A 284,924-nucleotide genomic window follows, 5' to 3' on the forward strand; every position below is an offset into this window, starting at 1 on the left:
TTCCATGGCAGCGGGAAATGGCTTCAGCACTGAACTTGTCTTTGGCTGTGGAGTTTTGAGCGCCTTGAGTGAGAAGCTCCATGTTAGTTTTGTGTGGGTGCTCAAGCTGCTTGATTCCATCCCACTGGGCTCAATGGGCATGGGACCGGAAGTGACCCAACAGTGTTTAATAGAGAGCTGACAGGACAGCTGATGGTATGTGAAGTTCATGAGGCAGGTGGAGTTGTTTTGGCAGTGGAAGAGCTGTGCTGCTGCTTCGGGCAGTTGCCATTCACCAGCACACTCCCTTCCCTAGGTGTCATATCCACTTTCAGAGATATGTGCTGCCATAGCACTTGGTTTCCATGGCAGCGGGAAATGGCTTCGGCACTGAACTTGTCTTTCGCCATGTAGTTTTGAGCGCCTTGAGTGAGGAGTTCCATGTTAGATCTGTGTGGGTGCTGAAGCTGCTTGATTCCATCCCACTGGGCTCAATGTGCGTGGGACTAGAAGTGACCCAACAGGGTTTCCTAGATAAGTGCCAGGACAGCTGATGGTATGTGAAGTTCATGAGGCAGGTGGAGTTGTTTTGGCAGTGGAAGAGCTGTGCTGCTGCTTCGGGCAGTTGCCATTCACCAGCACACTCCCTTCCATGGCTGTCATATCCACTTTCAGAAATATGTGCTGCCAGAGCACTTGGTTTCCATGTCAGGGAGAAATGGCTTGGGCACTGAACTTGTCTTTGGCTGTGGAGTTTTGAGCGCCTTGAGTGAGGAGCTCCATGTTCGTTTTGTGTGGGTGCTGAAGCTGCTTGATTCCATCCCACTGGGCTCAATGGGCATGGGACCGGAAGTGACCCAACAGGGTTTCCTAGAGAGGTACCAGGACAGCTGATGGTATGTGAAGTTCATGAGGCAGGTGGAGTTGTTTTGGCACTGGAAGAGCTGTGCTGCTGCTTCGGGCAGTTGCCATTCACCAGCACACTCACTTCCCTAGGTGTCATATCCACTTTCAGACATATGTGCTGCCAGAGCACTTGGTTTCCATGGCAGCGGGAAATGGCTTGGGCACTGAACTTGTTTTTGGCCGTGATGTTTTGAGCGCCTTGAGTGAGGAGTTCCATGTTAGATCTGTGTGGGTGCTCAAGCTGCTTGATTCCATCCCACTGGGCTCAATGGGCAAGGGACCGGAAGTGACCCAACAGAGTTTCCTAGATAGCTGCCAGGACAGCTGATGGTATGTGAAGTGCATGAGGCAGGTGGAGTTGTTTTGGCACTGGGAGAGCTGTGCTGCTGAATCGGGCAGTTGCCATTCACCAGCACACTCCCTTCCATAGCTGTCATATCCACTTTCAGACATATGTGCTGCCAGAGCACTTGGTTTCCATGGCAGCGGGAAATGGCTTGGGCACTGAACTTGTCTTTGGCTGTGGAGTTTTGAGCGCCTTGAATGAGGAGCTCCATGTTCGTTTTGTGTGGGTGCTGAAGCTGCTTGATTCCATCCCACTGGGCTCAATGGGCATGGGACCGGAAGTGACCCAACAGGGTTTCCTAGATAGCTGCCAGGACAGCTGATGGTATGTGAAGTGCCTGAGGCAGGTGGAGTTGTTTTGGCACTGGAAGAGCTGTGCTGCTGCTTCGGGCAGTTGCCATTCACCAGCACACTCCCTTCCCTAGGTGTCATATCCACTTTCAGACCTATGTGCTGCCAGAGCACTTGGTTTCCATGGCAGCGGGAAATGGCTTGGGCACTGAACTTGTCTTTGGCTGTGGAGTTTTGAGCGCCTTGAGTGAGGAGTTCCATGTTAGATCTGTGTGGGTGCTCAAGCTGTTTGATTCCATCCCACTGGGCTCAATGGGCATGGGACCAGAAGTGACCCAACAGGGTTTCCTAGATAGCTGCCAGGACAGCTGATGGTATTTGAAGTTCATGAGGCAGGTGGAGTTGTTTTGGCAGTGGAAGAGCTGTGCTGCTGCTTCAGGCAGTTGCCATTCACCAGCACACTCCCTTCCCTAGGTGTCATATCCACTTTCAGACATATGTGCTGCCAGAGCACTTGGTTTCCATGTCAGCGGAAAATGGCTTGGGCACTGAACTTGTCTTTGGCTGTGGAGTTTTTATCGCCTTGAGTGAGGAGCTCCATGTTCGTTTTGTGTGGGTGCTGAAGCTGCTTGATTCCATCCCACTGGGCTCAATGGGCATGGGACCGGAAGTGACCCAACAGGGTTTCCTAGATAGGTGCCAGGACAGCTGATGGTATGTGAAGTTCATGAGGCAGGTGGAGTTGTTTTGGCACTGGAAGAGCTGTGCTGCAGCTTCGGGCAGTTGCCATTCACCAGCACACTCCCTTCTCTAGGTGTCATATCCACTTTCAGACATATGTGCTGCCAGAGCACTTGGTTTCCATGGCAGAGGGAAATGGCTTGGGCACTGAACTTGTCTTTGGCTGTGGAGTTTTGAGCGCCTTGAGTGAGGAGCTCCATGTTCGTTTTCTGTGGGTGCTCAAGCTGCTTGATTCCATCCCACTGGGCTCAATGGGCATGGGACCGGAAGTGACCCAACAGGGTTCCTAGATAGGTGCCAGGACAGCTGATGGTATGTGAAGTTCATGAGGCAGGTGGAGTTGTTTTGGCAGTGGAAGAGCTGTGCTGCTGCTTCAGGCAGTTGCCATTCACCAACACACTCCCTTCCCTAGGTGTCATATCCACTTTCAGAGATATGTGCTGCCAGAGCACTTGGGTTTCCATGGCAGCGGGAAATGGCTTGGGCACTGAACTTGTCTTTGGCTGTGGAGTTTTGAGCGCCTTGAGTGAGGAGCTCCATGTTCGTTTTGTGTGGGTGCTCAAGCTGCTTGATTCCATCCCACTGGGCTCAATGGGCATGGGACCGGAAGTGACCCAACAGGGTTTCCTAGATAGCTGCCAGGACAGCTGATGGTATGTGAAGTGCATGAGGCAGGTGGAGTAGTTTTGGCAGTGGAAGAGCTGTGCTGCTGCTTCGGGCAGTTGCCATTCACCAACACACTCCCTTCCCTAGGTGTCATATCCACTTTCAGACATATGTGCTGCCAGAGCACTTGGTTTCCATGGCAGCGGGAAATGGCTTGGGCACTGAACTTGTCTTTGGCTGTGGAGTTTTGAGCGCCTTGAGTGAGGAGCTCCATGTTAGTTTTGTGAGGGTTCTGAAGCTGCTTGATTCCATCCCACTGGGCTCAATGGGCATGGGACCGGAAGTGACCCAACAGGGTTTCCTAGATACCTGCCAGGACAGCTGATGGTATGTGAAGTTCATGAGGCAGGTGGAGTTGTTTTGGCAGTGGAAGAGCTGTGCTGCTGCTTCGGGCAGTTGCCATTCACCAGCACACTCCCTTCCCTAGGTGTCATATCCACTTTCAGGCATATTTGCTGCCAGAGCACTTGGTTTCCATGGCAGCGGGAAATAGCTTGGGCACTGAACTTGTCTTTGGCTGTGGAGTTTTGAGCGCCTTGAGTGAGGAGTTCCATGTTAGATCTGTGTGGGTGCTCAAGCTGCTTGATTCCATCCCGCTGGGCTCAATGGGCGTGGGACCAGAAGTGACCCAACAGGGTTTCCTAGATAGCTGCCAGGACAGCTGATGGTATGTGAAGTTCATGAGGCAGGTGGAGTTGTTTTGGCAGTGGAAGAGCTGTGCTGCTGCTTCAGGCAGTTGCCATTCACCAGCACACTCCCTTGCCTAGGTGTCATATCCACTTTCAGACATATGTGCTGCCAGAGCACTTGGTTTCCATGGCAGCGGGAAATGGCTTGGGCACTGAACTTGTCTTTGGCTGTGGAGTTTTGAGCGCCTTGAGTGAGGAGCTCCATGTTAGTTTTGTGAGGGTTCTGAAGCTGCTTGATTCCATCCCACTGGGCTCAATGGGCATGGGACCGGAAGTGACCCAACAGGGTTTCCTAGATACCTGCCAGGACAGCTGATGGTATGTGAAGTTCATGAGGCAGGTGGAGTTGTTTTGGCACTGGAAGAGCTGTGCTGCTGCTTCGGGCAGTTGCCATTCACCAGCACACTCCCTTCCCTAGGTGTCATATCCACTTTCAGGCATATGTGCTGCCAGAGCACTTGGTTTCCATGGCAGCGGGAAATAGCTTGAGCACTGAACTTGTCTTTGGCTGTGGAGTTTTGAGCGCCTTGAGTGAGGAGTTCCATGTTAGATCTGTGTGGGTGCTCAAGCTGCTTGATTCCATCCCGCTGGGCTCAATGGGCGTGGGACCAGAAGTGACCCAACAGGGTTTCCTAGATAGCTGCCAGGACAGCTGATGGTATGTGAAGTTCATGAGGCAGGTGGAGTTGTTTTGGCAGTGGAAGAGCTGTGCTGCTGCTTCAGGCAGTTGCCATTCACCAGCACACTCCCTTGCCTAGGTGTCATATCCACTTTCAGACATATGTGCTGCCAGAGCACTTGGTTTCCATGGCAGCGGGAAATGGCTTGGGCACTGAACTTGTCTTTGGCCGTGGAGATTTGAGCGCCTTGAATGAGGAGCTCCATGTTCGTTTTGTGTGGGTGCTGAAGCTGCTTGATTCCATCCCCCTGGGCTCAATGGGCATGGGACCGGAAGTGACCCAACAGGGTTTCCTAGATAGCTGCCAGGACAGCTGATGGTATGTGAAGTTCATGAGGCAGGTGGAGTTGTTTTGGCAGTTTAAGAGTTGTGCTGCTGCTTCGGGCAGTTGCCATTCACCAGCACACTCCCTTCCCTAGGTGTCATATCCACTTTCAGACATATGTGCTGCCAGAGCACTTGGTTTCCATGGCAGCGGGAAATGGCTTGGGCACTGAACTTGTCTTTGGCCGTGGAGTTTTGAGCGCCTTGAGTGAGGAGCTCCATGTTCGTTTTGTGTGGGTGCTCAAGCTGCTTAATTCCATCCCACTGGGCTCAATGGGCATGGGACCGGAAGTGAGCCAACAGGGTTTCCTAGATAGCTGCCAGGACAGCTGATGGTATGTGAAGTTCATGAGGCAGGTGGAGTTGTTTTGGCAGTGGAAGAGCTGTGCTGCTGCTTCGGGCAGTTGCCATTCACCAGCACACTCCCTTCCCTAGGTGTCATATCCACTTACAAACATATGTGCTGCCAGAGCACTTGGTTTCCATGGCAGCGGGAAATATCTTCAGCACTGAACTTGTCTTTGGCTGTGGAGTTTTGAGCGCCTTGAGTGAGGAGCTCCATGTTCGTTTTGTGTGGGTGCTGAAGCTGCTTGATTCCATCCCACTGGGCTCAATGGGCATGGGACCGGAAGTGACCCAACAGGGTTTCCTAGAGAGGTACCAGGACAGCTGATGGTATGTGAAGTTCATGAGGCAGGTGGAGTTGTTTTGGCAGTGGAAGAGCTGTGCTGCTGCTTCGGGCAGTTGCCATTCACCAGCACACTCACTTCCCTAGGTGTCATATCCACTTTCAGACATATGTGCTGCCAGAGCACTCGGTTTCCATGGCAGCGGGAAATGGCTTGGGCACTGAACTGCTCTTTGGCCGTGGAGTTTTGAGCGCCTTGAGTGAGGAGCTCCATGTTCGTTTTGTGTGGGTGCTGAAGCTGCTTGATTCCATCCCACTGGGCTCAATGGGCATGGGACCAGAAGTGACCCAACAGGGTTTCCTAGATAGCTGCCAGGACAGCTGATGGTATGTGAAGTTCATGAGGCAGGTGGAGTTGTTTTGGCAGTGGAAGAGCTGTGCTGCTGCTTCGGGCAGTTGCCATTCACCAACACGCTCCCCTCCCTAGGTGTCATATCCACTTTCAGACATATGTGCTGCCAGAGCACTTGGTTTCCATGGCAGCGGGAAATGGCTTCGGCACTGAACTTGTCTTTGGCCGTGACGTTTTGAGCGCCTTGAGTGAGGAGCTCCATGTTAGTTTTGTGTGGGTGCTGAAGCTGCTTGATTCCATCCCACTGGGCTCAATGGGCATGGGACCGGAAGTGACCCAACAGGGTTTCCTAGATAGCTGCCCGGACAGCTGATGGTATGTGAAGTTCATGAGGCAGGTGGAGTTGTTTTGGCACTGGAAGAGCTGTGCTGCTGCTTCAGGCAGTTGCCATTCACCAGCACACTCCCTTCCCTAGGTGTCATATCCACTTTCAGACATATGTGCTTCCAGAGCACTTGGTTTCCATGGCAGCGGGAAATGGCTTCGGCACTGAACTTGTCTTTGGCTGTAGAGATTTGAGCGCCTTGAGTGAGGAGCTCCATGTTAGATTTGTGTGGGTGCTGAAGCTGCTTGATTCCATCCCATTGGGCTCAATGGGCATGGGACCGGAAGTGAGCCAACAGGGTTTCCTAGATAGCTGCCAGGACAGCTGATGGTATGTGAAGTTCATGAGGCAGGTGGAGTTGTTTTGGCAGTGGAAGAGCTGTGCTGCTGCTTCGGGCAGTTGCCATTCACCAGCACACTCCCTTCCCTAGGTGTCATATCCACTTTCAAACATATGTGCTGCCAGAGCACTTGGTTTCCATGGCAGCGGGAAATGGCTTGGGCACTGAACTTTCTTTGGCTGTGGAGTTTTGAGCGCCTTGAGTGAGAACCTCCATGTTAGATCTGTGTGGGTGCTCAAGCTGCTTGATTCCATCCCACTGGGCTCAATGGGCATGGGACAGGAAGTGACCCAACAGGGTTTCCTAGATACCGGCCAAGGACAGCTGATGGTATGTGAAGTTCATGAGGCAGGTGGAGTTGTTTTGGCACTGGAAGAGCTGTGCTGCTGCTTCAGGCAGTTGCCATTCACCAGCACACTCCCTTCCCTAGGTGTCATATCCACTTTCAGACATATGTGCTGCCAGAGCACTTGGTTTCCATGGCAGCGGGAAATGGCTTGGGCACTGAACTTGTCTTTGGCTGTGGAGTTTTGAGCGCCTTGAGTGAGGAGTTCCATGTTAGATCTGTGTGGGTGCTGAAGCTGCTTGATTCCATCCCACTGGGCTCAGTGGGCGTGGGACCAGAAGTGACCCAACAGGGTTTCCTAGATAAGTGCCAGGACAGCTGATGGTATGTGAAGTTCATGAGGCAGGTGGAGTTGTTTTGGCAGTGGAAGAGCTGTGCTGCTGCTTCGGGCAGTTGCCATTCACCAGCACACTCCCTTCCATGGTTGTCATATCCACTTTCAGACATATGTGCTGCCAGAGCACTTGGTTTCCATGGCAGCGGGAAATGGCTTGGGCACTGAACTTGTCTTTGGCTGTGGAGTTTTGAGCGCCTTGAGTGAGGAGCTCCATGTTCGTTTTGTGTGGGTGCTCAAGCTGCTTGATTCCATCCCACTGGGCTCAATGGGCATGGGACCGGAAGTGACCCAACAGGGTTTCCTAGATAGCTGCCAGGACAGCTGATGGTATGTGAAGTGCATGAGGCAGGTGGAGTTGTTTTGGCACTGGAAGAGCTGTGCTGCTGCTTCGGGCAGTTGCCATTCACCAGCACACTCCCTTCCCTAGGTGTCATATCCACTTTCAGACATATGTGCTGCCAGAGCACTTGGTTTCCATGGCAGCGGGAAATGGCTTGAGCACTGAATTTGTCTTTGACTGTGGAGTTTTGAGCGCCTTGAGTGAGAAGCTCCATGTTAGTTTTGTGTGGGTGCTGAAGCTGCTTGATTCCATCCCACTGGGCTCAATGGGCATGGGACCGGAAGTGACCCAACAGGGTTTAATAGAGAGCTGCCAGGACAGCTGATGGTATGTGAAGTTCATGAGGCAGGTGGAGTTGTTTTGGCAGTGGAAGAGCTGTGCTGCTGCTTCGGGCAGTTGCCATTCACCACCACACTCCCTTCCCTAGGTGTCATATCCACTTTCAGACATATGTGCTGCCAGAGCACTTGGTTTCCATGGCAGCGGGAAATGTTTTCGGCACTGAACTTGTCTTTGACCGTGGAGTTTTGAGCGCCTTGAGTGAGGAGCTCCATGTTCGTTTTGTGTGGGTGCTCAAGCTGCTTAATTCCATCCCACTGGGCTCAATGGGCATGGGACCGGAAGTGAGCCAACAGGGTTTCCTAGATAGCTGCCAGGACAGCTGATGGTATGTGAAGTTCATGAGGCAGGTGGAGTTGTTTTGGCAGTGGAAGAGCTGTGCTGCTGCTTCGGGCAGTTGCCATTCACCAGCACACTCCCTTCCCTAGGTGTCATATCCACTTACAAACATATGTGCTGCCAGAGCACTTGGTTTCCATGGCAGCGGGAAATGGCTTGGGCACTGAACTTGTCTTTGGCTGTGGAGTTTTGAGCGCCTTGAGTGAGGAGCTCCATGTTCGTTTTGTGTGGGTGCTGAAGCTGCTTGATTCCATCCCACTGGGCTCAATGGGCATGGGACCGGAAGTGACCCAACAGAGTTTCCTAGATAGCTGCCAGGACAGCTGATGGTATGTGAAGTTCATGAGGCAGGTGGAGTTGTTTTGGCACTGGGAGAGCTGTGCTGCTGCTTCGGGCAGTTGCCATTCACCAGCACACTCCCTTCCCTAGGTGTCATATCCACTTTCAGACATATGTGCTGCCAGAGCACTCGGTTTCCATGGCAGCGGGAAATGTCTTCGGCACTGAACTGCTCTTTGGCCGTGACGTTTTGAGCGCCTTGAGTGAGGAGCTCCATGTTCGTTTTGTGTGGGTGCTGAAACTGCTTGATTCCATCCCACTGGGCTCAATGGGCATGGGACCAGAAGTGACCCAACAGGGTTTCCTAGATAGGTGCCAGGACAGCTGATGGTATGTGAAGTTCATGAGGCAGGTGGAGTTGTTTTGGCAGTGGAAGAGCTGTGCTGCTGCTTCGGGCAGTTGCCATTCACCAACACACTACCCTCCCTAGGTGTCATATCCACTTTCAGACATATGTGCTGCCAGAGCACTTGGTTTCCATGGCAGCGGGAAATGGCTTCGGCACTGAACTTGTCTTTGGCCGTGACGTTTTGAGCGCCTTGAGTGAGGAGCTCCATGTTAGTTTTGTGTGGGTGCTGAAGCTGCTTGATTCCATCCCACTGGGCTCAATGGGCATGGGACCGGAAGTGACCCAACAGGGTTTCCTAGATAGCTGCCCGGACAGCTGATGGTATGTGAAGTTAATGAAGCAGGTGGAGTTGTTTTGGCACTGGAAGAGCTGTGCTGCTGCTTCAGGCAGTTGCCATTCACCAGCACACTCCCTTCCCTAGGTGTCATATCCACTTTCAGACATATGTTCTGCCAGAGCACTTGGTTTCCATGGCAGCGGGAAATGTCTTCGGCACTGAACTTGTCTTTGGCTGTAGAGATTTGAGCGCCTTGAGTGAGGAGCTCCATGTTAGATTTGTGTGGGTGCTGAAGCTGCTTGATTCCATCCCATTGGGCTCAATGGGCATGGGACCGGAAGTGAGCCAACAGGGTTTCCTAGATAGCTGCCAGGACAGCTGATGGTATGTGAAGTTCATGAGGCAGGTGGAGTTGTTTTGGCACTGGAAGAGCTGTGCTGCTGCTTCGGGCAGTTGCCATTCACCAGCACACTCCCTTCCTTAGGTGTCATATCCACTTTCAAACATATGTGCTGCCAGAGCACTTGGTTTCCATGGCAGCGGGAAATGGCTTGGGCACTGAACTTTCTTTGGCTGTGGAGTTTTGAGCGCCTTGAGTGAGAACCTCCATGTTAGATCTGTGTGGGTGCTCAAGCTGCTTGATTCCATCCCACTGTGCTCAATGGGCATGGGACAGGAAGTGACCCAACAGTGTTTCCTAGATACCGGCCAAGGACAGCTGATGGTATGTGAAGTTCATGAGGCAGGTGGAGTTGTTTTGGCAGTGGAAAAGCTGTGCTGCTGCTTCAGGCAGTTGCCATTCACCAGCACACTCCCTTCCCTAGGTGTCATATCCACTTTCAGACATATGTGCTGCCAGAGCACTTGGTTTCCATGGCAGCGGGAAATGGCTTGGGCACTGAACTGCTCTTTGGCTGTGGAGTTTTGAGCGCCTTGAGTGAGGAGTTCCATGTTAGATCTGTGTGGGTGCTGAAGCTGCTTGATTCCATCCCACTGGGCTCAATGGGCGTGGGACCAGAAGTGACCCAACAGGGTTTCCTAGATAAGTGCCAGGACAGCTGATGGTATGTGAAGTTCATGAGGCAGGTGGAGTTGTTTTGGCAGTGGAAGAGCTGTGCTGCTGCTTCGGGCAGTTGCCATTCACCAGCACACTCCCTTCCATGGTTGTCATATCCACTTTCAGACATATGTGCTGCCAGAGCACTTGGTTTCCATGGCAGCGGGAAATGGCTTGGGCACTGAACTTGTCTTTGGCTGTGGAGTTTTGAGCGCCTTGAGTGAGGAGCTCCATGTTCGTTTTGTGTGGGTGCTCAAGCTGCTTGATTCCATCCCACTGGGCTCAATGGGCATGGGACCGGAAGTGACCCAACAGGGTTTCCTAGATAGCTGCCAGGACAGCTGATGGTATGTGAAGTGCATGAGGCAGGTGGAGTTGTTTTGGCACTGGAAGAGCTGTGCTGCTGCTTCGGGCAGTTGCCATTCACCAGCACACTCCCTTCCCTAGGTGTCATATCCACTTTCAGACATATGTGCTGCCAGAGCACTTGGTTTCCATGGCAGCGGGAAATGGCTTGAGCACTGAATTTGTCTTTGGCTGTGGAGTTTTGAGCGCCTTGAGTGAGAAGCTCCATGTTAGTTTTGTGTGGGTGCTGAAGCTGCTTGATTCCATCCCACTGGGCTCAATGGGCATGGGACCGGAAGTGACCCAACAGGGTTTAATAGAGAGCTGCCAGGACAGCTGATGGTATGTGAAGTTCATGAGGCAGGTGGAGTTGTTTTGGCAGTGGAAGAGCTGTGCTGCTGCTTCGGGCAGTTGCCATTCACCAGCACACTCCCTTCCCTAGGTGTCATATCCACTTTCAGAGATATGTGCTGCCAGAGCACTTGGTTTCCATGGCAGCGGGAAATGGCTTGGGCACTGAACTTGTCTTTGGCTGTGGAGTTTTGAGCGCCTTGAGTGAGGAGCTCCATGTTCGTTTTGTGTGGGTGCTGAAGCTGCTTGATTCCATCCCACTGGGCTCAATGGGCATGGGACCGGAAGTGACCCAACAGGGTTTCCTAGATAGCTGCCAGGACAGCTGATGGTATGTGAAGTTCATGAGGCAGGTGGAGTTGTTTTGGCACTGGGAGAGCTGTGCTGCTCCTTCGGGCAGTTGCCATTCACCAGCACACTCCCTTCCCTAGGTGTCATATCCACTTTCAGACATATGTGCTGCCAGAGCACTTGGTTTCCATGGCAGCGGGAAATGGCTTGGGCACTGAACTTGACTTTGGCCGTGACGTTTGGAGCGCCTTGAGTGAGGAGCTCCATGTTCGTTTTGTGTGGGTGCTGAAGCTGCTTGATTCCATCCCACTGGGCTCAATGGGCATGGGACCAGAAGTGACCCAACAGGGTTTCCTAGATAGTTGCCAGGACAGCTGTTGGTATGTGAAGTTCATGAGGCAGGTGGAGTTGTTTTGGCACTGGAAGAGCTGTGCTGTTGCTTCGGGCAGTTGCCATTCACCAGCACACTCCCTTCCCTAGGTGTCATATCCACTTTCAGACATATGTGCTGCCAGAGCACTTGGTTTCCATGGCAGCGGGAAATGGCTTGGGCACTGAACTTGTCTTTGGCTGTGGAGGTTTGAGCGCCTTGAGTGAGGAGCTCCATGTTAGATCTGTGTGGGTGCTGAAGCTGCTTGATTCCATCCCACTGGGCTCAATGGGCATGGGACCGGAAGTGAGCCAACAGGGTTTCCTAGATAGCTGCCAGGACAGCTGATGGTATGTGAAGTTCATGAGGCAGGTGGAGTTGTTTTGGCAGTGGAAGAGCTGTGCTGCTGCTTCGGGCAGTTGCCATTCACCAGCACACTCCCTTCCCTAGGTGTCATATCCACTTTCAGACATATGTGCTGCCAGAGCACTCGGTTTCCATGGCAGCGGGAAATGGCTTCTGCACTGAACTTGTCTTTGGCCGTGGAGTTTTGAGCGCCTTGAGTGAGGAGCTCCATGTTCGTTTTGTGTGGGTGCTGAAGCTGCTTGATTCCATCCCACTGGGCTCAATGGGCATGGGACCGGAAGTGACCAAACAGGGTTTCCTAGATAGCTGCCAGGACAGCTGATGGTATGTGAAGTTCATGAGGCAGGTGGAGCTGTTTTGGCACTGGGAGAGCTGTGCTGCTGCTTCGGGCTGTTGCCATTCACCAGCACACTCCCTTCCCTAGGTGTCATATCCACTTTCAGACATATGTGCTGCCAGAGCACTTGGTTTCCATGGCAGCGGGAATTGGCTTGGGCACTGAACTTGTCTTTGGCCGTGGAGTTTTGAGCGCCTTGAGTGAGGAGCTCCATGTTCGTTTTGTGTGGGGCTGAAGCTGCTTGATTCCATCCCACTGGGCTCAATGGGCATGGGACCGGAAGTGAGCCAACAGGGGTTCCTAGATAGCTGCCAGGACAGCTGATGGTATGTGAAGGTGGAGTTGTTTTGGCACTGGAAGAGCTGTGCTGCTGCTTCGGGCAGTTGCCATTCACCAACACACTCCCTTCCCTAGGTGTCATATCCACTTCCAGACATATGTGCTGCCAGAGCACTTGGTTTCCATGGCAGCGGGAAATGGCTTGGGCACTGAACTTGTCTTTGGCTGTGGAAATTTTAGCGCCTTGAGTGAGGAGCTCCATGTTCGTTTTGTGTGGGTGCTGAAGCTGCTTGATTCCATCCCACTGGGCTCAATGGGCATGGGACCAGAAGTGACCCAACAGGGTTTCCTAGATAGGTGCCAGGACAGCTGATGGTATGTGAAGTTCATGAGGCAGGTGGAGTTGTTTTGGCAGTGGAAGAGCTGTGCTGCTGCTTCGGGCAGTTGCCATTCACCAGCACACTCCCTACCCTAGGTGTCATATCCACTTTCAGACATATGTGCTGCCAGAGCACTTGGTTTCCATGGCAGCGGGAAATGGCTTCGGCACTGAACTTGTCTTTGGCCGTGGAGTTTTGAGCGCCTTGAGTGAGGAGCTCCATGTTCGTTTTGTGTGGGTGCTGAAGCTGCTTGATTCCATCCCACTGGGCTCAATGGGCATGGGACCGGAAGTGACCCAACAGGGTTTCCTAGATAGCTGCCAGGACAGCTGATGGTATGTGAAGTGCATGAGGCAGGTGGAGTTGTTTTGGCAGTGGAAGAGCTGTGCTGCTGCTTCGGGCAGTTGCCATTCACCAACACACTCCCTTCCCTAGGTGTCATATCCACTTTCAGACATATGTGCTGCCAGAGCACTTTGTTTCCATGGCAGCGGGAAATGGCTTGGGCACTGAACTTGTCTTTGGCTGTGGAGTTTTGAGCGCCTTGAGTGAGGAGCTCCATGTTAGATCTGTGTGGGTGCTGAAGCTGCTTGATTCCATCCCACTGGGCTCAATGGGCATGGGACCGGAAGTGACCCAACAGGGTTTCCTAGATAGCTGCCAGGACAGCTGATGGTATGTGAAGTTCATGAGGCAGGTGGAGTTGTTTTGGCACTGGGAGAGCTGTGCTGCTCCTTCGGGCAGTTGCCATTCACCAGCACACTCCCTTCCCTAGGTGTCATATCCACTTTCAGACATATGTGCGGCCAGAGCACTTGGTTTCCATGGCAGCGGGAAATGGCTTGGGCACTGAACTTCTCTTTGGCTGTGGAATTTTGAGCGCCTTGAGTGAGGAGCTCCATGTTCGTTTTGTGTGGGTGCTGAAGCTGCTTGATTCCATCCCACTGGGCTCAATGGGCATGGGACCGGAAGTGACCCAACAGGGTTTCCTAGATAGCTGCCAGGACAGCTGATGGTATGTGAAGTTCATGAGGCAGGTGGAGTTGTTTTGGCACTGGGAGAGCTGTGCTGCTGCTTCAGGCAGTTGCCATTCAGCAGCACACTCCCTTCCCTAGGTGTCATATCCACTTTCAGACATATGTGCTGCCAGAGCACTTGGTTTCCATGGCATCGGGAAATGGCTTCGGCACTGAACTTGTCTTTGGCTGTGGAGTTTTGAGCGCCTTGAGTGAGGAGCTCCATGTTCGTTTTGTGTGGGTGCTGAAGCTGCTTGATTCCATCCCACTGGGGTCAATGGGCATGGGACCGGAAGTGACCCAACAGGGTTTCCTAGATAGCTGCCAGGACAGCTGATGGTATGTGAAGTTCATGAGGCAGGTGGAGTTGTTTTGGCAGTGGAAGAGCTGTGCTGCTGCTTCAGGCAGTTGCCATTCACCACCACACTCCCTTCCCTAGGTGTCATATCCACTTTCAGACATATGTGCTGCCAGAGCACTTGGTTTCCATGGCAGCGGGAAATGGCTTGGGCACTGAACTTGTCTTTGGCTGTGGAGTTTTGAGCGCCTTGAGTGAGGAGCTCCATGTTCGTTTTGTGTGGGTGCTCAAGCTGCTTGATTCCATCCCACTGGGCTCAATGGGCATGGGACCGGAAGTGACCCAACAGGGTTTCCTAGATAGCTGCCAGGACAGCTGATGGTATGTGAAGTTCATGAGGCAGGTGGAGTTGTTTTGGCACTGGAAGAGCTGTGCTGCTGCTTCGGTCAGTTGCCATTCACCAGCACACTCCCTACCCTAGGTGTCATATCCACTTTCAGACATATGTGCTGCCAGAGCACTTGGTTTCCATGGCAGAGGGAAATGGCTTGGGCACTGAACTTGTCTTTGGCTGTGGAGTTTTGAGCGCCTTGAGTGAGGAGCTCCATGTTAGATCTGTGTGGGTGCTGAAGCTGCTTGATTCCATCCCACTGGGCTCAATGGGCATGGGACCGGAAGTGACCCAACAGGGTTTCCTAGATAGCTGCCAGGACAGCTGATGGTATGTGAAGTTCATGAGGCAGGTGGAGTTGTTTTGGCACTGGGAGAGCTGTGCTGCTCCTTCGGGCAGTTGCCATTCACCAGCACACTCCCTTCCCTAGGTGTCATATCCACTTTCAGACATATGTGCGGCCAGAGCACTTGGTTTCCATGGCAGCGGGAAATGGCTTGGGCACTGAACTTCTCTTTGGCTGTGGAATTTTGAGCGCCTTGAGTGAGGAGCTCCATGTTCGTTTTGTGTGGGTGCTGAAGCTGCTTGATTCCATCCCACTGGGCTCAATGGGCATGGGACCGGAAGTGACCCAACAGGGTTTCCTAGATAGCTGCCAGGACAGCTGATGGTATGTGAAGTTCATGAGGCAGGTGGAGTTGTTTTGGCACTGGAAGAGCTGTGCTGCTGCTTCAGGCAGTTGCCATTCAGCAGCACACTCCCTTCCCTAGGTGTCATATCCACTTTCAGACATATGTGCTGCCAGAGCACTTGGTTTCCATGGCAGCGGGAAATGGCTTGGGCACTGAACTTGTCTTTGGCCGTGGAGTTTTGAGCGCCTTGAGTGAGGAGCTCCATGTTCGTTTTGTGTGGGTGCTGAAGCTGCTTGATTCCATCCCACTGGGCTCAATGGGTATGGGACCAGAAGTGACCCAACAGGGTTTCCTAGATAGGTGCCAGGACAGCTGATGGTATGTGAAGTTCATGAGGCAGGTGGAGTTGTTTTGGCAGTGGAAGAGCTGTGCTGCTGCTTCGGGCAGTTGCCATTCACCAGCACACTCCCTTCCCTAGGTGTCATATCCACTTTCAGACATATGTGCTGCCAGAGCTCTTGGTTTCCATGGCAGCGGGAAATGGCTTGGGCACTGAACTTGTCTTTGGCTGTGGAGTTTTGAGCCCCTTGAGTGAGGAGCTCCATGTTCGTTTTGTGTGGGTGCTGAAGCTGCTTGATTCCATCCCACTGGGGTCAATGGGCATGGGACCGGAAGTGACCCAACAGGGTTTCCTAGATAGCTGCCAGGACAGCTGATGGTATGTGAAGTTCATGAGGCAGGTGGAGTTGTTTTGGCACTGGAAGAGCTGTGCTGCTGCTTCGGGCAGTTGCCATTCACCACCACACTCCCCTCCCTAGGTGTCATATCCACTTTCAGACATATGTGCTGCCAGAGCACTTGGTTTCCATGCAACAGGAAATGGCTTGGGCACTGAACTTGTCTTTGGCTGTGGAGATTTTAGCGCCTTGAGTGTGGAGCTCCATGTTCGTTTTGTGTGGGTGCTGAAGCTGCTTGATTCCATCCCACTGGGCTCAATGGGCATGGGACCGGAAGTGACCCAAGAGGTTTCCTAGATAGCTGCCAGGACAGCTGATGGTATGTGAAGTTCATGAGGCAGGTGGAGCTGTTTTGGCACTGGAAGAGCTGTGCTGCTGCTTCGGGCAGTTGCCATTCACCAGCACACTCCCTTCCCTAGGTGTCATATCCACTTTCAGACATATGTGCTGCCAGAGCACTTGGTTTCCATGGCAGCGGGAAATGGCTTCGGCACTGAACTTGTCTTTGGCTGTGAAGTTTTTAGCGCCTTGAGTGAGGGGCTCCATGTTCGTTCTGTATGGGTGTTGAAGCTGCTTGATTCCATCCCACTGGGCTCAATGGGCATGGGACAGGAAGTGACCCAACAGGGTTTCCTAGATAGCTGCCAGGACAGCTGATGGTATGTGAAGTGCATGAGGCAGGTGGAGTTGTTTTGGCAGTGGAAGAGCTGTGCTGCTGCTTCGGGCAGTTGCCATTCACCAGCACACTCCCTTCCCTAGGTGTCATATCCACTTTCAGACATATGTGCTGCCAGAGTACATGAGTTCCATGGCAGCGGGAAAAGTCTTGGGCACTGAACTTTTCTTTCGCCATGTACATTTGAGCGCCTTGAGTGAGGAGCTCCATGTTAGATTTCTGTGGGTGCTGAAGGTGCTTGACTCCATCCCACTGGGCTCAATGGGCATGGGACCGGAAGTGAGCAACAGGGTTTCCTAGATAGCTGCCAGGACAGCTGATGGTATGTGAAGTTTATGAAGCAGGTGGAGTTGTTTTTGCAGTGGAAGAGCTGTGCTGCTGCTTCGGGCAGTTGCCATTCACCAGCACACTCCGTTCCCTAGGTGTCATATCCACTTTCAGACATATGTGCTGCCAGAGCAATTGGTTTCCATGGCAGCGGGAAATGGCTTGGGCACTGAACTTGTCTTTGGCTGTTGAATTTTGAGCGCCTTGAGTGAGAAGCTCCATGTTCGTTTTGTGTGGGTGCTGAAGCTGCTTGATTCCATCCCACTGGGCTCAATAGGCATGAGACAGGAAGTGACCCAACAGGGTTTTCTAGATAGCTGCCAGGACTGCTGATGGTATGTGAAGTTCATGAGGCAGGTGGAGTTGTTTTGGCAGTGGAAGAGCTGTGCTGCTGCTTCGGGCAGTTGCCATTCACCAGCACACTCCCTTCCCTAGGTGTCAATCCACTTTCAGACATATGTGCTGCCAGAGCTCTTCGTTTCCATGGCAGCGGGAAATGGCTTCGGCACTGAACTTGTCTTTGGATGTGGAGTTTTGAGCGCCTTGAGTGAGGAGCTCCATGTTAGTTTTGCGTGGGTGCTCAAGCTGCTTGATTCCATCCCAGTCTGTTCAATGGGCATTGGACCAGAAGTGACCCAACAGGGTTTCCTAGATAGCTGCCAGGACAGCTGATGGTATGTGAAGTTCATGAGGCAGGTGGAGTTGTTTTGGCACTGGAAGAGCTGTGCTGCTGCTTCGGGCTGTTGCCATTCACCAGCACACTCCCTTCCCTAGGTGTCATATCCACTTTCAGACATATGGGCTGCCAGAGCACTTGGTTTCCATGGCAGCGGGAAATGGCTTGGGCACTGAACTTGTCTTTGGCTGTGGAGTTTTGAGCACCTTGAGTGAGGAGCTCCATGTTAGATTTGTGTGGGTACTGAAGCTGCTTGATTCCATCCCACTGGGCTCAATGGGCATGGGACCGGAAGTGAGCCAACAGGGTTTCCTAGATAGCTGCCAGGACAGCTGATGGTATGTGAAGTTCATGAGGCAGGTGGAGTTGTTTTGGCAGTGCTGCTGCTTCGGGCAATTGCCATTCACCACCACATTCCCCTCCCTAGGTGTCATATCCACTTTCAGACATATGTGCTGCCAGAGCACTTGGTTTCCATGGCAGCGGGAAATGGCTTGGGCACTGAACTTGTCTTTGGCCGTGGAGTTTTGAGCGCCTTGAGTGAGGAGCTCCATGTTCGTTTTGTGTGTGTGCTGAAGCTACTTGATTCCATCCCACTGGGCTCAATGGGCATGGGACCGGAAGTGACCCAACAGGGTTTCCTAGATAGCTGCCAAGACAGCTGATGGTATGTGAAGTTCATGAGGCAGGTGGAGTTGTTTTGGCAGTGGAAGAGCTGTGCTGCTGCTTCGGGCAATTGCCATTCACCAGCACACTCCCTTCCCTAGGTGTCATATCCACTTTCAGACATATGTGCTGGCAGAGCACTTGGTTTCCATGGCAGCGGGAAATGGCTTGGGCATTGAACTTGTCTTTGGCTGTGGAGATTTTAGCGCCTTGAGTGAGGAGCTCCATGTTCGTTTTGTTTGGGTGCTGAAGCTGCTTGATTCCATCCCACTGGGCTCAATGGGCATGGGACCGGAAGTGACCCAACAGGGTTTCCTAGATAGCTGCCAGGACAGCTGATAGTATGTGAAGTTCATGAGGCAGGTGGAGTGGTTTTGGTACTGGAAGAGCTGTGCTGCTGCTTCGGGCAGTTGCCATTCACCACCACACTCCCTTCCCTAGGTGTCATATCCACTTTCAGACATATGTGCTGCCAGAGCATTTGGTTTCCATGGCAGCGGGAAATGGCTTGGGCACTGAACTTGTCTTTGGCTGTATAGTTTTGAGCGCCTTGAGTGAGGAGCTCCATGTTAGTTTTGTGTGGGTGCTGAAGCTGCTTGATTCCATCCCACTGGGCTCAATGGGCTTGGGACTGGAAGTGACCCAACAGGGTTTCCTAGATAGCTGCCAGGACAGCTCATGGTATGTGAAGTTCATGAGGCAGGTGGAGTTGTTTTGGCAGTGGAAGAGCTGTGCTGCTGCTTCGGGCAGTTGCCATTCACCAGCACACTCCCTTCCCTAGGTGTCATATCCACTTTCAGACATATGTGCTGCCAGAGCACTTGGTTTCCATGGCAGCGGGAAATGGCTTGGGCACTGAACTTGTCTTTGGCTGTGTAGTTTTGAGCGCCTTGAGTGAGGAGCTCCATGTTCGTTTTGTGTGGGTGCTGAAGCTGCTTGATTCCATCCCACTGGGCTCATTGGGCATGGGACCGGAAGTGACCCAACAGGGTTTTATAGATAGCTGCCAGGACAGCTGATGGTATGTGAAGTTTATGAGGCAGGTGGGGTTGTTTTGGCAGTGGAAGAGCTGTGCTGCTGCTTCGGGCAGTTGCCATTCACCAAAAAACTCCCTTCCCTAGGTGTCATATCCACTTTCAGACATATGTGCTGCCAGAGCACTTGGTTTCCATGGCAGCGGGAAATGGCTTGGGCACTGAACTTGTCTTTGCCCATGGTGTTTTAAAGCCTTGAGTGAGGAGCTCCATGTTCGTTTTGTGTGGGTGCTCAAGCTGCTTGATTCCATCCCACTGTGCTCAGTGGGCATGGGACCGGAAGTGACCCAACAGGGTTTCCTAGATAGCTGCCAGGAGAGCTGATGGTATGTGAAGTTCATGAGGCAGGTGGAGTTGTTTTGGCAGTGAAAGAGCTGTGCTGCTGCTTGGGGCAGTTGCCATTCACCAGCACACTCCCTTCCCTAGGTGTCATATCCACTTTCACACATATGTGCTGCCAGAGCACTTGGTTTCCATGGCAGCGGGAAATCGCTCTGGCACTGAACTTGTCTTTGGCCGTGGAGTTTTGAGCACCTTGATTGAGGAGCTCCATGTTCGTTCTGTGTGGGTGCTGAAGCTGCTTGATTCCATCCCACTGGGCTCAATGGGCATGGGACCCGAAGTGACCCAACAGGGTTTCCTAGATAGCTGCCAGGACAGCTGATGGTATGTGAAGTTCATGAGGCAGGTGGAGTTGTTTTGGCACTGGAACAGCTGTGCTGCTGCTTCGGACAGTTGCGACTCACCAACACACTCCCTTCCCTAGGTGTCATATCCACTTTCAGACATATGTGCTGCCAGAGCACTTGATTTCCATGGCAGCAGGAAATGGCTTGGGCACTGAACTTGTCTTTGGCTGAGGAGATTTTAGCGCCTTGAGTGAGGAGCTCCATGTTCGTTTTGTGTGTGTGCCCAAGCTGCTTGATTCCATCCCACTGGGCTCATTGTGCATGGGACTGGAAGTGACCCAACAGGGTTTCCTAGAAGCTGCCAGGACAGCTGATGGTATGTGAAGTTCATGAGGCAGGTGGAGCTGTTTTGGCAGTGGAAGAGCTGTGCTGCTGCTTCGGGCAGTTGCCATTCACCAGCACACTCCCTTCCCTAGGTGTCATATCCACTTTCAGACATATGTGCTGCCAGAGCACTTGGTTTCCATGGCAGCTGGAAATGGCTTCGGCACTGAACTTGTCTTTGGCTGTGAAGTTTTGAGCGCCTTGAGTGAGGAGCTCCATGTTCGTTCTGTATGGGTGTTGAAGCTGCTTGATTCCATCCCACTGGGCTCAATGGGCATGGGACAGGAAGTGACCCAACAGGGTTTCCTAGATAGCTGCCAGGACAGCTGATGGTATGTGAAGTTCATGAGGCAGGTGGAGTTGTTTTGGCAGTGGAAGAGCTGTGCTGCTGCTTCGGGCAGTTGCCATTCACCAGCACACTCCCTTCCCTAGGTGTCATATCCACTTTCAGACATATGTGCTGCCAGAGTACATAAGTTCCATGCCAGCGGGAAAAGTCTTGGGCACTGAACTTGTCTTTGGCCGTGACGTTTTGAGCGCCTTGAGTGAGGAGCTCCATGTTAGATTTCTGTGGGTGCTGAAGCTGCTTGACTCCATCCCACTGGGCTCAATGGGCATGGGACAGGAAGTGACCCAACAGGGTTTCCTAGATAGCTGCCAGGACAGCTAATGGTATGTGAAGTTTATGAAGCAGGTGGAGTTGTTTTGGCAGTGGAAGAGGTGTGCTGCTGCTTCGGGCAGTTGCCATTCACCAGCACACTCCCTTCCCTAGGTGTCATATCCACTTTCAGACATATGTGCTGCCAGAGCTCTTCGTTTCCATGGCAGCGGGAAATGGCTTCGGCACTGAACTTGTCTTTGACTGTGGAGTTTTGAGCGCCTTGAGTGAGGAGCTCCATGTTAGTTTTGCGTGGGTGCTCAAGCTGCTTGATTCCATCCCACTGGGCTCAATGGGCATGGGACCAGAAGTGACCCAACAGGGTTTCCTGGATAGCTGCCAGGACAGCTGATGGTATGTGAAGTTCATGAGGCAGGTGGAGTTGTTTTGGCACTGGAAGAGCTGTGCTGCTGCTTCGGGCAGTTGCCAATCACCACCACCCTGCCTTCCCTAGGTGTCATATCCACTTTCAGACATATGTGCTGCCAGAGCACTTGGTTTCCATGGCAGCAGGAAATGGCTTGGGCAATGAACTTGTCTTTGGCTGTGAAGTTTTGAGCGCCTTGAGTGAGGAGCTCCATGTTCGTTTTGTGTGGGTGCTGAAGCTGCTTGATTCCATCCCACTGGGCTCAATGGGCATGGAAACAGAAGTGACCCAACAGGGTTTTCTAGATAGCTGCCAGGACAGCTGATGGTATGTGAAGTTCATGAGGCAGGTGGAGTTGTTTTGGCACTGGAAGAGCTGTGCTGCTGCTTCGGGCAGTTGCCATTCACCAGCACACTCCCTTCCCTAGGTGTCATATCCACTTTCAGACATATGTGCTGCCAGAGCACTTGGTTTCCATGGCAGCGGGAAATGGCTTGGGCACTGAACTTGTCTTTGGCTGTGGAGTTTTGAGCGCCTTGAGTGAGGAGCTCCATGTTCGTTTTGTGTGGGTGCTCAAGCTGCTTGATTCCATCCCACTGGGCTCAATGGGCATGGGACCGGAAGTGACCCAACAGGGTTTTCTAGATAGCTGCCAGGACAGCTGATGGTATGTGAAGTGCATGAGACAGGTGGAGTTGTTTTGGCACTGGAAGAGCTGTGCTGCTGCTTCGGGCAGTTGCCATTCACCAGCACACTCCCTTCCCTAGGTGTCATATCCACTTTCAGACATATGTGCTGCCAGAGCACTTGGTTTCCATGGCAGCGGGAAATGGCTTGGGCACTGAACTTGTCTTTGGCCGTGGAGTTTTGAGCACCTTGAGTGAGGAGCTCCATGTTCGTTTTGTGTGGGTGCTGAAGCTGCTTGATTCCATCCCAGTCTGTTCAATGGGCATTGGACCAGAAGTGACCCAACAGGGTTTCCTAGATAGCTGCCAGGACAGCTCATGGTATGTGAAGTTCATGAGGCAGGTGGAGTTGTTTTGGCACTGGAAGAGCTGTGCTGTTGCTTCGGGCTGTTGCCATTCACCAGCACACTCCCTTCCCTAGGTGTCATATCCACTTTCAGACATATGTGCTGCCAGAGCACTTGGTTTCCATGCCAGCGGAAAATGGCTTGGGCACTGAACATGTCTTTGGCTGTGAAGTTTTGAGCACCTTGAGTGTGGAGCTCCATGTTAGATTTGTGTGGGTACTGAAGCTGCTTGATTCCATCCCACTGGGCTCAATGGGCATGGGACCGGAAGTGACCCAACAGGGTTTCCTAGATAGCTGCCAGGACAGCTGATGGTATGTGAAGTTCATGAGGCAGGTGGAGTTGTTTTGGCAGTGCTGCTGCTTCGGGCAGTTGCCATTCACCAGCACACCCCCTTCCCTAGGTGTCATATCCACTTTCAGACATATGTGCTGCCAGAGCACTTTGTTTCCATGGCAGCGGGAAATGGCTTGGGCACTGAACTTGTCTTTGGCCCTGGAGTTTTGAGCGCCTTGAGTGAGGAGCTCCATGTTAGTTTTGTGTGGGTGCTGAAGCTGCTTGATTCCATCCCACTGGGCTCAATGGGCATGGGACCGGAAGTGACCCAACAGGGTTTTTTAGATAGCTGCCAGGACAGCTGATGGTATGTGAAGTTCATGAGGCAGGTGGAGTTGTTTTGGCAGTGGAAGAGCTGTGCTGCTGCTTCAGGCAGTTGCCATTCACCACCACACTCCCTTCCCTAGGTGTCATATCCACTTTCAGACATATGTGCTGCCAGAGCACTTGGTTTCCATGGCAGCGGGAAATGGCTTGGGCACTGAACTTGTCTTTGGCTGTGGAGTTTTGAGCACCTTCAGTGAGGAGCTCCATGTTATTTTTCTGTGGGTGCTGAAGCTGCTTGATTCCATCCCACTGGGCTCAATGGGCATGGGACCGGAAGTGACCCAACAGGGTTTCCTAGATAGCTGCCAAGACAGCTGATGGTATGTGAAGTTCATGAGGCAGGTGGAGTTGTTTTGGCAGTGGAAGACCTGTGCTGCTGCTTCGGGCAGTTGCCATTCACCAGCACACTCCCTTCCCTAGGTGTCATATCCACTTTCAGACATATGTGCTGCCAGAGCTCTTGGTTTCCATGGCATCGGGAAATGGCTTCGGCACTGAACTTGTCTTTGGCCGTGGAGTTTTGAGCGCCTTGAGTGAGGAGCTCCATGTTCGTTTTGTGTGGGTGCTGAAGCTGCTTGATTCCATCCCACTGGGCTCAATGGGCATGGGACAGGAAGTGACCCAACAGGGTTTCCTAGATAGCTGCCAGGACAGCTGATGGTATGTGAAGTTCATGAGGCAGGTGGAGTTGTTTTCGCAGTGCTGCTGCTTCGGGCAGTTGCCATTTACCACCACACTCCCCTCCCTAGGTGTCATATCCACTTTCAGACATATGTGCTGCCAGAGCTCTTGGTTTCCATGGCAGCGGGAAATGGCTTGGGCACTGAACTTGTATTTGGCCGTGGAGTTTTGAGCGCCTTGAGTGAGGAGCTCCATGTTCGTTTTGTGTGGGTGCTCAAGCTACTTGATTCCATCCCACTGGGCTCAATGGGCATGGGACCAGAAATGACCCAACAGGGTTTCCTAGATAGCTGCCAAGACAGCTGATGGTATGTGAAGTTCATGAGGCAGGTGGAGTTGTTTTGGCAGTGGAAGAGCTGTGCTGCTGCTTCGGGCAGTTGCCATTCACCAGCACACTCCCTTCCCTAGGTGTCATATCCACTTTCAGACATATGTGCTGCCAGAGCACTTGGTTTCCATGGCAGAGGGAAATGGCTTGGGCACTGAACTTGTCTTTCGCCATGGAGTTTTTAGTGCCTTGAGTGAGGAGCTCCATGTTCGTTTTGTGTGGGTGCTGAAGCTGCTTGATTCCATCCCACTGGGCTCAATGGGCATGGGACCGGAAGTGACCCAACAGGGTTTCCTAGATAGCTGCCAGGACAGCTGATGGTATGTGAAGTTCATGAGGCAGGTGGAGTTGTTTTGGCAGTAGAAGAGCTGTGCTGCTGCTTCGGGCAGTTGCCATTCACCAGCACACTCCCTTCCCTAGGTGTCATATCCACTTTCAGATATATGTGCTGCCAGAGCACTTGGTTTCCATGCCAGCGGAAAATGGTTCGGGCACTGAACTTGTCTTTTGCCGTGTAGTTTTGTGCGCCTTGAGTGAGGAGCTCCATGTTCGTTTTGTGTGGGTGCTGAAGCTGCTTGATTCCATCCCACTGGGCTCATTGGGCATGGGACCGGAAGTGACCCAACAGGGTTTCCTAGATAGCTGCCAGGACAGCTGATTGTATGTGAAGTTTATGAGGCAGGTGGAGTTGTTTTGGCACTGGAAGAGCTGTGCTAATGCTTCGGGCAGTTGCCATTCACCAGCACACTCCCTTCCCTAGGTGTCATATCCACTTTCAGACATATGTGCTGCCAGAGCACTTGGTTTCCATGGCAGAGGGAAATGGCTTGGGCACTGAACTTGTCTTTGCCCATGGTGTTTTAAAGCCTTGAGTGAGGAGCTCCATGTTCGTTTTGTGTGGGTGCTGAAGCTGCTTGATTCCATCCCGCTAGGCTCAATGCGCATGGGACCGGAAGTGACCCAACAGGGTTTCCTAGATAGCTGCCAGCACGGCTGATGGTATGTGAAGTTCATGAGGCAGGTGGAGTTGTTTTGGCACTGGAAGAGCTGTGCTAATGCTTCGGGCAGTTGCCATTCACCAGCACACTCCCTTCCCTAGGTGTCATATCCACTTTCAGACATATGTGCTGCCAGAGCACTTGGTTTCCATGGCAGCGGGAAATGGCTTGGGCACTGAACTTGTCTTTGGCTGTGGAGTTTTGAGCGCCTTGAGTGAGGAGCTCCATGTTCGTTTTGTGTGGGTGCTGAAGCTGCTTGATTCCATCCCACTGGGCTCAATGGGCATGGGACCGGAAGTGACCCAAGAGGTTTTCTAGATAGCTGCCAGGACAGCTGATGGTATGTGAAGTTCATGAGGCAGGTGGAGTTGTTTTGGCAGTGGAAGAGCTGTGCTGCTGCTTCGGGCAGTTGCCATTCACCACCACACTCCCTTCCCTAGGTGTCATATCCACTTTCAGACATATGTGCTGCCAGAGCACTTGGTTTCCATGGCAGCGGGAAATGGCTTGGGCACTGAACTTGTCTTTGGCCGTGGAGTTTTGAGCGCCTTGAGTGAGGAGCCTCATGTTTGTTTTGTTTGTGTTCTGAAGCTGCTTGATTCCATCCCACTGGGCTCAAAGGGCATGGGACCGGAAGTGACCCAACAGGGTTTCCTAGATAGCTGCCAGGACAGCTGATGGTATGTGAAGTTCATGAGGCAGGTGGAGTTGTTTTGGCAGTGGAAGAGCTGTGCTGCTGCTTCGGGCACTTGCCATTCACCAGCACACTCCCTTCCCTAGGTGTCATATCCACTTTCAGACATATGTGCTGCCAGAGCACTTGGTTTCCATGGCAGCGGGAAATGGCTTGGGCACTGAACTTGTCTTTGGCCGTGGAGTTTTGAGCGCCTTGAGTGAGGAGCTCCATGTTCGTTTTGTGTGGGTGCTGAAGCTGCTTGATTCCATCCCACTGGGCTCAATGGGCATGGGACCGGAAGTGACCCAACAGGGTTTCCTAGATAGCTGCCAGGACAGCTGATGGTATGTGAAGTTCATGAGGCAGGTGGAGTTGTTTTGGCAGTGGAAGAGCTGTGCTGCTGCTTCGGGCAGTTGCCATTCACCAGCACACTCCCTTCCCTAGGTGTCATATCCACTTTCAGACATTTGTACTGCCAGAGCACTTGGTTTCCATGGCAGAGGGAAATGGCTTGGGCACTGAACTTGTCTTTGGCCCTGGAGTTTTGAGCACCTTGAGTGAGGAGCTCCATGTTCGTTTTGTGTGGGTGCTGAAGCTGCTTGATTCCATCCCACTGGGCTCAATGGGCGTGGGACCAGAAGTGACCCAACAGGGTTTCCTAGATAAGTGCCAGGACAGCTCATGGTATGTGAAGTTCATGAGGCAGGTGGAGTTGTTTTGGCACTGGAAGAGCTGTGCTGTTGCTTCGGGCTGTTGCCATTCACCAGCACACTCCCTTCCCTAGGTGTCATATCCACTTTCAGACATATGTGCTGCCAGAGCACTTGGTTTCCATGCCAGCGGAAAATGGCTTGGGCACTGAACATGTCTTTGGCTGTGAAGTTTTGAGCACCTTGAGTGTGGAGCTCCATGTTAGATTTGTGTGGGTACTGAAGCTGCTTGATTCCATCCCACTGGGCTCAATGGGCATGGGACCGGAAGTGACCCAACAGGGTTTCCTAGATAGCTGCCAGGACAGCTGATGGTATGTGAAGTTCATGAGGCAGGTGGAGTTGTTTTGGCAGTGCTGCTGCTTCGGGCAGTTGCCATTCACCAGCACACCCCCTTCCCTAGGTGTCATATCCACTTTCAGACATATGTGCTGCCAGAGCACTTTGTTTCCATGGCAGCGGGAAATGGCTTGGGCACTGAACTTGTCTTTGGCCCTGGAGTTTTGAGCGCCTTGAGTGAGGAGCTCCATGTTCGTTTTGTGTGGGTGCTGAAGCTGCTTGATTCCATCCCACTGGGCTCAATGGGCATGGGACCGGAAGTGACCCAACAGGGTTTTCTAGATAGCTGCCAGGACAGCTGATGGTATGTGAAGTTCATGAGGCAGGTGGAGTTGTTTTGGCAGTGGAAGAGCTGTGCTGCTGCTTCAGGCAGTTGCCATTCACCACCACACTCCCTTCCCTAGGTGTCATATCCACTTTCAGACATATGTGCTGCCAGAGCACTTGGTTTCCATGGCAGCGGGAAATGGCTTGGGCACTGAACTTGTCTTTGGCTGTGGAGTTTTGAGCACCTTCAGTGAGGAGCTCCATGTTATTTTTCTGTGGGTGCTGAAGCTGCTTGATTCCATCCCACTGGGCTCAATGGGCATGGGACCGGAAGTGACCCAACAGGGTTTCCTAGATAGCTGCCAGGACAGCTGATGGTATGTGAAGTTCATGAGGCAGGTGGAGTTGTTTTGGCAGTGGAAGACCTGTGCTGCTGCTTCGGGCAGTTGCCATTCACCACCACACTCCCTTCCCTAGGTGTCATATCCACTTTCAGACATATGTGCTGCCAGATCTCTTGGTTTCCATGGCATCGGGAAATGGCTTCGGCACTGAACTTGTCTTTGGCCGTGGAGTTTTGAGCGCCTTGAGTGAGGAGCTCCATGTTCGTTTTGTGTGGGTGCTGAAGCTGCTTGATTCCATCCCACTGGGCTCAATGGGCATGGGACAGGAAGTGACCCAACAGGGTTTCCTAGATAGCTGCCAGGACAGCTGATGGTATGTGAAGTTCATGACGCAGGTGGAGTTGTTTTGGCAGTGCTGCTGCTTCGGGCAGTTGCCATTTACCACCACACTCCCCTCCCTAGGTGTCATATCCACTTTCAGACATATGTGCTGCCAGAGCTCTTGGTTTCCATGGCAGCGGGAAATGGCTTGGGCACTGAACTTGTATTTGGCCGTGGAGTTTTGAGCGCCTTGAGAGAGGAGCTCCATGTTCGTTTTGTGTGGGTGCTCAAGCTACTTGATTCCATCCCACTGGGCTCAATGGGCATGGGACCAGAAATGACCCAACAGGGTTTCCTAGATAGCTGCCAAGACAGCTGATGGTATGTGAAGTTCATGAGGCAGGTGGAGTTGTTTTGGCAGTGGAAGAGCTGTGCTGCTGCTTCGGGCAGTTGCCATTCACCAGCACACTCCCTTCCCTAGGTGTCATATCCACTTTCAGACATATGTGCTGCCAGAGCACTTGGTTTCCATGGCAGAGGGAAATGGCTTGGGCACTGAACTTGTCTTTCGCCATGGAGTTTTTAGTGCCTTGAGTGAGGAGCTCCATGTTCGTTTTGTGTGGGTGCTGAAGCTGCTTGATTCCATCCCACTGGGCTCAATGGGCATGGGACCGGAAGTGAGCCAACAGGGTTTTCTAGATAGCTGCCAGGACAGCTGATGGTATGTGAAGTTCATGAGGCAGGTGGAGTTGTTTTGGCAGTAGAAGAGCTGTGCTGCTGCTTCGGGCACTTGCCATTCACCACCACACTCCCTTCCCTAGGTGTCATATCCACTTTCAGATATATGTGCTGCCAGAGCACTTGGTTTCCATGCCAGCGGAAAATGGTTCGGGCACTGAACTTGTCTTTTGCCGTGTAGTTTTGTGCGCCTTGAGTGAGGAGCTCCATGTTCGTTTTGTGTGGGTGCTGAAGCTGCTTGATTCCATCCCACTGGGCTCATTGGGCATGGGACCGGAAGTGACCCAACAGGGTTTCCTAGATAGCTGCCAGGACAGCTGATTGTATGTGAAGTTTATGAGGCAGGTGGAGTTGTTTTGGCACTGGAAGAGCTGTGCTGCTGCTTCGGGCAGTTGCCATTCACCAGCACACTCCCTTCCCTAGGTGTCATATCCACTTTCAGACATATGTGCTGCCAGAGCACTTGGTTTCCATGGCAGAGGGAAATGGCTTGGGCACTGAACTTGTCTTTGCCCATGGTGTTTTAAAGCCTTGAGTGAGGAGCTCCATGTTCGTTTTGTGTGGGTGCTGAAGCTGCTTGATTCCATCCCGCTAGGCTCAATGCGCTTGGGACCGGAAGTGACCCAACAGGGTTTCCTAGATAGCTGCCAGCACGGCTGATGGTATGTGAAGTTCATGAGGCAGGTGGAGTTGTTTTGGCACTGGAAGAGCTGTGCTAATGCTTCGGGCAGTTGCCATTCATCAGCACACTCCCTTCCCTAGGTGTCATATCCACTTTCAGACATATGTGCTGCCAGAGCACTTGGTTTCCATGGCAGCAGGAAATGGCTTGGGCACTGAACTTGTCTTTGGCTGTGGAGTTTTGAGCGCCTTGAGTGAGGAGCTCCATGTTCGTTTTGTGTGGGTGCTGAAGCTGCTTGATTCCATCCCAGTGGGCTCAATGGGCATGGGACCGGAAGTGACCCAAGAGGTTTTCTAGATAGCTGCCAGGACAGCTGATGGTATGTGAAGTTCATGAGGCAGGTGGAGTTGTTTTGGCAGTGGAAGAGCTGTGCTGCTGCTTCAGGCAGTTGCCATTCACCACCACACTCCCTTCCCTAGGTGTCATATCCACTTTCAGACATATGTGCTGCCAGAGCACTTGGTTTCCATGGCAGCGGGAAATGGCTTGGGCACTGAACTTGTCTTTGGCCGTGGAGTTTTGAGCGCCTTGAGTGAGGAGCCTCATGTTTGTTTTGTGTGTGTTCTGAAGCTGCTTGATTCCATCCCACTGGGCTCAAAGGGCATTGGACCGGAAGTGACCCAACAGGGTTTCCTAGATAGCTGCCAGGACAGCTGATGGTATGTGAAGTTCATGAGGCAGGTGGAGTTGTTTTGGCAGTGGAAGAGCTGTGCTGCTGCTTCGGGCACTTGCCATTCACCAGCACACTCCCTTCCCTAGGTGTCATATCCACTTTCAGACATATGTGCTGCCAGAGCACTTGGTTTCCATGGCAGCGGGAAATGGCTTGGGCACTGAACTTGTCTTTGGCCGTGGAGTTTTGAGCGCCTTGAGTGAGGAGCTCCATGTTCGTTTTGTGTGGGTGCTGAAGCTGCTTGATTCCATCCCACTGGGCTCAATGGGCATGGGACCGGAAGTGACCCAACAGGGTTTCCTAGATAGCTGCCAGGACAGCTGATGGTATGTGAAGTTCATGAGGCAGGTGGAGTTGTTTTGGCAGTGGAAGAGCTGTGCTGCTGCTTCGGGCAGTTGCCATTCACCACCACACTCCCTTCCCTAGGTGTCATATCCACTTTCAGACATTTGTGCTGCCAGAGCACTTGGTTTCCATGGCAGAGGGAAATGGCTTGGGAACTGAACATGTCATGGCCGTGGAATTTTTAGCCCCTTGAGTGAGGAGCTCCATGTTCGTTTTGTGTGGGTGCTGAAGCTGCTTGATTCTATCCCACTGGGCTCAATAGGCATGGGACCCGAAGGGACCCAACAGGGTTTCCTAGATAGCTGCCAGGACAGCTGATGGTATGTGAAGTTCATGAGGCAGGTGGAGTTGTTTTGGCACTGGAAGAGCTGTGCTGCTGCTTCGGGCAGTTGCCATTCACCAGCACACTCCCTTCCCTAGGTGTCATATCCACTTTCAGACATATGTGCTGCCAGAGCACTTGGTTTCCATGGCAGCGGGAAATGGCTTGGGCACTGAACTTGTCTTTCGCCATGTAGTTTTGAGCGCCTTGAGTGAGGAGCTCCATGTTCGTTTTGTGTGGGTGCTGAAGCTGCTTGATTCCACCCCACTGGGCTCAATGGGCATGGGACCGGAAGTGACCCAACAGGGTTTCCTAGATAGCTGCCAGGACAGCTGATGGTATGTGAAGTTCATGAGGCAGGTGGATTTGTTTTGGCAGTGGAAGAGCTGTGCTGCTGCTTCGGGCAGTTGCCATTCACCAGCACACTCCCTTCCCTAGGTGTCATATCCACTTTCAGACATATGTGCTGCCAGAGCACTTGGTTTCCATGGCAGCGGGAAATGGCTTAGGCATTGAAATTGTCTTTGGCTGTGCAGTTTCTAGTGCCTTGAGTGAGGAGCTCCATGTTAGTTTTGTGTGGGTGCTGAAGCTGCTTGATTCCATCCCACTGGGCTCAATGGGCATGGCACCGGAAGTCACCCAACAGGGTTTCCTAGATAGCTGCCAGGACAGCTGATGGTATGTGAAGTTCATGAGGCAGGTGGAGTTGTTTTGGCAGTGGAAGAGCTGTGCTGCTGCTTCGGGCAGTTGCCATTCACCACCACACTCCCTTCCCTAGGTGTCATATCCACTTTCAGACATATGTGCTGCCAGAGCACTTGGTTTCCATGGCAGCGGGAAATGGCTTGGGCACTGAACTTGTCTTTCGCGATGTAATTTTGAGCGCCTTGAATGAGGAGCTCCATGTTCGTTTTGTGTGGGTGCTGAAGCTGCTTGATTCCATCCCACTGGGCTCAATGGGCATGGGACCGGAAGTGACACAACAGGATTTCCTAGATATCTGCCAGGACAGCTGATGGTATGTGAAGTTCATGAGGCAGGTGGAGTTGTTTTGGCAGTGGAAGAGCTGTGCTGCTGCTTCGGGCAGTTGCCATTCACCACCACACTCCCTTCCCTAGGTGTCATATCCACTTTCACACATATGTGCTGCCAGAGCACTTGGTTTCCATGGCAGCGGGAAATGGCTTCGGCACTGAACTTGTCTTTGGCTGTGAAGTTTTGAGCGCCTTGAGTGAGGAGCTCCATGTTAGATTTGTGTGGGTGCTGAAGCTGCTTGATTCCATCCCACTGGGCTCAATGGGCATGGGACCGGAAGTGACCCAACAGGGTTTCCTAGATAGCTGCCAGGACAGCTGATGGTATGTGACGTTCATGAGGCAGATGGAATTGTTTTGGCACTGGAAGAGCTGTGCTGCTGCTTTGGGCAGTTGCCATTCATCACCACACTCCCTTCCCTAGGTGTCATATCCACTTTCACACATTTGTGCTGCCAGAGCACTTGGTTTCCATGGCAGAGGGAAATGGCTTGGGCATTGAACTTGTCTTTGGCCGTGGAATTTTGAGCGTCTTGAGTGAGGAGCTCCATGTTCGTTTTGTGTGGGTGCTGAAGCTGCTTGATTCCATCCCACTGGGCTCAATGGGCATGGGACCGGAAGTGACCCAACAGGGTTTCCTAGATAGCTGCCAGGACAGCTGATGGTATGTGAAGTTCATGAGGCAGGTGGAATTGTTTGGCAGTGGAAGAGCTGTGCTGCTGCTTCGGGCAGTTGCCATTCACCACCACACTCCCTTCCCTAGGTGTCATATCCACTTTCAGACATATGTGCTGCCAGAGCACTTGGTTTCCATGGCAGCGGGAAATGGCTTGGGCACTGAAATTGTCTTTGACCGTGTAGCTTTGAGCGCCTTGAGTGAGCAGCTCCATGTTCGTTTTGTGTGGGTGCTGAAGCTGCTTGATTCCATCCCACTGGGCTCAATGGGTATGGGACCGGAAATGACCCAACAGGGTTTCCTAGATAGCTGCCAGGACAGCTGATGGTATGTGAAGTTCATGAGGTAGGTGGAGTTTGTTTGGCAGTGGAAGAGCTGTGCTGCTGCTTCGGGCAGTTGCCATTCACCAGCACACTCCCTTCCCTAGGTGTCATATCCACTTTCACACATATGTGCTGCCAGAGCACTTGGTTTCCATGGCAGTGGGAAATGGCTTGGGCACTGAACTTGTCTTTGACCGTGGAGTTTTGAGCGCCTTGAATGAGGAGCTCCATGTTCGTTTTGTGTGGGTGCTGAAGCTGCTTGATTCCATCCCACTGGGCTTAATGGGCATGGGACCGGAAGTGACCCAACAGGGTTTCCTTGTTAGCTGCCAGGACAGCTGATGGTATGTGAAGTTCATGAGGCAGGTGGAGTTGTTTTGGCAGTGGAAGAGCTGTGCTGCTGCTTCGGGCAGTTGCCATTCACCAGCACACTCCCTTCCCTAGGTGTCATATCCACTTTCAGACATATGTGCTGCCAGAGCACTTGGTTTCCATGGCAGCGGGAAATGGCTTGGGCACTGAACTTGTCTTTGGCCGTGTAGCTTTGAGCGCCTTGAGTGAGGAGCTCCATGTTCGTTTTGTGTGGGTGCTGAAGCTGCTTGATTCCATCCCACTGGGCTCAATGGGCATGGGACCGGAAGTGAGCCAACAGGGTTTCCTAGATAGCTGCCAGGACAGCTGATGGTATGTGAAGTTCATGAGGCAGGTGGAGTTGTTTTGGCAGTGGAAAAGCTGTGCTGCTGCTTCGGGCAGTTGCCATTCACCAGCACACTCCCTTCCCTAGGTGTAATATCCACTTTCAGACATATGTGCTGCCAGAGCACTTGGTTTCCATGGCAGCGGGAAATGGCTCTGGCACTGAACTCGTCTTTGGCTGTGGAGTTTTGAGCGCCTTGAGTGAGGAGCTCCATGTTAGTTTTGTGTGGGTGCTGAAGCTGCTTGATTCCATCCCACTGGGCTCAATGGGCATGGGACCGGAAGTGACCCAACAGGGTTTCCTAGATAGCTGCCAGGACAGCTGATGGTATGTGAAGTTCATGAGGCAGGTGGAGTTGTTCTGGCAGTGGAAGAGCTGTGCTGCTGCTTCGGGCAGTTGCCATTCACCAGCACACTCCCTTCCCTAGGTGTCATATCCACTTTCAGACCTATGTGCTGCCAGAGCACTTGGTTTCCATGGCAGCGGGAAATGGCTTGGGCACTGAACTCGTCTTTGGCTGTGGAGTTTTGAGCGCCTTGAGTGAGGAGCTCCATGTTAGTTTTGTGTGGGTGCTGAAGCTGCTTGATTCCATCCCACTGGGCTCAATGGGCATGGGACCGGAAGTGACCCAACAGGGTTTCCTAGATAGCTGCCAGGACAGCTGATGGTATGTGAAGTTCATGAGGCAGGTGGAGTTGTTTTGGCACTGGAAGAGCTGTGCTGCTGCTTCGGGCAGTTGCCATTCACCAGCACAATCCCTTCCCTAGGTGTCATATCAACTTTTAGACATATGTGCTGCCAGAGCACTTGGTTTCCATGGCAGCGGGAAATGGCTTGTGTACTGAACTTGTCTTTCGCCATGTAATTTTGAGCACCTTGAGTGAGGAGCTCCATGTTCGTTTTGTGTGGGTGCTGAAGCTGCTTGATTCCACCCCACTGGGCTCAATGGGCATGGGACCGGAAGTGACCCAACAGGGTTTCCTAGATAGCTGCCAGGACAGCTGATGGTATGTGAAGTTCATGAGGCAGGTGGAGTTGTTTTGGCAGTGGAAGAGCTGTGCTGCTGCTTCGGGCAGTTGCCATTCACCACCACACTCCCTTCCCTAGGTGTCATATCCACTTTCACACATATGTGCTGCCAGAGCACTTGGTTTCCATGGCAGCGGGAAATGGCTTGGGCACTGAACTTGTCTTTGGCCGTGGAGTTTTGAGCGCCTTGAGTGAGGAGCTCCATGTTAGTTTTGTGTGGGTGCTGAAGCTGCTTGATTCCATCCCACTGGGCTCAATGGGCATGGGACCGGAAGTGACCCAACAGGGTTTCCTAGATAGCTGCCAGGACAGCTGATGGTATGTGAAATTCATGAGGCAGGTGGAGTTGTTTTGGCAGTGGAAGAGCTGTGCTGCTGCTTCGGGCAGTTGCCATTCACCACCACACTCCCTTCCCTAGGTGTCATATCCACTTTCAGACCTATGTGCTGCCAGAGCACTTGGTTTCCATGGCAGCGGGAAATGGCTTGGGCACTGAACTTGTCTTTGGCCGTGGAATTTTTAGCGTCTTGAGTGAGGAGCTCCATGTTATTTTTCTGTGGGTGCTGAAGCTGCTTGATTCCATCCCACTGGGCTCAATGGGCATGGGACCGGAAGTGAGCCAACAGGGTTTCCTAGATAGCTGCCAGGACAGATGATGGTATGTGAAGTTCATGAGGCAGGTGGAGTTGTTTTGGCACTGGAAGAGCTGTGCTGCTGCTTCGGGCAGTTGCCATTCACCAGCACACTCCCTTCCCTAGGTGTCATATCCACTTTCAGACACATATGTGCTGCCAGAGCACTTGGTTTCCATGGCAGCGGGAAATGGCTTGGGCACTGAACTTGTCTTTGGCCGTGGAGTTTTGAGCGCCTTGAGTGAGGAGCTCCATGTTAGTTTTGTGTGGGTGCTGAAGCTGCTTGATTCCATCCCACTGGGCTCAAAGGGCATGGGACCGGAAGTGACCCAACAGGGTTTCCTAGATATCTGCCAGGACAGCTGATGGTATGTGAAGTTCATGAGGCAGGTGGAGTTGTTTTGGCAGTGGAAGAGCTGTGCTGCTGCTTCGGGCAGTTGCCATTCACCACCACACTCCCTTCCCTAGGTGTCATATCCACTTTCAGACATATGTGCTGCCAGAGCACTTGGTTTCCATGGCAGTGGGAAATGGCTTGGGCACTGAACTTGTCTTTGGCCGTGGAATTTTTAGCGTCTTGAGTGAGAAGCTCCATGTTATTTTTCTGTGGGTGCTGAAGCTGCTTGATTCCATCCCACTGGGCTCAATGGGCATGGGACCGGAAGTGACCCAACAGGGTTTCCTAGATAGCTGCCAGGACAGATGATGGTATGTGAAGTTCATGAGGCAGGTGGAGTTGTTTTGGCACTGGAAGAGCTGTGCTGCTGCTTCGAGCAGTTGCCATTCACCAGCACACTCCCTTCCCTAGGTGTCATATCCACTTTCACACATATGTGCTGCCACAGCACTTGGTTTCCATGGCAGCGGGAAATGGCTTGGGCACTGAACTTGTCTTTGACTGCGGAGTTTGAGCGCCTTGAGTGAGGAGCTCCATGTTCATTTTGTGTGGGTGCTGAAGCTGCTTGATTCCATCCCCCTGGGCTCAAAGGGCATGGGACCGGAAGTGACCCAACAGGGTTTCCCAGATAGCTGCCAGGACAGCTGATGGTATGTGAAGTTCATGAGGCAGGTGGAGTTGTTTTGACAGTGGAAGAGCTGGGCTGCTGCTTCGGGCAGTTGCCATTCACCAGCACACTCCCTTCCCTAGGTGTCATATCCACTTTCAGACATATGTGCTGCCAGAGCACTTGGTTTCCATGGCAGCAGGAAATGGCTTGGGCACTGAACTTGTCTTTGGCTGTGGAGTTTTGAGCGTCTTGAGTGAGGAGCTCCATGTTCGTTTTGTATGGGTGCTGAAGCTGCTTGATTCCATCCCACTGGGCTCAATGGGCATGGGACCGGAAGTGACCCAACAGTGTTTCCTAGATAGCTGCCAGGACAGCAGATGGTATGTGAAATTCATGAGGCAGGTGGAGTTGTTTTGGCAGTGGAAGAGCTGTGCTGCTGCTTCGGGCAGTTGCCATTCACCACCACACTCCCTTCCCTAGGTGTCATATCCACTTTCAGACCTATGTGCTGCCAGAGCACTTGGTTTCCATGGCAGCGGGAAATGGCTTGGGCACTGAACTTGTCTTTGGCCGTGGAATTTTTAGCGTCTTGAGTGAGGAGCTCCATGTTATTTTTCTGTGGGTGCTGAAGCTGCTTGATTCCATCCCACTGGGCTCAATGGGCATGGCACCGGATGTGACTCAACAGGGTTTCCTAGATAGCTGCCAGGACAGATGATGGTATGTGAAGTTCATGAGGCAGGTGGAGTTGTTTTGGCACTGGAAGAGCTGTGCTGCTGCTTCGGGCAGTTGCCATTCACCAGCACACTCCCTTCCCTAGGTGTCATATCCACTTTCAGACATATGTGCTGCCAGAGCACTTGGTTTCCATGGCAGCAGGAAATGGCTTGGGCACTGAACTTGTCTTTGGCTGTGGAGTTTTGAGCGTCTTGAGTGAGGAGCTCCATGTTCGTTTTGTATGGGTGCTGAAGCTGCTTGATTCCATCCCACTGGGCTCAATGGGCATGGGACCGGAAGTGACCCAACAGGGTTTCCTAGATAGCTGCCAGGACAGATGATGGTATGTGAAGTTCATGAGGCAGGTGGAGTTGTTTTGGCACTGGAAGAGCTGTGCTGCTGCTTCGGGCAGTTGCCATTCACCAGCACACTCCCTTCCCTAGGTGTCATATCCACTTTCACACATATGTGCTGCCAGAGCACTTGGTTTCCATGGCAGCGGGAAATGGCTTGGGCACTGAACTTGTCTTTGGCTGTGGAGGTTTCAGCGCCTTGAGTGAGGAGCTCCATGTTCGTTTTGTGTGGGTGCTGAAGCTGCTTGATTCCATCCCACTGGGCTCAATGGGCATGGGACCGGAAGTTAGCCAACAGGGTTTCCTAGATAGCTGCCAGGACAGCTGATGGTATGTGAAGTTCATGAGGCAGGTGGAGTTGTTTTGGCAGTGGAAAAGCTGTGCTGCTGCTTCGAGCAGTTGCCATTCACCAGCACACTCCCTTCCCTAGGTGTCATATCCACTTTCACACATATGTGCTGCCAGAGCACTTGGTTTCCATGGCAGAGGGAAATGGCTTCGGCACTGAACTTGTCTTTGGCCGTGGAATTTATGCGTCTTGAGTGAGGAGCTCCATGTTCGTTTTGTGTGGGTGCTGAAGCTGCTTGATTCCATCCCGCTGGGCTCAATGGGCATGGGACCGGAAGTGACCCCACATGGTTTCCTAAATAGCTGCCAGGACAGCTGATGGTATGTGAAGTTCATGAGGCAGGTGGAGTTGTTTTGGCAGTGGAAGAGCTGTGCTGCTGCTCCGAGCAGTTGCCATTCACCAGCACACTCCCTTCCCTAGGTGTCATATCCACTTTCACACATATGTGCTGCCACAGCACTTGGTTTCCATGGCTGCGGGAAATGGCTTGGGCACTGAACTTGTCTTTGACTGCGGAGTTTGAGCGCCTTGAGTGAGGAGCTCCATGTTCATTTTGTGTGGGTACTGAAGCTGCTTGATTCCATCCCACTGGGCTCAATGCGCATGGGACCGGAAGTGACCCAACAGGGTTTCCTAGATAGCTGCCAGGACAGCTGATGGTATGTGAAGTTCATGAGGCAGGTGGAGTTGTTTTGGCAGTGGAAGAGCTGTGCTGCTGCTTCGGGCAGTTGCCATTCACCAGCACACTCCCTTGCCTAGGTGTCATATCCACTTTCAGACCTATGTGCTGCCAGAGCACTTGGATTCCATGGCAGCAGGAAATGGCTTAGGCACTGAACTTGTCTTTCGCTGTGGAACTTTGAGCGCCTTGAGTGAGGAGCTCCATGTTAGTTTTGTGTGGGTGCTGAAGCTGCTTGATTCCATCCCCCTGGGCTCAAAGGGCATGGGACCGGAAGTGACCCAACAGGGTTTCCCAGATAGCTGCCAGGACAGCTGATGGTATGTGAAGTTCATGAGGCAGGTGGAGTTGTTTTGACAGTGGAAGAGCTGGGCTGCTGCTTCGGGCAGTTGCCATTCACCAGCACACTCCCTTCCCTAGGTGTCATATCCACTTTCAGACATATGTGCTGCCAGAGCACTTGGTTTCCATGGCAGCAGGAAATGGCTTGGGCACTGAACTTGTCTTTGGCTGTGGAGTTTTGAGCGTCTTGAGTGAGGAGCTCCATGTTCGTTTTGTATGGGTGCTGAAGCTGCTTGATTCCATCCCACTGGGCTCAATGGGCATGGGACCGGAAGTGACCCAACAGTGTTTCCTAGATAGCTGCCAGGACAGCAGATGGTATGTGAAGTTCATGAGGCAGGTGGAGTTGTTTTGGCAGTGGAAGAGCTGTGCTGCTGCTTCGGGCAGTTGCCATTCACCAGCACACTCCATTCCCTAGGTGTCATATCCACTTTCACACCTATGTGCTGCCAGAGCACTTGGTTTCCATGGCAGCAGGAAATGGCTTGGGAACTGAACTTGTCTTTGGCCGTGGAGTTTTCAGCGCCTTGAGTGAGGAGCTCCATGTTCGTTTTGTGTGGGTGCTCAAGCTGCTTGATTCCATCCCACTGGGCTCAATGGGCATGGGACCGGAAGTGACCCCACATGGTTTCCTAGATAGCTGCCAGGACAGCTGATGGTATGTGAAGTTCATGAGGCAGGTGGAGTTGTTTTGGCACTGGAAGAGCTGTGCTGCTGCTTCGGGCAGTTGCCATTGATCACCACACTCCCTTCCCTAGGTGTCATATCCACTTTCAGACCTATGTGCTGCCAGAGCACTTGGTTTCCATGGCTGCGGGAAATGGCTTGGGCACTGAACTTGTCTTTCGCCATGTAGTTTTGAGCGCCTTGAGTGAGGAGCTCCATGTTCGTTTTGTGTGGGTACTCAAGCTGCTTGATTCCATCCCACTGGGCTCAATGGGCATGGGACCGGAAGTGACCCAACAGGGTTTCCTAGATAGCTGCCAGGAGAGCTTACGGTATGTGAAGTTCATGAGGCAGGTGGAGTTGTTTTGGCAGTGGAAGAGCTGTGCTGCTGCTTTGGGCAGTTGCCTTTCATCACCACACTCCCTTCCCTAGGTGTCATATCCACTTTCAGACATATGTGCTGCCAGAGCACTTGGTTTCCATGGCAGCGGGAAATGGCTTGGGCACTGAACTTGTCTTTGACTGCGGAGTTTGAGCGCCTTGAGTGAGGAGCTCCATGTTCATTTTGTGTGTGTGCTGAAGCGGCTTGATTCCATCCCACTGGGCTCAATGCGCATGGGACCGGAAGTGACCCAACAGGGTTTCCTAGATAGCTGCCAGGACAGCTGATGGTATGTGAAGTTCATGAGGCAGGTGGAGTTGTTTTGGCAGTGGACGAGCTGTGCTGCTGCTTCAGGCAGTTGCCATTCACCACCACACTCCCTTCCCTAGGTGTCATATCCACTTTCAGACATATGTGCTGCCAGAGCACTTGATTTCCATGGCAGCGGGAAATGGCTTGGTCACTGAACTTGTCTTTGGGTGTGGAGTTTTGAGCGCCTTGAGTGAGAAGCTCCATGTACGTTTTGTGTGGGTGCTGAAGCTGCTTGATTCCATCCCACTGGACTCAATGGGCATGGGACCGTTAGTGACCCAACAGGGTTTCCTAGATAGCTGCCAGGACAGCTGATGGTATGTGAAGTTCATGAGGCAGGTGGAGTTGTTTTGGCAGTGGAAGAGCTGTGCTGCTGCTTCGGGCAGTTGCCATTCACCAGCACACTCCCTTCCCTAGGTGTCATATCCACTTTCAGACATATGTGCTGCCAGAGCACTTGGTTTCCATGGCAGCAGGAAATGGCTTGGGCACTGAACTTGTCTTTGGCTGTGGAGTTTTGAGCGTCTTGAGTGAGGAGCTCCATGTTTGTTTTGTGTGGGTGCTCAAGCTGCTTGATTCCATCCCACTGGGCTCAATGGGCATGGGACCGGAAGTGACCCAACAGTGTTTCCTAGATAGCTGCCAGGACAGCAGATGGTATGTGAAGTTCATGAGGCAGGTGGAGTTGTTTTGGCACTGGAAGAGCTGTGCTGCTGCTTCGGGCAGTTGCCATTCACCACCACACTCCCTTCCCTAGGTGTCATATCCACTTTAACACAAATGTGCTGCCAGAGCACTTGGTTTCCATGGCAGCAGGAAATGGCTTGGGCACTGAACTTGTCTTTGTCCGTGGAGTTTTGAGCGCCTTGAGTGAGGAGCTCCATGTTCGTTTTGTGTGGGTGCTGAAGCTGCTTGATTCCATCCCACTGGGCTCAATGGGCGTGGGACCGGAAGTGACCCAACAGGGTTTCCTAGATAGCTGCCAGGACAGATGATGGTATGTGAAGTTCATGAGGAAGATGGAGTTGTTTTGGAAGTGGAAGAGCTGTGCTGCTGCTTCGGGCAGTTGCCATTCACCAGCACACTCCCTTCCCTAGGCGTCATATCCACTTTCAGACATATGTGCTGCCAGAGCACTTGGTTTCCATGGCAGCGGGAAATGGCTTGGGAACTGAACTTGTCTTTTGCCATGTAGCTTTGAGCGCCTTGAGTGAGGAGCTCCATGTTTGTTTTGTGTGAGTGCTGAAGCTGCTTGATTCCATCCCACTGGGCTCAATGGGCATGGGACCGGAAGTGACCCAACAGGGTTTCCTAGATAGCTGCCAGGACAGCTGATGGTATGTGAAGTTCATGAGGCAGGTGGAGTTGTTTTGGCAGTGGAAGAGCTGTGCTGCTGCTTCGGGCAGTTGCCATTCACCAGCACACTCCCTTCCCTAGGTGTCATATCCACTTTCAGACATATGTGCTGCCAGAGCACTTGGTTTCCATGGCAGCGGGAAATAGCTTGGGCACTGAACTTGTCTTTCGCCATGTAGTTTTGAGCACCTTGAGTGAGGAGCTCCATGTTCGTTTTGTGTGGGTGCTCAAGCTGCTTGATTCCATCCCACTGGGCTCAAGGCCATGGGACCGGAAGTGACCCAACAGGGTTTCCTAGATAGCTGCCAGGACAGCTGATGGTATGTGAAGTTCATGAGGCAGGTGGAGTTGTTTTGGCAGTGGAAGAGCTGTGCTGCTGCTTCGGGCAGTTGCCATTCACCAGCACACTCCCTTCCCTAGGTGTCATATCCACTTTCAGACATATGTGCTGCCAGAGCACTTGGTTTCCATGGCAGCAGGAAATGGCTTGGGCACTGAACTTGTCTTTGGCCTTGGATTTTTGAGTGCCTTGAGTGAGGAGCTCCATGTTCGTTTTGTGTGGGTGCTGAAGCTGCTTGATTCCATCCCACTGGGCTCAATGGGCATGGGAACGGATGTGACCCAACAGGGTTTCCTAGATAGCTGCCAGGACAGCTGATGGTATGTGAAGTTCATGAGGCAGGTGGAGTTGTTTTGGCAGTGGAAGAGCAGTGCTGCTGCTTCGGGCAGTTGCCATTCACCAGCACACTCCCTTCCCTAGGTGTCATATCCACTTTCAGACATATGTGCTGCCAGAGCACTTGGTTTCCATGGCAGCAGGAAATGGCTTGGGCACTGAACTTGTCTTTGGCTGTGGAGTTTTGAGCGCCTTGAGTGAGGAGCTCCATGTTCATTTTGTGTGGGTGCTGAAGCTGCTTGATTCCATCCCACTGGGCTCAATGGGCATGGGACCGGAAGTGACCCAACAGGGTTTCCCAGATAGCTGCCAGGACAGCTGATGGTTTGTGAAGTTCATGAGGCAGATGGAGTTGTTTTGGCAGTGGAAGAGCTGTGCTGCTGCTTCGGGCAGTTGCCATTCACCACCACACTCCCTTCCCTAGGTGTCATATCCACTTTCAGACATATGTGCTGCCACAGCAGTTGGTTTCCATTGCAGAGGGAAATGGTTTGGGCACTGAACTTGTCTTTCGCCATGTAGTTTTGAGCGCCTTGAGTGAGGAGCTCCATGTTCGTTTTGTGTGGGTGCTGAAGCTGCTTGATTCCATCCCACTGATCTCAATGGGCATGGGACCCGAAGTGACCCGACAGGGTTTCCTAGATAGCTGCCAGGACAGCTGATGGTATGTGAAGTTCATGATTCAGGTGGAGTTGTTTTGGCAGTGGAAGAGCTGTGCTGCTGCTTCGGGCAGTTGCCATTCACCACCACACTCCCTTCCCTAGGTGTCATGTCCACTTTCAGACATATGTGCTGCCAGAGCACTTGGTTTCCATGGCAGCGGGAAATGGCTTGGGCACTGAACTTGTCTTTGGCTGCGGAGTTTTGAGCGCCTTGAGTGAGGAGCTCCATGTTCGTTTTGTGTGGGTGCTGAAGCTGCTTGATTCCATCCCACTGGGCTCAATGGGCATGGGACCGGAAGTGACCCAACAGGGTTTCCTAGATAGCTGCCAGGACAGCTGATGGTATGTGAAGTTCATGAGGCAGGTGGAGTTGTTTTGGCAGTGGAAGAGCTGTGCTGCTGCTTCGGGCAGTTGCCATTCACCACCAGACTCCGTTCCCTAGGTGTCATATCCACTTTCAGACATATGTGCTGCCAGAGCACTTGGTTTCCATGGCAGCGGGAAATGGCTTGGACACTGAACTTGTCTTTCGCCATGTAGTTTTGAGCGCCTTGAGTGAGGAGCTCCATGTTCGTTTTGTGTGGGTGCTGAAGCTGCTTGATTCCATCCCACTGGTTTCAATGGGCATGGGACCGGAAGTGACCCAACAGGGTTTCCTAGATAGCTGCCAGGACAGCTGATGGTATGTGAAGTTCATGAGGTAGGTGGAGTTGTTTTGGCAGTGGAAGAGCTGTGCTGCTGCTTCGGGCAGTTGCCATTCACCAGCACACTCCCTTCCCTAGGTGTCATATCCACTTTCAGACATATGTGCTGCCAGAGCACTTGGTTTCCATGGCAGCGGGAAATGGCTTGGGCACTGAACTTGTCTTTGGCTGTGGAGTTTTGAGCGCCTTGAGTGAGGAGCTCCATGTTCGTTTTGTTTGGGTGCTGAAGTTGCTTGATTCCATCCCACTGGGCTCAATGGGCATGGGACCGGAAGTGACTCAACAGGGTTTCCTAGATAGCTGCCAGGACAGCTGATGGTATGTGAAGTTCATGAGGCAGGTGAAGTAGTTTTGGCACTGGAAGAGCTGTGCTGCTGTTTCGGGCAGTTGCCATTCACCAACACACCCCCTTCCCTAGGTGTCATATCCACTTTCAGACATATGTGCTGCCAGAGCACTTGGTTTCCATGGCAGCGGGAAATGGCTTGGGCACTGAACTTGTCTTTTGCCATGTAGCTTTGAGCGCCTTGAGTGAGGAGCTCCATGTTCGTTTTGTTTGGGTGCTGAAGCTGCTTGATTCCATCCCACTGGGCTCAATGGGCATGGGACCCGAAGTGAGCCAACAAGTGTTTCCTAGATAGCTGCCACGACAGCTGATGGTATGTGAAGTTCATGAGGTAGGTGGAGTTGTTTTGGCACTGGAAGAGCTGTGCTACTGCTTCGGGCAGTTGCCATTCACCAGCACACTCCCTTGCCTAGGTGTCATATCCATTTTCAGACATATGTGCTGCCAGAGCACTTGGTTTCCATGGCAGCGGGAAATGGCTTGGGCACTGAACTTGTCTTTGGCTGCGGAGTTTTGAGCGCCTTGAGTGAGGAGCTCCATGTTCGTTTTGTGTGGGTACTCAAGCTGCTTGATTCCATCCCACTGGGCTCAATGGGCATGGGACCGGAAGTGACCCAACAGGGTTTCCCAGATAGCTGCCAGGACAGCTGATGGTATGTGAAGTTCATGAGGCAGGTGGAGTTGTTTTGGCACTGGGAGAGCTGTGCTGCTGCTTCGGGCAGTTGCCATTCACCACCACACTCCCTTCCCTAGGTGTCATATCCACTTTCAGACATATGTGCTGCCAGAGCACTTGGTTTCCATGGCAGCGGGAAATGGCTTGGGCACTGAACTTGTCTTTGGCCGTGGAGTTTTGAGCGCCTTGAGTGAGGAGCTCCATGTTCGTTTTGTGTGGGTGCTGAAGCTGCTTGATTCCATCCCACTGGGCTCAATGGGCATGGGACCGGAAGTGACCCAACAGGGTTTCCTAGATAGCTGCCAGGACAGCTGATGGTATGTGAAGTTCATGAGGCAGTGGGAATTGTTTTGGCAGTGGAAGAGCTGTGCTGCTGCTTCGGGCAGTTGCCATTCACCAGCACACTCCCTTGCCTAGGTGTCATATCCACTTTCAGACATATGTGCTGCCAGAGCACTTGGTTTCCATGGCAGAGGGAAATGGCTTGGGCACTGAACTTGTCTTTGGCTGTGGAGGTTTCAGCGCCTTGAGTGAGGAGCTCCATGTTCGTTTTGTGTGGGTGCTGAAGCTGCTTGATTCCATCCCACTGGGCTCAATGGGCATGGGACGGGAATTGACCCAACAGGGTTTCCTAGATAGCTGCCAGGACAGCTGATGGTATGTGAAGTTCATGAGGCAGGTGGAGTTGTTTTGGCACTGGAAAGCTGTGCTGTTGCTTCAGGCAGTTGCCATTCACCAGCACACTCCCTTCCCTAGGTGTCATATCCACTTTCAGACATATGTGCTGCCAGAGCACTTGGTTTCCATGGCAGCAGGAAATGGCTTGGGCACTGAACTTGTCTTTTGCCATGTAGCTTTGAGCACCTTGAGTGAGGAGCTCCATGTTCGTTTTGTGTGGGTGCTGAAGCTGCTTGATTCCATCCCACTGGGCTCAATGGGCATGGGACCCGAAGTGAGCCAACAAGTGTTTCCTAGATAGCTGCCAGGACAGCTGATGGTATGTGAAGTTCATGAGGTAGGTGGAGTTGTTTTGGCACTGGAAGAGCTGTGCTGCTTCGGGCAGTTGCCATTCACCAGCACACTCCCTTCCCTAGGTGTCATATCCACTTTCACACATATGTGCTGCCAGAGCACTTGGTTTCCATGGCAGCGGGAAATGGCTTGGGCACTGAACTTGTCTTTGGCTGCGGAGTTTTGAGCGCCTTGAGTGAGGAGCTCCATGTTCGTTTTGTGTGGGTGCTGAAGCTGCTTGATTCCATCCCACTGGGCTCAATGGGCATGGGACCGGAAGTGAGCCAACAGGGTTTCCCAGATAGCTGCCAGGACAGCTGATGGTATGTGAAGTTCATGAGGCAGGTGGAGTTGTTTTGGCAGTGGAAGAGCTGTGCTGCTGCTTCGGGCAGTTGCCATTCACCAGCACACTCCCTTCCCTAGGTGTCATATCCACTTTCAGACATATGTGCTGCCAGAGCACTTGGTTTCCATGGCAGCGGGAAATGGCTTGTGCACTGAACTTGTCTTTGGCTGTGGAGTTTTGAGCACCTTGAGAGAGGAGCTCCATGTTCGTTTTGTTTGGGTGCTGAAGTTGCTTGATTCCATCCCACTGGGCTCAATGGGCATGGGACCGGAAGTGACCCAACAGGGTTTCCTAGATAGCTGCCAGGACAGCTGATGGTATGTGAAGTTCATGAGGCAGGTGGAGTTGTTTTGGCACTGGAAGAGCTGTGCTGCTGCTTCGGGCAGTTACCATTCACCACAACCACACCCCCTTGCCTAGGTGTCATATCCACTTTCAGACATATGTGCTGCCAGAGCACTTGGTTTCCATGGCAGCGGGAAATGGCTTGGGCACTGAACTTGTCTTTGGCCGTGGAGTTTTCAGCGCCTTGAGTGAGGAGCTCCATGTTCGTTTTGTGTGGGTGCTGAAGCTGCTTGATTCCATCCCACTGGGCTCAATGGGCATGGGACGGGAATTGACCCAACAGGGTTTCCTAGATAGCTGCCAGGACAGCTGATGGTATGTGAAGTTCATGAGGCAGGTGGAGTTGTTTTGGCACTGGAAGAGCTGTGCTGCTGTTTCGGGCAGTTGCCATTCACCAACACACCCCCTTCCCTAGGTGTCATATCCACTTTCAGACATATGTGCTGCCAGAGCACTTGGTTTCCATGGCAGCGGGAAATGGCTTGGGCACTGAACTTGTCTTTTGCCATGTAGCTTTGAGCGCCTTGAGTGAGGAGCTCCATGTTCGTTTTGTTTGGGTGCTGAAGCTGCTTGATTCCATCCCACTGGGCTCAATGGGCATGGGACCCGAAGTGAGCCAACAAGTGTTTCCTAGATAGCTGCCACGACAGCTGATGGTATGTGAAGTTCATGAGGTAGGTGGAGTTGTTTTGGCACTGGAAGAGCTGTGCTACTGCTTCGGGCAGTTGCCATTCACCAGCACACTCCCTTGCCTAGGTGTCATATCCATTTTCAGACATATGTGCTGCCAGAGCACTTGGTTTCCATGGCAGCGGGAAATGGCTTGGGCACTGAACTTGTCTTTGGCTGCGGAGTTTTGAGCGCCTTGAGTGAGGAGCTCCATGTTCGTTTTGTGTGGGTACTCAAGCTGCTTGATTCCATCCCACTGGGCTCAATGGGCATGGGACCGGAAGTGACCCAACAGGGTTTCCCAGATAGCTGCCAGGACAGCTGATGGTATGTGAAGTTCATGAGGCAGGTGGAGTTGTTTTGGCACTGGGAGAGCTGTGCTGCTGCTTCGGGCAGTTGCCATTCACCACCACACTCCCTTCCCTAGGTGTCATATCCACTTTCAGACATATGTGCTGCCAGAGCACTTGGTTTCCATGGCAGCGGGAAATGGCTTGGGCACTGAACTTGTCTTTGGCCGTGGAGTTTTGAGCGCCTTGAGTGAGGAGCTCCATGTTCGTTTTGTGTGGGTGCTGAAGCTGCTTGATTCCATCCCACTGGGCTCAATGGGCATGGGACCGGAAGTGACCCAACAGGGTTTCCTAGATAGCTGCCAGGACAGCTGATGGTATGTGAAGTTCATGAGGCAGTGGGAATTGTTTTGGCAGTGGAAGAGCTGTGCTGCTGCTTCGGGCAGTTGCCATTCACCAGCACACTCCCTTGCCTAGGTGTCATATCCACTTTCAGACATATGTGCTGCCAGAGCACTTGGTTTCCATGGCAGAGGGAAATGGCTTGGACACTGAACTTGTCTTTCGCCATGTAGTTTTGAGCGCCTTGAGTGAGGAGATCCATGTTCGTTTTGTGTGGGTGCTGAAGCTGCTTGATTCCATCCCACTGGGCTCAATGGGCATGGGACGGGAATTGACCCAACAGGGTTTCCTAGATAGCTGCCAGGACAGCTGATGGTATGTGAAGTTCATGAGGCAGGTGGAGTTGTTTTGGCACTGGAAAGCTGTGCTGTTGCTTCAGGCAGTTGCCATTCACCAGCACACTCCCTTCCCTAGGTGTCATATCCACTTTCAGACATATGTGCTGCCAGAGCACTTGGTTTCCATGGCAGCAGGAAATGGCTTGGGCACTGAACTTGTCTTTTGCCATGTAGCTTTGAGCACCTTGAGTGAGGAGCTCCATGTTCGTTTTGTGTGGGTGCTGAAGCTGCTTGATTCCATCCCACTGGGCTCAATGGGCATGGGACCCGAAGTGAGCCAACAAGTGTTTCCTAGATAGCTGCCAGGACAGCTGATGGTATGTGAAGTTCATGAGGTAGGTGGAGTTGTTTTGGCACTGGAAGAGCTGTGCTGCTTCGGGCAGTTGCCATTCACCAGCACACTCCCTTCCCTAGGTGTCATATCCACTTTCACACATATGTGCTGCCAGAGCACTTGGTTTCCATGGCAGCGGGAAATGGCTTGGGCACTGAACTTGTCTTTGGCTGCGGAGTTTTGAGCGCCTTGAGTGAGGAGCTCCATGTTCGTTTTGTGTGGGTGCTGAAGCTGCTTGATTCCATCCCACTGGGCTCAATGGGCATGGGACCGGAAGTGAGCCAACAGGGTTTCCCAGATAGCTGCCAGGACAGCTGATGGTATGTGAAGTTCATGAGGCAGGTGGAGTTGTTTTGGCAGTGGAAGAGCTGTGCTGCTGCTTCGGGCAGTTGCCATTCACCAGCACACTCCCTTCCCTAGGTGTCATATCCACTTTCAGACATATGTGCTGCCAGAGCACTTGGTTTCCATGGCAGCGGGAAATGGCTTGTGCACTGAACTTGTCTTTGGCTGTGGAGTTTTGAGCACCTTGAGAGAGGAGCTCCATGTTCGTTTTGTTTGGGTGCTGAAGTTGCTTGATTCCATCCCACTGGGCTCAATGGGCATGGGACCGGAAGTGACCCAACAGGGTTTCCTAGATAGCTGCCAGGACAGCTGATGGTATGTGAAGTTCATGAGGCAGGTGGAGTTGTTTTGGCACTGGAAGAGCTGTGCTGCTGCTTCGGGCAGTTACCATTCACCACAACCACACCCCCTTGCCTAGGTGTCATATCCACTTTCAGACATATGTGCTGCCAGAGCACTTGGTTTCCATGGCAGCGGGAAATGGCTTGGGCACTGAACTTGTCTTTGGCCGTGGAGTTTTCAGCGCCTTGAGTGAGGAGCTCCATGTTCGTTTTGTGTGGGTGCTGAAGCTGCTTGATTCCATCCCACTGGGCTCAATGGGCATGGGACGGGAATTGACCCAACAGGGTTTCCTAGATAGCTGCCAGGACAGCTGATGGTATGTGAAGTTCATGAGGCAGGTGGAGTTGTTTTGGCACTGGAAAGCTGTGCTGTTGCTTCAGGCAGTTGCCATTCACCAGCACACTCCCTTCCCTAGGTGTCATATCCACTTTCAGACATATGTGCTGCCAGAGCACTTGGTTTCCATGGCAGCGGGAAATGGCTTGGGCACTGAACTTGTCTTTGGATGCGGTGTTTTGAGAACCTTGAGTGAGGAGCTCCATGTTAGATTTGTGTGGGTGCTCAAGCCGCTTGATTCCATCCCACTGGGCTCAATGGGCATGGGACCCGAAGTGAGCCAACAAGTGTTTCCTAGATAGCTGCCAGGACAGCTGATGGTATGTGAAGTTCATTAGGTAGGTGAAGTTGTTTTGGCAGTGGAAGAGCTGTGCTGCTGCTTCGGGCAGTTGCCATTCACCAGCACACTCCCTTGCCTAGGTGTCATATCCACTTTCAGACATATGTGCTGCCAGAGCACTTGGTTTCCATGGCAGCGGGAAATGGCTTGGGCACTGAACTTGTCTTTGGCTGCAGAGTTTTGCGCGCCTTGAGTGAGGAGCCCCATGTTCGTTTTGTGTGGGTGCTGAAGCTGCTTGATTCCATCCCACTGGGCTCAATGGGCATGGGACCGGAAGTGACCCAACAGGGTTTCCTAGATAGCTGCCAGGACAGCTGATGGTATGTGACGTTCATGAGGCAGGTGGAGTTGTTTTGGCAGTGGAAGAGCTGTGCTGCTGTTTCGGGCAGTTGCCATTCACCAGCACACTCCCTTCCCTAGGTGTCATATCCACTTTCAGACATATGTGCTGCCAGAGCACTTGGTTTCCATGGCAGCGGGAAATGGCTTGGGCACTGAACTTGTCTTTGGTCGTGGAGTTTTGAGCGCCTTGAGTGAGGAGCTCCATGTTAGATTTGTGTGGGTGCTGAAGCTGCTTGATTCCATCCCACTGGGCTCAAAGGGCATGGGACCCGAAGTGAGCCAACAAGTGTTTCCTAGATAGCTGCCAGGACAGCTGATGGTATGTGAAGTTCATGAGGCAGGTGGAGTTGTTTTGGCACTGGAAGAGCTGTGCTGCTGCTTCGGGCAGTTGCCATTCACCAGCACACTCCCTTCCCTAGGTGTCATATCCACTTTCAGACATATGTGCTGCCAGAGCACTTGGCTTCCATTGCAGAGGGAAATGGCTTGGGCACTGAACTTGTCTTGGGCCGTGGAGTTTTGAGCGCCTTGAGTGAGGAGCTCCATGTTCGTTTTGTGTGGGTGCTGAAGCTGCTTGATTCCATCCCACTGGGCTCAATGGGCATGGGACCGGAAGTGACCCAACAGGGTTTCCTAGATAGCTGCCAGGACAGCTGATGGTATGTGAAGTTCATGAGGCAGGTGGAGTTGTTTTGGCACTGGAAGAGCTGTGCTGCTGCTTCAGGCAGTTGCCATTCACCAGCACACTCCCTTCCCTAGGTGTCATATCCACTTTCAGACATATGTGCTGCCAGAGCACTTGGTTTCCATGGCAGCGGCAATGGCTTCGGCACTGAACTTGTCTTTCGACATGTAATTTTGCGCGCCTTGAGTGAGGAGCTCCATGTTCATTTTGTGTGGGTTCCGAAGCTGCTTGATTCCATCCCACTGGGCTCAATGGGCATGGGACCGGAAGTGACCCAACAGGGTTTCCTAGAGAGCTGCCAGGACAGCTGATGGTATGTGAAGTTCATGAGGCAGGTGGAGTTGTTTTGGCAGTGGAAGAGCTGTGCTGCTGCTTTTTGCATTTGCCATTCACCAGCACACTCCCTTCCCTAGGTGTCATATCCACTTTCAGACATATGTGCTGCCAGAGCACTTGGTTTCCATGGCAGCAGGAAATGGCTTGGGCACTGAACTTGTCTTTGTCCGTGGAGTTTTCAGCGCCTTGAGTGAGGAGCTCCATGTTCGTTTTGTGTGGGTGCTCAAGCTGCTTGATTCCATCCCACTGGGCTCAATGGGCATGGGACCGGAAGTGAGCCAACAGGGTTTCCCAGATAGCTGCCAGGACAGCTGATGGTATGTGAAGTTCATGAGGCAGGTGGAGTTGTTTTGGCAGTGGAAGAGCTGTGCTGCTGCTTCGGGCAGTTGCCATTCACCAGCACACTCCCTTCCCTAGGTGTCATATCCACTTTCAGACATATGTGCTGCCAGAGCACTTGGTTTCCATGGCAGTGGGAAATGGCTTGTGCACTGAACTTGTCTTTGGCTGTGGAGTTTTGAGCACCTTGAGAGAGGAGCTCCATGTTCGTTTTGTTTGGGTGCTGAAGTTGCTTGATTCCATCACACTGGGCTCAATGGGCATGGGACCGGAAGTGACCCAACAGGGTTTCCTAGATAGCTGCCAGGACAGCTGATGGTATGTGAAGTTCATGAGGCAGGTGGAGTTGTTTTGGCACTGGAAGAGCTGTGCTGCTGCTTCGGGCAGTTACCATTCACCACAACCACACCCCCTTCCCTAGGTGTCATATCCACTTTCAGACATATGTGCTGCCAGAGCACTTGGTTTCCATGGCAGCGGGAAATGGCTTGGGCACTGAACTTGTCTTTGGCCGTGGAGTTTTCAGCGCCTTGAGTGAGGAGCTCCATGTTCGTTTTGTGTGGGTGCTGAAGCTGCTTGATTCCATCCCACTGGGCTCAATGGGCATGGGACGGGAATTGACCCAACAGGGTTTCCTAGATAGCTGCCAGGACAGCTGATGGTATGTGAAGTTCATGAGGCAGGTGGAGTTGTTTTGGCACTGGAAAGCTGTGCTGTTGCTTCAGGCAGTTGCCATTCACCAGCACACTCCCTTCCCTAGGTGTCATATCCACTTTCAGACATATGTGCTGCCAGAGCACTTGGTTTCCATGGCAGCGGGAAATGGCTTGGGCACTGAACTTGTCTTTGGATGCGGTGTTTTGAGAACCTTGAGTGAGGAGCTCCATGTTAGATTTGTGTGGGTGCTCAAGCCGCTTGATTCCATCCCACTGGGCTCAATGGGCATGGGACCCGAAGTGAGCCAACAAGTGTTTCCTAGATAGCTGCCAGGACAGCTGATGGTATGTGAAGTTCATTAGGTAGGTGAAGTTGTTTTGGCAGTGGAAGAGCTGTGCTGCTGCTTCGGGCAGTTGCCATTCACCAGCACACTCCCTTGCCTAGGTGTCATATCCACTTTCAGACATATGTGCTGCCAGAGCACTTGGTTTCCATGGCAGCGGGAAATGGCTTGGGCACTGAACTTGTCTTTGGCTGCAGAGTTTTGCGCGCCTTGAGTGAGGAGCCCCATGTTCGTTTTGTGTGGGTGCTCAAGCTGCTTGATTCCATCCCACTGGGCTCAATGGGCATGGGACCGGAAGTGACCCAACAGGGTTTCCTAGATAGCTGCCAGGACAGCTGATGGTATGTGACGTTCATGAGGCAGGTGGAGTTGTTTTGGCAGTGGAAGAGCTGTGCTGCTGTTTCGGGCAGTTGCCATTCACCAGCACACTCCCTTCCCTAGGTGTCATATCCACTTTCAGACATATGTGCTGCCAGAGCACTTGGTTTCCATGGCAGCGGGAAATGGCTTCGGCACTGAACTTGTCTTTGGCCGTGGAGTTTTGAGCGCCTTGAGTGAGGAGCTCCATGTTAGATTTGTGTGGGTGCTGAAGCTGCTTGATTCCATCCCACTGGGCTCAAAGGGCATGGGACCCGAAGTGAGCCAACAAGTGTTTCCTAGAGAGCTGCCAGGACAGCTGATGGTATGTGAAGTTCATGAGGCAGGTGAAGTTGTTTTGGCACTGGAAGAGCTGTGCTGCTGCTTCGGGCAGTTGCCATTCACCAGCACACTCCCTTCCCTAGGTGTCATATCCACTTTCAGACATATGTGCTGCCAGAGCACTTGGTTTCCATGGCAGTGGGAAATGGCTTGGGCACTGAACATGTCTTTGGCTGCGGAGTTTTGAGCGGCTTGAGTGAGGAGCTCCATGTTCGTTTTGTGTGGGTGCTGAAGCTGCTTGATTCCATCCCACTGGGCTCAATGGGCATGGGACCGGAAGTGACCCAACAGGGTTTCCTTGATAGCTGCCAGGACAGCTGATGGTATGTGAAGTTCATGAGGCAGATGGAGTTGTTTTGGCAGTGGAAGAGCTGTGCTGCTGCTTCGGGCAGTTGCCATTCACCAGCACACTCCCTTCCCTAGGTGTCATATCCACTTTCAGACATATGTGCTGCCAGAGCACTTGCCTTCCATTGCAGAGGGAAATGGCTTGGGCACTGAACTTGTCTTGGGCCGTGGAGTTTTGAGCGCCTTTAGTGAGGAGCTCCATGTTCGTTTTGTGTGGGTGCTGAAGCTGCTTGATTCCATCCCACTGGGCTCAATGGGCATGGGACCGGAAGTGACCCAACAGGGTTTCCTAGATAGCTGCCAGGACAGCTGATGGTATGTGAAGTTCATGAGGCAGGTGGAGTTGTTTTGGCACTGGAAGAGCTGTGCTGCTGCTTCAGGCAGTTGCCATTCACCAGCACACTCCCTTCCCTAGGTGTCATATCCACTTTCAGACATATGTGCTGCCAGAGCACTTGGTTTCCATGGCAGCGGCAATGGCTTCGGCACTGAACTTGTCTTTCGACATGTAATTTTGCGCGCCTTGAGTGAGGAGCTCCATGTTCATTTTGTGTGGGTTCCGAAGCTGCTTGATTCCATCCCACTGGGCTCAATGGGCATGGGACCGGAAGTGACCCAACAGGGTTTCCTAGAGAGCTGCCAGGACAGCTGATGGTATGTGAAGTTCATGAGGCAGGTGGAGTTGTTTTGGCAGTGGAAGAGCTGTGCTGCTGCTTCGGGCAGTTGCCATTCACCAGCACACTCCCTTCCCTAGGTGTCATATCCACTTTCAGACATATGTGCTGCCAGAGCACTTGGTTTCCATGGCAGCAGGAAATGGCTTGGGCACTGAACTTGTCTTTGGCCGTGGAGTTTTCAGCGCCTTGAGTGAGGAGCTCCATGTTCGTTTTGTGTGGGTGCTCAAGCTGCTTGATTCCATCCCACTGGGCTCAATGGGCATGGGACCGGAAGTGACCCAACAGGGTTTCCTAGATAGCTGCCAGGACAGATGATGGTATGTGAAGTTCATGAGGAAGATGGAGTTGTTTTGGCAGTGGAAGAGCTGTGCTGCTGCTTCGGGCAGTTGCCATTCACCAGCACACTCCCTTCCCTAGGTGTCATATCCACTTTCAGACATATGTGCTGCCAGAGCACTTGGTTTCCATGGCAGCGAGAAATGGCTTGGGCACTGAACTTGTCTTTGGCCATGTAGCTTTGAGCGCCTTGAGAGAGGAGCTCCATGTTTGTTTTGTGTGGGTGCTGAAGCTGCTTGATTCCATCCCACTGGGCTCAATGGGCATGGGACCGGAAGTGACCCAACAGGGTTTCCTAGATAGATGCCAAGACAGCGGATGGTATGTGAAGTTCATGAGGCAGGTGGAGTTGTTTTGGCAGTGGAAGAGCTGTGCTGCTGCTTCGGGCAGTTGCCATTCACCAGCACACTCCCTTCCCTAGGTGTCATATCCACTTTCAGACATATGTGCTGCCAGAGCACTTGGTTTCCATGGCAGCGGGAAATGGCTTGGGCACTGAACTTGTCTTTGGCCGTGGATTTTTGAGTGCCTTGAGTGAGGAGCTCCATGTTCGTTTTGTGTGGGTGCTCAAGCTGCTTGATTCCATCCCACTGGGCTCAATGGGCATGGGACCCGAAGTGACCCAACAGGGTTTCCTAGATAGCTGCCAGGACAGCTGATGGTATGTGAAGTTCATGAGGCAGGTGGTGTTGTTTTGGCACTGGAAGAGCTGTGCTGCTGCTTCGGGCAGTTGCGATTCACCAGCACACTCCCTTCCCTAGGTGTCATATCCACTTTCAGACATATGTGCTGCCAGAGCACTTGGTTTCCATACAGCAGGAAATGGCTTGGGCACTGAACTTGTCTTTGGCCGTGGAGTTTTCAGCGCCTTGAGTGAGGAGCTCCATGTTCGTTTTGTGTGGGTGCTCAAGCTGCTTGATTCCATCCCACTGGGCTCAATGGGCATGGGACCGGAAGTGACCCAACAGGGTTTCCTAGATAGCTGCCAGGACAGATGATGGTATGTGAAGTTCATGAGGAAGATGGAGTTGTTTTGGCAGTGGAAGAGCTGTGCTGCTGCTTCGGGCAGTTGCGATTCACCAGCACACTCCCTTCCCTAGGCGTCATATCCACTTTCAGACATATGTGCTGCCAGAGCACTTGGTTTCCATGGCAGCGGGAAATGGCTTGGGAACTGAACTTGTCTTTTGCCATGTAGCTTTGAGCGCCTTGAGTGAGGAGCTCCATGTTTGTTTTGTGTGAGTGCTGAAGCTGCTTGATTCCATCCCACTGGGCTCAATGGGCATGGGACCGGAAGTGACCCAACAGGGTTTCCTAGATAGCTGCCAGGACAGCTGATGGTATGTGAAGTTCATGAGGCAGGTGGAGTTGTTTTGGCAGTGGAAGAGCTGTGCTGCTGCTTCGGGCAGTTGCCATTCACCAGCACACTCCCTTCCCTAGGTGTCATATCCACTTTCAGACATATGTGCTGCCAGAGCACTTGGTTTCCATGGCAGCGGGAAATGGCTTGGGCACTGAACTTGACTTTCGCCATGTAGTTTTGAGCGCCTTGAGTGAGGAGCTCCATGTTCGTTTTGTGTGGGTGCTGAAGCTGCTTGATTCCATCCCACTGATCTCAATGGGCATGGGACCCGAAGTGACCCGACAGGGTTTCCTAGATAGCTGCCAGGACAGCTGATGGTATGTGACGTTCATGAGGCAGGTGGAGTTGTTTTGGCAGTGGAAGAGCTATGCTGCTGCTTCGTGCAGTTGCCATTCACCAGCACACTCCCTTCCCTAGGTGTTATGTCCACTTTCAGACATATGTGCTGCCAGAGCACTTGGTTTCCATGGCAGCGGGAAATGGCTTGGGCACTGAACTTGTCTTTGGCTGCGGAGTTTTGAGCGGCTTGAGTGAGGAGCTCCATGTTCGTTTTGTGTGGGTGCTGAAGCTGCTTGATTCCATCCCACTGGGCTCAATGGGCATGGGACCGGAAGTGACCCAACAGGGTTTCCTAGATAGCTGCCAGGACAGCTGATGGTATGTGAAGTTCATGAGGCAGTGGGAGTTGTTTTGGCAGTGGAAGAGCTGTGCTGCTGCTTCGGGCAGTTGCCATTCACCAGCACACTCCCTTCCCTAGGTGTCATATCCACTTTCAGACATATGTGCTGCCAGAGCACTTGGCTTCCATTGCAGAGGGAAATGGCTTGGGCACTGAACTTGTCTTGGGCCGTGGAGTTTTGAGCGCCTTTAGTGAGGAGCTCCATGTTCGTTTTGTGTGGGTGCTGAAGCTGCTTGATTCCATCCCACTGGGCTCAATGGGCATGGGACCGGAAGTGACCCAACAGGGTTTCCTAGATAGCTGCCAGGACAGCTGATGGTATGTGAAGTTCATGAGGCAGGTGGAGTTGTTTTGGCACTGGAAGAGCTGTGCTGCTGCTTCAGACAGTTGCCATTCACCAGCACACTCCCTTCCCTAGGTGTCATATCCACTTTCAGACATATGTGCTGCCAGAGCACTTGGTTTCCATGGCAGCGGCAATGGCTTCGGCACTGAACTTGTCTTTCGACATGTAATTTTGCGCGCCTTGAGTGAGGAGCTCCATGTTCATTTTGTGTGGGTTCCGAAGCTGCTTGATTCCATCCCACTGGGCTCAATGGGCATGGGACCGGAAGTGACCCAACAGGGTTTCCTAGAGAGCTGCCAGAACAGCTGATGGTATGTGAAGTTCATGAGGCAGGTGGAGTTGTTTTGGCAGTGGAAGAGCTGTGCTGCTGCTTTTTGCATTTGCCATTCACCAGCACACTCCCTTCCCTAGGTGTCATATCCACTTTCAGACATATGTGCTGCCAGAGCACTTGGTTTCCATGGCAGCAGGAAATGGCTTGGGCACAGAACTTGTCTTTGGCCGTGGAGTTTTCAGCGCCTTGAGTGAGGAGCTCCATGTTCGTTTTGTGTGGGTGCTCAAGCTGCTTGATTCCATCCCACTGGGCTCAATGGGCATGGGACCGGAAGTGACCCAACAGGGTTTCCTAGATAGCTGCCAGGACAGATGATGGTATGTGAAGTTCATGAGGAAGATGGAGTTGTTTTGGCAGTGGAAGAGCTGTGCTGCTGCTTCGGGCAGTTGCCATTCACCAGCACACTCCCTTCCCTAGGTGTCATATCCACTTTCAGACATATGTGCTGCCAGAGCACTTGGTTTCCATGGCAGCGAGAAATGGCTTGGGCACTGAACTTGTCTTTGGCCATGTAGCTTTGAGCGCCTTGAGTGAGGAGCTCCATGTTTGTTTTGTGTGGGTGCTGAAGCTGCTTGATTCCATCCCACTGGGCTCAATGGGCATGGGACCGGAAGTGACCCAACAGGGTTTCCTAGATAGATGCCAAGACAGCGGATGGTATGTGAAGTTCATGAGGCAGGTGGAGTTGTTTTGGCACTGGAAGAGCTGTGCTGCTGCTTCGGGCAGTTGCCATTCACCAGCACACTCCCTTCCCTAGGTGTCATATCCACTTTCAGACATATGTGCTGCCAGAGCACTTGGTTTCCATGGCAGCGGGAAATGGCTTGGGCACTGAACTTGTCTTTGGCCGTGGATTTTTGAGTGCCTTGAGTGAGGAGCTCCATGTTCGTTTTGTGTGGGTGCTCAAGCTGCTTGATTCCATCCCACTGGGCTCAATGGGCATGGGACCCGAAGTGACCCAACAGGGTTTCCTAGATAGCTGCCAGGACAGCTGATGGTATGTGAAGTTCATGAGGCAGGTGGTGTTGTTTTGGCACTGGAAGAGCTGTGCTGCTGCTTCGGGCAGTTGCCATTCACCACCACACTCCCTTCCCTAGGTGTCATATCCACTTTCACACATATGTGCTGCCAGAGCACTTGGTTTCATGGCAGCGGGAAATGGCTTGGGCACTGAACTTGTCTTTGGCTGCGGAGTTTTCCGCGCCTTGAGTGAGGAGCTCCATGTTCGTTTTGTGTGGGTGCTGAAGCTGCTTGATTCCATCCCACTGGGCTCAATGGGCATGGGACCGGAAGTGACCCAACAGGGTTTCCTAGATAGCTGCCAGGACAGATGATGGTATGTGAAGTTCATGAGGAAGATGGAGTTGTTTTGGCAGTGGAAGAGCTGTGCTGCTGCTTCGGGCAGTTGCGATTCACCAGCACACTCCCTTCCCTAGGCGTCATATCCACTTTCAGACATATGTGCTGCCAGAGCACTTGGTTTCCATGGCAGCGGGAAATGGCTTGGGCACTGAACTTGTCTTTTGCCATTTAGCTTTGAGCGCCTTGAGTGAGGAGCTCCATGTTTGTTTTGTGTGAGTGCTGAAGCTGCTTGATTCCATCCCACTGGGCTCAATGGGCATGGGACCTGAAGTTAGCCAACAGGGTTTCCTAGATAGCTGCCAGGACAGCTGATGGTATGTGAAGTTCATGAGGCAGGTGGAGTTGTTTTGGCAGTGGAAGAGCTGTGCTGCTGCTTCGGGCAGTTGCCATTCACCAGCACACTCCCTTCCCTAGGTGTCATATCCACTTTCAGACATATGTGCTGCCAGAGCACTTGGTTTCCATGGCAGCGGGAAATGGCTTGGGCACTGAACTTGACTTTCGCCATGTAGTTTTGAGCGCCTTGAGTGAGGAGCTCCATGTTAGTTTTGTGTGGGTGCTGAAGCTGCTTGATTCCATCCCACTGATTTCAATGGGCATGGGACCCGAAGTGACCCGACAGGGTTTCCTAGATAGCTGCCAGGACAGCTGATGGTATGTGACGTTCATGAGGCAGGTGGAGTTGTTTTGGCAGTGGAAGAGCTATGCTGCTGCTTCGTGCAGTTGCCATTCACCAGCACACTCCCTTCCCTAGGTGTTATGTCCACTTTCAGACATATGTGCTGCCAGAGCACTTGGTTTCCATGGCAGCGGGAAATGGCTTGGGCACTGAACTTGTCTTTGGCTGCGGAGTTTTCAGCGCCTTGAGTGAGGAGCTCCATGTTCGTTTTGTGTGGGTGCTGAAGCTGCTTGATTCCATCCCACTGGGCTCAATGGGCATGGGACCGGAAGTGACCCAACAGGGTTTCCTAGATAGCTGCCAGGACAGCTGATGGTATGTGAAGTTCATGAGGCAGGTGGAGTTGTTTTGGCAGTGGAAGAGCTGTGCTGCTGCTTCGGGCAGTTGCCATTCACCACCACACTCCCTTCCCTAGGTGTCATATCCACTTTCAGACATATGTGCTGCCAGAGCACTTGGTTTCCATGGCAGCGGGAAATGGCTTGGACACTGAACTTGTCTTTCGCCATGTAGTTTTGAGCGCCTTGAGTGAGGAGATCCATGTTCGTTTTGTGTGGGTGCTGAAGCTGCTTGATTGCATCCCACTGGGCTCAATGGGCATGGGACCGGAAGTGACCCAACAGGGTTTCCTAGATAGCTGCCAGGACAGCTGATGGTATGTGAAGTTCATGAGGCAGGTGGAGTTGTTTTGGCAGTGGAAGAGCTGTGCTGCTGCTTCGGGCAGTTGCCATTCACCAGCACACTCCCTTCCCTAGGTGTCATTTCCACTTTCAGACATATGTGCTGCCAGAGCACTTGGTTTCCATGGCAGCGTGAAATGGCTTGGGCACTGAACTTGTCTTTGGCTGTGGAGTTTTGAGCGCCTTGAGTGAGGAGCTCCATGTTCGTTTTGTTTGGGTGCTGAAGTTGCTTGATTCCATCCCACTGGGCTCAATGGGCATGGGACCGGAAGTGACCCAACAGGGTTTCCTAGATAGCTGCCAGGACAGATGATGGTATGTGAAGTTCATGAGGCAGGTGGAGTAGTTTTGGCACTGGAAGAGCTGTGCTGCTGCTTCGGGCAGTTGCCATTCACCAACACACCCCCTTCCCTAGGTGTCATATCCACTTTCAGACATATGTGCTGCCAGAGCACTTGGTTTCCATGGCAGCGGGAAATGGCTTGGGCACTGAACTTGTCTTTGGCCGTGGAGTTTTGAGCGCCTTGAGTGAGGAGCTCCATGTTCGTTTTGTGTGGGTGCTGAAGCTGCTTGATTCCATCCCACTGGGCTCAATGGGCATGGGACCGAAGTGACCCAACAGGGTTTCCTAGATAGCTGCCAGGACAGCTGATGGTATGTGAAGTTCATGAGGCAGTGGGAGTTGTTTTGGCAGTGGAAGAGCTGTGCTGCTGCTTCGGGCAGTTGCCATTCACCAGCACACTCCCTTGCCTAGGTGTCATATCCACTTTCAGACATATGTGCTGCCAGAGCACTTGGTTTCCATGGCAGAGGGAAATGGCTTGGACACTGAACTTGTCTTTCGCCATGTAGTTTTGAGCGCCTTGAGTGAGGAGATCCATGTTCGTTTTGTGTGGGTGCTGAAGCTGCTTGATTCCATCCCACTGGGCTCAATGGGCATGGGACCGGAAGTGACCCAACAGGGTTTCCTAGATAGCTGCCAGGACAGCTGATGGTATGTGAAGTTCATGAGGCAGGTGGAGTTGTTTTGGCAGTGGAAGAGCTGTGCTGCTGCTTCGGGCAGTTGCCATTCACCAGCACACTCCCTTCCCTAGGTGTCATATCCACTTTCAGACATATGTGCTGCCAGAGCACTTGGTTTCCATGGCAGCGGGAAATGGCTTGTGCACTGAACTTGTCTTTGGCTGTGGAGTTTTGAGCGCCTTGAGAGAGGAGCTCCATGTTCGTTTTGTTTCGGTGCTGAAGTTGCTTGATTCCATCCCACTGGGCTCAATGGGCATGGGACCGGAAGTGACCCAACAGGGTTTCCTAGATAGCTGCCAGGACAGCTGATGGTATGTGAAGTTCATGAGGCAGGTGGAGTAGTTTTGGCAGTGGAAGAGCTGTGCTGCTGCTTCGGGCAGTTACCATTCACCACAACCACACCCCCTTCCATAGGTGTCATATCCACTTTCAGACATATGTGCTGCCAGAGCACTTGATTTCCATGGCAGCGGGAAATGGCTTCGGCACTGAACTTGTCTTTGGCTGCGGAGTTTTCAGCGCCTTGAGTGAGGAGCTCCATGTTCGTTTTGTGTGGGTGCTGAAGCTGCTTGATTCCATCCCACTGGGCTCAATGGGCATGGGACGGGAATTGACCCAACAGGGTTTCCTAGATAGCTGCCAGGACAGCTGATGGTATGTGAAGTTCATGAGGCAGGTGGAGTTGTTTTGGCACTGGAAAGCTGTGCTGTTGCTTCAGGTAGTTGCCATTCACCAGCACACTCCCTTCCCTAGGTGTCATATCCACTTTCAGACATATGTGCTGCCAGAGCACTTGGTTTCCATGGCAGCGGGAAATGGCTTGGGCACTGAACTTGTCTTTTGCCATGTAGCTTTGAGCGCCTTGAGTGAGGAGCTCCATGTTCGTTTTGTGTGGGTGCTGAAGCTGCTTGATTCCATCCCACTGGGCTCAATGGGCATGGGACCCGAAGTGAGCCAACAAGTGTTTCCTAGATAGCTGCCAGGACAGCTGATGGTATGTGAAGTTCATGAGGTAGGTGGAGTTGTTTGGGCACTGGAAGAGCTGTGCTGCTGCTTCGGGCAGTTGCCATTCACCAGCACACTCCCTTCCCTAGGTGTCATATCCACTTTCAGACATATGTGCTGCCAGAGCACTTGGTTTCCATGGCAGCGGGAAATGGCTTGGGCACTGAACTTGTCTTTGGCTGTGGAGTTTTGAGCGCCTTGAGTGAGGAGCTCCATGTTCGTTTTGTGTGGGTGCTGAAGCTGCTTGATTCCATCCCACTGGGCTCAATGGGCATGGGACCGGAAGTGAGCCAACAGGGTTTCCCAGATAGCTGCCAGGACAGCTGATGGTATGTGAAGTTCATGAGGCAGGTGGAGTTGTTTTTGCACTGGAAGAGCTGTGCTGCTGCTTCGGGCAGTTGCCATTCACCAGCACACTCCCTTCCCTAGGTGTCATATCCACTTTCAGACATATGTGCTGCCAGAGCACTTGGTTTCCATGGCAGAGGGAAATGGCTTGGACACTGAACTTGTCTTTCGCCATATCGTTTTGAGCGCCTTGAGTGAGGAGCTCCATGTTCGTTTTGTGTGGGTGCTGAAGCTGCTTGATTCCATCCCACTGGGCTCAATGGGCATGGGACCGGAAGTGACCCAACAGGGTTTCCTAGATAGCTGCCAGGACAGCTGATGGTATGTGAAGTTCATGAGGCAGGTGGAATTGTTTTGGCACTGGAAGAGCTGTGCTGCTGCTTCGGGCAGTTACCATTCACCACAACCACACCCCCTTCCCTAGGTGTCATATCCACTTTCAGACATATGTGCTGCCAGAGCACTTGGTTTCCATGGCAGCGGGAAATGGCTTCGGCACTGAACTTGTCTTTGGCTGCGGAGTTTTCAGCGCCTTGAGTGAGGAGCTCCATGTTCGTTTTGTGTGGGTGCTGAAGCTGCTTGATTCCATCCCACTGGGCTCAATGGGCATGGGACGGGAATTGACCCAACAGGGTTTCCTAGATAGCTGCCAGGACAGCTGATGGTATGTGAAGTTCATGAGGCAGGTGGAGTTGTTTTGGCAGTGGAAGAGCTGTGCTGCTGCTTCGGGCAGTTGCCATTCACCAGCACACTCCCTTCCCTAGGTGTCATATCCACTTTCAGACATATGTGCTGCCAGAGCACTTGGTTTCCATGGCAGCGGGAAATGGCTTGGGCACTGAACTTGTCTTTGGATGCGGTGTTTTGAGAACCTTGAGTGAGGAGCTCCATGTTAGATTTTTGTGGGTGCTCAAGCCGCTTGATTCCATCCCACTGGGCTCAATGGGCATGGGACCCGAAGTGAGCCAACAAGTGTTTCCTAGATAGCTGCCAGGACAGCTGATGGTATGTGAAGTTCATGAGGTAGGTGGAGTTGTTTTGGCAGTGGAAGAGCTGTGCTGCTGCTTCGGGCAGTTGCCATTCACCAGCACACTCCCTTCCCTAGGTGTCATATCCACTTTCAGACATATGTGCTGCCAGAGCACTTGGTTTCCATGGCAGCGGGAAATGGCTTGGGCACTGAACTTGTCTTTGGCTGCGGAGTTTTCAGCGCCTTGAGTGAGGAGCTCCATGTTCGTTTTGTGTGGGTGCTGAAGCTGCTTGATTCCATCCCACTGGGCTCAATGGGCATGGGACGGGAATTGACCCAACAGGGTTTCCTAGATAGCTGCCAGGACAGCTGATGGTATGTGAAGTTCATGAGGCAGGTGGACTTGTTTTGGCACTGGAAAGCTGTGCTGTTGCTTCAGGCAGTTGCCATTCACCAGCACACTCCCTTCCCTAGGTGTCATATCCACTTTCAGACATATGTGCTGCCAGAGCACTTGGTTTCCATGGCAGCGGGAAATGGCTTGGGCACTGAACTTGTCTTTTGCCATGTAGCTTTGAGCGCCTTGAGTGAGGAGCTCCATGTTCGTTTTGTGTGGGTGCTGAAGCTGCTTGATTCCATCCCACTGGGCTCAATGGGCATGGGACCCGAAGTGAGCCAACAAGTGTTTCCTAGATAGCTGCCAGGACAGCTGATGGTATGTGAAGTTCATGAGGTAGGTGGAGTTGTTTGGGCACTGGAAGAGCTGTGCTGCTGCTTCGGGCAGTTGCCATTCACCAGCACACTCCCTTCCCTAGGTGTCATATCCACTTTCAGACATATGTGCTGCCAGAGCACTTGGTTTCCATGGCAGCGGGAAATGGCTTGGGCACTGAACTTGTCTTTGGCTGTGGAGTTTTGAGCGCCTTGAGTGAGGAGCTCCATGTTCGTTTTGTGTGGGTGCTGAAGCTGCTTGATTCCATCCCACTGGGCTCAATGGGCATGGGACCGGAAGTGAGCCAACAGGGTTTCCCAGATAGCTGCCAGGACAGCTGATGGTATGTGAAGTTCATGAGGCAGGTGGAGTTGTTTTGGCAGTGGAAGAGCTGTGCTGCTGCTTCGTGCAGTTGCCATTCACCAGCACACTCCCTTCCCTAGGTGTCATATCCACTTTCAGACATATGTGATGCCAGAGCACTTGGTTTCCATGGCAGCGGGAAATGGCTTGGGCACTGAACTTGTCTTTGGCCGTGGAGTTTTGAGCGCCTTGAGTGAGGAGCTCCATGTTCGTTTTGTGTGGGTGCTGAAGCTGCTTGATTCCATCCCACTGGGCTCAATGGGCATGGGACCGGAAGTGACCCAACAGGGTTTCCTAGATAGCTGCCAGGACAGCTGATGGTATGTGAAGTTCATGAGGCAGTGGGAGTTGTTTTGGCAGTGGAAGAGCTGTGCTGCTGCTTCGGGCAGTTGCCATTCACCAGCACACTCCCTTCCCTAGGTGTCATATCCACTTTCAGACATATGTGCTGCCAGAGCACTTGGTTTCCATGGCAGAGGGAAATGGCTTGGACACTGAACTTGTCTTTAGCTGCGGAGTTTTGAGCGCCTTGAGTGAGGAGATCCATGTTCGTTTTGTGTGGGTGCTGAAGCTGCTTGATTCCATCCCACTGGGCTCAATGGGCATGGGACCGGAAGTGACCCAACAGGGTTTCCTAGATAGCTGCCAGGACAGCTGATGGTATGTGAAGTTCATGAGGCAGGTGGAATTGTTTTGGCACTGGAAGAGCTGTGCTGCTGCTTCGGGCAGTTACCATTCACCACAACCACACCCCCTTCCCTAGGTGTCATATCCACTTTCAGACATATGTGCTGCCAGAGCACTTGGTTTCCATGGCAGCGGGAAATGGCTTGGGCACTGAACTTGTCTTTGGCTGCGGAGTTTTCAGCGCCTTGAGTGAGGAGCTCCATGTTCGTTTTGTGTGGGTGCTGAAGCTGCTTGATTCCATCCCACTGGGCTCAATGGGCATGGGACGGGAATTGACCCAACAGGGTTTCCTAGATAGCTGCCACGACAGCTGATGGTATGTGAAGTTCATGAGGCAGGTGGAGTTGTTTTGGCACTGGAAAGCTGTGCTGTTGCTTCAGGCAGTTGCCATTCACCAGCACACTCCCTTCCCTAGGTGTCATATCCACTTTCAGACATATGTGCTGCCAGAGCACTTGGTTTCCATGGCAGCGGGAAATGGCTTGGGCACTGAACTGGTATTTGGATGCGGTGTTTTGAGAACCTTGAGTGAGGAGCTCCATGTTAGATTTTTGTGGGTGCTGAAGCCGCTTGATTCCATCCCACTGGGCTCAATGGGCATGGGACCCGAAGTGAGCCAACAAGTGTTTCCTAGAGAGCTGCCAGGACAGCTGATGGTATGTGAAGTTCATGAGGTAGGTGGAGTTGTTTTGGCAGTGGAAGAGCTGTGCTGCTGCTTCGGGCAGTTGCCATTCACCAGCACACTCCCTTCCCTAGGTGTCATATCCACTTTCAGACATATGTGCTGCCAGAGCACTTGGTTTCCATGGCAGCGGGAAATGGCTTGGGCACTGAACTTGTCTTTGGCTGCGGAGTTTTGCGCGCCTTGAGTGAGGAGCTCCATGTTCGTTTTGTGTGGGTGCTGAAGCTGCTTGATTCCATCCCACTGGGCTCAATGGGCATGGGACCCGAAGTGAGCCAAGAGGGTTTCCTAGATAGCTGCCAGGACAGCTGATGGTATGTGAAGTTCATGAGACAGGTGGAGTTGTTTTGGCACTGGAAGAGCTGTGCTGCTGCTTCGGGCAGTTGCCATTCACCAGCACACTCCCTTGCCTAGGTGTCATATCCACTTTCAGACATATGTGCTGCCAGAGCACTTGGTTTCATGGCAGCGGGAAATGGCTTGGGCACTGAACTTGTCTTGGGTCGTCGAGTTTTGAGTGCCTTGAGTGAGGAGCTCCATGTTCGTTTTGTGTGGGTTCTGAAGCTGCTTGATTCCATCCCAATGGGCTCAAAGGGCATGGGACCGGACGTGACCCAACAGGGTATCCTAGATAGCTGCCAGGACAGCTGATGGTATGTGAAGTTCATGAGGCAGATGGAGTTGTTTTGGCACTGGAAGAGCTGTGCTGCTGCTTCGGGCAGTTGCCATTCACCAGCACACTCCCTTCCCTAGGTGTCATATCCACTTTCAGACATATGTGCTGCCAGAGCACTTGGTTTCCATGGCAGCGGGAAATGGCTTGGGCACTGAACTTGTCTTTGGCTGTGGAGTTTTGAGCGCCTTGGGTGAGGAGCTCCATGTTCGTTTTGTGTGGGTGCTGAAGCTGCTTGATTCCATCCCACTGGGCTCAAAGGGCATGGGACCCGAAGTGACCCAACAGGGTTTCCTAGATAGCTGCCAGGACAGCTGATGGTATGTGAAGTTCATGAGGCAGGTGGAGTTGTTTTGGCAGTGGAAGAGCTGTGCTGCTGCTTCGGGCAGTTGCCATTCACCAGCACACTCCCTTCCCTAGGTGTCATATCCACTTTCAGACATATGTGCTGCCAGGGCACTTGGTTTCCATGGCGGCGGGAAATGGCTTGGGCACTGAACTTGTCTTTCGCATGCAATTTTGGGCGCCTTGAGTGAGGAGCTCCATGTTCGTTTTGTGTGGGTGCTGAAGCTGCTTGATTCCATCCCACTGGGCTCAATGGGCATGGGACCGGAAGTGACCCAACAGGGTTTCCTAGATAGCTGCCAGGACAGCTGATGGTATGTGAAGTTCATGAGGCAGGTGGAGTTGTTTTGGCAGTGGAAAAGCTGTGCTGCTGCTTCGGGCAGTTGCCATTCATCACCACACTCCCTTCCCTAGGTGTCATATCCACTTTCAGACATATGTGTTGCCAGAGCACTTGGTTTCCATGGCAGCGGGAAATGGCTTGGGCACTAAACTTGAGTTTGGCCGTGGAGTTTTGAGCGCCTTGAGTGAGGAGCCCCATGTTCGTTTTGTGTGGGTGCTGAAGCTGCTTGATTCCATCCCACTGGGCTCAAAGGGCATGGGACCCGAAGTGAGCCAACAAGTGTTTCCTAGATAGCTGCCAGGACAGCTGATGGTATGTGAAGTTCATGAGGCAGGTGGAGTTGTTTTGGCAGTGGAAGAGCTGTGCTGCTGCTTCGGGCAGTTGCCATTCACCAGCACACTCCCTTCCCTAGGTGTCATATCCACTTTCAGACATATGTGCTGCCAGAGCACTTGGTTTCAATGGCAGCGGGAAATGGCTTGGGCACTGAACTTGTCTTTCGACATGTAATTTTGCGCGCCTTGAGTGAGGAGCTCCATGTTCATTTTGTGTGGGTTCTGAAGCTGCTTGATTCCATCCCACTGGGCTCAATGGGCATGGGACCGGAAGTGAGCCAACAGGGTTTCCTAGATAGCTGCCAGGACAGCTGATGGTATGTGAAGTTCATGAGGCAGGTGGAGTTGTTTTGGCAGTGGAAGAGCTGTGCTGCTGCTTTTTGCATTTGCCATTCACCAGCACACTCCCTTCCCCAGGTGTCATATCCACTTTCAGACATATGTGCTGCCAGGGCACTTGGTTTCCATGGCGGCGGGAAATGGCTTGGGCACTGAACTTGTCTTTCGCATGCAATTTTGGGCGCCTTGAGTGAGGAGCTCCATGTTCGTTTTGTGTGGGTGCTGAAGCTGCTTGATTCCATCCCACTGGGCTCAATGGGCATGGGACCGGAAGTGACCCAACAGGGTTTCCTAGATAGCTGCCAGGACAGCTGATGGTATGTGAAGTTCATGAGGCAGGTGGAGTTGTTTTGGCAGTGGAAAAGCTGTGCTGCTGCTTCGGGCAGTTGCCATTCATCACCACACACCCTTTCCTAGGTGTCATATCCACTTTCAGACATATGTGTTGCCAGAGTACTTGCTTTCCATGGCAGCGGGAAATGGCTTGGGCACTAAACTTGAGTTTGGCCGTGGAGTTTTGAGCGCCTTGAGTGAGGAGCCCCATGTTCGTTTTGTGTGGGTGCTGAAGCTGCTTGATTCCATCCCACTGGGCTCAAAGGGCATGGGACCCGAAGTGAGCCAACAAGTGTTTCCTAGGTAGCTGCCAGGACAGCTGATGGTATGTGAAGTTCATGAGGCAGGTGGAGTTGTTTTGGCAGTGGAAGAGCTGTGCTGCTGCTTCGGGCAGTTGCCATTCACCACCACACTCCCTTCCCTAGGTGTCATATCCACTTTCAGACATATGTGCTGCCAGAGCACTTGGTTTCCATGGCGGCGGGAAATGGCTTGGGCACTGAACTTGTCTTTAGCTGCGGAGTTTTGAGCGCCTTGAGTGAGGAGCTCCATGTTCGTTTTGTGTGGGTGCTCAAGCTGCTTGATTCCATCCCACTGGGCTCAATGGGCATGGGACCGGAAGTGACCCAACAGGGTTTCCTAGATAGCTGCCAGGACAGCTAATGGTATGTGAAGTTCATGAGGCAGGTGGAGTTGTTTTGGCGGTGGAAGAGCTGTGCTGCTGCTTCGGGCAGTTTCCATTCACCAGCACACTCCCTTCCCTAGGTGTCATATCCACTTTCAGACATATGTGCTGCCAGAGCACTTGGTTACCATGGCAGCGGGAAATGGCTTGGGCACTGAACTTGTCTTTCGCCATGTAATTTTGGGCGCCTTGAGTGAGGAGCTCCATGTTCATTTTGTGTGGGTTCTGAAGCTGCTTGATTCCATCCCACTGGGCTCAATGGGCATGGGACCGGAAGTGACCCAACAGGGTTTCCTAGGTAGCTGCCAGGACAGCTGATGGTATGTGACGTTCATGAGGCAGGTGGAGTTGTTTTGGCAGTGGAAGAGCTGTGCTGCTGCTTCGGGCAGTTGCCATTCACCAGCACACTCCCTTCCCTAGGTGTCATATCCACTTTCAGACATATGTGCTGCTAGGGCACTTGGTTTCCATGGCAGCGGGAAATGGCTTGGGCACTGAACTTGTCTTTGGCCGTGGAGTTTTGAGCGCCTTGAGTGAGGAGCTCCATGTTCGTTTTGTGTGGGTGCTGAAGCTGCTTGATTCCATCCCACTGGGCTCAAAGGGCATGGGACCGGAAGTGACCCAACAGGGTTTCCTAGATAGCTGCCAGGACAGCTGATGGTATGTGAAGTTCATGAGGCAGGTGGAGTTGTTTTGGCAGTGGAAGAGCTGTGCTGCTGCTTCGGGCAGTTGCCATTCACCAGCACACTCCCTTCCCTAGGTGTCATATCCACTTTCAGACATATGTGCTGCCAGAGCACTTGGCTTCCATGGCAGAGGGAAATGGCTTGGGCACTGAACTTGTCTTTGGCCGTGGAGTTTTGAGCGCCTTGAGTGAGGAGCTCCATGTTCGTTTTGTGTGGGTGCTGAAGCTGCTTGATTCCATCCCACTGGGCTCAATGGGCATGGGACCGGAAGTGACCCAAAGGGTTTCCTAGAGGGCTGCCAGGACAGCGGATGGTATGTGAAGTTAATGAGGCAGGTGGAGTTGTTTTGGCACTGGAAGAGCTGTGCTGCTGCTTCAGGCAGTTGCCATTCACCAGCACACTCTCTTCCCTAGGTGTCATATCCACTTTCAGACATATGTGCTGCCAGAGCACTTGGTTTCCATGGCAGCGGGAAATGGCTTGGGCACTGAACTTGTCTTTCGACATGTAATTTTGCGCGCCTTGAGTGAGGAGCTCCATGTTCATTTTGTGTGGGTTCTGAAGCTGCTTGATTCCATCCCACTGGGCTCAATGGGCATGGGACCGGAAGTGACCCAACAGGGTTTCCTAGAGAGCTGCCAGGACAGCTGATGGTATGTGAAGTTCATGAGGCAGGTGGAGTTGTTTTGGCAGTGGAAGAGCTGTGCTGCTGCTTTTTGCATTTGCCATTCACCAGCACACTCCCTTCCCCAGGTGTCATATCCACTTTCAGACATATGTGCTGCCAGGGCACTTGGTTTCCATGGCGGCGGGAAATGGCTTGGGCACTGAACTTGTCTTTCGCATGCAATTTTGGGCGCCTTGAGTGAGGAGCTCCATGTTCGTTTTGTGTGGGTGCTGAAGCTGCTTGATTCCATCCCACTGGGCTCAATGGGCATGGGACCGGAAGTGACCCAACAGGGTTTCCTAGATAGCTGCCAGGACAGCTGATGGTATGTGAAGTTCATGAGGCAGGTGGAGTTGTTTTGGCAGTGGAAAGGCTGTGCTGCTGCTTCGGGCAGTTGCCATTCATCACCACACTCCCTTTCCTAGGTGTCATATCCACTTTCAGACATATGTGGTGCCAGAGCACTTGGTTTCCATGGCAGCGGGAAATGGCTTGGGCACTAAACTTGAGTTTGGCCGTGGAGTTTTGAGCGCCTTGAGTGAGGAGCCCCATGTTCGTTTTGTGTGGGTGCTGAAGCTGCTTGATTCCATCCCACTGGGCTCAAAGGGCATGGGACCCGAAGTGAGCCAACAAGTGTTTCCTAGATAGCTGCCAGGACAGCTGATGGTATGTGAAGTTCATGAGGCAGGTGGAGTTGTTTTGGCAGTGGAAGAGCTGTGCTGCTGCTTCGGGCAGTTGCCATTCACCACCACACTCCCTTCCCTAGGTGTCATATCCACTTTCAGACATATGTGCTGCCAGAGCACTTGGTTTCCATGGCAGCGGGAAATGGCTTGGGCACTGAACTTGTCTTTGGCTGCGGAGTTTTGAGCGCCTTGAGTGAGGAGCTCCATGTTCGTTTTGTGTGGGTGCTCAAGCTGCTTGATTCCATCCCACTGGGCTCAATGGGCATGGGACCGGAAGTGACCCAACAGGGTTTCCTAGATAGCTGCCAGGACAGCTGATGGCATGTGAAGTTCATGAGGCAGGTGGAGTTGTTTTGGCACTGGAAGAGCTGTGCTGCTGCTTCGGGCAGTTTCCATTCACCAGCACACTCCCTTCCCTAGGTGTCATATCCACTTTCAGACATATGTGCTGCCAGAGCACTTGGTTACCATGGCAGCGGGAAATGGCTTGGGCACTGAACTTGTCTTTCCCCATGTAATTTTGGGCGCCTTGAGTGAGGAGCTCCATGTTCATTTTGTGTGGGTTCTGAAGCTGCTTGATTCCATCCCACTGGGCTCAATGGGCATGGGACCGGAAGTGACCCAACAGGGTTTCCTAGGTAGCTGCCAGGACAGCTGATGGTATGTGACGTTCATGAGGCAGGTGGAGTTTTTTTGGCAGTGGAAGAGCTGTGCTGCTGCTTCGTGCAGTTGCCATTCACCAGCACACTCCCTTCCCTAGGTGTCATATCCACTTTCAGACATATGTGCTGCCAGAGCACTTGGTTTCCATGGCAGCGGGAAATGGCTTGGGCACTGAACTTGTCTTTGGCCCTGGAGTTTTGAGCGACTTGAGTGAGGAGCTCCATGTTCGTTTTGTGTGGGTGCTGAAGCTGCTTGATTCCATCCCACTGGGCTCAAAGGGCATGGGACCGGAAGTGACCCAACAGGGTTTCCTAGATAGCTGCCAGGACAGCTGATGGTATGTGAAGTTCATGAGGCAGGTGGAGTTGTTTTGGCAGTGGAAGAGCTGGGCTGCTGCTTCGGGCAGTTGCCATTCACCAGCACACTCCCTTCCCTAGGTGTCATATCCACTTTCAGACATATGTGCTGCCAGAGCACTTGGCTTCCATGGCAGAGGGAAATGGCTTGGGCACTGAACTTGTCTTTCGACATGTAATTTTGCGCGCCTTGAGTGAGGAGCTCCATGTTCATTTTGTGTGGGTGCTGAAGCTGCTTGATTCCATCCCACTGGGCTCAATGTGCATGGGACCGGAAGTGACCCAACAGGGTTTCCTAGAGAGCTGCCAGGACAGCTGATGGTATGTGAAGTTCATGAGGCAGGTGGAGTTGTTTTGGCAGTGGAAGAGCTGTGCTGCTGCTTTTTGCATTTGCCATTCACCAGCACACTCCCTTCCCTAGGTGTCATATCCACTTTCAGACATATGTGCTGCCAGAGCACTTGGTTTTCATGGCAGCAGGAAATGGCTTGGGCACTGAACTTGTCTTGGGTCGTGGAGTTTTCACCGCCTTGAGTGAGGAGCTCCATGTTCGTTTTGTGTGGGTGCTGAAGCTGCTTGATTCCATCCCACTGGGCTCAATGGGCATGGGACCGGAAGTGACCCAACAGGGCTTCCTAGATAGCTGCCAGGACAGCTGATGGTATGTGAAGTTCATGAGGCAGGTGGAGTTGTTTTGGCAGTGGAAGAGCTGTGCTGCTGCTTCGGGCAGTTGCCATTCACCAGCACACTCCCTTCCCTAGGTGTCATATCCTCTTTCAGACATATGTGCTGCCAGAGCACTTGGTTTCCATGGCAGCGGGAAATGGCTTGGGCACTGAACTTGTCTTTGGCCGTGGAGGTTTGAGCGCCTTGAGTGAGGAGCTCCATGTTCGTTTTGTGTGGGTGCTGAAGCTGCTTGATTGCATCCCACTGGGCTCAATTGGCATGGGACCCGAAGTGACCCAACAGGGTTTCCTAGATAGCTGCCAGGACAGCTGATGGTATGTGAAGTTCATGAGGCAGATGGAGTTGTTTTGGCAGTGGAAGAGCTGTGCTGCTGCTTCGGGCAGTTGCCATTCACCAGCACACTCCCTTCCCTAGGTGTCATATCCACTTTCAGACATATGTGCTGCCAGAGCACTTGGTTTCCATGGCAGCGGGAAATGGCTTGGGCACTGAACTTGTCTTTGGCTGTGGAGTTTTGAGCGCCTTGAGTGAGGAGCTCCATGTTCGTTTTATGTGGGTGCTGAAGCTGCTTGATTCCATCCCACTGGGCTCAATGGGCATGGGACCGGAAGTGACCCAGCAGGGTTTCCTAGATAGCTGCCAGGACAGCTGATGGTATGTGAAGTTCATGAGGCAGGTGGAGTTGTTTTGGCAGTGGAAGAGCTGTGCTGCTGCTTCGGGCAGTTGCCATTCACCACCACACTCCCTTCCCTAGGTGTCATATCCACTTTCAGACATATGTGCTGCCAGAGCACTTGGTTTCCATGGCAGCGGGAAATGGCTTGGGCAATGAACTTGTCTTTGGCTGTGGACTTTTTAGCGCCTTGAGTGAGGAGCTCCATGTTAGTTTTGTGTGGGTGCTGAAGCTGCTTGATTCCATCCCACTGGGCTCAATGGGCATGGGACCGGAAGTGACCCAACAGGGTTTCCTACATAGCTGCCAGGAGAGCTGATGGTATGTGAAGTTCATGAGGCAGGTGGAGTTGTTTTGGCAGTGGAAGAGCTGTGCTGCTGCTTCGGGCAGTTGCCATTCACCAGCACACTCCCTTCCCTAGGTGTCATATCCACTTTCAGACATATGTGCTGCCAGAGCACTTGGTTTCCATGGCAGCGGGAAATGGCTTGGGCACTGAACTTGTCTTTGGCTGTGGAGTTTTGAGCACCTTTAGTGAGGAACTCCATGTTCGTTTTGTGTGGGTGCTGAAGCTGCTTGATTCCATCCCACTGGGCTCAATGGGCATGGGACCGGAAGTGACCCAACAGGGCTTCCTAGATAGCTGCCAGGACAGCTGATGGTATGTGAAGTTCATGAGGCAGGTGGAGTTGTTTTGGCAGTGGAAGAGCTGTGCTGCTGCTTCGGGCAGTTGCCATTCACCAGCACACTCCCTTCCCTAGGTGTCATATCCACTTTCAGACATATGTGCTGCCAGAGCACTTGGTTTCCATGGCAGCGGGAAATGGCTTGGGCACTGAACTTGTCTTTGGCCGTGGAGGTTTGAGCGCCTTGAGTGAGGAGCTCCATGTTCGTTTTGTGTGGGTGCTGAAGCTGCTTGATTGCATCCCACTGGGCTCAATTGGCATGGGACCCGAAGTGACCCAACAGGGTTTCCTAGATAGCTGCCAGGACAGCTGATGGTATGTGAAGTTCATGAGGCAGATGGAGTTGTTTTGGCAGTGGAAGAGCTGTGCTGCTGCTTTTTGCAGTTGCCATTCACCAGCACACTCCCTTCCCTAGGTGTCATATCCACTTTCAGACATATGTGCTGCCAGAGCACTTGGTTTCCATGGCAGCGGGAAATGGCTTTGGCACTGAACTTGTCTTTGGCTGTGGAGTTTTGAGCGCCTTGACTGAGGAGCTCCATGTTCGTTTTATGTGGGTGCTGAAGCTGCTTGATTCCATCCCACTGGGCTCAATGGGCATGGGACCGGAAGTGACCCAGCAGGGTTTCCTAGATAGCTGCCAGGACAGCTGATGGTATGTGAAGTTCATGAGGCAGGTGGAGTTGTTTTGGCAGTGGAAGAGCTGTGCTGCTGCTTCGGGCAGTTGCCATTCACCAGCACACTCCCTTCCCTAGGTGTCATATCCACTTTCAGACATATGTGCTGCCAGAGCACTTGGTTTCCATGGCAGCGGGAAATGGCTTGGGCAATGAACTTGTCTTTGGCTGTGGACTTTTTAGCGCCTTGAGTGAGGAGCTCCATGTTCGTTTTGTGTGGGTGCTGAAGCTGCTTGATTCCATCCCACTGGGCTCAATGGGCATGGGATCGGAAGTGACCCAACAGGGTTTCCTACATAGCTGCCAGGACAGCTGATGGTATGTGAAGTTCATGAGGCAGGTGGAGTTGTTTTGGCACTGGAAGAGCTGTGCTGCTGCTTCGGGCAGTTGCCATTCACCAGCACACTCCCTTCCCTAGGTGTCATATCCACTTTCAGACATATGTGCTGCCAGAGCACTTGGTTTCCATGGCAGCGGGAAATGGCTTGGGCACTGAACTTGTCTTTGGCTGTGGAGTTTTGAGCACCTTGAGTGAGGAACTCCATGTTCGTTTTGTGTGGGTGCTGAAGCTGCTTGATTCCATCCCACTGGGCTCAATGGGCATGGGACCGGAAGTGACCCAACAGGGTTTCCTAGATAGCTGCCAGGACAGCTGATGGTATGTGAAGTTCATGAGGCAGGTGGAGTTGTTTTGGCACTGGAAGAGCTGTGCTGCTGCTTCGGGCAGTTGCCATTCACCACCACACTCCCTTCCCTAGGTGTCATATCCACTTTCAGACATATGTGCTGCCAGAGCACTTGGTTTCCATGGCAGCGGGAAATGGCTTGGGCACTGAACTTGTCTTTGGCCGTGAAAGTGGAGCGCCTTGAGTGAGGAGCTCCATGTTAGTTTTGTGTGGGTGCTGAAGCTGCTTGATTCCATCCCACTGGGCTCAATGGGCATGGGACCGAAAGTGACCCAGCAGGGTTTCCTAGATAGCTGCCAGGACAGCTGATGGTATGTGAAGTTCATGAGGCAGATGGAGTTATTTTGGCAGTGGAAGAGCTGTGCTGTTGCTTCGGGCAGTTGCCATTCACCAGCACACTCCCTTCCCTAGGTGTCATATCCACTTTCACACATATGTGCTGCCAGAGCACTTGGCTGCCATGGCAGAGGGAAATGGCTTGGGCACTGAACTTGTCTTTAGCTGCGGAGTTTTTAGCGCCTTGAGTGAGGAGCTCCATGTTCGTTTTGTGTGGGTGCTCAAGCTGCTTGAATCTATCCCACTGGGGTCAATAGGCATGGGACCGGAAGTGACCCAACAGGGTTTCCTAGATAGCTGCCAGGACAGCTGATGGTATGTGAAGTTCATGAGGCAGACGGAGTTGTTTTGGCACTGGAAGAGCTGTGCTGCTGCTTCGGGCAGTTGCCATTCACCAGCACACTCCCTTCCCTAGGTGTCATATCCACTTTCAGACATATGTGCTGCCAGAGCACTTGGTTTCCATGGCAGCGGGAAAAGGCTTGGGCACTGAACTTGTCTTTGGCTGTGGAGTTTTGAGCGCCTTGAGTGAGGAGCTCCATGTTAGATTTGTGTGGGTGCTGAAGCTGCTTGATTCCATCCCACTGGGCTCAATGGGCATGGGACCGGAAGTGACCCAACAGGGTTTCCTAGATAGCTGTAAGGACAGCTGATGGTATGTGAAGTTCATGAGGCAGGTGGAGTTGTTTTGGCACTGGAAGAGCTGTGCTGCTGCTTCGGGCAGTTGCCATTCACCACCACACTCCCTTCCCTAGGTGTCATATCCACTTTCAGACATATGTGCTGCCAGAGCACTTGGTTTCCATGGCAGCGGGAAATGGCTTGGGCAATGAACTTGTCTTTGGCTGTGGAGTTTTTAGCGCCTTGAGTGAGGAGCTCCATGTTCGTTTTGTGTGGGTGCTGAAGCTGCTTGATTCCATCCCACTGGGCTCAATGGGCATGGGACCGGAAGTGACCCAACAGGGTTTCCTAGATAGCTGTCAGGACAGCTGATGGTATGTGAAGTTCATGAGGCAGACGGAGTTGTTTTGGCACGGGAAGAGCTGTGCTGCTTCTTCGGGCAGTTGCCATTCACCAGCACACTCCCTTCCCTAGGTGTCATATCCACTTTCAGACATATGTGCTGCCAGAGCACTTGGTTTCCATGGCAGCGGGAAATGGCTTGGGCACTGAACTTGTCTTTGGCTGTGGAGTTTTGAGCACCTTGAGTGAGGAACTCCATGTTAGTTTTGTGTGGGTGCTGAAGCTGCTTGATTCCGTCCCACTGGGCTCAATGGGCATGGGACCGGAAGTGACCCAACAGGGTTTCCTAGATAGCTGCCAGGAGAGCTGACGGTATGTGAAGTTCACGAGGCAGGTGGAGTTGTTTTGGCACTGGAAGAGCTGTGCTGCTGCTTCGGGCAGTTGCCATTCACCAGCACACTCCCTTCCCTAGGTGTCATATCCACTTTCACACATATGTGCTGCCAGAGCACTTGGTTTCCATGGCAGCGGGAAATGGCTTTGGCACTGAACTTGTCTTTGGCCATGGAGTTTTTAGCGCCTTGAGTGAGGAGCTCCATGTTCGTTTTGTGTGGGTGCTGAAGCTGCTTGATTCCATCCCACTGGGCTCAAAGGACATGGGACCGAAAGTGACCCAGCAGGGTTTCCTAGATAGCTGCCAGGACAGCTGATGGTATGTGAAGTTCATGAGGCAGATGGAGTTATTTTCGCAGTGGAAGAGCTCTGCTGTTGCTTCGGGCAGTTGCCATTCACCAGCACACTCCCTTCCCTAGGTGTCATATCCACTTTCACACATATGTGCTGCCAGAGCACTTGGCTGCCATGGCAGAGGGAAATGGCTTGGGCACTGAACTTGTCTTTAGCTGCGGAGTTTTTAGCGCCTTGAGTGAGGAGCTCCATGTTCGTTTTGTGTGGGTGCTCAAGCTGGTTGAATCCATCCCACTGGGGTCAATAGGCATGGGACCGGAAGTGACCCAACAGGGTTTCCTAGATAGCTGCCAGGACAGCTGATGGTATGTGAAGTTCATGAGGCAGACGGAGTTGTTTTGGCAGTGGAAGAGCTGTGCTGCTGCTTCGGGCAGTTGCCATTCACCAGCACACTCCCTTCCCTAGGTGTCATATCCACTTTCAGACATATGTGCTGCCAGAGCACTTGGTTTCCATGGCAGCGAAAAATGGATTGGGCACTGAACTTGTCTTTGGCATGTAGTATTGAGCGCCTTGAGTGAGGAGCTCCATGTTAGATTTGTGTGGGTGCTGAAGCTGCTTGTTTCCATCCCACTGGGCTCAATGGGCATGGGACCGGAAGTGACCCAACAGGGTTTCCTAGATAGCTGCCAAGACAACTGATGGTATGTGAAGTTTATGAGGCAGGTGGAGTTGTTTTGGCACTGGAAGAGCTGTGCTGCTGCTTCGGGCAGTTGCCATTCACCAGCACACTCCCTTCCCTAGGTGTCATATCCACTTTCAGACATATGTGCTGCCAGAGCACTTGGTTTCCATGGCAGCGGGGAATGGCTTGGGCACTGAACTTGTCTTTGGCCGTTGAGGTTTGAGCGCCTTGAGTGAGGAGCTCCATGTTCGTTTTGTGTGGGTGCTGAAGCTGCTTGATTCCATCCCACTGGGCTCAATGGGCATGGGACCGAAAGTGACCCAACAGGGTTTCCTAGATAGCTGCCAGGACAGCTGATGGTATGTGAAGTTCATGAGGCAGACGGAGTTGTTTTGGCAGTGGAAGAGCTGTGCTGCTGCTTCGGGCAGTTGCCATTCACCACCACACTCCCTTCCCTAGGTGTCATATCCACTTTCAGACCTATGTGCTGCCAGAGCACTTGGTTTCCATGGCAGCAGGAACGGCTTGGGCACTGAACTTGTCTTTGGCCATGGAGTTTTGAGCGCCTTCAGTGAGGAGCTCCATGTTCGTATTGTGTGGGTGCTGAAGCTGCTTGATTCCATCCCACTGGGCTCAATGGGCATGGGACCGGAAGTGACCCAACAGGGTTTCCTAGATAGCTGCCAGGACAGCTGATGGTATGTGAAGTTCATGAGGCAGTGGGAGTTGTTTTGGCAGTGGAAGAGCTGTGCTGCTGCTTCGGGCAGTTGCCATTCACCAGCACACTCCCTTCCCTAGGTGTCATATCCACTTTCAGACATATGTGCTGCCAGAGCACTTGGTTTCCATGGCAGCGGGAAATGGCTTGGGCACTGAACTTGTCTTTCGCCATGTAGTTTTGAGCGCCTTGAGTAAGGAGCTCCATGTTCGTTTTGTGTGGGTGCTGAAGCTGCTTGATTCCATCCCACTGGGCTCAATGGGCATGGGACCGGAAGTGACTCAACAGGGTTTCCTAGATAGCTGCCAGGACAGCTGATGGTATGTGAAGTTCATGAGGCAGGTGGAGTTGTTTTTGCACTGGAAGAGCTGTGCTGCTGCTTCGGGCAGTTGCCATTCACCAGCACACTCCCTTCCCTAGGTGTCATATCCACTTTCAGACATATGTGCTGCCAGAGCACTTGGTTTCAATGGCAGCGGGAAATGGCTTGGGCACTGAACTTGTCTTGGGTCGTAGAGGTTTGAGCGCCTTGAGTGAGGAGCTGCATGTTAGTTTTGTGTGGGTGCTGAAGCTGCTTGATTCCATCCCACTGGGCTCAATGGGCATGGGACCGGAAGTGAGCCAACAGGGTTTCCTAGATAGCTGTCAGGACAGCTGATGGTATGTGAAGTTCATGAGGCAGGTGGAGTTGTTTTGGCACTGGAAGAGCTGTGCTGCTGCTTCGGGCAGTTGCCATTCACCAGCACACTCCCTTCACTACGTGTCATATCCACTTTCAGACATATGTGCTGCCAGAGCACTTGGTTTCCATGGCAGCGGGAAATGGCTTGGGCACTGAATTTGTCTTGGGTCGTAGAGGTTTGAGCGGCTTGAGTGAGGAGCTGCATGTTAGTTTTGTGTGGGTGCTGAAGCTGCTTGATTCCATCCCACTGGGCTCAATGGGCATGGGACCGGAAGTGACCGAACAGGGTTTCCTAGATAGCTGCCAGGACAGCTGATGGTATGTGAAGTTCATGAGGCAGGTGGAGTTGTTTTGGCAGTGGAAGAGCTGTGCTGCTCCTTCGGGCATTTGCCATTCACCAGCACACTCCCTTCCCTAGGTGTCATATCCACTTTCAGACATATGTGCTGCCAGAGCACTTGGTTTCCATGGCAGCGGGAAATGGTTTGGGCACTGAACTTGTCTTTGGCCGTAAAGTTTTGAGCGCCTTGAGTGAGAAGCTCCATTTTAGTTTTGTGTGGGTGCTGAAGCTGCTTGATTCCATCCCACTGGGCTCAATGGGCATGGGACCGGAAGTGACCCAACAAGGGTGTCCAACATACCTGCCAGGACAGCTGATGGCATGTGAAGTTCATGAGGCAGGTAGAGTTGTTTTGGCAGTGGAAGAGCTGTGCTGCTGCTTCGGGCAGTTGCCATTCAGCAGCACACTCCCTTCCCTATGTGTCATATCCACTTTCAGACATATGTGCTGCCAGAGCACTTGGTTTCCATGGCAGCGGGAAATGGCTTGGGCACTGAACTTGTCTTTGGCCGTGAAATTTGGAGCGCCTTGAGTGAGGAGCTCCATGTTCCTTTTGTGTGGGTGCTCAAGCTGCTTGATTCCATCCCACTGGGCTCAATGGGCATGGGACCGGAAGTGACCCAACAAGCTATCCAACATACCTGCAAGGACAGCTGATGGTATGTGAAGTTCATGAGGCAGGTGGGGTTGTTTTGGCAGTGGAAGTGCTGTGCTGCTGGTTCGGGCAGTTGCCATTCACCACCACACTCCCTTCCCTAGGTTTCATATCCAATTTCAGACATATGTGCTGCAAAAGAACTTGGTCCATGGCAGCGGGAAATGGTATAGGCACTGAACTTGTCTTTGGCTGTGGGCTTTTAGGCGCCTTGATGAGGAGCTCCATGTTAGTTTTGTGTGGGTGCTGAAGCTGCTTGATTCCATCCCACTGGGCTCAATGGGCATGGGACCGGAAGTGACCCAACAGGGTTTCTTAGATAGTTGCCAGGACAGCTGATGGTATGTGAAGCTCATGAGGCAGGTGGAGTTGTTTTGGCAGTGGAAGAGCTGTGCTGCTGCTTAGGGCAGTTGCCATTCACCAGCACACTCCCTTCCCTAGGTGTCATATCCACTTTCAGACATATGTGCTGCCAGAGCACTTGGTTTCCATGGCAGCGGGAAATGGTTTGGGCACTGAACTTGTCTTTGGCCGTGAAGTTTTGAGTGAATGGAGTGAGGAGCTCCATGTTCGTTTTGTGTGGGTGCCCAAGCTGCTTGATTCCATCCCACTGGGCTCAATGGGCATGGGACCGGAAGTGACCCAACAGGGTTTCCTAGATAGCTGCCAGGACAGCTGATGGTATGTGAAGTTCATGAGGCAGGTGGAGTTGTTTTGGCAGTGGAAGAGCTATGCTGCTGCTTCGGGCAGTTGCCATTCACCAGCACACTCCCTTCACTACGTGTCATATCCACTTTCAGACATATGTGCTGCCAGAGCACTTGGTTTCCATGGCAGCGGGAAATGATTTGGGCACTGAAATTGTCTTTGGCGTGAAGGTTTGAGCGCCTTGAGTGAGGAGCTCCATGTTCGTTTTGTGTGGGTGCTGAAGCTGCTTGATTCCATCCCACTGGGCTCAATGGGCATGGGACTGGAAGTGACCCGACAGGGTGTCCAACATACCTGCCAGGACAGCTGATGGTATGTGAAGTTCATGAGGCAGGTGGAGTTGTTTTGGCAGTGGAAGAGCTATGCTGCTGCTTCGTGCAGTTGCCATTCACCACCATACTCCCTTCCCTAGGTGTCATATCCACTTTCAGACATATGTGCTGCCAGAGCACTTGGTTTCCATGGCAGCGGGAAATGGCTTGGGCACTGAACTTGTCTTTGACAATGGAGTTTTGAGCGTCTTCAGTGAGGAGCTCCATGTTAGATTTGTGTGGGTGCTGAAGCTGCTTGATTCCATCCCACTGGGCTCAATGCGCATGGGACCGAAAGTGACCCAACAGGGTTTCCTAGATAGCTGCCAGGACAGCTGATGGTATGTGAAGTTCATGAGGCAGGTGGAGTTGTTTTAGCAGTGGAAGAGCTGTGCTGCTGCTTCGGGCGGTTGCTATTCACCAGCACACTCCCTTCCCTCTGTGTCATATCCACTTTCAGACATATGTGCTGCCAGAGCACTTGGTTTCCATGGCAGCGGGAAATGGTTTGGGCACTGAACTTGTCTTTGGCCGTGAAGTTTTGAGCGCCTGGAGTGAGGAGCTCCATGTTAGTTTTGTGTGGGTGCTGAAGCTGCTTGATTCCATCCCACTGGGCTCAATGGGCATGGGACTGGAAGTGAGCCAACAGGGTGTCCAACATACCTGCCAGGACAGCTGATGGTATGTGAAGTTCATGAGGCAGGTGGAGTTATTTTGGCAGTGGAAGAGCTATGCTGCTGCTTCGTGCAGTTGCCATTCACCAGCACACTCCCTTCCCTAGGTGTCATATCCACTTTCAGACATATGTGCTGCCAGAGCACTTGGTTTCCATGGCAGCGGGAAATGGCTTGGGAACTGAACTTGTCTTTGGCCGTGAAGTTTTGAGTGCCTGGAGTGAGGAGCTCCATGTTAGTTTTGTGTGAATGCTGAAGCTGCTTGATTCCATCCCACTGGGCTCAATGGGCATGGGACCGGAAGTGACCCGACAAATTTTTTAACATACCTGCCAGGACAGCTGATGGTATGTGAAGTTCATGAGGCAGGTGGAGTTGTTTTGGCACTGCAAGAGCTGTGCTGCTGCTTCGGGCAGTTGCCATTCACCACCACACTCCCTTCCCTAGGTGTCATATCCACTTTCAGACATATGTGCTGCCAGAGCACTTGGTTTCCATGGCAGCGGGAAATGGCTTGGACACTGAACTTGTCTTGGGTCGTAGAGGTTTGAGCGGCTTGAGTGAGGAGCTCCATGTTAGTTTTGTGTGGGTGCTGAAGCTGCTTGATTCCATCCCACTGGGCTCAATGGGCATGGGACCGGAAGTGACGCAACCAGCTATCCAACATACCTGCCAGGACAGCTGATGGTATGTGAAGTTCATGAGGCAGGTGGGGTTGTTTTGGCTGTGGAAGTGCTGTGCTGCTGGTTCGGGCAATTGCCATTCACCACCACACTCCCTTCCCTAGGTGTCATATCCAATTTCAGACATATGTGCTGCAAAAGAACTTGGTTTCCATGGCAGAGGGAAATGGTATAGGCACTGAACTTGTCTTTGGCTGTGGGCTTTTAGGCTCCTTGATGAGGAGCTCCATGTTAGTTTTGTGTGGGTGCTCAAGGTGCTTGATTCCATCCCACTTGGCTCAATGGGCATGGAACCGGAAGTAACCCAACAGGGTTTCCTAGATAGTTGCCAGGACAGCTGATGGTATGTGAAGTTCATGAGGCAGGTGGAGTTGTTTTGGCAGTGGAAGAGCTGTGCTGCTGCTTCGGGCAGTTGCCATTCACCAGCACACTCCCTTCCCTAGGTGTCATATCCACTTTCAGACATATGTGCTGCCAGAGCACTTGGTTTCCATAGCAGCGGGAAATGGTTTGGGCACTGAACTTGTCTTTGGCCGTGATGTTTTGAGTGCCTGGAGTGAGGAGCTCCATGTTCGTTTTGTGTGGGTGCCCAAGCTGCTTGATTCCATCCCACTGGGCTCAATGGGCATGGGACCGGAAGTGACACAACAGGGTTTCCTAGATAGCTGCCAGGACAGCTGATGGTATGTGAAGTTCATGAGGCAGGTGGAGTTGTTTTGGCAGTGGAAGAGCTGTGCTGCTGCTTCGGGCAGTTGCCATTCACCAGCACACTCCCTTCCCTAGGTGTCATATCCACTTTCAGACATATGTGCTGCCAGAGCACTTGGTTTCCATGGCAGCGGGAAATGGTTTGGGCAATGAACTTGTCTTTGGCCGTGAAGTTTTGAGCGCCTAGAGTGAGGAGCTCCATGTTAGTTTTGTGTGGGTGCTGAAGCTGCTTGATTCCATCCCACTGGGCTCAATGGGCATGGGACTGGAAGTGACACAACAGGTTGTCCAACATACCTGCCAGGACAGCTGATGGTATGTGAAGTTCATGAGGCAGGTGGAATTATTTTGGCACTGGAAGAGCTATGCTGCTGCTTCGTGCATTTGCCATTCACCAGCACACTCCCTTCCCTAGGTGTCATATCCACTTTCAGACATATGTGCTGCCAGAGCACTTGGTTTCCATGGCAGCGGGAAATGGCTTGGGCACTGAACTTGTCTTTGGCTGTGGAGGTTTGAGCGCCTTCAGTGAGGAGCTCCATGTTCGTTTTGTGTGGGTGCTGAAGCTGCTTGATTCCATCCCACTGGGCTCAATGGGCATGGGACCGGAAGTGACCCAACAGGGTGTCCAACTTACCTGCCAGGACAGCTGATGGTATGTGAAGTTTATGAGGCAGGTGGAGTTGTTTTGGCACTGGAAGCGCTGTGCTGCTGCTTCGGGCAGTTGCCATTCACCAGCACACTCCCTTCCCTCTGTGTCATATCCACTTTCAGACATATGTGCTGCCAGAGCACTTGGTTTCCATGGCAGCGGGAAATGGCTTGGGCACTGAACTTTGGCCGTGGAGTATTGAGCGCCTTGAGTGAGGAGCTCCATGTTCGTATTGTGTGGGTGCTGAAGCTGCTTGTTTCCATCCCACTGGGCTCAATGGGCATGGGACCGGAAGTGACCCAACAGGTTTTCCTAGATAGCTGTCAGGACAGCTGATGGTATGTGAAGTTCATGAGGCAGTTGGAGTTGTTTTGGCAGTGGAAGAGCTGTGCTGCTGCTTCGGGCAGTTGCCATTCACCAGCACACTCCCTTCCCTAGGTGTCATATCCACTTTCAGACATATGTGCTGCCAGAGCACTTGGTTTCCATGGCAGCGGGAAATGGCTTGGGCACTGAACTTGTCTTTGGCCGTGAAGTTTTGAGCGCCTGGAGTGAGGAGCTCCATGTTAGTTTTGTGTGGGTGCTGAAGCTGCTTGATTCCATCCCACTGGGCTCAATGGGCATGGGACTGGAAGTGAGCCAACAGGGTGTCCAACATACATGCCAGGAGAGCTGATGGTATGTGAAGTTCATGAGGCAGGTGGAGTTGTTTTGGCACTGGAAGAGCTGTGCTGCTGCCTCGGGCAGTTGCCATTCACCAGCACACTCCCTTCCCTAGGTGTCATATCCACTTTCAGACATATGTGCTGCCAGAGCACTTGGTTTCCATGGCAGCGGGAAATGGCTTGGGCACTGAACTTGTCCTTGGCTGTGGGCTTTTCAGCGACAGGAGTGAGGTGCTCCATGTTAGATTTGTGTGGGTGCTGAAGCTGCTTGATTCCATCCCACTGGGCTCAATGGGCATGGGACCGGAAGTGACCCAACAAAGTGTCCAACATAACTGCCAGGAGAGCTGATGGTATGTGAAGTTCATGAGGCAGGTGGAGTTGTTTTGGCACTGGAAGAGCTGTGCTGCTGCTTCAGGCAGTTGCCATTCACCACCACACTCCCTTCCCTAGGTGTCATATCCACTTTCAGACATATGTGCTGCCAGAGCACTTGGTTTCCATGGCAGCGGGAAATGGCTGGGGCACTAAACTTGTCTTTGGCTGTGGGCTTTTGAGCGCCTTGAGAGAGGAGCTCCATGTTCGTTTTGTGTGGGTGCTCAAGCTGGTTGATTCCATCCCACTGGGCTCAATCGGCATGGGACCGGAAGTGACCCAACAAACTATCCAACATACCTGCAAGGACAGCTGATGGTATGTGAAGTTCATGAGGCAGGTGGGTTTGTTTTGGCAGTGGAAGTGCTGTGCTGCTGGTTCGGGCAGTTGCCATTCACCAGCACACTCCCTTCCCTAGGTGTCATATCCAATTTCAGACATATGTGCTGCAAAAGAACTTGGTTTCCATGGCAGAGGGAAATTGTATAGGCACTGAACTTGTCTTTGGCTGTGGGCTTTTAGGCTCCTTGATGAGGAGCTCCATGTTAGTTTTGTGTGGGTGCTGAAGCTGCTTGATTCCATCCCACTGGGCTCAATGGGCATGGGACCGGAAGTGACCCAACAGGGTTTCCTAGATAGTTGCCAGGAGAGCTGATGGTATGTGAAGTTCATGAGGCAGGTGGAGTTGTTTTGGCACTGGAAGAGCTATGCTGCTGCTTCGGGCAGTTGCCATTCACCAGCACACTCCCTTCCCTAGGTGTCATATCCTCTTTCAGACATATGTGCTGCCAGAGCACTTGGTTTCCATGGCAGCGGGAAATGGTTTGGGCACTGAACTTGTCTTTGGCCGTGATGTTTTGAGTGCCTGGAGTGAGGAGCTCCATGTTCGTTTTGTGTGGGTGCTGAAGCTGCTTGATTCCATCCCCCTGGGCTCAATGGGCATGGGATCGGAAGTGAAACAACAGGGTTTCCTAGATAGCTGCCAGGACAGCTGATGGTATGTGAAGTTCATGAGGCAGGTGGAGTTATTTTGGCACTGGAAGAGCTATGCTGCTGCTTCGTGCAGTTGCCATTCTCCAGCACACTCCCTTCCCTAGGTGTCATATCCACTTTCAGACATATGTGCTGCCAGAGCACTTGGTTTCCATGGCAGCGGGAAATGGCTTGGGAACTGAACTTGTCTTTGGCCGTGAAGTTTTCAGGGCCTTGAGTGAGGAGCTCCATGTTCGTTTTGTGTGAATGCTGAAGCTGCTTGATTCCATCCCACTGGGCTCAATGGGCATGGGACCGGAAGTGACCCAACAAATTGTTTAACATACCTGCCAGGACAGCTGATGGTATGTGAAGTTCATGAGGCAGGTGGAGTTGTTTTGGCAGTGGAAGAGCTGTGCTGCTGCTTCGGGCATTTGCCATTCACCAGCACACTCCCTTCCCTAGGTGTCATATCCACTTTCAGACATATGTGCTGCCAGAGCACTTGGTTTCCATGGCAGCGGGAAATGGCATGGGCACTGAACTTTGGCCGTGGAGTATTGAGCGCCTTGAGTGAGGAGCTCCATGTTCGTATTGTGTGGGTGCTGAAGCTGCTTGTTTCCATCCCACTGGGTTCAATGGGCATGGGACCGGATGTGACCCAACAGGGTTTCCTAGATAGCTGTCAGGACAGCTGATGGTATGTGAAGTTCATGAGGCAGGTGGAGTTGTTTTGGCAGTGGAAGAGCTGTGCTGCTGCTTGGGGCAGTTGCGATTCACCAGCACACTCCCTTCCCTAGGTGTCATATCCACTTTCAGACATATGTGCTGCCAGAGCACTTGGTTTCCATGGCAGCGGGAAATGGCTTGGGCACTGAACTTGTTTGGCTGTGGAGTTTTGAGTGTCTTGAGTGAGGAGCTCCATGTTAGTTTTGTGTGGTTGCTCAAGCTGCTTGATTCTATCCTAATGAGCTCAATGGGCATGGGACCGGAAGTGACCCAACAGGGTTTCCTAGATAGCTGTCAGGACAGCTGATGGTATGTGAAGTTCATGAGGCAGGTGGAGTTGTTTTGGCAGTGGAAGAGCTGTGCTGCTGCTTCGGGCAGTTGCCATTCACCAGCACACTCCCTTCCCTAGGTGTCATATCCACTTTCAGACATATGTGCTGCCAGAGCACTTGGTTTCCATGGCAGCGGGAAATGGCTTGGGCACTGAACTTTGGCCGTAGATTATTGAGCGCCTTGAGTGAGGAGCTCCATGTTCGTTTTGTGTGGGTGCTCAAGCTGCTTGATTCCATCCCACTGGGCTCAATGGGCATGGGACCGGAAGTGACCCAACAGGGTTTCCTAGATAGCTGCCAGGACAGCTGATGGTATGTGAAGTTCATGATGCAGGTGGAGTTGTTTTGCCAGTGGAAGAGCTGTGCTGCTGCTTCGGGCAGTTGCCATTCACCAGCACACTCCCTTCCCTAGGTGTCATATCCACTTTCAGACATATGTGCTGCCAGAGCACTTGGTTTCCATGGCAGCGGGAAATGGCTTGGGAACTGAACTTGTCTTTGGCCGTGAAGTTTTCAGCGCCTGGAGTGAGGAGCTCCATGTTAGTTTTGTGTGGGTGCTGAAGCTGCTTGATTCCATCCCACTGGGCTCAATGGGCATGGGACCGGAAGTGACCCAACAGGGTTTCCTAGATAGCTGCCAGGACAGCTGATGGTATGTGAAGTTCATGAGGCAGGTGGAGTTGTTTTGGCAGTGGAAGAGCTGTGCTGCTGCTTCGGGCAGTTGCCATTCACCAGCACACTCCCTTCCCTAGGTGTCATATCCACTTTCAGACATATGTGCTGCCAGAGCACTTGGTTTCCATGGCAGCGAGAAATGGCTTGGGCACCTAACTTGTCTTTGGCCATGAAGTTTTGAGTGCCTGGAGTGAGGAGCTGTGTGTTCATTTTGTGTTGGTGCTGAAGCTGCTTGATTCCATCACACTGGGCTCAATGGGCATGGGACCGGAAGTGACACAACAGGGTTTCCTAGATAGGTGCCAGGACAGCTGATGGTATGTGAAGTTCATGAGGCAGGTGGAGTTGTTTTGGCAGTGGAAGAGTTGTGCTGCTGCTTCGGGCAGTTGCCATTCACCACCACACTCCCTTCCCTAGGTGTCATATCCACTTTCAGACATATGTGCTGCCAGAGCACTTGGTTTCCATGGCAGCGGGAAATGGCTTGGGCAATGAACTTGTCTTTGGCTGTGGGCTTTTGAGCGCCTTCAGTGAGGAGCTCCATTTAGTTTTGTGTGGGTGCTGAAGCTGCTTGATTTCATCCCACTGGGCTCAATGGGCATGGGAATGAAAATGACCCAACAGGGTTTTCTAGATAGCTGCCAGGACAGCTGATGGTATGTGAATTTCATGAGGCAGGTGGAGTTGTTTTGGCACTGGAAGAGCTGTGCTGCTGCTTCGGGCAGTTGCCATTCACAAACACACTCCCTTCCCTAGGTGTCATATCCACTTTCAGACATATGTGCTGCCAGAGCACTTGGTTTCCATGGCAGCGGGAAATGGCTTGGGCACTGAACTTGTCTTTGGCTGTGGACTTTTCAGCGACAGGAGTGAGGAGCTCCATGTTAGATTTGTGTGGGTGCTGAAGCTGCTTGATTCCATCCCACTGGGCTCAATGGGCATGGGACCGGAAGTGACCCAACAAAGTGTCCAACATACCTGCCAGGACAGCTGATGGTATGTGAAGTTCATGAGGCAGGTGGAGTTGTTTTGGCACTGGAAGAGCTGTGCTGCTGCTTCAGGCAGTTGCCATTCACCACCACACTCCCTTCCCTAGGTGTCATATCCACTTTCAGACATATGTGCTGCCAGAGCACTTGGTTTCCATGGCAGCGGGAAATGGCTGGGGCACTAAACTTTGGCCGTGGAGTATTGAGCGCATTGAGTGAGGAGCTCCATGTTCGTTTTGTGTGGGTGCTCAAACTGCTTGATTCCATCACACTGGGCTCAATGGGCATGGGACCGGAAGTGACCCAACAGGGTTTCCTAGATAGCTGCCAGGACAGCTAATGGTATGTGAAGTTCATGAGGCAGGTGGAGTTGTTTTGGCAGTGGAAGAGCTGTGCTGCTGCTTCGGGCATTTGCCATTCACCAGCACACTTCCTTCCCTAGGTGTCATATCCACTTTCAGACATATGTGCTGCCAGAGCACTTGGTTTCCATGGCAGCGGGAAATGGCATGGGCACTGAACTTTGGCCGTGGAGTATTGAGCGCCTTGAGTGAGGAGCTCCATGTTCGTATTGTGTGGGTGCTGAAGCTGCTTGTTTCCATCCCACTGGGTTTAATGGGCATGGGACCGGATGTGACCCAACAGGTTTTCCTAGATAGCTGTCAGTACAGCTGATGGTATGTGAAGTTCATGAGGCAGGTGGAGTTGTTTTGGCAGTGGAAGAGCTGTGCTGCTGCTTCGGGCAGTTGCCATTCACCAGCACACTCCCTTCCCTAGGTGTCATATCCACTTTCAGACATATGTGCTGCCAGAGCACTTGGTTTCCATGGCAGCGGGAAATGGTTTGGGCACTGAACTTGTCCTTGGCCGTGAAGTTTTGAGTGAATGGAGTGAGGAGCTCCATGTTCGTTTTGTGTGGGTGCCCAAGCTGCTTGATTCCATCCCACTGGGCTCAATGGGCATGGGACCGGAAGTGACCCAACAGGTTTTCCTAGATAGCTGCCAGGACAGCTGATGGTATGTGAAGTTCATGAGGCAGGTGGAGTTGTTTTGGCACTGGAAGAGCTATGCTGCTGCCTCGGGCAGTTGCCATTCACCAGCACACTCCCTTCACTAGGTGTCATATCCACTTTCAGACATATGTGCTGCCAGAGCACTTGGTTTCCATGGCAGCGGGAAATGGCTTGGGCACTGAACTTGTTTGGCTGTGGAGTTTTGAGTGCCTTGAGTGAGGAGCTCCATGTTAGTTTTGTGTGGTTGCTCAAGCTGCTTGATTCTATCCTAATGAGCTCAATGGGCATGGGACCGGAAGTGACCCAACAGGGTTTCCTAGATAGCTGTCAGGACAGCTGATGGTATGTGAAGTTCATGAGGCAGGTGGAGTTGTTTTGGCAGTGGAAGAGCTGTGCTGCTGCTTCGGGCAGTTGCCATTCACCAGCACACTCCCTTCCCTAGGTGTCATATCCACTTTCAGACATATGTGCTGCCAGAGCACTTGGTTTCCATGGCAGCGGGAAATGGCTTGGGCACTGAACTTTGGCCGTAGATTATTGAGCGCCTTGAGTGAGGAGCTCCATGTTCGTTTTGTGTGGGTGCTCAAGCTGCTTGATTCCATCCCACTGGGCTCAATGGGCATGGGACCGGAAGTGACCCAACAGGGTTTCCTAGATAGCTGCCAGGACAGCTGATGGTATGTGAAGTTCATGATGCAGGTGGAGTTGTTTTGGCAGTGGAAGAGCTGTGCTGCTGCTTCGGGCAGTTGCCATTCACCAGCACACTCCCTTCCCTAGGTGTCATATCCACTTTCAGACATATGTGCTGCCAGAGCACTTGGTTTCCATGGCAGCGGGAAATGGCTTGGGAACTGAACTTGTCTTTGGCCGTGAAGTTTTGAGCGCCTGGAGTGAGGAGCTCCATGTTAGTTTTGTGTGGGTGCTGAAGCTGCTTGATTCCATCCCACTGGGCTCAATGGGCATGTAACCGAAAGTGACCCAACAGGGTGTCCAACATACATGCCAGGAGAGCTGATGGTATGTGAAGTTCATGAGGCAGGTGGAGTTGTTTTGGCAGTGGAAGAGCTGTGCTGCTGCTTCGGGCAGTTGCCATTCACCAGCACACTCCCTTCCCTAGGTGTCATATCCACTTTCAGACATATGTGCTGCCAGAGCACTTGGTTTCCATGGCAGCGAGAAATGGCTTGGGCACCTAACTTGTCTTTGGCCATGAAGTTTTGAGTGCCTGGAGTGAGGAGCTGTGTGTTCATTTTGTGTTGGTGCTGAAGCTGCTTGATTCCATCCCACTGGGCTCAATGGGCATGGGACCGGAAGTGACACAACAGGGTTTCCTAGATAGGTGCCAGGACAGCTGATGGTATGTGAAGTTCATGAGGCAGGTGGAGTTGTTTTGGCAGTGGAAGAGTTGTGCTGCTGCTTCGGGCAGTTGCCATTCACCACCACACTCCCTTCCCTAGGTGTCATATCCACTTTCAGACATATGTGCTGCCAGAGCACTTGGTTTCCATGGCAGCGGGAAATGGCTTGGGCACTGAACTTGTCTTTGGCTGTGGGCTTTTGAGCGCCTTCAGTGAGGAGCTCCATTTAGTTTTGTGTGGGTGCTGAAGCTGCTTGATTTCATCCCACTGGGCTCAATGGGCATGGGAATGAAAATGACCCAACAGGGTTTTCTAGATAGCTGCCAGGACAGCTGATGGTATGTGAATTTCATGAGGCAGGTGGAGTTGTTTTGGCACTGGAAGAGCTGTGCTGCTGCTTCGTGCAGTTGCCATTCACAAACACACTCCCTTCCCTAGGTGTCATATCCACTTTCAGACATATGTGCTGCCAGAGCACTTGGTTTCCATGGCAGCGGGAAATGGCTTGGGCACTGAACTTGTCTTTGGCTGTGGACTTTTCAGCGACAGGAGTGAGGAGCTCCATGTTAGATTTGTGTGGGTGCTGAAGCTGCTTGATTCCATCCCACTGGGCTCAATGGGCATGGGACCGGAAGTGACCCAACAAAGTGTCCAACATACCTGCCAGGACAGCTGATGGTATGTGAAGTTCATGAGGCAGGTGGAGTTGTTTTGGCACTGGAAGAGCTGTGCTGCTGCTTCAGGCAGTTGCCATTCACCACCACACTCCCTTCCCTAGGTGTCATATCCACTTTCAGACATATGTGCTGCCAGAGCACTTGGTTTCCATGGCAGCGGGAAATGGCTGGGGCACTAAACTTTGGCCGTGGAGTATTGAGCGCCTTGAGTGAGGAGCTCCATGTTCGTTTTGTGTGGGTGCTCAAACTGCTTGATTCCATCACACTGGGCTCAATGGGCATGGGACCGGAAGTGACCCAACAGGGTTTCCTAGATAGCTGCCAGGACAGCTAATGGTATGTGAAGTTCATGAGGCAGGTGGAGTTGTTTTGGCACTGGAAGAGCTGTGCTGCTGCTTCGGGCATTTGCCATTCACCAGCACACTTCCTTCCCTAGGTGTCATATCCACTTTCAGACATATGTGCTGCCAGAGCACTTGGTTTCCATGGCAGCGGGAAATGGCATGGGCACTGAACTTTGGCCGTGGAGTATTGAGCGCCTTGAGTGAGGAGCTCCATGTTAGTTTTGTGTGGGTGCTGAAGCTGCTTGATTCCATCCCCCTGGGCTCAATGGGCATGGGACTGGAAGTGACCCGACAGGGTGTCCAACATACCTGCCAGGACAGCTGATGGTATGTGAAGTTCATGAGGCAGGTGGAGTTGTTTTGGCAGTGGAAGAGCTATGCTGCTGCTTCGTGCAGTTGCCATTCACCACCAGACTCCCTTCCCTAGGTGTCATATCCACTTTCAGACATATGTGCTGCCAGAGCACTTGGTTTCCATGGCAGCGGGAAATGGCTTGGGCACTGAACTTGTCTTTGGCCGTGAAATTTGGAGTGCCTTGAGTGACGAGCTCCATGTTCCTTTTGTGTGGGTGCTCAAGCTGCTTGATTCCATCCCACTGGGCTCAATGGGCATGGGACCGGAAGTGACCCAACAGGGAGTCCAACTTACCTGCCAGGACAGCTGATGGTATGTGAAGTTCATGAGGCAGGTGGAGTTGTTTTGGCACTGGAAGAGCTGTGCTGCTGCTTCGGGCAGTTGCCATTCACCACCACACTCCCTTCCCTAGGTGTCATATCCACTTTCAGACATATGTGCTGCCAGAGCACTTGGTTTCCATGGCAGCGGGAAATGGCTTGGGCACTGAACTTGTCTTTGGCTGTGGAGTTTGGAGCGCCTTGAGTGAGGAGCTCCATGTTCGTTTTGTGTGGGTGCTGAAGCTGCTTGATTCCATCCCACTGGGCTCAATGGGCATGGGACCAGAAGTGACCCAACAGGGTTTCCTAGATAGATGCCAGGACAGCTGATGGTATGTGAAGTTCATGAGGCAGGTGGAGTTGTTTTGGCAGTGGAAGAGCTGTGCTGCTGCTTCGGGCAGTTGCCATTCACCAGCACAGTCGCTCCCCTAGGTGTCATATCCACTTTCAGACATATGTGCTGACAGAGCACTTGGTTTCCATGGCAGCGGGAAATGGCTTGGGCACTGAACTTGTCTTTGACAATGGAGTTTTCAGCGTCTTCAGTGAGGAGCTCCATGTTAGATTTGTGTGGGTGCTGAAGCTGCTTGATTCCATCCCACTGGGCTCAATGGGCATGGGACCGAAAGTGACCCAACAGGGTTTCCTAGATAGCTGCCAGGACAGCTGATGGTATGTGAAGTTCATGAGGCAGGTGGAGTTGTTTTGGCCCTGGAAGAGCTGTGCTGCTGCTTCGGGCGGTTGCTATTCACCAGCACACTCCCTTCCCTAGGTGTCATATCCACTTTCAGACATATGTGCTGCCAGAGCACTTGGTTTCCATGGCAGCGGGAAATGGCTTGGGAACTGAACTTGTCTTTGGCCGTGAAGTTTTCAGGGCCTTGAGTGAGGAGCTCCATGTTAGTTTTGTGTGAATGCTGAAGCTGCTTGATTCTATCCCACTGGGCTCAATGGGCATGGGACCGGAAGTGACCCAACAAATTGTTTAACATACCTGCCAGGACAGCTGATGGTATGTGAAGTTCATGAGGCAGTGGGAGTTGTTTTGGCAGTGGAAGAGCTGTGCTGCTGCTTCGGGCAGTTGCCATTCACCAGCACACTCCCTTCCCTAGGTGTCATATCCACTTTCAGACATATGTGCTGCCAGAGCACTTGGTTTCCATGGCAGCGGGAAATGGCATGGGCACTGAACTTTGGCCGTGGAGTATTGAGTGCCTTGAGTGAGGAGCTCCATGTTCGTATTGTGTGGGTGCTGAAGCTGCTTGTTTCCATCCCACTGGGTTTAATGGGCATGGGACCGGAAGTGACCCAACAGGTTTTCCTAGATAGCTGTCAGGAGAGCTGATGGTATGTGAAGTTCATGAGGCAGGTGGAGTTGTTTTGGCAGTGGAAGAGCTGTGCTGCTGCTTCGGGCAGTTGCCATTCACCAGCACACTCCCTTCCCTAGGTGTCATATCCACTTTCAGACATATGTGCTGCCAGAGCACTTGGTTTCCATGGCAGCGGGAAATGGCTTGGGCACTGAACTTGTTTGGCTGTGGAGTTTTGAGTGCCTTGAGTGAGGAGCTCCATGTTAGTTTTGTGTGGTTGCTCAAGCTGCTTGATTCTATCCTAATGGGCTCAATGGGCATGGGACCGAAAGTGACCCAACAGGTTTTCCTAGATAGCTGCCAGGACAGCTGATGGTATGTGAAGTTCATGAGGCAGGTGGAGTTGTTTTGGCAGTGGAAGAGCTGTGCTGCTGCCTCGGGCAGTTGCCATTCACCAGCACAGTCGCTTCCCTAGGTGTCATATCCACTTTCAGACATATGTGCTGACAGAGCACTTGGTTTCCATGGCAGCGGGAAATGGCTTGGGCACTGAACTTGTCTTTGGCTGTGGGCTTTTCAGCGACAGGAGTGAGGTGCTCCATGTTAGATTTGTGTGGGTGCTGAAGCTGCTTGATTCCATCCCACTGGGCTCAATGCGCATGGGACCGGAAGTGACCCAACAGGGTTTCCTAGATAGCTGCCAGGACAGCTGACGGTATGTGAAGTTCATGAGGCATGTGGAGTTATTTTGGCAGTGTAAGAGCTGTGCTGCTGCTTCGGGCAGTTGCCATTCACCACCATACTCCCTTCCCTAGGTGTCATATCCACTTTCAGACATATGTGCTGCCAGAGCACTTGGTTTCCATGGCAGAGGGAAATGGCTTGGGCACTAAACTTGTCTTTGGCTGTGGGCTTTTGAGCGCCTTGAGTGAGGAGCTCCATGTTAGTTTTGTGTGGGTGCTCAAGCTGCTTGATTCCATCCCACTGGGCTCAATGGGCATGGGACCGGAAGTGACCCAGCAGGGTTTCCTAGATAGCTGCCAGGAAAGCTGATGGTATGTGAAGTTCATGAGGCAGGTGGAGTTGTTTTGGCAGTGGAAGAGCTGTGCTGTTGCTTCTGGCAGATGCCATTCACCAGCACACTCCCTTCCCTAGGTGTCATATCCACTTTCAGACATATGTGCTGCCAGAGCACTTGGTTTCCACGGCAGCGGGAAATGGCTTGGGCACTAAACTTGCCTTTGGCTGTGGGCTTTAGAGCGCCTTGAGTGAGGAGCTCCATGTTCGTTTTGTGTGAGTGCTCAAACTGCTTGATTCCATCCCCCTGGGCTCAATGGGCATGGGACTGGAAGTGAACCAAAAGGTGTCCAACATACCTGCCATGACAGCTGATGGTATGTGAAGTTCATGAGGCAGTTGGAGTTGTTTTGGCAGTGGAAGAGCTGTGCTGCTGCTTCGGGCATTTGCCATTCACCACCACACTCCCTTCCCTAAGTCTCATATCCACTTTCAGACATATGTGCTGCCAGAACACTTGGTTTCCATGGCAGCGGGAAATGGTTTGGGCACTGAACTTGTCTTTGGTCGTGAGGTTTTTAGCGCCTTGTGTGAGTAGCTCCATGTGTGTTTTGTGTGGGTGCTGAAGCTGCTTGATTCCATCCCACTGGGCTCAATGGGCATGGGACCGGAAGTGACACAACAGGGTTTCCTAGATAGCTGCCAAGACAGCTGATGGTATGTGAAGTTCATGAGGCAGGTGGAGTTGTTTTGGCAGTGGAAGAGCTGTGCTGCTGCTTCGGGCAGTTGCCATTCACCAGCACACTCCCTTCCCTAGGTGTCATATCCACTTTCAGACATATGTGCTGCCAGAGCACTTGGTTTCCATGGCAGCGGGAAATGGCTTGGGCACTGAACTTGTCTTTGGCTGTGGGATTTAGAGCGCCTTGAGTGAGGAGCTTCATGTTCGTTTTGTGTGGGTGCTGAAGCTGCTTGATTCCATCCCTCTGGGCTCAATCTGCATGGGACTGGAAGGGACCCAACAGGGTTTCCTAGATAGCTGCCAGGACAGCTGATGGTATGTGAAGTTCATGAGGCAGGTGGAGTTGTTTTGGCCCTGGAAGAGCTGTGCTGCTGCTTCGAGCAGTTGCCATTCACCAGCACACTCCCATACCTAAGTGTCATATCCACTTTCAGACCTATGTGCTGCCAGAGCACTTGGTTTCCATGGCAGCGGGAAATGGTTTGGGCACTGAACTTGTCTTTGGCCATGAAGTTTTGAGTGCCTTGAGTGAGGAGCTCCATGTTCATTTTGTGTGGGTGCTCAAACTGCTTGATTCCATCCCACTGGGCTCAATGGGCATGGGACCGGAAGTGACCCAACAGGTTTTCCTAGATAGCTGCCAGGAGAGCTGATGGTATGTGAAATGCATGAGGCAGGTGGAGTTGTTTTGGCACTGGGAGAGTTGTGCTGCTGCTTCGGGCAATTGCCATTCACCACCACACTCCCTTCCCTAGGTGTCATATCCACTTTCAGACATATGTGCTGCCAGAGCACTTGGTTTCCATGGCAGCGGGAAATGGCTTGGGTACTGAACTTGTCTTTGGCTGTGGGCTTTTGAGCGCCTTGAGAGAGGAGCTCCATGTTAGTTTTGTGTGGGTGCTGAAGCTGCTTGATTCCATCCCACTGGGCTCAATGGGCATGGGACCGGAAGTGACCCAACAAAGTGTCCAACATACCTGCCAGGACAGCTGATGGTATGTGAAGTTCATGAGGCAGGTGGAGTTGTTTTGGCAGTGGAAGAGCTGTGCTGCTGCTTCGGGCAGTTGCCATTCACCACCACACTCACTTCCCTAAGTCTCATATCCACTTTCAGACATATGTGCTGCCAGAGCATTTGGTTTCCATGGCAGCGGGAAATGGCTGGGGCACTAAACTTGTCTTTGGCTGTGGGCTTTTGAGCGCCTTGAGAGAGGAGCTCCATGTTCGTTTTGTGTGGGTGCTCAAACTGCTTGATTCCATCCCCCTGGGCTCAATGGGCATGGGACCGGAAGTGACCCAACAGGGTTTCCTAGATAGCTGCCAGGACAGCTGATGGTATGTGAAGTTCATGAGGTAGGTGGAGTTGTTTTGGCACTGGAAGAGCTGTGCTGCTGCTTCGGGCAGTTGCCATTCTCCAGCACACTCCCTTCCCTAGGTGTCATATCCACTTTCACACATATGTGCTGCCAGAGCACTTGGTTTCCATTTCAGCGGGAAATGGCTTCGGCACTGAACTTGTCGTTGGCTGTGGAGTTTTGAGCGCCTTGAGTGAGGAGCTTCATGTTCGTTTTGTGTGGGTGCTGAGGCTGCTTGATTCCATCTCCCTGGGCTCAATGGGCATGGGACCGGAAGTGACCCAACAGGGTTTCCTAGATAGCTGCCAGGACAGCTGATGGTATGTGAAGTTCATGAGGCAGGTGGAGTTGTTTTGGCAGTGGAAGAGCTGTGCTGCTGCTTCAGGCAGTTGCAATTCACCACCACACTCCCTTCCCTAGGTGTTATATCCACTTTCAGACATATGTGCTGCCAGAGCACTTGGTTTCCATGGCATTGGGAAATGGTATAGGCACTGAACTTGTCTTTCACTGTGGTCTTTTGAGCGCCTTGAGAGAGGAGCTCCATGTTAGTTTTGTGTGGTTGCTCAAGCTGCTTGATTCTATCCTAATGGGCTCAATGGGCATGGGACCGAAAGTGACCCAACAGGGTTTCCTAGATAGCTGCCAGGACAGCTGATGGTATGTGAAGTTCATGAGGCAGGTGGAGTTGTTTTGGCAGTGGAAGAGCTGTGCTGCTGCCTCGGGCAGTTGCCATTCACCAGCACAGTCGCTCCCCTAGGTGTCATATCCACTTTCAGACATATGTGCTGACAGAGCACTTGGTTTCCATGGCAGCGGGAAATGGCTTGGGCACTGAACTTGTCTTTGGCTGTGGGCTTTTGAGCCCCTTCAGTGAGGAGCTCCATGTTAGTTTTGTGTGGGTGCTGAAGCTGCTTGATTTCATCCCACTGGGCTCAATGGGCATGGTAATGAAAATGACCCAACAGGGTTTTCTAGATAGCTGCCAGGACAGCTGATGGTATGTGAATTTCATGAGGCAGGTGGAGTTGTTTTGGCAGTGGAAGAGCTGTGATGCTGCTTCGGGCAGTTGCCATTCACCAACACACTCCCTTCCCTAGGTGTCATATCCACTTTCAGACATATGTGCTGCCAGAGCACTTGGTTTCCATGGCAGCGGGAAATGGCTTGGGCACTGAACTTGTCTTTGGCTGTGGGCTTTTCAGCGACAGGAGTGAGGTGCTCCATGTTAGATTTGTGTGGGTGCTGAAGCTGCTTGATTCCATCCCACTGGGCTCAATGCGCATGGGACCGGAAGTGACCCAACAGGGTTTCCTAGATAGCTGCCAGGACAGCTGACGGTATGTGAAGTTCATGAGGCATGTGGAGTTATTTTGGCAGTGTAAGAGCTGTGCTGCTGCTTCGGGCAGTTGCCATTCACCACCATACTCCCTTCCCTAGGTGTCATATCCACTTTCAGACATATGTGCTGCCAGAGCACTTGGTTTCCATGGCAGAGGGAAATGGCTTGGGCACTAAACTTGTCTTTGGCTGTGGGCTTTTGAGCGCCTGGAGTGAGGAGCTCCATGTTAGTTTTGTGTGGGTGCTCAAGCTGCTTGATTCCATCCCACTGGGCTCAATGGGCATGGGACCGGAAGTGACCCAGCAGGGTTTCCTAGATAGCTGCCAGGAAAGCTGATGGTATGTGAAGTTCATGAGGCAGGTGGAGTTGTTTTGGCAGTGGAAGAGCTGTGCTGTTGCTTCTGGCAGATGCCATTCACCAGCACACTCCCTTCCCTAGGTGTCATATCCACTTTCAGACATATGTGCTGCCAGAGCACTTGGTTTCCACGGCAGCGGGAAATGGCTTGGGCACTAAACTTGCCTTTGGCTGTGGGCTTTAGAGCGCCTTGAGTGAGGAGCTCCATGTTCGTTTTGTGTGAGTGCTCAAACTGCTTGATTCCATCCCCCTGGGCTCAATGGGCATGGGACTGGAAGTGAACCAAAAGGTGTCCAACATACCTGCCATGACAGCTGATGGTATGTGAAGTTCATGAGGCAGTTGGAGTTGTTTTGGCAGTGGAAGAGCTGTGCTGCTGCTTCGGGCATTTGCCATTCACCACCACACTCCCTTCCCTAAGTCTCATATCCACTTTCAGACATATGTGCTGCCAGAACACTTGGTTTCCATGGCAGCGGGAAATGGTTTGGGCACTGAACTTGTCTTTGGTCGTGAGGTTTTTAGCGCCTTGTGTGAGTAGCTCCATGTGTGTTTTGTGTGGGTGCTGAAGCTGCTTGATTCCATCCCACTGGGCTCAATGGGCATGGGACCGGAAGTGACACAACAGGGTTTCCTAGATAGCTGCCAAGACAGCTGATGGTATGTGAAGTTCATGAGGCAGGTGGAGTTGTTTTGGCAGTGGAAGAGCTGTGCTGCTGCTTCGGGCAGTTGCCATTCACCAGCACACTCCCTTCCCTAGGTGTCATATCCACTTTCAGACATATGTGCTGCCAGAGCACTTGGTTTCCATGGCAGCGGGAAATGGCTTGGGCACTGAACTTGTCTTTGGCTGTGGGATTTAGAGCGCCTTGAGTGAGGAGCTTCATGTTCGTTTTGTGTGGGTGCTGAAGCTGCTTGATTCCATCCCTCTGGGCTCAATCTGCATGGGACTGGAAGGGACCCAACAGGGTTTCCTAGATAGCTGCCAGGACAGCTGATGGTATGTGAAGTTCATGAGGCAGGTGGAGTTGTTTTGGCCCTGGAAGAGCTGTGCTGCTGCTTCGAGCAGTTGCCATTCACCAGCACACTCCCATACCTAAGTGTCATATCCACTTTCAGACCTATGTGCTGCCAGAGCACTTGGTTTCCATGGCAGCGGGAAATGGTTTGGGCACTGAACTTGTCTTTGGCCATGAAGTTTTGAGTGCCTTGAGTGAGGAGCTCCATGTTCATTTTGTGTGGGTGCTCAAGCTGCTTGATTCCATCCCACTGGGCTCAATGGGCATGGGACCGGAAGTGACCCAACAGGTTTTCCTAGATAGCTGCCAGGAGAGCTGATGGTATGTGAAATGCATGAGGCAGGTGGAGTTGTTTTGGCACTGGGAGAGTTGTGCTGCTGCTTCGGGCAATTGCCATTCACCACCACACTCCCTTCCCTAGGTGTCATATCCACTTTCAGACATATGTGCTGCCAGAGCACTTGGTTTCCATGGCAGCGGGAAATGGCTTGGGTACTGAACTTGTCTTTGGCTGTGGGCTTTTGAGCGCCTTGAGAGAGGAGCTCCATGTTAGTTTTGTGTGGGTGCTGAAGCTGCTTGATTCCATCCCACTGGGCTCAATGGGCATGGGACCGGAAGTGACCCAACAAAGTGTCCAACATACCTTCCAGGACAGCTGATGGTATGTGAAGTTCATGAGGCAGGTGGAGTTGTTTTGGCAGTGGAAGAGCTGTGCTGCTGCTTCGGGCAGTTGCCATTCACCACCACACTCACTTCCCTAAGTCTCATATCCACTTTCAGACATATGTGCTGCCAGAGCATTTGGTTTCCATGGCAGCGGGAAATGGCTGGGGCACTAAACTTGTCTTTGGCTGTGGGCTTTTGAGCGCCTTGAGAGAGGAGCTCCATGTTCGTTTTGTGTGGGTGCTCAAACTGCTTGATTCCATCCCCCTGGGCTCAATGGGCATGGGACCGGAAGTGACCCAACAGGGTTTCCTAGATAGCTGCCAGGACAGCTGATGGTATGTGAAGTTCATGAGGTAGGTGGAGTTGTTTTGGCACTGGAAGAGCTGTGCTGCTGCTTCGGGCAGTTGCCATTCTCCAGCACACTCCCTTCCCTAGGTGTCATATCCACTTTCACACATATGTGCTGCCAGAGCACTTGGTTTCCATTTCAGCGGGAAATGGCTTCGGCACTGAACTTGTCGTTGGCTGTGGAGTTTTGAGCGCCTTGAGTGAGGAGCTTCATGTTCGTTTTGTGTGGGTGCTGAGGCTGCTTGATTCCATCTCCCTGGGCTCAATGGGCATGGGACCGGAAGTGACCCAACAGGGTTTCCTAGATAGCTGCCAGGACAGCTGATGGTATGTGAAGTTCATGAGGCAGGTGGAGTTGTTTTGGCAGTGGAAGAGCTGTGCTGCTGCTTCAGGCAGTTGCAATTCACCACCACACTCCCTTCCCTAGGTGTTATATCCACTTTCAGACATATGTGCTGCCAGAGCACTTGGTTTCCATGACATTGGGAAATGGTATAGGCACTGAACTTGTCTTTCACTGTGGTCTTTTGAGCGCCTTGAGAGAGGAGCTCCATGTTCGTTTTGTGTGGGTGCTGAAGCTGCTTGATTCCATCCCACTGGGCTCAATGGGCATGGGACCGGAAGTGACCCAACAGGGTTTCCTAGATAGCTGCCAAGACAGCTGATGGTATGTGAAGTTAATGAGGCAGGTGGAGTTGTTTTGGCAGTGGAAGAGCTGTGCTGCTGCTTCGGGCAGTTGCCATTCACCACCACACTCCCTTCCCTAGGTGTCATATCCACTTTCAGACATATGTGCTGCCAGAGCACTTGGTTTCCATGGCAGCGGGAAATGGCTTGGGCACTGAACTTGTCTTTGGCTGTGGGATTTAGAGCGCCTTGAGTGAGGAGCTTCATGTTCGTTTTGTGTGGGTGCTGAAGCTGCTTGATTCCATCCCACTGGGCTCAATGGGCATGGGACTGGAAGGGACCCAACAGGGTTTCCTAGATAGCTGCCAGGACAGCTGATGGTATGTGAAGTTCATGAGGCAGGTGGAGTTGTTTTGGCCCTGGAAGAGCTGTGCTGCTGCTTCGAGCAGTTGCCATTCACCAGCACACTCCCTTCCCTAAGTGTCATATCCACTTTCAGACCTATGTGCTGCCAGAGCACTTGGTTTCCATGGCAGCGGGAAATGGTTTGGGCACTGAACTTGTCTTTGGCCATGAAGTTTTGAGTGCCTTGAGAGAGGAGCTCCATGTTCATTTTGTGTGGGTGCTCAAGCTGCTTGATTCCATCCCACTGGGTTCAATGGGCATGGGACCGGAAGTGACCCAACAGGGTTTCCTAGATAGCTGCCAGGACAGCTGATGGTATGTGAAGTTCATGAGGCAGGTGGAGTTGTTTTGGCAGTGGAAGAGCTGTGCTGCTGCTTCGGGCAGTTGCCATTCACCAGCACACTCCCTTCCCTAGGTGTCATATCCACTTTCAGACATATGTGCTGCCAGAGCACTTGGTTTCCATGGCAGCGGGAAATGGCTTGGGAACTGAACTTGTCTTTGGCCGTGAAGTTTTGAGCGCCTGGAGTGAGGAGCTCCATGTTAGTTTTGTGTGGGTGCTGAAGCTGCTTGATTCCATCCCACTGGGCTCAATGGGCATGTAACCGAAAGTGACCCAACAGGGTGTCCAACATGCATGCCAGGAGAGCTGATGGTATGTGAAGTTCATGAGGCAGGTGGAGTTGTTTTGGCACTGGAAGAGCTGTGCTGCTGCCTCGGGCAGTTGCCATTCACCAGCACACTCCCTTCCCTAGGTGTCATATCCACTTTCAGACATATGTGCTGCCAGAGCACTTGGTTTCCATGGCAGCGGGAAATGGCTTGGGCACTGAACTTGTCTTTGGCCATGAAGTTTTGAGTGCCTGGAGTGAGGAGCTCTGTGTTCATTTTGTGTTGGTGCTGAAGCTGCTTGATTCCATCCCACTGGGCTCAATGGGCATGGGACCGGAAGTGACCCAACAGGGTTTCCTAGATAGCTGCCAGGACAGCTGATGGTATGTGAAGTTCATGAGGCAGGTGGAGTTGTTTTGGCAGTGTAAGAGTTGTGCTGCTGCTTCAGGCAGTTGCCATTCACCACCACACTCCCTTCCCTAGGTGTCATATCCACTTTCAGACATATGTGCTGCCAGAGCACTTGGTTTCCATGGCAGCGGGAAATGGCTTGGGCACTGAACTTGTCTTTGGCTGTGGGCTTTTGAGCGCCTTCAGTGAGGAGCTCCATGTTAGTTTTGTGTGGGTGCTGAAGCTGCTTGATTTCATCCCACTGGGCTCAATGGGCATGGGAATGAAAATGACCCAACAGGGTTTTCTAGATAGCTGCCAGGACAGCTGATGGTATGTGAAGTTCATGAGGCAGGTGGAGTTGTTTTGGCACTGGAAGAGCTGTGCTGCTGCTTCGGGCAGTTGCCATTCACCAACACACTCCCTTCCCTAGGTGTCATATCCACTTTCAGACATATGTGCTGCCAGAGCACTTGGTTTCCATGGCAGCGGGAAATGGCTTGGGCACTGAACTTCTCTTTGGCTGTGGACTTTTCAGCGACAGGAGTGAGGTGCTCCTTGTTAGATTTGTGTGGGTGCTGAAGCTGCTTGATTCCATCCCACTGGGCTCAATGGGCATGGGACCGGAAGTGACCCAACAAAGTGTCCAACATACCTGCCAGGACAGCTGATGGTATGTGAAGTTCATGAGGCAGGTGGAGTTGTTTTGGCACTGGAAGAGCTGTGCTGCTGCTTCAGGCAGTTGCCATTCACCACCACACTCCCTTCCCTAGGTGTCATATCCACTTTCAGACATATGTGCTGCCAGAGCACTTGGTTTCCATGGCAGCGGGAAATGGCTTGGGCACTAAACTTGTCTTTGGCTGTGGGCTTTTGAGCGCCTTGAGAGAGGAGCTCCATGTTAGTTTTGTGTGGGTGCTCAAACTGCTTGATTCCATCCCACTGGGCTCAATGGGCATGGGACCGGAAGTGACCCAACAGGGTTTCCTAGATAGCTGCCAGGACAGCTGATGGTATGTGAAGTTCATGAGGCAGGTGGAGTTGTTTTGGCAGTGGAAGAGCTGTGCTGCTGCTTCGGGCAGTTGCCTTTTCACCAGCACAGTCCCTTCCCTAGGTGTCATATCCACTTTCAGACATATGTGCTGCCAGAGCACTTGGTTTCCATGGCAGCGGGAAATGGCTTGGGCACTGAACTTGTCTTTGGCCCTGAGGTTTTTAGCGCCTTGTGTGAGTAGCTCCATGTTAGTTTTGTGTGGGTGCTGAAGCTGCTTGATTCCATCCCACTGGGCTCAATGGGCATGGGACTGGAAGTGACCCAACAGGGTGTCCAACATACCTGCCATGACAGCTGATGGTATGTGAAGCTCATGAGGCAGGTGGAGTTGTTTTTGCACTGGAAGAGCTGTGCTGCTGCTTCAGGCAGTTGCCTTTTCACCAGCACAGTCCCTTCCCTAGGTGTCATATCCACTTTCAGACATATGTGCTGCCAGAGCACTTGGTTTCCATGGCAGCGGGAAATGGTTTGGGCACTGAACTTGTCTTTGGCCATGAAGTTTTGAGTGCCTGGAGTGAGGAGCTCTGTGTTCATTTTGTGTTGGTGCTGAAGCTGCTTGATTCCATCCCACTGGGCTCAATGGGCATGGGACCGGAAGTGACCCAACAGGGTTTCCTAGATAGCTGCCAGGACAGCTGATGGTATGTGAAGTTCATGAGGCAGGTGGAGTTGTTTTGGCAGTGGAAGAGCTGTGCTGCTACTTCGGGCAGTTGCCATTCACCACCACACTCCCTTCCCTAGGTGTCATATCCACTTTCAGACATATGTGCTGCCAGAGCACTTGGTTTCCATGGCAGCGGGAAATGGCTTGGGCACTGAACTTGTCTTTGGCTGTGGGCTTTTGAGCCCCTTCAGTGAGGAGCTCCATGTTAGTTTTGTGTGGGTGCTCAAGCTGCTTGATTTCATCCCACTGGGCTCAAAGGGCATGGGAATGAAAATGACCCAACAGGGTTTTCTAGATAGCTGCCAGGACAGCTGATGGTATGTGAATTTCATGAGGCAGGTGGAGTTGTTTTGGCAGTGGAAGAGCTGTGCTGCTGCTTCGGGCAGTTGCCATTCACAAACACACTCCCTTCCCTAGGTGTCATATCCACTTTCAGACATATGTGCTGCCAGAGCACTTGGTTTCCATGGCAGCGGGAAATGGCTTGGGCACTGAACTAGTCTTTGGCTGTGGGCTTTTCAGCCCCTTCAGTGAGGTGCTCCATGTTAGATTTGTGTGGGTGCTGAAGCTGCTTGATTCCATCCCACTGGGCTCAATGGGCATGGGACCGGAAGTGACCCAACAGGGTTTCCTAGATAGCTGCCAGGACAGCTGATGGTATGTGAAGTTCATGAGGCAGGTGGAGTTATTTTGGCAGTGTAAGAGCTGTGCTGCTCCTTCGGGCAGTTGCCATTCACCACCATACTCCCTTCCCTAGGTGTCATATCCACTTTCAGACATATGTGCTGCCAGAGCACTTGGTTTCCATGGCAGCGGGAAATGGCTTGGGCACTAAACTTGTCTTTGGCTGTGGGCTTTTGAGCGCCTGGAGTGAGGAGCTCCATGTTAGTTTTGTGTGGGTGCTCAAGCTGCTTGATTCCATCCCACTGGGCTCAATGGGCATGGGACCGGAAGTGACCCAGCAGGGTTTCCTAGATAGCTGCCAGGAAAGCTGATGGTATGTGAAGTTCATGAGGCAGGTGGAGTTGTTTTGGCAGTGGAAGAGCTGTGCTGTTGCTTCGGGCAGTTGCCATTCACCAGCACACTCCCTTCCCTAGGTGTCATATCCACTTTCAGACATATGTGCTGCCAGAGCACTTGGTTTCCATGGCAGCGGGAAATGGCTTGGGCACTAAACTTGCCTTTGGCTGTGGGCTTTAGAGCGCCTTGAGTGAGGAGCTCCATGTTCGTTTTGTGTGGGTGCTCAAACTGCTTGATTCCATCCCCCTGGGCTCAATGGGCATGGGACCGGAAGTGACCCAGCAGGGTTTCCTAGATAGCTGCCAGGAAAGCTGATGGTATGTGAAGTTCATGAGGCAGGTGGAGTTGTTTTGGCAGTGGAAGAGCTGTGCTGTTGCTTCGGGCAGTTGCCATTCACCAGCACACTCCCTTCCCTAGGTGTCATATCCACTTTCAGACATATGTGCTGCCAGAGCACTTGGTTTCCATGGCAGCGGGAAATGGCTTGGGCACTAAACTTGCCTTTGGCTGTGGGCTTTAGAGCGCCTTGAGTGAGGAGCTCCATGTTCGTTTTGTGTGGGTGCTCAAACTGCTTGATTCCATCCCCCTGGGCTCAATGGGCATGGGACTGGAAGTGACCCAAAAGGTGTCCAACATACCTGCCATGACAGCTGATGGTATGTGAAGTTCATGAGGCAGTTGGAGTTGTTTTGGCAGTGGAAGAGCTGTGCTGCTGCTTCGGGCATTTGCCATTCACCACCACACTCCCTTCCCTAAGTCTCATATACACTTTCGGACATATGTGCTGCCAGAACACTTGGTTTCCATGGCAGCGGGAAATGGTTTGGGCACTGAACTTGTCTTTGGTCATGAGGTTTTTAGCGCCTTGTGTGAGTAGCTCCATGTGTGTTTTGTGTGGGTGCTGAAGCTGCTTGATTCCATCCCACTGGGCTCAATGGGCATGGGACCGGAAGTGACCCAACAGGGTTTCCTAGATAGCTGCCAGGACAGCTGATGGTATGTGAAGTTCATGAGGCAGGTGGAGTTGTTTTGGCAGTGGAAGAGCTGTGCTGCTGCTTCGGGCAGTTGCCATTCACCACCACACTCCCTTCCCTAGGTGTCATATCCACTTTCAGACATATGTGCTGCCAGAGCACTTGGTTTCCATGGCAGCGGGAAATGGCTTGGGCACTTAACTTGTCTTTGGCTGTGGGATTTAGAGCGCCTTGAGTGAGGAGCTTCATGTTCGTTTTGTGTGGGTGCTGAAGCTGCTTGATTCCATCCCTCTGGGCTCAATCTGCATGGGACTGGAAGGGACCCAACAGGGTTTCCTAGATAGCTGCCAGGACAGCTGATGGTATGTGAAGTTCATGAGGCAGGTGGAGTTGTTTTGGCCCTGGAAGAGCTGTGCTGCTGCTTCGAGCAGTTGCCATTCACCAGCACACTCCCATACCTAAGTGTCATATCCACTTTCAGACCTATGTGCTGCCAGAGCACTTGGTTTCCATGGCAGCGGGAAATGGTTTGGGCACTGAACTTGTCTTAGGCTGCGGAGTTTTCAGCGCCTTGAGTGAGGAGCTCCATGTTCATTTTGTGTGGGTGCTCAAGCTGCTTGATTCCATCCCACTGGGGTCAATGGGCATGGGACCGGAAGTGACCCAACAGGTTTTCCTAGATAGCTGCCAGGAGAGCTGATGGTATGTGAAATGCATGAGGCAGGTGGAGTTGTTTTGGCACTGGGAGAGTTGTGCTGCTGCTTCGGGCAATTGCCATTCACCACCACACTCCCTTCCCTAGGTGTCATATCCACTTTCACACATATGTGCTGCCAGAGCACTTGGTTTCCATGGCAGCGGAAAATGGCTTGGGTACTGACCTTGTCTTTGGCTGTGGGCTTTTGAGCGCCTTGAGAGAGGAGCTCCATGTTAGTTTTGTGTGGGTGCTGAAGCTGCTTGATTCCATCCCACTGGGCTCAATGGGCATGGGACCGGAAGTGACCAAACAAAGTGTCCAACATACCTGCCAGGACAGCTGATGGTATGTGAAGTTCATGAGGAAGGTGGAGTTGTTTTGGCAGTGGAAGAGCTGTGCTGCTGCTTCGGGCAGTTACCATTCACCACCACACTCACTTCCCTAAGTCTCATATCCACTTTCAGACATATGTGCTGCCAGAGCATTTGGTTTCCATGGCAGCAGGAAATGGCTTGGGCACTAAACTTGTCTTTTGCTGTGGGCTTTTGAGCGCCTTGAGAGAGGAGCTCCATGTTCGTTTTGTGTGGGTGCTCAAACTGCTTGATTCCATCCCCCTGGGCTCAATGGGCATGGGACCGGAAGTGACCCAACAGGGTTTCCTAGATAGCTGCCAGGACAGCTGATGGTATGTGAAGTTCATGAGGTAGGTGGAGTTGTTTTGGCAGTGGAAGAGCTGTGCTGCTGCTTCGGGCAGTTGCCATTCTCCAGCACACTCCCTTCCCTAGGTGTCATATCCACTTTCACACATATGTGCTGCCAGAGCACTTGGTTTCCATGGCAGCGGGAAATGGCTTCGGCACTGAACTTGTCGTTGGCTGTGGATTTTGAGCGCCTTGAGTGAGGAGCTTCATGTTCGTTTTGTGTGGGTGCTGAGGCTGCTTGATTCCATCTCCCTGGGCTCAATGGGCATGGGACCGGAAGTGACCCAACAGGGTTTCCTAGATAGCTGCCAGGACAGCTGATGGTATGTGAAGTTCATGAGGCAGGTGGAGTTGTTTTTGCAGTGGAAGAGCTGTGCTGCTGCTTCAGGCAGTTGCAATTCACCACCACACTCCCTTCCCTAGGTGTTATATCCACTTTCAGACATATGTGCTGCCAGAGCACTTGGTTTCCATGGCAGTGGGAAATGGTATAGGCACTGAACTTGTCTTTCACTGTGGTCTTTTGAGCGCCTTGAGAGAGGAGCTCCATGTTCGTTTTGTGTGGGTGCTGAAGCTGCTTGATTCCATCTCCCTGGGCTCAATGGGCATGGGACCGGAAGTGACCCAACAGGATTTCCTAGATAGCTGCCAAGACAGCTGATGGTATGTGAAGTTCATGAGGCAGGTGGAGTTGTTTTGGCAGTGGAAGAGCTGTGCTGCTGCTTCGGGCAGTTGCCATTCACCACCACACTCCCTTCCCTAGGTGTCATATCCACTTTCAGACATATGTGCTGCCAGAGCACTTGGTTTCCATGGCAGCGGGAAATGGCTTGGGCACTGAACTTGTCTTTGGCTGTGGGATTTAGAGCGCCTTGAGTGAGGAGCTCCATGTTCGTTTTGTGTGGGTGCTGAAGCTGCTTGATTCCATCCCATTGGGCTCAATGGGCATGGGACTGGAAGGGACCCAACAGGGTTTCCCAGATAGCTGCCAGGACAGCTGATGGTATGTGAAGTTCATGAGGCAGGTGGAGTTGTTTTGGCCCTGGAAGAGCTGTGCTGCTGCTTCGAGCAGTTGCCATTCACCAGCACACTCCCTTCCCTAAGTGTCATATCCACTTTCAGACCTATGTGCTGCCAGAGCACTTGAGTTTCCATGGCAGCGGGAAATGGTTTGGGCACTGAACTTGTCTTTGGCCATGAAGTTTTGAGTGCCTTGAATGAGGAGCTCCATGTTCATTTTGTGTGGGTGCTCAAGCTGCTTGATTCCATCCCACTGGGTTCAATGGGCATGGGACCGGAAGTGACCCAACAGGGTTTCCTAGATAGCTGCCAGGACAGCTGATGGTATGTGAAGTTCATGAGGCAGGTGGAGTTGTTTTGGCACTGGGAGAGTTGTGCTGCTGCTTCGGGCAATTGCCATTCACCACCACACTCCCTTCCCTAGGTGTCATATCCACTTTCAGACATATGTGCTGCCAGAGCACTTGGTTTCCATGGCAGCGGGAAATGGCTTGGGCACTAAACTTGTCTTTGGCTGTGGGCTTTTGAGCGCCTGGAGTGAGGAGCTCCATGTTAGTTTTGTGTGGGTGCTCAAGCTGCTTGATTCCATCCCACTGGGCTCAATGGGCATGGGACCGGAAGTGACCCAGCAGGGTTTCCTAGATAGCTGCCAGGACAGCTGATGGTATGTGAAGTTCATGAGGCAGGTGGAGTTGTTTTTGCAGTGGAAGAGCTGTGCTGCTGCTTCAGGCAGTTGCAATTCACCACCACACTCCCTTCCCTAGGTGTTATATCCACTTTCAGACATATGTGCTGCCAGAGCACTTGGTTTCCATGGCAGCGGGAAATGGCTTGGGCACTAAACTTGCCTTTGGCTGTGGGCTTTAGAGCGCCTTGAGTGAGGAGCTCCATGTTCGTTTTGTGTGGGTGCTCAAACTGCTTGATTCCATCCCCCTGGGCTCAATGGGCATGGGACTGGAAGTGACCCAAAAGGTGTCCAACATACCTGCCATGACAGCTGATGGTATGTGAAGCTCATGAGGCAGGTGGAGTTGTTTTTGCACTGGAAGAGCTGTGCTGCTGCTTCAGGCAGTTGCCTTTTCACCAGCACAGTCCCTTCCCTAGGTGTCATATCCACTTTCAGACATATGTGCTGCCAGAGCACTTGGTTTCCATGGCAGCGGGAAATGGTTTGGGCACTGAACTTGTCTTTGGCCATGAAGTTTTGAGTGCCTGGAGTGAGGAGCTCTGTGTTCATTTTGTGTTGGTGCTGAAGCTGCTTGATTCCATCCCACTGGGCTCAATGGGCATGGGACCGGAAGTGACCCAACAGGGTTTCCTAGATAGCTGCCAGGACAGCTGATGGTATGTGAAGTTCATGAGGCAGGTGGAGTTGTTTTGGCAGTGGAAGAGCTGTGCTGCTACTTCGGGCAGTTGCCATTCACCACCACACTCCCTTCCCTAGGTGTCATATCCACTTTCAGACATATGTGCTGCCAGAGCACTTGGTTTCCATGGCAGCGGGAAATGGCTTGGGCACTGAACTTGTCTTTGGCTGTGGGCTTTTGAGCCCCTTCAGTGAGGAGCTCCATGTTAGTTTTGTGTGGGTGCTCAAGCTGCTTGATTTCATCCCACTGGGCTCAAAGGGCATGGGAATGAAAATGACCCAACAGGGTTTTCTAGATAGCTGCCAGGACAGCTGATGGTATGTGAATTTCATGAGGCAGGTGGAGTTGTTTTGGCAGTGGAAGAGCTGTGCTGCTGCTTCGGGCAGTTGCCATTCACAAACACACTCCCTTCCCTAGGTGTCATATCCACTTTCAGACATATGTGCTGCCAGAGCACTTGGTTTCCATGGCAGCGGGAAATGGCTTGGGCACTGAACTAGTCTTTGGCTGTGGGCTTTTCAGCCCCTTCAGTGAGGTGCTCCATGTTAGATTTGTGTGGGTGCTGAAGCTGCTTGATTCCATCCCCCTGGGCTCAATGGGCATGGGACCGGAAGTGACCCAACAGGGTTTCCTAGATAGCTGCCAGGACAGCTGATGGTATGTGAAGTTCATGAGGCAGGTGGAGTTATTTTGGCAGTGTAAGAGCTGTGCTGCTCCTTCGGGCAGTTGCCATTCACCACCATACTCCCTTCCCTAGGTGTCATATCCACTTTCAGACATATGTGCTGCCAGAGCACTTGGTTTCCATGGCAGCGGGAAATGGCTTGGGCACTAAACTTGTCTTTGGCTGTGGGCTTTTGATCGCCTGGAGTGAGGAGCTCCATGTTAGTTTTGTGTGGGTGCTCAAGCTGCTTGATTCCATCCCACTGGGCTCAATGGGCATGGGACCGGAAGTGACCCAGCAGGGTTTCCTAGATAGCTGCCAGGAAAGCTGATGGTATGTGAAGTTCATGAGGCAGGTGGAGTTGTTTTGGCAGTGGAAGAGCTGTGCTGTTGCTTCGGGCAGTTGCCATTCACCAGCACACTCCCTTCCCTAGGTGTCATATCCACTTTCAGACATATGTGCTGCCAGAGCACTTGGTTTCCATGGCAGCGGGAAATGGCTTGGGCACTAAACTTGCCTTTGGCTGTGGGCTTTAGAGCGCCTTGAGTGAGGAGCTCCATGTTCGTTTTGTGTGGGTGCTCAAACTGCTTGATTCCATCCCCCTGGGCTCAATGGGCATGGGACCGGAAGTGACCCAGCAGGGTTTCCTAGATAGCTGCCAGGAAAGCTGATGGTATGTGAAGTTCATGAGGCAGGTGGAGTTGTTTTGGCAGTGGAAGAGCTGTGCTGTTGCTTCGGGCAGTTGCCATTCACCAGCACACTCCCTTCCCTAGGTGTCATATCCACTTTCAGACATATGTGCTGCCAGAGCACTTGGTTTCCATGGCAGCGGGAAATGGCTTGGGCACTAAACTTGCCTTTGGCTGTGGGCTTTAGAGCGCCTTGAGTGAGGAGCTCCATGTTCGTTTTGTGTGGGTGCTCAAACTGCTTGATTCCATCCCCCTGGGCTCAATGGGCATGGGACTGGAAGTGACCCAAAAGGTGTCCAACATACCTGCCATGACAGCTGATGGTATGTGAAGTTCATGAGGCAGTTGGAGTTGTTTTGGCAGTGGAAGAGCTGTGCTGCTGCTTCGGGCATTTGCCATTCACCACCACACTCCCTTCCCTAAGTCTCATATACACTTTCGGACATATGTGCTGCCAGAACACTTGGTTTCCATGGCAGCGGGAAATGGTTTGGGCACTGAACTTGTCTTTGGTCATGAGGTTTTTAGCGCCTTGTGTGAGTAGCTCCATGTGTGTTTTGTGTGGGTGCTGAAGCTGCTTGATTCCATCCCACTGGGCTCAATGGGCATGGGACCGGAAGTGACCCAACAGGGTTTCCTAGATAGCTGCCAGGACAGCTGATGGTATGTGAAGTTCATGAGGCAGGTGGAGTTGTTTTGGCAGTGGAAGAGCTGTGCTGCTGCTTCGGGCAGTTGCCATTCACCACCACACTCCCTTCCCTAGGTGTCATATCCACTTTCAGACATATGTGCTGCCAGAGCACTTGGTTTCCATGGCAGCGGGAAATGGCTTGGGCACTTAACTTGTCTTTGGCTGTGGGATTTAGAGCGCCTTGAGTGAGGAGCTTCATGTTCGTTTTGTGTGGGTGCTGAAGCTGCTTGATTCCATCCCTCTGGGCTCAATCTGCATGGGACTGGAAGGGACCCAACAGGGTTTCCTAGATAGCTGCCATGACAGCTGATGGTATGTGAAGTTCATGAGGCAGGTGGAGTTGTTTTGGCCCTGGAAGAGCTGTGCTGCTGCTTCGAGCAGTTGCCATTCACCAGCACACTCCCATACCTAAGTGTCATATCCACTTTCAGACCTATGTGCTGCCAGAGCACTTGGTTTCCATGGCAGCGGGAAATGGTTTGGGCACTGAACTTGTCTTTGGCTGCGGAGTTTTCAGCGCCTTGAGTGAGGAGCTCCATGTTCATTTTGTGTGGGTGCTCAAGCTGCTTGATTCCATCCCACTGGGGTCAATGGGCATGGGACCGGAAGTGACCCAACAGGTTTTCCTAGATAGCTGCCAGGAGAGCTGATGGTATGTGAAATGCATGAGGCAGGTGGAGTTGTTTTGGCACTGGGAGAGTTGTGCTGCTGCTTCGGGCAATTGCCATTCACCACCACACTCCCTTCCCTAGGTGTCATATCCACTTTCACACATATGTGCTGCCAGAGCACTTGGTTTCCATGGCAGCGGAAAATGGCTTGGGTACTGACCTTGTCTTTGGCTGTGGGCTTTTGAGCGCCTTGAGAGAGGAGCTCCATGTTAGTTTTGTGTGGGTGCTGAAGCTGCTTGATTCCATCCCACTGGGCTCAATGGGCATGGGACCGGAAGTGACCAAACAAAGTGTCCAACATACCTGCCAGGACAGCTGATGGTATGTGAAGTTCATGAGGAAGGTGGAGTTGTTTTGGCAGTGGAAGAGCTGTGCTGCTGCTTCGGGCAGTTACCATTCACCACCACACTCACTTCCCTAAGTCTCATATCCACTTTCAGACATATGTGCTGCCAGAGCATTTGGTTTCCATGGCAGCAGGAAATGGCTTGGGCACTAAACTTGTCTTTTGCTGTGGGCTTTTGAGCGCCTTGAGAGAGGAGCTCCATGTTCGTTTTGTGTGGGTGCTCAAACTGCTTGATTCCATCCCCCTGGGCTCAATGGGCATGGGACCGGAAGTGACCCAACAGGGTTTCCTAGATAGCTGCCAGGACAGCTGATGGTATGTGAAGTTCATGAGGTAGGTGGAGTTGTTTTGGCAGTGGAAGAGCTGTGCTGCTGCTTCGGGCAGTTGCCATTCTCCAGCACACTCCCTTCCCTAGGTGTCATATCCACTTTCACACATATGTGCTGCCAGAGCACTTGGTTTCCATGGCAGCGGGAAATGGCTTCGGCACTGAACTTGTCGTTGGCTGTGGATTTTGAGCGCCTTGAGTGAGGAGCTTCATGTTCGTTTTGTGTGGGTGCTGAGGCTGCTTGATTCCATCTCCCTGGGCTCAATGGGCATGGGACCGGAAGTGACCCAACAGGGTTTCCTAGATAGCTGCCAGGACAGCTGATGGTATGTGAAGTTCATGAGGCAGGTGGAGTTGTTTTTGCAGTGGAAGAGCTGTGCTGCTGCTTCAGGCAGTTGCAATTCACCACCACACTCCCTTCCCTAGGTGTTATATCCACTTTCAGACATATGTGCTGCCAGAGCACTTGGTTTCCATGGCAGTGGGAAATGGTATAGGCACTGAACTTGTCTTTCACTGTGGTCTTTTGAGCGCCTTGAGAGAGGAGCTCCATGTTCGTTTTGTGTGGGTGCTGAAGCTGCTTGATTCCATCTCCCTGGGCTCAATGGGCATGGGACCGGAAGTGACCCAACAGGATTTCCTAGATAGCTGCCAAGACAGCTGATGGTATGTGAAGTTCATGAGGCAGGTGGAGTTGTTTTGGCACTGGAAGAGCTGTGCTGCTGCTTCGGGCAGTTGCCATTCACCAGCACACTCCCTTCCCTAGGTGTCATATCCACTTTCAGACATATGTGCTGCCAGAGCACTTGGTTTCCATGGCAGCGGGAAATGGCTTGGGCACTGAACTTGTCTTTGGCTGTGGGATTTAGAGCGCCTTGAGTGAGGAGCTTCATGTTCGTTTTGTGTGGGTGCTGAAGCTGCTTGATTCCATCCCATTGGGCTCAATGGGCATGGGACTGGAAGGGACCCAACAGGGTTTCCCAGATAGCTGCCAGGACAGCTGATGGTATGTGAAGTTCATGAGGCAGGTGGAGTTGTTTTGGCCCTGGAAGAGCTGTGCTGCTGCTTCGAGCAGTTGCCATTCACCAGCACACTCCCTTCCCTAAGTGTCATATCCACTTTCAGACCTATGTGCTGCCAGAGCACTTGAGTTTCCATGGCAGCGGGAAATGGTTTGGGCACTGAACTTGTCTTTGGCCATGAAGTTTTGAGTGCCTTGAATGAGGAGCTCCATGTTCATTTTGTGTGGGTGCTCAAGCTGCTTGATTCCATCCCACTGGGTTCAATGGGCATGGGACCGGAAGTGACCCAACAGGGTTTCCTAGATAGCTGCCAGGACAGCTGATGGTATGTGAAGTTCATGAGGCAGGTGGAGTTGTTTTGGCACTGGGAGAGTTGTGCTGCTGCTTCGGGCAATTGCCATTCACCACCACACTCCCTTCCCTAGGTGTCATATCCACTTTCAGACATATGTGCTGCCAGAGCACTTGGTTTCCATGGCAGCGGGAAATGGCTTGGGCACTAAACTTGTCTTTGGCTGTGGGCTTTTGAGCGCCTGGAGTGAGGAGCTCCATGTTAGTTTTGTGTGGGTGCTCAAGCTGCTTGATTCCATCCCACTGGGCTCAATGGGCATGGGACCGGAAGTGACCCAGCAGGGTTTCCTAGATAGCTGCCAGGACAGCTGATGGTATGTGAAGTTCATGAGGCAGGTGGAGTTGTTTTTGCAGTGGAAGAGCTGTGCTGCTGCTTCAGGCAGTTGCAATTCACCACCACACTCCCTTCCCTAGGTGTTATATCCACTTTCAGACATATGTGCTGCCAGAGCACTTGGTTTCCATGGCAGCGGGAAATGGCTTGGGCACTAAACTTGCCTTTGGCTGTGGGCTTTAGAGCGCCTTGAGTGAGGAGCTCCATGTTCGTTTTGTGTGGGTGCTCAAACTGCTTGATTCCATCCCCCTGGGCTCAATGGGCATGGGACTGGAAGTGACCCAAAAGGTGTCCAACATACCTGCCATGACAGCTGATGGTATGTGAAGTTCATGAGGCAGTTGGAGTTGTTTTGGCAGTGGAAGAGCTGTGCTGCTGCTTCGGGCATTTGCCATTCACCACCACACTCCCTTCCCTAAGTCTCATATACACTTTCGGACATATGTGCTGCCAGAACACTTGGTTTCCATGGCAGCGGGAAATGGTTTGGGCACTGAACTTGTCTTTGGTCGTGAGGTTTTTAGCGCCTTGTGTGAGTAGCTCCATGTTCTTTTTTTGTGGGTGCTGAAGCTGCTTGATTCCATCCCTCTGGGCTCAATCTGCTTGGGACTGGAAGGGACCCAACAGGGTTTCCTAGATAGCTGCCAGGACAGCTGATGGTATGTGAAGTTCATGAGGCAGGTGGAGTTGTTTTGGCCCTGGAAGAGCTGTGCTGCTGCTTCGAGCAGTTGCCATTCACCAGCACACTCCCATACCTAAGTGTCATATCCACTTTCAGACCTATGTGCTGCCAGAGCACTTGGTTTCCATGGCAGCGAAAAATGGATTGGGCACTGAACTTGTCTTTGGCCATGAAGTTTTGAGCGCCTTGAGTGAGGAGCTCCATGTTCATTTTGTGTGGGTGCTCAAGCTGCTTGATTCCATCCCACTGGGCTCAATGGGCATGGGACCGGAAGTGACCCAACAGGTTTTCCAGATAGCTGCCAGGACAGCTGATGGTATGTGAAATGCATGAGGCAGGTGGAGTTGTTTTGGCACTGGGAGAGTTGTGCTGCTGCTTCGGGCAATTGCCATTCACCACCACACTCCCTTCCCTAGGTGTCATATCCACTTTCAGACATATGTGCTGCCAGAGCACTTGGTTTCCATGGCAGCGGGAAATGGCTTGGGTACTGAACTTGTCTTTGGCTGTGGGCTTTTGAGCGCCTTGAGAGAGGAGCTCCATGTTAGTTTTGTGTGGGTGCTGAAGCTGCTTGATTCCATCCCACTGGGCTCAATGGGCATGGGACCGGAAGTGACCAAACAAAGTGTCCAACATACCTGCCAGGACAGCTGATGGTATGTGAAGTTCATGAGGAAGGTGGAGTTGTTTTGGCAGTGGAAGAGCTGTGCTGCTGCTTCGGGCAGTTGCCATTCACCACCACACTCACTTCCCTAAGTCTCATATCCACTTTCAGACATATGTGCTGCCAGAGCATTTGGTTTCCATGGCAGCGGGAAATGGCTGGGGCACTAAACTTGTCTTTTGCTGTGGGCTTTTGAGCGCCTTGAGAGAGGAGCTCCATGTTCGTTTTGTGTGGGTGCTCAAACTGCTTGATTCCATCCCACTGGGCTCAATGGGCATGGGACCGGAAGTGACCCAACAGGGTTTCCTAGATAGCTGCCAGGACAGCTGATGGTATGTGAAGTTCATGAGGTAGGTGGAGTTGTTTTGGCACTGGAAGAGCTGTGCTGCTGCTTCGGGCAGTTGCCATTCTCCAGCACACTCCCTTCCCTAGGTGTCATATCCACTTTCAGACATATGTGCTGCCAGAGCACTTGGTTTCCATGGCAGCGGGAAATGGCTTGGGCACTGAACTTGTCGTTGTCTGTGGAGTTTTGAGCGCCTTGAGTGAGGAGCTTCATGTTCGTTTTGTGTGGGTGCTGAGGCTGCTTGATTCCATCTCCCTGGGCTCAATGGGCATGGGACCGGAAGTGACCCAACAGGGTTTCCTAGATAGCTGCCAGGACAGCTGATGGTATGTGAAGTTCATGAGGCAGGTGGAGTTGTTTTGGCAGTGGAAGAGCTGTGCTGCTGCTTCAGGCAGTTGCAATTCACCACCACACTCCCTTCCCTAGGTGTTATATCCACTTTCAGACATATGTGCTGCCAGAGCACTTGGTTTCCATGGCAGTGGGAAATGGTATAGGCACTGAACTTGTCTTTCACTGTGGTCTTTTGACCGCCTTGAGAGAGGAGCTCCATGTTCGTTTTGTGTGGGTGCTGAAGCTGCTTGATTCCATCTCCCTGGGCTCAATGGGCATGGGACCGGAAGTGACCCAACAGGGTTTCCTAGATAGCTGCCAAGACAGCTGATGGTATGTGAAGTTCATGAGGCAGGTGGAGTTGTTTTGGCAGTGGAAGAGCTGTGCTGCTGCTTCGGGCAGTTGCCATTCACCACCACACTCCCTTCCCTAGGTGTCATATCCACTTTCAGACATATGTGCTGCCAGAGCACTTGGTTTCCATGGCAGCGGGAAATGGCTTGGGCACTGAACTTGTCTTTGGCTGTGGGATTTAGAGCGCCTTGAGTGAGGAGCTTCATGTTCGTTTTGTGTGGGTGCTGAAGCTGCTTGATTCCATCCCACTGGGCTCAATGGGCATGGGACTGGAAGGGACCCAACAGGGTTTCCCAGATAGCTGCCAGGACAGCTGATGGTATGTGAAGTTCATGAGGCAGGTGGAGTTGTTTTGGCCCTGGAAGAGCTGTGCTGCTGCTTCGAGCAGTTGCCATTCACCAGCACACTCCCTTCCCTAAGTGTCATATCCACTTTCAGACCTATGTGCTGCCAGAGCACTTGAGTTTCCATGGCAGCGGGAAATGGTTTGGGCACTGAACTTGTCTTTGGCCATGAAGTTTTGAGTGCCTTGAATGAGGAGCTCCATGTTCATTTTGTGTGGGTGCTCAAGCTGCTTGATTCCATCCCACTGGGTTCAATGGGCATGGGACCGGAAGTGACCCAACAGGGTTTCCTAGATAGCTGCCAGGACAGCTGATGGTATGTGAAGTTCATGAGGCAGGTGGAGTTGTTTTGGCACTGGGAGAGTTGTGCTGCTGCTTCGGGCAATTGCCATTCACCACCACACTCCCTTCCCTAGGTGTCATATCCACTTTCAGACATATGTGCTGCCAGAGCACTTGGTTTCCATGGCAGCGGGAAATGGCTTGGGTACTGAACTTGTCTTTGGCTGTGGGCATTTGAGCGCCTTGAGTGAGGAGCTCCATGTTAGTTTTGTGTGGGTGCTGAAGCTGCTTGATTCCATCCCACTGGGCTCAATGGGCATGGGACCGGAAGTGACCCAACAAAGTGTCCAACATACCTGCCAGGACAGCTGATGGTATGTGAAGTTCATGAGGAAGGTGGAGTTGTTTTGGCAGTGGAAGAGCTGTGCTGCTGCTTTGGGCAGTTGCCATTCACCACCACACTCACTTCCCTAAGTCTCATATCCACTTTCAGACATATGTGCTGCCAGAGCATTTGGTTTCCATGGCAACGGGAAATGGCTGGGGCACTAAACTTGTCTTTTGCTGTGGGCTTTTGAGCGCCTTGAGAGAGGAGCTCCATGTTCGTTTTGTGTGGGTGCTCAAACTGCTTGATTCCATCCCCCTGGGCTCAATGGGCATGGGACCGGAAGTGACCCAACAGGGTTTCCTAGATAGTTGCCAGGACAGCTGATGGTATGTGAAGTTCATGAGGTAGGTGGAGTTGTTTTGGCACTGGAAGAGCTGTGCTGCTGCTTCGGGCAGTTGCCATTCACCAGCACACTCCCTTCCCTAGGTGTCATATTCACTTTCACACATATGTGCTGCCAGAGCACTTGGTTTCCATGGCAGCGGGAAATGGCTTCGGCACTGAACTTGTCGTTGGCTGTGGAGTTTTGCGCGCCTTGATTGAGGAGCTTCATGTTAGTTTTGTGTGGGTGCTGAGGCTGCTTGATTCCATCTCCCTGGGCTCAATGGGCATGGGACCGGAAGTGACCCAACAGGGTTTCCTAGATAGCTGCCAGGACAGCTGATGGTATGTGAAGTTCATGAGGCAGGTGGAGTTGTTTTGGCAGTGGAAGAGCTGTGCTGCTGCTTCGGGCAGTTGCAATTCACCACCACACTCCCTTCCCTAGGTGTTATATCCACTTTCAGACATATGTGCTGCCAGAGCACTTGGTTTCCATGGCAGTGGGAAATGGTATAGGCACTGAACTTGTCTTTCACTGTGGTCTTTTGAGCGCCTTGAGAGAGGAGCTCCATGTTCGTTTTGTGTGGGTGCTGAAGCTGCTTGATTCCATCCCACTGGGCTCAATGGGCATGGGACCCGAAGTGACCCAACAGGGTTTCCTAGATAGCTGCCAAGACAGCTGATGGTATGTGAAGTTCATGAGGCAGGTGGAGTTGTTTTGGCAGTGGAAGAGCTGTGCTGCTGCTTCGGGCAGTTGCCATTCACCACCACACTCCCTTCCCTAGGTGTCATATCCACTTTCAGACATATGTGCTGCCAGAGCACTTGGTTTCCATGGCAGCGGGAAATGGCTTGGGCACTGAACTTGTCTTTGGCTGTGGGATTTAGAGCGCCTTGATTGAGGAGCTTCATGTTCGTTTTGTGTGGGTGCTCAAGCTGCTTGATTCCATCCCACTGGGTTCAATGGGCATGGGACCGGAAGTGACCCAACAGGGTTTCCTAGATAGCTGCCAGGACAGCTGATGGTATGTGAAGTTCATGAGGCAGGTGGAGTTGTTTTGGCAGTGGAAGAGCTGTGCTGTTGCTTCTGTCAGTTGCCATTCACCAGCACACTCCCTTCCCTAGGTGTCATATCCACTTTCAGACATATGTGCTGCCAGAGCACTTGGTTTCCATGGCAGCGGGAAATGGCTGGGGCACTAAACTTGCCTTTGGCTGCGGGCTTTAGAGCGCCTTGAGTGAGGAGCTCCATGTTCGTTTTGTGTGGGTGCTCAAACTGCTTGATTCTATCCCACTGGGCTCAATGGGCATGGGACTGGAAGTGACCCAAAAGGTGTCCAACATACCTGCTAGGACAGCTGATGGTATGTGAAGTTCATGAGGCAGGTGGAGTTGTTTTGGCAGTGGAAGAGCTGTGCTGCTGCTTCGGGCAGTTGCCATTCTCCAGCACACTCCCTTCCCTAGGTGTCATATCCACTTTCACACATATCTGCTGCCAGAGCACTTGGTTTCCATGTCAGCGGGAAATGGCTTTGGCACTGAACTTGTCTTTGGCTGTGGAGTTTTGAGCGCCTTGAGTGAGGAGCTTCATGTTCGTTTTGTGTGGGTGCTGAGGCTGCTTGATTCCATCTCCCTGGGCTCAGTGGGCATGGGACCGGAAGTGACCCAACAGGGTTTCCTAGATAGCTGCCAGGACAGCTGATGGTATGTGAAGTTCATGAGGCAGGTGGAGTTGTTTTGGCAGTGGAAGAGCTGTGCTGCTGCTTCAGGCAGTTGCAATTCACCACCACACTCCCTTCTCTAGGTGTTATATCCACTTTCAGACATACGTGCTGCCAGAGCACTTGGTTTCCATGGCAGTGGGAAATGGCTTGGGCACTGAACTTGTCTTTCGCTGTGGTCTTTTGAGCGCCTTGAGAGAGGAGCTCCATGTTCGTTTTGTGTGGGTGCTGAAGCTGCTTGATTCCATCCCACTGGGCTCAATGGGCATGGGACCGGAAGTGACCCAACAGGGTTTCCTAGATAGCTGCCAGGACAGCTGATGGTATGTGAAGTTCATGAGGCAGGTGGAGTTGTTTTGGCACTGGGAGAGTTGTGCTGCTGCTTCGGGCAATTGCCATTCACCACCACACTCCCTTCCCTAGGTGTCATATCCACTTTCAGACATATGTGCTGCCAGAGCACTTGGCTTCCATGGCAGCGGGAAATGGCTTGGGTACTGAACTTGTCTTTGGCTGTGGGCTTTTGAGCGCCTTGAGAGAGGAGCTCCATGTTAGTTTTGTGTGGGTGCTGAAGCTGCTTGATTCCATCCCACTGGGCTCAATGGGCATGGGACCGGAAGTGACCCAACAGGGTTTCCTAGATAGCTGCCAGGACAGCTGATGGTATGTGAAGTTCATGAGGAAGGTGGAGTTGTTTTGGCAGTGGAAGAGCTGTGCTGCTGCTTCGGGCAGTTGCCATTCACCACCACACTCACTTCCGTAAGTCTCATATCCACTTTCATACATATGTGCTGCCAGAGCATTTGGTTTCCATGGCAGCGGGAAATGGCTGGGGCACTAAACTTGTCTTTTGCTGTGGGCTTTTGAGCGCCTTGAGAGAGGAGCTCCATGTTCGTTTTGTGTGGGTGCTCAAACTGCTTGATTCCATCCCCCTGGGCTCAATGGGCATGGGACCGGAAGTGACCCAACAGGGTTTCCTAGATAGCTGCCAGGACAGCTGATGGTATGTGAAGTTCATGAGGTAGGTGGAGTTGTTTTGGCCCTGGAAGAGCTGTGCTGCTGCTTCGGGCAGTTGCCATTCTCCAGCACACTCCCTTCCCTAGGTGTCATATCCACTTTCACACATATGTGCTGCCAGAGCACTTGGTTTCCATGGCAGCGGGAAATGGCTTCGGCACTGAACTTGTCGTTGGCTGTGGAGTTTTGAGCGCCTTGAATGAGGAGCTTCATGTTCGTTTTGTGTGGGTGCTGAAGCTGCTTGATTCCATCCCACTGGGCTCAATGGGCATGGGACCGGAAGTGACCCAACAGGGTTTCCTAGATAGCTGCCAGGACAGCTGATGGTATGTGAAGTTCATGAGGCAGGTGGAGTTGTTTTGGCAGTGGAAGAGCTGTGCTGCTGCTTCAGGCAGTTGCAATTCACCACCACACTCCCTTGATTAGGTGTCATATCCACTTTCAGACAAAGGTGCTGCCAGAGCACTTGGTTTCCATGGCAGCGGGAAATGGCTTGGGCACTGAACTTGTCTTTGGCTGTGGGATTTAGAGCGCCTTGAGTGAGGAGCTTCATGTTCGTTTTGTGTGGGTGCTGAAGCTGCTTGATTCCATCCCACTGGGCTCAATGGGCATGGGACTGGAATGGACCCAACAGGGTTTCCTAGATAGCTGCCAGGACAGCTGATGGTATGTGAAGTTCATGAGGCAGGTGGAGTTGTTTTGGCCCTGGAAGAGCTGTGCTGCTGCTTCGAGCAGTTGCCATTCACCAGCACACTCCCTTCCCTAAGTGTCATATCCACTTTCAGACCTATGTGCTGCCAGAGCACTTGGTTTCCATGGCAGCGGGAAATGGTTTGGGCACTGAACTTGTCTTTGGCCATGAAGTTTTGAGTGCCTTGATTGAGGAGCTCCATGTTCATTTTGTGTGGGTGCTCAAGCTGCTTGATTCCATCCCACTGGGCTCAATGGGCATGGGACCGGAAGTGACCCAACAGGGTTTCCTAGATAGCTGCCAGGACAGCTGATGGTATGTGAAGTTCATGAGGCAGGTGGAGTTGTTTTGGCAGTGGAAGAGCTGTGCTGCTGCTTCAGGCAGTTGCCTTTCACCAGCACAGTCCCTTCCCTAAGTCTCATATCCACTTTCAGACATATGTGCTGCCAGAGCACTTGGTTTCCATGGCAGCGGGAAATGGCTGGGGCACTAAACTTGTCTTTGGCTGTGGGCTTTTGAGCGCCTTGAGAGAGGAGCTTCATGTTCGTTTTGTGTGGGTGCTCAAGCTGCTTGATTCCATCCCACTGGGCTCAATGCGCATGGGACCGAAAGTGACCCAACAGGGTTTCCTAGATAGCTGCCAGGACAGCTGATGGTATGTGAAGTTCATGAGGCAGGTGGAGTTGTTTTGGCAATGGAAGAGCTGTGCTGCTCCTTCGGGCAGTTGCCATTCACCACCATACTCCCTTCCCTAGGTGTCATATCCACTTTCAGACATATGTGCTGCCAGAGCACTTGGTTTCCATGGCAGCGGGAAATGGCTTGGGCACTAAACTTGTCTTTGGCCGTGAAGTTTTGAGCGCCTTGAGTGAAGAGCTCCATGTTAGTTTTGTGTGGGTGCTCAAGCTGCTTGATTCCATCCCACTGGGCTCAATGGGCATGGGACCGGAAGTGACCCAACAGGGTTTCCTAGATAGCTGCCAGGACAGCTGATGGTATGTGAAGTTCATGAGGCAGGTGGAGTTGTTTTGGCAGTGGAAGAGCTGTGCTGTTGCTTCTGTCAGTTGCCATTCACCAGCACACTCCCTTCCCTAGGTGTCATATACACTTTCAGACATATGTGCTGCCAGAGCACTTGGTTTCCATGGCAGCGGGAAATGGCTTGGGCACTAAACTTGCCTTTGGCTGCGGGCTTTTGGCGCCTTGAGAGAGGAGCTCCATGTTAGTTTTGTGTGGGTGCTGAAGCTGCTTGATTCCATCCCACTGGGCTCAATGGGCATAGGACCGGAAGTGACCCAACAAAGTGTCCAACATACCTGCCAGGACAGCTGATGGTATGTGAAGTTCATGAGGCAGGTGGAGTTGTTTTGGCATTGGAAGAGCTGTGCTGCTGCTTCGGGCAGTTGCCATTCACCACCACACTCACTTCCCTAAGTCTCATATCCACTTTCAGACATATGTGCTGCCAGAGCATTTGGTTTCCATGGCAGCGGGAAATGGCTGGGGCACTAAACTTGTCTTTTGCTGTGGGCTTTTGAGCGCCTTGAGAGAGGAGCTCCATGTTCGTTTTGTGTGGGTGCTCAAACTGCTTGATTCCATCCCCCTGGGCTCAATGGGCATGGGACCGGAAGTGACCCAACAGGGTTTCCTAGATAGCTGCCAGGACAGCTGATGGTTTGTGAAGTTCATGAGGTAGGTGGAGTTGTTTTGGCACTGGAAGAGCTGTGCTGCTGCTTCGGGCAGTTGCCATTCTCCAGCACACTCCCTTCCCTAGGTGTCATATCCACTTTCACACAAATGTGCTGCCAGAGCACTTGGTTTCCATGGCAGCGGGAAATGGCTTCGGCACTGAACTTGTCGTTGGCTGTGGAGTTTTGAGCGCCTTGATTGAGGAGCTTCATGTTCGTTTTGTGTGGGTGCTGAAGCTGCTTGATTCCATCCCACTGGGCTCAATGGGCATGGGACCGGAAGTGACCCAACAGGGTTTCCTAGATAGCTGCCAGGACAGCTGATGGTATGTGAAGTTCATGAGGCAGGTGGAGTTGTTTTGGCAGTGGAAGAGCTGTGCTGCTGCTTCAGGCAGTTGCAATTCACCACCACACTCCCTTCCCTAGGTGTTATATCCACTTTCAGACATATGTGCTGCCAGAGCACTTGGTTTCCATGGCAGTGGGAAATGGTATAGGCACTGAACTTGTCTTTCGCTGTGGTCTTTTGAGCGCCTTGAGAGAGGAGCTCTATGTTCGTTTTGTGTGGGTGCTGAAGCTGCTTGATTCCATCCCACTGGGCTCAATGGGCATGGGACCGGAAGTGACCCAACAGGTTTTCCTAGATAGCTGCCAAGACAGCTGATGGTATGTGAAGTTCATGAGGCAGGTGGAGTTGTTTTGGCAGTGGAAGAGCTGTGCTGCTGCTTCGGGCAGTTGCCATTCACCAGCACACTCCCTTCCCTAGGTGTCATATCCACTTTCAGACATATGTGCTGCCAGAGCACTTGGTTTCCATGGCAGCGGGAAATGGCTTGGGCACTGAACTTGTCTTTGGCTGTGGGATTTAGAGCGCCTTCAGTGAGGAGCTTCATGTTCGTTTTGTGTGGGTGCTGAAGCTGCTTGATTCCATCCCACTGGGCTCAATGGGCATGGGACTGGAAGGGACCCAACAGGGTTTCCTAGATAGCTGCCAGGACAGCTGATGGTATGTGAAGTTCATGAGGCAGGTGGAGTTGTTTTTGCCCTGGAAGAGCTGTGCTGCTGCTTCGGGCAGTTGCCATTCACCAGCACACTCCCTTCCCTAAGTGTCATATCCACTTTCAGACCTATGTGCTGCCAGAGCACTTGGTTTCCATGGCAGCGGGAAATGGTTTGGGCACTGAACTTGTCTTTGGCCATGAAGTTTTGAGTGACTTGAATGAGGAGCTCCATGTTCGTTTTGTGTGGGTGCTCAAGCTGCTTGATTCCATCCCACTGGGTTCAATGGGCATGGGACCGGAAGTGACCCAACAGGGTTTCCTAGATAGCTGCCAGGACAGCTGATGGTATGTGAAGTTCATGAGGCAGGTGGAGTTGTTTTGGCACTGGGAGAGTTGTGCTGCTGCTTCGGGCAATTGCCATTCACCACCACACTCCCTTCCCTAGGTGTCATATCCACTTTCAGACATATGTGCTGCCAGAGCACTTGGTTTCCATGGCAGCGGGAAATGGCTTGGGTACTGAACCTGTCTTTGGCTGTGGGCTTTTGAGCGCCTTGAGAGAGGAGCTCCATGTTTGTTGTGCGTGGCTGCTCAAACAGCAGGATTCCATCCCACTGGGCTCAAAGGGCATGGGACCGGAAGTGACCCAACAGGGTTTTCTAGATAGCTGCCAGGACAGCTGATGGTATGTGAAGTTCATGAGGCAGGTGGAGTTGTTTTGGCAGTGGAAGAGCTGTGCTGCTGCTTCTGGCAGTTGCCATTCACCACCACACTCCCTTCCCTAGGTGTCATATCCACTTTCAGACATATGTGCTGCCAGAGCACTAGGTTTCCATGGCAGTGGGAAATGGTATAGGCACTAAACTTGTCTTTGGCTGTGGAGTTTTGAGCGCCTTGAGTGAGGAGCTCCATGTTCGTTTTGTGTGGGTGCTCAAGCTGCTTGATTTCATCCCACTGGGCTCAATGGGCATGGGACCGAAAATGACCCAACAGGGTTTTCTAGATAGCTGCCAGGACAGCTGATGGTATGTGAAGTTCATGAGGCAGGTGGAGTTGTTTTGGCCCTGGAAGAGCTGTGCTGCTGCTTCGGGCAGTTGCCATTCACCAGCACACTCCCTTCCCTAGGTGTCATATCCACTTTCAGACATATGTGCTGCCAGAGCACTTGGTTTCCATGGCAGCGGGAAATGGTATAGGCACTGAACTTGTCTTTCGCTGTGGGCTTTTGAGCGCCTTGAGTGAGGAGCTCCATGTTAGGTTTGTGTGGGTGCTGAAGCTGCTTGATTCCATCCCACTGGGCTCAATGGGCATGGGACCGGAAGTGACCCAACAGGGTTTCCTAGATAGCTGCCAGGACAGCTGATGGTATGTGAAGTTCATAAGGCAGGTGGAGTTTTTATGGCAGTGGAAGAGCTGTGCTGCTGCTTCGAGCAGTTTCCATTCACCAGCACACTCCCTTCCCTAGGTGTCATATCCACTTTCAGACATATGTGCTGTCAGAGCACTTGGTTTCCATGGCAGCGGGAAATGGCTTGGGCACGAACTTGTCTTTGGCTGTGGGCCTTTCAGCGACATTAGTGAGGTGCTCCATTGTAGATTTGTGTGGGTGCTGAAGCTGCTTGATTCCATCCCACTGGGCTCAATGGGCATGGGACTGGAAGGGACCCAACAGGGTTTCCTAGATACCTGCCAGGACAGCTGATGGTATGTGAAGTTCATGAGGCAGGTGGAGTTGTTTTGGCACTGGAAGAGCTGTGCTGCTGCTTCGAGCAGTTTCCATTCACCAGCACACTCCCTTCCCTAGGTGTCATATCCACTTTCAGACATATGTGCTGCCAGAGCACTTGGTTTCCATTGCAGAAGGAAATGGCTTGGGCACTGGACTTGTCTTTCGCTGTGGCATTTTGAGCGCCTTGAGTGAGGGGCTCCATGTTAGATTTGTGTGGGTGCTCAAGCTGCTTGATTCCATCTCCCTGGGCTCAATGGGCATGGGACCGGAAGTGACCCAACAAGGTTTCCTAGATAGCTGCCAGGACAGCTGATGGTATGTGAAGTTCATGAGGCAGTTGGAGTCGTTTTGGCAGTGGAAGAGCTGTGCTGCTGCTTAGGGCAGTTGCCATTCACCAGCACACTCCCTTCCCTAGGTGTCATATCCACTTTCAGACATATGTGCTGCCAGAGCACTTGGTTTCCATGGCAGCGGGAAATGGCTGGGGCACTGAACTTGTCTTTGGCTGTGGGCGTTTCAGCGACTGGAGTGAGGAGCTCCATGTTCGTTTTGTGTGGGTGCTGACGCTGCTTGATTCCATCACACTGGGCTCAAAGGGCATGGGACCGGAACTGACCCAACAGGGTGTCCAACCTACATGCCAGGAGAGCTGATAGTATGTGAAGTTCATGAGGCAGGTGGAGTTGTTTTGGCAGTGGAAGAGCTGTGCTGCTGCTTCAGGCAGTTGCCATTCACCACCACACTCCCTTCCCTAAGTCTCATATACACTTTCGGACATATGTGCTGCCAGAGCACTTGGTTTCCATGGCAGCGGGAAATGGCTTGGGCACTGAACTTGTCTTTGGCTGTGGGCTTTTGAGCGCCTTGGGTGAGGAGCTTCATGTTAATTTTGTGTGGGTGCTGAAGCTGCTTGATTCCATCCCACTGGGCTCAATGGGCATGGGACCGGAAGTGACCCAACAAGGTGTCCAACATACCTGCCAAGACAGCTGATGGTATGTGAAGTTCATGAGGCAGGTGGAGTTGTTTTGGCAGTGGAAGAGCTGTGCTGCTGCTTCGGGCAGTTGCCATTCACCAGCACACTCCCTTCCCTAGGTGTCATATCCACTTTCAGACATATGTGCTGCCAGAGCACTTGGTTTCCATGGCAGCGGGAAATGGCTTCGGCACTGAACTTGTCTTTGGCTGTGGAGTTTTGAGCGCCTTGAGTGAGGAGCTCCATGTTAGTTTTGTGTGGGTGCTGAAGCTGCTTGATTCCATCTCACTGGGCTCAATTTGCATGGGACCGGAAGTGACCCAACAGGATGTCCAACATACATGCCAGGAGAGCTGATGGTATGTGAAGTTCATGAGGCAGGTGGAGTTGTTTTGGCAGTGGAAGAGCTGTGCTGCTCCTTCGGGCAGTTGCCATTCACCACCATACTCCCTTCCATAGGTGTCATATCCACTTTCAGACATATGTGCTGCCAGAGCACTTGGTTTCCATGGCAGCAGGAAATGGCTTGGGCACTGAACTTGTCTTTGGCTGTGGGCTTTTGAGCGCCTTGAGTGAGGAGCTCCATGTTCGTTTTGTGTGGGTGCTGAAGCTGCTTGATTCCATCCCACTGGACTCAATGGGTATGGGACCAGAAGTCACCCAACAGGGTTTCCTAGATAGTTGCCAGGACAGCTGATGGTATGTGAAGTTCATGAGGCAGGTGGAGTTGTTTTGGCAGTGGAAGAGCTGTGCTGCTGCTTCGGGAAGTTGCCATTCACCAACACACTCCCTTCCCTAGGTGTCATATCCACTTTCAGACATATGTGCTGCCAGAGCACTTGTTTTGCATGGCAGCGGGAAATGGCCTGGGCACTGAACTTCTCTTTGGCCGTGGAGTTTTGAGCGCCTTGAGTGAGGAGCTCCATGTTAGATATGTGTGGGTGCTCAAGCTGCTTGTTTCCATCCCACTGGGCTCAATGGGCATGGGACCGGATGTGACTCAACAGGGTTTCCTAGATAGCTGCCAGGACAGCTGATGGTATGTGAAGTTCATGAGGCAGGTGGAGTTGTTTTGGCACTGGAAGAGCTGTGCTGCTGCTTCGGGCAGTTGCCATTCACCAGCACACTCCCTTCCCTAGGTGTCATATCCACTTTCAGACATATGTGCCGTCAGAGCACTTGGTTTCCATGGCAGCGGGAAATGGCTTGGGCACTGAACTTGTCTTTGGCTGTGGGATTTAGAGCGCCTTGAGTGAGGAGCTTCATGTTCTTTTTGTGTGGGTGCTGAAGCTGCTTGATTCCATCCCACTGGGCTCAATGGGCATGGGACTGGAAGGGACCCAACAGGGTTTCCTAGATAGCTGCCAGGACAGCTGATGGTATGTGAAGTTCATGAGGCAGGTGGAGTTGTTTTGGCAGTGGAAGAGCTGTGCTGCTGCTTCGGGCAGTTGCCATTCACCAACACACTCCCTTCCCTAGGTGTCATATCCACTTTCAGACATATGTGCTGCCAGAGCACTTGGTTTCCATGGCAGCGGGAAATGGCTTGGGCACTGAACTTGTCTTTCGCTGTGGGCTTTTGAGCGCCTTGAGTGAGGAGCTCCATGTTAGGTTTGTGTGGGTGCTGAAGCTGCTTGATTCCATCCCACTGGGCTCAATGGGCATGGGACCGGAAGTGACCCAACAGGGTTTCCTAGATAGCTGCCAGGACAGCTGATGGTATGTGAAGTTCATAAGGCAGGTGGAGTTTTTATGGCAGTGGAAGAGCTGTGCTGCTGCTTCGAGCAGTTTCCATTCACCAGCACACTCCCTTCCCTAGGTGTCATATCCACTTTCAGACATATGTGCTGCCAGAGCACTTGGTTTCCATGGCAGCGGGAAATGGGTTGGGCACGAACTTGTCTTTGGCTGTGGGCCTTTCAGCGACATTAGTGAGGTGCTCCATTGTAGATTTGTGTGGGTGCTGAAGCTGCTTGATTCCATCCCACTGGGCTCAATGGGCATGGGACTGGAAGGGACCCAACAGGGTTTCCTAGATACCTGCCAGGACAGCTGATGGTATGTGAAGTTCATGAGGCAGGTGGAGTTGTTTTGGCACTGGAAGAGCTGTGCTGCTGCTTCGAGCAGTTTCCATTCACCAGCACACTCCCTTCCCTAGGTGTCATATCCACTTTCAGACATATGTGCTGCCAGAGCACTTGGTTTCCATTGCAGAAGGAAATGGCTTGGGCACTGGACTTGTCTTTCGCTGTGCCATTTTGAGCGCCTTGAGTGAGGGGCTCCATGTTAGATTTGTGTGGGTGCTCAAGCTGCTTGATTCCATCTCCCTGGGCTCAATGGGCATGGGACCGGAAGTGACCCAACAAGGTTTCCTAGATAGCTGCCAGGACAGCTGATGGTATGTGAAGTTCATGAGGCAGTTGGAGTCGTTTTGGCAGTGGAAGAGCTGTGCTGCTGCTTAGGGCAGTTGCCATTCACCAGCACACTCCCTTCCCTAGGTGTCATATCCACTTTCAGACATATGTGCTGCCAGAGCACTTGGTTTCCATGGCAGCGGGAAATGGCTGGGGCACTGAACTTGTCTTTGGCTGTGGGCGTTTCAGCGACTGGAGTGAGGAGCTCCATGTTAGTTTTGTGTGGGTGCTGACGCTGCTTGATTCCATCACACTGGGCTCAATGGGCATGGGACCGGAAGTGACCCAACAGGGTGTCCAACCTACATGCCAGGAGAGCTGATGGTATGTGAAGTTCATGAGGCAGGTGGAGTTGTTTTGGCACTGGAAGAGCTGTGCTGCTGCTTCAGGCAGTTGCCATTCACCACCACACTCCCTTCCCTAAGTCTCATATACACTTTCGGACATATGTGCTGCCAGAGCACTTGGTTTCCATGGCAGCGGGAAATGGCTTCGGCACTGAACTTGTCTTTGGCTGTGGGCTTTTGAGCGCCTTGGGTGAGGAGCTCCATGTTAATTTTGTGTGGGTGCTGAAGCTGCTTGATTCCATCCCCCTGGGCTCAATGGGTATGGGACCGGAAGTGACCCAACAAGGTGTCCAACATACCTGCCAGGACAGCTGATGGTATGTGAAGTTCATGAGGCAGGTGGAGTTGTTTTGGCAGTGGAAGAGCTGTGCTGCTGCTTCGGGCAGTTGCCATTCACCAGCACACTCCCTTCCCTAGGTGTCATATCCACTTTCAGACATATGTGCTGCCAGAGCACTTGGTTTCCATGGCAGCGGGAAATGGCTTCGGCACTGAACTTGTCTTTGGCTGTGGAGTTTTGAGCGCCTTGAGTGAGGAGCTCCATGTTAGGTTTGTGTGGTTGCTGAAGCTGCTTGATTCCATCCCACTGGGCTCAATGGGCATGGGACCGGAAGTGACCCACCAGGATGTCCAACATACATGCCAGGACAGCTGATGGTATGTGAAGTTCATGAGGCAGGTGGAGTTGTTTTGGCAGTGGAAGAGCTGTGCTGCTCCTTCGGGCAGTTGCCATTCACCACCATACTCCCTTCCATAGGTGTCATATCCACTTTCAGACATATGTGCTGCCAGAGCACTTGGTTTCCATGGCAGCAGGAAATGGCTTGGGCACTGAACTTGTCTTTGGCTGTGGGCTTTTGAGCGCCTTGAGTGAGGAGCTCCATGTTCGTTTTGTGTGGGTGCTGAAGCTGCTTGATTCCATCCCACTGGACTCAATGGGTATGGGACCAGAAGTCACCCAACAGGGTTTCCTAGATAGTTGCCAGGACAGCTGATGGTATGTGAAGTTCATGAGGCAGATGGAGTTGTTTTGGCAGTGGAAGAGCTGTGCTGCTGCTTCGGGCGTTTGCAATTCACCACCACACTCCCTTCCCTAGGTGTCATATCCACTTTCAGACATATGTGCTGCCAGAGCACTTGGTTTCCATGGCAGCAGGAAATGGCTTGGGCACTGAACTTGTCTTTGGCTGTGAAGTTTTGAGCGCCTTGAGTGAGAAGCTCCATGTTCGTTTTGTGTGGGTGCTGAAGCTGCTTGATTCCATCCCACTGGGCTCAATGGGTATGGGACCGGAAGTGACCCAACAAGGTGTCCAACATACCTGCCAGGACAGCTGATGGTATGTGAAGTTCATGAGGCAGGTGGAGTTGTTTTGGCAGTGGAAGAGCTGTGCTGCTGCTTCGGGCAGTTGCCATTCACCAGCACACTCCCTTCCCTAGGTGTGATATCCACTTTCAGACATATGTGCTGCCAGAGCACTTGGTTTCCATGGCAGCGGGAAATGGCTTGGGCACTGAACTTGTCTTTGGCTGTGGAGTTTTGAGCGCCTTGAGTGAGGAGCTCCATGTTAGGTTTGTGTGGTTGCTGAAGCTGCTTGATTCCATCCCACTGGGCTCAATGGGCATGGGACCGGAAGTGACCCACCAGGATGTCCAACATACATGCCAGGAGAGCTGATGGTATGTGAAGTTCATGAGGCAGGTGGAGTTGTTTTGGCAGTGGAAGAGCTGTGCTGCTCCTTCGGGCAGTTGCCATTCACCACCATACTCCCTTCCATAGGTGTCATATCCACTTTCAGACATATGTGCTGCCAGAGCACTTGGTTTCCATGGCAGCAGGAAATGGCTTGGGCACTGAACTTGTCTTTGGCTGTGGGCTTTTGAGCGCCTTGAGTGAGGAGCTCCATGTTCGTTTTGTGTGGGTGCTGAAGCTGCTTGATTCCATCCCACTGGACTCAATGGGTATGGGACCAGAAGTCACCCAACAGGGTTTCCTAGATAGTTGCCAGGACAGCTGATGGTATGTGAAGTTCATGAGGCAGATGGAGTTGTTTTGGCAGTGGAAGAGCTGTGCTGCTGCTTCGGGCGTTTGCAATTCACCACCACACTCCCTTCCCTAGGTGTCATATCCACTTTCAGACATATGTGCTGCCAGAGCACTTGGTTTCCATGGCAGCAGGAAATGGCTTGGGCACTGAACTTGTCTTTGGCTGTGAAGTTTTGAGCGCCTTGAGTGAGAAGCTCCATGTTCGTTTTGTGTGGGTGCTGAAGCTGCTTGATTCCATCCCACTGGGCTCAATGGGTATGGGACCGGAAGTGACCCAACAAGGTGTCCAACATACCTGCCAGGACAGCTGATGGTATGTGAAGTTCATGAGGCAGGTGGAGTTGTTTTGGCAGTGGAAGAGCTGTGCTGCTCCTTCGGGCAGTTGCCATTCACCACCATACTCCCTTCCATAGGTGTCATATCCACTTTCAGACATATGTGCTGCCAGAGCACTTGGTTTCCATGGCAGCAGGAAATGGCTTGGGCACTGAACTTGTCTTTGGCTGTGGGCTTTTGAGCGCCTTGAGTGAGGAGCTCCATGTTCGTTTTGTGTGGGTGCTGAAGCTGCTTGATTCCATCCCACTGGACTCAATGGGTATGGGACCAGAAGTCACCCAACAGGGTTTCCTAGATAGTTGCCAGGACAGCTGATGGTATGTGAAGTTCATGAGGCAGATGGAGTTGTTTTGGCAGTGGAAGAGCTGTGCTGCTGCTTCGGGCGTTTGCAATTCACCACCACACTCCCTTCCCTAGGTGTCATATCCACTTTCAGACATATGTGCTGCCAGAGCACTTGGTTTCCATGGCAGCAGGAAATGGCTTGGGCACTGAACTTGTCTTTGGCTGTGAAGTTTTGAGCGCCTTGAGTGAGAAGCTCCATGTTCGTTTTGTGTGGGTGCTGAAGCTGCTTGATTCCATCCCACTGGGCTCAATGGGCATGGGACCGGAAGTGAGCCAACAGGGTTTACTAGATAGCTGCCAGGACAGCTGATGGTATGTGAAGTTCATGAGGTAGGTGGAGTTGTTTTGGCAGTGGAAGAGCTGTGCTGCTGCTTCGGGAAGTTGCCATTCACCAACACACTCCCTTCCCTAGGTGTCTTATCCACTTTCAGACATATGTGCTGCCAGAGCACTTGTTTTGCATGGCAGCGGGAAATGGCTTGGGCACTGAACTTCTCTTTGGCCGTGGAGTTTTGAGCGCCTTGAGTGAGGAGCTCCATGTTAGATATGTGTGGGTGCTCAAGCTGCTTGTTTCCATCCCACTGGGCTCAATGGGCATGGGACCGGATGTGACTCAACAGGGTTTCCTAGATAGCTGCCAGGACAGCTGATGGTATGTGAAGTTCATGAGGCAGGTGGAGTTGTTTTGGCACTGGAAGAGCTGTGCTGCTGCTTCGGGCAGTTGCCATTCACCAGCACACTCCCTTCCCTAGGTGTCATATCCACTTTCAGACATATGTGCCGTCAGAGCACTTGGTTTCCATGGAAGCAGAAATGGCTTGGGCACTGAACTTGTCTTTGGCTGTGGGATTTAGAGCGCCTTGAGTGAGGAGCTTCATGTTCTTTTTGTGTGGGTGCTGAAGCTGCTTGATTCCATCCCACTGGGCTCAATGGGCATGGGACTGGAAGGGACCCAACAGGGTTTCCTAGATAGCTGCCAGGACAGCTGATGGTATGTGAAGTTCATGAGGCAGGTGGAGTTGTTTTGGCAGTGGAAGAGCTGTGCTGCTGCTTCGGGCAGTTGCCATTCACCAACACACTCCCTTCCCTAGGTGTCATATCCACTTTCAGACATATGTGCTGCCAGAGCACTTGGTTTCCATGGCAGCGGGAAATGGCTTGGGCACTGAACTTGTCTTTGGCCGTGGGCTTTTGAGCGCCTTGGGTGAGGAGCTTCATGTTAGATTTGTGTGGGTGCTGAAGCTGCTTGATTCCATCCCCCTGGGCTCAATGGGTATGGGACCGGAATTGACCCAACAAGGTGTCCAACATACCTGCCAGGACAGCTGATGGTATGTGAAGTTCATGAGGCAGGTGGAGTTGTTTTGGCAGTGGAAGAGCTGTGCTGCTGCTTCGGGCAGTTGCCATTCACCAGCACACTCCCTTCCCTAGGTGTGATATCCACTTTCAGACATATGTGCTGCCAGAGCACTTGGTTTCCATGGCAGCGGGAAATGGCTTCGGCACTGAACTTGTCTTTGGCTGTGGAGTTTTGAGCGCCTTGAGTGAGGAGCTCCATGTTAGGTTTGTGTGGTTGCTGAAGCTGCTTGATTCCATCCCACTGGGCTCAATGGGCATGGGACTGGAAGGGACCCAACAGGGTTTCCTAGATAGCTGCCAGGACAGCTGATGGTATGTGAAGTTCATGAGGCAGGTGGAGTTGTTTTTGCCCTGGAAGAGCTGTGCTGCTGCTTCGGGCAGTTGCCATTCACCAGCACACTCCCTTCCCTAAGTGTCATATCCACTTTCAGACCTATGTGCTGCCAGAGCACTTGGTTTCCATGGCAGCGGGAAATGGTTTGGGCACTGAACTTGTCTTTGGCCATGAAGTTTTGAGTGACTTGAATGAGGAGCTCCATGTTCGTTTTGTGTGGGTGCTCAAGCTGCTTGATTCCATCCCACTGGGTTCAATGGGCATGGGACCGGAAGTGACCCAACAGGGTTTCCTAGATAGCTGCCAGGACAGCTGATGGTATGTGAAGTTCATGAGGCAGGTGGAGTTGTTTTGGCACTGGGAGAGTTGTGCTGCTGCTTCGGGCAATTGCCATTCACCACCACACTCCCTTCCCTAGGTGTCATATCCACTTTCAGACATATGTGCTGCCAGAGCACTTGGTTTCCATGGCAGCGGGAAATGGCTTGGGTACTGAACTTGTCTTTGGCTGTGGGCTTTTGAGCGCCTTGAGAGAGGAGCTCCATGTTTGTTGTGCGTGGCTGCTCAAACAGCAGGATTCCATCCCACTGGGCTCAAAGGGCATGGGACCGGAAGTGACCCAACAGGGTTTTCTAGATAGCTGCCAGGACAGCTGATGGTATGTGAAGTTCATGAGGCAGGTGGAGTTGTTTTGGCAGTGGAAGAGCTGTGCTGCTGCTTCTGGCAGTTGCCATTCACCACCACACTCCCTTCCCTAGGTGTCATATCCACTTTCAGACATATGTGCTGCCAGAGCACTAGGTTTCCATGGCAGTGGGAAATGGTATAGGCACTAAACTTGTCTTTGGCTGTGGAGTTTTGAGCGCCTTGAGTGAGGAGCTCCATGTTCGTTTTGTGTGGGTGCTCAAGCTGCTTGATTTCATCCCACTGGGCTCAATGGGCATGGGACCAGAAGTCACCCAACAGGGTTTCCTAGATAGTTGCCAGGACAGCTGATGGTATGTGAAGTTCATGAGGCAGATGGAGTTGTTTTGGCAGTGGAAGAGCTGTGCTGCTCCTTCGGGCAGTTGCCATTCACCAGCACACTCCCTTCCCTAGGTGTCATATCCACTTTCAGACATATGTGCTGCCAGAGCACTTGGTTTCCATGGCAGCGGGAAATGGCTTGGGCACTGAACTTGTCTTTGGCCGTGGGCTTTTGAGCGCCTTGGGTGAGGAGCTTCATGTTCGTTTTGTGTGGGTGCTGAAGCTGCTTGATTCCATCCCCCTGGGCTCAATGGGTATGGGACCGGAATTGACCCAACAAGGTGTCCAACATACCTGCCAGGACAGCTGATGGTATGTGAAGTTCATGAGGCAGGTGGAGTTGTTTTGGCAGTGGAAGAGCTGTGCTGCTGCTTCGGGCAGTTGCCATTCACCAGCACACTCCCTTCCCTAGGTGTGATATCCACTTTCAGACATATGTGCTGCCAGAGCACTTGGTTTCCATGGCAGCGGGAAATGGCTTCGGCACTGAACTTGTCTTTGGCTGTGGAGTTTTGAGCGCCTTGAGTGAGGAGCTCCATGTTAGGTTTGTGTGGTTGCTGAAGCTGCTTGATTCCATCCCACTGGGCTCAATGGGCATGGGACCGGAAGTGACCCACCAGGATGTCCAACATACATGCCAGGAGAGCTGATGGTATGTGAAGTTCATGAGGCAGGTGGAGTTGTTTTGGCAGTGGAAGAGCTGTGCTGCTCCTTCGGGCAGTTGCCATTCACCAGCACACTCCCTTCCCTAAGTGTCATATCCACTTTCAGACCTATGTGCTGCCAGAGCACTTGGTTTCCATGGCAGCGGGAAATGGTTTGGGCACTGAACTTGTCTTTGGCCATGAAGTTTTGAGTGACTTGAATGAGGAGCTCCATGTTCGTTTTGTGTGGGTGCTCAAGCTGCTTGATTCCATCCCACTGGGTTCAATGGGCATGGGACCGGAAGTGACCCAACAGGGTTTCCTAGATAGCTGCCAGGACAGCTGATGGTATGTGAAGTTCATGAGGCAGGTGGAGTTGTTTTGGCACTGGGAGAGTTGTGCTGCTGCTTCGGGCAATTGCCATTCACCACCACACTCCCTTCCCTAGGTGTCATATCCACTTTCAGACATATGTGCTGCCAGAGCACTTGGTTTCCATGGCAGCGGGAAATGGCTTGGGTACTGAACTTGTCTTTGGCTGTGGGCTTTTGAGCGCCTTGAGAGAGGAGCTCCATGTTTGTTGTGCGTGGCTGCTCAAACAGCAGGATTCCATCCCACTGGGCTCAAAGGGCATGGGACCGGAAGTGACCCAACAGGGTTTTCTAGATAGCTGCCAGGACAGCTGATGGTATGTGAAGTTCATGAGGCAGGTGGAGTTGTTTTGGCAGTGGAAGAGCTGTGCTGCTGCTTCTGGCAGTTGCCATTCACCAACACACTCCCTTCCCTAGGTGTCATATCCACTTTCAGACATATGTGCTGCCAGAGCACTAGGTTTCCATGGCAGTGGGAAATGGTATAGGCACTAAACTTGTCTTTGGCTGTGGAGTTTTGAGCGCCTTGAGTGAGGAGCTCCATGTTCGTTTTGTGTGGGTGCTCAAGCTGCTTGATTTCATCCCACTGGGCTCAATGGGCATGGGACCGAAAATGACCCAACAGGGTTTTCTAGATAGCTGCCAGGACAGCTGATGGTATGTGAAGTTCATGAGGCAGGTGGAGTTGTTTTGGCCCTGGAAGAGCTGTGCTGCTGCTTCGGGCAGTTGCCATTCACCAGCACACTCCCTTCCCTAGGTGTCATATCCACTTTCAGACATATGTGCTGCCAGAGCACTTGGTTTCCATGGCAGCGGGAAATGGTATAGGCACTGAACTTGTCTTTCGCTGTGGGCTTTTGAGCGCCTTGAGTGAGGAGCTCCATGTTAGGTTTGTGTGGGTGCTGAAGCTGCTTGATTCCATCCCACTGGGCTCAATGGGCATGGGACCGGAAGTGACCCAACAGGGTTTCCTAGATAGCTGCCAGGACAGCTGATGGTATGTGAAGTTCATAAGGCAGGTGGAGTTTTTATGGCAGTGGAAGAGCTGTGCTGCTGCTTCGAGCAGTTTCCATTCACCAGCACACTCCCTTCCCTAGGTGTCATATCCACTTTCAGACATATGTGCTGTCAGAGCACTTGGTTTCCATGGCAGCGGGAAATGGCTTGGGCACGAACTTGTCTTTGGCTGTGGGCCTTTCAGCGACATTAGTGAGGTGCTCCATTGTAGATTTGTGTGGGTGCTGAAGCTGCTTGATTCCATCCCACTGGGCTCAATGGGCATGGGACTGGAAGGGACCCAACAGGGTTTCCTAGATACCTGCCAGGACAGCTGATGGTATGTGAAGTTCATGAGGCAGGTGGAGTTGTTTTGGCACTGGAAGAGCTGTGCTGCTGCTTCGAGCAGTTTCCATTCACCAGCACACTCCCTTCCCTAGGTGTCATATCCACTTTCAGACATATGTGCTGCCAGAGCACTTGGTTTCCATTGCAGAAGGAAATGGCTTGGGCACTGGACTTGTCTTTCGCTGTGGCATTTTGAGCGCCTTGAGTGAGGGGCTCCATGTTAGATTTGTGTGGGTGCTCAAGCTGCTTGATTCCATCTCCCTGGGCTCAATGGGCATGGGACCGGAAGTGACCCAACAAGGTTTCCTAGATAGCTGCCAGGACAGCTGATGGTATGTGAAGTTCATGAGGCAGTTGGAGTCGTTTTGGCAGTGGAAGAGCTGTGCTGCTGCTTAGGGCAGTTGCCATTCACCAGCACACTCCCTTCCCTAGGTGTCATATCCACTTTCAGACATATGTGCTGCCAGAGCACTTGGTTTCCATGGCAGCGGGAAATGGCTGGGGCACTGAACTTGTCTTTGGCTGTGGGCGTTTCAGCGACTGGAGTGAGGAGCTCCATGTTCGTTTTGTGTGGGTGCTGACGCTGCTTGATTCCATCACACTGGGCTCAAAGGGCATGGGACCGGAACTGACCCAACAGGGTGTCCAACCTACATGCCAGGAGAGCTGATAGTATGTGAAGTTCATGAGGCAGGTGGAGTTGTTTTGGCAGTGGAAGAGCTGTGCTGCTGCTTCAGGCAGTTGCCATTCACCACCACACTCCCTTCCCTAAGTCTCATATACACTTTCGGACATATGTGCTGCCAGAGCACTTGGTTTCCATGGCAGCGGGAAATGGCTTGGGCACTGAACTTGTCTTTGGCTGTGGGCTTTTGAGCGCCTTGGGTGAGGAGCTTCATGTTAATTTTGTGTGGGTGCTGAAGCTGCTTGATTCCATCCCACTGGGCTCAATGGGCATGGGACCGGAAGTGACCCAACAAGGTGTCCAACATACCTGCCAAGACAGCTGATGGTATGTGAAGTTCATGAGGCAGGTGGAGTTGTTTTGGCAGTGGAAGAGCTGTGCTGCTGCTTCGGGCAGTTGCCATTCACCAGCACACTCCCTTCCCTAGGTGTCATATCCACTTTCAGACATATGTGCTGCCAGAGCACTTGGTTTCCATGGCAGCGGGAAATGGCTTCGGCACTGAACTTGTCTTTGGCTGTGGAGTTTTGAGCGCCTTGAGTGAGGAGCTCCATGTTAGTTTTGTGTGGGTGCTGAAGCTGCTTGATTCCATCTCACTGGGCTCAATTTGCATGGGACCGGAAGTGACCCAACAGGATGTCCAACATACATGCCAGGAGAGCTGATGGTATGTGAAGTTCATGAGGCAGGTGGAGTTGTTTTGGCAGTGGAAGAGCTGTGCTGCTCCTTCGGGCAGTTGCCATTCACCACCATACTCCCTTCCATAGGTGTCATATCCACTTTCAGACATATGTGCTGCCAGAGCACTTGGTTTCCATGGCAGCAGGAAATGGCTTGGGCACTGAACTTGTCTTTGGCTGTGGGCTTTTGAGCGCCTTGAGTGAGGAGCTCCATGTTCGTTTTGTGTGGGTGCTGAAGCTGCTTGATTCCATCCCACTGGACTCAATGGGTATGGGACCAGAAGTCACCCAACAGGGTTTCCTAGATAGTTGCCAGGACAGCTGATGGTATGTGAAGTTCATGAGGCAGGTGGAGTTGTTTTGGCAGTGGAAGAGCTGTGCTGCTGCTTCGGGAAGTTGCCATTCACCAACACACTCCCTTCCCTAGGTGTCATATCCACTTTCAGACATATGTGCTGCCAGAGCACTTGTTTTGCATGGCAGCGGGAAATGGCCTGGGCACTGAACTTCTCTTTGGCCGTGGAGTTTTGAGCGCCTTGAGTGAGGAGCTCCATGTTAGATATGTGTGGGTGCTCAAGCTGCTTGTTTCCATCCCACTGGGCTCAATGGGCATGGGACCGGATGTGACTCAACAGGGTTTCCTAGATAGCTGCCAGGACAGCTGATGGTATGTGAAGTTCATGAGGCAGGTGGAGTTGTTTTGGCACTGGAAGAGCTGTGCTGCTGCTTCGGGCAGTTGCCATTCACCAGCACACTCCCTTCCCTAGGTGTCATATCCACTTTCAGACATATGTGCCGTCAGAGCACTTGGTTTCCATGGCAGCGGGAAATGGCTTGGGCACTGAACTTGTCTTTGGCTGTGGGATTTAGAGCGCCTTGAGTGAGGAGCTTCATGTTCTTTTTGTGTGGGTGCTGAAGCTGCTTGATTCCATCCCACTGGGCTCAATGGGCATGGGACTGGAAGGGACCCAACAGGGTTTCCTAGATAGCTGCCAGGACAGCTGATGGTATGTGAAGTTCATGAGGCAGGTGGAGTTGTTTTGGCAGTGGAAGAGCTGTGCTGCTGCTTCGGGCAGTTGCCATTCACCAACACACTCCCTTCCCTAGGTGTCATATCCACTTTCAGACATATGTGCTGCCAGAGCACTTGGTTTCCATGGCAGCGGGAAATGGCTTGGGCACTGAACTTGTCTTTCGCTGTGGGCTTTTGAGCGCCTTGAGTGAGGAGCTCCATGTTAGGTTTGTGTGGGTGCTGAAGCTGCTTGATTCCATCCCACTGGGCTCAATGGGCATGGGACCGGAAGTGACCCAACAGGGTTTCCTAGATAGCTGCCAGGACAGCTGATGGTATGTGAAGTTCATAAGGCAGGTGGAGTTTTTATGGCAGTGGAAGAGCTGTGCTGCTGCTTCGAGCAGTTTCCATTCACCAGCACACTCCCTTCCCTAGGTGTCATATCCACTTTCAGACATATGTGCTGCCAGAGCACTTGGTTTCCATGGCAGCGGGAAATGGGTTGGGCACGAACTTGTCTTTGGCTGTGGGCCTTTCAGCGACATTAGTGAGGTGCTCCATTGTAGATTTGTGTGGGTGCTGAAGCTGCTTGATTCCATCCCACTGGGCTCAATGGGCATGGGACTGGAAGGGACCCAACAGGGTTTCCTAGATACCTGCCAGGACAGCTGATGGTATGTGAAGTTCATGAGGCAGGTGGAGTTGTTTTGGCACTGGAAGAGCTGTGCTGCTGCTTCGAGCAGTTTCCATTCACCAGCACACTCCCTTCCCTAGGTGTCATATCCACTTTCAGACATATGTGCTGCCAGAGCACTTGGTTTCCATTGCAGAAGGAAATGGCTTGGGCACTGGACTTGTCTTTCGCTGTGCCATTTTGAGCGCCTTGAGTGAGGGGCTCCATGTTAGATTTGTGTGGGTGCTCAAGCTGCTTGATTCCATCTCCCTGGGCTCAATGGGCATGGGACCGGAAGTGACCCAACAAGGTTTCCTAGATAGCTGCCAGGACAGCTGATGGTATGTGAAGTTCATGAGGCAGTTGGAGTCGTTTTGGCAGTGGAAGAGCTGTGCTGCTGCTTAGGGCAGTTGCCATTCACCAGCACACTCCCTTCCCTAGGTGTCATATCCACTTTCAGACATATGTGCTGCCAGAGCACTTGGTTTCCATGGCAGCGGGAAATGGCTGGGGCACTGAACTTGTCTTTGGCTGTGGGCGTTTCAGCGACTGGAGTGAGGAGCTCCATGTTAGTTTTGTGTGGGTGCTGACGCTGCTTGATTCCATCACACTGGGCTCAATGGGCATGGGACCGGAAGTGACCCAACAGGGTGTCCAACCTACATGCCAGGAGAGCTGATGGTATGTGAAGTTCATGAGGCAGGTGGAGTTGTTTTGGCACTGGAAGAGCTGTGCTGCTGCTTCAGGCAGTTGCCATTCACCACCACACTCCCTTCCCTAAGTCTCATATACACTTTCGGACATATGTGCTGCCAGAGCACTTGGTTTCCATGGCAGCGGGAAATGGCTTCGGCACTGAACTTGTCTTTGGCTGTGGGCTTTTGAGCGCCTTGGGTGAGGAGCTCCATGTTAATTTTGTGTGGGTGCTGAAGCTGCTTGATTCCATCCCCCTGGGCTCAATGGGTATGGGACCGGAAGTGACCCAACAAGGTGTCCAACATACCTGCCAGGACAGCTGATGGTATGTGAAGTTCATGAGGCAGGTGGAGTTGTTTTGGCAGTGGAAGAGCTGTGCTGCTGCTTCGGGCAGTTGCCATTCACCAGCACACTCCCTTCCCTAGGTGTCATATCCACTTTCAGACATATGTGCTGCCAGAGCACTTGGTTTCCATGGCAGCGGGAAATGGCTTCGGCACTGAACTTGTCTTTGGCTGTGGAGTTTTGAGCGCCTTGAGTGAGGAGCTCCATGTTAGGTTTGTGTGGTTGCTGAAGCTGCTTGATTCCATCCCACTGGGCTCAATGGGCATGGGACCGGAAGTGACCCACCAGGATGTCCAACATACATGCCAGGACAGCTGATGGTATGTGAAGTTCATGAGGCAGGTGGAGTTGTTTTGGCAGTGGAAGAGCTGTGCTGCTCCTTCGGGCAGTTGCCATTCACCACCATACTCCCTTCCATAGGTGTCATATCCACTTTCAGACATATGTGCTGCCAGAGCACTTGGTTTCCATGGCAGCAGGAAATGGCTTGGGCACTGAACTTGTCTTTGGCTGTGGGCTTTTGAGCGCCTTGAGTGAGGAGCTCCATGTTCGTTTTGTGTGGGTGCTGAAGCTGCTTGATTCCATCCCACTGGACTCAATGGGTATGGGACCAGAAGTCACCCAACAGGGTTTCCTAGATAGTTGCCAGGACAGCTGATGGTATGTGAAGTTCATGAGGCAGATGGAGTTGTTTTGGCAGTGGAAGAGCTGTGCTGCTGCTTCGGGCGTTTGCAATTCACCACCACACTCCCTTCCCTAGGTGTCATATCCACTTTCAGACATATGTGCTGCCAGAGCACTTGGTTTCCATGGCAGCAGGAAATGGCTTGGGCACTGAACTTGTCTTTGGCTGTGAAGTTTTGAGCGCCTTGAGTGAGAAGCTCCATGTTCGTTTTGTGTGGGTGCTGAAGCTGCTTGATTCCATCCCACTGGGCTCAATGGGTATGGGACCGGAAGTGACCCAACAAGGTGTCCAACATACCTGCCAGGACAGCTGATGGTATGTGAAGTTCATGAGGCAGGTGGAGTTGTTTTGGCAGTGGAAGAGCTGTGCTGCTGCTTCGGGCAGTTGCCATTCACCAGCACACTCCCTTCCCTAGGTGTGATATCCACTTTCAGACATATGTGCTGCCAGAGCACTTGGTTTCCATGGCAGCGGGAAATGGCTTGGGCACTGAACTTGTCTTTGGCTGTGGAGTTTTGAGCGCCTTGAGTGAGGAGCTCCATGTTAGGTTTGTGTGGTTGCTGAAGCTGCTTGATTCCATCCCACTGGGCTCAATGGGCATGGGACCGGAAGTGACCCACCAGGATGTCCAACATACATGCCAGGAGAGCTGATGGTATGTGAAGTTCATGAGGCAGGTGGAGTTGTTTTGGCAGTGGAAGAGCTGTGCTGCTCCTTCGGGCAGTTGCCATTCACCACCATACTCCCTTCCATAGGTGTCATATCCACTTTCAGACATATGTGCTGCCAGAGCACTTGGTTTCCATGGCAGCAGGAAATGGCTTGGGCACTGAACTTGTCTTTGGCTGTGGGCTTTTGAGCGCCTTGAGTGAGGAGCTCCATGTTCGTTTTGTGTGGGTGCTGAAGCTGCTTGATTCCATCCCACTGGACTCAATGGGTATGGGACCAGAAGTCACCCAACAGGGTTTCCTAGATAGTTGCCAGGACAGCTGATGGTATGTGAAGTTCATGAGGCAGATGGAGTTGTTTTGGCAGTGGAAGAGCTGTGCTGCTGCTTCGGGCGTTTGCAATTCACCACCACACTCCCTTCCCTAGGTGTCATATCCACTTTCAGACATATGTGCTGCCAGAGCACTTGGTTTCCATGGCAGCAGGAAATGGCTTGGGCACTGAACTTGTCTTTGGCTGTGAAGTTTTGAGCGCCTTGAGTGAGAAGCTCCATGTTCGTTTTGTGTGGGTGCTGAAGCTGCTTGATTCCATCCCACTGGGCTCAATGGGTATGGGACCGGAAGTGACCCAACAAGGTGTCCAACATACCTGCCAGGACAGCTGATGGTATGTGAAGTTCATGAGGCAGGTGGAGTTGTTTTGGCAGTGGAAGAGCTGTGCTGCTCCTTCGGGCAGTTGCCATTCACCACCATACTCCCTTCCATAGGTGTCATATCCACTTTCAGACATATGTGCTGCCAGAGCACTTGGTTTCCATGGCAGCAGGAAATGGCTTGGGCACTGAACTTGTCTTTGGCTGTGGGCTTTTGAGCGCCTTGAGTGAGGAGCTCCATGTTCGTTTTGTGTGGGTGCTGAAGCTGCTTGATTCCATCCCACTGGACTCAATGGGTATGGGACCAGAAGTCACCCAACAGGGTTTCCTAGATAGTTGCCAGGACAGCTGATGGTATGTGAAGTTCATGAGGCAGATGGAGTTGTTTTGGCAGTGGAAGAGCTGTGCTGCTGCTTCGGGCGTTTGCAATTCACCACCACACTCCCTTCCCTAGGTGTCATATCCACTTTCAGACATATGTGCTGCCAGAGCACTTGGTTTCCATGGCAGCAGGAAATGGCTTGGGCACTGAACTTGTCTTTGGCTGTGAAGTTTTGAGCGCCTTGAGTGAGAAGCTCCATGTTCGTTTTGTGTGGGTGCTGAAGCTGCTTGATTCCATCCCACTGGGCTCAATGGGCATGGGACCGGAAGTGAGCCAACAGGGTTTACTAGATAGCTGCCAGGACAGCTGATGGTATGTGAAGTTCATGAGGTAGGTGGAGTTGTTTTGGCAGTGGAAGAGCTGTGCTGCTGCTTCGGGAAGTTGCCATTCACCAACACACTCCCTTCCCTAGGTGTCTTATCCACTTTCAGACATATGTGCTGCCAGAGCACTTGTTTTGCATGGCAGCGGGAAATGGCTTGGGCACTGAACTTCTCTTTGGCCGTGGAGTTTTGAGCGCCTTGAGTGAGGAGCTCCATGTTAGATATGTGTGGGTGCTCAAGCTGCTTGTTTCCATCCCACTGGGCTCAATGGGCATGGGACCGGATGTGACTCAACAGGGTTTCCTAGATAGCTGCCAGGACAGCTGATGGTATGTGAAGTTCATGAGGCAGGTGGAGTTGTTTTGGCACTGGAAGAGCTGTGCTGCTGCTTCGGGCAGTTGCCATTCACCAGCACACTCCCTTCCCTAGGTGTCATATCCACTTTCAGACATATGTGCCGTCAGAGCACTTGGTTTCCATGGAAGCAGAAATGGCTTGGGCACTGAACTTGTCTTTGGCTGTGGGATTTAGAGCGCCTTGAGTGAGGAGCTTCATGTTCTTTTTGTGTGGGTGCTGAAGCTGCTTGATTCCATCCCACTGGGCTCAATGGGCATGGGACTGGAAGGGACCCAACAGGGTTTCCTAGATAGCTGCCAGGACAGCTGATGGTATGTGAAGTTCATGAGGCAGGTGGAGTTGTTTTGGCAGTGGAAGAGCTGTGCTGCTGCTTCGGGCAGTTGCCATTCACCAACACACTCCCTTCCCTAGGTGTCATATCCACTTTCAGACATATGTGCTGCCAGAGCACTTGGTTTCCATGGCAGCGGGAAATGGCTTGGGCACTGAACTTGTCTTTGGCCGTGGGCTTTTGAGCGCCTTGGGTGAGGAGCTTCATGTTAGATTTGTGTGGGTGCTGAAGCTGCTTGATTCCATCCCCCTGGGCTCAATGGGTATGGGACCGGAATTGACCCAACAAGGTGTCCAACATACCTGCCAGGACAGCTGATGGTATGTGAAGTTCATGAGGCAGGTGGAGTTGTTTTGGCAGTGGAAGAGCTGTGCTGCTGCTTCGGGCAGTTGCCATTCACCAGCACACTCCCTTCCCTAGGTGTGATATCCACTTTCAGACATATGTGCTGCCAGAGCACTTGGTTTCCATGGCAGCGGGAAATGGCTTCGGCACTGAACTTGTCTTTGGCTGTGGAGTTTTGAGCGCCTTGAGTGAGGAGCTCCATGTTAGGTTTGTGTGGTTGCTGAAGCTGCTTGATTCCATCCCACTGGGCTCAATGGGCATGGGACCGGAAGTGACCCACCAGGATGTCCAACATACATGCCAGGAGAGCTGATGGTATGTGAAGTTCATGAGGCAGGTGGAGTTGTTTTGGCAGTGGAAGAGCTGTGCTGCTCCTTCGGGCAGTTGCCATTCACCACCATACTCCCTTCCATAGGTGTCATATCCACTTTCAGACATATGTGCTGCCAGAGCACTTGGTTTCCATGGCAGCAGGAAATGGCTTGGGCACTGAACTTGTCTTTGGCTGTGGGCTTTTGAGCGCCTTGAGTGAGGAGCTCCATGTTCGTTTTGTGTGGGTGCTGAAGCTGCTTGATTCCATCCCACTGGACTCAATGGGTATGGGACCAGAAGTCACCCAACAGGGTTTCCTAGATAGTTGCCAGGACAGCTGATGGTATGTGAAGTTCATGAGGCAGATGGAGTTGTTTTGGCAGTGGAAGAGCTGTGCTGCTGCTTCGGGCAGTTGCCATTCACCAGCACACTCCCTTCCCTAGGTGTCATATCCACTTTCAGACATATGTGCTGCCAGAGCACTTGGTTTCCATGGCAGCGGGAAATGGCTTGGGCACTGAACTTGTCTTTGGCCATGTACATTTGAGCGCCTTGAGTGAGGAGCTCCATGTTAGATCTGTGTGGGTGCTGAAGCTGCTTGATTCCATCCCACTGGGCTCAATGGGCATGGGACCGGAAGTGACCCAACAGGGTTTCCTAGATAGCTGCCAGGACTGCTGATGGTATGTGAAGTTCATGAGGCAGGTGGAGTTGTTTTGGCAGTGGAAGAGCTGTGCTGCTGCTTCGGGCAGTTGCCATTCACCAGCACACTCCCTTCCCTAGGTGTCATATCCACTTTCAGACATATGTGCTGCCAGAGCACTTGGTTTCCATGGAAGCAGAAATGGCTTGGGCACTGAACTTGTCTTTGGCTGTGGGATTTAGAGCGCCTTGAGTGAGGAGCTTCATGTTCTATTTGTGTGGGTGCTGAAGCTGCTTGATTCCATCCCACTGGGCTCAATGGGCATGGGACTGGAAGGGACCCAACAGGGTTTCCTAGATAGCTGCCAGGACAGCTGATGGTATGTGAAGTTCATGAGGCAGGTGGAGTTGTTTTGGCAGTGGAAGAGCTGTGCTGCTGCTTCGGGCAGTTGCCATTCACCAACACACTCCCTTCCCTAGGTGTCATATCCACTTTCAGACATATGTGCTGCCAGAGCACTTGGTTTCCATGGCAGCGGGAAATGGCTTGGGCACTGAACTTGTCTTCCGCCATGTAGGTTTGAGCGCCTTGACTGAGGAGCTCCATGCTAGATTTGTGTGGGTGCTGAAGCTGCTTGATTCCATCCCACTGGGCTCAATGGGCATGGGACCGGAAGTGACCCAACAAGGTTTCCTAGATAGCTGCCAGGACAGCTGATGGTATGTGAAGTTCATGAGGCAGGTGGAGTTGTTTTGGCAGTGGAAGAGCTGTGCTGCTGCTTCGGGCAGTTGCCATTCACCACCGCACTCCCTTCCCTAGGTGTCATATCCACTTTCAGACATATGTGCTGCCAGAGCACTTGGTTTCCATGGCAGCGGGAAATGGCTTCGGCACGAACTTGTCTTTGGCCGTGGAGTTTTGAGCGCCTTGAGTGAGGAGCTCCATGTTCGTTTTGTGTGGGTGCTGAAGCTGCTTGATTCCATCCCACTGGGCTCAATTTGCATGGGACCGGAAGTGACCCAACAGGGTTTCCTAGATAGCTGCCATGACAGCTGATGGTATGTGAAGTTCATGAGGCAGGTGGAGTTGTTTTGGCAGTGGAAGAGCTGTGCTGCTGCTTCGGGCAGTTGCCATTCACCAACACACTCCCTTCCCTAGGTGTCATATCCACTTTTACACATATGTGCTGCCAGAGTACTTGAGTTCTATGGCAGTGGGAAATGGCTTGGGCACTGAACTTGTCTTTGGCCATGTAGTTTTGAGCGTCTTGAGTGAGGAGCTCCATGTTCGTTTTGTGTGGGTGTTGAAGCTGCTTGATTCCATCCCACTGGGCTCAATGGGCATGGGACCGGAAGTGACCCACCAGGATGTCCAACATACATGCCAGGAGAGCTGATGGTATGTGAAGTTCATGAGGCAGGTGGAGTTGTTTTGGCAGTGGAAGAGCTGTGCTGCTCCTTCGGGCAGTTGCCATTCACCACCATACTCCCTTCCATAGGTGTCATATCCACTTTCAGACATATGTGCTGCCAGAGCACTTGGTTTCCATGGCAGCAGGAAATGGCTTGGGCACTGAACTTGTCTTTGGCTGTGGGCTTTTGAGCGCCTTGAGTGAGGAGCTCCATGTTCGTTTTGTGTGGGTGCTGAAGCTGCTTGATTCCATCCCACTGGACTCAATGGGTATGGGACCAGAAGTCACCCAACAGGGTTTCCTAGATAGTTGCCAGGACAGCTGATGGTATGTGAAGTTCATGAGGCAGATGGAGTTGTTTTGGCAGTGGAAGAGCTGTGCTGCTGCTTCGGGCAGTTGCCATTCACCAGCACACTCCCTTCCCTAGGTGTCATATCCACTTTCAGACATATGTGCTGCCAGAGCACTTGGTTTCCATGGCAGCGGGAAATGGCTTGGGCACTGAACTTGTCTTTGGCTGTGGAGTTTTGAGCGCCTTGACTGAGGAGCTCCATGTTCGTTTTATGTGGGTGCTGAAGCTGCTTGATTCCATCCCACTGGGCTCAATGGGCATGGGACCGGAAGTGACCCAACAGGGTTTCCTAGATAGCTGCCAGGACTGCTGATGGTATGTGAAGTTCATGAGGCAGGTGGAGTTGTTTTGGCAGTGGAAGAGCTGTGCTGCTGCTTCGGGCAGTTGCCATTCACCAGCACACTCCCTTCCCTAGGTGTCATATCCACTTTCAGACATATGTGCTGCCAGAGCACTTGGTTTCCATGGAAGCAGAAATGGCTTGGGCACTGAACTTGTCTTTGGCTGTGGAGTTTTGAGCGCCTTGAGTGAGGAGCTCCATGTTAGATTTGTGTCTGTGCTCAAGCTGCTTGATTCCATCCCACTGGGCTCAATGGGCATGGGACCTAAGTGACCCAACAGGGTTTCCTAGATAGCTGCCAGGACAGCTGATGGTATGTGAAGTTCATGAGGCAGGTGGAGTTGTTTTGGCAGTGGAAGAGCTGTGCTGCTGCTTCGGGCAGTTGCCATTCACCAACACACTCCCTTCCCTAGGTGTCATATCCACTTTCAGACATATGTGCTGCCAGAGCACTTGGTTTCCATGGCAGCGGGAAATGGCTTGGGCACTGAACTTGTCTTCCGCCATGTAGGTTTGAGCGCCTTGACTGAGGAGCTCCATGCTAGATTTGTGTGGGTGCTGAAGCTGCTTGATTCCATCCCACTGGGCTCAATGGGCATGGGACCGGAAGTGACCCAACAAGGTTTCCTAGATAGCTGCCAGGACAGCTGATGGTATGTGAAGTTCATGAGGCAGGTGGAGTTGTTTTGGCAGTGGAAGAGCTGTGCTGCTGCTTCGGGCAGTTGCCATTCACCACCGCACTCCCTTCCCTAGGTGTCATATCCACTTTCAGACATATGTGCTGCCAGAGCACTTGGTTTCCATGGCAGCGGGAAATGGCTTCGGCACGAACTTGTCTTTGGCCGTGGAGTTTTGAGCGCCTTGAGTGAGGAGCTCCATGTTCGTTTTGTGTGGGTGCTGAAGCTGCTTGATTCCATCCCACTGGGCTCAATTTGCATGGGACCGGAAGTGACCCAACAGGGTTTCCTAGATAGCTGCCATGACAGCTGATGGTATGTGAAGTTCATGAGGCAGGTGGAGTTGTTTTGGCAGTGGAAGAGCTGTGCTGCTGCTTCGGGCAGTTGCCATTCACCAACACACTCCCTTCCCTAGGTGTCATATCCACTTTTACACATATGTGCTGCCAGAGTACTTGAGTTCTATGGCAGTGGGAAATGGCTTGGGCACTGAACTTGTCTTTGGCCATGTAGTTTTGAGCGTCTTGAGTGAGGAGCTCCATGTTCGTTTTGTGTGGGTGTTGAAGCTGCTTGATTCCATCCCACTGGGCTCAATGGGCATGGGACCGGAAGTGACCCAACAGGGTTTCCTAGATAGCTGCCTGGACAGCTGATGGTATGTGAAGTTCATGAGGCAGGTGGAGTTGTTTTGGCAGTGGAAGAGCTGTGCTGCTGCTTCGGGCAGTTGCCATTCACCAGCACACTCCCTTCCCTAGGTGTCATATCCACTTTCAGACATATGTGCTGCCAGAGCACTTGGTTTCCATGGCAGCGGGAAATGGCTTGGGCACTAAACTTGTCTTTGGCTGGGGGCTTTTGAGAGCCTTGAGTGAGGAGTTTCATGTTAGTTTTGTGTGGGTGCTGAAGCTGCTTGATTCCATCCCCCTGGGCTCAATGGGTATGGGACCAGAAGTCACCCAACAGGGTTTCCTAGATAGCTGCCAGGACAGCTGATGGTATGTGAAGTTCATGAGGCAGGTGGAGTTGTTTTGGGAGTGGAAGAGCTGTGCTGCTGCTTTGGGCAGTTGCAATTCACCAACACACTCCCTTCCCTAGGTGTCATATCCACTTTCACACATATGTGCTGCCAGAGCACTTGGTTTCCATTGCAGAAGGAAATGGCTTGGGCACTGGACTTGTCTTTGGCTGTGGCATTTTGAGCGCCTTGAGTGAGGGGCTCCATGTTAGATTTGTGTGGGTGCTCAATCTGCTTGATTCCATCTCCCTGGGCTCAATGGGCATGGGACCGGAAGGGACCCAACAAGGTTTCCTAGATAGCTGCCAGGACAGCTGATGGTATGTGAAGTTCATGAGGCAGGTGGAGTCGTTTTGGCAGTGGAAGAGCTGTGCTGCTGCTTCAGGCAGTTGCCTTTCACCACCACATTCCCTTCGCTAGGTGTCATATCCACTTTCAGACATATGTGCTGCCAGAGCACTTGGTTTCCATGGCAGCGGGAAATGGCTGGGGCACTAAACTTGTCTTTGGCTGTGGGCGTTTCAGCGACTGGAGTGAGGAGCTCCATGTTAGTTTTGTGTGGGTGCTGAAGCTGCTTGATTCCATCCCACTGGGCTCAATGGGCATGTAACCGAAAGTGACCCAACAGGGTGTCCAACGTACATGCCAGGAGAGCTGATGGTATGTGAAGTTCATGAGGCAGGTGGAGTTATTTTGGCAGTGGAAGAGCTGTGCTGCTGCTTCGGGCAGTTGCCATTCACCACCACACTCCCTTCCCTAAGTCTCATATACACTTTCGGACATATGTGCTGCCAGAGCACTTGGTTTCCATGGCAGCGGGAAATGGCTTGGGCACTGAACTTGTCTTTGGCTGTGGGCTTTTGAGCGCCTTGGGTGAGGAGCTTCATGTTAATTTTGTGTGGGTGCTGAAGCTGCTTGATTCCATCCCCCTGGGCTCAATGGGTATGGGACCGGAATTGACTCAACAAGGTGTCCAACATACCTGCCAGGACACCTGATGGTATGTGAAGTTCATGAGGCAGGTGGAGTTGTTTTGGCAGTGGAAGAGCTGTGCTGCTGCTTTGGGCAGTTGCCATTCACCAGCACACTCCCTTCCCTAGGTGTCATATCCACTTTCAGACATATGTGCTGCCAGAGCACTTGGTTTCCATGGCAGCGGGAAATGGCTTCGGCACTGAACTTCTCTTTGGCTGTGGCGTTTTGAGCGCCTTGAGTGAGGAGCTTCATGTTCGTTTTGTGTGGGTGCTGAAGCTGCTTGATTCCATCCCACTGGGCTCAATGGGCATGGGACCGGAAATGACCCAACAGGATGTCCAACATACATGCCAGGACAGCTGATGGTATGTGAAGTTCATGAGGCAGGTGGAGTTGTTTTGGCAGTGGAAGAGCTGTGCTGCTGCTTCGGGAAGTTCCCATTCACCAGCACACTCCCTTCCCTAGGTGTCTTATCCACTTTCACACATATGTGCTGCCAGAGCACTTGGTTTCCATGGCAGCGGGAAATGGCTTGGGCACTGAACTTCTGTTTCGCCGTGGAGTTTTGAGCGCCTTGAGTGAGGAGCTCCATGTTAGATATGTGTGGGTGCTCAAGCTGCTTGTTTCCATCCCACTGGGCTCAATGGGCATGGCACCGGATGTGACTCAACAGGGTTTCCTAGATAGCTGCCAGGACAGCTGATGGTATGTGAAGTTCATGAGGCAGGTGGGATTGTTTTGGCAGTGGAAGAGCTGTGCTGCTGCTTCGGGCAGTTGCCATTCACCAACACACTCCCTTCCCTAGGTGTCATATCCACTTTCAGACATATGTGCTGCCAGAGCACTTGGTTTCCATGGCAGCGGGAAATGGCTTGGGCACTGAACTTGTCTTCCGCCATGTAGGTTTGAGCGCCTTGAGTGAGGAGCTCCATGCTAGATTTGTGTGGGTGCTGAAGCTGCTTGATTCCATCCCACTGGGCTCAATGGGCATGGGACCGGAAGTGACCTAACAGGGTTTCCTAGATAGCTGCCAGGACAGCTGATGGTATGTGAAGTTCATGAGGCAGGTGGAGTTGTTTTGGCACTGGAAGAGCTGTGCTGCTGCTTCGGGCAGTTGCCATTCACCACCACACTCCCTTCCCTAGGTGTCATATCCACTTTCAGACATATGTGCTGCCAGAGCACTTGGTTTCCATGGCAGCGGGAAATGGCTTCGGCACTGAACTTGTCTTTGGCTGTGGAGTTTTGAGCGCCTTGAGTGAGGAGCTCCACGTTAGTTTTGTGTGGGTGCTGAAGCTGCTTGATTCCATCCCACTGGGCTCAATTTGCATGGGACCGGAAGTGACCCAACAGGGTTTCCTAGATAGCTGCCAGGACAGCTGATGGTATGTGAAGTTCATGAGGCAGGTGGAGTTGTTTTGGCAGTGGAAGAGCTGTGCTGCTGCTTCGGGCAGTTGCCATTCACCAACACACTCCCTTCCCTAGGTGTCATATCCACTTTCAGACATATGTGCTGCCAGAGCACTTGGTTTCCATGGCAGCGGGAAATGGCTTGGGCACTGAACTTGTCTTTGGCTGTGGCGTTTTGAGCGCCTTCAGTGAGGAGCTTCATGTTCGTTTTGTGTGGGTGCTGAAGCTGCTTGATTCCATCCCACTGGGCTCAATGGGCATGGGACCGGAAGTGACCCAACAAGCTATCCAACATACCTGCAAGGACAGCTGATGGTATGTGAAGTTCATGAGGCAGGTGGAGTTGTTTTGGCAGTGGAAGAGCTGTGCTGCTGCTTCAGGAAGTTGCCATTGACCACCACACTCCCTTCCCTAGGTGTCTTATCCACTTTCAGACATATGTGCTGCCAGAGCACTTGGTTTCCATGGCAGCGGGAAATGGCTTGGGCACTGAACTTGTCTTTGGCTGTGGAGTTTTGAGCGCCTTGAGTGTGGAGCTCCATGCTAGTTTTGTGTGGGTGCTGAAGCTGCTTGATTCCATCCCACTGGGCTCAATGGCATGGGACCGGAAGTGAGCCAACAGGGTTTCCTAGATAGCTGCCAGGACAGCTGATGGTATGTGAAGTTCATGAGGCAGGTGGAGTTGTTTTGGCAGTGGAAGAGCTGTGCTGCTGCTTCGGGCAGTTGCCATTGACCAGCACACTCCCTTCCCTAGGTGTCATATCCACTTTCAGACATATGTGGTGCTAGAGCACTTGGTTTCCATGGCAGCGGGAAATGGCTTGGGCACTGAACTTGTCTTACGTCATGTAGGTTTGAGCGCCTTGAGTGAGGAGCTCCATGTTCGTTTTGTGTGGGTGCTCAGCTGCTTGATTCCATCTCACTGGGCTCAATGGGCATGGGAACGGAAGTGACCCAACTTGGGTTCCTAGATAGCTGCCAGGACAGCTGATGGTATGTGAAGTTCATGAGGCAGGTGGAGTTGTTTTGGCTCTGAAAGAGCTGTGCTGCTGCTTCAGACAGTTGCCATTCAGCAACACACTCTCTTCCCTAGGTGTCATATCCACTTTGACATATGTGCTGCCAGAGCACTTGGTTTCCATGGCAGCAGGAAATGGCTTGGGCACTGAACTTGTCTTTGGCTGTCGGGATTTGAGCTCCTTGAGTGAGGAGCTCCATGTTAGATATGTTTGGGTGCTGAAGCTGCTTGTTTCCATCCCACTGGGCTCAATGGGCATGGGACCGGAAGTGACACAACAGGGTTTCCTAGATAGCTGCCAGGACAGCTGATGGTATGTGAAGTTCATGAGGCAGGTGGAGTTGTTTTGGCAGTGGAAGAGCTGTGCTGCTGCTTCGGGCAGTTGCCATTCACCACCAGACTCCCTTCCCTAGGTATCATATCCACTTTCAGACATATGTGCTGCCAGAGCACTTGGTTTCCATGGCAGCGGGAAATGGCTTGGGCACTGAACTTGTCTTCCGCCATGTAGGTTTGAGCGCCTTGAGTGAGGAGCTCCATGTTTGTTTTGTGTGGGTGCTGAAGCTGCTTGATTCCATCCCACTGGGCTGAATGGGCATGGGACCGGAAGTGACCCAACAGGGTTTCCTAGATAGCTGCCAGGACAGCTGATGGTATGTGAAGTTCATGAGGCAGGTGGAGTTGTTTTGGCACTGGAAGAGCTGTGCTGCTGCTTCGGGCAGTTGCCATTCACCACCAGACTCCCTTCCCTAGGTGTCATATCCACTTTCAGACATATGTGCTGCCAGAGCACTTGGTTTCCATGGCAGCGGGAAATGGCTTGGGCACTGAACTTGTCTTTGGCTGTGGAGTTTTAAGCGCCTTGAGTGAGGAGCTCCATGCTCGTTTTGTGTGGGTGCTGAAGCTGCTTGATACCATCCCACTGGGCTCCAAGGGCATGGGACCGGAAGTGACCCAACAGGGTTTCCTAGATAGCTGCCAGGACAGCTGATGGTATGTGAAGTTCATGAGGCAGGTGGAGTTGTTTTGGCAGTGGAAGAGCTGTGCTGCTGCTTCGGGCAGTTGCCATTCACCAGCACACTCCCTTCCCTAGGTGTCATATCCACTTTCAGACATATGTGCTGCCAGAGCACTTGGTTTCCATGGCAGCGGGAAATGGCTTGGGCACTGAACTTGTCTTTGGCCATGTAGTTTTGAGCGCCTTGAGTGAGGAGCTCCATGTTAGAACTGTGTGGGTGCTGAAGCTGCTTGATTCCATCCCACTGGGTTCAATGGGCATGGGACCGGAAGTGACCCTACAGGGTTTTCTAGATAGCTGCCAGGACAGCTGATGGTATGTGAAGTTCATGAGGCAGGTGGAGTTGTTTTGGCACTGGAAGAGCTGTGCTGCTACTTCGGGCAGTTGTCATTCACCAGCACACTCCCTTCCCTAGGTGTCATATCCACTTTCAGACATATGTGCTGCCAGAGCACTTGGTTTCCATGGCAGCGGGAAATGGCTTCGGCACTGAACTTGTCTTTCGATATGTAATTTTGCGCGCCTTGAGTGAGGAGCTCCATGTTAGTTTTGTGTGGGTGCTGAAGCTGCTTGATTCCATCCCCCTGGGCTCAATGGGCGTGGGACCGGAAGTGAGCCAACAGGGTTTCCTAGATAGCTGCCAGGACAGCTGATGGTATGTGAAGTTCATGAGGCAGGTGGAGTCGTTTTGGCAGTGGAAGAGCTGTGCTGCTACTTCGGGCACTTTGCATTCACCAGCACACTCCCTTCCCTAGGTGTCATATCCACTTTCAGACATATGTGCTGCCAGAGCACTTGGTTTCCATGGCAGAGGGAAATGGCTTGGGCACTGAACTTGTCTTTGGCCGTGGAGTTTTGAGCGCCTTGAGTGAGGAGCTCCATGTTCGATTTGTGTCTGTGCTCAAGCTGCTTGATTCCATCCCACTGGGCTCAATGGGTATGGGACCGGAATTGACCCAACAAGGTGTCCAACATACCTGCCAGGACAGCTGATGGTATGTGAAGTTCATGAGGCAGGTGGAGTTGTTTTGGCAGTGGAAGAGCTGTGCTGCTCCTTCGGGCAGTTGCCATTCACCACCATACTCCCTTCCATAGGTGTCATATCCACTTTCAGACATATGTGCTGCCAGAGCACTTGGCTTCCATGGCAGCAGGAAATGGCTTGGGCACTAAACTTGTCTTTGGCTGTGGGCTTTTGAGCACCTTGAGTGAGGAGCTCCATGTTCGATTTGTGTCTGTGCTCAAGCTGCTTGATTCCATCCCACTGGGCTCAATGGGTATGGGACCAGAAGTCACCCAACAGGGTTTCCTAGATAGTTGCCAGGACAGCTGATGGTATGTGAAGTTCATGAGGCAGATGGAGTTGTTTTGGCAGTGGAAGAGCTGTGCTGCTGCTTCGGGAAGTTGCCATTCACCATCACACTCCCTTCCCTAGGTGTCATATCCACTTTCAGACATATGTGCTGCCAGAGCACTTGGTTTCCATGGCAGCGGGAAATAGTTTGGGCACTGAACTTGTCTTTGGCTGTGGAGTTTTGAGCGCCTTGAGTGAGGAGCTCCATGTTCGTTTTGTGTGGGTGCTGAAGCTGCTTGATTCCATCCCACTGGGGTCAATGGGCATGGGACCGGAAGTGACCCAACAGGGTTACTAGATAGCTGCCAGGACAGCTGATGGTATGTGAAGTTCATGAGGCAGCTGGAGTTGTTTTGGCAGTGGAAGAGCTGTGCTGCTGCTTCGGGAAGTTGCCATTCACCAGCACACTCCCTTCCCTAGGTGTCTTATCCACTTTCAGACATATGTGCTGCCAGAGCACTTGGTTTCCATGGCAGCGGGAAATGGCTTGGGCACTGAACTTCTGTTTGGCCGTGGAGTTTTGAGCGCCTTGAGTGAGGAGCTCCATGTTAGATATGTGTGGGTGCTGAAGCTGCTTGTTTCCATCCCACTGGGCTCAATGGGCATGGCACCGGATGTGACTCAACAGGGTTTCCTAGATAGCTGCCAGGACAGCTGATGGTATGTGAAGTTCATGAGGCAGGTGGAGTTGTTTTGGCAGTGGAAGAGCTGTGCTGCTGCTTCGGGCAGTTTCCATTCACCAACACACTCCCTTCCCTAGGTGTCATATCCACTTTCAGACATATGTGCTGCCAGAGCACTTGGTTTCCATGGCAGCGGGAAATGGCTTGGGCACTGAACTTCTCTTTGGCCGTGGAGTTTTGAGCGCCTTGAGTGAGGAGCTCCACGTTAGTTTTGTGTGGGTGCTGAAGCTGCTTGATTCCATCTCACTGGGCTCAATTTGCATGGGACCGGAAGTGACCCAACAGGGTTTCCTAGATAGCTGCCAGGACAGCTGATGGTATGTGAAGTTCATGAGGCAGGTGGAGTTGTTTTGGCAGTGGAAGAGCTGTGCTGCTGCTTCGGGCAGTTGCCATTCACCAACACACTCCCTTCCCTAGGTGTCATATCCACTTTTACACATATGTGCTGCCAGAGTACTTGAGTTCTATGGCAGTGGGAAATGGCTTGGGCACTGAACTTGTCTTTGGCCGTGGAGTTGTGAGCGTCTTGAGTGAGGAGCTCCATGTTCGTTTTGTGTGGGTGCTGAAGCTGCTTGATTCCATCCCACTGGGCTCAATGGGCATGGGACCGTAAGTGAGCCAACAGGGTTTCCTAGATAGCTGCCAGGACAGCTGATGGTATGTGAAGTTCATGAGGCAGGTGGAGTTGTTTTGGCAGTGGAAGAGCTGTGCTGCTGCTTCGGGCAGTTGCCATTCACCACCAGACTCCCTTCCCTAGGTGTCATATCTACTTTCAGACATATGTGCTGCCAGAGCACTTGGTTTCCATGGCAGCGGGAAATGGCTTGGGCACTGAACTTGTCTTTGGCTGTGGAGTTTTGAGCGCCTTGAGTGAGGAGCTCCATGTTAGATTTGTGTCTGTGCTCAAGCTGCTTGATTCCATCCCACTGGGCTCAATGGGCATGGGACCTAAGTGACCCAACAGGGTTTCCTAGATAGGTGCCAGGACAGCTGATGGTATGTGAAGTTCATGAAGCAGGTGGATTTGTTTTGGCAGTGGAAGAGCTGTGCTGCTGCTTCGGGCAGTTGCCATTCACCAGCACACTCCCTTCCCTAGGTGTCATATCCACTTTCAGACATATGTGCTGCCAGAGCACTTGGTTTCCATGGCAGTGGGAAATGGCTTGGGCACTAAACTTGTCTTTGGCCGTGGAGTTTTGAGCGCCTTGAGTGAGGAGCTCCATGTTAGATCTGTGTGGGTGCTGAAGCTGCTTGATTCCATCCCACTGGGCTCAATGGCCATGGAACCAGAAGTGGCCCAACAGGGTTTCCTAGATAGCTGCCAGGACAGCTGATGGTATGTGAAGTTCATGAGGCAGGTGGAGTTGTTTTGGCAGTGGAAGAGCTGTGCTGCTGCTTCGGGCAGTTGCCATTCACCAGCACACTCCCTTCCCTAGGTGTCTTATCCACTTTCAGACATATGTGATGCCAGAGCACTTGGTTTCCATGGCAGCGGGAAATGGCTTGCGCACTGAACTTCTGTTTGGCCGTGGAGTTTTGAGCGCCTTGAGTGAGGAGCTCCATGTTAGATATGTGTGGGTGCTGAAGCTGCTTGTTTCCATCCCACTGGGCTCAATGGGCATGGCACCGGATGTGACTCAACAGGGTTTCCTAGATAGCTGCCAGGACAGCTGATGGTATGTGAAGTTCATGAGGCAGGTGGAGTTGTTTTGGCACTGGAAGAGCTGTGCTGCTGCTTCGGGCAGTTGCCATTCACCAGCACACTCCCTTCCCTAGGTGTCATATCCACTTTCAGACATATGTGCTGCCAGAGCACTTGGTTTCCATGGCAGCGGGAAATGGTTTGGGCACTGAACTTGTCTTTGGCCGTGGAGTTTTGAGCGCCTTGAGTGAGGAGCTCCATGCTAGATTTGTGTGGGTGCTGAAGCTGCTTGATTCCATCCCACTGGGCTCAATGGGCATGGGACCGGAAGTAACCCAACAAAGTGTCCAACATACCTGCCAGGACAGCTGATGGTATGTGAAGTTCATGAGGTAGGTGGAGTTGTTTTGGCACTGGAAGAGCTGTGCTGCTGCTTCGGGCAGTTGCCATTCACCACCGCACTCCCTTCCCTAGGTGTCATATCCACTTTCAGACATATGTGCTGCCAGAGCACTTGGCTTCCATGGCAGCGGGAAATGGCTTGGGCACTGAACTTGTCTTTGACTGTGGAGTTTTGAGCGCCTTGAGTGAGGAGCTCCACGTTAGTTTTGTGTGGGTGCTGAAGCTGCTTGATTCCATCCCACTGGGCTCAATTTGCATGGGACCGGAAGTGACCCAACAGGGTTTCCTAGATAGCTGCCAGGACAGCTGATGGTATGTGAAGTTCATGAGGCAGGTGGAGTTGTTTTTGCAGTGGAAGAGCTGTGCTACTGCTTCGGGCAGTTGCAATTCACCACCAGACTCCCTTCCCTAGGTGTCATATCTACTTTCAGACATATGTGCTGCCAGAGCACTTGGTTTCCATGGCAGCGGGAAATGGCTTGGGCACTGAACTTGTCTTTGGCTGTGGAGTTTTGAGCGCCTTGAGTGAGGAGCTCCATGTTAGATTTGTGTCTGTGCTCAAGCTGCTTGATTCCATCCCACTGGGCTCAATGGGCATGGGACCTAAGTGACCCAACAGGGTTTCCTAGATAGGTGCCAGGACAGCTGATGGTATGTGAAGTTCATGAGGCAGGTGGAGTTGTTTTGGCAGTGGAAGAGCTGTGCTGCTGCTTCGGGCAGTTGCCATTCACCAGCACACTCCCTTCCCTAGGTGTCATATCCACTTTCAGACCTATGTGCTGCCAGAGCACTTGGTTTCCATGGCAGCGGGAAATGGCTTGGGCACTGAACTTGTCTTTGGCCGTGGAGTTTTGAGCGCCTTGAGTGAGGAGCTCCATGTTAGATCTGTGTGGGTGCTGAAGCTGCTTGATTCCATCCCACTGGGCTCAATGGCCATGGAACCAGAAGTGACCCAACAGGGTTTCCTAGATAGCTGCCAGGACAGCTGATGGTATGTGAAGTTCATGAGGCAGGTGGAGTTGTTTTGGCAGTGGAAGAGCTGTGCTGCTGTTTCGGGCAGTTGCCATTCACCAGCACACTCCCTTCCCTAGGTGTCATATCCACTTTCAGACATATGTGCTGCCAGAGCACTTGGTTTCTATGGCAGCGGGAAATGGCTTGGGCACTGAACTTGTTTTTGGCTGTGGAGTTTTGAGCGCCTTGAGTGAGGAGCTCCATGTTAGATTTGTGTGGGTGCTCAAGCTGCTTGATTCCATTCCACTGGGCTCAATTTGCATGGGACCGGAAGTGACCCAACAGGGTTTCCTAGATAGCTGCCAGGACAGCTGATGGTATGTGAAGTTCATGAGGCAGGTGGAGTTGTTTTGGCAGTGGAAGAGCTGTGCTGCTGCTTCGGGCAGTTGCCATTCACCAGCACACTCCCTTTCCTAGGTGTTATATCCTCGTTCAGACGTATGTGCTGCCAGAGCACTTGGTTTCCATGGCAGTGGGAAATGGTATAGGCACTGAACTTGTCTTTCGCTGTGGGCTTTTGAGCGCCTTGAGTGAGGAGCTCCATGTTAGTTTTGTGTGGGTGCTGTTGCTGCTTGATTCCATCCCACTGGGCTCAATGTGCATGGGACCGGAAGTGACCCAACAAGGTTTCCAACATACCTGCCAGGACAGCTGATGGTATGTGAAGTTCATGAGGCAGGTGGAGTTGTTTTGGCAGTGGAAGAGCTGTGCTGCTGCTTTGGGCAGTTGCCATTCACCAGCACACTCCCTTTCCTAGGTGTCATATCCACTTTCAGACATATGTGCTGCCAGAGCACTTGGTTTCCATGGCAGCGGGAAATGGCTTGGGCACTGAACTTGTCTTCCGCCATGTAGGTTTGAGCGCCTTGAGTGAGGAGCTCCATGCTCGATTTGTGTGGGTGCTGAAGCTGCTTGATTCCATCCCACTGGGCTCAATGGGCATGGGACCGGAAGTGACCCAACAGGGTTTCCTAGATAGCTGCCAGGACAGCTGATGGTATGTGAAGTTCATGAGGCAGGTGGAGTTGTTTTCGCACTGGAAGAGCTGTGCTGCTGCTTCGGGCAGTTGCCATTCACCACCGCACTCCCTTCCCTAGGTGTCATATCCACTTTCAGACATATGTGCTGCCAGAGCACTTGGTTTCCATGGCAGCGGGAAATGGCTTCGGCACTGAACTTGTCGTTGGCTGTGGAGTTGTGAGCGTCTTGAGTGAGGAGCTCCATGTTCGTTTTGTGTGGGTGCTGAAGCTGCTTGATTCCATCCCCCTGGGCTCAATGGGCATGGGACCGGAAGTGACCCAACAGGGTTTCCTAGATAGCTGCCAGGACAGCTGATGGTATGTGAAGTTCATGAGGCAGGTGGAGTTGTTTTGGCACTGGAAGAGCTGTGCTGCTGCTTCGGGCAGTTGCCATTCACCAGCACACTCCCTTCCCTAGGTGTCATATCCACTTTCAGACATATGTGCTGCCAGAGCACTTGGCTTTCATGGCAGCGGGAAATGGCTTGGGTACTGAACTTGTCTTTGGCTGTGGGCGTTTCAGCGACTGGTGTGAGGAGCTCCATGTTAGTTTTGTGTGGGTGCTGAAGCTGCTTGATTCCATCCCACTGGGCTCAATGGGCATGGGACCTAAGTGACCCAACAGGGTTTCCTAGATAGGTGCCAGGAGAGCTGATGGTATGTGAAGTTCATGAGGCAGGTGGAGTTGTTTTGGCAGTGGAAGAGCTGTGCTGCTGCTTCAGGCAGTTGCCATTCACCACCATACTCCCTTCCCTAGGTGTCATATCTACTTTCAGACATATGTGCTGCCAGAGCACTTGGTTTCCATGGCAGCGGGAAATGGCTTGGGCACTGAACTTGTCTTTGGCTGTGGGCTTTTGAGCGCCTTGGGTGAGGAGCTTCATGTTAATTTTGTGTGGGTGCTGAAGCTGCTTGATTCCATCCCCCTGGGCTCAATGGGTATGGGACCGGAATTGACCCAACAAGGTTTCCAACATACCTGCCAGGACAGCTGATGGTATGTGAAGTTCATGAGGCAGGTGGAGTTGTTTTGGCAGTGGAAGAGCTGTGCTGCTGCTTCGGGCAGTTGCCATTCACCACCACACTCCCTTCCCTAGGTGTCATATCCACTTTCAGACATATGTGCTGCCAGAGCACTTGGTTTCCATGGCAGCGGGAAATGGCTTGGGCACTGAACTTGTCTTTGGCTGTGGCGTTTTGAGCGCCTTGAGTGAGGAGCTCCATGTTAGATCTGTGTGGGTGCTGAAGCTGCTTGATTCCATCTCACTGGGCTCAATGGGCATGGGACCGGAAGTGACCCACCAGGATGTCCAAAATACATGCCAGGAGAGCTGATGGTATGTGAAGTTCATGAGGCAGGTGGAGTTGTTTTGGCAGTGGAAGAGCTGTGCTGCTGCTTCGAGCAGTTGCCATTCACCACCATACTCCCTTCCATAGGTGTCATATCCACTTTCAGACATATGTGCTGCCAGAGCACTTGGTTTCCATGGCAGCGGGAAATGGTTTGGGCACTGAACTTGTCTTTGGCTGTGGGCTTTTGAGCGCCTTGAGTGAGGAGCTCCATGTTCGTTTTGTGTGGGTGCTGAAGCTGCTTGGTTCCATCCCACTGGGCTCAATGGGTATGGGACCAGAAGTCACCCAACAGGGTTTCCTAGATAGTTGCCAGGACAGCTGATGGTATGTGAAGTTCATGAGGCAGATGGAGTTGTTTTGGCACTGAAAGAGCTGTGCTGCTGCTTCGGGCAGTTGCCATTCACCACCACACTCCCTTCCCTAGGTGTCATATCCACTTTCAGACATATGTGCTGCCAGAGCACTTGGTTTCCATGGCAGCGGGAAATGGTTTGGGCACTGAACTTGTCTTTGGCTGTGAAGTTTTGAGCGCCTTGAGTGGGGAGCTCAATGTTCGTTTTGTGTGGGTGCTGAAGCTGCTTGATTCCATCCCACTGGGCTCAATGGGCATGGGACCGGAAGTGACCCAACAGGGTTTCCTAGATAGCTGCCAGGAGAGCTGATGGTATGTGAAGTTCATGAGGCAGGTGGAGTTGTTTTGGCACTGGAAGAGCTGTGCTGCTGCTTCGGGCAGTTGCCATTCACCACCACACTCCCTTCCCTAGGTGTCTTATCCACTTTCAGACATATGTGCTGTCAGAGCACTTGGTTTCCATGGCAGCGGGAATTGGCTTGGGCACTGAACTTGTCTTTGGCTGTGGAGTGTTGAACACCTTGAGTGAGGAGCTCCATGTTCGTTTTGTGTGGGTGCTGAAGCTGCTTGATTCCATCCCCCTGGGCTCAATGGGCATGGGACCGGAAGTGATCCAACATGTGTTCCTAGATAGCTGCCAGAACAGCTGATGGTATGTGAAGTTCATGAGGCAGGTGGAGTTGTTTTGGCAGTGGAAGAGCTGTGCTGCTGCTTCAGGAAGTTGCCATTGACCAGCACACTCCCTTCCCTAGGTGTCTTATCCACTTTCAGACATATGTGCTGCCAGAGCACTTGGTTTGCATGGCAGCGGGAAATGGCTTGGGCACTGAACTTGTCTTTGGCTGTGGAGTTTTGAGCGCCTTGAGTGAGGAGCTCCATGCTAGTTTTGTGTGGGTGCTGAAGCTGCTTGATTCCATCCCACTGGGCTCAATGGGCATGGGACCGGAAGTTACCCAACAGGGTTTCCTAGATAGCTGCCAGGACAGCTGATTTTATGTGAAGTTCATGAGGCAGGTGGAGTTGTTTTGGCAGTGGAAGAGCTGTGCTGCTGCTTCGGGCAGTTGCAATTGACCAGCACACTCCCTTCCCTAGGTGTCATATCCACTTTCAGAGATATGTGCTGCCAGAGCACTTGGTTTCCATGGCTGCAGGAAATGGCTTGGGCACTGAACTTGTCTTCCGCCATGTAGGTTTGAGCGCCTTGAGTGAGGAGCTCCATGTTCGTTTTGTGTGGGTGCTCAGCTGCTTGATTCCATCTCACTGGGCTCACTGGGCATGGGACCGGAAGTGACCCAACTTGGGTTCCTAGATAGCTGCCAGGACAGCTGATGGTATGTGAAGTTCATGAGGCAGGTGGAGTTGTTTTGGCTCTGAAAGAGCTGTGCTGCTGCTTCAGACAGTTGCCATTCAGCAACACACTCTCTTCCCTAGGTGTCATATCCGCTTTGACATATGTGCTGCCAGAGCACTTGGTTTCCATGGCAGCAGGAAATGGCTTGGGCACTGAACTTGTCTTTGGCCGTGGAGTTTTGAGTCCCTTGAGTGAGGAGCTCCATGTTCGTTTTGTGTGGGTGCTGAAGCTGCTTGATTCCATCCCCCTGGGCTCAATGGGCATGGGACCGGAAGTGATCCAACATGTGTTCCTAGATAGCTGCCAGAACAGCTGATGGTATGTGAAGTTCATGAGGCAGGTGGAGTTGTTTTGGCAGTGGAAGAGCTGTGCTGCTGCTTCAGGAAGTTGCCATTGACCAGCACACTCCCTTCCCTAGGTGTCTTATCCACTTTCAGACATATGTGCTGCCAGAGCACTTGGTTTGCATGGCAGCGGGAAATGGCTTGGGCACTGAACTTGTCTTTGGCTGTGGAGTTTTGAGCGCCTTGAGTGAGGAGCTCCATGCTAGTTTTGTGTGGGTGCTGAAGCTGCTTGATTCCATCCCACTGGGCTCAATGGGCATGGGACCGGAAGTGACCCAACAGGGTTTCCTAGATAGCTGCCAGGACAGCTGATTTTATGTGAAGTTCATGAGGCAGGTGGAGTTGTTTTGGCAGTGGAAGAGCTGTGCTGCTGCTTCGGGCAGTTGCAATTGACCAGCACACTCCCTTCCCTAGGTGTCATATCCACTTTCAGAGATATGTGCTGCCAGAGCACTTGGTTTCCATGGCTGCAGGAAATGGCTTGGGCACTGAACTTGTCTTCCGCCATGTAGGTTTGAGCGCCTTGAGTGAGGAGCTCCATGTTCGTTTTGTGTGGGTGCTCAGCTGCTTGATTCCATCTCACTGGGCTCACTGGGCATGGGACCGGAAGTGACCCAACTTGGGTTCCTAGATAGCTGCCAGGACAGCTGATGGTATGTGAAGTTCATGAGGCAGGTGGAGTTGTTTTGGCTCTGAAAGAGCTGTGCTGCTGCTTCAGACAGTTGCCATTCAGCAACACACTCTCTTCCCTAGGTGTCATATCCACTTTGACATATGTGCTGCCAGAGCACTTGGTTTCCATGGCAGCAGGAAATGGCTTGGGCACTGAACTTGTCTTTGGCCGTGGAGTTTTGAGCCCCTTGAGTGAGGAGCTCCATGTTAGATATGTTTGGATGCTGAAGCTGCTTGTTTCCATCCCACTGGGCTCAATGGGCATGGGACCGGAAGTGACACAACAGGGTTTCCTAGATAGCTGCCAGGACAGCTGATGGTATGTGAAGTTCATGAGGCAGGTGGAGTTGTTTTGGCAGTGGAAGAGCTGTGCTGCTGCTTCGGGCAGTTGCCATTCACCACCGCACACTCCCTTCCCTAGGTGTCATATCCAATTTCACACATATGTGCTGCCAGAGCACTTGGTTTCCATGGCAGCGGGAAATGGCTTGGGCACTGAACTTGTCTTTGGCTGTGGAGTTTTGAGCGCCTTGAGTGAGGAGCTCCATGCTATATTTGTTTGGGTGCTGAAGCTGCTTGATTCCATCCCACTGGGCTCAATGGGCATGGGACCGGAAGTGACCCAACAGGGTTTCCTAGATAGCTGCCAGGACAGCTGATGGTATGTGAAGTTCATGAGGCAGGTGGAGTTGTTTTGGCAGTGGAAGAGCTGTGCTGCTGCTTCGGGCAGTTGCCATTCACCAACACACTCCCTTCCCTAGGTGTCATATCCACTTTCAGACATATGTGCTGCCAGAGCACTTGGTTTCCATGGCAGCGGGAAATGGCTTGGGCACTGAACTTGTCTTTGGCTGTGAAGTTTTGAGCGCCTTGAGTGAGGAGCTCCATGCTCGTTTTGTGTGGGTGCTGACGCTGCTTGATTCCATCCCACTGGGCTCAATGGGCCTGGGACCGAAAGTGCCCCAACAGGGTTTCCTAAATAGCTGCCAGGACAGCTGATGGTATGTGAAGTTCATGAGGCAGGTGGAGTTGTTTTTGCAGTGGAAGAGCTGTGCTGCTGCTTCGGGCAGTTGCCATTCACCAGCACACTCCCTTCCCTAGGTATCATTTCCACTTTCAGACATATGTGCTGCCAGAGCACTTGGTTTCCATGGCAGCGGGAAATGGCTTGGGCACTGAACTTGTCTTCCACCATGGAATTTTGAGCGCCTTGAGTGAGGAGCTCCATGTTCGTTTTGTGTGGGTGCTGAAGCTGCTTGATTCCATCCCACTGGGCTCAATGGGCATGGGACCGGAAGTGACCCAACAGGGTTTCCTAGATAGGTGCCAGGACAGCTGATGGTATGTGAAGTTCATGAGGCAGGTGGAGTTGTTTTGGCAGTGGAAGAGCTGTGCTGCTGCTTCGGGCAGTTGCCATTCACCACCACACTCCCTTCCCTAGGTGTCATATCCACTTTCAGACATATGTGCTGCCAGAGCACTTGGTTTCCATGGCAGCGGGAAATGGCTTGGGCACTGAACTTGTCTTTGGCCGTGGAGTTTTGAGCGCCTTGAGTGAGGAGCTCCATGTTAGATCTGTGTGGGTGCTGAAGCTGCTTGATTCCATCCCACTGGGCTCAATGGCCATGGAACCAGAAGTGGCCCAACAGGGTTTCCTAGATAGCTGCCAGGACAGCTGATGGTATGTGAAGTTCATGAGGCAGGTGGAGTTGTTTTGGCAGTGGAAGAGCTGTGCTGCTGCTTCGGGCAGTTGCCATTCACCAGCACACTCCCTTCCCTAGGTGTCTTATCCACTTTCAGACATATGTGCTGCCAGAGCACTTGGTTTCCATGGCAGCGGGAAATGGCTTGGGCACTGAACTTCTGTTTGGCCGTGGAGTTTTGAGCGCCTTGAGTGAGGAGCTCCATGTTAGATATGTGTGGGTGCTGAAGCTGCTTGTTTCCATCCCACTGGGCTCAATGGGCATGGGACCGGATGTGACCCAACAGGGTTTCCTAGATAGCTGCCAGGACAGCTGATGGTATGTGAAGTTCATGAGGCAGGTGGAGTTGTTTTGGCACTGGAAGAGCTGTGCTGCTGCTTCGGGCAGTTGCCATTCACCAACACACTCCCTTCCCTAGGTGTCATATCCTCTTTCAGACATATGTGCTGCCAGAGCACTTGGTTTCCATGGCAGCGGGAAATGGTTTGGGCACTGAACTTGTCTTTGGCCGTGGAGTTTTGAGCGCCTTGAGTGAGGAGCTCCATGTTCGTTTTGTGTGGGTGCTGAAGCTGCTTGATTCCATCCCACTGGGCTCAATGGGCATGGGACCGGAAGTGACCCAACAAAGTGTCCAACATACCTGCCAGGACAGCTGATGGTATGTGAAGTTCATGAGGTAGGTGGAGTTGTTTTGGCACTGGAAGAGCTGTGCTGCTGCTTCGGGCAGTTGCCATTCACCACCGCACTCCCTTCCCTAGGTGTCATATCCACTTTCAGACATATGTGCTGCCAGAGCACTTGGTTTCCATGGCAGCGGGAAATGGCTTGGGCACTGAACTTGTCTTTGACTGTGGAGTTTTGAGCGCCTTGAGTGAGGCGCTCCACGTTAGTTTTGTGTGGGTGCTGAAGCTGCTTGATTCCATCCCACTGGGCTCAATTTGCATGGGACCGGAAGTGACCCAACAGGGTTTCCTAGATAGCTGCCAGGACAGCTGATGGTATGTGAAGTTCATGAGGCAGGTGGAGTTGTTTTGGCACTGGAAGAGCTGTGCTGCTGCTTCGGGCAGTTGCCATTCACCAACACACTCCCTTCCCTAGGTGTCATATCCACTTTTACACATATGTGCTGCCAGAGTACTTGATTTCTATGGCAGTGGGAAATGGCTTGGGCACTGAACTTGTCTTTGGCCGTGGAGTTGTGAGCGTCTTGAGTGAGGAGCTCCATGTTCGTTTTGTGTGGGTGCTGAAGCTGCTTGATTCCATCCCACTGGGCTCAATGGGCATGGAACCGGAAGTGACCCAACAGGGTTTCCTAGATAGCTGCCAGGACAGCTGATGGTATGTGAAGTTCATGAGGCAGGTGGAGTTGTTTTGGCAGTGGAAGAGCTGTGCTGCTGCTTCGGGCAGTTGCAATTCACCACCAGACTCCCTTCCCTAGGTGTCATATCTACTTTCAGACATATGTGCTGCCAGAGCACTTGGTTTCCATGGCAGCGGGAAATGGCTTGGGCACTGAACTTGTCTTTGGCTGTGGAGTTTTGAGCGCCTTGAGTGAGGAGCTCCATGTTAGATTTGTGTCTGTGCTCAAACTGCTTGATTCCATCCCACTGGACTCAATGGGCATGGGACCTAAGTGACCCAACAGGGTTTCCTAGATAGGTGCCAGGACAGCTGATGGTATGTGAAGTTCATGAGGCAGGTGGAGTTGTTTTGGCAGTGGAAGAGCTGTGCTGCTGCTTCGGGCAGTTGCCATTCACCAGCACACTCCCTTCCCTAGGTGTTATATCCACGTTCAGACGTATGTGCTGCCAGAGCACTTGGTTTCCATGGAAGTGGGAAATGGTATAGGCACTGAACTTGTCTTTCGCTGTGGAGTTTTGAGCGCCTTGAGTGAGGAGCTCCATGTTAGTTTTGTGTGGGTGCTGAAGCTGCTTGATTCCATCCCACTGGGCTCAATGTGCATGGGACCGGAAGTGACCCAACAAGGTTTCCAACATACCTGCCAGGACAGCTGATGGTATGTGAAGTTCATGAGGCAGGTGGAGTTGTTTTGGCAGTGGAAGAGCTGTGCTGCTGCTTTGGGCAGTTGCCATTCACCAGCACACTCCCTTTCCTAGGTGTCATATCCACTTTCAGACATATGTGCTGCCAGAGCACTTGGTTTCCATGGAAGCGGAAATGGCTTGGGCACTGAACTTGTCTTTGGCTGTGGGATTTAGAGCGCCTTGAGTGAGGAGCTTCATGTTCGTTTTGTGTGGGTGCTGAAGCTGCTTGATACCATCCCACTGGGCTCAATGGGCATGGGACTGGATGGGACCCAACAGGGTTTCCTAGATAGCTGCCAGGACAGCTGATGGTATGTGAAGTTCATGAGGCAGGTGGAGTTGTTTTGGCAGTGGAAGAGCTGTGCTGCTGCTTCGGGCAGTTGCCATTCACCACCACACTCCCTTCCCTAGGTGTCATATCCACTTTCAGACATATGTGCTGCCAGAGCACTTGGTTTCCATGGCAGCGAGAAATGGCTTGGGCACTGAACTTGTCTTCCGCCATGTAGGTTTGAGCGCCTTGAGTGAGGAGATCCATGCTAGATTTGTGTGGGTGCTGAAGCTGCTTGATTCCATCCCACTGGGCTCAATGGGCATGGGACCGGAAGTGACCCAACAGGGTTTCCTAGATAGCTGCCAGGACAGCTGATGGTATGTGAAGTTCATGAGGCAGGTGGAGTTGTTTTCGCACTGGAAGAGCTGTGCTGCTGCTTCGGGCAGTTGCCATTCACCACCGCACTCCCTTCCCTAGGTGTCATATCCACTTTCAGACATATGTGCTGCCAGAGCACTTGGTTTCCATGGCAGCGGGAAATGGCTTCGGCACTGAACTTGTCGTTGGCTGTGGAGTTGTGAGCGTCTTGAGTGAGGAGCTCCATGTTCGTTTTGTGTGGGTGCTGAAGCTGCTTGATTCCATCCCACTGGGCTCAATGGGCATGGGACCGGAAATGACCCAACAGGGTTTCCTAGATAGCTGTCAGGACAGCTGATGGTATGTGAAGTTCATGAGGCAGGTGGAGTTGTTTTGGCAGTGGAAGAGCTGTGCTGCTGCTTCGGGCAGTTGCCATTCACCAGCACACTCCCTTCCCTAGGTGTCATATCCACTTTCAGACATATGTGCTGCCAGAGCACTTGGTTTTCATGGCAGCGGGAAATGGCTTGGGCACTGAACTTGTCTTTGGCTGTGGGCGTTTCAGCGACTGGAGTGAGGAGCTTCATGTTAATTTTGTGTGGGTGCTGAAGCTGCTTGATTCCATCCCCCTGGGCTCAATGGGCATGGGACCGGAATTGACCCAACAAGGTTTCCAACATACCTGCCAGGACAGCTGATGGTATGTGAAGTTCATGAGGCAGGTGGAGTTGTTTTGGCAGTGGAAGAGCTGTGCTGCTGCTTCGGGCAGTTGCCATTCACCACCACACTCCCTTCCCTAGGTGTCATATCCACTTTCAGACATATGTGCTGCCAGAGCACTTGGTTTCCATGGCAGCGGGAAATGGCTTCGGCACTGAACTTGTCTTTGGCTGTGGCGTTTTGAGCGCCTTGAGTGAGGAGCTCCATGTTAGATATGTGTGGGTGCTGAAGCTGCTTGATTCCATCTCACTGGGCTCAATGGGCATGGGACCGGAAGTGACCCACCAGGATGTCCAACATACATGCCAGGAGAGCTGATGGTATGTGAAGTTCATGAGGCAGGTGGAGTTGTTTTGGCAGTGGAAGAGCTGTGCTGCTGCTTCGAGCAGTTGCCATTCACCACCATACTCCCTTCCATAGGTGTCATATCCACTTTCACACATATGTGCTTCCAGAGCACTTGGTTTCCATGGCAGCGGGAAATGGCTTGGGCACTAAACTTGTCTTTGGCTGTGGGGTTTTGAGCGCTTTGAGTGAGGAGCTCCATGTTCGTTTTGTGTGGGTGCTGAAGCTGCTTGATTCCATCCCACTGGGCTCAATGGGTATGGGACCAGAAGTCACCCAACAGGGTTTCCTAGATAGTTGCCAGGACAGCTGATGGTATGTGAAGTTCATGAGGCAGATGGAGTTGTTTTGGCACTGAAAGAGCTGTGCTGCTGCTTCGGGCAGTTGCCATTCACCACCACACTCCCTTCCCTAGGTGTCATATCCACTTTCAGACATATGTGCTGCCAGAGCACTTGGTTTCCATGGCAGCGGGAAATGGTTTGGGCACTGAACTTGTCTTTGGCTGTGAAGTTTTGAGCGCCTTGAGTGGGGAGTTCCATGTTCGTTTTGTGTGGGTGCTGAAGCTGCTTGATTCCATCCCACTGGGCTCAATGGGCATGGGACCGGAAGTGACCCAACAGGGTTTCCTAGATAGCTGCCAGGACAGCTGATGGTATGTGAAGTTCATGAGGCAGGTGGAGTTGTTTTGGCACTGGAAGAGCTGTGCTGCTGCTTCGGGCAGTTGCCATTCACCACCACACTCCCTTCCCTAGGTGTCTTATCCACTTTCAGACATATGTGCTGTCAGAGCACTTGGTTTCCATGGCAGCGGGAATTTGCTTGGGCACTGAACTTGTCTTTGGCTGTGGAGTGTTGAACACCTTGAGTGAGGAGCTCCATGTTCGTTTTGTCTGGGTGCTGAAGCTGCTTGATTCCATCCCCCTGGGCTCAATGGGCATGGGACCGGAAGTGATCCAACATGTGTTCCTAGATAGCTGCCAGAACAGCTGATGGTATGTGAAGTTCATGAGGCAGGTGGAGTTGTTTTGGCAGTGGAAGAGCTGTGCTGCTGCTTCAGGAAGTTGCCATTGACCAGCACACTCCCTTCCCTAGGTGTCTTATCCACTTTCAGACATATGTGCTGCCAGAGCACTTGGTTTGCTTGGCAGCGGGAAATGGCTTGGGCACTGAACTTGTCTTTGGCTGTGGAGTTTTGAGCGCCTTGAGTGAGGAGCTCCATGCTAGTTTTGTGTGGGTGCTGAAGCTGCTTGATTCCATCCCACTGGGCTCAATGGGCATGGGACCGGAAGTGACCCAACAGGGTTTCCTAGATAGCTGCCAGGACAGCTGATTTTATGTGAAGTTCATGAGGCAGGTGGAGTTGTTTTGGCAGTGGAAGAGCTGTTCTGCTGCTTCGGGCAGTTGCCATTGACCAGCACACTCCCTTCCCTAGGTGTCATATCCACTTTCAGAGATATGTGCTGCCAGAGCACTTGGTTTCCATGGCTGCAGGAAATGGCTTGGGCACTGAACTTGTCTTCCGCCATGTAGGTTTGAGCGCCTTGAGTGAGGAGCTCCATGTTCGTTTTGTGTGGGTGCTCAGCTGCTTGATTCCATCTCACTGGGCTCACTGGGCATGGGACCGGAAGTGACCCAACTTGGGTTCCTAGATAGCTGCCAGGACAGCTGATGGTATGTGAAGTTCATGAGGCAGGTGGAGTTGTTTTGGCTCTGAAAGAGCTGTGCTGCTGCTTCAGACAGTTGCCATTCAGCAACACACTCTCTTCCCTAGGTGTCATATCCACTTTGACATATGTGCTGCCAGAGCACTTGGTTTCCATGGCAGCAGGAAATGGCTTGGGCACTGAACTTGTCTTTGGCCGTGGAGTTTTGAGCCCCTTGAGTGAGGAGCTCCATGTTAGATATGTTTGGGTGCTGAAGCTGCTTGTTTCCATCCCACTGGGCTCAATGGGCATGGGACCGGAAGTGACACAACAGGGTTTCCTAGATAGCTGCCAGGACAGCTGATGGTATGTGAAGTTCATGAGGCAGGTGGAGTTGTTTTGGCAGTGGAAGAGCTGTGCTGCTGCTTCGGGCAGTTGCCATTCACCACCGCACACTCCCTTCCCTAGGTGTCATATCCAATTTCACACATATGTGCTGCCAGAGCACTTGGTTTCCATGGCAGCGGGAAATGGCTTGGGCACTGAACTTGTCTTTGGCTGTGGAGTTTTGAGCGCCTTGAGTGAGGAGCTCCATGCTATATTTGTTTGGGTGCTGAAGCTGCTTGATTCCATCCCACTGGGCTCAATGGGCATGGGACCGGAAGTGACCCAACAGGGTTTCCTAGATAGCTGCCAGGACAGCTGATGGTATGTGAAGTTCATGAGGCAGGTGGAGTTGTTTTGGCAGTGGAAGAGCTGTGCTGCTGCTTCGGGCAGTTGCCATTCACCAACACACTCCCTTCCCTAGGTGTCATATCCACTTTCAGACATATGTGCTGCCAGAGCACTTGGTTTCCATGGCAGCGGGAAATGGCTTGGGCACTGAACTTGTCTTTGGCTGTGAAGTTTTGAGCGCCTTGAGTGAGGAGCTCCATGCTCGTTTTGTGTCGGTGCTGACGCTGCTTGATTCCATCCCACTGGGCTCAATGGGCCTGGGACCGAAAGTGCCCCAACAGGGTTTCCTAAATAGCTGCCAGGACAGCTGATGGTATGTGAAGTTCATGAGGCAGGTGGAGTTGTTTTTGCAGTGGAAGAGCTGTGCTGCTGCTTCGGGCAGTTGCCATTCACCAGCACACTCCCTTCCCTAGGTATCATTTCCACTTTCAGACATATGTGCTGCCAGAGCACTTGGTTTCCATGGCAGCGGGAAATGGCTTGGGCACTGAACTTGTCTTCCACCATGGAATTTTGAGCGCCTTGAGTGAGGAGCTCCATGTTCGTTTTGTGTGGGTGCTGAAGCTGCTTGATTCCATCCCACTGGGCTCAATGTGCATGGGACCGGAAGTGACCCAACAAGGTTTCCAACATACCTGCCAGGACAGCTGATGGTATGTGAAGTTCATGAGGCAGGTGGAGTTGTTTTGGCAGTGGAAGAGCTGTGCTGCTGCTTTGGGCAGTTGCCATTCACCAGCACACTCCCTTTCCTAGGTGTCATATCCACTTTCAGACATATGTGCTGCCAGAGCACTTGGTTTCCATGGAAGCGGAAATGGCTTGGGCACTGAACTTGTCTTTGGCTGTGGGATTTAGAGCGCCTTGAGTGAGGAGCTTCATGTTCGTTTTGTGTGGGTGCTGAAGCTGCTTGATACCATCCCACTGGGCTCAATGGGCATGGGACTGGATGGGACCCAACAGGGTTTCCTAGATAGCTGCCAGGACAGCTGATGGTATGTGAAGTTCATGAGGCAGGTGGAGTTGTTTTGGCAGTGGAAGAGCTGTGCTGCTGCTTCGGGCAGTTGCCATTCACCACCACACTCCCTTCCCTAGGTGTCATATCCACTTTCAGACATATGTGCTGCCAGAGCACTTGGTTTCCATGGCAGCGAGAAATGGCTTGGGCACTGAACTTGTCTTCCGCCATGTAGGTTTGAGCGCCTTGAGTGAGGAGATCCATGCTAGATTTGTGTGGGTGCTGAAGCTGCTTGATTCCATCCCACTGGGCTCAATGGGCATGGGACCGGAAGTGACCCAACAGGGTTTCCTAGATAGCTGCCAGGACAGCTGATGGTATGTGAAGTTCATGAGGCAGGTGGAGTTGTTTTCGCACTGGAAGAGCTGTGCTGCTGCTTCGGGCAGTTGCCATTCACCACCGCACTCCCTTCCCTAGGTGTCATATCCACTTTCAGACATATGTGCTGCCAGAGCACTTGGTTTCCATGGCAGCGGGAAATGGCTTCGGCACTGAACTTGTCGTTGGCTGTGGAGTTGTGAGCGTCTTGAGTGAGGAGCTCCATGTTCGTTTTGTGTGGGTGCTGAAGCTGCTTGATTCCATCCCACTGGGCTCAATGGGCATGGGACCGGAAATGACCCAACAGGGTTTCCTAGATAGCTGTCAGGACAGCTGATGGTATGTGAAGTTCATGAGGCAGGTGGAGTTGTTTTGGCAGTGGAAGAGCTGTGCTGCTGCTTCGGGCAGTTGCCATTCACCAGCACACTCCCTTCCCTAGGTGTCATATCCACTTTCAGACATATGTGCTGCCAGAGCACTTGGTTTTCATGGCAGCGGGAAATGGCTTGGGCACTGAACTTGTCTTTGGCTGTGGGCGTTTCAGCGACTGGAGTGAGGAGCTTCATGTTAATTTTGTGTGGGTGCTGAAGCTGCTTGATTCCATCCCCCTGGGCTCAATGGGCATGGGACCGGAATTGACCCAACAAGGTTTCCAACATACCTGCCAGGACAGCTGATGGTATGTGAAGTTCATGAGGCAGGTGGAGTTGTTTTGGCAGTGGAAGAGCTGTGCTGCTGCTTCGGGCAGTTGCCATTCACCACCACACTCCCTTCCCTAGGTGTCATATCCACTTTCAGACATATGTGCTGCCAGAGCACTTGGTTTCCATGGCAGCGGGAAATGGCTTCGGCACTGAACTTGTCTTTGGCTGTGGCGTTTTGAGCGCCTTGAGTGAGGAGCTCCATGTTAGATATGTGTGGGTGCTGAAGCTGCTTGATTCCATCTCACTGGGCTCAATGGGCATGGGACCGGAAGTGACCCACCAGGATGTCCAACATACATGCCAGGAGAGCTGATGGTATGTGAAGTTCATGAGGCAGGTGGAGTTGTTTTGGCAGTGGAAGAGCTGTGCTGCTGCTTCGAGCAGTTGCCATTCACCACCATACTCCCTTCCATAGGTGTCATATCCACTTTCACACATATGTGCTTCCAGAGCACTTGGTTTCCATGGCAGCGGGAAATGGCTTGGGCACTAAACTTGTCTTTGGCTGTGGGGTTTTGAGCGCTTTGAGTGAGGAGCTCCATGTTCGTTTTGTGTGGGTGCTGAAGCTGCTTGATTCCATCCCACTGGGCTCAATGGGTATGGGACCAGAAGTCACCCAACAGGGTTTCCTAGATAGTTGCCAGGACAGCTGATGGTATGTGAAGTTCATGAGGCAGATGGAGTTGTTTTGGCACTGAAAGAGCTGTGCTGCTGCTTCGGGCAGTTGCCATTCACCACCACACTCCCTTCCCTAGGTGTCATATCCACTTTCAGACATATGTGCTGCCAGAGCACTTGGTTTCCATGGCAGCGGGAAATGGTTTGGGCACTGAACTTGTCTTTGGCTGTGAAGTTTTGAGCGCCTTGAGTGGGGAGTTCCATGTTCGTTTTGTGTGGGTGCTGAAGCTGCTTGATTCCATCCCACTGGGCTCAATGGGCATGGGACCGGAAGTGACCCAACAGGGTTTCCTAGATAGCTGCCAGGACAGCTGATGGTATGTGAAGTTCATGAGGCAGGTGGAGTTGTTTTGGCACTGGAAGAGCTGTGCTGCTGCTTCGGGCAGTTGCCATTCACCACCACACTCCCTTCCCTAGGTGTCTTATCCACTTTCAGACATATGTGCTGTCAGAGCACTTGGTTTCCATGGCAGCGGGAATTTGCTTGGGCACTGAACTTGTCTTTGGCTGTGGAGTGTTGAACACCTTGAGTGAGGAGCTCCATGTTCGTTTTGTCTGGGTGCTGAAGCTGCTTGATTCCATCCCCCTGGGCTCAATGGGCATGGGACCGGAAGTGATCCAACATGTGTTCCTAGATAGCTGCCAGAACAGCTGATGGTATGTGAAGTTCATGAGGCAGGTGGAGTTGTTTTGGCAGTGGAAGAGCTGTGCTGCTGCTTCAGGAAGTTGCCATTGACCAGCACACTCCCTTCCCTAGGTGTCTTATCCACTTTCAGACATATGTGCTGCCAGAGCACTTGGTTTGCTTGGCAGCGGGAAATGGCTTGGGCACTGAACTTGTCTTTGGCTGTGGAGTTTTGAGCGCCTTGAGTGAGGAGCTCCATGCTAGTTTTGTGTGGGTGCTGAAGCTGCTTGATTCCATCCCACTGGGCTCAATGGGCATGGGACCGGAAGTGACCCAACAGGGTTTCCTAGATAGCTGCCAGGACAGCTGATTTTATGTGAAGTTCATGAGGCAGGTGGAGTTGTTTTGGCAGTGGAAGAGCTGTTCTGCTGCTTCGGGCAGTTGCCATTGACCAGCACACTCCCTTCCCTAGGTGTCATATCCACTTTCAGAGATATGTGCTGCCAGAGCACTTGGTTTCCATGGCTGCAGGAAATGGCTTGGGCACTGAACTTGTCTTCCGCCATGTAGGTTTGAGCGCCTTGAGTGAGGAGCTCCATGTTCGTTTTGTGTGGGTGCTCAGCTGCTTGATTCCATCTCACTGGGCTCACTGGGCATGGGACCGGAAGTGACCCAACTTGGGTTCCTAGATAGCTGCCAGGACAGCTGATGGTATGTGAAGTTCATGAGGCAGGTGGAGTTGTTTTGGCTCTGAAAGAGCTGTGCTGCTGCTTCAGACAGTTGCCATTCAGCAACACACTCTCTTCCCTAGGTGTCATATCCACTTTGACATATGTGCTGCCAGAGCACTTGGTTTCCATGGCAGCAGGAAATGGCTTGGGCACTGAACTTGTCTTTGGCCGTGGAGTTTTGAGCCCCTTGAGTGAGGAGCTCCATGTTAGATATGTTTGGGTGCTGAAGCTGCTTGTTTCCATCCCACTGGGCTCAATGGGCATGGGACCGGAAGTGACACAACAGGGTTTCCTAGATAGCTGCCAGGACAGCTGATGGTATGTGAAGTTCATGAGGCAGGTGGAGTTGTTTTGGCAGTGGAAGAGCTGTGCTGCTGCTTCGGGCAGTTGCCATTCACCACCGCACACTCCCTTCCCTAGGTGTCATATCCAATTTCACACATATGTGCTGCCAGAGCACTTGGTTTCCATGGCAGCGGGAAATGGCTTGGGCACTGAACTTGTCTTTGGCTGTGGAGTTTTGAGCGCCTTGAGTGAGGAGCTCCATGCTATATTTGTTTGGGTGCTGAAGCTGCTTGATTCCATCCCACTGGGCTCAATGGGCATGGGACCGGAAGTGACCCAACAGGGTTTCCTAGATAGCTGCCAGGACAGCTGATGGTATGTGAAGTTCATGAGGCAGGTGGAGTTGTTTTGGCAGTGGAAGAGCTGTGCTGCTGCTTCGGGCAGTTGCCATTCACCAACACACTCCCTTCCCTAGGTGTCATATCCACTTTCAGACATATGTGCTGCCAGAGCACTTGGTTTCCATGGCAGCGGGAAATGGCTTGGGCACTGAACTTGTCTTTGGCTGTGAAGTTTTGAGCGCCTTGAGTGAGGAGCTCCATGCTCGTTTTGTGTCGGTGCTGACGCTGCTTGATTCCATCCCACTGGGCTCAATGGGCCTGGGACCGAAAGTGCCCCAACAGGGTTTCCTAAATAGCTGCCAGGACAGCTGATGGTATGTGAAGTTCATGAGGCAGGTGGAGTTGTTTTTGCAGTGGAAGAGCTGTGCTGCTGCTTCGGGCAGTTGCCATTCACCAGCACACTCCCTTCCCTAGGTATCATTTCCACTTTCAGACATATGTGCTGCCAGAGCACTTGGTTTCCATGGCAGCGGGAAATGGCTTGGGCACTGAACTTGTCTTCCACCATGGAATTTTGAGCGCCTTGAGTGAGGAGCTCCATGTTCGTTTTGTGTGGGTGCTGAAGCTGCTTGATTCCATCCCACTGGGCTCAATGGGCATGGGACCGGAAGTGACCCAACAGGGTTTCCTAGATAGGTGCCAGGACAGCTGATGGTATGTGAAGTTCATGAGGCAGGTGGAGTTGTTTTGGCAGTGGAAGAGCTGTGCTGCTGCTTCGGGCAGTTGCCATTCACCACCACACTCCCTTCCCTAGGTGTCATATCCACTTTCAGACATATGTGCTGCCAGAGCACTTGGTTTCCATGGCAGCGGGAAATGGCTTGGGCACTGAACTTGTCTTTGGCCGTGGAGTTTTGAGCGCCTTGAGTGAGGAGCTCCATGTTAGATCTGTGTGGGTGCTGAAGCTGCTTGATTCCATCCCACTGGGCTCAATGGCCATGGAACCAGAAGTGGCCCAACAGGGTTTCCTAGATAGCTGCCAGGACAGCTGATGGTATGTGAAGTTCATGAGGCAGGTGGAGTTGTTTTGGCAGTGGAAGAGCTGTGCTGCTGCTTCGGGCAGTTGCCATTCACCAGCACACTCCCTTCCCTAGGTGTCTTATCCACTTTCAGACATATGTGCTGCCAGAGCACTTGGTTTCCATGGCAGCGGGAAATGGCTTGGGCACTGAACTTCTGTTTGGCCGTGGAGTTTTGAGCGCCTTGAGTGAGGAGCTCCATGTTAGATATGTGTGGGTGCTGAAGCTGCTTGTTTCCATCCCACTGGGCTCAATGGGCATGGGACCGGATGTGACCCAACAGGGTTTCCTAGATAGCTGCCAGGACAGCTGATGGTATGTGAAGTTCATGAGGCAGGTGGAGTTGTTTTGGCACTGGAAGAGCTGTGCTGCTGCTTCGGGCAGTTGCCATTCACCAACACACTCCCTTCCCTAGGTGTCATATCCTCTTTCAGACATATGTGCTGCCAGAGCACTTGGTTTCCATGGCAGCGGGAAATGGTTTGGGCACTGAACTTGTCTTTGGCCGTGGAGTTTTGAGCGCCTTGAGTGAGGAGCTCCATGTTCGTTTTGTGTGGGTGCTGAAGCTGCTTGATTCCATCCCACTGGGCTCAATGGGCATGGGACCGGAAGTGACCCAACAAAGTGTCCAACATACCTGCCAGGACAGCTGATGGTATGTGAAGTTCATGAGGTAGGTGGAGTTGTTTTGGCACTGGAAGAGCTGTGCTGCTGCTTCGGGCAGTTGCCATTCACCACCGCACTCCCTTCCCTAGGTGTCATATCCACTTTCAGACATATGTGCTGCCAGAGCACTTGGTTTCCATGGCAGCGGGAAATGGCTTGGGCACTGAACTTGTCTTTGACTGTGGAGTTTTGAGCGCCTTGAGTGAGGCGCTCCACGTTAGTTTTGTGTGGGTGCTGAAGCTGCTTGATTCCATCCCACTGGGCTCAATTTGCATGGGACCGGAAGTGACCCAACAGGGTTTCCTAGATAGCTGCCAGGACAGCTGATGGTATGTGAAGTTCATGAGGCAGGTGGAGTTGTTTTGGCAGTGGAAGAGCTGTGCTGCTGCTTCGGGCAGTTGCCATTCACCAACACACTCCCTTCCCTAGGTGTCATATCCACTTTTACACATATGTGCTGCCAGAGTACTTGAGTTCTATGGCAGTGGGAAATGGCTTGGGCACTGAACTTGTCTTTGGCCGTGGAGTTGTGAGCGTCTTGAGTGAGGAGCTCCATGTTCGTTTTGTGTGGGTGCTGAAGCTGCTTGATTCCATCCCACTGGGCTCAATGGGCATGGGACCGGAAGTGACCCAACAGGGTTTCCTAGATAGCTGCCAGGACAGCTGATGGTATGTGAAGTTCATGAGGCAGGTGGAGTTGTTTTGGCAGTGGAAGAGCTGTGCTGCTGCTTCGGGCAGTTGCAATTCACCACCAGACTCCCTTCCCTAGGTGTCATATCTACTTTCAGACATATGTGCTGCCAGAGCACTTGGTTTCCATGGCAGCGGGAAATGGCTTGGGCACTGAACTTGTCTTTGGCTGTGGAGTTTTGAGCGCCTTGAGTGAGGAGCTCCATGTTAGATTTGTGTCTGTGCTCAAGCTGCTTGATTCCATCCCACTGGACTCAATGGGCATGGGACCTAAGTGACCCAACAGGGTTTCCTAGATAGGTGCCAGGACAGCTGATGGTATGTGAAGTTCATGAGGCAGGTGGAGTTGTTTTGGCAGTGGAAGAGCTGTGCTGCTGCTTCGGGCAGTTGCCATTCACCAGCACACTCCCTTCCCTAGGTGTCATATCCACTTTCAGACATATGTGCTGCCAGAGCACTTGGTTTCCATGGCAGCGGGAAATGGCTTGGGCACTGAATTTGTTTTTGGCTGTGGAGTTTTGAGAGCCTTGAGTGAGGAGCTCCATGTTAGATTTGTGTGGGTGCTGAAGCTGCTTGATTCCATCCCACTGGGCTCAATGGGCATGGGACCGGAAGTGACCCAACAGGGTTTCCTAGATAGCTGCCAGGACAGCTGATGGTATGTGAAGTTCATGAGGCAGGTGGAGTTGTTTTGGCAGTGGAAGAGCTGTGCTGCTGCTTCGGGCAGTTGCCATTCACCAGCACACTCCCTTTCCTAGGTGTCATATCCACTTTCAGACATATGTGCTGCCAGAGCACTTGGTTTCCATGGAAGCGGAAATGGCTTGGGCACTGAACTTGTCTTTGGCTGTGGGATTTAGAGCGCCTTGAGTGAGGAGCTTCATGTTCGTTTTGTGTGGGTGCTGAAGCTGCTTGATTCCATCCCACTGGGCTCAATGGCCATGGGACTGGATGGGACCCAACAGGGTTTCCTAGATAGCTGCCAGGACAGCTGATGGTATGTGAAGTTCATGAGGCAGGTGGAGTTGTTTTGGCAGTGGAAGAGCTGTGCTGCTGCTTCGGGCAGTTGCCATTCACCACCACACTCCCTTCCCTAGGTGTCATATCCACTTTCAGACATATGTGCTGCCAGAGCACTTGGTTTCCATGGCAGCGGGAAATGGCTTGGGCACTGAACTTGTCTTCCGCCATGTAGGTTTGAGCGCCTTGAGTGAGGAGATCCATGCTAGATTTGTGTGGGTGCTGAAGCTGCTTGATTCCATCCCACTGGGCTCAATGGCCATGGGACCGGAAGTGACCCAACAGGGTTTCCTAGATAGCTGCCAGGACAGCTGATGGTATGTGAAGTTCATGAGGCAGGTGGAGTTGTTTTCGCACTGGAAGAGCTGTGCTGCTGCTTCGGGCAGTTGCCATTCACCACCGCACTCCCTTCCCTAGGTGTCATATCCACTTTCAGACATATGTGCTGCCAGAGCACTTGGTTTCCATGGCAGCGGGAAATGGCTTCGGCACTGAACTTGTCGTTGGCTGTGGAGTTGTGAGCGTCTTGAGTGAGGAGCTCCATGTTCGTTTTGTGTGGGTGCTGAAGCTGCTTGATTCCATCCCACTGGGCTCAATGGGCATGGGACCGGAAATGACCCAACAGGGTTTCCTAGATAGCTGTCAGGACAGCTGATGGTATGTGAAGTTCATGAGGCAGGTGGAGTTGTTTTGGCAGTGGAAGAGCTGTGCTGCTGCTTCGGGCAGTTGCCATTCACCACCACACTCCCTTCCCTAGGTGTCATATCCACTTTCAGACATATGTGCTGCCAGAGCACTTGGTTTTCATGGCAGCGGGAAATGGCTTGGGCACTGAACTTGTCTTTGGCTGTGGGCGTTTCAGCGACTGGAGTGAGGAGCTTCATGTTAATTTTGTGTGGGTGCTGAAGCTGCTTGATTCCATCCCCCTGGGCTCAATGGGCATGGGACCGGAATTGACCCAACAAGGTTTCCAACATACCTGCCAGGACAGCTGATGGTATGTGAAGTTCATGAGGCAGGTGGAGTTGTTTTGGCAGTGGAAGAGCTGTGCTGCTGCTTCGGGCAGTTGCCATTCACCACCACACTCCCTTCCCTAGGTGTCATATCCACTTTCAGACATATGTGCTGCCAGAGCACTTGGTTTCCATGGCAGCGGGAAATGGCTTCGGCACTGAACTTGTCTTTGGCTGTGGCGTTTTGAGCGCCTTGAGTGAGGAGCTCCATGTTAGATATGTGTGGGTGCTGAAGCTGCTTGATTCCATCTCACTGGGCTCAATGGGCATGGGACCGGAAGTGACCCACCAGGATGTCCAACATACATGCCAGGAGAGCTGATGGTATGTGAAGTTCATGAGGCAGGTGGAGTTGTTTTGGCAGTGGAAGAGCTGTGCTGCTGCTTCGAGCAGTTGCCATTCACCACCATACTCCCTTCCATAGGTGTCATATCCACTTTCACACATATGTGCTTCCAGAGCACTTGGTTTCCATGGCAGCGGGAAATGGCTTGGGCACTAAACTTGTCTTTGGCTGTGGGGTTTTGAGCGCCTTGAGTGAGGAGCTCCATGTTCGTTTTGTGTGGGTGCTGAAGCTGCTTGATTCCATCCCACTGGGCTCAATGGGTATGGGACCAGAAGTCACCCAACAGGGTTTCCTAGATAGTTGCCAGGACAGCTGATGGTATGTGAAGTTCATGAGGCAGATGGAGTTGTTTTGGCACTGAAAGAGCTGTGCTGCTGCTTCGGGCAGTTGCCATTCACCACCACACTCCCTTCCCTAGGTGTCATATCCACTTTCAGACATATGTGCTGCCAGAGCACTTGGTTTCCATGGCAGCGGGAAATGGTTTGGGCACTGAACTTGTCTTTGGCTGTGAAGTTTTGAGCGCCTTGAGTGGGGAGCTCCATGTTCGTTTTGTGTGGGTGCTGAAGCTGCTTGATTCCATCCCACTGGGCTCAATGGGCATGGGACCGGAAGTGACCCAACAGGGTTTCCTAGATAGCTGCCAGGACAGCTGATGGTATGTGAAGTTCATGAGGCAGGTGGAGTTGTTTTGGCACTGGAAGAGCTGTGCTGCTGCTTCGGGCAGTTGCCATTCACCACCACACTCCCTTCCCTAGGTGTCTTATCCACTTTCAGACATATGTGCTGTCAGAGCACTTGGTTTCCATGGCAGCGGGAATTTGCTTGGGCACTGAACTTGTCTTTGGCTGTGGAGTGTTGAACACCTTGAGTGAGGAGCTCCATGTTCGTTTTGTGTGGGTGCTGAAGCTGCTTGATTCCATCCCCCTGGGCTCAATGGGCATGGGACCGGAAGTGATCCAACATGTGTTCCTAGATAGCTGCCAGAACAGCTGATGGTATGTGAAGTTCATGAGGCAGGTGGAGTTGTTTTGGCAGTGGAAGAGCTGTGCTGCTGCTTCAGGAAGTTGCCATTGACCAGCACACTCCCTTCCCTAGGTGTCTTATCCACTTTCAGACATATGTGCTGCCAGAGCACTTGGTTTGCTTGGCAGCGGGAAATGGCTTGGGCACTGAACTTGTCTTTGGCTGTGGAGTTTTGAGCGCCTTGAGTGAGGAGCTCCATGCTAGTTTTGTGTGGGTGCTGAAGCTGCTTGATTCCATCCCACTGGGCTCAATGGGCATGGGACCGGAAGTGACCCAACAGGGTTTCCTAGATAGCTGCCAGGACAGCTGATTTTATGTGAAGTTCATGAGGCAGGTGGAGTTGTTTTGGCAGTGGAAGAGCTGTTCTGCTGCTTCGGGCAGTTGCCATTGACCAGCACACTCCCTTCCCTAGGTGTCATATCCACTTTCAGAGATATGTGCTGCCAGAGCACTTGGTTTCCATGGCTGCAGGAAATGGCTTGGGCACTGAACTTGTCTTCCGCCATGTAGGTTTGAGCGCCTTGAGTGAGGAGCTCCATGTTCGTTTTGTGTGGGTGCTCAGCTGCTTGATTCCATCTCACTGGGCTCAATGGGCATGGGACCGGAAGTGACCCAATTTGGGTTCCTAGATAGCTGCCAGGACAGCTGATGGTATGTGAAGTTCATGAGGCAGGTGGAGTTGTTTTGGCTCTGAAAGAGCTGTGCTGCTGCTTCAGACAGTTGCCATTCAGCAACACACTCTCTTCCCTAGGTGTCATATCCACTTTGACATATGTGCTGCCAGAGCACTTGGTTTCCATGGCAGCAGGAAATGGCTTGGGCACTGAACTTGTCTTTGGCCGTGGAGTTTTGAGCCCCTTGAGTGAGGAGCTCCATGTTAGATATGTTTGGGTGCTGAAGCTGCTTGTTTCCATCCCACTGGGCTCAATGGGCATGGGACCGGAATTGACACAACAGGGTTTCCTAGATAGCTGCCAGGACAGCTGATGGTATGTGAAGTTCATGAGGCAGGTGGAGTTGTTTTGGCAGTGGAAGAGCTGTGCTGCTGCTTCGGGCAGTTGCCATTCACCACCGCACACTCCCTTCCCTAGGTGTCATATCCACTTTCACACATATGTGCTGCCAGAGCACTTGGTTTCCATGGCAGCGGGAAATGGCTTGGGCACTGAACTTGTCTTTGGCCATGTACATTTGAGCGCTTGAGTGAGGAGCTCCATGTTCGTTTTGTGTGGGTGCTGAAGCTGCTTGATTCCATCCCACTGGGCTCAATGGGCATGGGACCGGAAGTGTCCCAGCAGGGTTTCCTAGATAGCTGCCAGGACAGCTGATGGTATGTGAAGTTCATGAGGCAGGTGCAGTTGTTTTGGCAGTGGAAGAGCTGTGCTGCTGCTTCGGGCAATTGCCATTCACCAGCACACTCCCTTCCCTAGGTGTCATATCCACTTTCAGAGATATGTGCTGCCAGAGCACTTGGTTTCCATGGCAGCGGGAAATGGCTTGGGCACTGAACTTGTCTTTGGCCGTGGAGTTTTGAGCGCCTTGAGTGAGGAGCTCCATGTTAGATCTGTGTGGGTGCTGAAGCTGCTTGATTCCATCCCACTGGGCTCAATGGGCATGGGACCGGAAGTGACCCAACAGGGTTTCCTAGATAGCTGCCAGGACAGCTGATGGTATGTGAAGTTCATGAGGCAGGTGGAGTTGTTTTGGCAGTGGAAGAGCTGTGCTGCTGCTTCGGGCAGTTGCCATTCACCAGCACACTCCCTTCCCTAGGTGTCATATCCACTTTCAGACATATGTGCTGCCAGAGCACTTGGTTTCCATGGCAGCGGGAAATGGCTTGGGCACTGAACTTGTCTTTGGCTGTGTAGTTTTGAGCGCCTTGAGTGAGGAGCTCCATGTTCGTTTTGTGTGGGTGCTGAAGCTGCTTGATTCCATCCCACTGGGCTCAATGGGCATGGGACCGGAAGTGACCCAACAGGGTTTCCTAGATAGCTGCCAGGACAGCTGATGGTATGTGAAGTTCATGAGGCAGGTGGAGTTGTTTTTGCAGTGGAAGAGCTGTGCTGCTGCTTCGGGCAGTTGCCATTCACCAACACACTCCCTTCCCTAGGTGTCATATCCACTTTCAGACATATGTGCTGCCAGAGCACTTGGTTTCCATGGCAGCGGGAAATGGCTTGGGCACTGAACTTGTCTTTGGCCGTGGAGTTTTGAGCGCCTTGAGTGAGGAGCTCCATGTTTGTTTTGTGTGGGTGCTGAAGCTGCTTGTTTCCATCCCACTGGGCTCAATGGGCGTGGGACCGGAAGTGACCCAACAGGGTTTCCTAGATAGCTGCCAGGACAGCTGATGGTATGTGAAGTGCATGAGGCAGGTGGAGTTGTTTTGGCAGTGGAAGAGCTGTGCTGCTGCTTCGGGCAGTTGCCATTCACCACCAGACTCCCTTCCCTAGGTGTCATATCCACTTTCAGACATATGTGCTGCCAGAGCACTTGGTTTCCATGGCAGCGGCAAATGGCTTGGGCACTGAACTTGTCTTTGGCTGTGGAGTTTTGAGCGCCTTGAGTGAGGAGCTCCATGTTCGTTTTGTGTGGGTGCTGAAGCTGCTTGATTCCATCCCACTGGGCTCAATGTGCATGGGACCGGAAGTGACCCAACAAGGTTTCCAACATACCTGCCAGGACAGCTGATGGTATGTGAAGTTCATGAGGCAGGTGGAGTTGTTTTGGCAGTGGAAGAGCTGTGCTGCTGCTTTGGGCAGTTGCCATTCACCAGCACACTCCCTTTCCTAGGTGTCATATCCACTTTCAGACATATGTGCTGCCAGAGCACTTGGTTTCCATGGAAGCGGGAAATGGCTTGGGCACTGAACTTGTCTTTGGCTGTGGGATTTAGAGCGCCTTAAGTGAGGAGCTTCATGTTCGTTTTGTGTGGGTGCTGAAGCTGCTTGATTCCATCCCACTGGGCTCAATGGGCATGGGACTGGATGGGACCCAACAGGGTTTCCTAGATAGCTGCCAGGACAGCTGATGGTATGTGAAGTTCATGAGGCAGGTGGAGTTGTTTTGGCAGTGGAAGAGCTGTGCTGCTGCTTCGGGCAGTTGCCATTCACCACCACACTCCCTTCCCTAGGTGTCATATCCACTTTCAGACATATGTGCTGCCAGAGCACTTGGTTTCCATGGCAGCGGGAAATGGCTTGGGCACTGAACTTGTCTTCCGCCATGTAGGTTTGAGCGCCTTGAGTGAGGAGATCCATGCTAGATTTGTGTGGGTGCTGAAGCTGCTTGATTCCATCCCACTGGGCTCAATGGGCATGGGACCGGAAGTGACCCAACAGGGTTTCCTAGATAGCTGCCAGGACAGCTGATGGTATGTGAAGTTCATGAGGCAGGTGGAGTTGTTTTGGCACTGGAAGAGCTGTGCTGCTGCTTCGGGCAGTTGCCATTCACCACCGCACTCCCTTCCCTAGGTGTCATATCCACTTTCAGACATATGTGCTGCCAGAGCACTTGGTTTCCATGGCAGCGGGAAATGGCTTCGGCACTGAACTTGTCGTTGGCTGTGGAGTTGTGAGCGTCTTGAGTGAGGAGCTCCATGTTCGTTTTGTGTGGGTGCTGAAGCTGCTTGATTCCATCCCACTGGGCTCAATGGGCATGGGACCGGAAGTGACCCAACAGGGTTTCCTAGATAGCTGTCAGGACAGCTGATGGTATGTGAAGTTCATGAGGCAGGTGGAGTTGTTTTGGCAGTGGAAGAGCTGTGCTGCTGCTTCGGGCAGTTGCCATTCACCAGCACACTCCCTTCCCTAGGTGTCATATCCACTTTCAGACATATGTGCTGCCAGAGCACTTGGTTTTCATGGCAGCGGGAAATGGCTTCGGCACTGAACTTGTCTTTGGCTGTGGCGTTTTGAGCGCCTTGAGTGAGGAGCTCCATGTTAGATCTGTGTGGGTGCTGAAGCTGCTTGATTCCATCTCACTGGGCTCAATGGGCATGGGACCGGAAGTGACCCACCAGGATGTCCAACATACATGCCAGGAGAGCTGATGGTATGTGAAGTTCATGAGGCAGGTGGAGTTGTTTTGGCAGTGGAAGAGCTGTGCTGCTGCTTCGAGCAGTTGCCATTCACCACCATACTCCCTTCCCTAGGTGTCATATCCACTTTCACACATATGTGCTTCCAGAGCACTTGGTTTCCATGGCAGCGGGAAATGGCTTGGGCACTAAACTTGTCTTTGGCTGTGGGGTTTTGAGCGCCTTGAGTGAGGAGCTCCATGTTCGTTTTGTGTGGGTGCTGAAGCTGCTTGATTCCATCCCACTGGGCTCAATGGGTATGGGACCAGAAGTCACCCAACAGGGTTTCCTAGATAGTTGCCAGGACAGCTGATGGTATGTGAAGTTCATGAGGCAGATGGAGTTGTTTTGGCACTGAAAGAGCTGTGCTGCTGCTTCGGGCAGTTGCCATTCACCACCACACTCCCTTCCCTAGGTGTCATATCCACTTTCAGACATATGTGCTGCCAGAGCACTTGGTTTCCATGGCAGCGGGAAATGGTTTGGGCACTGAACTTGTCTTTGGCTGTGAAGTTTTGAGCGCCTTGAGTGGGGAGCTCCATGTTCGTTTTGTGTGGGTGCTGAAGCTGCTTGATTCCATCCCACTGGGCTCAATGGGCATGGGACCGGAAGTGACCCAACAGGGTTTCCTAGATAGCTGCCAGGACAGCTGATGGTATGTGAAGTTCATGAGGCAGGTGGAGTTGTTTTGGCACTGGAAGAGCTGTGCTGCTGCTTCGGGCAGTTGCCATTCACCACCACACTCCCTTCCCTAGGTGTCTTATCCACTTTCAGACATATGTGCTGTCAGAGCACTTGGTTTCCATGGCAGCGGGAATTTGCTTGGGCACTGAACTTGTCTTTGGCTGTGGAGTGTTGAACACCTTGAGTGAGGAGCTCCATGTTCGTTTTGTGTGGGTGCTGAAGCTGCTTGATTCCATCCCCCTGGGCTCAATGGGCATGGGACCGGAAGTGATCCAACATGTGTTCCTAGATAGCTGCCAGAACAGCTGATGGTATGTGAAGTTCATGAGGCAGGTGGAGTTGTTTTGGCAGTGGAAGAGCTGTGCTGCTGCTTCAGGAAGTTGCCATTGACCAGCACACTCCCTTCCCTAGGTGTCTTATCCACTTTCAGACATATGTGCTGCCAGAGCACTTGGTTTGCTTGGCAGCGGGAAATGGCTTGGGCACTGAACTTGTCTTTGGCTGTGGAGTTTTGAGCGCCTTGAGTGAGGAGCTCCATGCTAGTTTTGTGTGGGTGCTGAAGCTGCTTGATTCCATCCCACTGGGCTCAATGGGCATGGGACCGGAAGTGACCCAACAGGGTTTCCTAGATAGGTGCCAGGACAGCTGATGGTATGTGAAGTTCATGAGGCAGGTGGAGTTGTTTTGGCACTGGAAGAGCTGTGCTGCTGCTTCGGGCAGTTGCCATTCACCACCACACTCCCTTCCCTAGGTGTCATATCCACTTTCAGACATATGTGCTGCCAGAGCACTTGGTTTCCATGGCAGCGGGAAATGGCTTGGGCACTGAACTTGTCTTTCGCTGTGGAGTTTTAAGCACCTTGAGTGAGGAGCTCCATGCTCGTTTTGTGTGGGTGCTGAAGCTGCTTGATTCCATCCCACTGGACTCAATGGGCATGGGACCGGAAGTGACCCAACAGGGTTTCCTAGATAGCTGCCAGGACAGCTGATGGTATGTGAAGTTCATGAGGCAGGTGGAGTTGTTTTGGCACTGGAAGAGCTGTGCTGCTGCTTCGGGCAGTTGCCATTCACCAGCACACTCACTTCCCTAGGTGTCATATCCACTTTCAGACATATGTGCTGCCAGAGCACTTGGTTTCCATGGCAGCGGGAAATGGCTTGGGCACTGAACTTGTCTTTGGCCGTGGAGTTTTGAGCGCCTTGAGTGAGGAGCTCCATGTTAGATTTGTGTGGGTGCTGAAGCTGCTTGATTCCATCCCACTGGGGTCAATGGGGATGGGACCGGAAGTTACCCAACAGGGTTTCCTAGATAGCTGTCAGGACAGCTGATGGTATGTGAAGTTCATGAGGCAGGTGGAGTTGTTTTGGCACTGGAAGAGCTGTGCTGCTGCTTCGGGCAGTTGCCATTCACCAGCACACTCCCTTCCCTAGGTGTCATATCCACTTTCACACATATGTGCTGCCAGAGCACTTGGTTTCCATGGCAGCGGGAAATGGCTTGGGCACTGAACTTGTCTTTGGCCATGTACATTTGAGCGCTTGAGTGAGGAGCTCCATGTTCGTTTTGTGTGGGTGCTGAAGCTGCTTGATTCCATCCCACTGGGCTCAATGGGCATGGGACCGGAAGTGTCCCAGCAGGGTTTCCTAGATAGCTGCCAGGACAGCTGATGGTATGTGAAGTTCATGAGGCAGGTGCAGTTGTTTTGGCACTGGAAGAGCTGTGCTGCTGCTTCGGGCAGTTGCCATTCACCAGCACACTCCCTTCCCTAGGTGTCATATCCACTTTCAGAGATATGTGCTGCCAGAGCACTTGGTTTCCATGGCAGCGGGAAATGGCTTGGGCACTGAACTTGTCTTTGGCTGTGTAGTTTTGAGCGCCTTGAGTGAGGAGCTCCATGTTAGTTTTGTGTGGGTGCTGAAGCTGCTTGATTCCATCCTACTGGGCTCATTGGGCATGGGACCGGAAGTGACCCAACAGGGTTTCCTAGATAGGTGCCAGGACAGCTGATGGTATGTGAAGTTCATGAGGCAGGTGGAGTTGTTTTGGCAGTGGAAGAGCTGTGCTGCTGCTTCGGGCAGTTGCCATTCACCAACACACTCCCTTCCCTAGGTGTCATATCCACTTTCAGACATATGTGCTGCCAGAGCACTTGGTTTCCATGGCAGCGGGAAATGGCTTGGGCACTGAACTTGTCTTTGGCCGTGGAGTTTTGAGCGCCTTGAGTGAGGAGCTCCATGTTTGTTTTGTGTGGGTGCTGAAGCTGCTTGTTTCCATCCCACTGGGCTCAATGGGCGTGGGACCGGAAGTGACCCAACAGGGTTTCCTAGATAGCTGCCAGGACAGCTGATGGTATGTGAAGTGCATGAGGCAGGTGGAGTTGTTTTGGCAGTGGAAGAGCTGTGCTGCTGCTTCGGGCAGTTGCCATTCACCACCAGACTCCCTTCCCTAGGTGTCATATCCACTTTCAGACATATGTGCTGCCAGAGCACTTGGTTTCCATGGCAGCGGGAAATGGCTTGGGCACTGAACTTGTCTTTGGCTGTGGAGTTTTGAGCGCCTTGAGTGAGGAGCTCCATGTTCGTTTTGTGTGGGTGCTCAAGCTGCTTGATTCCATCCCACTGGACTCAATGGGCATGGGACCGGAAGTGACCCAACAGGGTTTCCTAGATAGCTGCCAGGACAGCTGATGGTATGTGAAGTTCATGAGGCAGGTGGAGTTGTTTTGGCACTGGAAGAGCTGTGCTGCTGCTTCAGGCAGTTGCCATTCACCACCACACTCCCTTCCCTAAGTCTCATATACACTTTCAGACATATGTGCTGCCAGAGCACTTGGTTTCCATGGCAGCGGGAAATGGCTTGGGCACTGAACTTGTCTTTGGCTGTGGGCTTTTGAGCGCCTTGGGTGAGGAGCTCCATGTTCGTTTTGTGTGGGTGCTGAAGCTGCTTGATTCCATCCCACTGGGGTCAATGGGCATGGGACCGGAAGTGACCCAACAGGGTTTCCTAGATAGCTGCCAGGACAGCTGATGGTATGTGAAGTTCATGAGGCAGGTGGAGTTGTTTTGGCAGTGGAAGAGCTGTGCTGCTGCTTCGGGCAGTTGCCATTCACCAGCACACTCCCTTCCCTAGGTGTCATATCCACTTTCACACATATGTGCTGCCAGAGCACTTGGTTTCCATGGCAGCCGGAAATGGCTTGGGCACTGAACTTGTCTTTGGCCATGTACATTTGAGCGCTTGAGTGAGGAGCTCCATGTTCGTTTTGTGTGGGTGCTGAAGCTGCTTGATTCCATCCCACTGGGCTCAATGGGCATGGGACCGGAAGTGTCCCAGCAGGGTTTCCTAGATAGCTGCCAGGACAGCTGATGGTATGTGAAGTTCATGAGGCAGGTGGAGTTGTTTTGGCAGTGGAAGAGCTGTGCTGCTGCTTCGGGCAGTTGCCATTCACCAGCACACTCCCTTTCCTAGGTGTCATATCCACTTTCAGAGTTATGTGCTGCCAGAGCACTTGGTTTCCATGGCAGCGGGAAATGGCTTGGGCACTGAATTTGTCTTTGGCTGTGGAGTTTTGAGTGCCTTGAGTGAGGAGCACCATGTTAGATTCGTTTGGGTGCTGAAGCTGCTTGATTCCATCCCACTGGGCTCAATGGGCATGGAACCGGAAGTGACCCAACAGGGTTTCCTAGATAGCTGCCAGGACAGCTGATGGCATGTGAAGTTCATGAGGTAGGTGGAGTTGTTTTGGCAGTGGAAGAGCTGTGCTGCTACTTCGGGCAGTTTGCATTCACCAGCACACTCCCTTCCCTAGGTGTCATATCCACTTTCAGACATATGTGCTGCCAGAGCACTTGGTTTCCATGGCAGCGGGAAATGGCTTGGGCACTGAACTTGTCTTTGACCGTGGAGTTTTGAGCGCCTTGAGTGAGGAGCTCCATGTTAGATCTGTGTGGGTGCTGAAGCTGCTTGATTCCATCCCACTGGGCTCAATGGGCATGGGACCGGAAGTGACCCAACAGGGTTTCCTAGATAGCTGCCAGGACAGCTGATGGTATGTGAAGTTCATGAGGCAGGTGGAGTTGTTTTGGCACTGGAAGAGCTGTGCTGCTGCTTCGGGAAGTTGCCATTCACCAGCACACTCCCTTCCCTAGGTGTCATATCCACTTTCAGACATATGTGCTGCCAGAGCACTTGGTTTCCATGGCAGCGGGAAATGGCTTGGGCACTGAACTTGTCTTTGGCTGTGGAGTTTTGAGCACCTTGAGTGAGGAGCTCCATGTTCGTTTTGTGTGGGTGCTGAAGCTGCTTGATTCCATCCCACTGGGCTCAATGGGCATGGGACCGGAAGTGACCCAACAGGGTTTCCTAGAGAGCTGCCAGGACAGCTGATGGTATGTGAAGTTCATGAGGCAGGTGGAGTTGTTTTGGCAGTGGAAGAGCTGTGCTGCTGCTTCGGGCAGTTGCCATTCACCAACACACTCCCTTCCCTAGGTGTCATATCCACTTTCACACATATGTGCTGCCAGAGCACTTGGTTTCCATGGCAGCGGGAAATGGCTTGGGCACTGAACTTGTCTTTGGCCGTGGAGTTATGAGCGCCTTGAGTGAGGAGCTCCATGTTCGTTTTGTGTGGGTGCTGAAGCTGCTTAATTCCATCCCACTGGGCTCAATGGGCATGGGACCGGAAGTGACCCAACAGGGTTTCCTAGAGAGCTGCCAGGACAGCTGATGGTATGTGAAATGCATGAGGCAGGTGGAGTTGTTTTGGCACTGGAAGAGCTGTGCTGCTGCTTCGGGCAGTTGCCATTCACCACCACACTCCCTTCCCTAGGTGTCATATCCACTTTCAGACATATGTGCTGCCAGAGCACTTGGTTTCCATGGCAGCGGGAAATGGCTTGGGCACTGAACTTATCTTTGGCCGTGGAGTTTTGAGCACCTTGAGTGAGGAGCTCCATGTTCGTTTTCTGTGGGTGCTGAAGCTGCTTGATTCCATCCCACTGGGCTCAATGGGCATGGGACCGGAAGTGACCCAACAGGGTTTCCTAGATAGCTGCCAGGACAGCTGATGGTATGTGAAGTTCGTGAGGCAGGTGGAGTTGTTTTGGCAGTGGAAGAGCTGTGCTGCTGCTTTTGGCAGTTGCCATTCACCATCACACTCCCTTCCCTAGGTGTCATATCCACTTTCACACATATGTGCTGCCAGAGCACTTGGTTTCCATGGCAGCGGGAAATGGCTTGGGCACTGAACTTGTCTTTGGCCGTGACGTTTTGAGCACCTTGAGTGAGGAGTTACATGTTAGATTTGTGTGGGTGCTGAAGCTGCTTGATTCCATCCCCCTGGGCTCAATGGGCATGGGACCTAAGTGACCCAACAGGGTTTCCTAGATAGCTGCCAGGACAGCTGATGGTATGTGAAGTTCATGAGGCAGGTGGAGTTGTTTTGGCACTGGAAGAGCTGTGCTGCTGCTTCGGGCAGTTGCCTTTCACCAGCACACTCCCTTCCCTAGGTGTCATATCCACTTTCAGAGATATGTGCTGCCAGAGCACTTGGTTTCCATGGCAGCGGGAAATGGCTTGGGCACTGAACTTGTCTTTGGCCGTGGAGTTTGGAGCGCCTTGAGTGAGGAGCTCCATGTTAGTTTTGTGTGGGTGCTGAAGCTGCTTAATTCCATCCCACTGGGCTCAATGGGCAGGGGACCGGAAGTGACCCAACAGGGTTTCCTAGATACCTGCCAGGACAGCTGATTGTATGTGAAGTTCATGAGGCAGGTGGAGTTGTTTTGGCACTGGAAGAGCTGTGCTGCTGCTTCGGGCAGTTGCCATTCACCAGCACACTCCCTTTCCTAGGTGTCATATCCACTTTCAAACATATGTGCTGCCAGAGCACTTGGTTTCCATGTCAGCGGGAAATGGCTTGGGCACTGAACTTGTCTTTGGCCGTGGAGTTTTGAGCGCCTTGAGTGAGGAGCTCCATGTTCGTTTTGTGTGGGTGCTGAAGCTGCTTGATTCCATCCCACTGGGCTCAATGGGCATGGGACCGGAAGTGACCCAACAGGGTTTTCTAGATAGCTGCCAGGACAGCTGATGGTATGTGAAGTTCATGAGGCAGGTGGAGTTGTTTTGGCAGTGGAAGAGCTCTGCTGCTGCTTTGGGCAGTTTGCATTCACCAGCACACTCCCTTCCCTAGGTGTCATATCAACTTTCAGAGATATGTGCTGCCAGAGCACTTGGTTTCCATGGCAGCGGGAAATGGCTTGGGCACTGAACTTGTCTTTGGCTGTGGAGTTTTGAGCGCCTTGAGTGAGGAGCTCCATGTTAGATCTGTGTGGGTGCTGAAGCTGCTTGATTCCATCCCACTGGACTCAATGGGCATGGGACCGGAAGTGACCCAACAGGGTTTCCTAGATAGCTGCCAGGACAGCTGATGGTATGTGAAGTTCATGAGGCAGGTGGAGTTGTTTTGGCAGTGGAAGAGCTGTGCTGCTGCTTCGGGCAGTTGCCATTCACCAGCACACTCCCTTCCCTAGGTGTCATATCCACTTTCAGACATATGTGCTGCCAGAGCACTTGGTTTCCATGGCAGCGGGAAATGGCTTGGGCACTGAACTTGTCTTTGGCCGTGACGTTTTGAGCACCTTGAGTGAGGAGTTACATGTTAGATTTGTGTGGGTGCTGAAGCTGCTTGATTCCATCCCACTGGGCTCAATGGGCATGGGACCTAAGTGACCCAACAGGGTTTCCTAGATAGTTGCCAGGACAGCTGATGGTATGTGAAGTTCATGAGGCAGGTGGAGTTGTTTTGGCACTGGAAGAGCTGTGCTGCTGCTTCGGGCAGTTGCCATTCACCAGCACACTCCCTTCCCTAGGTGTCATATCCACTTTCAGACATATGTGCTGCCAGAGCACTTGGTTTCCATGGCAGCGGGAAATGGCTTGGGCACTGAACTTGACTTTCGCCATGTAGTTTTGAGCGCCTTGAGTGAGGAGCTCCATGTTCGTTTTGTGTGGGTGCTGAAGCTGCTTGATTCCATCCCACTGGGCTCAAAGAGCATGGGACCGGAAGTGACCCAACAGGGTTTCCTAGATAGGTGCCAGGACAGCTGATGGTATGTGAAGCTCATGAGGCAGGTGGAGTTGTTTTGGCAGTGGAAGAGCTGTGCTGCTGCTTCGGGCAGTTGCCATTCACCAGCACACTCCCTTCCCTAGGTGTCATATCCACTTTCAGACATATGTGCTGCCAGAGCACTTGGTTTCCATGGCAGCGGGAAATGGCTTGGGCACTGAACTTGTCTTTGGCCGTGGAGTTTTGAGCGCCTTGAGTGAGGAGCTCCATGTTAGTTTTGTGTGGGTGCTGAAGCTGCTTAATTCCATCCCACTGGGCTCAATGGGCATGGGACCGGAAGTGACCCAACAGGGTTTCCTAGATACCTGCCAGGACAGCTGATGGTATGTGAAATGCATGAGGCAGGTGGAGTTGTTTTGGCAGTGGAAGAGCTGTGCTGCTGCTTCAGGCAGTTGCCATTCACCACCACACTCCCTTCCCTAAGTCTCATATACATTTTCAGACATATGTGCTGCCAGAGCACTTGGTTTCCATGGCAGCGGGAAATGGCTTCGGCACTGAACTTGTCTTTGGCTGTGGGCTTTTGAGCGCCTTGAGTGAGGAGCTCCATGTTCGTTTTGTGTGGGTGCTGAAGCTGCTTGATTCCATCCCACTGGGCTCAATGGGCATGGGACCGGAAGTGACCCAACAGGGTTTCCTAGATAGCTGCCAGGACAGCTGATGGTATGTGAAGTTCATGAGGCAGGTGGAGTTGTTTTGGCAGTGGAAGAGCTGTGCTGCTGCTTCGGGCAGTTGCCATTCACCAGCACACTCCCTTCCCTAGGTGTCATATCCACTTTCACACATATGTGCTGCCAGAGCACTTGGTTTCCATGGCAGCCGGAAATGGCTTGGGCACTGAACTTGTCTTTGGCCATGTACATTTGAGCGCTTGAGTGAGGAGCTCCATGTTCGCTTTGTGTGGGTGCTGAAGCTGCTTGATTCCCTCCCACTGGGCTCAATGGGCATGGGACCGGAAGTGACCCAACAGGGTTTCCTAGATAGGTGCCAGGACAGCTGATGGTATGTGAAGTGCATGAGGCAGGTGGAGTTGTTTTGGCAGTGGAAGAGCTGTGCTGCTTCGGGCAGTTGCCATTCACCAACACACTCCCTTCCCTAGGTGTCATATCCACTTTCAGAGATATGTGCTGCCAGAGCACTTGGTTTCCATGGCAGCGGGAAATGGCTTGGGCACTGAACTTGTCTTTGGCTGTGGAGTTTTGTGCGTCTTGAGTGAGGATCTCCATGTTAGATTTTTGTGGGTGCTGAAGCTGCTGGATTCCATCCCACTGGGCTCAATGGGCATGGGATCTGAAGTGACCCAACAGGGTTACCTAGATAGCTGCCAGGACAGCTGATGGTATGTGAAGTGCATGAGGCAGGTGGAGTAGTTTTGGCAGTGGAAGAGCTGTGCTGCTGCTTCGGGCAGTTGCCATCACCACCAGACTCCCTTCCCTAGGTGTCATATCCACTTTCAGACATATGTGCTGCCAGAGCACTTGGTTTCCATGGCAGCGGGAAATGGCTTCGGCACTGAACTTGTCTTTGTCCGTGGAATTTTGAGCGCCTTGAGTGAGGAGCTCCATGTTCGTTTTGTGTGGGTGCTGAAGCTGATTGATTCCATCCCACTGGGCTCAATGGGCATGGGACCGGAAGTGACCCAACAGGGTTTCCTAGATAGCTGCCAGGACAGTTGATGGTATGTGGAGTTCATGAGGCAGGTGGAGTTGTTTTGGCAGTGGAAGAGCTGTGCTGCTGCTTCGGGCAGTTGCCATTCACCAACACACTCCCTTCCCTAGGTGTCATATCCACTTTCAGACATATGTGCTGCCAGAGCACTTGGTTTCCATGGCAGCGGGAAATGGCTTGGGCACTGAACTTGTCTTTGGCTGTGGGCTTTTGAGCGCCTTGAGTGAGGAGCTCCATGTTCGTTTTGTGTGGGTGCTGAAGCTGCTTGATTCCATCCCACTGGGCTCAATGGGCGTGGGACCGGAAGTGACCCAACAGGGTTTCCTAGATAGCTGCCAGGACAGCTGATGGTATGTGAAGTTCATGAGGCAGGTGGAGTTGTTTTGGCAGTGGAAGAGCTGTGCTGCTACTTCGGGCAGTTTGCATTCACCAGCACACTCCCTTCCCTAGGTGTCATATCCACTTTCAGAGATATGTGCTGCCAGAGCACTTGGTTTCCATGGCAGCGGGAAATGGCTTGGGAACTGAACTTGTCTTTGGCCGTGGAGTTTTGAGCGCCTTGAGTGAGGAGCTCCATGTTAGATCTGTGTGGGTGCTGAAGCTGCTTGATTCCATCCCACTGGGCTCAATGGGCATGGGACCGGAAGTGACCCAACAGGGTTTCCTAGATAGCTGCCAGGACAGCTGATGGTATGTGAAGTTCATGAGGCAGGTGGAGTTGTTTTGGCAGTGGAAGAGCTGTGCTGCTGCTTTTGGCAGTTGCCATTCACCAGCACACTCCCTTCCCTAGGTGTCATATCCACTTTCAGACATATGTGCTGCCAGAGCACTTGGTTTCCATGGCAGCGGGAAATGGCTTGGGCACTGAACTTGTCTTTGGCTGTGGAGTTTTGAGCGCCTTGAGTGAGGAGCTCCATGTTCGTTTTGTGTGGGTGCTGAAGCTGCTTGATTCCATCCCACTGGGCTCAATGGGCATGGGACCGGAAGTGACCCAACAGGGTTTCCTAGATAGGTGCCAGGACAGCTGATGGTATGTGAAGTTCATGAAGCAGGTCGAGTTGTTTTGGCAGTGGAAGAGCTGTGCTGCTGCTTCGGGCAGTTGCCATTCACCACCACACTCCCTTCCCTAGGTGTCATATCCACTTTCACACATATGTGCTGCCAGAGCACTTGGTTTCCATGGCAGCGGGAAATGGCTTGGGCACTGAACTTGTCTTTGGCCGTCAAGTTTTGAGCGCCTTGAGTGAGGAGCTCCATGTTCGTTTTGTGTGGGTGCTGAAGCTGCTTAATTCCATCCCACTGGGCTCAATGGGCATGGGACCGGAAGTGACCCAACAGGGTTTCCTAGAGAGCTGCCAGGACAGCTGATGGTATGTGAAGTTCATGAGGCAGGTGGAGTTGTTTTGGCAGTGGAAGAGCTGTGCTGCTGCTTCGGGCAGTTGCCATTCACCAGCACACTCCCTTCCCTAAATGTCATATCCTCTTTCAGACATATGTGCTGCCAGAGCACTTGGTTTCCATGGCAGCGGGAAATGGCTTAGGCACTGAACTTGTCTTTCGCCGTGTAGTTTTGAGCGCCTTGAGTGAGGAGCTCCATGTTAGTTTTGTGTGGGTGGTGAAGCTGCTTGATTCCATCCCACTGGGCTCAATGGGCATGGGACCAGAAGTGACCCAACAGGGTTTCCTAGATAGCTGCCAGGACAGCTGATGGTATGTGAACTTCATGAGGTAGGTGGAGTTGTTTTGGCACTGGAAGAGCTGTGCTGCTGCTTCGGGCAGTTGCCATTCACCAGCACACTCCCTTCCCTAGGTGTCATATCCACTTTCAGACATATGTGCTGCCAGAGCACTTGGTTTCCATGGCAGCGGGAAATGGCTTGGGCACTGAACTTGTCTTTGGCTGTGGAGTTTTGAGCGCCTTGAGTGAGGAGCTCCATGTTCGTTTTGTGTGGGTGCTGAAGCTGCTTGATTCCATCCCACTGGGCTCAATGGCCATGGGACCAGAAGTGACCCAACAGGGTTTCCTAGATAGCTGCCAGGACAGCTGATGGTATGTGAAGTTCATGAGGTAGGTGGAGTTGTTTTGGCAGTGGAAGAGCTGTGCTGCTGCTTCGGGCAGTTGCCATTCACCAGCACACTCCCTTCCCTAGGTGTCATATCCACTTTCAGACATATGTGCTGCCAGAGCACTTGGTTTCCATGGCAGCGGGAAATGGCTTGGGCACTGAACTTGTCTTTGGCGGTGAAGTTTTGAGCGCCTTGAGTGAGGAGCTCCATGTTCGTTTTGTGTGGGTGCTGAAGCTGCTTGATTCCATCCCACTGAGCTTAATGGGCATGGGACAGGAAGTGACCCAACAGGGTTTCCTAGATAGGTGCCAGGACTGCTGATGGTATGTGAAGTTCATGAGGCAGGTGGAGTTGTTTTGGCACTGGAAGAGCTGTGCTGCTGCTTCGGGCAGTTGCCATTCACCAGCACACTCCCTTCCCTAGGTGTCATATCCACTTTCAGACATATGTGCTGCCAGAGCACTTGGTTTCCATGGCAGCGGGAAATGGCTTGGGCACTGAACTTGTCTTTGGCGGTGAAGTTTTGAGCGCCTTGAGTGAGGAGCTCCATGTTCGTTTTGTGTGGGTGCTGAAGCTGCTTGATTCCATCCCACTGGGCTCAATGGGCATGGGACCGGAAGTGACCCAACAGGGTTTCCTAGATAGCTGCCAGGACAGTTGATGGTATGTGGAGTTCATGAGGCAGGTGGAGTTGTTTTGGCAGTGGAAGAGCTGTGCTGCTGCTTCGGGCAGTTGCCATTCACCAACACACTCCCTTCCCTAGGTGTCATATCCACTTTCAGACATATGTGCTGCCAGAGCACTTGGTTTCCATGGCAGCGGGAAATGGCTTGGGCACTGAACTTGTCTTTGGCTGTGGGCTTTTGAGCGCCTTGAGTGAGGAGCTCCATGTTCGTTTTGTGTGGGTGCTGAAGCTGCTTGATTCCATCCCACTGGGCTCAATGGGCGTGGGACCGGAAGTGACCCAACAGGGTTTCCTAGATAGCTGCCAGGACAGCTGATGGTATGTGAAGTTCATGAGGCAGGTGGAGTTGTTTTGGCAGTGGAAGAGCTGTGCTGCTACTTCGGGCAGTTTGCATTCACCAGCACACTCCCTTCCCTAGGTGTCATATCCACTTTCAGAGATATGTGCTGCCAGAGCACTTGGTTTCCATGGCAGCGGGAAATGGCTTGGGAACTGAACTTGTCTTTGGCCGTGGAGTTTTGAGCGCCTTGAGTGAGGAGCTCCATGTTAGATCTGTGTGGGTGCTGAAGCTGCTTGATTCCATCCCACTGGGCTCAATGGGCATGGGACCGGAAGTGACCCAACAGGGTTTCCTAGATAGCTGCCAGGACAGCTGATGGTATGTGAAGTTCATGAGGCAGGTGGAGTTGTTTTGGCAGTGGAAGAGCTGTGCTGCTGCTTTTGGCAGTTGCCATTCACCAGCACACTCCCTTCCCTAGGTGTCATATCCACTTTCAGACATATGTGCTGCCAGAGCACTTGGTTTCCATGGCAGCGGGAAATGGCTTGGGCACTGAACTTGTCTTTGGCTGTGGAGTTTTGAGCGCCTTGAGTGAGGAGCTCCATGTTCGTTTTGTGTGGGTGCTGAAGCTGCTTGATTCCATCCCACTGGGCTCAATGGGCATGGGACCGGAAGTGACCCAACAGGGTTTCCTAGATAGGTGCCAGGACAGCTGATGGTATGTGAAGTTCATGAAGCAGGTCGAGTTGTTTTGGCAGTGGAAGAGCTGTGCTGCTGCTTCGGGCAGTTGCCATTCACCACCACACTCCCTTCCCTAGGTGTCATATCCACTTTCACACATATGTGCTGCCAGAGCACTTGGTTTCCATGGCAGCGGGAAATGGCTTGGGCACTGAACTTGTCTTTGGCCGTCAAGTTTTGAGCGCCTTGAGTGAGGAGCTCCATGTTCGTTTTGTGTGGGTGCTGAAGCTGCTTAATTCCATCCCACTGGGCTCAATGGGCATGGGACCGGAAGTGACCCAACAGGGTTTCCTAGAGAGCTGCCAGGACAGCTGATGGTATGTGAAGTTCATGAGGCAGGTGGAGTTGTTTTGGCAGTGGAAGAGCTGTGCTGCTGCTTCGGGCAGTTGCCATTCACCAGCACACTCCCTTCCCTAAATGTCATATCCTCTTTCAGACATATGTGCTGCCAGAGCACTTGGTTTCCATGGCAGCGGGAAATGGCTTAGGCACTGAACTTGTCTTTCGCCGTGTAGTTTTGAGCGCCTTGAGTGAGGAGCTCCATGTTAGTTTTGTGTGGGTGGTGAAGCTGCTTGATTCCATCCCACTGGGCTCAATGGGCATGGGACCAGAAGTGACCCAACAGGGTTTCCTAGATAGCTGCCAGGACAGCTGATGGTATGTGAACTTCATGAGGTAGGTGGAGTTGTTTTGGCACTGGAAGAGCTGTGCTGCTGCTTCGGGCAGTTGCCATTCACCAGCACACTCCCTTCCCTAGGTGTCATATCCACTTTCAGACATATGTGCTGCCAGAGCACTTGGTTTCCATGGCAGCGGGAAATGGCTTGGGCACTGAACTTGTCTTTGGCTGTGGAGTTTTGAGCGCCTTGAGTGAGGAGCTCCATGTTCGTTTTGTGTGGGTGCTGAAGCTGCTTGATTCCATCCCACTGGGCTCAATGGCCATGGGACCAGAAGTGACCCAACAGGGTTTCCTAGATAGCTGCCAGGACAGCTGATGGTATGTGAAGTTCATGAGGTAGGTGGAGTTGTTTTGGCAGTGGAAGAGCTGTGCTGCTGCTTCGGGCAGTTGCCATTCACCAGCACACTCCCTTCCCTAGGTGTCATATCCACTTTCAGACATATGTGCTGCCAGAGCACTTGGTTTCCATGGCAGCGGGAAATGGCTTGGGCACTGAACTTGTCTTTGGCGGTGAAGTTTTGAGCGCCTTGAGTGAGGAGCTCCATGTTCGTTTTGTGTGGGTGCTGAAGCTGCTTGATTCCATCCCACTGAGCTTAATGGGCATGGGACAGGAAGTGACCCAACAGGGTTTCCTAGATAGGTGCCAGGACTGCTGATGGTATGTGAAGTTCATGAGGCAGGTGGAGTTGTTTTGGCACTGGAAGAGCTGTGCTGCTGCTTCGGGCAGTTGCCATTCACCAGCACACTCCCTTCCCTAGGTGTCATATCCACTTTCAGACATATGTGCTGCCAGAGCACTTGGTTTCCATGGCAGCGGGAAATGGCTTGGGCACTGAACTTGTCTTTGGCGGTGAAGTTTTGAGCGCCTTGAGTGAGGAGCTCCATGTTCGTTTTGTGTGGGTGCTGAAGCTGCTTGATTCCATCCCACTGGGCTCAATGGGCATGGGACCGGAAGTGACCCAACAGGGTTTCCTAGATAGCTGCCAGGACAGCTGATGGTATGTGAAGTTCATGAGGCAGGTGGAGTTGTTTTGGCAGTGGAAGAGCTGTGCTGCTGCTTCGGGCAGTTGCCATTCACCACCACAGTCCCTTCCCTAGGTGTCATATCCACTTTCAGACATATGTGCTGCCAGAGCACTTGGTTTTCATGGCAGCGGGAAATGGCTTGGGCACTGAACTTGTCTTTGGCTGTGGAGTTTTGAGCGCCTTGAGTGAGGAGCTCCATGTTCGTTTTGTGTGGGTGCTCAAGCTGCTTGATTCCATCCCACTGGGCTCAATGGCCATGGGACCAGAAGTGACCCAACAGGGTTTCCTAGATAGCTGCCAGGACAGCTGATGGTATGTGAAGTTCATGAGGTAGGTGGAGTTGTTTTGGCAGTGGAAGAGCTGTGCTGCTGCTTCGGGCAGTTGCCATTCACCAGCACACTCCCTTCCCTAGGTGTCATATCCACTTTCAGACATTTGTGCTGCCAGAGCACTTGGTTTCCATGGCAGCGGGAAATGGCTTGGGCACTGAACTTGTCTTTGGCTGTGGAGTTTTGAGCGCCTTGAGTGAGGAGCTCCATGTTCGTTTTGTGTGGGTGCTGAAGCTGCTTGATTCCATCCCACTGGGCTCAATGGGCATGGGACCGTAAGTGTCCTAACAGGGTTTCCTAGATAGCTGCCAGGACAGCTGATGGCATGTGAAGTTCATGAGGTAGGTGGAGTTGTTTTGGCAGTGGAAGAGCTGTGCTGCTGCTTCGGGCAGTTGCCATTCACCACCACACTCCCTTCCCTAGGTGTCATATCCACTTTCAGACATATGTGCTGCCAGAGCACTTGGTTTTCATGGCAGCGGGAAATGGCTTGGGCACTGAACTTGTCTTTGGCTGCGGAGTTTCTAGCGCCTTGAGTGAGGAGCTCCATGTTCGTTTTGTGTGGGTGCTGAAGCTGCTTGATTGCATCCCATTGGGCTCAATGGGCATGGGACCGGAAGTGACCCAACAGGGTTTCCTAGATAGCTGCCAGGACAGCTGATGGTATGTGAAGTTCATGAGGCAGGTGGAATTGTTTTGGCAGTGGAAGAGCTGTGCTGCTGCTTCGGGCAGTTGCCATTCACCACCAGACTCCCTTCCCTAGGTGTCATATCCACTTTCAGACATATGTGCTGCCAGAGCACTTGGTTTCCATGGCAGCGGGAAATGGCTTGGGCACTGAACTTGTCTTTGGCCATGTAGTTTTGAGCGCCTTGAGTGAGGAGCTCCATGTTCGTTTTGTGTGGGTGCTGAAGCTGCTTGATTCCATCCCACTGAGCTCAATGGGCATGGGACTGGAAGGGACCCAACAGGGTTTCCTAGATAGCTGCCAGGACAGCTGATGGTATGTGAAGTTCATGAGGCAGGTGGAGTTGTTTTGGCACTGGAAGAGCTGTGCTGCTGCTTCGGGCAGTTGCCATTCACCAGCACACTCCCTTCCCTAGGTGTCATATCCACTTTCAGACATATGTGCTGCCAGAGCACTTGGTTTCCATGGCAGCGGGAAATGGCTTCGGCACTGAACTTGTCTTTGGCTGTGGAGTTTTGAGCGCCTTGAGTGAGGAGCTCCATGTTCGTTTTGTGTGGGTGCTGAAGCTGCTTGATTCCATCCCACTGGGCTCAATGGGCAGGGGACAGGAAGTCACCAAACAGGGTTTCCTAGATAGCTGCCAGGACAGCTGATGGTATGTGAAGTTCATGCGGCAGGTGGAGTTGTTTTGGCAGTGGAAGAGCTGTGCTGCTGCTTCGGGCAGTTGCCATTCACCAGCACACTCCCTTCCCTAGGTGTCATATCCACTTTCAGACATATGTGCTGCCAGAGCACTTGGTTTCCATGGCAGCGGGAAATGGCTTCGGCACTGAACTTGTCTTTGGCTGTGGAGCTTTGAGCGCCTTGATTGAGGAGCTCCATGTTCGTTTTGTGTGGGTGCTGAAGCTGCTTGATTCCATCCCACTGGGCTCAATGGGCAGGGGACCGGAACTGACCCAACAGTGTTTCCTAGATAGCTGCCAGGACAGCTGATGGTATGTGAAGTTCATGCGGCAGGTGGAGTTGTTTTGGAAGTGGAAGAGCTGTGCTGCTGCTTCGGGCAGTTGCCATTCACCAGCACACTCCCTTCCCTAGGTGTCATATCCACTTTCAGACATATGTGCTGCCAGAGCACTTGGTTTCCATGGCAGCGGGAAATGGCTTGGGCACTGAACTTGTCTTTGGCGGTGAAGTTTTGAGCGCCTTGAGTGAGGAGCTCCATGTTCGTTTTGTGTGGGTGCTGAAGCTGCTTGATTCCATCCCACTGAGCTTAATGGGCATGGGACAGGAAGTCACCAAACAGGGTTTCCTAGATAGCTGCCAGGACTGCTGATGGTATGTGAAGTTCATGAGGCAGGTGGAGTTGTTTTGGCACTGGAAGAGCTGTGCTGCTGCTTCGGGCAGTTGCCATTCACCAGCACACTCCCTTCCCTAGGTGTCATATCCACTTTCAGACATTTGTGCTGCCAGAGCACTTGGTTTCCATGGCAGCGGGAAATGGCTTGGGCACTGAACTTGTCTTTCGCCGTGGAGTTTTTAGGGCCTTGAGTGAGGAGCTCCATGTTCGTTTTGTGTGGGTGCTGAAGCTGCTTGATTCCATCCCACTGGGCTGAAAGGGCATGGGACCGGAAGTGACCCAACAGGGTTTCCTAGATAGCTGCCAGGACAGCTGATGGTATGTGAAGTTCATGAGGCAGGTGGAGTTGTTTTGGCAGTGGAAGAGCTGTGCTGCTGCTTCGGGCAGTTGCCATTCACCACCATACTTCCCTCCCTAAGTGTCATATCCTCTTTCAGACATATGTGCTGCCAGAGCACTTGGTTTCCATGGCAGCGGGAAATGGCTTAGGCACTGAACTTGTCTTTCGCCGTGTAGTTTTCAGCGCCTTGAGTGAGGAGCTCCATGTTCGTTTTGTGTGGGTGCTGAAGCTGCTTGATTCCATCCCACTGGGCTCAATGGCCATGGGACCAGAAGTGACCCAACAGGGTTTCCTAGATAGCTGCCAGGACAGCTGATGGTATGTGAAGTTCATGAGGCAGGTGGAGTTGTTTTGGCAGTGGAAGAGCTGTGCTGCTGCTTCGGGCAGTTGCCATTCACCACCACAGTCCCTTCCCTAGGTGTCATATCCACTTTCAGACATATGTGCTGCCAGAGCACTTGGTTTCCATGGCAGCGGGAAATGGCTTGGGCACTGAACTTGTCTTTGGCGGTGAAGTTTTGAGCGCCTTGAGTGAGGAGCTCCATGTTCGTTTTGTGTGGGTGCTGAAGCTGCTTGATTCCCTCCCACTGGGCTCAATGGGCATGGGACCGGAAGTGACCCAACAGGGTTTCCTAGATAGGTGCCAGGACAGCTGATGGTATGTGAAGTGCATGAGGCAGGTGGAGTTGTTTTGGCAGTGGAAGAGCTGTGCTGCTTCGGGCAGTTGCCATTCACCAACACACTCCCTTCCCTAGGTGTCATATCCACTTTCAGAGATATGTGCTGCCAGAGCACTTGGTTTCCATGGCAGCGGGAAATGGCTTGGGCACTGAACTTGTCTTTGGCTGTGGAGTTTTGTGCGTCTTGAGTGAGGATCTCCATGTTAGATTTTTGTGGGTGCTGAAGCTGCTGGATTCCATCCCACTGGGCTCAATGGGCATGGGATCTGAAGTGACCCAACAGGGTTACCTAGATAGCTGCCAGGACAGCTGATGGTATGTGAAGTGCATGAGGCAGGTGGAGTAGTTTTGGCAGTGGAAGAGCTGTGCTGCTGCTTCGGGCAGTTGCCATCACCACCAGACTCCCTTCCCTAGGTGTCATATCCACTTTCAGACATATGTGCTGCCAGAGCACTTGGTTTCCATGGCAGCGGGAAATGGCTTCGGCACTGAACTTGTCTTTGTCCGTGGAATTTTGAGCGCCTTGAGTGAGGAGCTCCATGTTCGTTTTGTGTGGGTGCTGAAGCTGATTGATTCCATCCCACTGGGCTCAATGGGCATGGGACCGGAAGTGACCCAACAGGGTTTCCTAGATAGCTGCCAGGACAGTTGATGGTATGTGGAGTTCATGAGGCAGGTGGAGTTGTTTTGGCAGTGGAAGAGCTGTGCTGCTGCTTCGGGCAGTTGCCATTCACCAACACACTCCCTTCCCTAGGTGTCATATCCACTTTCAGACATATGTGCTGCCAGAGCACTTGGTTTCCATGGCAGCGGGAAATGGCTTGGGCACTGAACTTGTCTTTGGCTGTGGGCTTTTGAGCGCCTTGAGTGAGGAGCTCCATGTTCGTTTTGTGTGGGTGCTGAAGCTGCTTGATTCCATCCCACTGGGCTCAATGGGCGTGGGACCGGAAGTGACCCAACAGGGTTTCCTAGATAGCTGCCAGGACAGCTGATGGTATGTGAAGTTCATGAGGCAGGTGGAGTTGTTTTGGCAGTGGAAGAGCTGTGCTGCTACTTCGGGCAGTTTGCATTCACCAGCACACTCCCTTCCCTAGGTGTCATATCCACTTTCAGAGATATGTGCTGCCAGAGCACTTGGTTTCCATGGCAGCGGGAAATGGCTTGGGAACTGAACTTGTCTTTGGCCGTGGAGTTTTGAGCGCCTTGAGTGAGGAGCTCCATGTTAGATCTGTGTGGGTGCTGAAGCTGCTTGATTCCATCCCACTGGGCTCAATGGGCATGGGACCGGAAGTGACCCAACAGGGTTTCCTAGATAGCTGCCAGGACAGCTGATGGTATGTGAAGTTCATGAGGCAGGTGGAGTTGTTTTGGCAGTGGAAGAGCTGTGCTGCTGCTTTTGGCAGTTGCCATTCACCAGCACACTCCCTTCCCTAGGTGTCATATCCACTTTCAGACATATGTGCTGCCAGAGCACTTGGTTTCCATGGCAGCGGGAAATGGCTTGGGCACTGAACTTGTCTTTGGCTGTGGAGTTTTGAGCGCCTTGAGTGAGGAGCTCCATGTTCGTTTTGTGTGGGTGCTGAAGCTGCTTGATTCCATCCCACTGGGCTCAATGGGCATGGGACCGGAAGTGACCCAACAGGGTTTCCTAGATAGGTGCCAGGACAGCTGATGGTATGTGAAGTTCATGAAGCAGGTCGAGTTGTTTTGGCAGTGGAAGAGCTGTGCTGCTGCTTCGGGCAGTTGCCATTCACCACCACACTCCCTTCCCTAGGTGTCATATCCACTTTCACACATATGTGCTGCCAGAGCACTTGGTTTCCATGGCAGCGGGAAATGGCTTGGGCACTGAACTTGTCTTTGGCCGTCAAGTTTTGAGCGCCTTGAGTGAGGAGCTCCATGTTCGTTTTGTGTGGGTGCTGAAGCTGCTTAATTCCATCCCACTGGGCTCAATGGGCATGGGACCGGAAGTGACCCAACAGGGTTTCCTAGAGAGCTGCCAGGACAGCTGATGGTATGTGAAGTTCATGAGGCAGGTGGAGTTGTTTTGGCAGTGGAAGAGCTGTGCTGCTGCTTCGGGCAGTTGCCATTCACCAGCACACTCCCTTCCCTAAATGTCATATCCTCTTTCAGACATATGTGCTGCCAGAGCACTTGGTTTCCATGGCAGCGGGAAATGGCTTAGGCACTGAACTTGTCTTTCGCCGTGTAGTTTTGAGCGCCTTGAGTGAGGAGCTCCATGTTAGTTTTGTGTGGGTGGTGAAGCTGCTTGATTCCATCCCACTGGGCTCAATGGGCATGGGACCAGAAGTGACCCAACAGGGTTTCCTAGATAGCTGCCAGGACAGCTGATGGTATGTGAACTTCATGAGGTAGGTGGAGTTGTTTTGGCACTGGAAGAGCTGTGCTGCTGCTTCGGGCAGTTGCCATTCACCAGCACACTCCCTTCCCTAGGTGTCATATCCACTTTCAGACATATGTGCTGCCAGAGCACTTGGTTTCCATGGCAGCGGGAAATGGCTTGGGCACTGAACTTGTCTTTCACCATGTAGTTTTGAGCGCCTTGAGTGAGGAGCTCCATGTTCGTTTTGTGTGGGTGCTGAAGCTGCTTGATTCCATCCCACTGGGCTCAATGGCCATGGGACCAGAAGTGACCCAACAGGGTTTCCTAGATAGCTGCCAGGACAGCTGATGGTATGTGAAGTTCATGAGGTAGGTGGAGTTGTTTTGGCAGTGGAAGAGCTGTGCTGCTGCTTCGGGCAGTTGCCATTCACCAGCACACTCCCTTCCCTAGGTGTCATATCCACTTTCAGACATATGTGCTGCCAGAGCACTTGGTTTCCATGGCAGCGGGAAATGGCTTGGGCACTGAACTTGTCTTTGGCGGTGAAGTTTTGAGCGCCTTGAGTGAGGAGCTCCATGTTCGTTTTGTGTGGGTGCTGAAGCTGCTTGATTCCATCCCACTGAGCTTAATGGGCATGGGACAGGAAGTGACCCAACAGGGTTTCCTAGATAGGTGCCAGGACTGCTGATGGTATGTGAAGTTCATGAGGCAGGTGGAGTTGTTTTGGCACTGGAAGAGCTGTGCTGCTGCTTCGGGCAGTTGCCATTCACCAGCACACTCCCTTCCCTAGGTGTCATATCCACTTTCAGACATATGTGCTGCCAGAGCACTTGGTTTCCATGGCAGCGGGAAATGGCTTGGGCACTGAACTTGTCTTTGGCGGTGAAGTTTTGAGCGCCTTGAGTGAGGAGCTCCATGTTCGTTTTGTGTGGGTGCTGAAGCTGCTTGATTCCATCCCACTGGGCTCAATGGGCATGGGACCGGAAGTGACCCAACAGGGTTTCCTAGATAGCTGCCAGGACAGCTGATGGTATGTGAAGTTCATGAGGCAGGTGGAGTTGTTTTGGCAGTGGAAGAGCTGTGCTGCTGCTTCGGGCAGTTGCCATTCACCACCACAGTCCCTTCCCTAGGTGTCATATCCACTTTCAGACATATGTGCTGCCAGAGCACTTGGTTTTCATGGCAGCGGGAAATGGCTTGGGCACTGAACTTGTCTTTGGCTGTGGAGTTTTGAGCGCCTTGAGTGAGGAGCTCCATGTTCGTTTTGTGTGGGTGCTCAAGCTGCTTGATTCCATCCCACTGGGCTCAATGGCCATGGGACCAGAAGTGACCCAACAGGGTTTCCTAGATAGCTGCCAGGACAGCTGATGGTATGTGAAGTTCATGAGGTAGGTGGAGTTGTTTTGGCAGTGGAAGAGCTGTGCTGCTGCTTCGGGCAGTTGCCATTCACCAGCACACTCCCTTCCCTAGGTGTCATATCCACTTTCAGACATTTGTGCTGCCAGAGCACTTGGTTTCCATGGCAGCGGGAAATGGCTTGGGCACTGAACTTGTCTTTGGCTGTGGAGTTTTGAGCGCCTTGAGTGAGGAGCTCCATGTTCGTTTTGTGTGGGTGCTGAAGCTGCTTGATTCCATCCCACTGGGCTCAATGGGCATGGGACCGTAAGTGTCCTAACAGGGTTTCCTAGATAGCTGCCAGGACAGCTGATGGCATGTGAAGTTCATGAGGTAGGTGGAGTTGTTTTGGCAGTGGAAGAGCTGTGCTGCTGCTTCGGGCAGTTGCCATTCACCACCACACTCCCTTCCCTAGGTGTCATATCCACTTTCAGACATATGTGCTGCCAGAGCACTTGGTTTTCATGGCAGCGGGAAATGGCTTGGGCACTGAACTTGTCTTTGGCTGCGGAGTTTCTAGCGCCTTGAGTGAGGAGCTCCATGTTCGTTTTGTGTGGGTGCTGAAGCTGCTTGATTGCATCCCATTGGGCTCAATGGGCATGGGACCGGAAGTGACCCAACAGGGTTTCCTAGATAGCTGCCAGGACAGCTGATGGTATGTGAAGTTCATGAGGCAGGTGGAATTGTTTTGGCAGTGGAAGAGCTGTGCTGCTGCTTCGGGCAGTTGCCATTCACCACCAGACTCCCTTCCCTAGGTGTCATATCCACTTTCAGACATATGTGCTGCCAGAGCACTTGGTTTCCATGGCAGCGGGAAATGGCTTGGGCACTGAACTTGTCTTTGGCCATGTAGTTTTGAGCGCCTTGAGTGAGGAGCTCCATGTTCGTTTTGTGTGGGTGCTGAAGCTGCTTGATTCCATCCCACTGAGCTCAATGGGCATGGGACTGGAAGGGACCCAACAGGGTTTCCTAGATAGCTGCCAGGACAGCTGATGGTATGTGAAGTTCATGAGGCAGGTGGAGTTGTTTTGGCACTGGAAGAGCTGTGCTGCTGCTTCGGGCAGTTGCCATTCACCAGCACACTCCCTTCCCTAGGTGTCATATCCACTTTCAGACATATGTGCTGCCAGAGCACTTGGTTTCCATGGCAGCGGGAAATGGCTTCGGCACTGAACTTGTCTTTGGCTGTGGAGTTTTGAGCGCCTTGAGTGAGGAGCTCCATGTTCGTTTTGTGTGGGTGCTGAAGCTGCTTGATTCCATCCCACTGGGCTCAATGGGCAGGGGACAGGAAGTCACCAAACAGGGTTTCCTAGATAGCTGCCAGGACAGCTGATGGTATGTGAAGTTCATGCGGCAGGTGGAGTTGTTTTGGCAGTGGAAGAGCTGTGCTGCTGCTTCGGGCAGTTGCCATTCACCAGCACACTCCCTTCCCTAGGTGTCATATCCACTTTCAGACATATGTGCTGCCAGAGCACTTGGTTTCCATGGCAGCGGGAAATGGCTTCGGCACTGAACTTGTCTTTGGCTGTGGAGCTTTGAGCGCCTTGATTGAGGAGCTCCATGTTCGTTTTGTGTGGGTGCTGAAGCTGCTTGATTCCATCCCACTGGGCTCAATGGGCAGGGGACCGGAACTGACCCAACAGTGTTTCCTAGATAGCTGCCAGGACAGCTGATGGTATGTGAAGTTCATGCGGCAGGTGGAGTTGTTTTGGAAGTGGAAGAGCAGTGCTGCTGCTTCGGGCAGTTGCCATTCACCAGCACACTCCCTTCCCTAGGTGTCATATCCACTTTCAGACATATGTGCTGCCAGAGCACTTGGTTTCCATGGCAGCGGGAAATGGCTTGGGCACTGAACTTGTCTTTGGCGGTGAAGTTTTGAGCGCCTTGAGTGAGGAGCTCCATGTTCGTTTTGTGTGGGTGCTGAAGCTGCTTGATTCCATCCCACTGAGCTTAATGGGCATGGGACAGGAAGTCACCAAACAGGGTTTCCTAGATAGCTGCCAGGACTGCTGATGGTATGTGAAGTTCATGAGGCAGGTGGAGTTGTTTTGGCACTGGAAGAGCTGTGCTGCTGCTTCGGGCAGTTGCCATTCACCAGCACACTCCCTTCCCTAGGTGTCATATCCACTTTCAGACATTTGTGCTGCCAGAGCACTTGGTTTCCATGGCAGCGGGAAATGGCTTGGGCACTGAACTTGTCTTTCGCCGTGGAGTTTTTAGGGCCTTGAGTGAGGAGCTCCATGTTCGTTTTGTGTGGGTGCTGAAGCTGCTTGATTCCATCCCACTGGGCTGAATGGGCATGGGACCGGAAGTGACCCAACAGGGTTTCCTAGATAGCTGCCAGGACAGCTGATGGTATGTGAAGTTCATGAGGCAGGTGGAGTTGTTTTGGCAGTGGAAGAGCTGTGCTGCTGCTTCGGGCAGTTGCCATTCACCACCATACTTCCCTCCCTAAGTGTCATATCCTCTTTCAGACATATGTGCTGCCAGAGCACTTGGTTTCCATGGCAGCGGGAAATGGCTTAGGCACTGAACTTGTCTTTCGCCGTGTAGTTTTCAGCGCCTTGAGTGAGGAGCTCCATGTTCGTTTTGTGTGGGTGCTGAAGCTGCTTGATTCCATCCCACTGGGCTCAATGAGCATGGGACCGGAAGTGACCCAACAGGGTTTCCTAGATAGCTGCCAGGACAGCTGATGGTATGTGAAGTTCATGAGGCAGGTGGAGTTGTTTTGGCAGTGGAAGAGCTGTGCTGCTGCTTCGGGCAGTTGCCATTCACCACCACAGTCCCTTCCCTAGGTGTCATATCCACTTTCAGACATATGTGCTGCCAGAGCACTTGGTTTCCATGGCAGCGGGAAATGGCTTGGGCACTGAACTTGTCTTTGGCGGTGAAGTTTTGAGCGCCTTGAGTGAGGAGCTCCATGTTCGTTTTGTGTGGGTGCTGAAGCTGCTTGATTCCATCCCACTGAGCTTAATGGGCATGGGACAGGAAGTGACCCAACAGGGTTTCCTAGATAGGTGCCAGGACTGCTGATGGTATGTGAAGTTCATGAGGCAGGTGGAGTTGTTTTGGCACTGGAAGAGCTGTGCTGCTGCTTCGGGCAGTTGCCATTCACCAGCACACTCCCTTCCCTAGGTGTCATATCCACTTTCAGACATATGTGCTGCCAGAGCACTTGGTTTCCATGGCAGCGGGAAATGGCTTGGGCACTGAACTTGTCTTTGGCGGTGAAGTTTTGAGCGCCTTGAGTGAGGAGCTCCATGTTCGTTTTGTGTGGGTGCTGAAGCTGCTTGATTCCATCCCACTGGGCTCAATGGGCATGGGACCGGAAGTGACCCAACAGGGTTTCCTAGATAGCTGCCAGGACAGCTGATGGTATGTGAAGTTCATGAGGCAGGTGGAGTTGTTTTGGCAGTGGAAGAGCTGTGCTGCTGCTTCGGGCAGTTGCCATTCACCAGCACACTCCCTTCCCTAGGTGTCATATCCACTTTCAGACATATGTGCTGCCAGAGCACTTGGTTTTCATGGCAGCGGGAAATGGCTTGGGCACTGAACTTGTCTTTGGCTGTGGAGTTTTGAGCGCCTTGAGTGAGGAGCTCCATGTTCGTTTTGTGTGGGTGCTCAAGCTGCTTGATTCCATCCCACTGGGCTCAATGGCCATGGGACCAGAAGTGACCCAACAGGGTTTCCTAGATAGCTGCCAGGACAGCTGATGGTATGTGAAGTTCATGAGGTAGGTGGAGTTGTTTTGGCAGTGGAAGAGCTGTGCTGCTGCTTCGGGCAGTTGCCATTCACCAGCACACTCCCTTCCCTAGGTGTCATATCCACTTTCAGACATTTGTGCTGCCAGAGCACTTGGTTTCCATGGCAGCGGGAAATGGCTTGGGCACTGAACTTGTCTTTGGCTGTGGAGTTTTGAGCGCCTTGAGTGAGGAGCTCCATGTTCGTTTTGTGTGGGTGCTGAAGCTGCTTGATTCCATCCCACTGGGCTCAATGGGCATGGGACCGGAAGTGACCCAACAGGGTTTCCTAGATAGCTGCCCGGACAGCTGATGGCATGTGAAGTTCATGAGGTAGGTGGAGTTGTTTTGGCAGTGGAAGAGCTGTGCTGCTGCTTCGGGCAGTTGCCATTCACCACCACACTCCCTTCCCTAGGTGTCATATCCACTTTCAGACATATGTGCTGCCAGAGCACTTGGTTTTCATGGCAGCGGGAAATGGCTTGGGCACTGAACTTGTCTTTGGCTGCGGAGTTTCTAGCGCCTTGAGTGAGGAGCTCCATGTTCATTTTGTGTGGGTGCTGAAGCTGCTTGATTGCATCCCATTGGGCTCAATGGGCATGGGACCGGAAGTGACCCAACAGGGTTTCCTAGATAGCTGCCAGGACAGCTGATGGTATGTGAAGTTCATGAGGCAGGTGGAATTGTTTTGGCAGTGGAAGAGCTGTGCTGCTGCTTCGGGCAGTTGCCATTCACCACCAGACTCCCTTCCCTAGGTGTCATATCCACTTTCAGACATATGTGCTGCCAGAGCACTTGGTTTCCATGGCAGCGGGAAATGGCTTCGGCACTGAACTTGTCTTTGGCCATGTAGTTTTGAGCGCCTTGAGTGAGGAGCTCCATGTTCGTTTTGTGTGGGTGCTGAAGCTGCTTGATTGCATCCCACTGGGCTGAATGGGCATGGGACTGGAAGTGACCCAACAGGGTTTCCTAGAGAGCTGCCAGGACAGCTGATGGTATGTGAAGTTCATGAGGTAGGTGGAGTTGTTTTGGCAGTGGAAGAGCTGTGCTGCCTCGGGCAGTTGCCATTCACCAGCACACTCCCTTCCCTAGGTGTCATATCCACTTTCAGACATATGTGCTGCCAGAGCACTTGGTTTCCATGGCAGCGGGAAATGGCTTCGGCACTGAACTTGTCTTTGTCTGTGGAGTTTTGAGCGCCTTGAGTGAGGAGCTCCATGTTCGTTTTGTGTGGGTGCTGAAGCTGCTTGATTCCATCCCACTGAGCTCAATGGGCATGGGACAAGAATTCACCAAACAGGGTTTCCTAGATAGCTTCCAGGACTAATGATGGTATGTGAAGTTCATGAGGCAGGTGGAGTTGTTTTGGCACTGGAAGAGCTGTGCTGCTGCTTCGGGCAGTTGCCATTCACCAGCACACTCCCTTCCCTAGGTGTCATATCCACTTTCAGACATATGTGCTGCCAGAGCACTTGGTTTCCATGGCAGCGGGAAATGGCTTGGGCACTGAACTTGTCTTTGGCTGTGGAGTTTTGAGCGCCTTGAGTGAGGAGCTCCATGTTCGTTTTGTGTGGGTGCTGAAGCTGCTTGATTCCATCCCACTGGGCTCAATGGGCAGGGGACAGGAAGTCACCAAACAGGGTTTCCTAGATAGCTGCCAGGACAGCTGATGGTATGTGAAGTTCATGCGGCAGGTGGAGTTGTTTTGGCAGTGGAAGAGCTGTGCTGCTGCTTCGGGCAGTTGCCATTCACCAGCACACTCCCTTCCCTAGGTGTCATATCCACTTTCAGACATATGTGCTGCCAGAGCACTTGGTTTCCATGGCAGCGGGAAATGGCTTCGGCACTGAACTTGTCTTTGGCTGTGGAGCTTTGAGCGCCTTGATTGAGGAGCTCCATGTTCGTTTTGTGTGGGTGCTGAAGCTGCTTGATTCCATCCCACTGGGCTCAATGGGCAGGGGACCGGAACTGACCCAACAGTGTTTCCTAGATAGCTGCCAGGACAGCTGATGGTATGTGAAGTTCATGCGGCAGGTGGAGTTGTTTTGGAAGTGGAAGAGCTGTGCTGCTGCTTCGGGCAGTTGCCATTCACCAGCACACTCCCTTCCCTAGGTGTCATATCCACTTTCAGACATATGTGCTGCCAGAGCACTTGGTTTCCATGGCAGCGGGAAATGGCTTGGGCACTGAACTTGTCTTTGGCTGTGGAGTTTTGAGCGCCTTGAGTGAGGAGCTCCATGTTCGTTTTGTGTGGGTGCTGAAGCTGCTTGATTCCATCCCACTGGGCTCAATGGGCATGGGACCGGAAGTGACCCAACAGGGTTTCCTAGATAGCTGCCAGGACAGCTGATTGTATGTGAAGTTCATGAGGCAGGTGGAGTTGTTTTGGCAGTGGAAGAGCTGTGCTGCTGCTTCGAGCAGTTGCCATTCACCAGCACACTCCCTTCCCTAGGTGTCATATCCACTTTCAGACATATGTGCTGCCAGAGCACTTGGTTTCCATGGCAGCGGGAAATGGCTTGGGCACTGAACTTGTCTTTCACCATGTAGTTTTGAGCGCCTTGAGTGAGGAGCTCCATGTTCGTTTTGTGTGGGTGCTGAAGCTGCTTGATTCCATCCCACTGGGCTCAATGGGCATGGGACCGGAAGTGACCCAACAGGGTTTCCTAGATAGCTGCCAGGACAGCTGATGGTATGTGAAGTTCATGAGGCAGGTGGAGTTGTTTTGGCAGTGGAAGAGCTGTGCTGCTGCTTCGGGCAGTTGCCATTCACCAGCACACTCCCTTCCCTAGGTGTCATATCCACTTTCAGACATATGTGCTGCCAGAGCACTTGGTTTCCATGGCAGCGGCAAATGGCTTGGGCACTGAACTTGTCTTTCGCTGTGGAGTTTTGAGCGCCTTGAGTGAGGAGCTCCATGTTCGTTTTGTGTGGGTGCTGAAGCTGCTTGATTCCATCCCACTGGGCTCAATGGGCATGGGGCCGGAAGTGACCCAACAGGGTTTCCTAGATAGCTGCCAGGACAGCTGATGGTATGTGAAGTTCATGAGGTAGGTGGAGTTGTTTTGGCAGTGGAAGAGCTGTGCTGCTGGTTCGGGCAGTTGCCATTCACCAGCACACTCCCTTCCCTAGGTGTCATATCCACTTTCAGACATATGTGCTGCCAGAGCACTTGGTTTCCATGGCAGCGGGAAATGGCTTGGGCACTGAACTTGTCTTTGGCTGTGGAGCTTTGAGCGCCTTGATTGAGGAGCTCCATGTTCGTTTTGTGTGGGTGCTGAAGCTGCTTGATTCCATCCCCCTGGGCTCAATGGGCAGGGGACCGGAACTGACCCAACAGGGTTTCCTAGATAGCTGCCAGGACAGCTGATGGTATGTGAAGTTCATGCGGCAGGTGGAGTTGTTTTGGCAGTTGAAGAGCTGTGCTGCTGCTTCGGGCAGTTGCCATTCACCAGCACACTCCCTTCCCTAGGTGTCATATCCACTTTCAGACATATGTGCTGCCAGAGCACTTGGTTTCCATGGCAGCGGGAAATGGCTTGGGCACTGAACTTGTCTTTGGCTGTGGAGTTTTGAGCGCCTTGAGTGAGGAGCTCCATGTTCGTTTTGTGTGGGTGCTGAAGCTGCATGATTCCATCCCACTGGGCTCAATGGGCATGGGACCGGAAGTGACACAACAGGGTTTCCTAGATAGCTGCCAGGACAGCTGATGGTATGTGAAGTTCATGAGGCAGGTGGAGTTGTTTTGGCAGTGGAAGAGCTGTGCTGCTGCTTCGGGCAGTTGCCATTCACCAGCACACTCCCTTCCCTAGGTGTCATATCCACTTTCAGACATATGTGCTGCCAGAGCACTTGGTTTCCATGGCAGCGGGAAATGGCTTGGGCACTGAACTTGTCTTTGGCTGTGGAGCTTTGAGCGCCTTGAGTGAGGAGGTCCATGTTCGTTTTGTGTGGGTGCTGAAGCTGCTTGATTCCATCCCACTGGGCTCAATGGGCAGGGGACCGGAAGTGACCCAACAGGGTTTCCTGGATAGCTGCCAGGACAGCTGATGGTATGTGAAGTTCATGAGGCAGGTGGAGTTGTTTTGGCACTGGAAGAGCTGTGCTGCTGCTTCGGGCAGTTGCCATTCACCAGCACACTCCCTTCCCTAGGTGTCATATCCACTTTCAGACATATGTGCTGCCAGAGCACTTGGTTTCCATGGCAGCGGGAAATGGCTTGGGCACTGAACTTGTCTTTGGCTGTGGAGTTTTGAGCGCCTTGATTGAGGAGCTCCATGTTCGTTTTGTGTGGGTGCTCAAGCTGCTTGATTCCATCCCACTGGGCTCAATGGGCAGGGGACCGGAAGTGACCCAACAGGGTTTCCTGGATAGCTGCCAGGACAGCTGATGGTATGTGAAGTTCATGAGGCAGGTGGAGTTGTTTTGGCAGTGGAAGAGCTGTGTTGGTGCTTCTGGCAGTTGCCATTCACCAACACACTCCCTTCCCTAGGTGTCATATCCACTTTCAGACATATGTGCTGCCAGAGCACTTGGTTTCCATGGCAGCGGGAAATGGCTTGGGCACTGAACATGTCTTTGGCTGTGGAGTTTTGAGCGCCTTGAGTGAGGAGCTCCATGTTCGTTTTGTGTGGGTGCTCAAGCTGCATGATTCCATCCCACTGGGCTCAATGGGCATGGGACCGGAAGTGACCCAACAGGGTTTCCTAGATAGCTGCCAAGACAGCTGATGGTATGTGAAGTTCATGAGGCAGGTGGAGTTGTTTTGGCAGTGGAAGAGCTGTGTTGCTGCTTCGGGCAGTTGGCATTCACCAGCACACTCCCTTCCCTAGGTGTCATATCCACTTTCAGACATATGTGCTGCCAGAGCACTTGGTTTCCATGGCAGCAGGAAATGGCTTGGGCACTGAACTTGTCTTTGGCTGTGGAGCTTTGAGCGCCTTGATTGAGGAGCTCCATGTTCGTTTTGTGTGGGTGCTGAAGCTGCTTGATTCCATCCCACTGGGCTCAATGGGCATGGGACCGGAAGTGACCCAACAGGGTTTCCTAGATAGCTGCCAGGACAGCTGATGGTATGTGAAGTTCATGAGGTAGGTGGAGTTGTTTTGGCAGTGGAAGAGCTGTGCTGCTGGTTCGAGCAGTTGCCATTCACCAACACACTCCCTTCCCTAGGTGTCATATCCACTTTCAGACATATGTGCTGCCAGAGCACTTGGTTTCCATGGCAGCGGGAAATGGCTTTGGCACTGAACTTGTCTTTCACCATGTAGTTTTGAGCGCCTTGAGTGAGGAGCTCCATGTTCGTTTTGTGTGGGTGCTGAAGCTGCTTGATTCCATCCCACTGGGCTCAATGGGCATGGGACAGGAAGTCACCAAACAGGGTTTCCTAGATAGCTGCCAGGACTGCTGATGGTATGTGAAGTTCATGAGGTAGGTGGAGTTGTTTTGGCAGTGGAAGAGCTGTGCTGCTGCTTCGGGCAGTTGCCATTCACCAGCACACTCCCTTCCCTAGGTGTCATATCCACTTTCAGACATATGTGCTGCCAGAGCACTTGGTTTCCATGGCAGCGGGAAATGGCTTGGGCACTGAACTTGTCTTTGGCTGTGGAGTTTTGAGCGCCTTGAGTGAGGAGCTCCATGTTCGTTTTGTGTGGGTGCTGAAGCTGCTTGATTCCATCCCACTGGGCTCAATGGGCATGGGACCGGAAGTGACCCAACAGGGTTTCCTAGATAGCTGCCAGGACAGCTGATGGTATGTGAAGTTCATGAGGCAGGTAGAGTTGTTTTGGCAGTGGAAGAGCTGTGCTGCTGCTTCGGGCAGTTGCCATTCACCAGCACACTCCCTTCCCTAGGTGTCATATCCACTTTCAGACATATGTGCTGCCAGAGCACTTGGTTTCCATGGCAGCGGGAAATGGCTTGGGCACTGAACTTGTCTTTCGCCATGTAGTTTTGAGTGCCTTGAGTGAGGAGCTCCATGTTCGTTTTGTGTGGGTGCTGAAGCTGCATGATTCCATCCCACTGGGCTCAATGGGCATGGGACCGGAAGTGACACAACAGGGTTTCCTAGATAGCTGCCAGGACAGCTGATGGTATGTGAAGTTCATGAGGTAGGTGGAGTTGTTTTGGCAGTGGAAGAGCTGTGCTGCTGCTTCGGGCAGTTGCCATTCACCAGCACACTCCCTTCCCTAGGTGTCATATCCACTTTCAGACATATGTGCTGCCAGAGCACTTGGTTTCCATGGCAGCGGGAAATGGCTTTGGCACTGAACTTGTCTTTGGCTGTGGAGCTTTGAGCGCCTTGATTGAGGAGCTCCATGTTCGTTTTGTGTGGGTGCTGAAGCTGCTTGATTCCATCCCACTGGGCTCAATGGGCAGGGGACCAGAAGTGACCCAACAGGGTTTCCTGGATAGCTGCCAGGACAGCTGATGGTATGTGAAGTTCATGAGGCAGGTGGAGTTGTTTTGGCACTGGAAGAGCTGTGCTGCTGCTTCGGGCAGTTGCCATTCACCAGCACACTCCCTTCCCTAGGTGTCATATCCACTTTCAGACATATGTGCTGCCAGAGACCTTGGTTTCCATGGCAGCTGGAAATGGCTTCGGCACTGAACTTGTCTTTGGCTGTGGAGTTTTGAGCGCCTTGAGTGAGGAGCTCCATGTTCGTTTTGTGTGGGTGCTGAAGCTGCTTGATTCCATCCCACTGGGCTCAATGGGCATGGGACCGGAAGTGCCCCAACAGGGTTTCCTAGATAGCTGCCAGGACAGCTGATGGTATGTGAAGTTCATGAGGTAGGTGGAGTTGTTTTGGCAGTGGAAGAGCTGTGCTGCTGCTTTGGGCAGTTGCCATTCACCAGCACACTCCCTTCCCTAGGTGTCATATCCACTTTCAGACATATGTGCTGCCAGAGCACTTGGTTTCCATGGCAGCGGGAAATGGCTTGGGCACTGAACTTGTCTTTGGCTGTGGAGCTTTGAGCGCCTTGAGTGAGGAGCTCCATGTTCGTTTTGTGTGGGTGCTGAAGCTGCTTGATTCCATCCCACTGGGCTCAATGGGCATGGGACTGGAAGTGACCCAACAGGGTTTCCTAGATAGCTGCCAGGACAGCTGATGGTATGTGAAGTTCATGAGGTAGGTGGAATTGTTTTGGCACTGGAAGAGCTGTGCTGCTGCTTCGGGCAGTTGCCATTCACCAGCACACTCCCTTCCCTAGGTGTCATATCCACTTTCACACATATGTGCTGCCAGAGCACTTGGTTTCCATGGCAGCGGGAAATGGCTTGGGCACTGAACTTGTCTTTGGCTGTGGAGCTTTGAGCGCCTTGAGTGAGGAGCTCCATGTTCGTTTTGTGTGGGTGCTGAAGCTGCTTGATTCCATCCCACTGGGCTCAATGGGCATGGGACCGGAAGTGACCCAACAGGGTTTCCTGGATAGCTGCCAGGACAGCTGATGGTATGTGAAGTTCATGAGGCAGGTGGAGTTGTTTTGGCAGTGGAAGAGCTGTGTTGCTGCTTCGGGCAGTTGCCATTCACCAACACACTCCCTTCCCTAGGTGTCATATCCACTTTCAGACATATTTGCTGCTAGCGCACTTGGTTTCCATGGCAGCGGGAAATGGCTTGGGCACTGAACTTGTCTTTGGCTGTGGAGTTTTGAGCGCCTTGAGTGAGGAGCTCCATGTTCGTTTTGTGTGGGTGCTCAAGCTGCATGATTCCATCCCACTGGGCTCAATGGGCATGGGACAGGAAGTCACCAAAAAGGGTTTCCTAGATAGCTGCCAGGACAGCTGATGGTATGTGAAGTTCATGAGGTAGGTGGAGTTGTTTGGCACTGGAAGAGCTGTGCTGATGCTTCGGGCAGTTGCCATTCACCAGCACACTCCCTTCCCTAGGTGTCATATCCACTTTCAGACATATGTGCTGCCAGAGCACTTGGTTTCCATGGCAGCGGGAAATGGCTTGGGCACTGAACTTGTCTTTCGCCATGTAGTTTTGAGCGCCTTGAGTGAGGAGCTCCATGTTCGTTTTGTGTGGGTGCTGAAGCTGCTTGATTCCATCCCACTGGGCTCAATGGGCATGGGGCCGGAAGTGACCCAGCAGGGTTTCCTAGATAGCTGCCAGGACAGCTGATGGTATGAGAATTTCATGAGGCAGGTGGAGTTGTTTTGGCAGTGGAAGAGCTGTGCTGCTGCTTCGGGCAGTTGCCATTCACCAGCACACTCCCTTCCCTAGGTGTCATATCCACTTTCAGACATATGTGCTGCCAGAGCACTTGGTTTCCATGGCAGCGGGAAATGGCTTCGGCACTGAACTTGTCTTTGGCCGTGGAGTTTTGAGCGCCTTGAGTGAGGAGCTCCATGTTCGTTTTGTGTGGGTGCTCAAGCTGCTTGATTCCATCCCACTGGGCTCAATGGGCATGGGACTGGAAGTGACCCAACAGGGTTTCCTAGATAGCTGCCAGGACAGCTGATGGTATGTGAAGTTCATGAGGCAGGTGGAGTTGTTTTGGCACTGGAAGAGCTGTGCTGCTGCTTCGGGCAGTTGCCATTCACCAGCACACTCCCTTCCCTAGGTGTCATATCCACTTTCAGACATATATGCTGCCAGAGCACTTGGTTTCCATGGCAGCGGGAAATGGCTTGCTCACTGAACTTGTCTTTCACCGTGGAGTTTTGAGCGCCTTGAGTGAGGAGCTCCATGTTCGTTTTGTGTGGGTGCTCAAGCTGCTTGATTCCATCCCACTGGGCTCAATGGGCATGGGGCCGGAAGTGACCCAGCAGGGTTTCCTAGATAGCTGCCAGGACAGCTGATGGTATGTGAAGTTCATGAGGCAGGTGGAGTTGTTTTGGCAGTGGAAGAGCTGTGCTGCTGCTTCGGGCAGTTGCCATTCACCAGCACACTCCCTTCCCTAGGTGTCATATCCACTTTCAGACATATGTGCTGCCAGAGACCTTGGTTTCCATGGCAGCGGGAAATGGCTTCGGCACTGAACTTGTCTTTGGCTGTGGAGTTTTGAGCGCCTTGAGTGAGGAGCTCCATGTTCGTTTTGTGTGGGTGCTGAAGCTGCTTGATTCCATCCCACTGGGCTCAATGGGCATGGGACCGGAAGTGCCCCAACAGGGTTTCCTAGATAGCTGCCAGGACAGCTGATGGTATGTGAAGTTCATGAGGTAGGTGGAGTTGTTTTGGCAGTGGAAGAGCTGTGCTGCTGCTTTGGGCAGTTGCCATTCACCAGCACACTCCCTTCCCTAGGTGTCATATCCACTTTCAGACATATGTGCTGCCAGAGCACTTGGTTTCCATGGCAGCGGGAAATGGCTTGGGCACTGAACTTGTCTTTGGCTGTGGAGCTTTGAGCGCCTTGAGTGAGGAGCTCCATGTTCGTTTTGTGTGGGTGCTGAAGCTGCTTGATTCCATCCCACTGGGCTCAATGGGCATGGGACCGGAAGTGACCCAACAGGGTTTCCTAGATAGCTGCCAGGACAGCTGATGGTATGTGAAGTTCATGAGGTAGGTGGAATTGTTTTGGCACTGGAAGAGCTGTGCTGCTGCTTCGGGCAGTTGCCATTCACCAGCACACTCCCTTCCCTAAGTGTCATATCCACTTTCACACATATGTGCTGCCAGAGCACTTGGTTTCCATGGCAGCGGGAAATGGCTTGGGCACTGAACTTGTCTTTGGCTGTGGAGCTTTGAGCGCCTTGAGTGAGGAGCTCCATGTTCGTTTTGTGTGGGTGCTGAAGCTGCTTGATTCCATCCCACTGGGCTCAATGGGCATGGGACCGGAAGTGACCCAACAGGGTTTCCTACATAGCTGCCAGGACAGCTGATGGTATGTGAAGTTCATGAGGCAGGTGGAGTTGTTTTGGCAGTGGAAGAGCTGTGTTGCTGCTTCTGGCAGTTGCCATTCACCAACACACTCCCTTCCCTAGGTGTCATATCCACTTTCAGACATATTTGCTGCTAGCGCACTTGGTTTCCATGGCAGCGGGAAATGGCTTGGGCACTGAACTTGTCTTTGGCTGTGGAGTTTTGAGCGCCTTGAGTGAGGAGCTCCATGTTCGTTTTGTGTGGGTGCTCAAGCTGCATGATTCCATCCCACTGGGCTCAATGGGCATGGGACAGGAAGTCACCAAAAAGGGTTTCCTAGATAGCTGCCAGGACAGCTGATGGTATGTGAAGTTCATGAGGTAGGTGGAGTTGTTTGGCACTGGAAGAGCTGTGCTGATGCTTCGGGCAGTTGCCATTCACCAGCACACTCCCTTCCCTAGGTGTCATATCCACTTTCAGACATATGTGCTGCCAGAGCACTTGGTTTCCATGGCAGCGGGAAATGGCTTGGGCACTGAACTTGTCTTTCGCCATGTAGTTTTGAGCGCCTTGAGTGAGGAGCTCCATGTTCGTTTTGTGTGGGTGCTGAAGCTGCTTGATTCCATCCCACTGGGCTCAATGGGCATGGGGCCGGAAGTGACCCAGCAGGGTTTCCTAGATAGCTGCCAGGACAGCTGATGGTATGAGAATTTCATGAGGCAGGTGGAGTTGTTTTGGCAGTGGAAGAGCTGTGCTGCTGCTTCGGGCAGTTGCCATTCACCAGCACACTCCCTTCCCTAGGTGTCATATCCACTTTCAGACATATGTGCTGCCAGAGCACTTGGTTTCCATGGCAGCGGGAAATGGCTTCGGCACTGAACTTGTCTTTGGCCGTGGAGTTTTGAGCGCCTTGAGTGAGGAGCTCCATGTTCGTTTTGTGTGGGTGCTCAAGCTGCTTGATTCCATCCCACTGGGCTCAATGGGCATGGGACTGGAAGTGACCCAACAGGGTTTCCTAGATAGCTGCCAGGACAGCTGATGGTATGTGAAGTTCATGAGGCAGGTGGAGTTGTTTTGGCACTGGAAGAGCTGTGCTGCTGCTTCGGGCAGTTGCCATTCACCAGCACACTCCCTTCCCTAGGTGTCATATCCACTTTCAGACATATATGCTGCCAGAGCACTTGGTTTCCATGGCAGCGGGAAATGGCTTGCTCACTGAACTTGTCTTTCACCGTGGAGTTTTGAGCGCCTTGAGTGAGGAGCTCCATGTTCGTTTTGTGTGGGTGCTCAAGCTGCTTGATTCCATCCCACTGGGCTCAATGGGCATGGGACTGGAAGTGACCCAACAGGGTTTCCTAGATAGCTGCCAGGACAGCTGATGGTATGTGAAGTTCATGAGTCAGGTGGAGTTGTTTTGGCAGTGGAAGAGCTGTGCTGCTGCTTCGGTCAGTTGCCATTCACCAGCACATTCCCTTCCCTAGGTGTCATATCCACTTTCACACATATGTGCTGCCAGAGCACTTGGTTTCCATGGCAGCGGGAAATGGCTTGGGCACTGAACTTGTCTTTGGCTGTGGAGTTTTGAGCGCCTTGAGTGAGGAGCTCCATGTTCGTTTTGTGTGGGTGCTGAAGCTGCTTGATTCCATCCCACTGGGCTCAATGGGCATGGGACCGGAAGTGACCCAACAGGGTTTCCTAGATAGCTGCAGGACAGCTGATGGTATGTGAAGTTCATGAGTTAGGTGGAGTTGTTTTGGCAGTGGAAGAGCTGTGCTGCTGCTTCTGACAGTTGCCATTCACCAGCACACTCCCTTCCATAGGTGTCATATCCACTTTCTTTTTTTTTTTTTTTTAATTATTTATTATTTAACTTCAGTAATTACATTGTATTATGTGACACAGTTACATAGATACTTGGGTTCTCCCCACCCCTCCCCAAACCCTCCCACCATGGTGGATTCCTCAACCTTATTGCATAACCACAGCTCAAGTTCAGTTGAGATTTCCCCATTGCAAGCGTATACCAAACATAGAGTCCAGCATCTTATTGTCCCGTCAAGTTCAACGGTTTCTTAGGTATACCCTCTCTGGTCTGATGACAGAGCCAGCAGAGTATCATCCCAGTCAATTGAAAGCTCCAACATACCATCAGCAAAAATTTACATCATTATGGAATTAATTGACATAGTAATGAGTAACCAATATGTTAAAAGTAAATGCGGGTTCCCAGCCACCTTCTGTGACCACCTCACCTATACTTCAATTTTAGTTTATACACAACATATAACATTCAAAACATAACATGTTATACATAACATCATATCATCTTAAATTAAGGCAAACATGTGGTATTTAACCTTTTGGGATTGGCTCATTTCCCTTAGCATTATGGTTTCCAGTTTGGCCCATTTGGCCACAAAGAACTGCATTTTGTTTTTTTTAATAGCTGAGTAGTATTCCATGGAGTAGATGAACCATAGCTTTCTTATCCAATCCTCTTTTGATGGGCATTTTGGTTGTTTCCATGTTTTTGCAATTACTGATTGTGCTGCTATGAACATAGGAGTACATGTTGGTTTCTCATAGAACAAGTGTTCTGGATATATTCCTAGGAGTGCTATTGCTGGATCATACGGTATGTTGAATTTGAGTTGTTTGAATATTCTCCATACTGATTTCCATAGAGGCTGTACCAGCCTGCAGCCCCACCAGCAGTGGAGTAGGGTTCCCTTTTCCCCGCAACCTCGCCAACAAGTGTCGTTGGTGCTTTTATTCATGTGGGCCAGTCTTACTGGCGTTAGGTGGTACCTCATTGATGTTTTAATTTGGATTTCCCTTATTGCCAGGGAACTTGAGCATTTTTTCATATGTTTATTTGCCATTTGGGTTTGTTCCTTTGTGAAGTGTCTGCCCATTTCCCGTGCCCATTTCTTGAGTGGGTTGTTTGTTTTGACATTTTGGTTGTTTTGTAGCTCTTTGTATATTCTGGATATTAGCCCTCTATCACCTATGTCGTGTGCGAAGCTCTTCTCCCATTCTGTGGGTTGCCTTTTTACTTTGTTGATTGTTTCTCTAGCTGTACAGAAGCTTCTTAGTTTGATGAGGTCCCAATTGTTTATTTTGGTCTTGATTTCTACTGCATCTGGAGTCTTTTTTAGGAAGTGAGGGCCTACCCCTAAGTGTTCCAGTGTGTTTCCAACATTTTCTTCCAAAAGTTTGAAGGTTTCTGGATGTAGGTTTAGATCTGTTATCCATTTAGATCTGATCTTAGTGTATGGTGAGAGATGTGGATCTATTTTTTTGTTTCTGCAGGCTATCAACCAGTTGTCCCAGCAGCATTTATTGAACAGACCTTCCCATTTGCCTGGGTTGTCGTTTGTCTTTTTGTCAAAGATTATTTGGCTGTATCTGTGTGGGTTTCCTTCTGGCGTTTCTATTCTGCTCCATTGATCTTCCTCTCTATCTTTGTGCCAGTACCACGCTGTTTTGATAACCACTGCCCTATAGTATGTCCAGAGGTCCGGAACTGTGATTCCCCCTGCTAACTTCCTGTTCTTCAGGATAGTTCTAGCTATCCGTGGTTTTTTGTGCTTCCAGATGAACCTTTGGATCATTGTTTCCAGTTCCATGAAGAATATTTTGGGCAATTTGATTGGGATTGCGTTGAATGTATATATTGCTTTTGGCAGTATAGACATTTTAATGATATTGATTTTACCTATCCAGGAGCATGGGATATTACTCCATCTTTTGAGGTCTTGTTCAATTTCTTTTTTAAGCAGATTGTAGTTTTCTTCAAATAAGTCTTCTACATTTTTGGTTAGATTTATTCCCAGATATTTCATACTTTTCTCTGTTATTTTGAATGGTATCTTGTTGGTTAAGTCTTTTTCCATCTTGGGGCTGTTCGCATACACTATGGCTGTTGATTTTTGTTCATTAATTTTGTACCCTGCCACTCTACCAAACTCTCGTACAAGTTCTAGCAGTCTCTGTATTGAGTCTCTTGGCTCTTCTACATAAAGAATCATATCATCTGCGTATAGTGAGAGCTTGACTTCTTCGTTTCCCATTTGGATTCCTCTGATTTCTTTTTCTTGTCTTATGGCCTCAGCGAGTACCTCTAGGACTATGTTGAATAGTAGTGGAGAAAGTGGACATCCCTGTCTTGTTCCAGATCTCAGTGGGAAGGGTTCCAGCTTTTCTCCATTCAGTATGATGCTGGCGTTGGGTTTTTCATATATTGCTTTAATTATGTTGTGGATTTTTCCATCTATGCCTACCTTGGTTAGGGTTTTTAGTAGGAAGTGATGTTGGATTTTGTCGAAAGCTTTTTCTGCATCTATTGATACTATCATGTGATTCTTGTTTTTCAGTTTTTGGATGTGGTGTATCACATTTATAGATTTTCGAATGTTGAACCATCCCTGCATTCCAGGGATGAATCCTACTTGATCTGGATGAATGATCTGTCTGATGTGTTTTTGAATTCTGTTGGCTAGGATTTTGTTGAGAATCTTAGCATCAATGTTCATCAAAGAGATAGGTCTGTAGTTTTCCTTCTCTGTTAGTTCTCTGTCTGGTTTTGGGATTAAGGTAATGTTGGCTTCATAGAATGAGTTTGGAAGGGTTGCCTCTTTTTCTATTGTTTTGAAGAGTTTGTAGAGGATTGGGGTCAGCTCTGTTCGGAATGTTTTGTAGAATTCTGGAGTGAAGCCGTCTGGGCCTGGGCTTTTCCTTGTTGGGAGGTCTTTAATCACTGATTCAATCTCTACTTCAGTTATGGGTTTGTTCAGGTCGTTTGTTGCCTCTGGGCTAAGTTTTGGCAAGTGGTAGAAGTCTAAGAACTTTTCCATTTCTTGGTGATCTTCTGATTTGTTGGAGTACAGTGCTTTGTAGTAATTTCTGATTATGGCCTTAATGGATGCGGTGTCTGTTGTTATGTTGCCTTTTTCATCTTTGATGCTGTTAATTCTTGCCTTCTCTTGTTTTTTCTTTGTCAGTCGGGCCAGTGGAGTGTCTATCTTGTTTATCTTCTCAAAAAACCAGCTTTTTGATTCATTGATTTTGTGTATGTTTTTTTTTATTTCTATCTGGTTGATTTCCTCCCTTGTTTTGATGATTTCTTGTTTCCTATTGTGTGTGGGGCTCTTCTGCTGTTGTTTTTCCAGTTCCTGGAGGTGTGTGTTTAGTTCCTGTATTTGGCGCCTCTCTTGGGCCTTGACATGAGCTCCAATTGCGATGAGTTTACCCCGTAGCACTGCTTTGGCAGTGTCCCACAAATTTTGGAATGTTGTGTCAGAGTTTTCATTGGTTTCCATAAATTTTTTGATCTCATCTTTAATTTCTTCTCTGATCCATTGTTCGTTTAGTAGCATATTGTTCAGCCTCCAAGAGTTTCTGTATTTCCTGGGGCATTTTGAATTGCTGATTTCCAGCTTCATTCCGTGGTGGTCTGAGAGGGTACATGGTATGATTCCTATCTTTTTGAAGTTATTTAGGTTTGCTTTGTGTCCTATCATGTGGTCGATCCTGGAGAAGGTGCCATGCACTGCTGAAAAAAATGTATAATCTGTGGCCTTAGGGTAAAAAATTCTATAAATGTCAACCAAGTCCAGTTGTTCTATTGTTTGTATGAGTTCTGTTGTTTCTTTGTTGAGTTTTTGTTTTGTTGATCTGTCTATAGTTGTTAGTGGGGTGTTAAGATCACCCACTATTATTGTGTGCATATCTATGTCTCCCCTTAAGTCCGTGAGTAATTGCTTCACGTAGCTAGGTGCGTTTGAATTTGGTGCATATATGTTCACAATGGTAATTACTTCCTGATGGATCAGTCCCTTCACCAATATATAATGTCCTTCCCTGTCCTTTTTGATGTGTGTCAGATTGAAGTCCACATCATCTGAAATTAAGACAGCTACCCCATCCTTTTTTTCTCGTCCATTGGCATGAAATATCTGTTTCCAACCTTTCACTTTCAGGTTCTTTGAATCTCTTCTGGTTAGATGTGTCTCTTGTAGGCAACAGATAGTTGGCTGCTGTTTGATAATCCATTCTGTTAATCTATGCCTTTTGATTGGTGAGTTCAGGCCATTTGTGTTGAGAGTTAAAATTGAGTTTTGAGCGCCTTGAGTGAGGAGCTCCATGTTCGTTTTGTGTGGGTGCTGAAGCTGCTTGATTCCATCCCACTGGGCTCAATGGGCATGGGGCCGGAAGTGACCCAACAGGGTTTCCTAGATAGCTGCCAGGACAGCTGATGGTATGAGAATTTCATGAGGCAGGTGGAGTTGTTTTGGCAGTGGAAGAGCTGTGCTGCTGCTTCGGGCAGTTGCCATTCACCAGCACACTCCCTTCCCTAGGTGTCATATCCACTTTCAGACATATGTGCTGCCAGAGCACTTGGTTTCCATGGCAGCGGGAAATGGCTTCGGCACTGAACTTGTCTTTGGCTGTGGAGTTTTGAGCGCCTTGAGTGAGGAGCTCCATGTTCGTTTTGTGTGGGTGCTGAAGCTGCTTGATTCCATCCCACTGGGCTCAATGGGCATGGGACCGGAAGTGACCCAGCAGGGTTTCCTAGATAGCTGCCAGGACAGCTGATGGTATGTGAAGTTCATGAGGCAGGTGGAGTTGTTTTGGCAGTGGAAGAGCTGTGCTGCTGCTTCGGGCAACTGCCATTCACCAGCACACTCCCTTCCCTAGGTGTCATACCCACTTTCAGACATATGTGCTGCCAGAGCATTTGGTTTTCATGGCAGCGGGAAATGGCTTTGGCACTGAACTTGTCTTTCGCCATGTAGTTTTGAGCGCCTTGAGTGAGGAGCTCCATGTTCGTTTTGTGTGGGTGCTGAAGCTGCTTGATTCCATCCCACTGGGCTCAATGGGCATGGGGCCGGAAGTGACCCAACAGGGTTTCCTAGATAGCTGCCAGGACAGCTGATGGTATGTGAAGTTCATGAGGCAGGTGGAGTTGTTTTGGCACTGGAAGAGCTGTGTTGCTGCTTCGGGCAGCTGCCATTCACCAGCACACTCCCTTCCCTAGGTGTCATATTAACTTTCAGACATATGTGCTTCCAGAACACTTGGTTTCCATGGCAGCGGGAAATGGCTTGGGCACTGAACTTGTCTTTGGCTGTGAAGTTTTGAGCGCCTTGAGTGAGGAGCTCATTGTTAGATTTGTGTGGGTGCTGAAGCTGCTTGATTCCATCCCACTGGGCTCAATGGGCATGGGACTGGAAGTGACCCAACAGGGTTTCCTAGATAGCTGCCAGGACAGCTGATGGTATGAGAATTTCATGAGGCAGGTGGAGTTGTTTTGGCAGTGGAAGAGCTGTGCTGCTGCTTCGGGCAGTTGCCATTCACCAGCACACTCCCTTCCCTAGGTGTCATATCCACTTTCAGACATATGTGCTGCCAGAGCACTTGGTTTCCATGGCAGCGGGAAATGGCTTGGGCACTGAACTGGTCTTTGGCTGTGGGCTTTGAGCGCCTTGAGTGAGGAGCTCCATGTTCGTTTTGTGTGGGTGCTGAAGCTGCTTGATTCCATCCCACTGGGCTCAATGGGCATGGGACCGGAAGTGACCCAACAGGGTTTTCTAAATAGCTGCCAGGACAGCTGATGGTATGTGAAGTTCATGAGGTAGGTGGAGTTGTTTTGGCAGTGGAAGAGCTGTGCTGCTGCTTCTGACAGTTGCCATTCACCAGCACACTCCCTTCCATAGGTGTCATATCCACTTTCTTTTTTTTTTTTTTAATTATTTATTATTTAACTTCAGTAATTACATTGTATTATGTGACACAGTTACATAGATACTTGGGTTCTCCCCACCCCTCCCCAAACCCTCCCACCATGGTGGATTCCTCCACCTTATTGCATAACCACAGCTCAAGTTCAGTTGAGATTTCCCCATTGCAAGCGTATACCAAACATAGAGTCCAGCATCTTATTGTCCCGTCAAGTTCAACGGTTTCTTAGGTATACCCTCTCTGGTCTGATGACAGAGCCAGCAGAGTATCATCCCAGTCAATTGAAAGCTCCAGCATACCATCAGCAAAAATTTACATCATTATGGAATTAATTGACATAGTAATGAGTAACCAATATGTTAAAAGTAAATGCGGGTTCCCAGCCACCTTCTGTGACCACCTCACCTATACTTCAATTTTAGTTTATACACAACATATAACATTCAAAACATAACATGTTATACATAACATCATATCATCTTAAATTAAGGCAAACATGTGGTATTTAACCTTTTGGGATTGGCTCATTTCCCTTAGCATTATGGTTTCCAGTTTGGCCCATTTGGCCACAAAGAACTGCATTTTGTTTTTTTTAATAGCTGAGTAGTATTCCATGGAGTAGATGAACCATAGCTTTCTTATCCAATCCTCTTTTGATGGGCATTTTGGTTGTTTCCATGTTTTTGCAATTACTGATTGTGCTGCTATGAACCTAGGAGTACATGTTGGTTTCTCATAGAACAAGTGTTCTGGATATATTCCTAGGAGTGCTATTGCTGGATCATACGGTATGTTGAATTTGAGTTGTTTGAATATTCTCCATACTGATTTCCATAGAGGCTGTACCAGCCTGCAGCCCCACCAGCAGTGGAGTAGGGTTCCCTTTTCCCCGCAACCTCGCCAACAAGTGTCGTTGGTGCTTTTATTCATGTGGGCCAGTCTTACTGGCGTTAGGTGGTACCTCATTGATGTTTTAATTTGGATTTCCCTTATTGCCAGGGAACTTGAGCATTTTTTCATATGTTTATTTGCCATTTGGGTTTGTTCCTTTGTGAAGTGTCTGCCCATTTCCCGTGCCCATTTCTTGAGTGGGTTGTTTGTTTTGACATTTTGGTTGTTTTGTAGCTCTTTGTATATTCTGGATATTAGCCCTCTATCACCTATGTCGTGTGCGAAGCTCTTCTCCCATTCTGTGGGTTGCCTTTTTACTTTGTTGATTGTTTCTCTAGCTGTACAGAAGCTTCTTAGTTTGATGAGGTCCCAATTGTTTATTTTGGTCTTGATTTCTACTGCATCTGGAGTCTTTTTTAGGAAGTGAGGGCCTACCCCTAAGTGTTCCAGTGTGTTTCCAACATTTTCTTCCAAAAGTTTGAAGGTTTCTGGATGTAGGTTTAGATCTGTTATCCATTTAGATCTGATCTTAGTGTATGGTGAGAGATGTGGATCTATTTTTTTGTTTCTGCAGGCTATCAACCAGTTGTCCCAGCAGCATTTATTGAACAGACCTTCCCATTTGCCTGGGTTGTCGTTTGTCTTTTTGTCAAAGATTGTTTGGCTGTATCTGTGTGGGTTTCCTTCTGGCGTTTCTATTCTGCTCCATTGATCTTCCTCTCTATCTTTGTGCCAGTACCACGCTGTTTTGATAACCACTGCCCTATAGTATGTCCAGAGGTCCGGAACTGTGATTCCCCCTGCTAACTTCCTGTTCTTCAGGATAGTTCTAGCTATCCGTGGTTTTTTGTGCTTCCAGATGAACCTTTGGATCATTGTTTCCAGTTCCATGAAGAATATTTTGGGCAATTTGATTGGGATTGCGTTGAATGTATATATTGCTTTTGGCAGTATAGACATTTTAATGATATTGATTTTACCTATCCAGGAGCATGGGATATTACTCCATCTTTTGAGGTCTTGTTCAATTTCTTTTTTAAGCAGATTGTAGTTTTCTTCAAATAAGTCTTCTACATTTTTGGTTAGATTTATTCCCAGATATTTCATACTTTTCTCTGTTATTTTGAATGGTATCTTGTTGGTTAAGTCTTTTTCCATCTTGGGGCTGTTCGCATACACTATGGCTGTTGATTTTTGTTCATTAATTTTGTACCCTGCCACTCTACCAAACTCTCGTACAAGTTCTAGCAGTCTCTGTATTGAGTCTCTTGGCTCTTCTACATAAAGAATCATATCATCTGCGTATAGTGAGAGCTTGACTTCTTCGTTTCCCATTTGGATTCCTCTGATTTCTTTTTCTTGTCTTATGGCCTCAGCGAGTACCTCTAGGACTATGTTGAATAGTAGTGGAGAAAGTGGACATCCCTGTCTTGTTCCAGATCTCAGTGGGAAGGGTTCCAGCTTTTCTCCATTCAGTATGATGCTGGCGTTGGGTTTTTCATATATTGCTTTAATTATGTTGTGGATTTTTCCATCTATGCCTACCTTGGTTAGGGTTTTTAGTAGGAAGTGATGTTGGATTTTGTCGGAAGCTTTTTCTGCATCTATTGATACTATCATGTGATTCTTGTTTTTCAGTTTTTGGATGTGGTGTATCACATTTATAGATTTTCGAATGTTGAACCATCCCTGCATTCCAGGGATGAATCCTACTTGATCTGGATGAATGATCTGTCTGATGTGTTTTTGAATTCTGTTGGCTAGGATTTTGTTGAGAATCTTAGCATCAATGTTCATCAAAGAGATAGGTCTGTAGTTTTCCTTCTCTGTTAGTTCTCTGTCTGGTTTTGGGATTAAGGTAATGTTGGCTTCATAGAATGAGTTTGGAAGGGTTGCCTCTTTTTCTATTGTTTTGAAGAGTTTGTAGAGGATTGGGGTCAGCTCTGTTCGGAATGTTTTGTAGAATTCTGGAGTGAAGCCGTCTGGGCCTGGGCTTTTCCTTGTTGGGAGGTCTTTAATCACTGATTCAATCTCTACTTCAGTTATGGGTTTGTTCAGGTCGTTTGTTGCCTCTGGGCTAAGTTTTGGCAAGTGGTAGAAGTCTAAGAACTTTTCCATTTCTTGGTGATCTTCTGATTTGTTGGAGTACAGTGCTTTGTAGTAATTTCTGATTATGGCCTTAATGGATGCGGTGTCTGTTGTTATGTTGCCTTTTTCATCTTTGATGCTGTTAATTCTTGCCTTCTCTTGTTTTTTCTTTGTCAGTCGGGCCAGTGGAGTGTCTATCTTGTTTATCTTCTCAAAAAACCAGCTTTTTGATTCATTGATTTTGTGTATGTTTTTTTTTATTTCTATCTGGTTGATTTCCTCCCTTGTTTTGATGATTTCTTGTTTCCTATTGTGTGTGGGGCTCTTCTGCTGTTGTTTTTCCAGTTCCTGGAGGTGTGTGTTTAGTTCCTGTATTTGGCGCCTCTCTTGGGCCTTGACATGAGCTCCAATTGCGATGAGTTTACCCCGTAGCACTGCTTTGGCAGTGTCCCACAAATTTTGGAATGTTGTGTCAGAGTTTTCATTGGTTTCCATAAATTTTTTGATCTCATCTTTAATTTCTTCTCTGATCCATTGTTCGTTTAGTAGCATATTGTTCAGCCTCCAAGAGTTTCTGTATTTCCTGGGGCATTTTGAATTGCTGATTTCCAGCTTCATTCCGTGGTGGTCTGAGAGGGTACATGGTATGATTCCTATCTTTTTGAAGTTATTTAGGTTTGCTTTGTGTCCTATCATGTGGTCGATCCTGGAGAAGGTGCCATGCACTGCTGAAAAAAATGTATAATCTGTGGCCTTAGGGTAAAAAATTCTATAAATGTCAACCAAGTCCAGTTGTTCTATTGTTTGTATGAGTTCTGTTGTTTCTTTGTTGAGTTTTTGTTTTGTTGATCTGTCTATAGTTGTTAGTGGGGTGTTAAGATCACCCACTATTATTGTGTGCATATCTATGTCTCCCCTTAAGTCCGTGAGTAATTGCTTCACGTAGCTAGGTGCGTTTGAATTTGGTGCATATATGTTCACAATGGTAATTACTTCCTGATGGATCAGTCCCTTCACCAATATATAATGTCCTTCCCTGTCCTTTTTGATGTGTGTCAGATTGAAGTCCACATCATCTGAAATTAAGACAGCTACCCCATCCTTTTTTTCTCGTCCATTGGCATGAAATATCTGTTTCCAACCTTTCACTTTCAGCTTCTTTGAATCTCTTCTGGTTAGATGTGTCTCTTGTAGGCAACAGATAGTTGGGTGCTGTTTGATAATCCATTCTGTTAATCTATGCCTTTTGATTGGTGAGTTCAGGCCATTTGTGTTGAGAGTTAAAATTGAGTTTTGAGCGCCTTGAGTGAGGAGCTCCATGTTCGTTTTGTGTGGGTGCTGAAGCTGCTTGATTCCATCCCACTGGGCTCAATGGGCATGGGGCCGGAAGTGACCCAACAGGGTTTCCTAGATAGCTGCCAGGACAGCTGATGGTATGAGAATTTCATGAGGCAGGTGGAGTTGTTTTGGCAGTGGAAGAGCTGTGCTGCTGCTTCGGGCAGTTGCCATTCACCAGCACACTCCCTTCCCTAGGTGTCATATCCACTTTCAGACATATGTGCTGCCAGAGCACTTGGTTTCCATGGCAGCGGGAAATGGCTTCGGCACTGAACTTGTCTTTGGCTGTGGAGTTTTGAGCGCCTTGAGTGAGGAGCTCCATGTTCGTTTTGTGTGGGTGCTGAAGCTGCTTGATTCCATCCCACTGGGCTCAATGGGCATGGGACCGGAAGTGACCCAGCAGGGTTTCCTAGATAGCTGCCAGGACAGCTGATGGTATGAGAATTTCATGAGGCAGGTGGAGTTGTTTTGGCAGTGGAAGAGCTGTGCTGCTGCTTCGGGCAACTGCCATTCACCAGCACACTCCCTTCCCTAGGTGTCATACCCACTTTCAGACATATGTGCTGCCAGAGCACTTGGTTTTCATGGCAGCGGGAAATGGCTTTGGCACTGAACTTGTCTTTCGCCATGTAGTTTTGAGCGCCTTGAGTGAGGAGCTCCATGTTCGTTTTGTGTGGGTGCTGAAGCTGCTTGATTCCATCCCACTGGGCTCAATGGGCATGGGGCCGGAAGTGACCCAACAGGGTTTCCTAGATAGCTGCCAGGACAGCTGATGGTATGTGAAGTTCATGAGGCAGGTGGAGTTGTTTTGGCAGTGGAAGAGCTGTGCTGCTGCTTCGTGCAGTTGCCATTCACCAGCACGCTCCCTTCCCTAGGTGTCATATTAACTTTCAGACATATGTGCTTCCAGAACACTTGGTTTCCATGGCAGCGGGAAATGGCTTGGGCACTGAACTTGTCTTTGGCTGTGAAGTTTTGAGCGCCTTGAGTGAGGAGCTCATTGTTAGATTTGTGTGGGTGCTGAAGCTGCTTGATTCCATCCCACTGGGCTCAATGGGCATGGGACCGGAAGTGACCCAACAGGGTTTCCTAGATAGCTGCAGGACAGCTGATGGTATGTGAAGTTCATGAGGTAGGTGGACTTGTTTTGGCAGTGGAAGAGCTGTGCTGCTGCTTCGGGCAGTTGCCATTCACCAGCACACTCCCTTCCCTAGGTGTCATATCCACTTTCAGACATATGTGCTGCCAGAGCACATGGTTTCCATGGCAGCTGGAAAAGGCTTGGGCACTGAACTTGTCTTTGGCTGTGAGTTTTTAGGGCCTTGAGTGAGGACCTCCATGTTCGTTTTGTGTGGGTGCTGAAGCTGCTTGATTCCATCCCACTGAGCTCAATGGGCAGGGGACAGGAAATCACCAAACAGGGTTTCCTAGATAGCTCCCAGGACAGCTGATGGTATGTGAAGTTCATGAGGTAGGTGGAGTTGTTTTGGCACTGGAAGAGCTGTGCTGATGCTTCGGGCAGTTGCCATTCACCAGCACACTCCCTTCCCTAGGTGTCATATCCACTTTCAGACATATGTGCTGCCAGAGCACTTGGTTTCCATGGCAGCGGGAAATGGCTTGGGCACTGAACTTGTCTTTCGCCATGTAGTTTTGAGCGCCTTGAGTGAGGAGCTCCATGTTCGTTTTGTGTGGGTGCTGAAGCTGCTTGATTCCATCCCACTGGGCTCAATGGGCATGGGGCCGGAAGTGACCCAGCAGGGTTTCCTAGATAGCTGCCAGGACAGCTGATGGTATGAGAATTTCATGAGGCAGGTGGAGTTGTTTTGGCAGTGGAAGAGCTGTGCTGCTGCTTCGGGCAGTTGCCATTCACCAGCACACTCCCTTCCCTAGGTGTCATATCCACTTTCAGACATATGTGCTGCCAGAGCACTTGGTTTCCATGGCAGCGGGAAATGGCTTGGGCACTGAACTTGTCTTTGGCGGTGAAGTTTTGAGCGCCTTGAGTGAGGAGCTCCATGTTCGTTTTGTGTGGGTGCTGAAGCTGCTTGATTCCATCCCACTGGGCTCAATGGGCATGGGACCGGAAGTGACCCAACAGGGTTTTCTAGATAGCTGCCAGGACAGCTGATGGTATGTGAAGTTCATGATGCAGGTGGAGTTGTTTTGGCAGTGGAAGAGCTGTGCTGCTGCTTCTGACAGTTGCCATTCACCAGCACACTCCCTTCCATAGGTGTCATATCCACTTTCTTTTTTTTTTTTTTTTAATTATTTATTATTTAACTTCAGTAATTACATTGTATTATGTGACACAGTTACATAGATACTTGGGTTCTCCCCACCCCTCCCCAAACCCTCCCACCATGGTGGATTCCTCCACCTTATTGCATAACCACAGCTCAAGTTCAGTTGAGATTTCCCCATTGCAAGCGTATACCAAACATAGAGTCCAGCATCTTATTGTCCCGTCAAGTTCAACGGTTTCTTAGGTATACCCTCTCTGGTCTGATGACAGAGCCAGCAGAGTATCATCCCAGTCAATTGAAAGCTCCAACATACCATCAGCAAAAATTTACATCATTATGGAATTAATTGACATAGTAATGAGTAACCAATATGTTAAAAGTAAATGCGGGTTCCCAGCCACCTTCTGTGACCACCTCACCTATACTTCAATTTTAGTTTATACACAACATATAACATTCAAAACATAACATGTTATACATAACATCATATCATCTTAAATTAAGGCAAACATGTGGTATTTAACCTTTTGGGATTGGCTCATTTCCCTTAGCATTATGGTTTCCAGTTTGGCCCATTTGGCCACAAAGAACTGCATTTTGTTTTTTTTAATAGCTGAGTAGTATTCCATGGAGTAGATGAACCATAGCTTTCTTATCCAATCCTCTTTTGATGGGCATTTTGGTTGTTTCCATGTTTTTGCAATTACTGATTGTGCTGCTATGAACCTAGGAGTACATGTTGGTTTCTCATAGAACAAGTGTTCTGGATATATTCCTAGGAGTGCTATTGCTGGATCATACGGTATGTTGAATTTGAGTTGTTTGAATATTCTCCATACTGATTTCCATAGAGGCTGTACCAGCCTGCAGCCCCACCAGCAGTGGAGTAGGGTTCCCTTTTCCCCGCAACCTCGCCAACAAGTGTCGTTGGTGCTTTTATTCATGTGGGCCAGTCTTACTGGCGTTAGGTGGTACCTCATTGATGTTTTAATTTGGATTTCCCTTATTGCCAGGGAACTTGAGCATTTTTTCATATGTTTATTTGCCATTTGGGTTTGTTCCTTTGTGAAGTGTCTGCCCATTTCCCGTGCCCATTTCTTGAGTGGGTTGTTTGTTTTGACATTTTGGTTGTTTTGTAGCTCTTTGTATATTCTGGATATTAGCCCTCTATCACCTATGTCGTGTGCGAAGCTCTTCTCCCATTCTGTGGGTTGCCTTTTTACTTTGTTGATTGTTTCTCTAGCTGTACAGAAGCTTCTTAGTTTGATGAGGTCCCAATTGTTTATTTTGGTCTTGATTTCTACTGCATCTGGAGTCTTTTTTAGGAAGTGAGGGCCTACCCCTAAGTGTTCCAGTGTGTTTCCAACATTTTCTTCCAAAAGTTTGAAGGTTTCTGGATGTAGGTTTAGATCTGTTATCCATTTAGATCTGATCTTAGTGTATGGTGAGAGATGTGGATCTATTTTTTTGTTTCTGCAGGCTATCAACCAGTTGTCCCAGCAGCATTTATTGAACAGACCTTCCCATTTGCCTGGGTTGTCGTTTGTCTTTTTGTCAAAGATTATTTGGCTGTATCTGTGTGGGTTTCCTTCTGGCGTTTCTATTCTGCTCCATTGATCTTCCTCTCTATCTTTGTGCCAGTACCACGCTGTTTTGATAACCACTGCCCTATAGTATGTCCAGAGGTCCGGAACTGTGATTCCCCCTGCTAACTTCCTGTTCTTCAGGATAGTTCTAGCTATCCGTGGTTTTTTGTGCTTCCAGATGAACCTTTGGATCATTGTTTCCAGTTCCATGAAGAATATTTTGGGCAATTTGATTGGGATTGCGTTGAATGTATATATTGCTTTTGGCAGTATAGACATTTTAATGATATTGATTTTACCTATCCAGGAGCATGGGATATTACTCCATCTTTTGAGGTCTTGTTCAATTTCTTTTTTAAGCAGATTGTAGTTTTCTTCAAATAAGTCTTCTACATTTTTGGTTAGATTTATTCCCAGATATTTCATACTTTTCTCTGTTATTTTGAATGGTATCTTGCTGGTTAAGTCTTTTTCCATCTTGGGGCTGTTCGCATACACTATGGCTGTTGATTTTTGTTCATTAATTTTGTACCCTGCCACTCTACCAAACTCTCGTACAAGTTCTAGCAGTCTCTGTATTGAGTCTCTTGGCTCTTCTACATAAAGAATCATATCATCTGCGTATAGTGAGAGCTTGACTTCTTCGTTTCCCATTTGGATTCCTCTGATTTCTTTTTCTTGTCTTATGGCCTCAGCGAGTACCTCTAGGACTATGTTGAATAGTAGTGGAGAAAGTGGACATCCCTGTCTTGTTCCAGATCTCAGTGGGAAGGGTTCCAGCTTTTCTCCATTCAGTATGATGCTGGCGTTGGGTTTTTCATATATTGCTTTAATTATGTTGTGGATTTTTCCATCTATGCCTACCTTGGTTAGGGTTTTTAGTAGGAAGTGATGTTGGATTTTGTCGAAAGCTTTTTCTGCATCTATTGATACTATCATGTGATTCTTGTTTTTCAGTTTTTGGATGTGGTGTATCACATTTATAGATTTTCGAATGTTGAACCATCCCTGCATTCCAGGGATGAATCCTACTTGATCTGGATGAATGATCTGTCTGATGTGTTTTTGAATTCTGTTGGCTAGGATTTTGTTGAGAATCTTAGCATCAATGTTCATCAAAGAGATAGGTCTGTAGTTTTCCTTCTCTGTTAGTTCTCTGTCTGGTTTTGGGATTAAGGTAATGTTGGCTTCATAGAATGAGTTTGGAAGGGTTGCCTCTTTTTCTATTGTTTTGAAGAGTTTGTAGAGGATTGGGGTCAGCTCTGTTCGGAATGTTTTGTAGAATTCTGGAGTGAAGCCGTCTGGGCCTGGGCTTTTCCTTGTTGGGAGGTCTTTAATCACTGATTCAATCTCTACTTCAGTTATGGGTTTGTTCAGGTCGTTTGTTGCCTCTGGGCTAAGTTTTGGCAAGTGGTAGAAGTCTAAGAACTTTTCCATTTCTTGGTGATCTTCTGATTTGTTGGAGTACAGTGCTTTGTAGTAATTTCTGATTATGGCCTTAATGGATGCGGTGTCTGTTGTTATGTTGCCTTTTTCATCTTTGATGCTGTTAATTCTTGCCTTCTCTTGTTTTTTCTTTGTCAGTCGGGCCAGTGGAGTGTCTATCTTGTTTATCTTCTCAAAAAACCAGCTTTTTGATTCATTGATTTTGTGTATGTTTTTTTTTATTTCTATCTGGTTGATTTCCTCCCTTGTTTTGATGATTTCTTGTTTCCTATTGTGTGTGGGGCTCTTCTGCTGTTGTTTTTCCAGTTCCTGGAGGTGTGTGTTTAGTTCCTGTATTTGGCGCCTCTCTTGGGCCTTGACATGAGCTCCAATTGCGATGAGTTTACCCCGTAGCACTGCTTTGGCAGTGTCCCACAAATTTTGGAATGTTGTGTCAGAGTTTTCATTGGTTTCCATAAATTTTTTGATCTCATCTTTAATTTCTTCTCTGATCCATTGTTCGTTTAGTAGCATATTGTTCAGCCTCCAAGAGTTTCTGTATTTCCTGGGGCATTTTGAATTGCTGATTTCCAGCTTCATTCCGTGGTGGTCTGAGAGGGTACATGGTATGATTCCTATCTTTTTGAAGTTATTTAGGTTTGCTTTGTGTCCTATCATGTGGTCGATCCTGGAGAAGGTGCCATGCACTGCTGAAAAAAATGTATAATCTGTGGCCTTAGGGTAAAAAATTCTATAAATGTCAACCAAGTCCAGTTGTTCTATTGTTTGTATGAGTTCTGTTGTTTCTTTGTTGAGTTTTTGTTTTGTTGATCTGTCTATAGTTGTTAGTGGGGTGTTAAGATCACCCACTATTATTGTGTGCATATCTATGTCTCCCCTTAAGTCCGTGAGTAATTGCTTCACGTAGCTAGGTGCGTTTGAATTTGGTGCATATATGTTCACAATGGTAATTACTTCCTGATGGATCAGTCCCTTCACCAATATATAATGTCCTTCCCTGTCCTTTTTGATGTGTGTCAGATTGAAGTCCACATCATCTGAAATTAAGACAGCTACCCCATCCTTTTTTTCTCGTCCATTGGCATGAAATATCTGTTTCCAACCTTTCACTTTCAGGTTCTTTGAATCTCTTCTGGTTAGATGTGTCTCTTGTAGGCAACAGATAGTTGGGTGCTGTTTGATAATCCATTCTGTTAATCTATGCCTTTTGATTGGTGAGTTCAGGCCATTTGTGTTGAGAGTTAAAATTGAGTTTTGAGCGCCTTGAGTGAGGAGCTCCATGTTCGTTTTGTGTGGGTGCTGAAGCTGCTTGATTCCATCCCACTGGGCTCAATGGGCATGGGGCCGGAAGTGACCCAACAGGGTTTCCTAGATAGCTGCCAGGACAGCTGATGGTATGAGAATTTCATGAGGCAGGTGGAGTTGTTTTGGCAGTGGAAGAGCTGTGCTGCTGCTTCGGGCAGTTGCCATTCACCAGCACACTCCCTTCCCTAGGTGTCATATCCACTTTCAGACATATGTGCTGCCACAGCACTTGGTTTCCATGGCAGCGGGAAATGGCTTGGGCACTGAACTTGTCTTTGGCTGTGGAGTTTTGAGCGCCTTGAGTGAGGAGCTCCATGTTCGTTTTGTGTGGGTGCTGAAGCTGCTTGATTCCATCCCACTGGGCTCAATGGGCAGGGGAGCAGAAGTGACCCAACAGAGTTTCCTAGATAGCTGCCAGGACAGCTGATGGTATGTGAAGTTCATGAGGCAGGTGGAGTTGTTTTGGCAGTGGAAGAGCTGTGCTGCTGCTTCGGGCAGTTGCCATTCACCAGCACACTCCCTTCCCTAGGTGTCATATCCACTTTCAGACATATGTGCTGCCAGAGCACTTGGTTTCCATGGCAGCGGGAAATGGCTTTGGCACTGAACTTGTCTTTGGCTGTGTAGTTTTGAGCACCTTGAGTGAGGAGCTCCATGTTCGTTTTGTGTGGGTGCTGAAGCTGCTTGATTCCATCCCACTGGGCTCAATGGGCATGGGACCGGAAGTGACCCAGCAGGGTTTCCTAGATAGCTGCCAGGACAGCTGATGGTATGAGAATTTCATGAGGCAGGTGGAGTTGTTTTGGCAGTGGAAGAGCTGTGCTGCTGCTTCGGGCAACTGCCATTCACCAGCACACTCCCTTCCCTAGGTGTCATACCCACTTTCAGACATATGTACTGCCAGAGCACTTGGTTTTCATGGCAGCGGGAAATGGCTTTGGCACTGAACTTGTCTTTCGCCATGTAGTTTTGAGCGCCTTGAGTGAGGAGCTCCATGTTCATTTTGTGTGGGTGCTGAAGCTGCTTGATTCCATCCCACTGGGCTCAATGGGCATGGGACTGGAAGTGACCCAACAGGGTTTCCTAGATAGCTGCCAGGACAGCTGATGATATGTGAAGTTCATGAGGCAGGTGGAGTTGTTTTGGCACTGGAAGAGCTGTGCTGCTGCTTCGGGCAGTTGCCATTCACCAGCACACTCCCTTCCCTAGGTGTCATATCCACTTTCAGACATATGTGCTGCCAGAGCACTTGGTTTCCATGGCAGCGGGAAATGGCTTGGGCACTGAACTTGTCTTTGGCCGTGGAGTTTTTAGGGCCTTGAGTGAGGAGCTCCATGTTCGTTTTGTGTGGGTGCTGAAGCTGCTTGATTCCATCCCACTGAGCTCAATGGGCATGGGACCGGATGTGACCCAACAGGGTTTCCTAGATAGCTGCCAGGACAGCTGATGGTATGTGAAGTTCATGAGGCAGGTGGAGTTGTTTTGGCAGTGGAAGAGCTGTGCTGCTGCTTCTGACAGTTGCCATTCACCAGCACAGTCCCTTCCCTAGGTGTCATATCCACTTTCAGACATATGTGCTGCCACAGCACTTGGTTTCCATGGCAGCGGGAAATGGCTTGGGCACTGAACTTGTCTTTGGCTGTGGAGTTTTGAGCGCCTTGAGTGAGGAGCTCCATGTTCGTTTTGTGTGGGTGCTGAAGCTGCTTGATTCCATCCCACTGGGCTCAATGGGCAGGGGAGCAGAAGTGACCCAACAGAGTTTCCTAGATAGCTGCCAGGACAGCTGATGGTATGTGAAGTTCATGAGGCAGGTGGAGTTGTTTTGGCACTGGAAGAGCTGTGCTGCTGCTTCGGGCAGTTGCCATTCACCAGCACACTCCCTTCCCTAGGTGTCATATCCACTTTCAGACATATGTGCTGCCAGAGCACTTGGTTTCCATGGCAGCGGGAAATGGCTTTGGCACTGAACTTGTCTTTGGCTGTGTAGTTTTGAGCACCTTGAGTGAGGAGCTCCATGTTCGTTTTGTGTGGGTGCTGAAGCTGCTTGATTCCATCCCACTGGGCTCAATGGGCATGGGACCGGAAGTGACCCAGCAGGGTTTCCTAGATAGCTGCCAGGACAGCTGATGGTATGAGAATTTCATGAGGCAGGTGGAGTTGTTTTGGCAGTGGAAGAGCTGTGCTGCTGCTTCGGGCAACTGCCATTCACCAGCACACTCCCTTCCCTAGGTGTCATACCCACTTTCAGACATATGTACTGCCAGAGCACTTGGTTTTCATGGCAGCGGGAAATGGCTTTGGCACTGAACTTGTCTTTCGCCATGTAGTTTTGAGCGCCTTGAGTGAGGAGCTCCATGTTCATTTTGTGTGGGTGCTGAAGCTGCTTGATTCCATCCCACTGGGCTCAATGGGCATGGGACTGGAAGTGACCCAACAGGGTTTCCTAGATAGCTGCCAGGACAGCTGATGATATGTGAAGTTCATGAGGCAGGTGGAGTTGTTTTGGCACTGGAAGAGCTGTGCTGCTGCTTCGGGCAGTTGCCATTCACCAGCACACTCCCTTCCCTAGGTGTCATATCCACTTTCAGACATATGTGCTGCCAGAGCACTTGGTTTCCATGGCAGCGGGAAATGGCTTGGGCACTGAACTTGTCTTTGGCCGTGGAGTTTTTAGGGCCTTGAGTGAGGAGCTCCATGTTCGTTTTGTGTGGGTGCTGAAGCTGCTTGATTCCATCCCACTGAGCTCAATGGGCATGGGACCGGATGTGACCCAACAGGGTTTCCTAGATAGCTGCCAGGACAGCTGATGATATGTGAAGTTCATGAGGCAGGTGGAGTTGTTTTGGCAGTGTAAGAGCTGTGCTGCTGCTTCTGACAGTTGCCATTCACCAGCACAGTCCCTTCCCTAGGTGTCATATCCACTTTCAGACATATGTGCTGCCACAGCACTTGGTTTCCATGGCAGCGGGAAATGGCTTGGGCACTGAACTTGTCTTTGGCTGTGGAGTTTTGAGCGCCTTGAGTGAGGAGCTCCATGTTCGTTTTGTGTGGGTGCTGAAGCTGCTTGATTCCATCCCACTGGGCTCAATGGGCAGGGGAGCAGAAGTGACCCAACAGAGTTTCCTAGATAGCTGCCAGGACAGCTGATGGTATGTGAAGTTCATGAGGCAGGTGGAGTTGTTTTGGCACTGGAAGAGCTGTGCTGCTGCTTCGGGCAGTTGCCATTCACCAGCACACTCCCTTCCCTAGGTGTCATATCCACTTTCAGACATATGTGCTGCCAGAGCACTTGGTTTCCATGGCAGCGGGAAATGGCTTTGGCACTGAACTTGTCTTTGGCTGTGTAGTTTTGAGCACCTTGAGTGAGGAGCTCCATGTTCGTTTTGTGTGGGTGCTGAAGCTGCTTGATTCCATCCCACTGGGCTCAATGGGCATGGGACCGGAAGTGACCCAGCAGGGTTTCCTAGATAGCTGCCAGGACAGCTGATGGTATGAGAATTTCATGAGGCAGGTGGAGTTGTTTTGGCAGTGGAAGAGCTGTGCTGCTGCTTCGGGCAACTGCCATTCACCAGCACACTCCCTTCCCTAGGTGTCATACCCACTTTCAGACATATGTACTGCCAGAGCACTTGGTTTTCATGGCAGCGGGAAATGGCTTTGGCACTGAACTTGTCTTTCGCCATGTAGTTTTGAGCGCCTTGAGTGAGGAGCTCCATGTTCATTTTGTGTGGGTGCTGAAGCTGCTTGATTCCATCCCACTGGGCTCAATGGGCATGGGACTGGAAGTGACCCAACAGGGTTTCCTAGATAGCTGCCAGGACAGCTGATGATATGTGAAGTTCATGAGGCAGGTGGAGTTGTTTTGGCACTGGAAGAGCTGTGCTGCTGCTTCGGGCAGTTGCCATTCACCAGCACACTCCCTTCCCTAGGTGTCATATCCACTTTCAGACATATGTGCTGCCAGAGCACTTGGTTTCCATGGCAGCGGGAAATGGCTTGGGCACTGAACTTGTCTTTGGCCGTGGAGTTTTTAGGGCCTTGAGTGAGGAGCTCCATGTTCGTTTTGTGTGGGTGCTGAAGCTGCTTGATTCCATCCCACTGAGCTCAATGGGCATGGGACCGGATGTGACCCAACAGGGTTTCCTAGATAGCTGCCAGGACAGCTGATGATATGTGAAGTTCATGAGGCAGGTGGAGTTGTTTTGGCAGTGTAAGAGCTGTGCTGCTGCTTCTGACAGTTGCCATTCACCAGCACAGTCCCTTCCCTAGGTGTCATATCCACTTTCAGACATATGTGCTGCCACAGCACTTGGTTTCCATGGCAGCGGGAAATGGCTTGGGCACTGAACTTGTCTTTGGCTGTGGAGTTTTGAGCGCCTTGAGTGAGGAGCTCCATGTTCGTTTTGTGTGGGTGCTGAAGCTGCTTGATTCCATCCCACTGGGCTCAATGGGCAGGGGAGCAGAAGTGACCCAACAGAGTTTCCTAGATAGCTGCCAGGACAGCTGATGGTATGTGAAGTTCATGAGGCAGGTGGAGTTGTTTTGGCAGTGGAAGAGCTGTGCTGCTGCTTCGGGCAGTTGCCATTCACCAGCACACTCCCTTCCCTAGGTGTCATATTAATTTTCAGACATATGTGCTGCCAGAGCACTTGGTTTCCATGGCAGCGGGAAATGGCTTGGGCACTGAACTTGTCTTTGGCTGTGAAGTTTTGAGCGCCTTGAGTGAGGAGCTCCATGTTAGTTTTGTGTGGGTGCTGAAGCTGCTTGATTCCATCCCACTGGGCTCAATGGGCATGGGACCGGAAGTGACCCAACAGAGTTTCCTAGATAGCTGCCAGGACAGCTGATGGTATGTGAAGTTCATGAGGTAGGTGGAGTTGTTTTGGCACTGGAAGAGCTGTGCTGCTGCTTCTGACAGTTGCCATTCACCAGCACACTCCCTTCCCTAGGTGTCATATCCACTTTCAGACATATGTGCTGCCAGAGCACTTGGTTTCCATGGCAGCGGGAAATGGCTTGGGCACTGAACTTGTCTTTGGCTGTGGAGTTTTGAGCGCCTTGAGTGAGGAGCTCCATGTTCGTTTTGTGTGGGTGCTGAAGCTGCTTGATTCCATCCCACTGGGCTCAATGGGCATGGGACCGGAAGTGACCCAACAGGGTTTCCTAGATAGCTGCCAGGACAGCTGATGGTATGTGAAGTTCATGAGGTAGGTGGAGTTGTTTTGGCAGTGGAAGAGCTGTGCTGCTGCTTCTGACAGTTGCCATTCACCAGCACACTCCCTTCCCTAGGTGTCATATCCACTTTCAGACATATGTGCTGCCAGAGCACTTGGTTTCCATGGCAGCGGGAAATGGCTTGGGCACTGAACTTGTCTTTGGCCGTGGAGTTTTTTGCGCCTTTAGTGAGGAGCTCCATGTTCGTTTTGTGTGGGTGCTGAAGTTGCTTGATTCCATCCCACTGGGCTCAATGGGCATGGGACCGGAAGTGACCCAACAGGGTTTCCTAGATAGCTGCCAGGACAGCTGATGGTATGTGAAGTTCATGAGGCAGGTGGAGTTGTTTTTTGCAGTGGAAGAGCTGTTTTGCTGCTTCGGGCAGTTGCCATTCACCAGCACACTCCCTTCCCTAGTTGTTATATCCACTTTCAGACATATGTGCTGCCAGAGCACTTGGTTTCCATGGCAGCGGGAAATGGCTTGGGCACTGAACTTGTCTTTGGCTGTGGAGCTTTGAGCGCCTGGAGTGAGGAGCTCCATGTTCGTTTTGTGTGGGTGCTGAAGCTGCTTGATTCCATCCCACTGAGCTCAATGGGCATGGGACAGGAAGTCAACAAACAGGGTTTCCTAGATAGCTGCCAGGACAGCTGATGGTATGTGAAGTTCATGAGGCAGGTTGAGTTGTTTTGGCAGTGGAAGAGCTGTTTTGCTAGTTCGGGCAGTTGCCATTCACCAGCACACTCCCTTCCCTAGGTGTCATATCCACTTTCAGACATATGTGCTGCCAGAGCACTTGGTTTCCATGGCAGCGGGAAATGGCTTGGGCACTGAACTTGTCTTTGGCTGTGGAGTTTTGAGCGCCTTGAGTGAGGAGCTCCATGTTCGTTTTGTGTGGGTGCTGAAGCTGCTTGATTGCATCCCACTGGGCTCAATGGGCATGGGACCGGAAGTGACCCAACAGGGTTTCCTAGATAGCTGCCAGGACAGCTGATGGTATGTGAAGTTCATGAGGTAGGTGGAGTTGTTTTGGCAGTGGAAGAGCTGTGCTGCTGCTTCTGACAGTTGCCATTCACCAGCACACTCCCTTCCCTAGGTGTCATATCCACTTTCAGACATATGTGCTGCCAGAGCACTTGGTTTCCATGGCAGCGGGGAAATGGCTTGGGCACTGAACTTGTCTTTGGCTGTGGAGTTTTAGGGCTTTGAGTGAGGAGCTCCATGTTCGTTTTGTGTGGGTGCTGAAGCTGCTTGATTCCATCCCACTGGGCTCAATGGGCATGGGACCGGAAGTGACCCCACAGGGTTTCCTAGATAGCTGCCAGGACAGCTGATGGTATGTGAAGTTCATGAGGCAGGTGGAGTTGTTTTGGCAGTGGAAGAGCTGTGCTGCTGCTTCGGGCAGTTGTCATTCACCAACACACTCCCTTCCCTAGGTGTCATATCCACTTTCAGACATATTTGCTGCTAGAGCACTTGGTTTCCATGGCAGCGGGAAATGGCTTGGGCACTGAACTTGTCTTTGGCCGTGAAGTTTTTAGGGCCTTGAGTGAGGAGCTCCATGTTCGTTTTGTGTGGGTGCTGAAGCTGCTTGATTGCATCCCACTGGGCTCAATGGGCATGGGACCGGAAGTGACCCAACAGGGTTTCCTAGATAGCTGCCAGGACAGCTGATGGTATGTGAAGTTCATAGGGAGGTTGAGTTGTTTTGGCAGTGGAAGAGCTGTGCTGCTGCTTCGGGCAGTTGCCATTCACCAGCACACTCCCTTCCCTAGGTGTCATATCCACTTTCAGACATATGTGCTGCCAGAGCACTTGGTTTCCATGGCAGCGGGAAATGGATTCGGCACTGAACTTGTCTTTGGCCGTGGAGTTTTTAGGGCCTTGAGTGAGGAGCTCCATGTTAGATTTGTGTGGGTGCTGAAGCTGCTTGATTCCATCCCACTGGGCTCAATGGGCATGGGACCGGAAGTGACTCAACAGGGTTTCCTAGATAGCTGCCAGGACAGCTGATGGTATGTGAAGTTCATGAGGCAGGTGGAGTTGTTTTGGCACTGGAAGAGCTGTTTTGCTGGTTCCGGCAGTTGCATTCACCAGCACACTCCCTTCCCTAGGTGTCATATCCACTTTCAGACATATGTGCTGCCAGAGCACTTGGTTTCCATGGCAGCGGGAAATGGCTTGGGCACTGAACTTGTCTTTGGCTGTGAAGTTTTGAGCGCCCTGAGTGAGGAGCTCCATGTTCGTTTTGTGTGGGTGCTGAAGCTGCTTGATTCCATCCCACTGGGCTCAATGGGCATGGGACCGGAAGTGACCCAACAGGGTTTCCTAGATAGCTGCCAGAACAGCTGTTGGTATGTGAAGTTCATGAGGCAGGTGGAGTTGTTTTGGCACTGGAAGAGCTGTGCTGCTGCTTCTGACAGTTGCCATTCACCAGCACACTCCCTTCCCTAGGTGCCATATCCACTTTCAGACATATGTGCTGCCAGAGACCTTGGTTTCCATGTCCGCGGGAAATGGCTTGGGCACTGAACTTGTCTTTGGCTGTGGAGTTTTGAGCGCCTCGAGTGAGGAGCTCCATGTTAGATTTGTGTGGGTGCTCAAGCTGCTTGATTCCATCCCACTGGGCTCAATGGCCATGGGACCGGAAGTGACCCAACAGGGTTTCCTAGATAGCTGCCAGGAAAGCTGATGGTATGTGAAGTTCATGAGGTAGGTGGAGTTGTTTTGGCAGTGGAAGAGCTGTGCTGCTGCTTCGGGCAGTTGCCATTCACCAGCACACTCCCTTCCCTAGGTGTCATATCCACTTTCAGACATATGTGCTGCCAGAGCACTTGGTTTCCATGGCAGCAGGAAATGGCTTGGGCACTGAACTTGTCTTTGGCTGTGGAGCTTTGAGCGCCTTGAGTGAGGAGCTCCATGTTCGTTTTGTGTGGGTGCTGAAGCTGCTTGATTCCATCCCACTGGGCTCAATGGGCATGGGACCGGAAGTGACCCAACAGAGTTTCCTAGATAGCTGCCAAGACAGCTTATGGTATGTGAAGTTCATGAGGTAGGTGGAGTTGTTTTGGCAGTGGAAGAGCTGTGCTGCTGCTTCTGACAGTTGCCATTCACCAGCACACTCCCTTTCCTAGGTGTCATATCCACTTTCACACATATGTGCTGCCAGAGCACTTGGTTTCCATGGCAGCGGGAAATGGCTTGGGCACTGAACTTGTCTTTGGCTGTGGAGTTTTGAGCGCCTTGAGTGAGGAGCTCCATGTTCGTTTTGTGTGGGTGCTGAAGCTGCTTGATTCCATCCCACTGGGCTCAATGGCCATGGGACCGGAAGTGACCCAACAGGGTTTCCTAGATAGCTGCCAGGACAGCTGATGGTATGTGAAGTTCATGAGGCAGGTGGAGTTGTTTTGGCAGTGGAAGAGCTGTGCTGCTGCTTCGGGCAGTTGCCATTCACCAGCACACTCCCTTCCCTAGGTGTCATATCCACTTTCAGTCATATGTGCTGCCAGAGCACTTGGTTTCCATGGCAGCGGGAAATGGCTTGGGCACTGAACTTGTCTTTGGCCGTGGAGTTTTTTGTGCCTTGAGTGAGGAGCTCCATGTTCGTTTTGTGTGGGTGCTGAAGCTGCTTGATTCCATCCCACTGAGCTCAATGGGCATGGGACACGAAGTCACCAAACAGGGTTTCCTAGATAGCTGCCAGGACAGCTGATGGTATGTGAAGTTCATGAGGTAGGTGGAGTTGTTTTGGCACTGGAAGAGCTGTGCTGCTGCTTCGGGCAGTTGCGATTCACGAGCACACTCCCTTCCCTAGGTGTCATATCCACTTTCAGACATATGTGCTGCCAGAGCACTTGGTTTCCATGGCAGCGGGAAATGGCTTGGGCACTGAACTTGTCTTTCGCCATGTAGTTTTGAGCGCCTTGAGTGAGGAGCTCCATGTTCGTTTTGTGTGGGTGCTGAAGCTGCTTGATTCCATCCCACTGGGCTCAATGGGCATGGGACCGGAAGTGACCCAACAGGGTTTCCTAGATAGCTGCCAGGACAGCTGATGGTATGTGAAGTTCATGAGGTAGGTGGAGCTGTTTTGGCAGTGGAAGAGCTGTGCTGCTGCTTCGGGCAGTTGCCATTCACCAGCACACTCCCTTCCCTAGGTGTCATATCCACTTTCAGACATATGTGCTGCCAGAGCACTTGGTTTCCATGGCAGCGGGAAATGGCTTGGGCACTGAACTTGTCTTTGGCTGTGGAGTTTTCAGCGCCTTGAGTGAGGAGCTCCATGTTCGTTTTGTGTGGGTGCTGAAGCTGCTTGATTTCATCCCACTGGGCTCAATGGGCATGGGACCGGAAGTGACCCAACAGGGTTTCCTAGATAGCTGCCAGGACAGCTGATGGTATGTGAAGTTCATGAGGCAGGTGGAGTTGTTTTGGCAGTGGAAGAGCTGTGCTGCTGCTTCGGGCAGTTGCCATTCACCAGCACACTCCCTTCCCTAGGTGTCATATTAATTTTCAGACATATGTGCTGCCAGAGCACTTGGTTTCCATGGCAGCGGGAAATGGCTTGGGCACTGAACTTGTCTTTGGCTGTGAAGTTTTGAGCGCCTTGAGTGAGGAGCTCCATGTTCGTTTTGTGTGGGTGCTGAAGCTGCTTGATTCCATCCCACTGGGCTCAATGGCCATGGGACCGGAAGTGACCCAACAGAGTTTCCTAGATAGCTGCCAGGACAGCTGATGGTATGTGAAGTTCATGAGGTAGGTGGAGTTGTTTTGGCACTGGAAGAGCTGTGCTGCTGCTTCTGACAGTTGCCATTCACCAGCACACTCCCTTCCCTAGGTGTCATATCCACTTTCAGACATATGTGCTGCCAGAGCACTTGGTTTCCATGGCAGCGGGAAATGGCTTGGGCACTGAACTTGTCTTTGACTGTGGAGTTTTGAGCGCCTTGAGTGAGGAGCTCCATGTTCGTTTTGTGTGGGTGCTGAAGCTGCTTGATTCCATCCCACTGGGCTCAATGGGCATGGGACCGGAAGTGACCCAACAGGGTTTCCTAGATAGCTGCCAGGACAGCTGATGGTATGTGAAGTTCATGAGGTAGGTGGAGTTGTTTTGGCAGTGGAAGAGCTGTGCTGCTGCTTCTGACAGTTGCCATTCACCAGCACACTCCCTTCCCTAGGTGTCATATCCACTTTCAGACATATGTGCTGCCAGAGCACTTGGTTTCCATGGCAGCGGGAAATGGCTTGGGCACTGAACTTGTCTTTGGCCGTGGAGTTTTTTGCGCCTTTAGTGAGGAGCTCCATGTTCGTTTTGTGTGGGTGCTGAAGTTGCTTGATTCCATCCCACTGGGCTCAATGGGCATGGGACCGGAAGTGACCCAACAGGGTTTCCTAGATAGCTGCCAGGACAGCTGATGGTATGTGAAGTTCATGAGGCAGGTGGAGTTGTTTTTTGCAGTGGAAGAGCTGTGCTGCTGCTTCGGGCAGTTGCCATTCACCAGCACACTCCCTTCCCTAGGTGTCATATCCACTTTCAGACATATGTGCTGCCAGAGCACTTGGTTTCCATGGCAGCGGGAAATGGCTTGGGCACTGAACTTGTCTTTGGCTGTGAAGATTTGAGCGCCCTGAGTGAGGAGCTCCATGTTCGTTTTGTGTGGGTGCTGAAGCTGCTTGATTCCATCCCACTGGGCTCAATGGGCATGGGACCGGAAGTGACCCAACAGGGTTTCCTAGATAGCTGCCAGAACAGCTGTTGGTATGTGAAGTTCATGAGGCAGGTTGAGTTGTTTTGGCAGTGGAAGAGCTGTGCTGCTGCTTCGGGCAGTTGCCATTCACCAGCACACTCCCTTCCCTAGGTGCCATATCCACTTTCAGACATATGTGCTGCCAGAGCACTTGGTTTCCATGGCAGCGGGAAATGGCTTGGGCACTGAACTTGTCTTTGGCTGTGGAGTTTTGAGCGCCTTGAGTGAGGAGCTCCATGTTCGTTTTGTGTGGGTGCTGAAGCTGCTTGATTCCATCCCACTGGGCTCAATGGGCATGGGACCGGAAGTGACCCAAAAGGGTTTCCTAGATAGCTGCCAGGACAGCTGATGGTATGTGAAGTTCATGAGGCAGGTGGAGTTGTTTTGGCAGTGGAAGAGCTGTGCTGCTGCTTCGGGCAGTTGCCATTCACCAGCACACTCCCTTCCCTAGGTGTCATATCCACTTTCAGACATATGTGCTGCCAGAGCACTTGGTTTCCATGGCAGCAGGAAATGGCTTGGGCACTGAACTTGTCTTTGGCTGTGGAGTTTTGAGCGCCTTGAGTGAGGAGCTCCATGTTCGTTTTGTGTGGGTGCTGAAGCTGCTTGATTCCATCCCACTGGGCTCAATGTCCATGGGACCGGAAGTGACCCAACAGGGTTTCCTAGATAGCTGCCAGGACAGCTGATGGTATGTGAAGTTCATGAGGCAGGTGGAGTTGTTTTGGCAGTGGAAGAGCTGTGCTGCTGCTTCGGGCAGTTGCCATTCACCAGCACACTCCCTTCCCTAGGTGTCATATCCACTTTCAGTCATATGTGCTGCCAGAGCACTTGGTTTCCATGGCAGCGGGAAATGGCTTGGGCACTGAACTTGTCTTTGGCCGTGGAGTTTTTTGTGCCTTGAGTGAGGAGCTCCATGTTCGTTTTGTGTGGGTGCTGAAGCTGCTTGATTGCATCCCACTGGGCTCAATGGGCATGGGACCGGAAGTGACCCCACAGGGTTTCCTAGATAGCTGCCAGGACAGCTGATGGTATGTGAAGTTCATGAGGTAGGTGGAGTTGTTTTGGCAGTGGAAGAGCTGTGCTGCTGCTTCGGGCAGTTGCCATTCACCAGCACACTCCCTTCCCTAGGTGTCATATCCACTTTCAGACATATGTGCTGCCAGAGCACTTGGTTTCCATGGCAGCGGGAAATGGCTTGGGCACTGAACTTGTCTTTCGCCATGTAGTTTTGAGTGCCTTGAGTGAGGAGCTCCATGTTCGTTTTGTGTGGGTGCTGAAGCTGCTTGATTCCATCCCACTGGGCTCAATGGGCATGGGACCGGAAGTGACCCAACAGGGTTTCCTAGATAGCTGCCAGGACAGCTGATGGTATGTGAAGTTCATGAGGCAGGTGGAGCTGTTTTGGCACTGGAAGAGCTGTTTTGCTGGTTCGGGCAGTTGCCATTCACCAGCACACTCCCTTCCCTAGGTGTCATATCCACTTTCAGACATATGTGCTGCCAGAGCACTTGGTTTCCATGGCAGCGGGAAATGGCTTGGGCACTGAACTTGTCTTTGGCCGTGGAGTTTTTTGTGCCTTGAGTGAGGAGCTCCATGTTCGTTTTGTGTGGGTGCTGAAGCTGCTTGATTTCATTCCACTGGGCTCAATGGGCATGGGACCGGAAGTGACCCAACAGGGTTTCCTAGATAGCTGCCAGGACAGCTGATGGTATGTGAAGTTCATGAGGTAGGTGGAGTTCTTTTGGCAGTGGAAGAGCTGTGCTGCTGCTTCGGGCAGTTGAAATTCACCAGCACACTCCCTTCCCTAGGTGTCATATCCACTTTCAGACATATGTGCTGCCAGAGCACTTGGTTTCCATGGCAGCGGGAAATGGCTTGGGCACTGAACTTGTCTTTCGCCATGTAGTTTTGAGTGCCTTGAGTGAGGAGCTCCATGTTCGTTTTGTGTGGGTGCTGAAGCTGCTTGATCCATCCCACTGGGCTCAATGGGCATGGGACCGGAAGTGATCCAACAGGGTTTCCTAGATAGCTGCCAGGACAGCTGATGGTATGTGAAGTTCATGAGGCAGGTGGAGTTGTTTTGGCACTGGAAGAGCTGTGCTGCTGCTTCGGGCAGTTGCCATTCACCAGCACACTCCCTTCCCTAAGTCTCATATACACTTTCAGACATATGTGCTGCCAGAGCACTTGGTTTCCATGGCAGCGGGAAATGGCTTGGGCACTGAACTTGTCTTTGGCCGTGGAGTTTTGAGCGCCTTGAGTGAGGAGCTCCATGTTCGTTTTGTGTGGGTGCTGAAGCTGCTTGATTCCATCCCACTGAGCTCAATGGGCATGGGACACGAAGTCACCAAACAGGGTTTCCTAGATAGCTGCCAGGACAGCTGATGGTATGTGAAGTTCATGAGGCAGGTGGAGTTGTTTTGGCAGTGGAAGAGCTGTGCTGCTGCTTCGGGCAGTTGCCATTCACCAGCACACTCCCTTCCCTAGGTGTCATATCCACTTTCAGACATATGTGCTGCCAGAGCACTTGGTTTCCATGGCAGCGGGAAATGGCTTGGGCACTGAACTTGTCTTTCGCCATGTAGTTTTGAGCGCCTTGAGTGAGGAGCTCCATGTTCGTTTTGTGTGGGTGCTGAAGCTGCTTGATTCCATCCCACTGGGCTCAATGGGCATGGGACCGGAAGTGACCCAACAGGGTTTCCTAGATAGCTGCCAGGACAGCTGATGGTATGTGAAGTTCATGAGGTAGGTGGAGCTGTTTTGGCACTGGAAGAGCTGTGCTGCTGCTTCGGGCAGTTGCCATTCACCAGCACACTCCCTTCCCTAGGTGTCATATCCACTTTCAGACATATGTGCTGCCAGAGCACTTGGTTTCCATGGCAGCGGGAAATGGCTTGGGCACTGAACTTGTCTTTGGCTGTGGAGTTTTGAGCGCCTTGAGTGAGGAGCTCCATGTTCGTTTTGTGTGGGTGCTGAAGCTGCTTGATTCCATCCCACTGGGCTCAATGGGCATGGGACCGGAAGTGACCCAACAGAGTTTCCTAGATAGCTGCCAAGACAGCTTATGGTATGTGAAGTTCATGAGGCAGGTGGAGTTGTTTTGGCAGTGGAAGAGCTGTGCTGCTGCTTCTGACAGTTGCCATTCACCAGCACACTCCCTTTCCTAGGTGTCATATCCACTTTCAGACATATGTGCTGCCAGAGCACTTGGTTTCCATGGCAGCGGGAAATGGCTTGGGCACTGAACTTGTCTTTGGCTGTGGAGTTTTGAGCGCCTTGAGTGAGGAGCTCCATGTTCGTTTTGTGTGGGTGCTGAAGCTGCTTGATTCCATCCCACTGGGCTCAATGGCCATGGGACCGGAAGTGACCCCACAGGGTTTCCTAGATAGCTGCCAGGACAGCTGATGGTATGTGAAGTTCATGAGGCAGGTGGAGTTGTTTTGGCAGTGGAAGAGCTGTGCTGCTGCTTCGGGCAGTTGCCATTCACCAGCACACTCCCTTCCCTAGGTGTCATATCCACTTTCAGTCATATGTGCTGCCAGAGCACTTGGTTTCCATGGCAGCTGGAAATGGCTTGGGCACTGAACTTGTCTTTGGCCGTGGAGTTTTTTGTGCCTTGAGTGAGGAGCTCCATGTTCGTTTTGTGTGGGTGCTGAAGCTGCTTGATTGCATCCCACTGGGCTCAATGGGCATGGGACCGGAAGTGACCCCACAGGGTTTCCTAGATAGCTGCCAGGACAGCTTATGGTATGTGAAGTTCATGAGGTAGGTGGAGTTGTTTTGGCAGTGGAAGAGCTGTGCTGCTGCTTCGGGCAGTTGCCATTCACCAGCACACTCCCTTCCCTAGGTGTCATATCCACTTTCAGACATATGTGCTGCCAGAGCACTTGGTTTCCATGGCAGCGGGAAATGGCTTGGGCACTGAACTTGTCTTTCGCCATGTAGTTTTGAGTGCCTTGAGTGAGGAGCTCCATGTTCGTTTTGTGTGGGTGCTGAAGCTGCTTGATTCCATCCCACTGAGCTCAATGGGCATGGGACACGAAGTCACCAAACAGGGTTTCCTAGATAGCTGCCAGGACAGCTGATGGTATGTGAAGTTCATGAGGTAGGTGGAGTTGTTTTGGCAGTGGAAGAGCTGTGCTGCTGCTTCGGGCAGTTGCGATTCACGAGCACACTCCCTTCCCTAGATGTCATATCCACTTTCAGACATATGTGCTGCCAGAGCACTTGGTTTCCATGGCAGCGGGAAATGGCTTGGGCACTGAACTTGTCTTTCGCCATGTAGTTTTGAGCGCCTTGAGTGAGGAGCTCCATGTTCGTTTTGTGTGGGTGCTGAAGCTGCTTGATTCCATCCCACTGGGCTCAATGGGCATGGGGCCGGAAGTGACCCAACAGGGTTTCCTAGATAGCTGCCAGGACAGCTGATGGTATGTGAAGTTCATGAGGTAGGTGGAGCTGTTTTGGCAGTGGAAGAGCTGTGCTGCTGCTTCGGGCAGTTGCCATTCACCAGCACACTCCCTTCCCTAGGTGTCATATCCACTTTCAGACATATGTGCTGCCAGAGCACTTGGTTTCCATGGCAGCGGGAAATGGCTTGGGCACTGAACTTGTCTTTGGCTGTGGAGTTTTGAGCGCCTTGAGTGAGGAGCTCCATGTTCGTTTTGTGTGGGTGCTGAAGCTGCTTGATTCCATCCCACTGGGCTCAATGGGCATGGGACCGGAAGTGACCCAACAGAGTTTACTAGATAGCTGCCAAGACAGCTTATGGTATGTGAAGTTCATGAGGCAGGTGGAGTTGTTTTGGCAGTGGAAGAGCTGTGCTGCTGCTTCTGACAGTTGCCATTCACCAGCACACTCCCTTTCCTAGGTGTCATATCCACTTTCAGACATATGTGCTGCCAGAGCACTTGGTTTCCATGGCAGCGGGAAATGGCTTGGGCACTGAACTTGTCTTTGGCTGTGGAGTTTTGAGCGCCTTGAGTGAGGAGCTCCATGTTCGTTTTGTGTGGGTGCTGAAGCTGCTTGATTCCATCCCACTGGGCTCAATGGCCATGGGACCGGAAGTGACCCAACAGGGTTTCCTAGATAGCTGCCAGGACAGCTGATGGTATGTGAAGTTCATGAGGCAGGTGGAGTTGTTTTGGCAGTGGAAGAGCTGTGCTGCTGCTTCGGGCAGTTGCCATTCACCAGCACACTCCCTTCCCTAGGTGTCATATCCACTTTCAGTCATATGTGCTGCCAGAGCACTTGGTTTCCATGGCAGCGGGAAATGGCTTGGGCACTGAACTTGTCTTTGGCCGTGGAGTTTTTTGTGCCTTGAGTGAGGAGCTCCATGTTCGTTTTGTGTGGGTGCTGAAGCTGCTTGATTCCATCCCACTGGGCTCAATGGGCATGGGACCGGAAGTGACCCAACAGGGTGTCCAACATACCTGCCAGGACAGCTGATGGTATGTGAAGTTCATGAGGCAGGTGGAGTTGTTTTGGCAATAGAAGAGCTGTGCTGCTGCTTCGGGCAGTTGCCATTCACCAGCACACTCCCTTCCCTAGGTGTCATATCCACTTTGAGACATATGTGCTGCCAGAGCACTTGGTTTCCATGGCAGCGGGAAATGGCTTGGGCACTGAACTTGTCTTTCTCCATGTAGTTTTGAGTGCCTTGAGTGAGGAGCTCCATGTTCGTTTTGTGTGGGTGCTCAAGCTGCTTGATTCCATCCCACTGGGCTCAATGGGCATGGGACCGGAAGTGACCCAACAGGGTTTCCTAGATAGCTGCCAGGACAGCTGATGGTATGTGAAGTTCATGAGGCAGGTGGAGTTGTTTTGGCACTGGAAGAGCTGTTTTGCTGGTTCGGGCAGTTGCCATTCACCAGCACACTCCCTTCCCTAGGTGTCATATCCACTTTCAGACATATGTGCTGCCAGAGCACTTGGTTTCCATGGCAGCGGGAAATGGCTTGGGCACTGAACTTGTCTTTGGCCGTGGAGTTTTTTGTGCCTTGAGTGAGGAGCTCCATGTTCGTTTTGTGTGGGTGCTGAAGCTGCTTGATTTCATCCCACTGGGCTCAATGTGCATGGGACCGGAAGTGACCCAACAGGGTTTCCTAGATAGCTGCCAGGACAGCTGATGGTATGTGAAGTTCATGAGGTAGGTGGAGTTGTTTTGGCAGTGGAAGAGCTGTGCTGCTGCTTCGGGCAGTTGCCATTCACCAGCACACTCCCTTCCCTAGGTGTCATATCCACTTTCAGACATATGTGCTGCCAGAGCACTTGGTTTCCATGGCAGCGGGAAATGTCTTGGGCACTGAACTTGTCTTTCGCCATGTAGTTTTGAGTGCCTTGAGTGAGGAGCTCCATGTTCGTTTTGTGTGGGTGCTGAAGCTGCTTGATTCCATCCCACTGGGCTCAATGGGCATGGGACCGGAAGTGACCCAACAGGGTTTCCTAGATAGCTGCCAGGACAGCTGATGGTATGTGAAGTTCATGAGGCAGGTGGAGTTGTTTTGGCACTGGAAGAGCTGTGCTGCTGCTTCGGGCAGTTGCCATTCACCAGCACACTCCCTTCCCTAGGTGTCATATCCACTTTCAGACATATGTGCTGCCAGAGCACTTGGTTTCCATGGCAGCGGGAAATGGCTTGGGCACTGAACTTGTCTTTGGCCGTGGAGTTTTGAGCGCCTTGAGTGAGGAGCTCCATGTTCGTTTTGTGTGGGTGCTGAAGCTGCTTGATTCCATCCCACTGAGCTCAATGGGCATGGGACACGAAGTCACCAAACAGGGTTTCCTAGATAGCTTCCAGGACTAATGATGGTATGTGAAGTTCATGAGGTAGGTGGAGTTGTTTTGGCAGTGGAAGAGCTGTGCTGCTGCTTCGGGCAGTTGCGATTCACGAGCACACTCCCTTCCCTAGGTGTCATATCCACTTTCAGACATATGTGCTGCCAGAGCACTTGGTTTCCATGGCAGCGGGAAATGGCTTGGGCACTGAACTTGTCTTTCGCCATGTAGTTTTGAGCGCCTTGAGTGAGGAGCTCCATGTTCGTTTTGTGTGGGTGCTGAAGCTGCTTGATTCCATCCCACTGGGCTCAATGGGCATGGGACCGGAAGTGACCCAACAGGGTTTCCTAGATAGCTGCCAGGACAGCTGATGGTATGTGAAGTTCATGAGGTAGGTGGAGCTGTTTTGGCACTGGAAGAGCTGTGCTGCTGCTTCGGGCAGTTGCCATTCACCAGCACACTCCCTTCCCTAGGTGTCATATCCACTTTCAGACATATGTGCTGCCAGAGCACTTGGTTTCCATGGCAGCGGGAAATGGCTTGGGCACTGAACTCGTCTTTGGCTGTGGAGTTTTGAGCTCCTTGAGTGAGGAGCTCCATGTTCGTTTTGTGTGGGTGCTGAAGCTGCTTGATTCCATCCCACTGGGCTCAATGGGCATGGGACCGGAAGTGACCCAACAGAGTTTCCTAGATAGCTGCCAAGAGAGCTTATGGTATGTGAAGTTCATGAGGTAGGTGGAGTTGTTTTGGCAGTGGAAGAGCTGTGCTGCTGCTTCTGACAGTTGCCATTCACCAGCACACTCCCTTTCCTAGGTGTCATATCCACTTTCAGACATATGTGCTGCCAGAGCACTTGGTTTCCATGGCAGCGGGAAATGGCTTGGGCACTGAACTTGTCTTTGGCTGTGGAGTTTTGAGCGCCTTGAGTGAGGAGCTCCATGTTCGTTTTGTGTGGGTGCTGAAGCTGCTTGATTCCATCCCACTGGGCTCAATGGGCATGGGACCGGAAGTGACCCAACAGGGTTTCCTAGATAGCTGCCAGGACAGCTGATGGTATGTGAAGTTCATGAGGCAGGTGGAGTTGTTTTGGCAGTGGAAGAGCTGTGCTGCTGCTTCGGGCAGTTGCCATTCACCAACACACTCCCTTCCCTAGGTGTCATATCCACTTTCAGTCATATGTGCTGCCAGAGCACTTGGTTTCCATGGCAGCGGGAAATGGCTTGGGCACTGAACTTGTCTTTGGCCGTGGAGTTTTTTGTGCCTTGAGTGAGGAGCTCCATGTTCGTTTTGTGTGGGTGCTGAAGCTGCTTGATTCCATCCCACTGGGCTCAATGGGCATGGGACCGGAAGTGACCCCACAGGGTTTCCTAGATAGCTGCCAGGACAGCTTATGGTATGTGAAGTTCATGAGGTAGGTGGAGTTGTTTTGGCAGTGGAAGAGCTGTGCTGCTGCTTCGGGCAGTTGCCATTCACCAGCACACTCCCTTCCCTAGGTGTCATATCCACTTTCAGACATATGTGCTGCCAGAGCACTTGGTTTCCATGGCAGCGGGAAATGGCTTGGGCACTGAACTTGTCTTTCGCCATGTAGTTTTGAGTGCCTTGAGTGAGGAGCTCCATGTTCGTTTTGTGTGGGTGCTCAAGCTGCTTGATTCCATCCCACTGAGCTCAATGGGCATGGGACACGAAGTCACCAAACAGGGTTTCCTAGATAGCTGCCAGGACAGCTGATGGTATGTGAAGTTCATGAGGTAGGTGGAGTTGTTTTGGCAGTGGAAGAGCTGTGCTGCTGCTTCGGGCAGTTGCGATTCACGAGCACACTCCCTTCCCTAGATGTCATATCCACTTTCAGACATATGTGCTGCCAGAGCACTTGGTTTCCATGGCAGCGGGAAATGGCTTGGGCACTGAACTTGTCTTTCGCCATGTAGTTTTGAGCGCCTTGAGTGAGGAGCTCCATGTTCGTTTTGTGTGGGTGCTGAAGCTGCTTGATTCCATCCCACTGGGCTCAATGGGCATGGGACCGGAAGTGACCCAACAGGGTTTCCTAGATAGCTGCCAGGACAGCTGATGGTATGTGAAGTTCATGAGGTAGGTGGAGCTGTTTTGGCAGTGGAAGAGCTGTGCTGCTGCTTCGGGCAGTTGCCATTCACCAGCACACTCCCTTCCCTAGGTGTCATATCCACTTTCAGACATATGTGCTGCCAGAGCACTTGGTTTCCATGGCAGCGGGAAATGGCTTGGGCACTGAACTTGTCTTTGGCTGTGGAGTTTTGAGCGCCTTGAGTGAGGAGCTCCATGTTCGTTTTGTGTGGGTGCTGAAGCTGCTTGATTCCATCCCACTGGGCTCAATGGGCATGGGACCGGAAGTGACCCAACAGAGTTTCCTAGATAGCTGCCAAGACAGCTTATGGTATGTGAAGTTCATGAGGCAGGTGGAGTTGTTTTGGCAGTGGAAGAGCTGTGCTGCTGCTTCTGACAGTTGCCATTCACCAGCACACTCCCTTTCCTAGGTGTCATATCCACTTTCAGACATATGTGCTGCCAGAGCACTTGGTTTCCATGGCAGCGGGAAATGGCTTGGGCACTGAACTTGTCTTTGGCTGTGGAGTTTTGAGCGCCTTGAGTGAGGAGCTCCATGTTCGTTTTGTGTGGGTGCTGAAGCTGCTTGATTCCATCCCACTGGGCTCAATGGCCATGGGACCGGAAGTGACCCAACAGGGTTTCCTAGATAGCTGCCAGGACAGCTGATGGTATGTGAAGTTCATGAGGCAGGTGGAGTTGTTTTGGCAGTGGAAGAGCTGTGCTGCTGCTTCGGGCAGTTGCCATTCACCAGCACACTCCCTTCCCTAGGTGTCATATCCACTTTCAGTCATATGTGCTGCCAGAGCACTTGGTTTCCATGGCAGCGGGAAATGGCTTGGGCACTGAACTTGTCTTTGGCCGTGGAGTTTTTTGTGCCTTGAGTGAGGAGCTCCATGTTCGTTTTGTGTGGGTGCTGAAGCTGCTTGATTCCATCCCACTGGGCTCAATGGGCATGGGACCGGAAGTGACCCAACAGGGTTTCCTAGATAGCTGCCAGGACAGCTGATGGTATGTGAAGTTCATGAGGCAGGTGGAGTTGTTTTGGCACTGGAAGAGCTGTTTTGCTGGTTCGGGCAGTTGCCATTCACCAGCACACTCCCTTCCCTAGGTGTCATATCCACTTTGAGACATATGTGCTGCCAGAGCACTTGGTTTCCATGGCAGCGGGAAATGGCTTGGGCACTGAACTTGTCTTTCTCCATGTAGTTTTGAGTGCCTTGAGTGAGGAGCTCCATGTTCGTTTTGTGTGGGTGCTCAAGCTGCTTGATTCCATCCCACTGGGCTCAATGGGCATGGGACCGGAAGTGACCCAACAGGGTTTCCTAGATAGCTGCCAGGACAGCTGATGGTATGTGAAGTTCATGAGGCAGGTGGAGTTGTTTTGGCACTGGAAGAGCTGTTTTGCTGGTTCGGGCAGTTGCCATTCACCAGCACACTCCCTTCCCTAGGTGTCATATCCACTTTCAGACATATGTGCTGCCAGAGCACTTGGTTTCCATGGCAGCGGGAAATGGCTTGGGCACTGAACTTGTCTTTGGCCGTGGAGTTTTTTGTGCCTTGAGTGAGGAGCTCCATGTTCGTTTTGTGTGGGTGCTGAAGCTGCTTGATTTCATCCCACTGGGCTCAATGTGCATGGGACCGGAAGTGACCCAACAGGGTTTCCTAGATAGCTGCCAGGACAGCTGATGGTATGTGAAGTTCATGAGGTAGGTGGAGTTGTTTTGGCAGTGGAAGAGCTGTGCTGCTGCTTCGGGCAGTTGCCATTCACCAGCACACTCCCTTCCCTAGGTGTCATATCCACTTTCAGACATATGTGCTGCCAGAGCACTTGGTTTCCATGGCAGCGGGAAATGTCTTGGGCACTGAACTTGTCTTTCGCCATGTAGTTTTGAGTGCCTTGAGTGAGGAGCTCCATGTTCGTTTTGTGTGGGTGCTGAAGCTGCTTGATTCCATCCCACTGGGCTCAATGGGCATGGGACCGGAAGTGACCCAACAGGGTTTCCTAGATAGCTGCCAGGACAGCTGATGGTATGTGAAGTTCATGAGGCAGGTGGAGTTGTTTTGGCACTGGAAGAGCTGTGCTGCTGCTTCGGGCAGTTGCCATTCACCAGCACACTCCCTTCCCTAGGTGTCATATCCACTTTCAGACATATGTGCTGCCAGAGCACTTGGTTTCCATGGCAGCGGGAAATGGCTTGGGCACTGAACTTGTCTTTGGCCGTGGAGTTTTGAGCGCCTTGAGTGAGGAGCTCCATGTTCGTTTTGTGTGGGTGCTGAAGCTGCTTGATTCCATCCCACTGAGCTCAATGGGCATGGGACACGAAGTCACCAAACAGGGTTTCCTAGATAGCTTCCAGGACTAATGATGGTATGTGAAGTTCATGAGGCAGGTGGAGTTGTTTTGGCAGTGGAAGAGCTGTGCTGCTGCTTCGGGCAGTTGCGATTCACGAGCACACTCCCTTCCCTAGGTGTCATATCCACTTTCAGACATATGTGCTGCCAGAGCACTTGGTTTCCATGGCAGCGGGAAATGGCTTGGGCACTGAACTTGTCTTTCGCCATGTAGTTTTGAGCGCCTTGAGTGAGGAGCTCCATGTTCGTTTTGTGTGGGTGCTGAAGCTGCTTGATTCCATCCCACTGGGCTCAATGGGCATGGGACCGGAAGTGACCCAACAGGGTTTCCTAGATAGCTGCCAGGACAGCTGATGGTATGTGAAGTTCATGAGGTAGGTGGAGCTGTTTTGGCACTGGAAGAGCTGTGCTGCTGCTTCGGGCAGTTGCCATTCACCAGCACACTCCCTTCCCTAGGTGTCATATCCACTTTCAGACATATGTGCTGCCAGAGCACTTGGTTTCCATGGCAGCGGGAAATGGCTTGGGCACTGAACTTGTCTTTGGCTGTGGAGTTTTGAGCTCCTTGAGTGAGGAGCTCCATGTTCGTTTTGTGTGGGTGCTGAAGCTGCTTGATTCCATCCCACTGGGCTCAATGGGCATGGGACCGGAAGTGACCCAACAGAGTTTCCTAGATAGCTGCCAAGAGAGCTTATGGTATGTGAAGTTCATGAGGTAGGTGGAGTTGTTTTGGCAGTGGAAGAGCTGTGCTGCTGCTTCTGACAGTTGCCATTCACCAGCACACTCCCTTTCCTAGGTGTCATATCCACTTTCAGACATATGTGCTGCCAGAGCACTTGGTTTCCATGGCAGCGGGAAATGGCTTGGGCACTGAACTTGTCTTTGGCTGTGGAGTTTTGAGCGCCTTGAGTGAGGAGCTCCATGTTCGTTTTGTGTGGGTGCTGAAGCTGCTTGATTCCATCCCACTGGGCTCAATGGGCATGGGACCGGAAGTGACCCAACAGGGTTTCCTAGATAGCTGCCAGGACAGCTGATGGTATGTGAAGTTCATGAGGCAGGTGGAGTTGTTTTGGCAGTGGAAGAGCTGTGCTGCTGCTTCGGGCAGTTGCCATTCACCAACACACTCCCTTCCCTAGGTGTCATATCCACTTTCAGTCATATGTGCTGCCAGAGCACTTGGTTTCCATGGCAGCGGGAAATGGCTTGGGCACTGAACTTGTCTTTGGCCGTGGAGTTTTTTGTGCCTTGAGTGAGGAGCTCCATGTTCGTTTTGTGTGGGTGCTGAAGCTGCTTGATTCCATCCCACTGGGCTCAATGGGCATGGGACCGGAAGTGACCCAACAGGGTGTCCAACATACCTGCCAGGACAGCTGATGGTATGTGAAGTTCATGAGGCAGGTGGAGTTGTTTTGGCAATAGAAGAGCTGTGCTGCTGCTTCGGGCAGTTGCCATTCACCAGCACACTCCCTTCCCTAGGTGTCATATCCACTTTGAGACATATGTGCTGCCAGAGCACTTGGTTTCCATGGCAGCGGGAAATGGCTTGGGCACTGAACTTGTCTTTCTCCATGTAGTTTTGAGTGCCTTGATTGAGGAGCTCCATGGTCGTTTTTTGTGGGTGCTCAAGCTGCTTGATTCCATCCCACTGGGCTCAATGGGCATGGGACCGGAAGTGACCCAACAGGGTTTCCTAGATAGCTGCCAGGACAGCTGATGGTATGTGAAGTTCATGAGGCAGGTGGAGTTGTTTTGGCACTGGAAGAGCTGTTTTGCTGGTTCGGGCAGTTGCCATTCACCAGCACACTCCCTTCCCTAGGTGTCATATCCACTTTCAGACATATGTGCTGCCAGAGCACTTGGTTTCCATGGCAGCGGGAAATGGCTTGGGCACTGAACTTGTCTTTGGCCGTGGAGTTTTTTGTGCCTTGAGTGAGGAGCTCCATGTTCGTTTTGTGTGGGTGCTGAAGCTGCTTGATTTCATCCCACTGGGCTCAATGGGCATGGGACCGGAAGTGACCCAACAGGGTTTCCTAGATAGCTGCCAGGACAGCTGATGGTATGTGAAGTTCATGAGGTAGGTGGAGTTGTTTTGGCAGTGGAAGAGCTGTGCTGCTGCTTCGGGCAGTTGCCATTCACCAGCACACTCCCTTCCCTAGGTGTCATATCCACTTTCAGACATATGTGCTGCCAGAGCACTTGGTTTCCATGGCAGCGGGAAATGGCTTGGGCACTGAACTTGTCTTTGGCTGTGGAGTTTTGAGCGCCTTGAGTGAGGAGCTCCATGTTCGTTTTGTGTGGGTGCTGAAGCTGCTTGATTCCATCCCACTGGGCTCAATGGCCATGGGACCGGAAGTGACCCAACAGGGTTTCCTAGATAGCTGCCAGGACAGCTGATGGTATGTGAAGTTCATGAGGCAGGTGGAGTTGTTTTGGCAGTGGAAGAGCTGTGCTGCTGCTTCGGGCAGTTGCCATTCACCAGCACACTCCCTTCCCTAGGTGTCATATCCACTTTCAGTCATATGTGCTGCCAGAGCACTTGGTTTCCATGGCAGCTGGAAATGGCTTGGGCACTGAACTTGTCTTTGGCCGTGGAGTTTTTTGTGCCTTGAGTGAGGAGCTCCATGTTCGTTTTGTGTGGGTGCTGAAGCTGCTTGATTGCATCCCACTGGGCTCAATGGGCATGGGACCGGAAGTGACCCCACAGGGTTTCCTAGATAGCTGCCAGGACAGCTGATGGTATGTGAAGTTCATGAGGTAGGTGGAGTTGTTTTGGCAGTGGAAGAGCTGTGCTGCTGCTTCGGGCAGTTGCCATTCACCAGCACACTCCCTTCCCTAGGTGTCATATCCACTTTCAGACATATGTGCTGCCAGAGCACTTGGTTTCCATGGCAGCGGGAAATGGCTTGGGCACTGAACTTGTCTTTCGCCATGTAGTTTTGAGTGCCTTGAGTGAGGAGCTCCATGTTCGTTTTGTGTGGGTGCTCAAGCTGCTTGATTCCATCCCACTGGGCTCAATGGGCATGGGACCGGAAGTGACCCAACAGGGTTTCCTAGATAGCTGCCAGGACAGCTGATGGTATGTGAAGTTCATGAGGCAGGTGGAGTTGTTTTGGCACTGGAAGAGCTGTGCTGCTGCTTCGGGCAGTTGCCATTCACCAGCACACTCCCTTCCCTAGGTGTCATATCCACTTTCAGACATATGTGCTGCCAGAGCACTTGGTTTCCATGGCAGCGGGAAATGGCTTGGGCACTGAACTTGTCTTTGGCCGTGGAGTTTTTTGTGCCTTGAGTGAGGAGCTCCATGTTCGTTTTGTGTGGGTGCTGAAGCTGCTTGATTTCATCCCACTGGGCTCAATGGGCATGGGACCGAAGTGACCCAACAGGGTTTCCTAGATAGCTGCCAGGACAGCTGATGGTATGTGAAGTTCATGAGGTAGGTGGAGTTGTTTTGGCAGTGGAAGAGCTGTGCTGCTGCTTCGGGCAGTTGAAATTCACCAGCACACTCCCTTCCCTAGGTGTCATATCCACTTTCAGACATATGTGCTGCCAGAGCACTTGGTTTCCATGGCAGCGGGAAATGTCTTGGGCACTGAACTTGTCTTTCGCCATGTAGTTTTGAGTGCCTTGAGTGAGGAGCTCCATGTTCGTTTTGTGTGGGTGCTGAAGCTGCTTGATTCCATCCCACTGGGCTCAATGGGCATGGGACCGGAAGTGACCCAACAGGGTTTCCTAGATAGCTGCCAGGACAGCTGATGGTATGTGAAGTTCATGAGGCAGGTGGAGTTGTTTTGGCACTGGAAGAGCTGTGCTGCTGCTTCAGGCAGTTGCCATTCACCAGCACACTCCCTTCCCTAGGTGTCATATCCACTTTCAGACATATGTGCTGCCAGAGCACTTGGTTTCCATGGCAGCGGGAAATGGCTTCGGCACTGAACTTGTCTTTGGCCGTGGAGTTTTGAGCGCCTTGAGTGAGGAGCTCCATGTTCGTTTTGTGTGGGTGCTGAAGCTGCTTGATTCCATCCCACTGAGCTCAATGGGCATGGGACACGAAGTCACCCAACAGGGATTTCCTAGATAGCTGCCAGGACAGCTGATGGTATGTGAAGTTCATGAGGTAGGTGGAGTTGTTTTGGCAGTGGAAGAGCTGTGCTGCTGCTTCGGGCAGTTGCGATTCACGAGCACACTCCCTTCCCTAGATGTCATATCCACTTTCAGACATATGTGCTGCCAGAGCACTTGGTTTCCATGGCAGCGGGAAATGGCTTGGGCACTGAACTTGTCTTTCGCCATGTAGTTTTGAGCGCCTTGAGTGAGGAGCTCCATGTTCGTTTTGTGTGGGTGCTGAAGCTGCTTGATTCCATCCCACTGGGCTCAATGGGCATGGGACCGGAAGTGACCCAACAGGGTTTCCTAGATAGCTGCCAGGACAGCTGATGGTATGTGAAGTTCATGAGGTAGGTGGAGCTGTTTTGGCACTGGAAGAGCTGTGCTGCTGCTTCGGGCAGTTGCCATTCACCAGCACACTCCCTTCCCTAGGTGTCATATCCACTTTCAGACATATGTGCTGCCAGAGCACTTGGTTTCCATGGCAGCGGGAAATGGCTTGGGCACTGAACTTGTCTTTGGCTGTGGAGTTTTGAGCGCCTTGAGTGAGGAGCTCCATGTTCGTTTTGTGTGGGTGCTGAAGCTGCTTGATTCCATCCCACTGGGCTCAATGGGCATGGGACCGGAAGTGACCCAACAGAGTTTACTAGATAGCTGCCAAGACAGCTTATGGTATGTGAAGTTCATGAGGCAGGTGGAGTTGTTTTGGCAGTGGAAGAGCTGTGCTGCTGCTTCTGACAGTTGCCATTCACCAGCACACTCCCTTTCCTAGGTGTCATATCCACTTTCAGACATATGTGCTGCCAGAGCACTTGGTTTCCATGGCAGCGGGAAATGGCTTGGGCACTGAACTTGTCTTTGGCTGTGGAGTTTTGAGCGCCTTGAGTGAGGAGCTCCATGTTCGTTTTGTGTGGGTGCTGAAGCTGCTTGATTCCATCCCACTGGGCTCAATGGGCATGGGACCGGAAGTGACCCAACAGGGTTTCCTAGATAGCTGCCAGGACAGCTGATGGTATGTGAAGTTCATGAGGCAGGTGGAGTTGTTTTGGCAGTGGAAGAGCTGTGCTGCTGCTTCGGGCAGTTGCCATTCACCAGCACACTCCCTTCCCTAGGTGTCATATCCACTTTCAGTCATATGTGCTGCCAGAGCACTTGGTTTCCATGGCAGCGGGAAATGGCTTGGGCACTGAACTTGTCTTTGGCCGTGGAGTTTTTTGTGCCTTGAGTGAGGAGCTCCATGTTCGTTTTGTGTGGGTGCTGAAGCTGCTTGATTCCATCCCACTGGGCTCAATGGGCATGGGACCGGAAGTGACCCAACAGGGTGTCCAACATACCTGCCAGGACAGCTGATGGTATGTGAAGTTCATGAGGCAGGTGGAGTTGTTTTGGCAATAGAAGAGCTGTGCTGCTGCTTCGGGCAGTTGCCATTCACCAGCACACTCCCTTCCCTAGGTGTCATATCCACTTTGAGACATATGTGCTGCCAGAGCACTTGGTTTCCATGGCAGCGGGAAATGGCTTGGGCACTGAACTTGTCTTTCTCCATGTAGTTTTGAGTGCCTTGAGTGAGGAGCTCCATGGTCGTTTTGTGTGGGTGCTGAAGCTGCTTGATTCCATCCCACTGGGCTCAATGGGCATGGGACCGGAAGTGACCCAACAGGGTTTCCTAGATAGCTGCCAGGACAGCTGATGGTATGTGAAGTTCATGAGGCAGGTGGAGTTGTTTTGGCACTGGAAGAGCTGTTTTGCTGGTTCGGGCAGTTGCCATTCACCAGCACACTCCCTTCCCTAGGTGTCATATCCACTTTCAGACATATGTGCTGCCAGAGCACTTGGTTTCCATGGCAGCGGGAAATGGCTTGGGCACTGAACTTGTCTTTGGCCGTGGAGTTTTTTGTGCCTTGAGTGAGGAGCTCCATGTTCGTTTTGTGTGGGTGCTGAAGCTGCTTGATTTCATCCCACTGGGCTCAATGGGCATGGGACCGGAAGTGACCCAACAGGGTTTCCTAGATAGCTGCCAGGACAGCTGATGGTATGTGAAGTTCATGAGGTAGGTGGAGTTGTTTTGGCAGTGGAAGAGCTGTGCTGCTGCTTCGGGCAGTTGAAATTCACCAGCACACTCCCTTCCCTAGGTGTCATATCCACTTTCAGACATATGTGCTGCCAGAGCACTTGGTTTCCATGGCAGCGGGAAATGTCTTGGGCACTGAACTTGTCTTTCGCCATGTAGTTTTGAGTGCCTTGAGTGAGGAGCTCCATGTTCGTTTTGTGTGGGTGCTGAAGCTGCTTGATTCCATCCCACTGGGCTCAATGGGCATGGGACCGGAAGTGACCCAACAGGGTTTCCTAGATAGCTGCCAGGACAGCTGATGGTATGTGAAGTTCATGAGGCAGGTGGAGTTGTTTTGGCACTGGAAGAGCTGTGCTGCTGCTTCAGGCAGTTGCCATTCACCAGCACACTCCCTTCCCTAGGTGTCATATCCACTTTCAGACATATGTGCTGCCAGAGCACTTGGTTTCCATGGCAGCGGGAAATGGCTTCGGCACTGAACTTGTCTTTGGCCGTGGAGTTTTGAGCGCCTTGAGTGAGGAGCTCCATGTTCGTTTTGTGTGGGTGCTGAAGCTGCTTGATTCCATCCCACTGAGCTCAATGGGCATGGGACACGAAGTCACCCAACAGGGTTTCCTAGATAGCTGCCAGGACAGCTGATGGTATGTGAAGTTCATGAGGTAGGTGGAGTTGTTTTGGCAGTGGAAGAGCTGTGCTGCTGCTTCGGGCAGTTGCGATTCACGAGCACACTCCCTTCCCTAGATGTCATATCCACTTTCAGACATATGTGCTGCCAGAGCACTTGGTTTCCATGGCAGCGGGAAATGGCTTGGGCACTGAACTTGTCTTTCGCCATGTAGTTTTGAGCGCCTTGAGTGAGGAGCTCCATGTTCGTTTTGTGTGGGTGCTGAAGCTGCTTGATTCCATCCCACTGGGCTCAATGGGCATGGGACCGGAAGTGACCCAACAGGGTTTCCTAGATAGCTGCCAAGACAGCTTATGGTATGTGAAGTTCATGAGGCAGGTGGAGTTGTTTTGGCAGTGGAAGAGCTGTGCTGCTGCTTCTGACAGTTGCCATTCACCAGCACACTCCCTTTCCTAGGTGTCATATCCACTTTCAGACATATGTGCTGCCAGAGCACTTGGTTTCCATGGCAGCGGGAAATGGCTTGGGCACTGAACTTGTCTTTGGCTGTGGAGTTTTGAGCGCCTTGAGTGAGGAGCTCCATGTTCGTTTTGTGTGGGTGCTGAAGCTGCTTGATTCCATCCCACTGGGCTCAATGGCCATGGGACCGGAAGTGACCCAACAGGGTTTCCTAGATAGCTGCCAGGACAGCTGATGGTATGTGAAGTTCATGAGGCAGGTGGAGTTGTTTTGGCAGTGGAAGAGCTGTGCTGCTGCTTCGGGCAGTTGCCATTCACCAGCACACTCCCTTCCCTAGGTGTCATATCCACTTTCAGTCATATGTGCTGCCAGAGCACTTGGTTTCCATGGCAGCGGGAAATGGCTTGGGCACTGAACTTGTCTTTGGCCGTGGAGTTTTGAGCGCCTTGAGTGAGGAGCTCCATGTTCGTTTTGTGTGGGTGCTGAAGCTGCTTGATTCCATCCCACTGGGCTCAATGGGCATGGGACCGGAAGTGACCCAACAGGGTGTCCAACATACCTGCCAGGACAGCTGATGGTATGTGAAGTTCATGAGGCAGGTGGAGTTGTTTTGGCAATAGAAGAGCTGTGCTGCTGCTTCGGGCAGTTGCCATTCACCAGCACACTCCCTTCCCTAGGTGTCATATCCACTTTGAGACATATGTGCTGCCAGAGCACTTGGTTTCCATGGCAGCGGGAAATGGCTTGGGCACTGAACTTGTCTTTCTCCATGTAGTTTTGAGTGCCTTGAGTGAGGAGCTCCATGGTCGTTTTGTGTGGGTGCTCAAGCTGCTTGATTCCATCCCACTGGGCTCAATGGGCATGGGACCGGAAGTGACCCAACAGGGTTTCCTAGATAGCTGCCAGGACAGCTGATGGTATGTGAAGTTCATGAGGCAGGTGGAGTTGTTTTGGCACTGGAAGAGCTGTTTTGCTGGTTCGGGCAGTTGCCATTCACCAGCACACTCCCTTCCCTAGGTGTCATATCCACTTTCAGACATATGTGCTGCCAGAGCACTTGGTTTCCATGGCAGCGGGAAATGGCTTGGGCACTGAACTTGTCTTTGGCCGTGGAGTTTTTTGTGCCTTGAGTGAGGAGCTCCATGTTCGTTTTGTGTGGGTGCTGAAGCTGCTTGATTTCATCCCACTGGGCTCAATGTGCATGGGACCGGAAGTGACCCAACAGGGTTTCCTAGATAGCTGCCAGGACAGCTGATGGTATGTGAAGTTCATGAGGTAGGTGGAGTTGTTTTGGCAGTGGAAGAGCTGTGCTGCTGCTTCGGGCAGTTGCCATTCACCAGCACACTCCCTTCCCTAGGTGTCATATCCACTTTCAGACATATGTGCTGCCAGAGCACTTGGTTTCCATGGCAGCGGGAAATGTCTTGGGCACTGAACTTGTCTTTCGCCATGTAGTTTTGAGTGCCTTGAGTGAGGAGCTCCATGTTCGTTTTGTGTGGGTGCTGAAGCTGCTTGATTCCATCCCACTGGGCTCAATGGGCATGGGACCGGAAGTGACCCAACAGGGTTTCCTAGATAGCTGCCAGGACAGCTGATGGTATGTGAAGTTCATGAGGCAGGTGGAGTTGTTTTGGCACTGGAAGAGCTGTGCTGCTGCTTCGGGCAGTTGCCATTCACCAGCACACTCCCTTCCCTAGGTGTCATATCCACTTTCAGACATATGTGCTGCCAGAGCACTTGGTTTCCATGGCAGCGGGAAATGGCTTGGGCACTGAACTTGTCTTTGGCCGTGGAGTTTTGAGCGCCTTGAGTGAGGAGCTCCATGTTCGTTTTGTTTGGGTGCTGAAGCTGCTTGATTCCATCCCACTGAGCTCAATGGGCATGGGACACGAAGTCACCAAACAGGGTTTCCTAGATAGCTGCCAGGACAGCTGATGGTATGTGAAGTTCATGAGGTAGGTGGAGTTGTTTTGGCAGTGGAAGAGCTGTGCTGCTGCTTCGGGCCTTTGCGATTCACGAGCACACTCCCTTCCCTAGGTGTCATATCCACTTTCAGACATATGTGCTGCCAGAGCACTTGGTTTCCATGGCAGCGGGAAATGGCTTGGGCACTGAACTTGTCTTTGGCTGTGGAGTTTTGAGCGCCTTGAGTGAGGAGCTCCATGTTCGTTTTGTGTGGGTGCTGAAGCTGCTTGATTCCATCCCACTGGGCTCAATGGGCATGGGACCGGAAGTGACCCAACAGGGTTTCCTAGATAGCTGCCAGGACAGCTGATGGTATGTGAAGTTCATGAGGTAGGTGGAGCTGTTTTGGCACTGGAAGAGCTGTGCTGCTGCTTCGGGCAGTTGCCATTCACCAGCACACTCCCTTCCCTAGGTGTCATATCCACTTTCAGACATATGTGCTGCCAGAGCACTTGGTTTCCATGGCAGCGGGAAATGGCTTGGGCACTGAACTTGTCTTTGGCTGTGGAGTTTTGAGCGCCTTGAGTGAGGAGCTCCATGTTCGTTTTGTGTGGGTGCTGAAGCTGCTTGATTCCATCCCACTGGGCTCAATGGGCATGGGACCGGAAGTGACCCAACAGAGTTTCCTAGATAGCTGCCAAGACAGCTTATGGTATGTGAAGTTCATGAGGTAGGTGGAGTTGTTTTGGCAGTGGAAGAGCTGTGCTGCTGCTTCTGACAGTTGCCATTCACCAGCACACTCCCTTTCCTAGTTGTCATATCCACTTTCAGACATATGTGCTGCCAGAGCACTTGGTTTCCATGGCAGCGGGAAATGGCTTGGGCACTGAACTTGTCTTTGGCTGTGGAGTTTTGAGCGCCTTGAGTGAGGAGCTCCATGTTCGTTTTGTGTGGGTGCTGAAGCTGCTTGATTCCATCCCACTGGGCTCAATGGGCATGGGACCGGAAGTGACCCAACAGGGTTTCCTAGATAGCTGCCAGGACAGCTGATGGTATGTGAAGTTCATGAGGCAGGTGGAGTTGTTTTGGCAGTGGAAGAGCTGTGCTGCTGCTTCGGGCAGTTGCCATTCACCAACACACTCCCTTCCCTAGGTGTCATATCCACTTTCAGACATTTGTGCTGCCAGAGCACTTGGTTTCCATGGCAGCGGGAAATGGCTTGGGCACTGAACTTGTCTTTGGCCGTGGAGTTTTTTGTGCCTTGAGTGAGGAGCTCCATGTTCGTTTTGTGTGGGTGCTGAAGCTGCTTGATTCCATCCCACTGGGCTCAATGGGCATGGGACCGGAAGTGACCCAACAGGGTGTCCAACATACCTGCCAGGACAGCTGATGGTATGTGAAGTTCATGAGGCAGGTGGAGTTGTTTTGGCAATAGAAGAGCTGTGCTGCTGCTTCGGGCAGTTGCCATTCACCAGCACACTCCCTTCCCTAGGTGTCATATCCACTTTGAGACATATGTGCTGCCAGAGCACTTGGTTTCCATGGCAGCGGGAAATGGCTTGGGCACTGAACTTGTCTTTCTCCATGTAGTTTTGAGTGCCTTGAGTGAGGAGCTCCATGGTCGTTTTGTGTGGGTGCTCAAGCTGCTTGATTCCATCCCACTGGGCTCAATGGGCATGGGACCGGAAGTGACCCAACAAGGTTTCCTAGATAGCTGCCAGGACAGCTGATGGTATGTGAAGTTCATGAGGCAGGTGGAGTTGTTTTGGCACTGGAAGAGCTGTTTTGCTGGTTCGGGCAGTTGCCATTCACCAGCACACTCCCTTCCCTAGGTGTCATATCCACTTTCAGACATATGTGCTGCCAGAGCACTTGGTTTCCATGGCAGCGGGAAATGGCTTGGGCACTGAACTTGTCTTTGGCCGTGGAGTTTTTTGTGCCTTGAGTGAGGAGCTCCATGTTCGTTTTGTGTGGGTGCTCAAGCTGCTTGATTTCATCCCACTGGGCTCAATGGGCATGGGACCGGAAGTGACCCAACAGGGTTTCCTAGATAGCTGCCAGGACAGCTGATGGTATGTGAAGTTCATGAGGTAGGTGGAGTTGTTTTGGCAGTGGAAGAGCTGTGCTGCTGCTTCGGGCCTTTGCCATTCACCAGCACACTCCCTTCCCTAGGTGTCATATCCACTTTCAGACATATGTGCTGCCAGAGCACTTGGTTTCCATGGCAGCGGGAAATGGCTTGGGCACTGAACTTGTCTTTCGCCATGTAGTTTTGAGTGCCTTGAGTGAGGAGCTCCATGTTCGTTTTGTGTGGGTGCTGAAGCTGCTTGATTCCATCCCACTGGGCTCAATGGGCATGGGACCGGAAGTGACCCAACAGGGTTTCCTAGATAGCTGCCAGGACAGCTGATGGTATGTGAAGTTCATGAGGCAGGTGGAGTTGTTTTGGCACTGGAAGAGCTGTGCTGCTGCTTCAGGCAGTTGCCATTCACCAGCACACTCCCTTCCCTAGGTGTCATATCCACTTTGAGACATATGTGCTGCCAGAGCACTTGGTTTCCATGGCAGCGGGAAATGGCTTGGGCACTGAACTTGTCTTTGGCTGTGGAGTTTTGAGCGCCTTGAGTGAGGAGCTCCATGTTCGTTTTGTGTGGGTGCTGAAGCTGCTTGATTCCATCCCACTGGGCTCAATGGGCATGGGACCGGAAGTGACCCAACAGGGTTTCCTAGATAGCTGCCAGGACAGCTGATGGTATGTGAAGTTCATGAGGTAGGTGGAGCTGTTTTGGCACTGGAAGAGCTGTGCTGCTGCTTCGGGCAGTTGCCATTCACCAGCACACTCCCTTCCCTAGGTGTCATATCCACTTTCAGACATATGTGCTGCCAGAGCACTTGGTTTCCATGGCAGCGGGAAATGGCTTGGGCACTGAACTTGTCTTTGGCTGTGGAGTTTTGAGCGCCTTGAGTGAGGAGCTCCATGTTCGTTTTGTGTGGGTGCTGAAGCTGCTTGATTCCATCCCACTGGGCTCAATGGGCATGGGACCGGAAGTGACCCAACAGAGTTTCCTAGATAGCTGCCAAGACAGCTTATGGTATGTGAAGTTCATGAGGTAGGTGGAGTTGTTTTGGCAGTGGAAGAGCTGTGCTGCTGCTTCTGACAGTTGCCATTCACCAGCACACTCCCTTTCCTAGGTGTCATATCCACTTTCAGACATATGTGCTGCCAGAGCACTTGGTTTCCATGGCAGCGGGAAATGGCTTGGGCACTGAACTTGTCTTTGGCTGTGGAGTTTTGAGCGCCTTGAGTGAGGAGCTCCATGTTCGTTTTGTGTGGGTGCTGAAGCTGCTTGATTCCATCCCACTGGGCTCAATGGGCATGGGACCGGAAGTGACCCAACAGGGTTTCCTAGATAGCTGCCAGGACAGCTGATGGTATGTGAAGTTCATGAGGCAGGTGGAGTTGTTTTGGCAGTGGAAGAGCTGTGCTGCTGCTTCGGGCAGTTGCCATTCACCAGCACACTCCCTTCCCTAGGTGTCATATCCACTTTCAGACATATGTGCTGCCAGAGCACTTGGTTTCCATGGCAGCGGGAAATGGCTTGGGCACTGAACTTGTCTTTGGCCGTGGAGTTTTTTGTGCCTTGAGTGAGGAGCTCCATGTTCGTTTTGTGTGGGTGCTGAAGCTGCTTGATTCCATCCCACTGGGCTCAATGGCCATGGGACCGGAAGTGACCCAACAGGGTGTCCAACATACCTGCCAGGACAGCTGATGGTATGTGAAGTTCATGAGGCAGGTGGAGTTGTTTTGGCAATAGAAGAGCTGTGCTGCTGCTTCGGGCAGTTGCCATTCACCAGCACACTCCCTTCCCTAGGTGTCATATCCACTTTGAGACATATGTGCTGCCAGAGCACTTGGTTTCCATGGCAGCGGGAAATGGCTTGGGCACTGAACTTGTCTTTCTCCATGTAGTTTTGAGTGCCTTGAGTGAGGAGCTCCATGGTCGTTTTGTGTGGGTGCTGAAGCTGCTTGATTCCATCCCACTGGGCTCAATGGGCATGGGACCGGAAGTGACCCAACAGGGTTTCCTAGATAGCTGCCAGGACAGCTGATGGTATGTGAAGTTCATGAGGCAGGTGGAGTTGTTTTGGCACTGGAAGAGCTGTTTTGCTGGTTCGGGCAGTTGCCATTCACCAGCACAGTCCCTTCCCTAGGTGTCATATCCACTTTCAGACATATGTGCTGCCAGAGCACTTGGTTTCCATGGCAGCGGGAAATGGCTTGGGCACTGAACTTGTCTTTGGCCGTGGAGTTTTTTGTGCCTTGAGTGAGGAGCTCCATGTTCGTTTTGTGTGGGTGCTCAAGCTGCTTGATTTCATCCCACTGGGCTCAATGGGCATGGGACCGGAAGTGACCCAACAGGGTTTCCTAGATAGCTGCCAGGACAGCTGATGGTATGTGAAGTTCATGAGGCAGGTGGAGTTGTTTTGGCAGTGGAAGAGCTGTGCTGCTGCTTCTGACAGTTGCCATTCACCAGCACACTCCCTTTCCTAGGTGTCATATCCACTTTCAGACATATGTGCTGCCAGAGCACTTGGTTTCCATGGCAGCGGGAAATGGCTTGGGCACTGAACTTGTCTTTGGCTGTGGAGTTTTGAGCGCCTTGAGTGAGGAGCTCCATGTTCGTTTTGTGTGGGTGCTGAAGCTGCTTGATTCCATCCCACTGGGCTCAATGGCCATGGGACCGGAAGTGACCCAACAGGGTTTCCTAGATAGCTGCCAGGACAGCTGATGGTATGTGAAGTTCATGAGGCAGGTGGAGTTGTTTTGGCAGTGGAAGAGCTGTGCTGCTGCTTCGGGCAGTTGCCATTCACCAACACACTCCCTTCCCTAGGTGTCATATCCACTTTCAGTCATATGTGCTGCCAGAGCACTTGGTTTCCATGGCAGCGGGAAATGGCTTGGGCACTGAACTTGTCTTTGGCCGTGGAGTTTTTTGTGCCTTGAGTGAGGAGCTCCATGTTCGTTTTGTGTGGGTGCTGAAGCTGCTTGATTCCATCCCACTGAGCTCAATGGGCATGGGACCGGAAGTGACCCAACAGGGTTTCCTAGATAGCTGCCAGGACAGCTGATGGTATGTGAAGTTCATGAGGCAGGTGGAGTTGTTTTGGCAATAGAAGAGCTGTGCTGCTGCTTCGGGCAGTTGCCATTCACTAGCACACTCCCTTCCCTAGGTGTCATATCCACTTTGAGACATATGTGCTGCCAGAGCACTTGGTTTCCATGGCAGCGGGAAATGGCTTGGGCACTGAACTTGTCTTTCTCCATGTAGTTTTGAGTGCCTTGAGTGAGGAGCTCCATGGTCGTTTTGTGTGGGTGCTCAAGCTGCTTGATTCCATCCCACTGGGCTCAATGGGCATGGGACCGGAAGTGACCCAACAGGGTTTCCTAGATAGCTGCCAGGACAGCTGATGGTATGTGAAGTTCATGAGGCAGGTGGAGTTGTTTTGGCACTGGAAGAGCTGTTTTGCTGGTTCGGGCAGTTGCCATTCACCAGCACACTCCCTTCCCTAGGTGTCATATCCACTTTCAGACATATGTGCTGCCAGAGCACTTGGTTTCCATGGCAGCGGGAAATGGCTTGGGCACTGAACTTGTCTTTGGCCGTGGAGTTTTTTGTGCCTTGAGTGAGGAGCTCCATGTTCGTTTTGTGTGGGTGCTGAAGCTGCTTGATTTCATCCCACTGGGCTCAATGGGCATGGGACCGGAAGTGACCCAACAGGGTTTCCTAGATAGCTGCCAGGACAGCTGATGGTATGTGAAGTTCATGAGGTAGGTGGAGTTGTTTTGGCAGTGGAAGAGCTGTGCTGCTGCTTCGGGCAGTTGCCATTCACCAGCACACTCCCTTCCCTAGGTGTCATATCCACTTTCAGACATATGTGCTGCCAGAGCACTTGGTTTCCATGGCAGCGGGAAATGTCTTGGGCACTGAACTTGTCTTTCGCCATGTAGTTTTGAGTGCCTTGAGTGAGGAGCTCCATGTTCGTTTTGTGTGGGTGCTGAAGCTGCTTGATTCCATCCCACTGGGCTCAATGGGCATGGGACCGGAAGTGACCCAACAGGGTTTCCTAGATAGCTGCCAGGACAGCTGATGGTATGTGAAGTTCATGAGGCAGGTGGAGTTGTTTTGGCACTGGAAGAGCTGTGCTGCTGCTTCAGGCAGTTGCCATTCACCAGCACACTCCCTTCCCTAGGTGTCATATCCACTTTCAGACATATGTGCTGCCAGAGCACTTGGTTTCCATGGCAGCGGGAAATGGCTTGGGCACTGAACTTGTCTTTCGCCATGTAGTTTTGAGCGCCTTGAGTGAGGAGCTCCATGTTCGTTTTGTGTGGGTGCTGAAGCTGCTTGATTCCATCCCACTGGGCTCAATGGGCATGGGACCGGAAGTGACCCAACAGGGTTTCCTAGATAGCTGCCAGGACAGCTGATGGTATGTGAAGTTCATGAGGTAGGTGGAGCTGTTTTGGCACTGGAAGAGCTGTGCTGCTGCTTCGGGCAGTTGCCATTCACCAGCACACTCCCTTCCCTAGGTGTCATATCCACTTTCAGACATATGTGCTGCCAGAGCACTTGGTTTCCATGGCAGCGGGAAATGGCTTGGGCACTGAACTTGTCTTTGGCTGTGGAGTTTTGAGCGCCTTGAGTGAGGAGCTCCATGTTCGTTTTGTGTGGGTGCTGAAGCTGCTTGATTCCATCCCACTGGGCTCAATGGGCATGGGACCGGAAGTGACCCAACAGAGTTTCCTAGATAGCTGCCAAGACAGCTTATGGTATGTGAAGTTCATGAGGTAGGTGGAGTTGTTTTGGCAGTGGAAGAGCTGTGCTGCTGCTTCTGACAGTTGCCATTCACCAGCACACTCCCTTTCCTAGGTGTCATATCCACTTTCACACATATGTGCTGCCAGAGCACTTGGTTTCCATGGCAGCGGGAAATGGCTTGGGCACTGAACTTGTCTTTGGCTGTGGAGTTTTGAGCGCCTTGAGTGAGGAGCTCCATGTTCGTTTTGTGTGGGTGCTGAAGCTGCTTGATTCCATCCCACTGGGCTCAATGGCCATGGGACCGGAAGTGACCCAACAGGGTTTCCTAGATAGCTGCCAGGACAGCTGATGGTATGTGAAGTTCATGAGGCAGGTGGAGTTGTTTTGGCAGTGGAAGAGCTGTGCTGCTGCTTCGGGCAGTTGCCATTCACCAGCACACTCCCTTCCCTAGGTGTCATATCCACTTTCAGACATATGTGCTGCCAGAGCACTTGGTTTCCATGGCAGCGGGAAATGGCTTGGGCACTGAACTTGTCTTTGGCCGTGGAGTTTTTTGTGCCTTGAGTGAGGAGCTCCATGTTCGTTTTGTGTGGGTGCTGAAGCTGCTTGATTCCATCCCACTGGGCTCAATGGCCATGGGACCGGAAGTGACCCAACAGGGTTTCCTAGATAGCTGCCAGGACAGCTGATGGTATGTGAAGTTCATGAGGCAGGTGGAGTTGTTTTGGCAATAGAAGAGCTGTGCTGCTGCTTCGGGCAGTTGCCATTCACCAGCACACTCCCTTCCCTAGGTGTCATATCCACTTTGAGACATATGTGCTGCCAGAGCACTTGGTTTCCATGGCAGCGGGAAATGGCTTGGGCACTGAACTTGTCTTTCTCCATGTAGTTTTGAGTGCCTTGAGTGAGGAGCTCCATGTTCGTTTTGTGTGGGTGCTCAAGCTGCTTGATTCCATCCCACTGGGCTCAATGGGCATGGGACCGGAAGTGACCCAACAGGGTTTCCTAGATAGCTGCCAGGACAGCTGATGGTATGTGAAGTTCATGAGGCAGGTGGAGTTGTTTTGGCACTGGAAGAGCTGTTTTGCTGGTTCGGGCAGTTGCCATTCACCAGCACAGTCCCTTCCCTAGGTGTCATATCCACTTTCAGACATATGTGCTGCCAGAGCACTTGGTTTCCATGGCAGCGGGAAATGGCTTGGGCACTGAACTTGTCTTTGGCCGTGGAGTTTTTTGTGCCTTGAGTGAGGAGCTCCATGTTCGTTTTGTGTGGGTGCTCAAGCTGCTTGATTTCATCCCACTGGGCTCAATGGGCATGGGACCGGAAGTGACCCAACAGGGTTTCCTAGATAGCTGCCAGGACAGCTGATGGTATGTGAAGTTCATGAGGTAGGTGGAGTTGTTTTGGCAGTGGAAGAGCTGTGCTGCTGCTTCGGGCAGTTGCCATTCACCAGCACACTCCCTTCCCTAGGTGTCATATCCACTTTCAGACATATGTGCTGCCAGAGCACTTGGTTTCCATGGCAGCGGGAAATGGCTTGGGCACTGAACTTGTCTTTCGCCATGTAGTTTTGAGCGCCTTGAGTGAGGAGCTCCATGTTCGTTTTGTGTGGGTGCTGAAGCTGCTTGATTCCATCCCACTGGGCTCAATGGGCATGGGACCGGAAGTGACCCAACAGGGTTTCCTAGATAGCTGCCAGGACAGCTGATGGTATGTGAAGTTCATGAGGCAGGTGGAGCTGTTTTGGCACTGGAAGAGCTGTGCTGCTGCTTCGGGCAGTTGCCATTCACCAGCACACTCCCTTCCCTAGGTGTCATATCCACTTTCAGACATATGTGCTGCCAGAGCACTTGGTTTCCATGGCAGCAGGAAATGGCTTGGGCACTGAACTTGTCTTTGGCTGTGGAGTTTTGAGCGCCTTGAGTGAGGAGCTCCATGTTCGTTTTGTGTGGGTGCTGAAGCTGCTTGATTCCATCCCACTGGGCTCAATGGGCATGGGACCGGAAGTGACCCAACAGAGTTTCCTAGATAGCTGCCAAGACAGCTTATGGTATGTGAAGTTCATGAGGTAGGTGGAGTTGTTTTGGCACTGTAAGAGCTGTGCTGCTGCTTCTGACAGTTGCCATTCACCAGCACACTCCCTTTCCTAGGTGTCATATCCACTTTCAGACATATGTGCTGCCAGAGCACTTGGTTTCCATGGCAGCGGGAAATGGCTTGGGCACTGAACTTGTCTTTGGCTGTGGAGTTTTGAGCGCCTTGAGTGAGGAGCTCCATGTTCGTTTTGTGTGGGTGCTGAAGCTGCTTGATTCCATCCCACTGGGCTCAATGGCCATGGGACCGGAAGTGACCCAACAGGGTTTCCTAGATAGCTGCCAGGACAGCTGATGGTATGTGAAGTTCATGAGGCAGGTGGAGTTGTTTTGGCAGTGGAAGAGCTGTGCTGCTGCTTCGGGCAGTTGCCATTCACCAGCACACTCCCTTCCCTAGGTGTCATATCCACTTTCAGTCATATGTGCTGCCAGAGCACTTGGTTTCCATGGCAGCGGGAAATGGCTTGGGCACTGAACTTGTCTTTGGCCGTGGAGTTTTTTGTGCCTTGAGTGAGGAGCTCCATGTTCGTTTTGTGTGGGTGCTGAAGCTGCTTGATTCCATCCCACTGGGCTCAATGGGCATGGGACCGGAAGTGACCCAACAGGGTTTCCTAGATAGCTGCCAGGACAGCTGATGGTATGTGAAGTTCATGAGGCAGGTGGAGTTGTTTTGGCAATAGAAGAGCTGTGCTGCTGCTTCGGGCAGTTGCCATTCACCAGCACACTCCCTTCCCTAGGTGTCATATCCACTTTGAGACATATGTGCTGCCAGAGCACTTGGTTTCCATGGCAGCGGGAAATGGCTTGGGCACTGAACTTGTCTTTCGCCATGTAGTTTTGAGCGCCTTGAGTGAGGAGCTCCATGTTCGTTTTGTGTGGGTGCTGAAGCTGCTTGATTCCATCCCACTGGGCTCAATGGGCATGGGACCGGAAGTGACCCAACAGGGTTTCCTAGATAGCTGCCAGGACAGCTGATGGTATGTGAAGTTCATGAGGTAGGTGGAGCTGTTTTGGCACTGGAAGAGCTGTGCTGCTGCTTCGGGCAGTTGCCATTCACCAGCACACTCCCTTCCCTAGGTGTCATATCCACTTTCAGACATATGTGCTGCCAGAGCACTTGGTTTCCATGGCAGCGGGAAATGGCTTGGGCACTGAACTTGTCTTTGGCTGTGGAGTTTTGAGCGCCTTGAGTGAGGAGCTCCATGTTCGTTTTGTGTGGGTGCTGAAGCTGCTTGATTCCATCCCACTGGGCTCAATGGGCATGGGACCGGAAGTGACCCAACAGAGTTTCCTAGATAGCTGCCAAGACAGCTTATGGTATGTGAAGTTCATGAGGTAGGTGGAGTTGTTTTGGCAGTGGAAGAGCTGTGCTGCTGCTTCGGGCAGTTGCCATTCACCAGCACACTCCCTTTCCTAGGTGTCATATCCACTTTCAGACATATGTGCTGCCAGAGCACTTGGTTTCCATGGCAGCGGGAAATGGCTTGGGCACTGAACTTGTCTTTGGCTGTGGAGTTTTGAGCGCCTTGAGTGAGGAGCTCTATGTTCCTTTTGTGTGGGTGCTGAAGCTGCTTGATTCCATCCCACTGGGCTCAATGGCCATGGGACCGGAAGTGACCCAACAGGGTTTCCTAGATAGCTGCCAGGACAGCTGATGGTATGTGAAGTTCATGAGGCAGGTGGAGTTGTTTTGGCAGTGGAAGAGCTGTGCTGCTGCTTCGGGCAGTTGCCATTCACCACCACACTCCCTTCCCTAGGTGTCATATCCACTTTCAGACATATGTGCTGCCAGAGCACTTGGTTTCCATGGCAGCGGGAAATGTCTTGGGCACTGAACTTGTCTTTCGCCATGTAGTTTTGAGTGCCTTGAGTGAGGAGCTCCATGTTCGTTTTGTGTGGGTGCTGAAGCTGCTTGATTCCATCCCACTGGGCTCAATGGGCATGGGACCGGAAGTGACCCAACAGGGTTTCCTAGATAGCTGCCAGGACAGCTGATGGTATGTGAAGTTCATGAGGCAGGTGGAGTTGTTTTGGCACTGGAAGAGCTGTGCTGCTGCTTCAGGCAGTTGCCATTCACCAGCACACTCCCTTCCCTAGGTGTCATATCCACTTTCAGACATATGTGCTGCCAGAGCACTTGGTTTCCATGGCAGCGGGAAATGGCTTTGGCACTGAACTTGTCTTTGGCCGTGGAGTTTTGAGCGCCTTGAGTGAGGAGCTCCATGTTCGTTTTGTGTGGGTGCTGAAGCTGCTTGATTCCATCCCACTGAGCTCAATGGGCATGGGACACGAAGTCACCAAACAGGGTTTCCTAGATAGCTGCCAGGACAGCTGATGGTATGTGAAGTTCATGAGGTAGGTGGAGTTGTTTTGGCACTGGAAGAGCTGTGCTGCTGCTTCGGGCAGTTGCGATTCACCAGCACACTCCCTTCCCTAGGTGTCATATCCACTTTCAGACATATGTGCTGCCAGAGCACTTGGTTTCCATGGCAGCGGGAAATGGCTTGGGCACTGAACTTGTCTTTGGCTGTGGAGTTTTGAGCGCCTTGAGTGAGGAGCTCCATGTTCGTTTTGTGTAGGTGCTGAAGCTGCTTGATTCCATCCCACTGGGCTCAATGGCCATGGGACCGGAAGTGACCCAACAGGGTTTCCTAGATAGCTGCCAG

Source organism: Ochotona princeps, chromosome 1 (genome assembly GCF_030435755.1).
Source record: "Ochotona princeps isolate mOchPri1 chromosome 1, mOchPri1.hap1, whole genome shotgun sequence".
Taxonomy (NCBI): domain Eukaryota; kingdom Metazoa; phylum Chordata; class Mammalia; order Lagomorpha; family Ochotonidae; genus Ochotona; species Ochotona princeps.